The following is a 272,513-nucleotide window of genomic DNA, read 5'->3' as shown; positions in this document are numbered from 1 at the left end:
TCGTAAATTCATCAGTTATTCTACACTCTGGCACATTCAGACGAGAGTGCATTGAAATCGGAGTAGATAGCGAGAGCGAATTTACCAGCTACGTCTATCGACAGTTGTGGCAGTGACATCATTGAACATTCTATTGAAATGGTTACTTGCATAGTGGAGTCTTTTGTTTAGACATGTAGCTAGCTAGCTAGCTAGCTAAACAATGAACCATAATCCCAACTGATAACGTTACTACCCTGCATGAATCTGCAGGTAACTAATCAACCAGGTTCAATGTTAGCTAGCTAACATTAGGCTATAACTAGCAATGCAAATGGCTCTGAGATACGAATAATATTACTACACAGATCATACACGTAACGTTAGCTAGCGAGACAGCCAGCTAACGTTACCTATCTAGTACGCTTTAACTTGAAATGAAAATGACTTTTGACCAAATTAGAAAAGTGTAATATCTGAAAATGTAGCTAGCTAGACTATCTTACCCGTATACATGGATGAATGCTTTCCCCTCTCTGCCATGGTTGCCATGGTTGCCCTTAGTTTGAAGATATAATCCGGAGACGTGTTTTATACAACAGCCTTCTGTGTGTCTCTTTTTGACTCCCTCTCCATATTTCAAATCAAATCCAATTTTATTTGCCACATGCGCCAAATACAACAGGTGTATACATTAGTGAAATGCTTACATACAACAATGTAGTTTTAAAAAAGTGATAAGTAAAAAATGGATGAAACACACAGGAGTGGCCTAACCAGTCTCCAGACCTGAACCCAATAGAACATCTTTGGAGGGAGCTGAAAGTCCGTATTGCCCAGCGACAGCCCCGAAACCTGAAGGATCTGGAGAAGGTCTGTATGGAGGAGTGGGCCAAAATCCCTGCTGCAGTGTGTGCAAACCTGGTCAAGACCTACAGGAAATGGTATGATCTCTGTAATTTCAAACAAAGGTTTCTGTACCAAATATTAAGTTCTGCTTTTTTGATGTATCAAATACTTATGTCATGCAATAAAATGCAAATTAATTACTTAAAAATCATACAATGTGATTTTCTGGATTTTTGCAGAATTACAGACCTCTACATGCTTTGTAAGTAAGAAAACCTGCAAAATCGGCAGTGTATCAAATACTTGTTCTCCCCACTGTATATAGACTCAGCAAAAAAAGAAATGTCCTCTCACTGTCAACTGCGTTTATTTTCAGCAAACTTACGAGTACGATTCAATCGTAGTCCTGTATTGACTCTTTGCCTGTTTGATGGTTCGTCGGAGGGCATAGCGGGATTTCTTATAAGCGTCCTTGAAAGCGGCAGCTCTCAGTACTTATGGCCTTATACAGCTCATTGAGTGCAATCTTAGTGCCAGCATCGGTTTGTGGTGGTAAATAGACAGCTACGAAAAATATAGATGAAAACTCTCTTGGTAAATAGTGTAGTCTACAGCTTATAATGAGATACTCTACCTCAGGCGAGCAAAACCTCGAGACCTCCTTAGTATTAGATTTTATGCACCAGTTGTTGTTTACAAATATACACAGACCGCCACCCCTTGTCTTACCGGAGTCAGCCATTCTATCCTGCCGATGTAGCGTATATCCCGCCAGCTGTATGTTATCCATGTCGTCGTTCAGCCACGACTCGGTGAAACATAAGATAATACAGTTTTTAATGTCCCGTTGGTAGGATAACCTTAATCTTAGGTCGTCCAATTTATTTTCAAATGATTGAACATTGGCTAATAGGATTGATGGAAGAGGCAGTTTACTCGCTCGCCGTCGGATCCTTACAAGGCACCCCGACCGACGTCCACGATATCTCTGTCTCTTTCTCACAGGGATTTGGGTCTTGTCGGGTGTCTGTGGGATATCCTTCGCGTCCGACTTGTTGAAGAAAAAATCTTCGTCCAATATGAGGTGAGTAATTGCTGTCCTGATATCCAGAAGCTATTTTTGGTCATAAGAGACGGTGGCAGAAACATTATGTACAGAATAAATTACAAATAATGCAAAAAAACACAGATAATAGTACAATTGGTTAGAGGGCTGTAAAACGGCAGCCATCTTCTCCGGCGCCATTCCATTCTATTTGCAATCAAACGCCAGAAATTTCTCCATCTCCTTAGCTATCATACTTAAAATCCACTGATTTCATAACTCGGTCCTCCAGAAAGTGGAGAGCAACACTTTTACAGATCTACCATGTGATATCTTTCCAAAAATGTCAGGAAGGATTACCTGCACATACTGACCAGCTCATGTTATAGACAGAAGCGTGCTACATGGCTGACCAATCCGAACTCATTTCTCGGCATGTCCAGCTCACTCATTATCTCAGGAAATCATGGCTAGCGGGAAGGTTCCTGTCTTTTTCCGTGGCTAAACCACCTACAGTGAGGGAAAAAAGTATTTGATCCCCTGCTGATTTTGTATGTTTGCTCACTGACAAAGACATGATCAGTCTATAATTTTAATGGTAGGTTTATTTGAACAGTGAGAGTCAGAATAACAACAAAACAATCCAGAAAAACGCATGTCAAAAATGTTATCAATTGATTTGCATTTTAATGAGGGAAATAAGTATTTGACCCCTCTGCAAAACATGACTTAGTACTTGGTGGAAAAACCCTTGTTGGCAATCACAGAGGTCAGACATTTCTTGTAGTTGGCCACCAGTTTTGCACACATCTCAGGAGGGATTTTGTCCCACTCCTCTTTGCAGATCTTCTCCAGGTCATTAAGGTTTCGAGGCTGATGTTTGGCAACTCAAACCTTCAGCTCCCTCCACAGATTTTCTATGGGATTAAGGTCTGGAGACTGGCTAGGCCACTCCAGGACCTTAATGTGCTTCTTCTTGAGCCACTCCTTTGTTGCCTTGGCCATGTGTTTTGGGTCATTGTCATGCTGGAATACCCATCCACGACCCATTTTCAATGCCCTGGCTGAGGGAAGGAGGTTCTCACCCAAGATTTGACGGTACATGGCCCCGTCCATCGTCCCTTTGATGCGGTGAAGTTGTCCTGTCCCCTTAGCAGAAAAACACCCCCAAAGCATAATGTTTCCACCTCCATGTTTGACGGTGGGGATGGTGTTCTTGGGGTCATAGGCAGCATTCCTCCTCCTCCAAACACGGCGAGTTGAGTTGATGCCAAAGAGCTCGATTTTGGTCTCATCTGACCACAACACTTTCACCCAGTTCTCCTCTGAATCATTCAGATGTTCATTGGCAAACTTCAGACGGGCCTGTATATGTGCTTTCTTGAGCAGGGGGACCTTGCGGGCGGTGCAGGATTTCAGTCCTTCACGGCATAGTGTGTTACCAATTGTTTTCTTGGTGACCATGGTCCCAACTGCCTTGAGATCATCGACAAGATCCTCCCGTGTAGTTCTGGGCTGATTCCTCACCGTTCTCATGATCATTGCAACTCCACGAGGTGAGATCTTGCATGGAGCCCCAGGCCAAGGGAGATTGACAGTTCATTTGTGTTTCTTCCATTTGCGAATAATCGCACCAACTGTTGTCACCTTCTTACCAAGCTGCTTGGCGAAGGTCTTGTAGCCTATTCCAGCCTTCTGTAGGTCTACAATCTTGTCCCTGAGATCCTTGGAGAGCTCTTTGGTCTTGGCCATGGTGGAGAGTTTGGAATCTGATTGATTGATTGCTTCTGTGGACAGGTGTCTTTTATACAGGTAACAAACTGAGATTAGGAGCACTCCCTTTAAGAGTGTGCTCCTATTCTCAGCTCGTTACCTGTATAAAAGACACCTGGGAGCCAGAAATCTTTCTGATTGAGAGGGGGTCAAATACTTATTTCCCTCATTAAAATGCAAATAAATGTATAACATTTTTAACATGCGTTTTTCTGGATTTTTTTGTTGTTATTCTGTCTCTCACTGTTCAAATATACTTACCATTAAAATTATAGACTGATCATTTCTTTGTCAGTGGGCAAACGTACAAAATCAGCAGGGGATCAAATACTTTTTTCCCTCACTGTAGGCTCGTAATTTAACAATTTTATTCATATTTACAGATGGCGTACAAGTTTGTTATTTAAGCACATGGAAGTTCACATGTTCCAGTAGGCATTTCTGCCCCAAAATGCATTTTCATAAATAAATAGAAGTTTACGTTCAAATGGCTCTCCTGTGAAGTAGTGATCCGCGACGTACGCCTAGTTTCCTGAAACGAGTAACATTTACGTAAGTATTCAGACTCTTTGCTATGAGACTCAAAATTGAGCTCAGGTGCATCCTGTTTCCATTGATCATCCTTGATGTTTCTACAACTTGATTGGGGTCCACCTGTGGTAAATTCAATTGATTGGATATGGTTTGGAAAGTCACACACCTGTCTATATAAGGTCCCACAGTCAACAGTGCATGTCAGAGCAAAAACCAAGCCATGAGGTCAAAGGAATTGTCCGTAGAGCTCAGAGACAGGAAAGTCCCCAAGAACACAGTGGCCTCCATCATTCTTAAATGGAAGAAGTTTGGAACCACCAAGACTCTTCTTAGAGCTGGCCGCCCGGCCAAACTGAGCAATTGGGAGAGAAGCGCCTTGGTCAGGAAGGTGACCAAGAACCCAATGGTCACTCTGACAGAGTTTCAGAGTTCCTTTGTGGAGATGGGCACACCATCCAGAATGACAACCATCTCTGCAGCACTCCACCAATCAGGCCTTTATGGTAGAGTGGCCAGACGGAAGCCACTCCTCAGTAAAAGGCACATGACAGCCCACTTGGAATTTGACTAAAGGGACCTAAAGGACTCTCAGACCATGACAAACAAGATTCTCTGGTGTGATGAAACCAAGATCGAACTCTTTGGCCTGAATGCCAAGCGTCACGTTTACGGTGAAGCATGGTGGTGGCAGCATCATGTTATGGGGATGTTTTTCAGTGGCAGGGACTGGGAGACTAGTCAGGATCGAGGGAAAGATGAACGGAGCAAAGTACAGAGAGATCCTTGATGAAAACCTGCTCCAGAGCGCTCAGAACCTCAGACTGGGGCGAAGGTTCACCTTCCAACAGGACAGCGACCATAAGCACATAGCCAAGACAATGCAGGAGTGGCTTCGGGACAAGTCTCTGAATGTCCTTGAGTGGTCCAGCCAGAGCCCGGACTTGAATCCAATCGAACATCTCTGGAGAGACCTGAACATATCTGTGCAGCGACGCTCACCATCCAACCTCTTGAGAGGATTTGCAGAGAAGAATGGGAGAAACTCCCCAAATACAGGTGTGCCAAGCTTGTAGCGTCATACCCAAGAAGACTCAAGGCTGTAATTGCTGCCAAAGGTGCTTCAAACAAAGTACTGAGTAAAGGGTCTGAATACTTGTGTAAATGAAATACAGTGGGGAAAAAAAAGTATTTAGTCAGCCACCAATTGTGCAAGTTCTCCCACTTAAAAAGATGAGAGGCCTGTAATTTTCATCATAGGTACACGTCAACTATGACAGACAAAATGAGAAAAAGAAATCCAGAAAAATCCCATTGTAGGATTTTTAATGAATTTATTTGCAAATTATGGTGGAAAATAAGTATTTGGTCACCTACAAACAAGAAAGATTTCTGGCTCTCAAAGACCTGTAACTTCTTCTTTAAGAGGCTCCTCTGTCCTCCACTCGTTACCTGTATTAATGGCACCTGTTTGAACTTATCAGTATAAAAGACACCTGTCCACAACCTCAAACAGTCACACTCCAAACTCCACTATGGCCAAGACCAAAGAGCTGTCAAAGGACACCAGAAACAAAATTGTAGACCTGCACCAGGCTGGGAAGACTGAATCTGCAATAGGTAAGCAGCTTGGTTTGAAGAAATCAACTGTGGGAGCAATTATTAGGAAATGGAAGACATACAAGACCACTGATAATCTCCCTCGATCTGGGGCTCCACGCAAGATCTCACCTCGTGGGGTCAAAATGATCACAAGAACGGTGAGCAAAAATCCCAGAACCACACGGGGGGACCTAGTGAATGACCTGCAGAGAGCTGGGACCAAAGTAACAAAGCCTACCATCAGTAACACACTACTTGCTTATTTATTTATTTTTGTGCTAAAAGCCACACATATCCTGGGTCTTCAAAAATAACGCAGCTGACGCTCTCTGGCTTTAAAATTCAAGAATTCCACGAATTGCGCCCATATGACATGTCTGCCATGCTCAGCTTTCCTGCTTACAGTGCTAGACTAGACCCCAACCTGCAATCATATTTGAGTAAAGCTTCTCAGTACATGAGGATGGGTTTGGCTATTTCTACATTAAAAGATTCTGCCTGGTATATTTTTTTCTTCTTTCTGTGCTGCTTTCTCAATTTATGTTTTGCCTGTCAATATTGCCTTCATTGTTAACTACTTTGAATCACACGTTCAAGTTCATCTGCGGTCTCAGGATCCTTCTGTGTGTAGTCTGCTGTGGAATTCATCTATCCATCTACTACTCAAGAGGCTTCTAAAAGAGCGATCCTCAGGCAATGACAAAATATGACCTATGAAAAAAATGGTTTTCATGTTAAGGGTGTTTTGGGTTGTACAATTATATTTTATTAGAGGCTGTCTGTCATGGCGTTCTACGGGTTTTTACAGTGTGGGGAATACACTTCGTATTCATTTCCTTTTAATCCATTGCATGATCCTACTATTTCTGATTTAATTATGGACACTCACATGTTCACATTGTTATTCTAAAACGGATAAGAAGGGTAAAGGTACTCCAGTTGTCATTGCTTTCGGTCCTCTCTCTTCCTTGTTACGCTACCTGCTATGGCAACCACTGGGCACACTGGGCGGTCCATTACTCATTACCGATGCTGGCAAACCAATGTCGAGATACTGGTTTTCATCACAGCTCCGTCTCCTCTGCCAATGCTGTGGGCTATCTCCTGAGCTGTAGACAGCCCATTCATTTTGCATCGGCGCTGCTTCAACGGCCTCTATCTGTCCCTGCATCCATACTGAAAATCATGGGCCGTTGGTCCTCTGCTTTATTAGATTAAACGCCAACGAGATTTTGGATGCCCAAAAGTTGTTTATCTGCCTTCTCCATGCCTTATTAGTTCGCTATGTTCAGTCTGCGGTCAATAGTATTGTTTGGTGGTCATTGTAATACGTTTGTGCATATTACCTACAGATGGTTGGCTGGGTGCAAATTGCTTAGTTTGTTTATAGGATATATTTAATGTAGGCCACAGATGATTAGGCTACTCATATAGTTCAGTGAGAGCACCCAGCTGTGCTTCTTTAGGGGGCTAGGTACACACTGCTATGTGGCAGATAGTCACATGCGCCAAAATGAAGCTCATCTTGCCTTAAGCGAGGTCACAAGGGATAGATAGGAGTTATACAGTGACTTCTGAAAGTATTCAGACCCTTTGACTTTTTCCACATATTGTTACATTACAGCCTTATTCTAAAATGGATTAAATAAAGAAAAATACTCAGCAATCTACACACACTACCCCATAATGACAACGTGACAAGTTTTTTGTTTGTTGAAATGTTAGAAAATGTATTAAAAATAAAAAACAAATACCTTATTTACATAAGTATTCAGACCCTTTGCTATGAGACTCGAAATTGAGCTCAGGTGCATCCTGTTTCCACTCATCATCCTTGAGATATTTCTACAACTTGATTGGAGTCCATCTGTGGTAAATTCAATTGATTGGACATGATTTGAAAAGCACACACCTGTCTATATAAGGTCCCACAGTTGACAGTGCATGTCAGAGCAAAAACCAAGCCATGAGGTCGAAGGAATTGTCCGTAGAGCTCAGAGGCAGGATTATGTCGAGGCACAGATCTGGGGAACGGTACCAAAACATTTCTACAGCATTGAAGGTCCCCAAGAACACAACGGCCTCCATCATTCTTAAATGGAAGAAGTTTGGAACCACCAAGACTCTTCCTAGAGCTGGCTGCCCGGCCAAACTGAGCAATCGGGGGAGAATGGCCTTGGTCAGGGAGGTAACCAAGAACCTGACGGTCACTCTGACAGAGCTCCAGAGTTCATCTGTGGAGATGGGAGAACCTTCCAGAATGACAACCATCTCTGCAGCACTCCACCAATCAGGCTTTTATGGTAGATTGGCCATACGGAAACCACTCCTCAGCAAAAGGCTTGGAGTTTGCCAAAAGGCACCTTAAGACTCTCAGACCATGAGAAACAAGATTTAACTCTTTGGCCTGAATGCCAAGCATCACATCTGGAGGAAACCAGGCACCATCCCTACGGTGAAGCATGGTGGTGGCAGTAACATGCTGTGGGGATGTTTTTCAGTGGCAGGGACTGGGAGACTAGTCAGGATCGAGGCAAAGATGAATGGAGCAAAGTACAGAGAGATCCTTGATGGAAACCTGCTCCAGAGCGCTCAGGACCTCAGACTGGGGAAAAGGTTCACCTTCCAACAGGACAACGACCCTAAGCACACAGCAAAGACAACGCAGGAGTGACTTCGGGACAAGTCTCTGAATTTCCTTGAGTGGCCCAGCAAGAGCCCAGACTTGAACCCGATCGAACATCTCTGGCGAGACCTGAAAATAGCTGTGCAGCGACGCTCCCCATCCAACCTGACAGAGCTCGAGAGGATCTGTAGAGAAGAATGGGAGAAACTCCCCACATACAGGTGTGCCAAGAATACTCGAGGCAGTAATCGCTGCTAAAGGTGCTTCAACAAAGTATTGAATAAAGGGTCAGAGTACTTATGTAAACGTGATATTTCAGTTGTTTTCTTTTCATACATTTGCATACATTTCTAAAAACCTGTTTTTGCTTTGTCATTATGGGGTATTGTGTGTAGATTGATGAGGGGGGGAAAACGATTTAATCCATTGTAGAATAAGGCTGTAACGTAACAAAATGTGGAAAAAGAGTAGAATCTCATGTAAAAGCTTAGAAAATACAAACCCACTTTTCAATTCCAAAAGATTTCATTTTATACAAATGAAGTCTTTGCCCTTTACTTGGTTCCTGCAGGATTTCTTAACCTGTTAAACTCTGAGGGATCATTTTGGGCCCTGTACAGTTTGGGGGCTTAAGGGTCAGCTGCAACACGATATACAATCTCTTGATTCTGCTGGGGAAGGTGTTAATTTGTTTAACTCACAAAACAAATATGTTAGTGTTGGATTCTTGAAAAAATAACTGTCAAACACTTTCTTTCTTTTCTTTTTTTACCTTTATTTAACTAGGCAAGTCAGTTAAGAACAAATTCTTATTTACAATGACGGCCTACACCGGCCAAACCCGGGCCAATTGTGCGCCGCGCTATGGGACTCCCAATCACGGCCGTGATACAGCCTGGAATTGAACCAGGGGGTCTGTAGTGACGCCTCAAGTACTGAGATGCAGTGCCTTAGACCGCTGTGCCACTCGGGAGCCACTACTAGAGACTATAAGGATTGAATATTAAAGAAAGTGGGAGGTCTCAAGATTTTACTGATAAGTGGGACTAAATAACACGTTAAGAGGGATGGGCCTGGTTTTGTATACAAAGGTGCTCCTGATCGCCATTGATGACAATTCTAGTTTTTGGTTGTATGTGTGTAAAAAAAATAAAAAGTAATTCCTGTTCCTGTCCTTTTGCAGTTTGTTAGTTACTTTTTTTTTATAGCTGTAACAGATCAGGCAGACTAGCCTAAATACATTTCCCAGAGCTTGAAACTCCCACCTAATGGTGAAACGATTGTTTTTACACCCTTCAATTGAACTGAATTGATAGATTGTAAATCCAGGATGAGTATACAACGTTAGACACAAGATGACAAAAATAACCACACTACTCATTTCGCAATAGAATCTTCATGTTTAATACAATAAAAGTGTTTACATAGGCATTCCTTTGATGTGAAGTAATTTAAACATTGTATTGCCCCAGATTCAAAGGGAGCTGTAGAGTATGGCAATATTTAGTAAATTCACAATATTTTGGGGGGAGGGGGTGGGGCCCTATACTATATATTCATTTTTTCAAAATCTTTTAAAATATATTCCTGAGGACAATAGCATTTAACACCGGAAAGCATTAAAAAAATTTACTTCTAAAAAATAATATTTTTCCCTTCAATTCCATTCCAAAACAAGTGGAGCAAACACTCCTTTCAATACAGATTGGGCACTACATCACTGATAAGAGATTCATGTGTCGAGAGGATTCAAGAGTGCCATCTGTGTGATTTGACAGGTATGTGTAAAATGGGTAACGTCTACTTGGTCGCCAGCGTACTGTTCACTACTGTGGTTCATAGAAATATTGTGTAATCATGTAAAAAAAAAAAAAAATATGAATATGACTGATGCAATAAAGCTAAGATGGGGGAAAAAGAAAATAGCAAAGCTAGCACCGAATGTTTTCCCAAAATTACTAGCAATCCATGGTAGCAATCCTGTAAATTGCGCTGGAACGTTGCAGCAACATTGGAAGAATCCAGTGTGCGAATCGGGACAGGTGAATTGTGAATGATAATACTTGTCACCACCAGTAATAGCTGCCTCTGCAGATGACAGAGTATTTCTGACTTTGGGACAAACATGCAATGACAACCTTAAATATGTATGTGTGCTTTTGAAGGCCACCAGAGCACTGTCAATTTAAGTTATTAATGATCAAATGTATGCGACTATTGGGCACTCAAACCATTTATCAAATGCCATGAGAATAACATTTAACAAACGTTCTTTTTTTTGTGTTTCAGTTGTATCAACTTTCATACATTTCATGTTTTTGTAAATTTCTAAGTCATATGTAAAATGTTAATGAATTAGATTTTTAAATTGAAGGACAACGCAAGGTGCCTTTAACTGTGGTAATGCTATAATTGTGACGATTTACCACACTGATATACAGTGAAACAATGTGGTCATTTGTGCTTTGAGACCAGATTCAATTCACTTATCACATGGACTTCCTCCATTTTGACAAACAAATTCAGGCATACATCATTTTACAAGCAACAAAATGAGTGAATTTGTAGGTCAACATAAAGGGGTCTTTCAAAAGACAAGTTCAATTATCCTTGGCCATTGATAAGAAGACATTGATAACAAGCCATATTTATAATATGTATTCTGAGTATACCAAACATTAGGAACACCTTCCTAATATTGAGTTGAGCCCTCAGAACAGTCTCAATTTATTGGGGCATGGACTCTACAAGGTGTCGAATGCGTTCCACAGGGATGCTGGCCCATGTTGACTCCAATGCTTCCCACAGTTGTGTAAAGTTGGCTGGATGTCCTTTGCGTGGTGGACCATTCTTGAAGCACACAGGAAACTGTTGAGTGTAAAAAACCCAGCAGCGTTGCAGTTCTTCACACAAACCGGTGCGCCTGGCACCTACTACCATACCCCGTTCAAAGGCACTTAAATATTTTGTCTTGACCATTCAACCTCTCAATGGCACACATGCACAATCCATGTCTCAATTGTCTCAAGGCTTAAAAATCCTTCTTTAGCCTGTCCCCTCCCCTTCATATACACTGATTGAAGTGGATTTAACTAGTCAATAAGGGATCATAGCTTTCACCTGGTCGGTCTATGTCATGGAAAGAGCAGGTGTTCTTAATGTTTTGTATACTCAGTGTAAATACATTGACTCCAGTGGTTAAAGTTAGAATGACAAGCAATAAAAGTTATGCTTTTTGCTTTACTGCCAGCTTCATAATCTTCAACCTATTGAATAAATGTTTGTACATATAAACTGGCAAAATATCAAGTCCTCCTTGCTTGTGGTATGATGGAACATTTCCTGTGCCCTTGACCAAAATCCACGTAAAGGTTTTTTTTTTTTTTCATGCAACAGATTAGCACTCTTTCCTGACAATTGTGCCAGTGAAACTCAAGAAATCCACAAAGAATAAATCTCACTCACAAAGAAACCTGAGGATGACAGTAACATGTAATCTTTAACAGTCACTGCTGGGAGTGCATTTTTGGTATCAATAGTCGAATTATTCATACTTGACTTTGTGCCGCTGTTACATGGGATCATATGACAAGTGATTGCTCTTTGAGTGAGACCTAATCCCTTTTGAGGATTAATGATATTATAAAAACATTAAGACAAATAGCCAAAAATTAAATGATACATTTTCCAGCCGCTATCCTTCTGATTCAGTTGAAATTCAGCATATTGCCGTGATCTTTCATAAGGTAAGGTGCTTTGCACTGACCAGTGTAGCCTACATCCTGAGACAACTAATATGCTACTGCAATAAGCAAGTCCCCTCTAATAGTCTGACGTCCTTACACGTCACAGCATTTTGACTTAATGAGACATGGCTCTCCCAACCAACCAGGATCCTTACAGCATAAGGGAATGTTTTATCTGGTTTCCGTGTGGTTGTATAACATCATAAGCGAATAATCCCCAAACACTTGTAGAACATTTTAGAAGAACGTTCAAGTACGATGTTTCATAAACGTTCTCACAGTGGCCGTGTCCAATTACCCATACTTGCGTTCTAAATATAAGGCATTTTGGGTATACGAAAGTTTTATATTATGTGAAATTCAGCTAATTGAGTATGCTTTAAATGCTAGGATGTCATACTTATTTCGGCTTTTCATCTAGTAGAATTTGCTGCACACTATTTAGGAAGAGAATTGTCTTTCGAGACCCACGTGTGTTTGACAACAGCTGAGGAGACACGCTGTACCAAAGTGAACGAATGGCAGGAATCAACGCAATTGCGCATTAGATTACGCATTCTCAGTAGGATGAGCCTAGTATGCTGATATGTGTTGCTTACTGCATTTGTTTTTACTGAACAGTACATTCTAAATAGTATGTAGTACGATGTCTCTGGAAATCTACCTCTTCATTTCAAGAAATGCCCCCTTCCCCCCAAACCTAAAGGAAATGCCCTGAGGCACAAATAATGTTCGCTAGGATATTGGCCAACCAATCAAATGCTTGTACGCATGTCCACATTTGGCTGGAAAATGAACAAGACAATTTTCAGATAACAGATTTCAGATATAACTGATTCCTAACCCTTTAACAACCCTACAAAAATGGTGGCAAATTTCCCGGGTCAGTAAAATAACATGGATATTTCACACTGCCTGTTGACAAAAACCAGATCAAATGTGACATCATTATTCCTAGGAATAACCTGAAGAAGAGGCAAGTATCACCACCAACACATGAACGCAGCGTGCCACTGTAGAAATTCATTTGGAGAGCTTGTTTTGTGCCCAGCTACACTACACGTGCAAAACGGCGTTCTCACCCAAACCGCGCAGCGTCCTGCTGGGCCTGGATCAACCCTGAATTTTTCGACCGCTCGGTTAGTGCGTGGTTTAGTTAGTCTCGTCAGTCTGTCAGTCTGTCAGTGGTCAATGGCGGTCAGTTAAAATACAGCTCCTTGGTCAGCATGGAGACCACGCAGGGGATCTGCTTCTTCTCGCTGAAACGTGGGTCCTCGGACCAGGACTCGAAGCTGGTGGCCACCATGTAGTTGACACGTGTGAGGATCTGCATGATCTCCAGCTGCTTGCCAAACTCATTGAGGACGTTGCAGAGTGCCTGGACAAACCAGGAGCCGCGCCCAGGGTTCCTCCACGAATAGTACCCTGTAAGAGCAGCCGTGTCACTCTCTCCAATTGCCACTGACACACACACACACTTTACAAGCACACAGACAGATTCTCTCACACAGTAACAAACACACTATGAAAACAACTGGATAGTGGATGGGCATTACCAGCTACCATGGTTGATTGGAACAACCTGGGAGGGTGTGAGGCAGACCTGGTGGCTGTGGGATTTCTGTCATACTATCGGTGCAAGGAACATTTAGGAGCGGCGGACTAGTTTAGCTGGAAATGTACGGGAATGCTGTGGGTTACCTGGCACGGTGGAGTAGGCAAAAAGGAAATCTGCCTCAACAGGAATCTTGTGCCTTGGATTTGCATCCGTTTCCAGGGTATCATTGGGGGGCCCGGAATCCGTCTGTATGCCATCATCAAACTCAGAGCCCCGACAAGCCTGGTGAATCAAATGAAAGTTGATCAGGAATATCTTTTTCAAGGACAACCTGGTGAATAGGGCAGTATGTCTTATTAAGTTCTACAAATATGGCTGTATAGCTAGTTATCTGTCCATCAAGAAAAACAACAGTCACCTTGCATATAAATGGGATACCCGTAACCATAATCTATATACATTTCTAAAAAGAAGAGGGCCCAGAATTCAGCCTTGTGGAACACCATTAATTATTTACAAGTCCTTTTACTTCAAAAGCACTAGCATAAATACACAGCTCACTTACAGATATTGTTTAAACTATCTAGTTTGCACTAGGACCTAATACTCTTCACCTCAAATCAAAAATTTTAAAATCTCAAAACATATGAAAAAGAGTTAGACAAACTTTCACGTTCTGGTTCCAACCAGGTGCCAACTGACAATATTTAACCATGATTAATCATCTACCTCTTCTATAAGGTTAGGAAGGTAAGCTCAACAATAATTGCTTCAATCAAGCCTAGCTAGAACAAAAGCCTGGGTTTTGTGAAGCTGTCCAGCCCAGTGTAGGCTCTGGCCCTCACCTGGATGAAGAAGAGTTTGGGCTTGCCCACTAGACTCTTGCACATGTCACCCCTGAAGAGTGAGGTCATGCTCTTGATGGGCATGGCTCCGTCAGTGCCATAGATCATACCCTCCTCACCGTGACTCAGCAGGATGCAGGCAAAGCAGGAGCTGTCGCTGTGGTCCTCCTCTGAGGCTAAGACACACACACACACACACTTTTAAAATTGCAATTGACATAGGCTTAAATAAAAGTTTTAATGCATTGCCATTCCCAGTTTCCTATTTATTGTAACCCATATTTATGTGGGATGTCAATAAAAAGTAAGTAAAAGGTTGCAAAAAAGGCAAAATAGCTACTACGATATACAGCCGAGGGTAAACCAGGGGATCTAAGCAATAGCACTATGGCTGTCCCCAACTAAAAAAAATGTTGGTCGACCAAGACTTGACTGTTCTTTCGACCAATCGACTGGTCTAAATTTTTAAACGTGTATTTTTCCATATATAGACACATCCTATGTGTTTTAATCAAATCAACTATATGCACTGAGCTTGTCTGATGCTTTAAGCGAACTGTTTGATGAAATAATTAAGACACACAAATGACTAGAGGGAGTCCGACCGCAATTGATTTGATTGTGCCGGGCCTGGCTCAGACTTGCAGCCTTACACAGGAAGCGGCACAGGTCCTAATCCAGGCACTTGTCATCTCCCGTCTGGACTACTGCAACTCGCTGTTGGCTGGCCTCCCTGCCTGTGCCATTAAACCCCTACAACTCATCCAGAATGCCGCAGCCCGTCTGGTGTTCAACCTTCCCAAGTTCTCTCACGTCACCCCCCTCCTCCGCACACTCCACTGGCTTCCAGTTGAAGCTCGCATCTGTTACAAGACCATGGTGCTTGCCTATGGAGCTGTGAGGGGAACGGCACCTCCGTACCTTCAGGCTCTGATCAGTCCCTACACCCAAACGAGGGCATTGCGTTCATCCACCTCTGGCCTGCTGGCTCCCCTTCCTCTGCGGAAGCATAGTTCCCGCTCAGCCCAGTCAAAACTGTTCGCTGCTCTGGCACCCCAATGGTGGAACAAGCTCCCTCACGACGCCAGGACAGCGGAGTCACTCACCACCTTCCGGAGACATTTGAAACCCCACCTCTTTAAGGAATACCTGGGATAGGATAAAGTAATCCTTCTACCCCCCCCCCCCCCCCCCCCCCCCCAAATTGTAAAGTGGTTATCCCACTGGCTATAATAATATATAATATAATATAATATGCCATTTAGCAGACGCTTTTATCCAAAGCGACTTACAGTCATGCGTGCATACATTTTTGTGTATGGGTGGTCCCGGGGATCGAACCCACTACCTTGGCGTTACAAGCGCCGTGCTCTACCAGCTGAGCTACAGAGGACCACAGGGGTGAACGCACCAATTTGTGAGTCGCTCTGGCTAAGAGCGTCTGCTAAATGACGTTAATGTGCCCTTGAGCAAGGCACTTAACCCTAATTGCTCCTGTAAGTCGCTCTGGATAAGAGCGTCTGCTAAATGACTAAAATGTAAATGTAAAAAATGCATGCACGTGACCAATAGGGCCTGACCTATAGCATATCCTAATCACATCAATAAATTGGTAACACATGTGACAGCAAAATGGATGCAGAGGATGTGACAAATAAACTCGAAACGGGGGAATGTTTACTGGTTGCTCAGGAGGTAAAAGGGGAAGTCTGATGTGTAGAATAAATGTGACTAGTTGTGGAAAATACTGGAAATCAAGAAAAAGAAGGTAAGGAGCAAGCGCTGTGTGCATATTATGTGTGCCAAACAGGTGCTGTTAGATTACAATATAATTGTTCTACCGTTTGGAACTTACAGTCATGCGTGCATACATTTTTGTGTATGGGTGGTCCCGGGGATCGAACCCACTACCTTGGCGTTACAAGCGCCGTGCTCTACCAGCTGAGCTACAGAGGACCACAGGGGTGAACGCACCAATTTGTGAGTCGCTCTGGCTAAGAGCGTCTGCTAAATGACGTTAATGTGCCCTTGAGCAAGGCACTTAACCCTAATTGCTCCTGTAAGTCGCTCTGGATAAGAGCGTCTGCTAAATGACTAAAATGTAAATGTAAAAAATGCATGCACGTGACCAATAGGGCCTGACCTATAGCATATCCTAATCACATCAATAAATTGGTAACACATGTGACAGCAAAATGGATGCAGAGGATGTGACAAATAAACTCGAAACGGGGGAATGTTTACTGGTTGCTCAGGAGGTAAAAGGGGAAGTCTGATGTGTAGAATAAATGTGACTAGTTGTGGAAAATACTGGAAATCAAGAAAAAGAAGGTAAGGAGCAAGCGCTGTGTGCATATTATGTGTGCCAAACAGGTGCTGTTAGATTACAATATAATTGTTCTACCGTTTGGAACATTTAAACACTAAATAAATTTTAAGCGTACCAGAGAGTCTGTTGTAAAGTTTTTACAGCAAAGACTAAAAACAGTCGCATTCATTTGTGAATGCAATTTCCGAAATGGAATGGTTTAGGCCTATTTATTGTTTACGCTAATTATTCAATAGTCGCTTTATTTTATTTTAAAACTAAAATGCTTGATTGCATTTCAAATCATGAATTAATCGTATACTGTGTGATGACATGAACAAATAAATGATTGATTGAAACAGTAGCCTATATAAGTATTGAAATATAGGCCTAAGTAAGTTACAGTATTAAGACTAAACAGGATGTACTCTTAGGCCTACAGCTCGATGGTGGTTATCCAAGGCTGCTATCCTAAGCCTACTAATGATAATGACATTACATATTATTATAATGATGATCATAATAATCGTAATAATAACAATATGAAGGAGATCAAGAAAAAGGAGGGTAAAATTTTTACGGACAATTTCTAAATGTAAACAACAGTAAATAAATTAAAGCAGTAATACGAGAGGCTGTTCTAACGAAAAAAAAAGTGTAAAGTCTTTATTAAAGCATAGCAAAGATTAAAAACAGCCAGATTTGGGAAATTGTTTATCCGACATGTGGATGCATGAGGCTTGGTGCTCACAGACTCAGTAGGCTATTAAACAAACACTCAAACAGGCAACAGAAGCAGGATCTGTCTTATTTCTGTAGATATATTGATGATTTATAAAGCCAGGCACATTTAACAGTTAGGCTATTGATTATAGACCTAATCAAGTTGCGGTTTCCTCTCTCCTCACTTTTGTTAGACAATTAAGGCAAGGGCTGTTTTCTCGTCTCCTAACTCCACTGCTGCCTCCGCCGCATTGTTCTCAACTGGTTAACTTTGCTATTATGCACATAGCAACATGGTCTAGGAAAAGGCGCCAATTCAACAGCGCACTGATGTGTTTCAGAACCGACCACTATCCAACGCGGGAGAAAGCGCATTTGTTATACAATAATATTATTTACATTTGTTTTGCACCATTGTTCTTACATAATATAACCATATACAATTTCAGTAGCACATGTTTTAGACTGATAGACTGTGCCATCCCCACGGCCTCCATAACAGATCAGTCCACTCAGACAGGCGCGAATCAGACAGGTGTCTTCTACACCATTTATTATATTATATATTTTTTTGCTACTGCTCGACTTAAGAAATCTCGGTCGACCAACAGCCTATCGACCAAACAATCGACCAGTCGACTAAATTGGGTCAGTCCTAAACAGCAGTAAAAGAGAAAGTGATAGACAGTGTTGGTGCCCCCTGTTTGAAAATGTATGCACTGGAACAGCAGTGGGGGGGCGATTAGTGAGACAGGTTACTCTCACTGAAGTAGCCCCTAGAATAGTTACTGATGTAAGGCCTACGGACAATATCTACTCAGTGTGTTACTCACCCTCTCGGAGAAGACGCTCCATCTTCTCACACGTCTGGTCATTGTAGATGCAGACGTCAAAGCCCAGGCTCTTAAAGCACTTAAACAATTCACCTGCGTCTCGATCCGTGCCATTGCGTACATTCATCCCTAACAGACAATATGAACAGCATTCACTGTACTCCACATGTACAGTATATCGCTTACACAGTGTTATACAATAGGCCACTAAAAACAAGTTATATCAAATGGCAGGGCTCCAGACTAACGTGTGCCACTAACTTTTTCAGTTGGTGGCACGAGCCCATAATTTGGTTGCACCCAAAAATAAACAAAATCGCAGCGTCACGCAATAGAAACAATAGGAGTAATCGCCTTTTAAAGTCATTATAAAGTATTTCAAGTTGTGTAATAGACTACTGAGATGGTATTCAATAAATAAGTTCTTACATCTAACATGTTCAAGCAGGAATGCATGATTCAAGATATTTTGATATGCAACCTAATCCAGTGACTGTCATGAATTTCATGTTGACAATTCTGTATAATTTAAAAAACATATTTTACTGTCAAAATAGGGTTTCAGAATGTTTTGTTCAACAGAGATGTATTTGCCTTCATCTTTATGTGCACTAATATTACATATGCCTAATATAATTGGTACTAATTCACCACCTAAAGAAGTGGAAACTCAAAACACAGCTTGATCGCTAACCTCTAAAAATAACAACTACTGTTAGTAGCCATGTAAGAGTAAATGTAATGTCGTAAAAAAAACTTTGCATCAGCAGTAGGCCTACTACCCAATGAGGATTAGTGCAGTCACGATGGCTAATGCACATTACGCGTGCTCTGTCTTTCAAAGCCATATCAGATATCTCGATTGTAAAACAGTGTGCTTTGAGCTCAATATTAAGAGTTATGAAATACAAATTCTACAAACAGAAAGCTGAGACCCTCCTCTCTTTAACAGGTAGTTGCTTCCAAAGTTGTGTTTTTTCCCGCAATTGCATTTCGAAATGTTACACAATCAGATTGCATTTTTCGGGGTGCACAAGGGGGGAGAGAGAGAGAGAATGTGCGAGGCTTGCTCATTACAGCAGCCGGCCACAGCGAAACAGGCACAGTGGCAGGGCAGACACTTTCATTACAGAATCATGACAATAATGCACCTTACTGTTTGACCAAATCATAGTTTTATCCGCACAAAAAATAGGATGTTTTGATTGAGGTGACCAGGTAGAATGTGGAGCTCGCACCGGTGCGACCAATTCAAAGTCAAAGGGTCGCAGTCTGGAGAAATGAACAATCTCATAAAGAGTAACTGTGTTACATAAATGTATTAGTGTTGTATAAGTTTAATAAAGCAGTGTGGATAATATAGTAGTGTTAGACAACCATGTATCCAAGTCAATATAAAAAGTGATGCCATACCCGTCTTTTCATCAAAGTTCTTGTTGTTGATTATGATGCACTTGCCCACTCGCTGGTGGCTCATCTTATACTGGAATGTTGGTGAAACGATTCTGTAATGGCTTTCAGAAGAGTAGTCCTGCTCCCGCGTCTTGCCATCCTTATTCTTCTTACTGAGCAAGACATAGGGATAAAAATAATCATAATAATGTATTCAAAGACAACACATACGCTCACATATAGGTAGCCAGTGATACCTGGATAAATGTTTCAGGTAAAGTTACATCAAATGTATTTGAACCCAGTTGATAGTGACTGACTTATGTTTGTATTACTGGCACCAACATACCAACTTGTTTGGATAGACCTACATCTATAACCTCTGGTAAACTCAACAACAAAATTCCTCTGCAAAGAAAATTGTTTCACTTTCAAAGGGTGAATCTTAAAAGGTAGTTATTTTTAAGCCTTAGATAGGACAATACGCCTTAAAACAGCACCCACATAACACAGGGCATTCTTAAACAAAATGCATGCCACTTTTAAAGTCATTAGACATAACACGCACATGCTACTGGAAAAAAAAAGCTACATTAATTATTGACCCTCACTGTATTCAACATCAAACCAAGGGGGGAGGATTTTTAAATATGAGTGTGAGACCTTGGTATAAAAGCGAGACATCCGTAAAACTCTATTCTTACTCTAGGCTATTTCTGTGGAAGCAGGTAGTCCAGATAATGCCCCGCTTCCTTGAGAAAAGGCTAACTTGACACAACTCCTTTGATTACCTCAACATTAGACAAGCTAACATTTCTTAAAACATTCTGCTGACTTCAACATCAGGTATGCCAAAAAGTCATCCAAACACACAGAATCCATGAGAATTGAAAACACCCTGAACCACTTACTCAGAGACCATTGAGCACGTACTGTTTCAAATGAGGCATTAATGTCATGGCCAAACCTGTTGAAGTAATCCACTGGCAGGTGAATTATAAAGTCATAACATGTTCAGCTAGCTCGGGTATTAAGAAGTCATAAGTGAATCAAAGTATGTCCCCGACAGAGTAAATCTTTCTGAGTGACAATTCTCACAGACCTGTCATATTTCCATTCTTTAAAGGACCAATCCAGATAGGTAGGCCACAGTAGCCCATTGGGCTCACAATATCAGCATGTGTTCTAGAAGAGCCTAGTCATCAGGTTACCCAAGAACTGCAACAATGGGACCCCATACTCAGACACATACGCACGTGCACGCTCACATGCACGCAAACACAGAAATGGCCAAACAGGCCATACTATAGTCCACATGTGATCCAGAACTTTTACATAGCCCCCCACCCCCATCTCTCACCCCCTCCCTCACCACACACCCCACCCTCCCTCCCTCCCTCACCCCCATGGTGCCAGAATGCCTAGCAGTGGTCCGAGAGTGGGCAAAGAGCCCTGCCTCTGTGGCACTGTGGGGGTGGGCAGCAGCATGAGGGGGGAGGGGTCCCTTACCTGGGTTCCTCATTAAGCGCCACGCCACTCTGCATCTGAAATACGTTGCTCCTCCTGTCTCGCTCCTTTTTATTTTTTTTTGCTTTCTCCAAACCTCGAGGTGTCGATTTTATGGGGCGTGCGGAGCAGTTGGTGTGCTCTAGGATCCTGACATGCTCTCTATACTGTATAGATACTGGACTTGGCCTGCGTGTACTGGGGACAGGGGTGGCGCGCTGTAGCTCCCTGAGTCAGCAGCCACAACACCACACCAGAGCTTTCTAAAGGCCTATTCAAACGACCCTGCACACTCTGCGGAGGTCAGGCAGGGCAACACGTAGCCTTTATGGCTGCTGACAAGCCCAGAATCAGCATCACACACACACACACACGTCTCACACGTCACACACATCTCACACGTACATGCGCACACACACTTAGGTTATTAACAACAAGCTATAATGTATGGTTATTAGCAGTTTCTGTATATGTTGTTAAAGTGTATATTAACAGACTTTAGGTTACTGTATGGTTATAACCAGCAGACTATAGGTTATCATGGTTGTAAGAAACAGGCTATAGGTGATATGGTAATAAGTAGCAGGCTAGATGTACGATTCTAAGCAACAGGCTAGCTAAATTCATAAGTGGGGTAGTCTCGGAAATCCCACACCTACGGCAACAGCAGTAGTCTGGGTAACATGGTGGATTTTCTGGGCCACTTCGAATGGGGAGAAAAAAATGGGTGCTCTTCAGACAGGAAATTCTCCCAACAAATCACGAGTTTGAGCATGCAGGGCTTAAAATGTGAGTAGGAATTGTGTTCTTGAAAAATAACATGACAGAGACGGACACAATGCGGACGCAGATGGCTACCCAGGAAGCCGGGAACATTACCAGGACATCAGCTAACATTCCCATTCATTTCTAGTTAGGGTTTGATCTAACATTAGGATGATAACATCCCACAAACATTCCAAGCATGTTTTTGATAACAAAATGTTTTTACTAAGAAAATGTTTTACATTAAATAGGCTATCCTTGGAACATTAATCTATAACAACCACAGAACATTCCCCTAAGTTTATTATTAGGTTGCCATGGAATGTTATAACACAATGTTCCAGTAATGTCCTTAGAACATAATTGCCACAACAAAAAGTGGGAGATATTGAAGTGGTTCTGAGAAAACATTGGAATGTTTTTCAAAACACCCTTAACAACCAGCAGGGAATATTCCCACAATACTCTCATAAAGTTATAGTGTGATGTTAGGACATGACGTTCAAAAAACATTCCCTAAACATACAGTACCAGTCAAAAGTTTGGACACACCTACTCATTCAAGGGTTTTTCTTTATTTTTACTATTTTCTACATTGTAGAATAATAGCGAAGACATCAAAACTATGAAATAACACATTTTGAATAATGTAGTAACCAAAAAAAGTGTTAAACAAATCAAAATATATTTTAGATTTTAGATTCTTCAAAGTAGCCCTAAATGATCAAATATTAAAGCATTAGACCTCTCACTAAAGGCTTCAGTCATACAAAAGTTATACTTAAATCCAAACTGGTTCTCTAGCAAATATCGCTATTTTTAAAAACTATTTAATCCACCAGAAAGGACAGAACAAATAATGCAACAAATATTGTGGTTAAACTCAAATATACTAATTGATAAAAAAAACATTATTTTTTGAAAAAATGTTTAATTACATTTTACATTTTAGTCATTTAGCAGACGCTCTTATCCAGAGCGACTTACAGTGAGTGAGTGCATACATTTTTTCATACTGGCCCCCCGTGGGAAACGAACCCACAACCCTGGCGTTGCAAGCGCCATGCTCTACCAACTGGTAGGATTGGTGGAGTTATGTCGCACATGCAGCTAACAAAAACATATTGAAATGTTTACAATCAACTAATTGCAGCATTACCGCAAAAATGGAAGAGGTAAGTGGAAGGGGGAAAAATAAAGGAACTTGTCTGTCAGCCCTGCATTAAAGACCATAATTGGTTAAAGAAAATTGTGATAAATAAAAAAGTATACCAGTTTCATTAAAGGACCTAAATTTGACAGCCGTGCCATATAGATTGCAAAATAGTCGGGAAGAGATTTTTGACGTACTGATTCCATGGCACAGGGTTTATGAACTAATACGCGAAACGACGTCGGATTCAAAACGTATAATTTTTCTATTTAAATTATTATACAAAATTCTTGCAACCAATAGAATATTATTTATATGGGGCATACAATCTTCCCAGCTCTGCAGATTTCTGGAGGATTTTCTATGGCTTGTTTTAGAAATAGTGATATTTGGGAGATGATTTCCTTTTCAAATAACTGAAAGTGAGAGGTTGTAATCTGAATAAAGGGAAAAAGGCCATTCTTTAACATGGGGTGAGACAATCTTACTAATTTGCTAGAGAACCAGTTCGGATTTACACTACCGTTCAAAAGTTTGGGTTCACTTAGAAATGTCCTTGTTTTCGAAAGAAAAGCAATTTTTTTGTCCATTAAAATAACATCAAATTGATCAGAAATACAGTGTAGACATTGTTAATGTTGTTAATGTCTATTGTAGCTGGAAACGGCTGATTTTTTTATGGAATATCTACATAGGTGTACAGAGGCCCATTATCAGCAACCATCAGTCCTGTGTTCCAATGGCATGTTGTGTTTGCTAATCCAAGTTGATCATTTTAAAAGGCTAATTGATCATTAGAAAACCATTTTGCAATTATGTTAGCACAGCTGAAAACTGTTGTGCTGATTTAAAGAAGCAATAAAACTGGCCTTCTTGAGACTAGTTGAGTATCTGGAGCATCAGCAATTGTGGGTTCGATTACAGGCTCAAAAAACTTTCTTCTGAAACTCGTCAGTCTATTCTTGTTCTGAGAAATGAAGGCTATTCCATGCGAGACATTGCCAAGAAACTGAAGACCTTGTACAACGCTGTGTACTACTCCCTTCAAAGAACAGCGCAAACTGGCTCTAACCAGAATAGAACGAGGAGTGGGAGGCCCCGGTGCACAACTGAGCAAGAGGACAAATACATTAGTGTGTCTAGTTTGAGAATCAGGCGCCTCACAGGTCCTCAACTGGCAGCTTCATTAAATAGTACCCGCAAAACACCAGTCTCAACGTCAATAGTGAAGAGGCGACTCCAGGATGCTGACCTTCTAGAAAGAGTTGCAAAGAAAAAGCCATATCTTAGACTGGCCAATAAAAATACAATATTAAGATGGGCAAAATAACACAGACACTGGACAGAGGAAGATTGGAAAAAAGTTATGGACAAACAAATCGAAGTTTGAGGTGTTCAGATCACAAAGAAGAACATTTGTGAGACGCAGACCAAATGAAAAGATGCTGGAGGAGTGCTTGATGCCATCTGTCAAGCATGGTGGAGGCAATGTGATGGTCTGGGGGTGCTTTGGTGGTGGTAAAGTGGGAGATATGTACAGGGTAAAAGGGATCTTGAAGAAGGAAGGCTATCACTCCATTTTGCAACGCCATGCCATACCCTGTGGACGGCGCTTGATTGGAACCAATTTCCTCCTACAACAGGACAATGACCCAAAGCACAGCTCCAAACTATGCAATAACTATTTAGGGAAGAAGCAGTCAGCTGGTATTCTGTCTATAATGGAGTGGCCAGCACAGTCCCCGGATCTCAACCCTATTGAGCTGTTGTGGGAGCAGCTTGACCGTTTGGTACGTAAGAAGTGCCCATCAAGCCAATCCAACTTGTGGGAGGTGCTTCAGGAATTATGGGGTGAAATCTCTTCAGATTACCTCAACAAATTGACAACTAGAATGCCAAAGGTCTGCAAGGCTGTAATTGCTGCAAATGGAGGATTCTTTGACGAAAGCAACATTTGAAGGACCCAATTATTATTTCAATTAAAAATCATTATTTCTAACCTTGTCAATGACTACGTTCCCTATGCATTTTGCTATATTTCCTATTCAAACTAATTTCATGTATGTTTTCATGGAAAACAAGGCCATTTCTAAGTGACCCCAAACTTTTGAACGGTAGTATGTATGTATGTATGTATGTATGTATGTATGTATGTATGTATGTATGTATGTATGTATGTATGTATGTATGTATGTATGTATGTATGTATGTATGTATGTATGTATGTATGTATGTATGTATGTACGTACAGTGAGGGGAAAAAGTATTTGATCCCCTGCTGAATTTGTACGTTTGCCCACTGACAAAGAAATGATCAGTCTATAATTTTAATGGTAGGTTTATTTGAACAGTGAGAGACAGAATAACAACAAACAAATCCAGAAAAACGCATGTCTAAAATGTTATAAATTGATTTGCATTTTAAATGAGGGAAATAAGTATTTGACCCCCTCTCAATCAGAAAGATTTCTGGCTCCCAGGTGTCTTTTATACAGGTAACGAGCTGAGATTAGGAGCACACTCTTAAAGGGAGTGCTCCTAATCTCAGTTTGTTACCTGTATAAAAGACACCTGTCCACAGAAGCAATCAATCAATCAGATTCCAAACTCTCCACCATGGCCAAGACCAAAGAGCTCTCCAAGGATGTCAGGGACAAGATTGTAGACCTACACAAGGCTGGAATGGGCTACAAGACCATCGCCAAGCAGCTTGGTGAGAAGGTGACAACAGTTGGTGTGATTATTCGCAAATGGAAGAAACACAAAAGAACTGTCAATCTCCCTCGGCCTGGGGCTCCATGCAAGATCTCACCTCGTGGAGTTGCAATGATCATGAGAACGGTGAGGAATCACCCCAGAACTACATGGGAGGATCTTGTCAATGATCTCAAGGCAGCTGGGACCATAGTCACCAAGAAAACAATTGGTAACACACTACGCTGTGAAGGACTGAAATCCTGCAGCGTCCGCAAGGTCCCCCTGCTCAAGAAAGCACATATACAGGCCCGTCTGAAGTTTGCCAATGAACATCTGAATGATTCAGAGGAGAACTGGGTGAAAATGTTGTGGTCAGATGAGACCAAAATCGAGCTCTTTGGCATCAACTCAACTCGCCGTGTTTGGAGGAGGAGGAATGCTGCCTATGACCCCAAGAACACCATCCCCACCGTCAAACATGGAGGTGGAAACATTATGCTTTGGGGGTGTTTTTCTGCTAAGGGGACAGGACAACTTCACCGCATCAAAGGGACGATGGACAGGGCCATGTACCGTTAAATCTTGGGTGAGAACCTCCTTCCCTCATCCAGGGCGTACAAAATCAGCAGGAGATCAAATACTTTTTTCCCTCACTGTATGTACAGTGGGGAGAACAAGTATTTGATACACTGCCGATTTTGCAGGTTTTCCTACTTACAAAGCATGTAGAGGTCTGTAATTTTTATCATAGGTACACTTCAACTGTGAGAGACGGAATATAAATCACATTGTATGATTTTTAAGTAATTAATTTGCATTTTATTGCATGACATAAGTATTTGATCACCTACCAACCAGTAAGAATTCTGGCTCTCACAGACCTGTTAGTTTTTCTTTAAGAAGCCCTCCTGTTCTCCACTCATTACCTGTATTAACTGCACCTGTTTGAACTCGTTACCTGTATAAAAGACACCTGTCCACACACTCAATCAAACAGACTCCAACCTCTCCACAATGGCCAAGACCAGAGAGCTGTGTAAGGACATCAGGGATAAAATTGTAGACCTGCACAAGGCTGGGATGGGCTACAGGACAATAGGCAAGCAGCTTGGTGAGAAGGCAACAATTGTTGGCGCAATTATTAGAAAATGGAAGAAGTTCAAGATGACGGTCAATCACCCTCAGTCTAGGGCTCCATGCAAGATCTCACCTCGTGGGGCATCAATGATCATGAGGAAGGTGAGGGATCAGCCCAGAACTACACGGCAGGACCTGGTCAATGACCTGAAGAGAGCTGGGACCACAGTCTCAAAGAAAACCATTAGTAACACACTACGCCGTCATGGATTAAAATCCTGCAGCGCACGCAAGGTCCCCCTGCTCAAGCCAGCGCATGTCCAGGCCCGTCTGAAGTTTGCCAATGACCATCTGGATGATCTAGAGGAGGAATGGGAGAAGGTCATGTGGTCTGATGAGACAAAAATATAGCTTTTTGGTCTAAACTCCACTCGCCGTGTTTGGAGGAAGAAGAAGGATGAGTACAACCCCAAGAACACCATCCCAACCGTGAAGCATGGAGGTGGAAACATCATTCTTTGGGGATGCTTTTCTGCAAAGGGGACAGGACGACTGCACCGTATTGAGGGGAGGATGGATGGGGCCATGTATCGCGAGATCTTGGCCAACAACCTCCTTCCCTCAGTAAGAGCATTGAAGATGGGTCGTGGCTGTGTCTTCCAGCATGACAACGACCCGAAACACACAGCCAGGGCTACTAAGGAGTGGCTCCGTAAGAAGCATCTCAAGGTCCTGGAGTGGCCTAGCCAGTCTCCAGACCTGAACCCAATAGAAAATCTTTGGAGGGAGCTGAAAGTCCGTATTGCCCAGCGACAGCCCCAAAACCTGAAGGATCTGGAGAAGGTCTGTATGGAGGAGTGGGCCAAAATACCTGCTGCAGTGTGTGCAAACCTGGTCAAGACCTACAGGAAACGTATAAACTCTGTAATTGCAAACAAAGGTTTCTGTACCAAATATTAAGTTCTGCTTTTCTGATGTATCAAATACTTATGTCATGCAATAAAATGCAAATTAATTACTTAAAAATCATACAATGTGATTTTCTGGATTTTTGTTTTAGATTCCGTCTCTCACAGTTGAAGTATACCTATGATAAAAATTACAGATCTCTACATGCTTTGTAAGTAGGAAAACCTGCAAAATCGGCAGTGTATCAAATACTTGTTCTCCCCACTGTATGTATGTATGTATGCATGTACTGTGTGTATATGTGTATATATATATATACTGCTCAAAAAAATTAAGGGAACACTTAAACAACACAATGTAACTCCAAGTCAATCACACTTCTGTGAAATCAAACTGTCCACTTAGGAAGCAACACTGATTGACAATACATTTCACATGCTGTTGTGCAAATGGAGTAGACAACAGGTGGAAATTGCTGTTGTGCAAATGGAATAGACAACAGGTGGAAATTATAGGCAATTAGCAAGACACCCCCAATAAAGGAGTGGTTCTACAGGTTGTGACCACAGACCACTTCTCAGTTCCTATGCTTCCTGGCTGATGTTTTGGTCACTTTTGAATGCTGGTGGTGCTTTCACTCTAGTGGTAGCATGAGACGTAGTCTACAACCCACACAAGTGGCTCAGGTAGTGCAGCTCACCCAGGATGGCACATCAATGCGAGCTGTGGCAAGAAGGTTTGCTGTGTCTGTCAGGCGCTACCAGGAGACAGGCCAGTACATCAGGAGACGTGGAGGAGGCCGTAGGAGGGCAACAACCCAGCAGCAGGACCGCTACCTCCGCCTTTGTGCAAGGAGGAGCAGGAGGAGCACTGCCAGAGCCCTGCAAAATGACCTCCAGCAGGCCACAAATGTGCATGTGTCTGCTCAAACAGTCAGAAACAGACTCCATGAGGGTGGTATGAGGGCCCGACGTCCACAGGTGGGGGTTGTGCTTACAGCCCAACACCGTGCAGGACATTTGGCATTTGCCAGAGAACACCAAGATTGGCAAATTCGCCACTGGCGCCCTGTGCTCTTCACAGATGAAAGCAGGTTCACACTGAGCACATGTGACAGACGTGACAGAGTCTGGAGACGCCGTGGAGAACGTTCTGCTGCCTGCAACATCCCCCAGCATGACCGGTTTGGCGGTGGGTCAGTCATGGTGTGGGGTGGCATTTATTTGGGGGGCCGCACAGCCCTCCATGTGCTCGCCAGAGGTAGCCTGACTGCCATTAGGTACCGAGATGAGATCCTCAGACCCCGTGTGAGACCATATGCTGGTGCGGTTGGCCCTGGGTTCCTCCTAATGCAAGACAATGCAAGACAATGCTAGACCTCATGTGGCTGGAGTGTGTCAGCAGTTCCTGCAGGAGGAAGGCATTGATGCTATGGACTGGCCCGCCCGTTCCCCAGTCCTGAATCCAATTGAGCACATCTGGGACATCATGTCTCGCTCCATCCACCAACGCCACGTTGCACCACAGACTGTCCAGGAGTTGGCGGATGCTTTAGTCCAGGTCTGGGAGGAGATCCCTCAGGAGACCATCCACCACCTCATCAGGAGCATGCCCAGGCGTTGTAGGGAGGTCATACAGGCACGTGGAGGCCACACACACTACTGAGCCTCATTTTGACTTGTTTTAAGGACATTACATCAAAGTTGGATCAGCCTGTAGTGTGGTTTTCCACTTTAATTTTGAGGGTGAGTCCAAATCCAGACCTCCATGGGTTGATAAATTTGATTTCCATTGATAATTTTTGTGTGATTTTGTTGTCAGCACATTCAACTATGTAAAGAAAAAAGTATTTAATAAGATTATTTCATTCATTCAGATCTAGGATGTGTTATTTTAGTGTTCCCTTTATACACACAGAGGGGGAAAAAGTATTTGATCCCCTGCTGATTTTGTACGTTTGCCCACTGACAAAGACATGATCAGTCTATCATTTTAATGGTAGGTTTATTTGAACAGTGAGAGACAGAATAACAACAAAAAAATTAAGAAAAACGCATGTCAAAAATTTTATAAATTGATTTGCATTTTAATGAGGGAAATAAGTATTTGACCCCTCTGCAAAACATGACTAAGTACTTGGTGGCAAAACACTTGTTGGCAATCACAGAGGTCAGACATTTCTTGTAGTTGGCCACCAGATAGGGGCACATCTCAGGAGGGATTTTGTCCCACTCCTCTTTGCAGATCTTCTCCAAGTCATTAAGGTTTCGAGGCTGACGTTTGGCAACTCGAACCTTCAGCTCCCTCCACAGATTTTCTATGGGATTAAGGTCTGGAGACTGGCGAGGCCACTCCAGGACCTTAATGTGCTTCTTCTTGAGCCACTGTTTTGTTGCCTTGGCTGTGTGTTTTGGGTCATTGTCATGCTGGAATACCCACCCACGACCCATTTTCAATGCCCTGGCTGAGGGAAGGAGGTTCTCACCCAAGATTTGACGGTACATGGCCCCGTCCATCGTCCCTTTGATGCAGTGTAGTTGTCCTGTCCCCTTAGCAGAAAAACACCCCCAAAGCATAATGTTTCCACCTCCATGTTTGACGGTGGGGATGGTGTTCTTGGGGTCATAGGCAGCATTCCTCCTCCTCCAAACACGGCGAGTTGAGTTGATGCCAAAGAGCTCCATTTTGGTCTCATCTGACCACAACACTTTTACCCAGTTCTCCTCTGAATCATTCAGATGTTCATTGGCAAACTTCAGACGGGCCTGTATATGTGCTTTCTTGAGCAGGGGGACCTTGCGGACGCTGCAGGATTTCAGTCCTTCACGGCGTAGTGTGTTACCAATTGTTTTCTTGGTGACTATGGTCCCAGCTGCCTTGAGATCATTGACAAGATCCTCTCGTGTAGTTCTGGGCTGATTCCTCAACGTTCTCATGATCATTGCAACTCCACGAGGTGAGATCTTGCATGGAGCCCCAGGCCGAGGGAGATTGACAGTTATTTTGTGTTTCTTCCATTTGCGAATAATCACACCAACTGTTGTCACCTTCTCACCAAGCTGCTTGGCGATGGTCTTGTAGCCCATTCCTACAATCTTGTCCCTGACATCCTTGGAGAGCTCTTTGGTCTTGGCCATGGTGGCCATCAAATACTTTTAGATATACACAGTGGGGGAAAAAAGTATTTAGTCAGCCACCAATTGTGCAAGTTCTCCCACTTAAAAAGATGAGAGGCCTGTAATTTTCATCATATGTACACGTCAACTATGACAGACAAAATGAGATTTTTTTTTCCAGAAAATCACATTGTAGGATTTTTTATGAATTTATTTGCAAATTATGGTGGAAAATAAGTATTTGGTCAATAACAAAAGTTTCTCAATACTTTGTTATATACCCTTTGTTGGCAATGACACAGGTCAAACGTTTTCTGTAAGTCTTCACAAGGTTTTCACACACTATTTGCTGGTATTTTGGCCCATTCCTCCATGCAGATCTCCTCTAGAGCAGTGATGTTTTGGGGCTGTCTCTGGGCAACACGGACTTTCAACTACCTCCAAAGATTTTCTATGGGGTTGAGATCTGGAGACTGGCTAGGCCACTCCAGGACCTTGAAATGCTTCTTACGAAGCCACTCCTTCGTTGCCCGGGCAGTGTGTTTGGGATCATTGTCATGCTGAAAGACCCAGCCACGTTTCATCTTCAATGCCCTTGCTGATGGAAGGAGGTTTTCACTCAAAATCTCACGATACATGGCCCCATTCATTCTTTCCTTTACACGGATCAGTCGTCCTGGTCCCTTTGCAGAAAAACAGCCCCAAAGCATGATGTTTCCACCCCCATGCTTCACAGTAGGTATGGTGTTCTTTGGATGCAACTCAGCATTCTTTGTGCCCCAAACACGACGAGTTGAGTTTTTACCAAAAAGTTCTATTTTGGTTTCATCTGACCATATGACATTCTCCCAATCCTCTTCTGGATCATCCAAATGCACTCTAGCAAACTTCAGACGTGCCTGGACATGTACTGGCTTAAGCAGGGGGACACGTCTGGCACTGCAGGATTTGAGTCCCTGGCGGCGTAGTGTGTTACTGATGGTAGGCTTTGTTACTTTGGTCCCAGCTCTCTGCAGGTCATTCACTAGGTCCCCCCGTGTGGTTCTGGGATTTTTGCTAACCGTTCTTGTGATCATTTTGACCCCACGGGGTGAGATCTTGCGTGGAGCCCCAGATCGAGGGAGATTATCAGTGGTCTTGTATGTCTTCCATTTCCTAATAATTGCTCCCACAGTTGATTTCTTCAAACCAAGCTGCTTACCTATTGCAGATTCAGTCTTCCCAGCCTGGTGCAGGTCTACAATTTTGTTTCTGGTGTCCTTTGACAGCTCAGGTCTTGGCCATAGTGGAGTTTGGAGTATGACTGTTTGAGGTTGTGGACAGGAGTCTTTTATACTGATAACAAGTTCAAACAGGTGCCATTAATACAGGTAACGAGTGGAGGACAGAGGAGCCTCTTAAAGAAGAAGTTACAGGTCTGTGAGAGCCAGAAATCTTGCTTGTTTTTAGGTGACCAAATACTTATTTTCCACCATAATTTGCAAATAAATTCATTAAAAATCCTACAATGTGATATTCTGGAGAAAAAAATTCTCAATTTGTCTGTCATAGTTGACGTGTACCTATGATGAAAATTACAGGCCTCTCTCATCTTTTTAAGTGGGAGAACTTGCACAATTGGTGGCTGACTAAATACTTTTTTCCCCCACTGTGTATATATATATAAATAAAATATAAACTCAGCAAAAAAAGAAAAGTCCTCTCACTGTCAACTGCGTTTATTTTCAGCAAACTTAACATGTGTAAATATTTGTATGAACATAACATGATTCAACAACTGAGACATAAACGGAACAAGTTCCACAGACATGTGACTAAAATAAATGGAATAATGTGTCCCTGAACAAAGGAGGGGGGGTCCAAATCAAAGGTAACAGTCAGTATCTGGTGTGGCCACCAGCTGCATTAAGTAGTGCAGTGCATCTCCACCTCATGGACTGCACCAGATTTGCCAGTTATTGCTGTAAGATACAATTTACCCCACTCTTCCACCAAGGCACCTGCAAGTTCCCGGACATTACTGGGGGGGAATGGACCTAGCCCTCACCCTCCGATCCAACAGGTCCCAGACGTGCTCAATGGGATTGAGATCCGGGCTCTTCGCTGGCCATGGCAGAACACTGACATTGCTGTCCTACAGGAAATCATGCACAAAACGAGCAGTATGGCTGGTGGCATTGTCATGCTGGAGGGTCATGTCAGGATGAACCTGCAGGAAGGGTACCACATGAGGAAGGACGATGTCTTCCCTGTAACGCACAGCGTTGAGATTGCCTGCAATGACAACAAGCTCAGTCCGATGATGCTGTGACACACCGCCCCAGACCATGACGGACCCTCCACCTCCAAATCGATCCCGCTCCAGAGTACAGGCCTCGGTGTAACGCTCATTCCTTCGACGATAAGTTCGAATTTGACCATCACTCCTGGTGAGACAAAACCACGACTCGTCAGTGAAGAGCACTTTTTGTCAGTCCTGTCTGGTCCAGCGACTGTGGGTTTGTGCCCATAGGCGACGTTGTTGCCGGTGATGTCTGGTGAGGACCTGCCTTACAACAGGCATACAAGCCCTCAGTCCAGCCTCTCTCAGCCTATTGCGGACAGTCTGAGCACTGATGAAGGGATTGTGCGTTCCTGGTGTAACTCTGGCAGTTGTTGTTGCCATCCTGTACCTGTACCGCAGGTGTGATGTTCGGATGTACCGATCCTGTGCAGGTGTTGTTACATGTGGCCTGCCACTGCGAGGACGATCAGCTGTCCGTCCTGTCTCCCTGTAGCACTGTCTTAGGCATCTCACAGTACGGACATTGCAATTTATTGCCCTGGCCACATCTGCAGTCCTCATGCCTCCTTGCAGCATGCCTAAGGCACGTTCACGCAGATGAGCAGGGACCCTGGGCATCTTTCTTTTGGTGTTTTTCAGAGTCAGCAGAAAGGCCTCTTTAGTGTCCCTAAGACTTCATAACTGTGACCTTAATTGCCTACCGTCTGTAAGCTGTTAGTGTCTTAACAACCGTTCCACAGGTGCATGTTCATTAATTGTTTATATTTCATTGCAAGCATGGGAAACAGTGTTTAACCCTTTACAATGAAGATCTGTGAAGTTATTTGGATTTTTACAAATTATCTTTGAAAGAGAGGGTCCTGAAAAAGGGACGAGTTTATATTATAATATCGTCTTTGCATCTGAAAATCATTGTAATGTGGTTAACCTTAAAAATCAAAATGATTCAAATATAAAATATAAAATTCAACCAGAGCGCCCTTGAAATATTTAGGACTAACTTATTCCTTGCCACCTATTCTGAAACGAACTGCAACTCTTTGTTTAGTTTTGCAGTGATTTCACTTGCTGTAGTAGCTGACGTGTATGATGTTGAGTAATCCGCATACATAGACACACTGGGTTTACTCAAAGCCAGTGGCATGTCATTAGTAAAGATTAAGAAAAGTAAGGGGACTAGACAGCTGCCCTGGGGAATTCCTGATTTTACCTGGATTATGTTGGAGAGGCTTCCATTAACACCCTCTGTGTTCTGTTAGACAGGTAACTCTTTATTCACAATATAGCAGGGGGTGTAAAGCCATGACACATTTTTCCATCAGCAGCCTATGATCGGTAATGTCCAAAGCCGCACTGAAGTCTAACAAAACAGCTCCCACAATATTTTTATCATCCATTTCTCTCAGCCAATCATCAGCCATGTGTAAGTGCTGTGCTTGTTGAATGTCCTTCCCTATAAGCGTGCTGAAAGTCTGTTTTCAATTTGTTTACAGTAAAATAGCATTGTATATGGACAAACACAATTTTTTCCAAAAGTTTACTAAGGGTTGGTAACAGGCTGATTAATCAGCTATTTGAGCCAGTAAAGGGTTTTTTACTATTCTTGGGTAGCAGAATTACTTTTGCTCCCCTCCAGGCCTGAGGGCACACACTTTCTAGTAGGCTTAGATTGAAGATATGGCAAATAGGAGTGGCAATATCGTCCGCTATTATCCTCAGTCATTTTCCATGCAAGTTGTCAGACCCCGGTGGCTTGTCATTGTTGATAGACAACAATACTTTTTTCACCTCTTCCACACTCACGGAATTCAAAATTACAATGCTTGTCTTTCATAATTTGGTCAGATTTACTTGGATGTGTAGTGTCAGAGTTTGTTGCTGCCATGTCATGCCTAAGTCTGCTAATCTTGCCAATGAAAAATATATTAAAGTAATTGTCAATTTCAGTGGCTTTTTGTTGAATGAGCCATCTGATTAAATGAATGATGGAGCTGATTTTACCTTTTTGCCCAAAATTTCATTTAAGGTGCTCCAAAGCTTTTTACTATCATTCTTTATGCCATTTATCTTTGTTTCATAGTATAGTTTCTTCTTCTTTTTATTCAGTTTAGTCACATGATTTCTCAATTTGCAGTACGTTTGCCAATCAGTTGTGCAGCCAGACTTAATTTGCCATTCCTTTTTCCTCATCCCGCTCAACAATACAATGTTTCCATTCTTCATCAATCCACTGAGATTTAACAGTTATTACAGTCATTTTCATAAATGGGTGCATGCATATTAGTAACTGGAATAAGCATTTTCATAAATGTGTCAAGTGCAGCATCTGGTTGCTCCTTATTACACACCAACAAATATTCTTAATATCAACAACATAGGAATCACTACAAAACTTATTGTATGACCTCTTATACACTATATTAGGCCCAGCCTTTGGAACTTTGGTTTTCCTAGATATGGCTACTATATTGTGATCACTACATCCGATGGATTTGGATACCGCTTTAAAGCAAATTTCTGCAGCATTAGTAAAGATGTGATCAATTCATGTTGATGATTTCATTCCTGTGCTGTTTGTAACTACCCTGGTACGTTGACTGATAACCTGAACCAGGTTGCAGGCACTGGTTACAGTTTGAATCTTTTTCTTGAGTGGGCAGCTTGATGAAAGCCAGTCAATATTTAAATCCCCCAGAAAATATACCTCTCTGTTGATATCACATACATTATCAAGCATTTCACACATGTTATCCAGATACTGACTGTTAGCACTTGGTGGTCTATAGTAGCTTCCCACATTAATGGGCTTTAGGTGAGGCAGAATAAGCTGTAGCCATATGTGACTTGTTTCAGGAAGCTAGGCATATGTCGCACGTCACTACTTCACAGAGGGATTTGAACGTAAATGTTAATTTTTTATTAAAATGCTATTTTTTGGGGGCAGAAATGCCTTCTGAAATGTGAACTTTCATGTGCCTTAATAACAAACTTGTATTCCATCCATAAATACGAATACAATTGTTATATTTCGAGTTGGTTTAGCCACGGAAAAAGACAGGAACCTTCCCAATAGGCATGATTGGCTGAGATAATGGATGGGCTGGACATGCCGGGAGATGAGTTTGGATTGCCATGTAGCATGCTTCTGTCTGTAATGTGAGCTGTTCAGTATGTGTTGATAGTCCTTTCTACCACGCCATTTTTGAAAGATATAACGTTAGCCATTGAGAACTACAAAGGTTTTGCTACTTTTCTCAACAACATTGATGCCCTGATTTTGCACGCACTATCGACTGATCCGTTGTAAAAAGTGATGGGCTACTTTCTGCGAACGCCACGGTCAGTGTGAACCGGAGTGACACTGGGTTATATGGTGTCAAGCAGAGACCCAATCAGTTCTTTAAAATCCATCTTCAGCTGTTCTGAGCTGCCCTTCATAATGTAATTGAATCCCACATAAACTATGATACTCAATTTCCTGATGCAGTTTTAAAATGTTTTTGAGAAGCTTATTGATGTCCTGTACTCGTGCTCCTGGATAGCACAACGTTTTTGCTCCAGGTACTGAGACATTTCTCACCATTGAACTGCCCAATACAACGGCTGGGGAAGGGGACGGAGAAATCTGCCCATTCCTACCCCTCACACAATTCATGGAACCTTTCACGGGTCCACGAGAAGCAGGATAGCGTACGTCCACAGCTCCCTGCGATAGGTCCAGACCTCCCACAGCAGGCAGAGCCCCGTCAGATCCAGAGAGAGGGAAAGGAGCCGAACTCGACGACGATGCCGCTACTGCAGTCTGCGTAGTTGGAGTCAGCACAGCTGTCGCAGACACAGGCAGTTCCAGCGATGAAGGTGCAGGTAGATCAGGCACCAGGGCGGCGAAGCTATTCTTAATGTCAATCTTCTCCGGACCTCTCGCAGACACTCTAGTCCGTTTAGTATCATGCCGCTTCCTTCGGTTTCCATGACTTGTGACATGGGACCAGCGCTGATTGCAAAAATCTTCTTGCTGTTCTCCGTCTACTCCACTACAAGATGGAGGAGGAGAAGCAGATGGAGACAATTTCTTTGGCAGGCAAGTTCAAGGTAGTACAGGCCATTTGCATTGGGACAGATGACAAGGTGGGGATACATTCATCAAGCCCGAGCGGCGTTCAGCCACGAGTTGAGAACGAGAAAGTTCCAATTTGCGTTTTCCCCATAAGTTTGCGCAGAATTGAAATGTGCTTGCTAAGGATAGCCACCTCTTTCCTGTAATCCTCCGCAAGCAAACATTTGACACATTGTAACGCCGGATTGTCAATATTGTTCCGGACAAGAGCGTAATAAACACAGGTTCTACAGCACTGGAAACGTTCGTTAGCTATTCCAGCTGCAGCGGGCTCCATTGCAACCTGGCTAGCTGGCTAGATGGTAAACATCCAGTCCAAACCAGCAGGTTTTGACACAAACACTTTTGAACAAAATAAAACTTCGGAAACAACAGGCCGAAACAGCTCGAGGTGCAGGAGGTATTGGAGTTTGTGACAGGAAATGACGTGAGTGAGTTCCGGGGGTGTCACAGGATAGAGAGTGGAGGTGTGTCACTCTGGTACTAGCTAGTATGCACACGTGACAATTAGTTCAAACATGGTGTGAGAAGGTGCTATATAGGCCACTTGAGGTGGGAGGATTGAAATGCGGGGTAGAAAATAAATAATAAATGGCCCTGAGGTCAGATCACACGCACAGGACAAACGTGTGGTCCTTTCAATATAAGTACAAGTACAATATAAAATGTGACCCAAATGAATCTTAAACATTTCTTCAAAATAGCATCTTATTTATGCAAATACATGTCTAATGTATTCGAGTTATGTGAAACTGAGTACAGAGGTAGCAATTTTTCTCAGACACAGATTAAGTCTAGTTCTGGACTGAAAAGTATTTTAAATGTGAAATCTCCATTGAGCATGAAGTAGACTTAATCTGGGTCTAGGAAACTGCTTCAAGGGTTTAACCTTTATACTGCTGGAGGAACTGACAAATGACTGTGACACTTCTCAATCCCATTTTTTAAATGTTTATGAGCGTGCTGTACTTCAAGTGATTGAACCTTCCATTTTGGACTCGACGTGTCAATGTCAAATCCTTCCTAATATTGAATTGCACACCCCCTTTTGCCCTCAGAGTAGCCTCAATTAGTCAGGGCATGGACTCTACAAGGTGTTGAAAGCTTTCCACAGTGATGCTTCCCAGTTGTGTCAAGTTGGCTGGATGTCCTTTGGTTGGTGGACCCTTCTTGATACACATGGGAAACTTGAGTGTGAAAAACCCTGCAGCATTGCAGTTCTTGACACAAACCAGAGTGCCTGGCACCTACTACCATACCTCGTTCAAAGGCACAAATCTATTGTCTTGCCCATTCATCCCATGTCTCAATTGTCTCAAGGCTTTAAAATCCTTCTTTAACCTGTGTCCTCCCCTTCATCTACATTGATTGAAGTGGATTTGATAAGTGAGGGATACTTTCTGAAGGCACTGTATAATCAATACACAACTTCCAAGGAGTAGGGTATTTTATGCAAACATAAAAGTATAACTTTTCCATTGTGTAAATGTACATGATCACATTCGCTCGTGTAAGGCAATTTGGCCCTGACTAGCAAACAAAATCCCTTGCATCATTTTGTAAATAATTGTCATTTAGTCTACCGATTTGAAAATGCAAATGTTTTTACTCTCTTATTGCACACTCTGCAGGGCTCGAGAATAACGACGTGATAACACATGACGTTGTACACAATTTTCGGGGACCCTTTTTGGCTCGAGCGCTACTTTCAAAACTACTGATTTAAAAGTATTTTAAAAACTCTGCAGCATCTCTTTCAGACGGTCATGCACTTACATGATTTTATATGCATGTGTGGGTTCTAATTGTATGTCTCAATGTGTGGAAATACAGTATTGGCATATATTTGAAAATACTCAAAGAAATACTCAAGTTTATTTTCAAATACAACTATTTAAATACTCATTATATATTTGAACCCAGGTCTGTTTGGTCCTAGAGGTATTTGAAATGTATTTGGAAATAAGTATTTGAAAATAGTTTCAAATAGTATTTATAGGAAATTATTTGAAAATACTTTAAAGTACTTCAACTAGGCCTAGAAGTACTGTAGTTGATTCGGCCACATTATTTGAAAATATTAAAATACACAGAAAATAACTATTTAAAGTACAAATATTTATATATGCATGTATTTGAACCCAGATCTGTTTAATTGTGCGTAACCTGCATTGAAAGCAGTAGATAAGGTTTGTAGCGCCCCTTGTGGTGAAAATTAGTTGAAAAGGGGGGAATCACAATTTTATTGAAACACTAATTATTAAATTAAAAAGAGTTCACACAAAGATGATTGACCATTTAATATAGATTTTAAATGATTACTCTCACTTAAATATCGGTCCTAAAAGTCTGTTAATTTAATGTTATTCTCAGTTCATGTTTTTATAGTTCATTTTACAGGCCTAGATAGGCATCATCTCTTCAGATGATAAATGCCTTATGAGTTAAGTACAACTGTCTTACCTTAAAACCCCAAATTTAAGATTGTATAGCTTAAATCCATTGTTTATGTATAGCATCAAAATATGATTATAGTGAGTCCTTGCATATACTGTATAGCTCTGCCAGGGTAAGACTGTTGAAACATGCACGTCTTTCATGTGTTTTGGACAAGGCACTCACCGTCCAAAGAGGAGGAATCTTCCCTTTCGGTCAGGTTTGGCATCTGTTGCATCTTCAAGCTCCACGACTTCTCCCTCTAGCTGAGTAACATCAGGTTCTTCCGCCGCCATCTATGTCACACACACAAAACATCAGCCAATTTATACAACAGACATAATATAATATAAATGATATTTCTTACATGGTTCCGGCTGGGCCTGTTCGTTAAAGCTACATTCTGAGATTTAAAAAACAAACAAACAAAAAACAGGAGCCCGCCACTTGTTTTGGAATACAGCTGAGGGATGGGGTCAGGGAAATGTAATCCCTTTTAAATTCATAGAAAGCGCTCTAGATGCAAGAACTGACATCCAAGATAGGTTTAACCCAACGTGTACCAGCGTTGCGCCAGCGTGATTTAGAACTTCTAACCCCTTTTCAACATTGTGTGTTTAAGATACAGACCATTAGTCTGTGAGATGAACAGGGGCTAAGCTAGAGCAGTGTTTGTGAGACAAGGGCGGATCCCGAAGGGGCTCGTGCCGGGTCTTTTTTACAAATACGTCTGTAGAGTCAGAATGGTTTGCGCTACAAACTATTAAAGCTAACTATGAAAAGCTGAGACTCTCACAAACACGCACGTGTAAACATGTTTTGCTCTATGACACTCACAAGCTACACAAGAATCGTTAGAAGTTAAGGCGTTCTTCTATATAGAAGATCATAGAAAATCCCAGGACATAAGTGTCTATAATACTATAATAAGCTCACATAGTTTCTGTCACAAACTCCACGCTGTTGTCACTGACTAGTTGGATATTCATTTCCCACTGAGTAAGCCATTTCTGTACATAAACCAGTTTGTTAGGTACACCCATCTAGTACCGGGTCGGACCCCCCTTTGCTCCAGAACGCCAAATCCTGACTCTGCCATCAGCATGACGCAACAGGAACCGGGATTCGTTGGTCCTGGCGATGTTTTTGCCCAGTACCGGTGATCGCGTGCCCACTGGAGCCGCTTCTTCTTGTTTATAGCTGATTGGAGTGGAACCCGGTGTGGTCGTCTGCTGCAATAGCCCATCTGTGACAAGGACTGAAGAGTTGTGCGTTCTGAGATGCCGTTCTGCACACTACTGTTGTACTGCGCCATTATTTGCCTGTTTGTGGCCCGCCTGTTAGCTTGCACGATTCTTGCCATTCTTCTTCCACCTCTCATCAACGAGCAGTTTTTGCCCACAGGACTGCCGCTGACTGGATGTTTTTTGTTTGTCGAACCATTCTTGGTAAACCCTAGACACTGTCGTGCATGAAAAGCCCAGGAGGCCGGCCGCTTGAAATACTATCATACCACGCTCAATGTCACTCGTTTTGTAAATTAATGCCTCAATGCCCGTCTGTCTGCTTTATATAGCAAGCCATGTGACTCTCTGTCTGTAGGATTTAACCATTTATGTGAATGGGGTGGTGTCCCTAATAAACAGGCCACTGATTGTACAGCATTCATAAAAAGTAACTTTTATCAGGTTTTTGCTTTGGCTGACCTTATTTTTGTATTGACATTCATGAATGCAACGGTTTGTCAAATTGTTTATTGTTCTATTTGTAGTCCTGTTTGTAATGAAAAAATACTAAAACATGTCATTGTGAGGCTGGACATGCAGATAAATTAGTCAGATAAATGAAAAGCCGAGTTTTGCTGGGGTCTTGGGACTGATAGCGTTAACCATATTTTGAAGATATATTTGTTTGTTTGCATTCTTGTTGTTGGTAAACATTGGAGTAATAACCTTTTATTTTGGGTTATGATAAAGACAGTTGTGCTAATGTAACAGTATTGCTTCCGTTCCTCTTCATGCTCCAACCTGGGCTTGAACCAGGGACCCTCTGAACACATCGACAACTGCCACCCACGAAGCATCATTACCTGTCACTCCAGAGCAGGTGACGTCTATGATTGAAAGCTACTAGCGCGCACCGCTAACTAGCTAGCCATTTTACATCGGCTACACTAAAGCACATAAAGTTATATTCAACGTTCTTCATGAATCAATGGGTAAATATCAACAATTTAAATGACCACTGAACAGCTTCCCAAATCAGAGACTGTAATTTAGCTTTAATGATATGCATATTTAAGCTACAGAATAGATGACCATAGCAAGCTAGCTAATGTTATATTTACTATCGCGAACCCAAGTCATTAACAAGGCATTCCGCCTTATCCCAAGGGTTCTCAGCTATAAGCACCGCTTACAGGTGGGACAATGTGAACTACAATCCCGACGCTCTGTTTTAACGTTTTTGAAACGTCAATAACCATCGCTTGCGATACGGTTTTAGAAACATATGGAACTTCTCTTTCACAACAGCGAGAAAGTGTATCTTCTTTATTTGAACGATTCTAACTGTAGCAGGTTTGCACAGATCCATACGGCTGTGTGTGCCTCCAGCCAACAAACTACACTTCAGCTACACTTCCCCACAGGTGTTCGAGCACGCTATATAGCCAATTAACACAGGCGGTCACCTCTGTCTTCCGTAAACAAGCGCTGTAACATGGAGATATAGCCGTGTGGGAACAATAATCCTAGCCCTATAAAAGTTGTAGTAATTTAACCTTTTGTTTTTTGAAAATGAATTATCGCTGATATGAAAGATACGTACCTATGTTTCCAAAACCGTACCGCATGTGATGTGTTAACGTTCAGACCGAGCATCGGGCTCTTAACAAAACTCCCCCGCATGAGTATTATATTCTACTGTATCTGTATACTATTCTACTGTATTTTAGTCAATGCCACTCTGACATTGCTCGTCCTAATATTTATATATTATTTTTCTTTAGATTTGTGTGTATTGTTGTGAATTGTTAGATACTACTGCACTGTTGGAACACAAGCATTTCGCTACACCCTCAATAACATCTGCTAAATATGTGTATGTGACCAATAAAATTTGATTTGATTTGAATAGACACGAGGTAGAACTGATAGATAGCTATATCAGTTCATAGCATGAAGAATGATAGCCAAAAGGCCAGCAGACGGCGATATTGAGTTGTGTCTTCTTACTTTCCAAATGCACTGTATGCAGCCGGCATTACATTCGCATCCCTCGTGGACCGGTTTGTACCTAAAACATTCTCCATTCAGGCTGCATAGGCTTCGATTTCCTCAACTTTATTTAATGCTTAAATAATTAATTAATGAGCAGGTGAAGAGGAAAAAAGCTGAAATATGCGTACTTTCCTTATGAAACAATTTTCCACCACCATGCTACTACAGTGACTAAATGCTAATGCTAATCCTGGATGTTGTGTATCGTGTTTATCCAATCAGGTTGAAACTATCAGACCAGGGGTCCCTTTTCTTTTACGCCTGCTGCTTTAGCAGCATCTCATTAGAGGAAACTAAGACTGCTCTCAGGACAGACCTGGTTGTAGCTAGATATGTTTGAGTCCCGTCGGGGACCATTTTTGCATTTTAGTAGTGCTAAGTGATTAACCAACATTTTTTAATTTTGGGGGGTTACTAAACAACCGATGTCGGTTCAATTACTTAAATGCCATTTAGTTCTATTTTTTTGTGACTCCAACATGACTTTCTCCAGAGAGAAATCTAATAATTCACAAGTTAATCAAGTGAAGAACTATGTGAGATGCTGGGCTGAAGGGAGTTGTAGAAACGTGGTAATGAACTACAATGACCATAATCCATTGCGCCTGTTTTTTCCAGCTTGGATATAGATTGATTGATATACTTTTATGCCTACTATTTTCGGTACACACAGACCACATAGACCATGTGCACAACACAATGATGAGAGAAAGAGATAGAGACAGTTCGTGAAAGTATGCCTTATCTACTTGAAGAACTAGTAAAATGATTTCATCAGACAGCTATGCAGCATGCTTAGGCAGGCTAGCCTAGTTAAAAGGGATGACTAAAGAGTACAGTATGGGGAGTACAGAGTGGTTGTCTGGCTGTTGGGCTGCTACTGCCTGAGCAGAGATGCCATGATGACTTAAGGAATTAAAAATAAAGTCCAAATAAAAACTAAGTAATATACACATCTGAAATATTGTATTATTTCATAGTAATTTCCTATTTTTCTATTGATGTCTACCCAATGTGGACCTGACAGAGACAACAGAACATTTTCAATGTTTAGTAATTGAATGTTAAATATTTATGGCTTTGGAATTTCCATGAAAAATCTATTTTATAATGCAATTAATGTTTAAAAAAGACGTCGATGCGTTAGGTGAAAAAACAGACTGCTACAACCTGATTGGCTGAACGCGAATCACAACATCCGGGATTAGCATTTAGCCACTCTAGCATGGTAGTGGAAAATTGTGTTTCATAAAGAAAGTACGAATATTGTCCACCTTCTCGCCATTAAATAAAGTTGAGGAAATCGAAGCCTATATGCAGCTTGAATGGAGAATGTTTTAGGTACGAACCGGTCCACGAGGAATACGAACGTATTGCCGGCTGCCTACAATGCATTTGGACGGTAAACTGACACGACTCAATATCGCCATCTGCCGGCCATTGGTCTGAAACAATGATTGAAGTCCAAAGTTTGCTGAAGTCCAAAGTTTGCATATCCCACACCATACCAAAAACACAATTTGTATAGCTAGAAATATCTGCTCTATATTTTGTCCAGCCAGAGTTTTCATTAATTTTCAGGAAAGAGCCCTCGACGGAAGTCAAGTTTAGAAACTGGCTAGCTAGCGCTGCAGTACTGTGCCACAACAAGATGATAAACATGACAGTACGACTTACTTTTTTTTAAAGCTGTTTGTCATCTAGTGAAATACCTTGTCTGTCAAAGCTGGGCAGAATATAATAGCAAGCTCACTATATAGCATAAATAGCCTAATTCGTGTTCGTCAAGATGATACACCTCCCGTTCACCAGAAGAAAGTGAAAGTAGCGCTATAGTTTCTGAACCATCCTGTTGCAGCGTTCAAAACAACTGGGAAAAATACGATGTGAAATCATGACGTAGGTGACCTAGAAAGATGCCCGAGTTTTTTACCCCCTAAAAAAAGTAATAAGAGGCCCGAGTTGGAATTCCGAGTTGGATGACCGTTCAAATCGATTTTTACCAGTCAGTGCTCGTTTTTTTTTTCCGAGTTCCCAGTGGTTTTGAACACACTGAAGTCGGAGATTTCCGAGTTCTCAGTGTTTTGAACGCGGCATGTACTGTTTCTAAAACCATAGGCGCAACATCGCGATACTTCCGGGAACGCTTGCGAAACAGACCAAGCCGACCAGGCTGGTGTTTGAGAAATCAATGAGAGAAGTGAAACGTTCTTCCTCAGTTGTAATATAAAGGCATAACCTAGATTCGAGCCAATGTCTTAAGTAGTTGAACATGTTATTACTCCAACCCAGGGGCGGCCTGTTCAATAGGGCGATATGGGCGACGCACTGCCAAACGGGAAAAGGAAGGGATTTTTTTTCTAATCAATTATATCACGGCAACAGTAGTTATCAGTGTTGTAATCTATACGTCTGATCTGCCACAGTGCCACACTGCCACTAAATGTCGAATCAGGCTAAAGTCGTGCTTCAAATGGCTCCCCCCCCCCTTTTGGGGCGATTTCAGTCAGGTTGAAAATCGCCCAGAAGTCTGTCATAGACTCCCATGTAAAATCTATTTTTTTCAAATTTCAGAGCCTTCAATACAATCTCAATGGGTGTCTGTGGGCTTGCACTTACGCGCTTTCGTCATACGTTACGTAACCATGAACGTAACTGAGAAAAGAGCGGATTGTTTGAAAGAAGTTCCTTTTTGTCGGCGAACAAATGAAGATAAATTGGCAACGAAACAATTAGGACCTCCCAGACCAAATTTAATAATTCAACAGGTTTCTACTAAAGGCGGAAAGTCCTACACCCGAGGATTTTCCAAAAATTGGTACGAACGAAAAAAGACATTGCCACTCACTCAACTGGATGAGGGATACAGGCTAGCTGTCCGCCGCCACAACGATGAGGTTAGTGTTGATAATCACAAGTTTACTGGAGAACTGAGACCAAGTAGAGACTTTGGACAGGGTGGATATGGTAAAATAAAGGCAGTTTATTCAGAGGTAAAGATATCTGGAATCGCGTTCACGGACCCGTTCGTCAAACTCTTAGGGAGCTATAAATTAAGCCCCATTACTTACCATATCAGATAAGAGAAATTGCTGCAGCTACATATATTTTACATCCTGGCCCTACATAGTTCACTATTTGCATCACTTACCAAAATATTACATGTGGTCATATATGCTTGGAAAGTGGAGATGCCATAGAACGTCAAAAAAGTAAACATTGCTGGAGACACATTGCCGTTTTGGAGAAGACATCGCGTTTGCTAGCGAAGAGATTTGTTGTGGCAAATGAACTTGGGCTGGGAATTGCCAGGAACCTCACGATAAGATATATGCATCAGCATTGCGAGTCTCATGATTCTATACGTATTGCGATTCGATACTGTGATTTTATTGCGCACCATATGTCTGTTGCAGAGGGATCAGAAAGCCATGAGAACGAGTTTTGATCAGTCATGGAAATAAAAGTGCTGAAAACAAATTGGCTCCCAATGTGAAAAGATTGAGAACAAGCTATGAAGGAACAATAATGGTGTTTTGGTGCAGGTACAGCCAACTAGCGCTAAAATATTGCGATATTGTCAATACAGTATATCGTAAAGTATCACTATGTAACTCGATTTCTTTCACCCCAATCCCTCAAATTAACGGTAAATAACTGAATTGTTTGCCCCACATTTAGCTAAGATGATTAGCTAGCCAGCTAAAATGTTTTATTTAGTTAGCAGTCGCATCTACAATAGTTTACTGTCAATAACATGTCTCCAAAAAGGACGTGGTGTCTCCAATTGTGTTGACATTTTACAATTGCGATGCGCATCCATGAGTATCCACTTTCTGTAGCTCAGCTGGTAGAGCATGGTGCTTGTAACGCCAAGGTAGTGGGTTCGATCCCCGGGACCACCCATACACAAAAATGTATGCACGCATGACTGTAAGTCGCTTTGGATAAAAGCGTCTGCTAAATGGCATATTATTATTATTATTATTATTATCTGAAGAGAGCCCCAAAACATTGTGTGCAGACATTTTATGCAATAAATGTAGTAGGTTGAATCTAGTAGTTCTGATCTTCTGATTGGTCCTGATGAGTTGGGCGAGGTCCCCTCCAGGCTACTGTCACTGTTGCATTGGCTCTGAGTCGGGTTCTCTGTCTTCAAATGTTCAGCCTAAGAGAGGGGATTTTTGTGTGTGTGTGTGTGTGTGTTTAACAGTGATGATGTGTGTGTGTGTGTGTGTGTGTGTGTGTTTAACAGTGATGATGTGTGTGTGTGTGTGTTTGTGTGTGTGTGTGTCCTCAGAGCAAGAACTCGTGAGTTGGAAGAACTGAGAGGCCTATGGCGTGGGTGTTGTCCTTGGCCACCTGCTGACAAGGCTGACAAGATAGGACCCTTTTGTCCATTGTTATTGGATAGGAACAGAACTTATAACCAGCTCCTGACCTAAATAGATCTTAGCACAACATTTTACTCAACATATCATATTCCATATTCACTATAACAAATATATTTACTACGACATTAGCAAGAACCGCCACATCCTCAGCCGGCTAATCCAGTGTGTGAAGTTTTGCGGAGTGTTTGAGTTAGCTTTGCGAGGCAAAGATGAAACTGAGGGCTCCACCAACCCTGGTAAGCCAACACTTTTGAGATCAGTCAATAAATGCTTCTGGTATTGACTTATATGCTGCCCCTGTCTTCATGTTGTTGCTGGACATATCTTTTTTAAAATGTGTGTAGGTCACCTAAATCATCAGAAAAATTGCCCCTCCTGAGAATTTTTTCAGGAGCCGCCACTGCTCCAACCTCGTGAAAGTGACAAACTGACACGTTTTTATTTTCGTCAAAAACAACTTTTGTATTGAAGGAGTGCCTTTGATTTGACGGCGTGCACATGTGCAGTTCGGCGTGAGAAAACCGTTAAGACCCGATGACGTGATTCTGTGCATGAGTTACTAAGTAAGTAAGCATTTCACTGTAATGTCTGCACCTGTTGTATTCGGCGCATGTGACCAATAAAATTTGATTTGATTTGATTTGATTTGAGTTTAGCGAGCCAACGTCGCCATGACACCGTCTGAGTCATAATACCCATAAAACCTGGCGGTTCAAACCCAGAAATGGTTTCAATCGTTTTTTTCACCATTCATTTTTGCATCAGGGATTTTAGAACTACTTCACATAAGGTCTGTGTTTCATGTAGGCTAACCCTGGCGTGACGTTTTGATAACCACGTAAATCTATCTCAGACAAGTTAACTTTTATCAATATATTTGCCTGTAATTACCCCCCACAAAACGAAATGCTAATGTGGCTATCATACAGAACTACACACCTTGTCGCAAACTATGATGTCATCCCTCAAGGCACATTTCTCATGCGAACTCATTACATTTACATTTACATTTTAGTCATTTAGCAGACGCTCTTATCCAGAGCGACTTACAGGAACAATTAGGGTTAAGTGCCTTGCTCAAGGGCACATTTACGTCATTTAGCAGACGCTCTTATCCAGAGCGACTCACAAATTGGTGCATTCACCCTATAGCCAGTGGGATAACCACTTTACAATTTTTTTTTGGGGGGGGGGAATAAGGCTCAACATTTATCATTGAGCCACCCTGTCGAGGCTAGGGGGTCCAATCCCTGTGATACTTACCTTAGCAACTCAAGTCATTGACAAGTAGCATGTAACCAAGCAAGTAGCGTAGATATTATGGCCTTTTTAGATTCTCGGCTAAATAATTGATATCATGTATTTCTCATGTTTGTCCTTGTTTATCATTTATTCAAATTACCTAGCTAGTTACCTTTTAGCATTTTTAGATTACTGTAATTTTTAAAATTACAGTCTGCCTTTGTAGTGAACTTGCTAACCTTAGGTCTCTCCATTGATCAGAAACAAGGATGGTTCTGTGCTATGTACCAGATTGTAACCACTACTCCGATAAGCACACGTGCATTTGATTGTTTTCCTATCTCTATAAGTGAGAGGCTTATGAAAATTAACTAGACAACCACTGACTGTAGTTACGTGTACAACGCACGTTACCTTCCTTACAAGTAAAAAGAAAACCAGCATTGGCTAGCATAATGACTGCCGTGACCTTTTTATTGACAAGTCTTTAGTGAGGTAGCCAGCTACTTTTTCACGTGGTGAGATGCTAGCTAGCGTTAGCCCACCGTGGAAGGTATATTTAGTTAACGTTAAGTCACCATTCGTGTAGTCAGACTTGCAAACTAACTTTAGGATGGCACCCTGGCAAGGATAGATGGTTAGCTAGCATGTCACCATTTAGAAAAGTCTGAGTACGTGAACGGTGAACTAATGTTAGCTAAATATCGCCTGGTGAGCTAGCTAGTTAGGCACCTCGGTTGGCTAGTTAGCTACATTAGCTAAAGTATGTGGACACTTGGTGGTCGAACATCTCATACCAAAATCATGGGCAATAATATGGAGTTGGTCCTCCACTCTTCTGGGAAGGCTTTCCACTAGGTGTTGGAACATTGCTGCAGGGACTTGCTTCCATTCAGCCACACGCATTAGTGAGGTTGGGCACTGATGTTGGGCGATTAGGACTGGCTCGAAGTCCGCGTTCCAATTCATCAAGGCTCTGTGCAGGCCAGTCAAGTTCTTCCACACCGATATCGACAAACTATTTCTGTATGGACCTCACTTTGTGCACGGGGGCATTGTCATGCTGAAACAGGAAAGGGCCTTCCCCAAACTGTTGCCACAAAGTTGGAAGCACAGAATCGTCTAGAATGTCATTGTATGCTGTAACGTTAAGATTTCCCTTTACTGGAACTAAGGGGCCTAGCCCGATCCATGAAAAACAGCCCCAGACCATTATTCCTCCTCCACCAAACTTTACAGTTGGCACTGCATTCGGGCAGGTAGCTTACTCCTGGCATCCACCAAACACAGATTCGTCCGTCGGACTGCCAGATGGTGAAGCGTGATTAATCACTCCAGAGAATGCGTTTCAGCAGGGCAGAAATTTGACAAACTGACTTGTTGGAAAGGTGGCATCCTATGACGGTGCCACGTTGGAAGTCACTGAGCTCTTCAGTAAGGCCATTCTACTGCCAATGTTTTCCTATGGAGATTGCATGGTGGTGTGCTCGATTTTATACACCTGCAACGGGTGTGGCTGAAATAGCCAAATCCACTCATTTGTAGTGGTGTCCACACAATACAGGACTTGTGGGCTCAATGTTTTCCCCATACAAAACACAGAAACGGTTTTGTTCAACGAGTGCATCTGTTGTACATGACTGATCAAATTACCTGTGAAGTCAAAGGTCAGCGGGGATGGAAATTAAGCTAGCCCGAGTCAAGTACTTTTCAGACTGGCCTAGGAGACCATGTACGAAACTAGCCATTTTGTCTTTACAAACATCACATGCCACAGATTTCGGACCTGAATGTAGAAATTGTGGTCTGCTGGCCATTGCCAAAAATCCTTATGTTACATCCCTGCATGTCAGACCCTTTCAGACGATCCCCTGATCGCTGATGGTCCTCCTCAGTGAATTTACATTTTAGTCATTTAGCAGACGCTCTTATCCAGAGCGACTTACAGTTAGTGAGTGCATACATTTTTCATACTGGCCCCCCGTGGGAATCGAACCCACAACCCTGGCGTTGCAAGCACCATGCTCTACCAACTGAGCTACAGGAGGCCTAGGGTTTTAACTTTCCTCTTGAGAATTAGAATCAGAAGTACAGTCTAGCTCATCGCAATACTTCACCTCTTCTGGCAAATAGTACCCTAGACTGTCCTGATCATCTAGCTGAGCATTCCAGATAATTCCTCCATCGCAGCAGAAATGCCCCATCCACATAGTAGGATTTGAGGTTACTATAGTCAAGTCTGGGTTATGGCATTTTAATATAAATGTAATCATTTTAGTAATCAACCTAGCTAGCAAAAGTTTTGTAAAAATGGTTTTATGTCTTTCAGATGGGTGGACCGGAAACCAAGTGACAACACTCAGGTCTATAGCTGCCATTTTCCGGTGGGAAAGATAAAATAGCCCTGTATTTACCAGAAAAGGTAGCTCATCCACCATGGCAGAAGAGGAAGATCCAGACTGTTGATTGGGAAACAAGAACAAACAATGAGGCATGAGGATTGGGTGTTAAGTATGAAAACAATGCATTTTCTGTCCAGATAAAGATGGTGATACAGCATTGAAAAATACCTACAACTGACCAAATGTCTCTTTGTTTTCCAGGAGTACATCCCTCAGGCCATCCGGTGCATGGACATCCTGTGCCAGTGTGATCTGGTTGTGGAGACTACAGCAGATCAAGCCTGTGGACGGACAGGTCAGTAACTCATCAAATATGATACAATATTGTGTAAAACATTGAATTTGTAGATGCATTAACCTCTTAAGGATCAGACCCTTTTTTTCAACTTTTGCCTAAATGACATACCCAAATCTAACTGCCTGTAGCTCAGGACCTGAAGCAAGGAATGGATATTCTTGATACCATTTGAAAGGAAACACTTTTAAGTTGATATATGAAATTAATGTAGGAGAATATAACACATTAGATCTGGTAAAAGATGATACAAACAATAAAACATGCGTTGTCATGTTTTTTAAAAATCGTCTTTGAAATGCAAGAGAAAGGCCACCAATATAATATTGCAGTTTAGGTGCTATTTAGATGTTGTCCACTAGATGGCAGCAGTGTGTGCAAAGTTTCAGATTGATCCACTGAAACGTTGCAATACTGGACTATTTTGTATCAAGTCTGCCCAATTGTGCCGAATTGATACATTTTCAAGTACATAACTATAGAGAACATACAAAAATTATATGGTAATACAAAATGTAAGTTTACACAGTCCCAGGAATGTCATACATGATGGATCATTAACCTATACACTAACTTTCACACATCTAGATGGCCGGGCGGGGTGGGTGTGGAGCCAGAGACCGCAGGGGTTCAAACTGTAGAACCCAGTTCTACATTTGAATATAACAATGGATTATATCAAACAAAACTATGCTACATTTTATCTCTGGGACCCTTAGGATGAAAAAAATAAAATAATATGCACATATGCTCTGGATAAGAGTGTCTGCTAAATGACTAAAATGTAAATCAGAGCAGGATTACTGAATGTAAGTACATTATTTACCTTCAGAGGTGAATGTATCAAACCATTTGCCGTGATACGTTTTTGTTGTTGTTGTGCACTCTCCTCAAACAATAGCATGGTATTTTTTCACAGTAATAGCAACTGTATATTAGATTAACAAGAATTTAAGCTTTCTGCCCATGTAAGACATGTCTATGTCCTGGAAAGTTTGCTGTGACTTACAACAGTCACGCTAATCACATTAGTGCACGTTAGCTCAACAGTCCCGTATACGGGACACCGATCGCATAGAGGTTAACATTTTGACTATGTCCCCTTTTCCCTGTGTTTTAGACATGAGGCGTGACATGCGGAACATCAGGCTCACCCCACAAGAAGAAGTGCATGATCAACGCCATCCTCAGCAAGGAGATCTGCTGGAAAAGATGTACTCTCACTCTGGGGGTAAGACATAATTTAAACATCACAGACATAAATTCCCACTGTGCTCACGATAAAATGCAATGTTAATTGTTGAAACTGAGGAGATGCACTCAGACCAGCCTTTGTGATTGAATATACTTTAACTACATTCAGGGATGCAAATTAGTCACCTTTCGGATAAATTTGCCGTTTTGAATCCAAAATAGGTGACCTACGTGATTCGTGTAGATCCGATGAGCACATTTTTTTTTGGGGGGGGAGGGCTTTGTATCACTACTGGCTGTAAGCGAACGAGTGATGCACGTTTGGAGCAATACTGGCTGCATCCAAGGCTCAGCCGATCGTTCACATAACAGAATAAAGCACTCGACTGAAGAGAGAAGAGACAACCAACTTGCAAGTTACAGCATCAGCGCGCGCACTAGAAAGACAGCCGAGAGTGAAAAGGCAGTTTGCCAGTAACAGCAGTGCTTCCCCTGAATGATAACGAAGAGGTAGGTGAGAAGCCTGACCACAGAGACGGGGGTGAGAAGGTGATGAAGCGTACTTCATGAGCTGTAACCGAAAAACAACTGGCATTTGCAAAGTTTGAGGTGAGGGAGAAAGTGTGGTGGAACAAGTATTGTTAGCATTGTTAAGTATCTTGCTAGCTGGATCGAATTCTCCGACGTTAGCTAGCCAGAGCAATGTTGAGCAACATTGGCCAACTTAACTGATCAAATAGTTGAATTTATGGTGTGAAAATTAGCTGGCTAATATTCAGACAGCTAATGTTAGCTAGCTAACGTTACAACATCAGATGAGCTAATGTTAGTGAGCTAACCAATGCGCTATAGTATTAACTGGTATACCACTCCTTAATGTTCCTCAAGTTATAACATGTTAGTTGCTTACTGGACCCTGGCAATCTGTGTGAAATGTTAACTAGCTAACGAACTAACTACTATCTGTGAACTAATGTTTTCCGTCTACAATATGTGGTTAATTTTCAGAATGAGAGAATTAGGTGAAAATGAGGCGTTGCTTGTTAAACAAGTGGATTCGGGGATCAAGTGTAGCTGGAGCTGGGCCTGGTTCAAGCTGGATGCCAGAGATTAAAGGAAGACCACACACTTTCCCTCTCTCACTTTTTCAATACAGTGGATAAAAAGGGGTATGCCAGGTGTACTCTCTGCCTGAAAGAGATCAGTTATGCCAACAAAGGGTATCATGCTCTGCTGGCACATTGTAGAACAGATGTCCACAGGCAGAAAGTGTGCAATGTAGGCCAAATATATTGCTTTTGTTGTGTTGAATTTGACAGAAATACATGTGTGTGAGTGAGGGGGTATTTAATTTTTGTGTGTAGTCTTGTGCACTTGATCGATGTCTACTATAGTGGCCACTATAATGGAGCAAAAATAGAATGCCTGTTTGTTTCATTCTATTTCAAGATGTTTCTTTCCCAAGTGCAATGTTTAGATGTGTGTGGTCACAACCATTCTATTATTTACATTTTAGTAATTTAGCAGACGCTCTTATCCAGAGCGATTTAGTTAGTGAGTGCATACATTTTCATACTGGTCCCCCGTGGGAATCGAACCCACAACCCTGGTGTTGCAAGCGCCATGCTCTACCAACTGAGTTACACGGGACTATATGAAGGCTGTCATGGCTAACTGCAATATTAGTGTATTGTTTTTTTCTCAAGACTTGAGTGTCATTTGCAGTAAAGTCTAGGCAACACATAAAATTGGATTGCTTTCTTTACATCATGCATGTTTCAGTGGAAGAAGCAAAAAGTCGCCCTTTTTGGGCCCTCGCCAATTTGCATCCCTGTACATTACTTTAGTTAGCTGCTTTGAGCAAAACTTGAATGTAATAAAATCTATTCTAGGAGCCTATTGTTTGTATGATCTTTATTCATTGTTCACTTGTTTTTCGACAATGTCAGGCACAGGCAGGGATGACTGGGGCCTTCAGCAAGTAAGACACAGTGGGTAAGAAATAATTTGAACATCACCAATATACATTCCTGCTGTGCCCATGATACATTTAACTACATTACTTTAGTTGGCTGCTTTGAGCAAAACTGGTATGTAATATAACCTATTCTGGGAGCCGTGTATGTATGAACTATGTGGAATATTTTTGGACCATTGGCTTCTGGGAACGTTCCCTGAAGGCTGTGGGGATGTTCCCTGAATATTGCGCCAATGTTCCCTTAAGGTTCAAATGGATGGTTTTCTTAACATCTTTGAACGTTCTCTTTTGGTTGTATGAAGGTAGCTGGGAATGTTCTCTAAAGGTTACGTTGGGAACATGCACACAGCCAGGAGTACACAATTAAATATGAACAATTAACACAATTGTAATTTCAGTTATCAATTTGTTTTATGAAACTGGTTCAGAGAAATCTGCAATCTGATTGGCACACACAGGCTGGCACAATAAAAAGTAACTTTTTTTTACATTTTAGTCATTTAGCAGACGCTCTTATCCAGAGCGACTTACAGTTAGTGAGTGCATACATTTTCATACTGGCCCCCCGTGGGAAACGAACCCACAACCCTGGCGTTGCAAGTGCCATGCTCTACCAACTGAGCTACAGGGGACCGTTAAGAACAGTTAGTTCTTATATTTATTATCGGTAATACCAATTACCCCACTGAATATATATATATATATATTTATTATTATTATTATTATTATTTTATTTTTTTAAGTATACTTGGTCATAACTGACTTTATATTGGCAAATAAAACTCAGAATAAAAAGGAAAGTTAAGTCTTCCAAAACTTAAAAATAACTGATATTGGCACAAGCTGGCGGGAATGTAGGAACATCACTAAGAAAATTACAGTTAACAAAAATGTACACTTAATCCAGTATAAACTAATGTATAGAATGTATTATACAAGAGAAAAATCACAAATTCTACAGCACAACGGCAGAGTCATGTTTTAAGAGTAAAACTAACAATGACTCAATCCATGCCTTCTGCGAATGCTATAAAGTCCAAAAGTTATGGGCGGAGTTAGAAAGTTGTCTGTCAGAACTATCACAATGTAAATGTACGTTTAATCCGTCTGCATATTTCAAGACATGGCATATGAGTGAGACCTGACTGGTTGGATGATACTTCTTGAAAAAATGCACACTTAACTGGAAATCAACGAATCCTCCATCGCTAACATAATGGAAAGGTCAAATACTTTATCTAAATGTTGAAAGTGCGTGGGCGACAGAGAGAAACAAAATGGTGGTCCACCAGCCACTGTGGCAGGTATATTAAAAATATCTACCAGCCACTCAGATTTCTCACCAGCCAAAATATTTTTATTCGGTAAAATTACACCAACAAAACACGAAAAACAGATGAGCATGCTTTGTAAAGTTTCTAAAACAAATGTATTACTAGTAAGAAGTAATGTGGGATATTGTTTAATTTCATTTTTTGTGACCTGAATCTTTTGACCAAAATATCACAGATGAGATGTGATATTTGTGCCTGTGATATTGAGTCTGACTAGTAGCCCCATTGCTTCTCTTCCCTAGCAGTTGAAACTCAAATGTTGAAAAACAACCTAGCTTGCGAACAAAACAATGTAAATAGCCAAGAAACACGACAGTAGACCTTTGTTTCAAGTAAATTTGACCAACTTTTATGCCTGTGCTCAGCACTTCTAAAAATGAATCTGTCACTCAGCTCTTCACGTGCACACAGCCCCCAGCCATGCAGTGTTGCAGGGCAGAAATACTTTGAAAACAGCTACTGCAGTATTTATTTTGCTGTAAATGTGATCATACTTTATTTTTTCTTCACATGCGAGTGCAATGCTCCCACTGTTGCGCCCTGACCAGCCGCCAACTTGACTGTTGAAATAGACATCTTACCCGCCAATGCCAAAATCTACCTGCATTTGGTGGGTGTTAATTTTAGGCCCTGGGTACAACATACAAGGATGCTTCAATTGTTTGTAATAGTTGTAAATTGAGCTATTTACCGTCATTGGACAGTGGGGAGAGAGCTGTAAAACAAAATAAAACACATTATTAGAGGTAAATGAATGTATTTTCACGTTTCCTAATTTGCATCACTATAGTGTACCTCTGGTGCTGCAGACGTCGTTGTTTTATGAGCCGACTGTAAACTTTTTTTATTGTTTAATAGATGTTTTAATATATATTTAAATAAAAGTGAGAATCAAACATGTATCGTTTTTCAATGACCACACACCAATGGAACGAAAAAGGTGTGATTCAGTATAGATCAAGAAACGGCCTACACTTGTGCTTACTTTCCCTGTCTGCCTCCTTTCTCTGCTCTGCCTCGTCACCTTTTTGACCGAAGCACCTGTACGTTCCATACAATCAATGCAATGGCAACAAACACGAGTTAAATGTGAAGGGGGCACTAGCCGGTGCCCCCGCACATTGACTCTGCAACGGTACCCCCCTGTATATATAGCCTCCCTACTGTCACTTTATTTTTCTTCTGCTCTTTTTTTTCTCAACACTTTTTTTGTTGTTGGTTTATATTTACTTTTTTTGTTTAAAATAAATGCACTGTTGGTTAAGGGCTGTAAGTAAGCATTTCACTGTAATGTCTGCACCTGTTGTATTCGGCGCATGTGACCAATACGATTTGATTTGATTTGAAATGTGGCCTGCTATGGCACTGTAATGTTAACTGCATGTTAGATAGATTACCGGTATCACCATGACTTTGAGAGTCTCGGAGGTGTGAGGGTTTTATTTGGTTTTTTTCCTCAAGGTATTTGCTTCCTCAGGATCTGTCTCCAAATTATTTTCTCCTCTGCCCAGTTCGCTTTCTTTGCTCTGTCATATGAGTACAAAAATAAATAAATCTTGTTACAAATAATTCTACAATGGTTATTTGTTTGAAATGATAGGCCAAACCCCAATGTAAAGTCCCATACTGGACATGCCTTACTAGACTGTCAAACTGAATCCAGATTTCATATATACTATCACTCTCAAAACATATTCACTTTACCTGTGAATTCTGACCCGTTGTATTTTCCATGTCTTGTCAGGTGGTTCGCAGTTTTTCACTTTTTTGGGGTTAAATTTTTTGGTCCAGTAGCAAGCAATACACACCCTGAGGAAGAGGTAACAATGTATTACAATTATAACCCAATAAACTGTATAATATATATATATATATCAATCAATCAATGTAAAGGTCAGAATACAATCTTTGGTTGTCAGAGTAGAAACTTACTGAATGAATCTCTTTTGACAATCCAGGTGGTTGGAACAACCGGCACATATTTCAGTCTTTCACATTTTATTTCCACCACTGCATACAGTGTATGCTGCAAATTGCCTCAGTTCTGTTGCCTTCCATCTGACGATCTCCTCAATCCGTCTGGGTTTTCGTACAAAACAGCACAGCACTACTCCTCTTAACTCCCGCAGCTTTGTGCTCACCTTTTGAGTGTGTCCGGCTGACAATCTGTTTCTGCACTCCCCCTTACCCAGACTGTGATTAGCTTCTTCATCACCCCCAGGCAGCGCTGGTGCATGTAGTCGATAGGGAATTGGGTCACCATATCGACTGGGAGGCGGCATATGGGTGAAATTCTGGTACCAGATTCTTCGTGGCTTTCCTCCATTGTCCTCCTGTAGGACTCGTCAGTTTCAAGTGTCAGTTCTTCGACTTCTGGGAAGGTCATCCTACCTAGCCAAACTCCTCTTTGGGTGCATTTGTCACAACCATTGTACCCCGAGTGATGCTTTACTTTCTTCAACATTGCCTTGGTGGGGGCATCACAGATTATACAGTGAGGGGAAAAAAGCAAGGTCCCCCTGCTCAAGAAAGCACATATACAGGCCCGTCTGAAGTTTGCCAATGAATATCTGAATGATTCAGAGGAGAACTGGGTGAAAGTGTTGTGGTCAGATGAGACCAAAATGGAACTCTTTGGCATCAACTCAACTCGCCGTGTTTGGAGGAGGAGGAATGCTGCCTATGACCCCAAGAACACCATCCCCACCGTCAAATATGGAGGTGGAAACATTATGGTTTGGGGGTGTTTTTCTGCTATGGGGACAGGACAACTTCACCGCATCAAAGGGACGATGGACGGGGCCATGTCCCGTCAAATCTTGGGTGAGAACCTCCTTCCCTCAGCCTTGGCATTGAAAATGGGTCGTGGATGGGTATTCCAGCATGACAATGACTCAAAACACACGGCCAAGGCAACAAAGGAGTGGCTCAAGAAGAAGCACATTAAGGTCCTGGAGTGGCCTAGCCAGTCTCCAGACCTTAATCCCATAGAACATCTGTGGAGGGAGCTGAGGGTTTGAGTTGCCAAACGTCAGCCTCGAAACCTTAATGACTTGGAGAAGATCTGCAAAGAGGAGTGGGACAAAATCCCTCCTGAGATGTGTGCAAACCTGGTGGCCAACTACAAGAAACGTCTGACCTCTGTGATTGCCAACAAGGGTTTTGCCACCAAGTACTAAGTCATGTTTTGCAGAGGGGTCAAATACTTATTTCCCTCATTAAAATGCAAATCAATTTATAACATTTTTGACATGCGTTTTTCTGGATTGTTTTGTTGTCATTCTGTCTCTCACTGTTCAAATTAACCTACCATTAAAATTATAGACTGATCATTTCTTTGTCAGTGGGAAAATGTACAAAAGCAGCAGGGGATCAAATACTTTTTTCCCTCACTGTACATCTCAGAGCTACAGCAATGGTTTTGCCTCAACTCAATTCCATCCGTAGAATTTCTTGCAGTTCGTTGACTGTGTCGTCCATAAAACCCCAATTACTGGGCTTTGATGGGCCAAGTGTTAAGGTGACAGGAAAAATCACTGTATGCTCCAAGTGAATGGAGTAGAGAATGGGCCGAAGTGTTGCTTTACTGCTCTTGAACAGAGGCAAGCCATCGAGGTTCAGTGATATTTCAATTCTCAAGTCTTGCTCAGTGATGGCTTCTGGATAGCAGTCAAGGTCCTTGACCATTTCTTCTTTAATCTTAAAATGCACATACTGAATGCCTGATTTCGTTTTGACCTCCTCAGATCTTGGTGTCTTCATAAGGGTTCGTCTCAATCCAGAGAGGAGGTTATCGAGTGTAATGAGTGGAGTATTGTGCTGCACTGCCCACTTTCAAAGAACATCTTGCATTGACTCATCCCGATCAGATTCACTGATCTCCTCACTTGTTGAATTGTCAGGCGGGTCTGGGCTTTGATGACCATGGTCAAGAAAGTATATTTCATTGTCGGAAGAACTGTCATCACAAGTGTGTGACCACATCATCCGCTATTGCTGCACTTGCACAGGCAGCATTTTCAGAATAATTTGCTGCAGTAGGACTAGCTAGCCTCCTTTTCTTAATAAACCCTTTACATTCATCGGAATCTGCCTATATGGATAGGCCCAAATCAAAATGTTTCTAGCAGAATAAATATGAGAAGCATATGCATAACCATGGTAGCAATTGAAAGGGAACACTTTAGTCCCGTGTAGCTCAGTTGGTAGAGCATGGCGTTTGCAACGCCAGGGTTGCGGGTTCGATTCCCACGGGGGGCCAGTATGAAAAATAAAATAAAATGAATGCACTCACTAACTCAGTCGCTCTGAATAAGAGTGTCTGCTAAATGACTAAAATGTAGATTATGGGGGAATTATCAGACCAAAGGTGAGGACAAAACAGTTCACCTGATATGACTGAATCCAAACATACAGTTGAAGTCGGAAGTTTACATACACCTTAGCCAAATACATTTAAACTCATTTTTTCACAATTCCTGACATTTAATCCTAGTAAAAATTCCCTGTTTTAGGTCAGTTAGGATCACCACTTTATTTTAAGAATGTCAGAATAATTGTAGAGAATTATTTATTTCAGCTTTTAATTATTTCATCACATTCCCAGTGGGTCAGATGTTTACATACACTCAATTAGTATTTGGTATAATTGCCTTTAAATTGTTTAACTTGGGTCAAACGTTTCGGGTAGCCTTCCACAAGCTTCCCACAATAAGTTGGGTGAATTTTGGCCCAATCCTCCTGACAGAGCTGGTGTAACTGAGTCAAGTATGTAGGCCTCCTTTCTCGCACAAGCTTTTTCTATAGGATTGAGGTCAGGGCTTTGATGGCCACTCCAATACCTTGACTTTGTTGTCCTTAAGCCATTTGGCCACAACTTTGGAAGTATGCTTAGGGTCATTGTCCATTTGGAAGACCCATTTGCGACCAAGCTTTAACTTCCTGACTGATGTCTTGATGTTGCTTCAATATATCCACATAATTTTGTTTCCTCATGATGCCATCTATTTTGTGAAGCGCACCAGTCCCCCACAGCATGATGCTGCCACCCCCGTGCTTCACGGTTGGGATGGTGTTCTTCGGCTTGCAAGCCTTCCCCTTTTTCCTCCAAACATAAGTGGTCATTATGGCCAAACAGTTCTATTTTTGTTTCATCAGACCAGAGGACATTTCTCCAAAAAGTACAATCTTTGTCCCCATGTGCAGTTGCAAAAAGTAGTCTGGCTTTTTTATGGCGGTTTTGGAGCTGTGGCTTCTTCCTTGCTGAGCGGCCTTTGAGGTTATGTCGATATAGGACTTGTTTTACTGTGGATATAGATACTCTTGTACCTGTTTCCTCCAGCATCTTCACAAGGTCATTTGCTGTTGTTCTGGGATTGATTTGCACTTTTCACACCAAAGTACGTTCATCTCTAGGAGACAGAACGCCTCTCCTTCCTGAGCGGTATGATGGCTGCGTGGTCCCATGGTGTTTATACTTGCGTACGATTGTTTGTACAGATGAACGTGGTACCTTCAGGCGTTTGGAAATTACTCCCAAGGATGAACCAGACTTGTGGATGATTTCTTTTGATTTTCCCATGATGTCAAGCAAAGAGGCACTGAGTTTGAAGGTAGGCCTTGAAATACATCCACAGGTACACCTACAATTGACTCAAATGATGTCAATTAGCCTATCAGAAGCTTCTAAAGCCATGACATCACTTTCTGGAATTTTCCAAGCTGTTTTACGGCACAGTCAACTTCGTGTATGTAAACTTCTGACCCACTGGAATTGTGATACAATGAATTATAAGTGAAATAATCTCTGTAAACAATTGTTGGAAAAATTAATTTGTGGAGTGGTTGAAAAACAAGTTTTAATGACTCCAACCTAAGTGTATGTAAACTTCCGACTTCAACTGTAGTTTTACTGTACTTTACCTAGCACTTGTTAGTTACGAAATATGAAAAAATAATCTGGATACATTCGGTAACATAATTAGAATACTCATGATACATTAGTACATTTTGGTGTAGGTGCAACGTAAGACGAGTTTGAGTGGGAGGTCTAAAAGTGTAGATGAGAGAGTGAAATATGCAACTGGTGGGATGTGAACCGTGGTCTCTACAAATCCATGAAGGGAAGTGAACAAATTCACACTTCAAGAGAAAGGACAGATTAATGGGACAGAGGCTTTTTTTTAAAGTGCCAGGGTTAGATTTACTGTAGCTGGTGTACTTTGATCTTGAATATGCTGCAATTAATTATTTCTCTCAACTATTACTTAAGCGACATAGATGTGCTCGAGCCCACACGGTTGTGTCTGATTCACCAATGCCCTCCCTTCCTGTGACCTGACTTCAACTGTACAGAATCTCCTGCCCTGTCAGCACCATTGAGAGCATCTTGACTGGCTGCATCACCGCTTGGTATGGCAACTGCTGGCATCCGACTGCAAGGCACTACAGAGGGTAGTGCGTATGGCCCAGTACATCACTGGGGCCAAGCTTCCTGTCATCCAGGACCTCTATACCAGGCGGTGTCAGAGGAAGGCCCTACAAATTATTAAAGACTCAAACCACAGTCTGTTCTCTCTGCCACCGCACGGCAAGCGGTACCGGAGCGCCAAGTCTGGGACCAAAAGGCTCCTGAACAGCTTCTACCCCAAAGCCATAAGACTGCTGAACAGTTAATCAAACGGCTACTCTGACTTTGTTTTTCACCCCTACCTACATGTACATAGTACTTCAATCACCTAACCAAACCTACATGTACATATTACCTCAATCAATCAACCCAACTACCTCATTATTTTGTGTTACTATTTTTCTTTATCTGTTAATTTTCTTACTTTTAACTGCATTGTTGGGAAAGGGCTCATAAGTAAGCATTTCACGGTTAACTACACACTTGTTATCTTCGGCGCATGTGACAAATACATTTGATTTGATTTCCATTAACTTTTTTTAAAGGTAAGTTGGCACGCTTCTATAGTAACAACATACATAAGGGGAGTTAAAGAGACAGGATTGTAGGAACAAATAAGAAAAATGCAACAGAAAAGATAATCTGTCTATGACAGGTCTATCCTTCAGCTTTGGAGGCGGGAAGACTGCTTTTTTATTGTTTCTATTAATCTAACAAGGAACATGATATTTTTACTCAATTTGTATGCTTCAGTGTTTATTTACTGTCACAAAGGGCATGGCCTCTTCTGCGTGGAGAGACTGCGGGATGAGTTGAGAGACTAGGACAGTTGCGGTTGGGTGGAGAGATGTCTGTTAACAGACGTCTAATGTATTTCACGCTTTATTTTAAAGTTGACACCACACAATAAGGTCTATTGTTTTGATGTGAATGCTTGTGTTTTTAAATATATGAAGTTACCGTAAGCCATTTACCTCTGCTGTCTTGCGGTACGGTTGGGTGGAGAGATGTCTAAGGCAAAATGAATCGCATGTTAACATTAAGATGTATGTCAGACTTCATTTGAAAATTCAGGCTTTAAAGTATACAGTAACACTACAAAATAAGGTCCACTTTCAGTGTGAATGCTTCAGTGTTTTTAAATACTATCAAGTTACTGTAGGCCATTTACCTCTGCTTCAGGTGAGTTTGTTGGAGAAACTTATGTGAGACAAAATGTCTCACATGATAACAAATAACAGATGTCTAATGTATGTCACACTTCATTTGAAAGTTCCGATTCCAAAAGTATGGCCCAATCCCAAATCAACCCCTAGACCCTTCAAACTCAACTCTGGACCTCGAAGCCAGTTCCACTGCATTTAAAAAAAAATTCATGAATGGGATATCTGATAAACTTTCCGTTGACTACATTGTAGTAGGAAAGTAAAGCTGATCACCTTTAACTAGTAAACTTCTGGAATAAATGGAGCTGCAAATGAGACAAAGAAACAGATTAATCACTGTTTTCTCATGCACTTATCAACTCTGTGATGGCCTTCTGCTAAACTGCTTCACATACAGTGGGGAGAACAAGTATTTGATACACTGCCGATTTTGCAGGTTTTCCTACTTACAAAGCATGTAGAGGTCTGTAATGTTTTATCATAGGTACACTTCAACTGTGAGAGACGGAATCTAAAATTTTATGATTTTTAAGTAATTAATTTGCATTTTATTGCATGACATAAGTATTTGATCACCTACCAACCAGTAAGAATTCCGGCTCTCACAGACAGTTTTTCTTTAAGAAGCCCTCCTGTTGAACTCGTTACCTGTATAAAAGACACCTGTCCACACACTCAATCAAACAGACTCCAACCTCTCCACAATGGCCAACACCAGAGAGCTGTGTAAGGACATCAGGGATAAAATTGTAGACCTGCACAAGGCTGGGATGGGCTACAGGACAATAGGCAAGCAGCTTGGTGAGAAGGCAACAACTGTTGGCGCAATTATTAGAAAATGGAAGAAGTTCAAGATGACGGTCAATCACCCTCGGTCTGGGGCTCCATGCAAGATCTCACCTCATGGGGCATCAATGATCATGAGGAAGGTGAGGGATCAGCCCAGAACTACACGGCAGGACCTGGTCAATGACCTGAAGAGAGCTGGGACCACAGTCTCAAAGAAAACCATTAGTAACACACTACGCCATCATGGATTAAAATCCTGCAGCGAACGCAAGGTCCCCCTGCTCAAGCCAGCGCATGTCCAGGCCTGTCTGAAGTTTGCCAATGACCATCTGGACGATCCAGAGGAGGAATGGGAGAAGGTCATGTGGTCTGATGAGACAAAAATAGAGCTTTTTGGTCTAAACTCCACTCGCAGTGTTTGGAGGAAGAAGAAGGATGAGTACAACCCCAAGAACACCATCCCCACCGTGAAGCATGGAGGTGGAAACATCATTCTTTGGGGATGCTTTTCTGCAAAGGGGACAGGACGACTGCACCGTATTGAGGGGAGGATGGATGGGGCCATGTATCGCGAGATCTTGGCCAACAACCTCCTTCCCTCAGTAAGAGCATTGAAGATGGGTAGTGGCTGGGTCTTCCAGCATGACAACGAACCGAAACACACAGCCAGGACAACTAAGGAGTGGCTCCGTAAGAAGCATCTCAAGGTCCTGGAGTGGCCTAGCCCAATAGAAAATATTTGGAGGGAGCTGAAAGTCTCTATTGCCCAGTGACAGCCCCGAAACCTGAAGGATCTGGAGAAGGTTTGTATGGAGGAGTGGGCCAAAATCCCTGTTGCAGTGTGTGCAAACCTGGTCAAGACCTACAGGAAACGTATGATCTCTGTAATTGCAAACACAGGTTTCTGTACCAAATATTAAGTTCTGCTTTTCTGATGTATCAAATACTTGTCATGCAATAAAATGCAAATGAACTACTTAAAAATCATACAATGTGATTTTCTGGATTTTTGTTTTAGATTCTGTCTCTCACAGTTGAAGTATACCTATGATAAAAATTACAGACCTCTACATGCTTTGTAAGTAGGAAAACCTGCAAAATCGGCAGTGTATCAAATACTTGTTCTCCCCACTGTACAAGGTAAATAATTAGTGACTAGAAGATAACTCACATGGTGCAGGTGGGGAAACTTTCCAAGCAAGCTAAAAGTAAAACAAAGTGATGTTTGAATAATCAATTTCAATATAAATTCAACTTTTTTTATTCAATTGTGACCAATTTAATTAATTACGAATCTATTTCAGTGGAAATAATGTGATATCCCATTGATTTTGTTATTATACATCTTTACAATTTAATTGCAATCACTTCCTTATTTACATGACGGGTCATGTGACTTGGTTACCATCGTCAGGAACTAGCCAAGTTGCCTGGTCATTCAACAAATCAAATCTATCGCCATCCGTTTCAAAATACAAAACAATTATAACCCAATTGATGACATAGCAAAAGGGTTATCAGACCTCATTTGTCACTCTCCATGGAAACAAGTTAAAATAGTTTTTATGGTCAGACCTAGCTAGCAGCCAATGCAGCTGGAGAACATGCTAGCTAACTTGCGCATTAAAATATATATATTCTGCATACACAACATGTTCAAAAATAACTATGCTACCCCCTAACATGTACATATAAACACGCGTTGTAGTTTATTACTGTATGTTTCTCTGACTCCTTACCTGTAAAAATAGTAATATTAGCAGTATTATTATTATTATTATTATTATTATTATTATTAGCAGTACTTGAAACAAGCTAAACTGCCAGGCAGCCATTTCCGCAAATGTCAACCATTGCTATGGTGACCAAGGTGTCACATGACCATTTGTCTTGTAAATAAATTGTAAAGGAGAGTTCAAGACCTGTTTATTTTTTTTATTTTTGGGGGAATAAAAAACTAGGTTGCTATTTACAAAATCATGTGCACTCACCTCCACACACACTTTATCTCCTCTTCCAGCAGTTTGACTATCCAATATGGCCCTTAGATATGCAACGTTCCCAGATTTGTTTTTCTTCCAACAACCAAACGGGAACCACGGGAACATTACGTAAAAGTTCTAATTCACCAAAAAATGTTCTCAGAACAATGTGTTTCTACCATACCAAAATAGCAACGTTCCCTAAAGGTTTTCCTTTGGTTCTTAGAAAAATAACTTTCCCAGAAAGTTATGTGAAAGTAATTTATCTAAGAACCGAAGGAGAACCTTTAGGGAACAGTACGGGAACATTCTGTGCTAGCTGGGTGCTGCATTAAATGCAGGCCTTCCTGTCACAAGAAAAAAAGTTACCAAAATGAGATGAGCGGTCTACCTACATGCATTGTGAACTGTGCTCGATACTGTGATGGGCCGTCTGTCCCCACCCTGAGTGTTGATGATTCATCATGCAGAGGCCATAGAGAAGCCAGATTTAGACATTCCATATCATTTAATAGTTCAATTTTAAGCCAAGCTGTTCACATAAATAATGTATTATAATTTACCGGTTTCTCATAGTTATTTATCCCGGGAAAAGGGAGTGGTTTTGGGTGGTAAATCCCGGTAACCGGTTTCCCGCCATTCCACCCTACTCTGGAGTGCCAGAGTGCTCTCAGAGTGCGCTCTGGGCATTCATAAATTAATAGTGTTTTCAGGTGGTCCTTTTGTAAATTCAGAACGTTTTTCTCTCGGAGCGTTCAGAGCGCACACTGGACATTGACTGAGGAGTAGGGTTAATCCGAGCCTTCTGACCTCATAATGACAGTCAAGCACCCAAGCTAACTGGCTAAAGTTGGCTAGCTTGCTAGCTACTTCCAGACTCAAATGAAAAGACACCTCTCTGACCATTTTACTCGCCCTAGCAGAGGTTGTTAGGCTGTTTTCATGTTATCTTGAGCGTTAGTGACTGTAACTGTGCTGTAGGCAACAATTTGTACGTAAATTCATCAGTTATTCTGCCCTCTGGCACACTAAGACAAGAGTGCTCTGAAATCAGAGTAGATAGCCAGAGTGGATTTACGTACACACCCTTAGTGTGAATTTCTGGCAGACTAGACACTGTGTTGCGTATTGCTGCCTTTTGCAGGTAGGAGTGCGGATTGCACATTTTGGTCACTCTCAAAAATGTTGAAGGGGAATGGTAAAATCTTAAATTGCGCCACCATGTAACCCTGCACCAAGAGCAAACTTGTGGTGTAGAATTGTGGGCTATCTACTCTTTTCACTGCCTCAGCATAGAAAACTTCCTGCCCCACAATCTCAACCTGTCTCTCTCTCACAGGGCGCTTCGGATCCCCAGCTGCAGTGGCGGCTCCTGAAAAAATTCTCAGGAGGGGCAATTTTTCTGATGATTTAGGTGACCTACACACATTTAAAAAAAGATATGTCCAGCAACAACATGAAGACAGGGGCAGCATATAAGTCAATACCAGAAGCATTTATTGACTGATCTGGGGAGATGGATTCCAGTTTCTGTGACAGATTATAAATAATCTCTGATGCCTTTGTTATATTAGCTTTTGGTTGAATGTACTGTCGTAGTAAATATATAATGTTATAGCTTGGTCTGACTAAAATCTTGTGCATGACCCATTTTGTGTTGGGCGTTTGTTTTCAATCAATGCTGTTCCTATCCTATAACAATGGACAAAAGAGTCCTATCTTGTCAGCCTTGTCAGCAGGTGGCCAAGGACAACACCCACGCCATAGGTCTCTCAGTTCTTCCAACTCACGAGTTCTTGCTCTGAGGACACACACACACACACACACACACACACACACATCATCACTGATAACACACACACACACACACATCATCACTGTTAAACACACACACACACACAAAAATCCCCTCTCTTTAGGCTGAACATTTGAAGACAGAGAACCCGACTCAGAGCCAATGCAACAGTGGAGGGGACCTCGCCCAACTCATCAGGACCAATCAGAAGATCAGAACTACTAGATTCAACCTACATCATTTATTGTATAAAATGTCTGCACACAATGTTTTCGGGGCTCTCTTCAGATAGCTCCCTAAGAGTTTGACGAACGAGTCCGTGCACGCGATTCCAGATATCTTTACCTCTGAATAAACTGCCTTTATTATACCATATCCACCCTGTCCAAAGTCTCTACTTGGTCTCAGTTCTCCAGTAAACTTGTGATTATCAACAGTACACAACGGTAACAAACAATTGGGGGAACTCACGGGGCAGATAGTAAGGTCGCAGTGACACAGAAAGCAGTTCAATGTCGGGGGTACAGAGTCGCTCTCTTACCAGGATAGATTTTCCCTGTGACTGTCAGATCGCGGTCCGCTCTGACCAGGGTGAAGCCGGCCGGCTCCACTTCTCTGTCCGGGACTCTGTCATCCAGCCAAGTCTCCCAGCTGTATTGGATTCCGCTGCCAGCAGCGTTTTCATTATTTAGTCCGTTCGTAGCGGGTATGTACACGATCAACAAGATCAGTCCAAAACCCACCACTGGAAATCCATGGTTGGCAGAATGTTTGTAAACTAAGTGTACAAATTAAAAACATAAAATAACGCCACTAAGTGTACAAATTAAAAACATAAGATAACGCCACACTGCAGGTCGCAACAGAGACGCTGCTAGCCGCTATTTTCTTAGTTACGTTCATGGTTACGTCACGTATGACGAAAGCGCGTAAGTGCAAGCCCTCAGAAACACATAGAGATTGTATTGAAAGCTTTGAAATTTGAAAAAAATAGATTTTACATGAGAGTCTATGACAGACTTCTGGGCGATTTTCAACCTGACTGAAATCGCCCCAAAAACGGGCGGGGCCATTTGAAGCACGACTTTAGCCTGATTTGACATTTAGTGGCAGTCAGATCAGATTAGAACACTGATAACTACTGTTGCCGTGATATAATTGATTAGAAAAAAAATCCCTTCCTTTTCCCGTTTGGCAGTGCGTCGCCCATATCGCCCTATTGAACACACCGCCCCTGCCCAGCTGCATGGGCGCCCCTACAGTTGACACACAGTGCTTTCTCTATCCCAAGTATACACTAGATTAGTAACCAGAAATAACTTTTCATTTCCTCCAGTTTTGCCTGGCAAAAACAGAGTAAGCCTACGTTTATCATCCATATAAAATACAGTTTAGCGATCTACTACTGACTCATCTTTATAATAGAACAATGTTACTGCCCTACAAAGGAAAAACGCCATTTATTTCTGGAGCCTATCTTGCATTTTGAAAATTCATCACCGTTTATGGCTGTAATGACAGGCTACATTTGCGCAGCGATTGTCAAGTTCTGTACCGCTCCTTTTTGGGGGTCGCGGGTCAATTTTTGAAAACCACTGGGATACGTGATAGTGGCAACAAATGAAGTTGGGTTGGATATAGTAATGGTAGGCTACAGTATTTCTTACAGTCCTCTATTTTGACTGGAATTGTGTTGGTCATTCTTAATAGGCCCAAGTGCAGCATATATTCCAGTTGAAAATAGTTTTAGCAAAATTCTTTACTCATCAGATTGCGCTGCTTTCCCCTCTCCTTGTAATAATTGCTCAATGAGTCTGACCGTTGTTGCGTAAAATTGTTTTTGGGGGGTGCACTTTTTGTTTGAGCATGTCCCCCAAAAGCTCTGTGCACGGCCCTGCCGCCTACTGTTCTGGAGTGTGAATTCATTACACTTTGTGTCACAAAAGGGAAGGGGAAAAGCGAAGGAAAATTGCCCTACCAACTAATCACACATCCATTAAAACCTCACTACTATTCCACTACTTGGCCCTATCTGATCCTGCTCCAATATATGGGAGAACAGGATACTATCGTTCAAAACACCTTGTAACTCCTCTGCAGTCAAATCTCGTACACCCAAGTACTTCTCTGCAGCTGCCACCACAACATCTATTTTCTGTGATTTACATTCACCTTCTGTGATACAGTTGATAACCATGGCTATGAACGCTAAGAAGCCAACCTTACTGAAACACGTTATTCCTATCACTCTCTATTAGCCTCGGCCTACTCACAGGGGGCCTCTTAGGCTCCCTCACCCTGGGCCCATCTTCCTCATAATACTATAATATTCTCTTCACTGCTTCAGCATACGACGCCTTCTGTACTACTCTGATCCTGGCAACTTCAACCTGCCTTTCTCTCACCGGACACTTCTTGATCTCCAGCACCATGGGTACCCCTACAGTTAACACACACAGCTTTTTCCACATATACACCACATGCCTTTGTCTCATGCCGTCCTGCACACTTCTCACATCTAGGAATCTCCCTCCTACACACTGCTGCAACATGACTATAAGCTTGGCACCTAAAATACCGTAATGGGTTCGGGACAAAAGCTCTCACAGAATAACTGACACATCCTAACTTGACTTTGTCAGTTAAAGGCTGCATCAAAACTCAGCATGATAAACAGCGTCTTCTCTGTTTCTTCCCCGGGTCTGCGTCGCACCAAACGGAGGCATCACAGACACTGGGAATCTTCCATTTCAATTGGTCCTCCTCAACGCTTAATGGCACTCCAGTTATCACTCCTTTCAACAGCGAGAGCAAAGCAAGTCACAGGTTTTTTCTCGCGGAGCGCCCGCTCCCTCTGGACGGAAGACACAAAAAATCATCATGAGTCCACTTCGAGTTAATTTTACCGGCTCAGTCCCCGACATCCTCTCCACCTATCCTGACACCACATATGGATTAGCCAGAAGGCAAGGACCCATTCTATCCAAGAAATCTCACTCCCACTGGGCCAGAAATGAATCATCCTTGTCATCATTGGGATGAGGCCCGAACTCGGCGGTCTTCACCGCAACTGCCACCACAGGTAATCCATCCTCACTCTCGTCAGGTTAAATTTCTCAGCTACCGAAGAAGCTTCCCTCTAAGCTCAGCTCCTTTCCTTCTTCCTCGTTGTCTATTTCCACATCTCCACGCTCTTTCCGCTCCTTCATCCGCTGTAATAGCAAACTGTTCAAATGGTTCTTGTATCTTGAATTTACCGCCATGTCGCGTTGACTTAAAAAGCTCTACCAGCCGCCATTACTCTTCGCGGCCCACCGCCACAGACAACTTTGCACATTGCTAAAAACGTTTGGTTCTGATTTGAGACGTCTCATTTAAAGGGACAGGGACACCATGCAGAACACAAGCAAAGAACGATGGTCGGTGAAATAGCTTTTTCATTTCAAATACTGTCTAACTGTCCTGCTGTCTTGAAAAATAAGCCTACAATTAATTATTCAATTCTGTCCTGAAATTGGTTATAGAGGTTCCCCAAATTAAGTGAGATTTTCTTAATTCAACTGTTCCATCAAAAACATAAATGAGTGATGAGGGACCACTCCAAAGGGATCAGAAAAAAATCTGTATTACAGATGACTCACGAATTGCAAATCAAAATCAAATTTTATTGGTCGCATACACATGTTTAGCAGATGCTGTTGCGGGTGTGGAGAAATGCTTGTAAGATCCAGGCGTGAGTTCATCCTCCTCGAAGGCTGCACTTACTAAGGTACCCATGTTAACGAAAGCTGTCTTTCAAAAAGCAAGTTGATGAGTTAAGAAATTAAGAATTAAAATAGGCTTATTCTAGGAACATGTCCTGTCTTTCGTTAAATAGCAGAAAACAAATAATTCAGTCAACATTCATTCCGGTTATTAACTATGGCGATATCGTCTATATAAATGCAGCTGCCGCTGTATTGAAGCCATTGGACGCAGTTAATCATAGCGCTTTATTACGGGCAATAGGTTTAGTACACATTATTGCATTTTGTATCAGAAAGTAGGCTGGCCCTCCTTGAAGTCTCGTAGATCGATGCATTACTCTTTTTGTCTATAAAGCCCTCTTGCATAAACATTCGCCATACCTTACCTCATTGTTACCCTTCAGACGTATAAGTTATCAGACCCGGACTCTGGGATGGCTAACCCTGGAGATCCCTTCAATCTCCACCGAGTTAGGTAAATCTGCTTTTAGTTTTTTTGCACCTCATGTGGATGATATCCAAATGTCCTTAGAGTTGGTGCCTCTAGGGCAATTCAGGCGGATGTTAGAGGGCCTTTTTACTGAAGAATGTGTTTGTTTCATATGATTATGTTTTGTGTATTGTGTAATTGATGTGTATATAGCTACTGTATGTACAGTATAGTGTAATTATTTATTGATGTGTTCATGCAGAGCTCATCTTGGAAAGAGACTGTGGTTTCAGCATGATTCCCTGCTTAAATAAAGGTTAAATAAAAAAGGGGGTGGGTCCTCCTGGGTCCTGGTGTCTTGTAACAGACAGGGTTGGTCTGTCTGTCACAATCGAGAGCTAAGTTTATCATTGCCTGAGAGGCACTACTACCAGGGACTGTCTAGGAGATCCTGCCTCTCTACTGCTGCCTGGGCTTTCGCTCTCTCTTGGGGCTAATATTCACTTCACTCAAGCTACCTTTTTAGTGTTTTTCCTGAGTACTTTGGGTAAGAGGAAAGGTTACGAAGATGCAGTCCTGCGCCAGGTGTGGGTTTGTGGTGTACCCAGCGGAGAAGATCAATTGTATTGATCAGGTAAGAAAGAGTTACTCATACTTTACCTCTAGTTCCTCGACTAACCGGTGCCCTCGCACATTGACTCTGTGCCAGTACCCCAGTATATAGCCTCGCTATTGTTATTTTACTATTGTGATTTTACTGCTGCTCTTAAAAAAAAAAATTTTGGGGGGGGGTATTCTTTCTTAAAACTGCATTGTTGGTTAAGGGCTTGTAAGTAAGCATTTCACTGTAAGGTCTACACCTGTTGTATTCGGTGCGTGTGACATCAAATTTGATTTGATTTTAGTTGGATGTATCAAAGACAATTTTCGTGTGTTCGACTTATTGTATTTATTTATTTATTTATTATTTCCTGCAGTCAATGACCAAAAGCACCCCCTTTGGCCTCATGGGTGGAATGTTCTTCATATTTCTCATAATTTCGTAAAGTTTTATTTTATTTTAATTTTAACAAAAATCTGGTGTATCTATGTCACAGTTTTGTTATATTTCAGTATTCTGTGATGTATATAAAGTGTAATATTGGGATGCAAACAAAAAATTGAATACATTTCAACTCTATATCTGACATGGTACAGGTGTCTTCTTTTTTTAAGCCCATAACCATTTGTGTTAGGTGTATAATTTGGTTACAAAGTAGACTTGTTTAAGACTACCGAGAATCAATCTGTTACCCTGATTTAGCCCTCTGTAGTAAAAGGTTAAGGCAAAGAATGAATTTAACATATTTATCATCTGACTGCTATTGCATAGCTCATAATGTCAAAGCGGCATGGTTTGCGTATTCAAGGACAGTTGAGCAACACTGTGAGTAAGTATATGTTTAAAATCACATTCTCCTGGTCTGATGTCAGACTGATCCATTTAGGTCAATTCAAAACACTGCTGTGTTTCTTTACGATAAATTAGATTGGAGTCATAATTCCTAGATTAGAACTCAGGATTTTATGTGTTTAACACACTGTTGTGATAAGGTGTGTTTTTTCCCCTTCTGTCAGAACTGGCACAAAGCATGCTTTCACTGCGACGTCTGTAAAATGGTGCTCACAGCCAAGAACTTCGTTAGCCACAAGAAGCGGCCATACTGCTCTGTGTAAGTAGAAATGTGTTATTTAACTTTCTTACTGAGGTTCGTTTCACTGTTTGGGACATTTATGGGGATATTTCCCTTCAAAATCAAAGTTTGTCAAGAGTTTTCAGACCTCCAAAGTGGTCTATGAGTCCACATACCTCACCATCGGTATAGATGCAGCCCTATACCTCCATCAGTTCCAAATGAATCGGGAAATTAGGCACTGAATGAAATGAGGAAATTGGTAGAACGATAGTACTTTAAAGTACTATGATTGTTGTCATTTGAGTCGTTCCACCAATTCAGTGCCTTTTAAGAAATGTAACTTGGTCCAAAAAAAACGTTTGATTTCACTTAATTTTAACATTCTGTCATAAAGAACACATGTTCAACTTTATTGTAAAAAATAAAATAAAAATCCATCTCGAGGTTAAGTAAAAAAATTACTATAGTAATTGCAAAATAAAATAACAGGGTTGACGATTTCATCTTAAATCAGCCAGAAATCCCCTTTTTACGGGGGAATTGAAGCTTGTTTGCAACAGGGTGTGACAATTGAATGCAAGCTAAACAACAACAAAAAACATTTCTAGCCTGTCTATCTATGGGTAACAGGGTTGATGTATGCTTGACCCACTCAGTTTTCCACCACAAAACACCAGTAAATGCCCAAAAAGTGTAGAACCAGCTCACCTGCTTTTACATTATGATTTGACTATTTATTCAATGTGTCTTTTGAAAAAATATTTTAAAAGAAATAGTTTCACCATATTAAAATTAGAGTTCAGTTCACATAACAGGGTTGGCCTTTAAAATGAGGGACAGACATATGTGAATCACTAATGACATGAAATAAATAATCTTCAGAAATGACTTTCTCAAAACAACAAAATGACTAGGGCTTTACAATGATGGTGAGAAATCTTGTGGTTAAGTGGGTTAAAATCTTCCAGAAGTCACAGAGGGTGCACGGAGGGAGATGTCAAATTTTTTATTTCATATAAAAAATAGGATTTATTGAATTCTCCATGTGATCCATTTTAAAGGGCACTTCATTTAATATAACAGGCTTTTAAAACGCAATATTGGTGCACAATTTATACTTAAAATATTAAAGGGATACAAAAGGCATTTTGTGGAACGACCCATTCAGTATCTTTAGCGTTCTGCTCCCATAGCACTGGAATTGTTGTATTTGTAAATGGCTACGAGAATGAACTAGACCAAAAGAAGTGAGATTCTTAAAAATTCTTAAGATGTGTTGATGACCTCTCACCTTCAATCCCTCAGACACAATCCAAGGAACAATATGTTCACCAGTGTCTATGAGACCCCCATCAATGCCAAGAAGCAAGCCATTGCAAGCAGTGAGGTGAGTAAGCAATGTCACACCAACATGCAGCAAAAGTCCCCGTTACTGGGTCTAGATCTAATGCATCAGAAATCAACAAGTTGTTTATGTTTTCTAGACTTCGCATGTAGGACCTTGTATTCTACTTCAACATGGCTATTGAACTTGACGTGTGTGTGTGTGTGTGTCAATATTCTAGAATAGCAGTTTGAAACCGCTCCCCTTCGCCACTCAAGTCACAGTGGAACTTAAGTGTGCCGCACATTTCACATGAGTTAGTCATTCACTGTAGTCATCATGCATGGTATTATTGTGGAAGTATGATTACATGAGTACACTGTTGTACATACAGCATGTGGCATTGTGAATAATGATATTCATTCTGATTGTTATGGCTCAAGAGTTGATACATAGATAGACATCATGGATGATGTTGGTTGGGGAATGGAATGGAAGTGTAAAGGACGTCACGCTGCTTGCTTAGCGAGTACCGCTTCCTCCTGATTCGGCTCATACCGAGGCTCGAAACCAGAACCTCTGCTTCACAAACACACGTGACCGCTCTCCTGAAGCATCTTACTCAGTTGCGCCACCGAAAAGCTAGCTATTCGGCAGCGCAAGTGGAGACACTTCAGGCTGAGGAGTGAGTTTCACAGATCCCCATCTGCTACAGAAGCAAGATAGTGTTTGTCGTAATTTTGAAAAAACTGCTATCCAGTAATGAATGAAGCTCATTTCAATGGATTGTAGTCCCCTACTTGACCGAAACCAGAGACAACAGCATGCAGATTAGTTTATTTTTGTTTCATGTTTATTTTTTTTGTGTTTTTTGTGTTTTTTTTAATAGTTGATGCATTGTAACCTGTATTCTTGCAGTGAAGGAAGAAATATGTTTTTGACCTACTGGTATCCCTGGCTAGCATATGTGATTTAGTAGGGCTCTTAGTTAATGATCCTAAACAATCATTTTGATATAGAATTGAGAACGCTTAACCTGCATTATGCTGTTCTAAACAGAAGGGGTTTCTCCTTTATACTGGACTGGTGACCTCTTGTAGTTCCAGAATAAAACAACCAGTTAGTAAAAAGAGCTAGATGTAGCCACTGAATTGTTCCTGCTGTGGAACTTTCAATGTGTGGAGGCTACAAATAGTACTGAGTGTTCACATGGAGCTAACATGATATAGGCAAATATACTCTACATTTATTATGCTTGTAAAAGAGTAACACAGTTTTTCCCTCATTATGAGAGCGAGAGAGAGAGTCGTACGCCTGCTTTTAGGAGAGCTTTGGGCCCATGTTGACAGCACAGGTTTGGAATGGCGAGCGCGACTGTCTATTTCTGTGGCTGTGACAGAGACACGACACCCCTTGCTGCCCCAGTTTACGTTTCAGGAGGTTAAAATTATACCCTCAGGAAAACAGCCTCTTCTCTCTTCCTCTCCCCCACCCTCAGCACTCCACCTGTCCCTGTCTGTCTGTATGTCTGGTCTGAATGTCTGTCTGGCACTCAGTCTCCCTACAGCTCTCTTTGCCTATGTTAGTCATAGCATATTGCCATGGCTAACATACCTGCTAGCAAGACTATTATAATATAATAATATGCCATTTAGCAGACGCTTTTATCCAAAGCGACTTACAGTCATGCGTGCATACATTTTTTGTGTATGGGTGGTCCCGGGGATCGAACCCACTACCTTGGCGTTCCAAGCGCCGTGCTCTACCAGCTGAGCTACAGAGGACCACACTATATTGAGTAAAATATAAGGCTCTGGCAAGAGCTTTAGGATAAGCACCTTTTGCACCACTTTACATTACATTGCCCTTACACTGCATACATATAGCTTATACATATAGATTAGCACCTGTAGAACCAAATGTTTTATCCACACACTATACACGTGCAAGGATATCCTAAAATAACATTATACAGTAAATCTTTCATATTCCAGTTTTGTAATACCACTAGAGTATCATACATATCAGACCCACCAATGTTTTACAAAATAAGGTAGATACACACACAGTAGTTAAACAATGGTTGGGTAACATGATATTGTCAATCTCTTCCAGTGTCTGTCTGTCTGTCAACACCTCAAGTAAAAAATGGTCCATCAAGATCACTCATCACAGCATGTGACAGACTCTATGAATAGTTTTGGACAAAACTATTGTAGAGCTTCTAGAGAATTCTTGAAAACTACAGCCTGGTTCATTTATTTGCAGCTTCCAGCAATGCAATGATGTGGGAACTATCAAGCTGTGGTTATTATTAATAACAACATTTGGATGTTATCCCTAATCTCAAGCATGCAAGCTCAGGTTGCCTATTTAAAAGGATAGGGTAATGTCATGCACTTTTAGGTTTAGCTTTGATTCTCTGTTTGCTCTGACTGTGAGATTATACATACATACAGTACCAGTCAAAAGTTTGGACACACCTACTCATTCAAGGGTTTTTCTTTATTTTTACTATTTTCTACATTGTAGAATAATAGTGAGGACATCAAAACTATGAAATGACACATGGAATAATGTGGTAACCAAAGAAGTGTTCAACAAATCAAAATATGTTTTAGATTCTTCAAAGTAGCCACCCTTTGCCTTGATGACAGCTTTGCACACTCTTCGCATTCTCTTAACCAGCTTCACCTGGAATGCTTTCCCACATATGCTGAACACTTGTTGGCTGCTTTTCCTTCACTCTGCCGTCCGACTCATCCCAAACCATCTCAATTGGGTTGAGGTCGGGGGATTGTGGAGGCCAGTTCATCTGATGCAGCACTCCATCACTCTCCTTCTTGGTAAAATAGCCCTTACACAGCCTGGGTCATTGTCCTGTTGAAAAACAAATGATAGTCCCACTAAGCCCAAACCAGATGGGATGGCGTAACGCTGCAGAATGCTGTGGTAGCCATGCTGGTTAAGTGTGCCTTGAGCTCTAAATAAATCACAGACAGTGTAACCAACAAAGCACCCCCACACCATAACACCACCACCTCCATGCTTTACGGTGGGAAATACACATGCGGGGATTTGGCTATTTGAAGAATCTCAAATATAAAATGTATTTTGATTTGTTTAACACTTTTTGGGTTACTACATGATTACAAATGTGTTATTTCATAGTTTTGATGTGTTCACTATTATTCTACAACGTATAAAATTGTAAAAATAAGGAAAACCCTTGAATGAGTAGGTGTTCTAAAACTTTTGACTGGTAGTGTACGTGCAGTGAGAAAACGATCTGCAGGGCCGGCGCCAGAACAAATGAGTTGGACGGGCATTTGATTTCTATAGGCGGGCCCGTTTTTTTTAACGGAACCTCTTGTGTGCACGTGCTTGTGCACAGATTTTGTTAATGGTTGTTTTAATAACATTTACATTTGAGTGATTTAGCAGACGCTCTTATCCAGAGCGACTTACAGGAGCAATTAGGGTTAAGTGCCTTGCTCAAGGGCACATCGACAGATTTTTCACCTAGTCGGCTCGGGGATTAGAACCAGCGACCTTTCGGTTACTGGCACAACGCTCTTACCCACTAAGCTACCTGCCGCCCTAATAAGACCATAGGCAGCTTGTCAGTTAAGTTTGGGGAAGCTTATCATTTATCCTACCATTTCTACCTATCTGCGTGCCAGTTATGATTATTTTTATATGCGCATTTGCATTTTCCTGGAACAGTTTCATTTCAATAATAACGTTTTCGTTTCTCAAAATTGTCACGTGGTTAATCACAAAAATATGAATAAAAATGATCATCTAAAAGTTAAAAATTAACTAATGCAAGAGCACCTGCCTTTGCCATATGGCCACATTGATAGGCTACACCGTGATTCATTTGCGGCTAAATAAATTAGTGCATGGAACACAGAGATACAGTGGGGAAAAAAGGTATTTAGTCAGCCACCATTGTGCAAGTTCTCCCACTTAAAAAGATGAGAGGCCTGTAATTTGCATCATAGGTACACGTCAACTATGACAGACAAAATGAGAAAAGAAAATCCAGAAAATCACATTGTAGGATTTTTAATGAATTTATTTGCAAATTATGGTGGAAAACAAGTATTTGGTCAATAACAAAAGTTTCTCAATACTTTGTTATATACCCTTTGTTGGCAATGACACAGGTCAAACGTTTTCTGTAAGTCTTCACAAGGTTTTCACACGCTGTTGCTGGTATTTTGGCCCATTCCTCCATGCAGATCTCCTCTAGAGCAGTGATGTTTTGGGGCAGTCGCTGGGCAACACGGACTTTCAACTCCCTCCAAAGATTTTCTATGGGGTTGAGATCTGGAGACTGGCTAGGCCACTCCAGGACCTTGAAATGCTTCTTACGAAGCCACTCCTTCGTTGCCCGGGGGGTGTGTTTGGGATCATTGTCATGCTGAAAGACCAAGCCACGTTTCATCTTCAATGCCCTTGCTGATGGAAGGAGGTTTTCACTCAAAATCTCACGCTACATGGCCCCATTCATTCTTTCCTTTACACGGATCAGTCGTCCTGGTCCCTTTGCAGAAAAACAGCCCCAAAGCATGATGTTTCCACCCCCATGCTTCACAGTAGGTATGGTGTTCTTTGGATGCAACTCAGCATTCTTTGTCCTCCAAACACGACGAGTTGAGTTTTTACCAAAAAGTTATATTTTGGTTTCATCTGACCATATGACATTCTCCCAATCCTCTTCTGGATCATCCAAATGCACTCTAGCAAACTTCAGACGGGCCTGGACATGTACTGGCTTAAGCAGGGGGACACATCTGGCACTGCAGGATTTGAGTCCCTGGCGGCGTAGTGTGTTACTGATGGTAGGCTTTGTTACTTTGGTCCCAGCTCTCTGCAGGTTATTCACTAGGTCCCCCCATGTGGTTCTGGGATTTTTGCTCACCGTTCTTGTGATCATTTTGACCCCACGGGGTGAGATCTTGCGTGGAGCCCCAGATCGAGGGAGATTATCAGTGGTCTTGTATGTCTTCCATTTCCTAATAATTGCTCCCACAATTGATTTCTTCAAACCAAGCTGCTTACCTATTGCAGATTCAGTCTTCCCAGCCTGGTGCAGGTCTACAATTTTGTTTCTGGTGTCCTTTGACAGCTCTTTGGTCTTGGCCATAGTGGAGTTTGGAGTGTGACTGTTTGAGGTTGTGGACAGGTGTCTTTTATACTGATAACAAGTTCAAACAGGTGCCATTAATACATGTAACGAGTGGAGGACAGAGGAGCCTCTTAAAGAAGAAGTTACAGGTCTGTGAGAGCCAGAAATCTTGCTTGTTTGTAGGTGACCAAATACATATTTTCCACCATAATTTGCAAATACATTCATTAAAAATCCTACAATGTGATTTTCTGGAAAAAATGTTCTCAATTTGTCTGTCATAGTTGACGTGTACCTATGATGAAAATTACAGGCCTCTCTCATCTTTTTAAGTGGGAGAACTTGCACAATTGGTGGCTGACTAAATACTTTTTTTCCCCACTCTATATGTGACCGACCGGCTCGAATTCGGTCTTTTGTAGCAGAATTTGAAATTGTGTTTTTTACATTGGCTAAAAGTAGAGACTCAGAGTTAGAAAATTGTATATCATACACTACAGTTGAGGAACAATGGGGAAAATAATTCTGCTTTGAAAGTTGATAAACTTGTAACCTCACTTTTGAGAAAATGGCCCTTGAATGTTCTTCTTTGTCTGCACCCATTCAGCATCGTTCACACCCTCTTAAGCTTTAGCCCCACCCATCTCTTTAAGGATTCACATGGGAGGCTATGTAATAATATAATAATATGCCATTTAGCAGACGCTTTTATCCAAAGCGACTTAGTCATGTGCGGATACATTTTTACGTATGGGTGGTCCCGGGGATCGAACTCACTACCCTGGCGTTACAAGCGCCATGCTCTACCAATTCAGCTACAGGGGACCACAGGTCCTATGTACTAAACAACCAAAGATTTCACGACTAAAGGCTGGTTTATACTGTGGGTGTGTTCGTAAATGTAATCTGGAGTGCCAGAGTGTGCTCTGGGCGTTTGTAAACTGAGAGCATTGTCAGATTGTCCATTCGTAAATTCAAAGTGTTTCGGTCTCGGAGCGTTCAGAGTGCACACTGGACGCTCTGGCCGGGGAGTAGGGTTGATCCGAGCGTTCTTCCCTAACAGCAGTGAAGCACCCAAGCTAACTGGCTAACGTTGGCTAGCGTGTTAGCTAGCAATTGAATTACGCTTTTTTGCCAACGTTTACTGAGACTGGCCATATTCAACGGATGTTCAGCGTTTTGTAAATTTGTCAGTTATTCTGCGCTCTGGAACACTCAGATGAGAGTGCTCTGAAATCGGAGTAGATAGCCAGAGCGAATTTACCAGCTACGTCTATCAACAGTTGTCACAGTGACATCATAAACATTCTATTGAAATAGTTACTTGCATATACAGTGGCTTGCATTTTTCCTATTTTGTTGCTTGGGGGGTTTGTATCATTTGATTTACACAACATGCCTACCACTTTGAAGATGCAAAATATTTTTTATTGTGAAACAAACAAGAAATAAGACAACAAAACTGAACTTGAGTGTGCATAACTATTCATCCCCCCAAAGTCAATACTTTGTAGAGCCACCTTTTGCAGCAATTACAGCTGCAAGTCTCTTGGGGCATGTGTCTATACGTTTGGCACATCTAGCCACTGGGATTTTTGCCCATTCTTCAAGGCAAAACTGCTCCAGGTCCTTCAAGTTGGATGGGTTCTGCTGGTGTACAGCAATCTTTAAGTCATACCACAGATTCTCAATTGGATTGAGGTCTGGGCTTTGACTAGGCCATTCCAAGACATTTAAATGTTTCCCCTTAAACCACTCGAGTGTTGCTTTAACAGTATGCTTAGGGTCATTGTCCTGCTGGAAGGTGAACCTCCGTCCCAGTCTCAAATCTTTGGAAGACTGAAACAGGTTTCCCTTAAGAATTTCCCTCTATTTAGCACCATCCATCATTCCTTCAATTCTGACCAGTTTCCCAGTCCCTGCCGATGAAAAACATGGGATGGTGTTCTCTGGGTGATGAGAGGTGTTGGGTTTGCACCAGACATTTTCCTTGATGGCCAAAAAGCTCAATTTTAGTCTCATCTGACGAGTACCTTCTTCCATATGTTTGGGGAGTCTCCCACATGCCTTTTGGCGAACACCAAACGTGTTTGCTTATTTATTTCTTTAAGCAATGGCTTTATTCTGGCCACTCTTCCGTAAAGTCCAGCTCTGTGGAGTGTACGGCTTAAAGTGTTCCCTATGGACAGATACTCCAATCTCCGCTGTGGAGCTTTGCAGCTCCTTCAGGGTTATCTTTGGTCTCTTTGTTGCCTTTGATTAATGCCCTCCTTGCCTGGTCTGTGAGTTTTTGTGGGCGGCCCTCTCTTGGCAGGTTTGTTGTGGTGCCATATTCTTTCCATTTTTTAATAATGGATTTAATGGTGCTCTGTGGAATAATCAAAGTTTCTGATATTTTTTTATAACCCAACCCTGATCTGTACTTGTCCACAACTTTGTCCCTGACCTGTTTGGAGAGCTCCTTGGTCTTCATGGTGCCGCTTTCTTGGGGGTGCCCCTTGCTTAGTGGTGTTGCAGACTCTGGGGGCCTTTCAGAACAGATATATATACTGAGATCATGTGACACTAAGATTGCACACAGGTGGACTTTATTTAACTAATTATGTGACTTCTGAAGGTAATTGGTTGCACCAGATCTTATTTAGGGGTTTCATAGCAAAGGGGGTGAATACATATGCACGCACCACTTTTCCGTTATTTATTTTGTATAATCTTTTGAAACAAGTTATTTTTTTCATGTCACTTCACCAATTTGGACTATTTTGTGTATGTCCATTACATGAAATCCAAATAAAAATCAATTTAAATTACAGGTTGTAATGCAACAAAATAGGAAAAACGCCAAGGGCGATGAATACTTTTGCAAGGCACTGTAGTGGAGTCTTTTGTTCAGACAGGTAGCTAGCTAGCTAAACAATGAACCATAATCCTAACTCATAACGTTACTAGCCTGCATGAATCTGCAGGTAGCTAACCAACCAGGTTCAATGTTAGCTAGCTAACATTAGGCTATAATTATCAATGCAAATAGCTCTGGGATGCGAATAATATTACTACACAGATCATACATGTAACATCAGCTAGCTAGCCAGCCAGCTAATGTTAGCTGGCTAGCTAACAGCACACTTTTAACTTGAAATGAAAACTACTTAATGATGTTTCCACTGGATATATGAGATGATATTTGGTTCTTTCACACCTAGGCTTGATGATTATCGAGGGGGAGATTGTTGAAAGATGTTTCAAATAGGCCTACTGTGAGGAAGTATTAGGCTATCATTCGCAATGGATGTTAAAAAAACATTGACTGAGAAGGTCAGCTTATTAATGGTGGTGGACGTGGTGAAATCAAACATTCCCAAAATGCATTTGGTAGGCTATGCAAAGAGATGGGTGAAGTGACATGACTCGCAAACATCCATTAATACATTTAAAGTCCCTAAACTCGGCAAGAGTCTATTGTCCTGCTGATAGCCCATCAAGGGTGGGTGGCTTCTTTTGTATTCTTAAAAGAACTCCAGCACAGAGAAGAAAAAGGAGCCTTTTTAATAATTAAACAATGAATAAACCGCAACGTCGGCTAAAGCTATTGAATACACAAATGCATTTTACAGTTTTTAATAATCAAATCAAATCAAATCAAATTTTATTGGTCACATGCGCCGAATACAACAGGTGCAGACATTACAGTGAAATGCTTACTTACAGCCCTTAACCAACATTGCATTTATTTTAAACAAAAAAAGTAAGAATAAAACAACAACAAAAAAAAGTGTTGAGAAAAAAAGAGCAGAAGTAAAATAAAGTGACAGTAGGGAGGCTATATATACAGGGGGGTACCGTTGCAGAGTCAATGTGCGGGGGCACCGGCTAGTTGACGTAGTTGAGGTAATATGTACATGTGGGTAGAGTTAAAGTGACTATGCATAAATACTTAACAGAGTAGCAGCAGCGTAAAAAGGATGGGGTGGGGGGGCAGTGCAAATAGTCCGGGTAGCCATGATTAGCTGTTCAGGAGTCTTATGGCTTGGGGGTAGAAGCTGTTGAGAAGTCTTTTGGACCTAGACTTGGCACTCCGGTACCGCTTGCCGTGCGGTAGCAGAGAGAACAGTCTATGACTAGGGTGGCTGGAGTCTTTGACAATTTTGAGGGCCTTCCTCTGACACCGCCTGGTATAGAGGTCCTGGATGGCAGGAAGCTTTGCCCCAGTGATGTACTGGGCCATACGCACTACCCTCTGTAGTGCCTTGCGGTCAGAGGCCAAGCAGTTGCCATACCAGGCGGTGATGCAACCAGTCAGGATGCTCTCGATGGTGCAGCTGTAGAATTTTTTGAGGATCTGAGGACCCATGCCAAATCTTTTTAGTCTCCTGAGGGGGAATAGGCTTTGTCGTGCCCTCTTCACGACTGTCTTGGTGTGTTTGGACCATGATAGTTCGTTGGTGATGTGGACACCAAGGAACTTGAAGCTCTCAACCTGTTCCACTACAGCCCCGTCGATGAGAATGGGGGCGTGCTCAGTCCTCTTTATTTTCCTGTAGTCCACAATCATCTCCTTTGTCTTGGTCACGTTGAGGGAGAGGTTGTTGTCCTGGCACCACACGGCCAGATCTCTGACCTCCTCCCTATAGGCTGTCTCATCGTTGTCGGTGATCAGGCCTACCACTGTTGTGTCGTCGGCAAACTTAATGATGGTGTTGGAATAATGGCTGTACTAGAGACTTTAAAACCTTTTTTTTGTTAGAACAGACTATATGGGATTGATTTATAATTAGTTTTAAAATTATTATTGTATTTGTTGTGCTGTTTATACTGTTAGAAATGTAGCTTAATTAAATTGATTAATTGTATGGTGTTTCTATTCCAAGAAAAACAAAAATGCATTTTACAGTAGCCTATGTAGGCCTCAGGGTTTCCGTTAGGAAAACATGGCGCTGTACAACGTGACCGGTCGGGATTAAGCCTAGGCTAATAAGCGACTGCGAGTGAAGAGCAAAATAAAATCGGCTAAAGCAATTGAATTCAGGAATTAATTCAAAATATGTGAAACCTTTTGTATTTAAAAAAGTAGCAGAGGCTTTATGGCTTCGCCATCAACCAAAAACACAGCATCTACAGTGGTAAAAATATATATAATTACATTCGATTTCTAAAACAACTATTTCAAAATGCATATGTTTATTAGGCTACTGTGCAGTGTCTTTAAATACAATGCTCCTACTACCCTCCTTCTTGATCTCCTTCTTGGCAAGAGTATTGTCCTGCTAATAGCCCATCATGGGTGGCTGGCTTCTTTTGTATTCCAATGTATTGAATTAATGTATTAATTACAGTCATTTACCATTCTCATTCTCGGAGTGGAAACGTTTGCATAGTTCACAAGCTGCTACACTTGTGGAAGAAAAAAAGTGTTTGAAAACATGTTTTCAAACTGCCTCCAGCAGTCCATCACTACTGTAAACCGAGAACTGTATTCTAAAAATAAAAACATGGTACAAATATATTATTGAATTAGAAAAAAACAGCTTTTACAATGCATATTAGGCTACTGTGCAGTCTGACAAAAACCAACAGGACAATGAGATGTTTACTGTAGCCTACATAGTAAAGTGCCTCATTCCTTACATAATTAGAAAGGTGTAATATCTGAAAATGTAGCTAGCTAGACTCTCTTACCCGTATAGATGGATGGATGCTTCTCCCGCTCTGTTACAGATGCCATGGTTGCCCTTAGTTTGAAGATGTAATCTGGAGACAGGTGTTTTACAACAGCCTTCTGTGTGTTCTCTTTTCGACTCCGTCTGCATATTTGCAATCAAACGCCAGAATTTTCTCCATCTTGTAAGCTCTAATTCCACTGATTTCAAAACTTGGTCCTCCAGAAAGTGGAGAGCAACACTTATGCAGTTCTACTATGTGATATCTTTTTAAAAAAAGCCACGTTAGAAAGGATTACCTACACATACTGACCAGCTCATATTATAGACAAGCGTGCTACTTGGCAGACCAATCCGAACTCATCTCTCGGCATGTCCAGCCCACTCATCTCAGCCAATCATGGCTAGCGGGAAGGTTGCTGTCTTTTTCCATGGCTAAACCAACTAGGCTCGTAATTTAACAATTTTATTCATATTTACAGACGGCATACAAGTTTGTTATTAAGGCACATGAAAGTTCACATGTTCCTGAAACGAGTCACATATAATGACGAGATGCTCATGTCTCCGCCTAACAATGCAAGTTATTTTCCCAAAGGCGGGAATGAAGGCAGCAAGCTTAGGTCTGCATATTATGCCCATAGAAACGCATTGGGCTCATTCAGGACAGATTTTGGCTTGAGTGAGCCCTCTTGCTTTGCCTCTTCCTCTCTGCAGAAACTAGCGAGCAAAACAGCGCCGCTCTGTCTTATTATATGTAGCCCATGTATCAGATGCTGTCTGGCCAGAAAAAGTATGCATGCCATACTCCTTTTGTCCAGACAGCACCAGATACATGGTCTACACATACAGAGACAGAGGGGCGCTGTTTCGCTCGCTCAGATGCTTTATCTGAGATTGATGCGTCTTTCTGACAGCACGCAAAAATTGATTATTTTTATATTTTATTTGGACGGGCAAGGAGGTACGGTAGCCCATAATTCCGGCCCTGACGAACTGTAGTATTTTAAATAGACGTGAGCTCCGAATACTGCACCTCGTGGTTTGCTCAAAGTGTGTGTATCATTGCAAGAGGAAAATGTGTACCGTCACTGCGCTTGGCTTACTGCTTGTTGTTTGTTTGCTTTAGCTGAAGTATCGGGAGGAGGGGGAGCGGTACATGTCCACGTTCCACTATGACATGAGATCCATGGAGCTGGAGCAAGCTCGCCGAGCCAATCAGCTGGCCAGCCAGGTGAGCTCCCGCCCCTGCAGGCAGAGCTCTTAGGCATGTTCCAATAGTCTAAGGCTCTGTTCAAATACTACAGAAATCCTTCCTTCCTTCCTTCCTTCCTTCCTTCTTAGAGGTGATCCCTGATCTGACCAGGTTGGATTGATGAAAACAAAATAGTCAATTGAATTTCACTTATCCAATCACTTAAGGCTAATTCAGAGTCCACAGCTGCAGAGCTGCGATAATATGGCAGCCCATTGTGACATAGCTACTCGGCTCTGAGACCGCCATCCGCGGGAGATGCACAGCCAGATACTGCGCACCTCCCTCAAAATTCCCAACAAACGCGGCGCCGCATACACGGCTTCTATTCATTTGAATATGGTGGCGGTTGGAGAATTGGCTTGAGCCGCGCTGAGAATTCAAAAAGTAAAAGTCAACAGTCCAATATTATAGAATATGGCTGTGTGGACACGTACACATTTGGACACTTTACTGATCTGTGACTGCCTCAAGAAGTGTATGGAGGGATGGATGCATTGAAACAAAATACTTAAACAAGTAAAGACCTGAGAGACTCCTTCCCTCATTGTCTTTCCTCCATGACCTAAGATCTGAAAGGACTTGTTTGGGGAACAGTATTGTATCCAGTTCTATTACCTATCAGTGGGCATGAAGGAAATGAGACATGGTTAGACAGATGCAATCTTAGTTTACACTATGGGCTTAATTCCAAATGTTATACTCCCACCCTTCCATTTGGCCGTGATCTTTATGTACCAGACAGGATAAATGTCAGCAATTAATCCTCTTTAATTAAGTACCCAAAGCTAAGTACACAAAACAGTCTGGCCCAGGGTTTCTATTAGCCGCTAATTGGCAATAATTAAATTGTTGCTGGCCAAATTGACCGGGAGAAAAAACTATGGTAGGCAGGCTGTCAGTGCTTCACCTTCCACTTTACAATGTGAGCTGGAGGCTGTATGCATTTTGAAAAATACTTAATTGTTTGAAACCTGAAAGTTTTACTTCATATTATGAGGCATGTCTTACCTTGCTTGAAAATCTGACCATAGAAAAGGAAATTATTCTATTAATATTTACATTTTAGTCATTTAGCAGACACTATTATCCAGAGTGCATACATTTTTCATACTGGCCCCCTGTGGGAATCGAACCCACAACCCTGGCGTTGCAAGCGCCATGCTCTACCAACTGAGCTACAGGAGGCCTATTAAGACTTCATAGGCGGCATGTAAGTTTCAAGTTTGGGGAAGCATACAATTTATCCTACCATTTCTACCAAACTGGGTGTCAGTTATGATTTTGTGTATTTTTGTGGACAGTTTCATTTAAATAATAACGTTTTCATTTCTCAAAATCATTGTCATGTGGTTAATCATAAAAATCTTAATTAAAATTGTACAAATATAAAAGTTGAAATTCAACACATTGCTAGAGCACCAGCCTCTGCCATATGGACACATTGATACATCGTGATAATTGCCGGCTTAAATAGCCTAAATAAGCTCATGGAACTCAGAGATGGCGATTTTATTTGATATTTTTAGACAATACAAAACATACACACGCAAACGACAACTACATCACACCTGCCCAGACCCACCTGCTCACACCCCCATCTCCAGCGCCTGCATCACTCTCTGCCACATTGCCTCAAACTGCACCATTTTGTTTCTCTCCGTCGTCCACACGCACTTTAAACATTCAGATAATAAAGCATTTAAAGGCTGACATTGGTTGATTTTAATACTTCTGACAGCCAAATGTCTAACTCCACCCATAACTTTAGGATTTTTTAACATTCCCAGAAGGCATGGATTATTATAACCTAATGAAAAATGAACCTGGTAATCTAATTAAATTTACTAAAACCTATGGGTTTAACCTTCTGAATGAATGATTAATGAGTTCCGAGAGCCGATCCGTTACCCAACAAAATCATTTCAATGTATTTAGCCTAATTGTTTTTATGACTACAGACAGTAGGCTATTATTCCTATTTTCGTCCCTGCATTAATTAATTTGTCTGCAAGTCTATTCAACATTTGGCTAAAAAGAAACCACGCCATTAATTAAGAACAGATATTTTTTTAAATCACAATGCAATGCGGCACATTGACAACTCAAATCTCTTTTAAAGAGCCTTCTAATATTAGACAACAAATAAATATACAAAAACAGTCCATTCGCCACTGGATTTCTTCAAATTGCTGTGCAGGAAAGGATGTCATCCACCATGCCTGGTCGCAGGCTCGCAGCTGGCTTCTCTCTGAAACCACACATCCATCTGAAGGACTACTAGAGTCCTGCTTCAGGCAACAACAAAAAAAATGCTGGCGGATGGTCCTGGATTTCAAAGAGAACTTGGGTAAATACAATGCCGCAATTACACTTGACATGTGCACTGACAATTGTCGAAAAATAGGCACGGGGGGCTTTTGGTTTCTCTCCCTCTAAAAACAGAAAGAAATAATTAAAAATAACAAACTGGCTTTATTTACCACAGTGTGAAAGAGTGATAGCCCCTCTATATAAAGTGAGTTTCTGAAACACGGAGTCCTCCTTTGCTGATGTGAGTCCAGCGAGGATAGGTAGGGGAAAAAGGTTGCCCATATTGAAGACCTGAGCTACTTTTTAAATGTATTTATGAAAATGTAGTAGTTTAGGCTTGGCCTATTTAGTAGGCTATTTCACAGCATAAAGCTATATTTGTCAGCATAAAGCTAAGTGACTCACTCATTCGTGGCTTAGGATCAAAATAAATAAGAGAAGAGCGACTCTCGGACTGAAACATTCACACCTCCGTTAATTTACTAAAAGATAGTCAATTTTGTGCCACAGTTTAGACTACCAATAGATCAGCGTTCTAACTACCCCTTGTGATAGTGTGGTGCAATGACAGAATGATGCAATTTACCACAATCTGTCACCATCTACCACAAACGGTCGCGGCATAAGCTCGAAACTTTTAAAGGTAGAACCACTGTAGGCTACTTCTATGCATGGTCAGGCATGAGCGCTCCCTCAACATTAACAAGACAGAGAAACCAGACCCATGCTCATTGCTTACATGGAGCACTCCAAATAAAAAACAATGAAAGAATGGACAACTCCTAAATCATGGTTATGAAATAAACTAAAACTTGTTTCTCACAAGTGTACTCTGCAAACAACATCCACTCTGAGAATGAAATTAATGTAACCAAATGATGGGGATTAACAACACATTTCCTACTGGTGACATATGTAATGGGGAATTGATCAAAATAAACAGTCAAACGGCAAACAATTCACATGAAATTGGGGGCATGCTCAACCCCTGTTTCCTGTAGTCGACAATCAGCTCAGAGGAACTTGAAGCTCTCGACTCGCTTCACTGCAGCCCGTCGATGTGGATGGGGGCGTGGGAGCCCCCCCCCCCCGTTTCCTGTAGTCCACGATCAGCTTGGTCTTACTGATGTTGAGGAAGAGGTTGTTGTTCCGGCCCCACACTGCCAGGTCACTGACCTCCTCCCTGTAGGCTGTCTCATCGTCGCCGGTGATCAGGCCTACCACTGTCATGTCATCAGCAAACTTGATGATGGTGTTGGAGTCGTGCGTGGCCATGCAGTCTTCAGTGAACAGGGTTTACTGGAGGGGACTAAGCACACGCAATTGAGATTGCGTTGTTTATGGATTTGTTGGGGCTGCATGCCAATTGGAGTGGGTCTGGGATGATGGAGTTGAAGTGTCATGACCAGCCTTTCAAATCACTTCATAATTACAGATGTGAGTGCTACGGGGCGATAGTCATTTAGGCAGGTTACCTTGGAGCTCTTGGGAACAGGGACAATGATGGTCAGCTTGAAACATGCTGGGATTACAGACTGGGACAAGGAGAGATTGGATATGTCTGGAGACAACTGCCAGCTTGTCTGCGCGTTCTTTGAGAACGCTCCCTGGTAGTCTGATTGTTAATCTGTTTAAACGTTCCACTCACATCAACCACAGTCAACTGGAAAAGCAGGGGCTTTAATGCAAGGTACAGTATTTTCCTCGACGCGAGCATAAAAAGGCATTTAGTTCATTTGGGAGTTCTGCGTCGCTGGGCAGCTCATGACTGGGTTTCCCTTTGTAATCCGTTATCGTCTGCAAGCCCTGCCACCTACGATGAGCGTCATAGCCAGTGTAATAGGATTCCACCTTCCTCCTATATTGTCCTTTTGCATGTTTGATGTCTCGTAGGAGGTCGTAGCGGAATTTCTGATATGTGTCCATGTCTGTGTCCCTTTCATTGTAAGTGGTAGCTCTAGCTTTTAGCCCAGCGCGGATGTTGCCTGTAATCCATGGTTTTTGGTTGGGATATGTTCTTATAGTCACTGTGGGGACGACATCGTCTATGCACTTGTTGATGAAGCTCGTGACTGTTGTGGTAGACTCCTCAATGTTATCCCAGTCTGTACTAGCAAAACAGTCGTGTAGCCTCGTGTCTGCTTCATCCGACCACTTCCGTATTAAGAGCATCACTGGTACTTCCTGTTTGAGCTTTTGTTTGTAAACAGGAAGCAGAATGGAGTCCTGGTCAGATTTGCCGAAGGGAGGACGTGGGAGGGCTTTGAACGCGTTTCTGTGGATAGAATAAACGTGGTCTAGAGTTTTAGCACCCCTCGTGGTGCAGGAGAAGTGTTGGTAGAAGTAAGGTAGGAAGGTTTTAAGTCTCCCCGCGTTAAAGTCTCCGCCCACCAGAAACGCTGCCTGTGGGTGAGTGGTTTCTTGTCTGTTTATGGCCCCATACAGTTTGTTGAGTGCCAGAATGGTGTTGGCCTGTGGAGGGATGTAGACAGCTGTGATAGTTACAGATGAGAACTATTCTCGAGTGACTGGACATTTGACAATAGAATGGAGGAGAGCGCCGTTTGGTTTTCTCACCTTAATTTCACTAGGACTCCACCTCATCTCCCGTGTTTATGCCTGCAGCATTTTGGTAGCCCATGGAACAAAATAATAGTTTAGGAAGGCATTGTGAGGGCCACCTGAACAAGCAGAAGGGTCATGAAGAGGTCCTGGACAAACTCTACCGTCAGGCTGTCCTCCATCAGGGTCATGTTGGCAGTGACCTCCATCAGGGAGGAACACAAACATACTGTCATCATCCTGCATCTGAACAATCTGCAGAGAGAGATGGATGGAAGGAGAAAGCAGGGAGAAAATGGAGAACGGGAGAGATCAGATCAATTGGAGAATATGTTTATGAACAATAATAAATATTTTAAACTTATGTTTCCAGGCTGTGAGAACAAATTAACTGTGTACTTAACTGTGCAGCCCAGGTCTCAGTTGATGCCCAATTTCACTAGGTAATGGTCCTGGGTCATCATGGCAATGCGGTTGAGCGCCTCCCCATCTAGCTGGAAGTCCTCCATCCCTCTACTTTGACTGAACAAAGTTATCCATCTACTGTATGTACACACACACATAAATAAGAGCCGATAGGTGAAAGGTGGAAACTTCAGGAGATGAAGTAAGGACTTGAACCCCAGCCCTCTAGTACCTTTTGAAGTAGGCAACACCCAGAGCAACCAAGCAAGCACTTCTTTCCAGGGGGTTTGTCAGGATGTGATCCACCTCACCGCCAGTCTGCTGTTTGATCCAATCATTGATCTCCTTCAAATCTTTAGCCTTGCCAAACAGAGCTTTAGGCTGCGGAGTCCTGAAGAGTCTCTCTCTCACACACACACACACACACACACACACACACACACACACACACACACACACACACACACACACACACACAACATGCCTTATTACACACACAACTATGCACATAATCATACCCTCGGAGTGATGGGCTCCTGGTGGAAAAATGTCAAATGTTACTACTTACATCCTTCATTATACCTGCCATGGCAACCAACATCGTTGGAGCTAGACTGGGAATCTGGAACCACACACCTGATGCTGACCTCTCCTGGCTAGGACACAGAATTATGGAGCACAGATTTAGAACACAATTCAAAAACCATTCAGCAATATAGTTTAAAAGACAGTTACATTATGTCAAAATAGTTATGTATACCTTGTAGGTTGAAATGCTGGTGTTCAGATGTTGAACTTCACTCTCCGGGCTTTAGCGTTGGTGAATGCTGCTATCAGGCCCTCTATTTCCAGCGTTTTTCTAACTCTGCTCTATTGAAATTATTGCAAGATCTGACAGCCGCTCTTGTGACATTTTAGACCTCAGGTAGGAACTCCTTTTCCCTGAGGCCACAGTTACAGGGATGGTGAGAAGCAGGCGGAAGGCGTTGCTTAATTTGAGATACAAATCAAGCATGTTCCGTATTTACACTGAGTGTAAAAAACATGAACACCTGCTCTTTCCATGACAGACTGACCAGGTGAATCCAGGTGAAAGCTATGATGCTTTATTGATGTCACTTGTTAAATCCAATTCAATCAGTTCAACCAATTTCTGTTGGTGTAAAAAGGCAGTCAGAGAAGGCGTCCATGTTCCTGCAGCTCTGGCCCAATATTCCATCCATCACTGCTTTTTTCATGTTCTCTACTGGATACAAAAATCCATACAGAGCAAAAAATATATATCTGGGTGAATCGATCATTGAGACTCACATTCTGTAGTAGTCCACGTGCTGATCTCTTTGTGACTCTGGAGGAGCAAGGGCTGGGGGTGAATCAGGCTCTGCATGTGAATTTGCATCTTCCTCTCTGAGCTCTCGCTCTGGTTCGACATCAGCGACCGCTGCGCTGCTGCTACTGCTTGCTGGTAGTACTGATGATGATGAGCCATCAACAGCAGCAGAGGCAGTAATGCTACTGGTTGAAGTGCTAGCTAGGCTAATGCTAGTGGTTGTTGAAGTGCTAGCTAGGCCTAGGCCTGTCACTGGGCTTGTCGTCATTGTGTCCTCTGCCTCGACGATGATGGAAGTATTGTCTTTTTACTAAAGAAATGCGTTAACTTAGGTCATTTTTTATTTTCTCTGCCCCGCTCTCCTGAAAGCGTCTCATCACAGAGTTTTTGCTGCAGTTTACTTTGGAATCATATCGCATGAAACAATGCATGGGCTGTCAGCACAGTCATGGCTAGAAGGGATCCAGCTTTTGTCAAATTAACATCAAAAGTTGATATTTTTAGTATTTTAGCTAGCCCTAACCCTTTTCCTAATCTTAACCTATTTCTCCTAACCTGCTACGAAAAGTCAACTCTAGTCAAATCTGGCCTTGAGCTGAGATTAATTTTTAATATCTATGCCCTGCTCATGAGGCCCCTTGATGATGTGAGGCCGGAGACAGTTGACTCTTCTGCCTAATGGTAAGTCTGCCACTGCAAAGGGGGTGTGGTGGATTTTAAAACACTGCCGCGCTAGACGCTGGGAAGGTACTCATGACTATCCTTAGCAGGAGGAGGCTATCGAGGAGAGGAGGGTTGTGTTCCAAAAGGCGCACTTGCGTTTTGCGTTCTCCCATTCTTTCAAGGGTGATCTTCCAAGAACACCTGAGAGAGCATACTGCTTAAAATCCCTTACATTTTTAAATGTACTTTGATGTGACCTCTAACCTAAACAGGAAACTGTATCATCTTGCAGCCGGCGTCAACAAAGCTAGTTTTTATGCTAGCTCGCTATGTCTGTTTACATTGTTGCCAATGTAGCAGTGTGAGCAACTAGTGCAATCAATTCAGTGAACATCTATTCCAGAATGGAAATATTTAACACGAATAACAAGTAAACAAGTTAAGAATCGATTTTCTCAGTACCTGTTAGTGAATGAAGCTGACACCAACCAGAATAATTTTATGTGGGGTCCTCCTCTCGCATATTGCTTGGTCTGCTGCTACATCGTTGTGGACGTACGACAGGTAAGCTTTCATGCATTATAGAGCATAGAAGCTATTTTGCTTACTGTTTAAGAATGATAAATAGCCAGAATAGTAGTGTTTCACTGTGAAGCTAATATTGCATTAGGACTGCTGGTGTTTTATTTCCAATTAGCAGGCTTGCATTGTGATAAATTCATACAACTATAACACCCATGCATATTATTAAATGACACTGATGTTCAAGATAGCTTGGTGTTTGATAACTAATATTGATAGGCGATATGATGCAATCTAACTAGATTAGAAGGCCTAGGCTACTTCATCCTAATGTAAGCTGCATGCATTGGATACAAAACAAACACTGGCATATCATAAAGGAAAACCTGTCCAATTTAATTATATGCATGCATATCAAACAGGAATATATATTAAATGAAATTAATACACCATTGTAATATTATGAATGCCTTTCTCTCTCCTTGCAGGAGATTAGACCGATGAACTGCAGCCCCCAGATGCCCAAGCCTCAAAACCAGAACAATGGGAAGACATCAACACTTGACATTTTTTATAAATATGATCCCTTATTGGTTTTCCTGTATCTGTGCAAGAATCCTTAGGACACAGTCCACCGTACAAAATACGTTTAAAGTTGTATTAGTCATATGTACAGGATAGACATAGTCCAATGAAATGCTTACTTGCAGGTTCTTTCTCGACAATGCAACAACAATAACAAATAAAAGATCATACGACCATAAAGTAAACGGCTCAGTTGAATAGAAAAAACATTTTAGCATCCCCAAGTGAGAGACATCCAGGAGATGAACGTTCAACATTCAAAAGCTTGTTCAGTACAGGAGGGCAAATTTTGTCATGACAGTCACAGGTTTTTAATACACAGGACAGGAGTTTACAGGTTTTTGTTCCAGCACTTCACTAACACATCATTCAACTAATTGTGGTCTAAATTGTAGACCATGAATAGTTGATCATGGTGTTTGTGCTGGGCAGGAATAAAAACCTGGGGCAGAAATCACCCACATCTGTATTTTAGAATGAGCTTAATATGTTATAATGAGCTGATAATTCTGCTTGATAGAGAATAACGTGTGGATCTACTTCTAACAGTGACTAAACTCCTGAGATAGTGATTTTTCTGGTGGACGGGAGGTCCCCAAGTTCTTTACATCTGTCTGGGTGATGAGGTGGGATGTGCTTTAACTTGAGGAGAGCCGAGCAGAAACATAAGGCCAAGGGGGGAGAAATTAACCTCAATGCTCAAATATCAGTGCTGGTTCAAGTTGCTGAGAACCACAACTACATTTGTTAATGTGCAATGGTTTTGTAAACACTTTTGCATATTCATAGCCTTGATCAAGTTGTCACCGATTTACTTTTAATTGATCATTTCATTATTCAAAACATTTTCATTATATGCAATGATGAAACACAAGAAACACGAGGGGAGGGAAAAAGTGACAAGAAGAAAGTTAGCTAATGTTAGGTAAACAGACACTGCATGCATGTATTGACTGATTATGGAAGAATGCACAAATAACTTGGCTGTCTAGCAAGCCTAGATTGAACAGAACACAGCCAGCTGCATTGCCTACGTTTCTTTATCAGATGTTCAAATGTCTGACCTCCAAACCAGTCGGGCACGACTGTTTTGTCCTGCCAAACCAATGTCATTGAGTGAAATGAATGCATCAGTTGCCATCTGTCCCTGAAAACAAATGGGGAAAAAAAGATTTACTACATTTGTCATTAGCTGGCAAGCAAGTTCACCAGTTCAGGATTAAAAAACTGTTTGGGTCTTCACAATTGACACTGCTGATTTTACGATTAGTTAATTTAGTTGTTCATCCCCAAACAGCTGATAACCAGGACAAGATCGCCTGCTAGCTAGCCATCGCTTCCGACGAGCTAACTTAGCTTGGCTAGCGGGCTGATAAACAGCAGTGACTCAACATTTTAATTCATAATTCATATGAAATAAATAATTTGTTGAACATTTTAAAATAATTTGGTGAATAAATAAACGTACTACTTAAATTTTACAAAGTTATTCCTTATTCCTCTGGAGCATTATCTCCCAAGCGGGGACTTCAGTCCGCCATTAATTCAGACGTTTTTTGGAATTTTCTCTGCATCACAAGGTGTTATGGGATAGCCGGTGAGGGGAACAAAAAAGTATGCTCCCATGCATGTTTTGTTTTCCAGACCTCACAAGTACACTTATAGAACTTCTGGTAAACTCAGTACATACTTGTCTTTTTGCGTTCTTATGTTTAGAATCGCACTTGAAAAATAACAGTTGACTTCCGTACTCGCTATACACTCAAAGTACACTACCAGTCAAAAGTTTGGAAACACCTACTCATTCAAGGGTTTTTCTTTATTTTTACTATTTTTTACATTGTAGAATAATAGTGACAACATCAAAACTATGAAATAACACACATGGAATCATATAGTAACCAAAAAAGTGTTAAACAAGTCAAAATATATTTTATATTTGAGATTCTTCAAATGGCCACCCTTTGCCTTGATGACAGCTTTGCACACTATTGGCATTCTATCAACCAGCTTTATGAGGTAGTCACCTGGAATGCATTTCAATTAAAAGTTATTTTGTGTAATTTCTTTCCTTCTTAATGCATTTGAAACAATCAGTTGTGTTGTGTCAGGGTAGGGGTGGTATACAGAAGGTAGCCCTATTTCGTAAAAGACCAAGTCCATATTATGGCAAGAACAGCTCAAATAAGAAGTCCATCATTACTTTAAGACATGAAGGTCAGTCAATCCGGAAAATTTCAAGAACCTTGAAAGTTTCTTAATGTGCAGTCGCAAAAACCATCAAGCGCTATGATGAAACTGGCTCTCATGAGGACCGCCACAGGAATGGAAGACCCAGAGTTACCTCTGCTGCAGAGGATAAGTTCATTAGAGTTACCAGCCTCAGAAATTGCAGCCTAAATGCTTCACAGAGTTCAAGTCACAGACACATCTCAACATCAACTGTTCAGAGGGGACTGTGTGAATCAGGCCTTCATGATCGGATTGCTGAAAAGAAACCACTACTAAAGGACACCAATAAGAAGAAGAGATTTGCTTGGGCCATGAAACACAAGCAATGGACATTAGGCCGGTAGAAATCTGTCCTTTGGTCTAATGAGTCCAAATTTGAGATTTTTGGTTCCAACCGCCGTCTTTGTGAGACGTAGAGTAGGTGAACGGATGATCTCCGCATGTGTGGTTCTCACCGTGAAGCATGGAGGAGGAGGTGGGATGGTGTGGGGGTGCTTTGCTGGTGATACTGTCTGTGATTTATTTAGAATTCAAGGCACACTTAACCAGCATGGCTACCACAGCATTCTGCAGAGATACGCCTTCCCATCTGGTTTGCGCTTAGTGGGACTATTGTTTGTTTTTCAACAGGACAATGACCCAACACACCTCCAGGCTGTGTAAGGGCTATTTTAGAGTGATGGAGTGCTGCATCAGATGACCTGGCCTCCACAATCGCCCAACCCCAACCCAAGTGAGATGGTTTGGGATGAGTTGGACCGCAGAGTGAAGGAAAAGCAGCCAACAAGTGCTCAGCAAATGTAGGAACTCAAGACTGTTGGAAAAGCATTGCAGGTGAAGCTGGTTGAGAGAATGCCAAGAGTGTGCAAAGCTGTCATCAAGGCAAAGGGTGGCTACTTTGAAGAATCTAAAATCTGTTTAACACTTCTTTGGTTACTGCATGATTCCATGTGTGTTATTTCATAGTTTTGATGTCTTCACTAATATTCTACAATGTAGAAAATAGTAAAAATAAAGAAAAACCCTTGAATGAGTAGGTGTGTCCAAACTTTTGACTGGTACTGTATATTTATATTTTAATACAGTAATATCGGTTTTCATTTGAAGCGTCTTGATATCCTTCGCTTGTTATGCAAAGAAATGGGCAGCTACAGTGGGGGAAAAAAGTATTTAGTCAGCCACCAATTGTGCAAGTTCTCCCACTTAAAAAGATGAGAGAGGCCTGTAATTTTCATCATAGGTACACGTCAACTATGACAGACAAAATGAGGAAAAAAAATCCAGAAAATCACATTGTAGGATTTTTAATGAATTTATTTGCAAATTATGGTGGAAAATAAGTATTTGGTCAATAACAAAAGTTTCTCAATACTTTGTTTTATACCCTTTGTTGGCAATGACACAGGTCAAACGTTTTCTGTAAGTCTTCACAAGGTTTTCACACACTGTTGCTGGTATTTTGGCCCATTCCTCCATGCAGATCTCCTCTAGAGCAGTGATGTTTTGGGGCTGTCGCTGGGCAACACGGACTTTCAACGCCCTCCAAAGATTTTCTATGGGGTTGAGGTCTGGAGACTGGCTAGGCCACTCCAGGACCTTGAAATGCTTCTTACGAAGCCACTCCTTCGTTGCCCGGGCGGTGTGTTTGGGATCATTGTCATGCTGAAAGACCCAGCCATGTTTCGTCTTCAATGCCCTTGCTGATGGAAGGAGGTTTTCACTCAAAATCTCACGATACATGGCCCCATTCATTCTTTCCTTTACACGGATCAGTCGTCCTGGTCCCTTTGCAGAAAAACAGCCCCAAAGCATGTTGTTTCCACCCTCATGCTTCACAGTAGGTATGGTGTTCTTTGGATGCAACTCAGCATTCTTTGTCCTCCAAACACGACGAGTTGAGTTTTTACCAGAACGTTCTATTTTGGTTTCATCTGACCATATGACATTCTCCCAATCCTCTTCTGGATCATCCAAATGCACTCTAGCAAACTTCAGACGGGCCTGGACATTTACTGGCTTAAGCAGGGGGACACATCTGGCAATGCAGGATTTGAGTCCCTGGTGGCATAGTGTGTTACTGATGGTAGGCTTTGTTACTTTGGTCCCAGCTCTCTGCAGGTCATTCACTAGGTCCCCCCGTGTGGTTCTGGGATTTTTGCTCACTGTTCTTGTGATCATTTTGACCCCACGGGGTGAGATCTTGCGTGGAGCCCCAGATCGAGGGAGATTATCAGTGGTCTTGTATGTCTTCCATTTCCTAATAATTGCTCCCACAGTTGATTTCTTCAAACCAAGCTGCTTACCTATTGCTGATTCAGTCTTCCCAGCCTGGTGCAGGTCTACAATTTTGTTTCTGGTGTCCTTTGACAGCTCTTTGGTCTTGGCCATAGTGGAGTTTGGAGTGTGACTGTTTGAGGTTGTGGACAGGTGTCTTTTATACTGATAACAAGTTCAAACAGGTGCCATTAATACAGGTAATGAGTGGAGGACAGAGGTGCCTCTTAAAGAAGAAGTTACAGGTCTGTGAGAGCCAGAAATCTTGCTTGTTTGTAGGTGACCAAATACTTATTTTCCACCATAATTTGCAAATAAATTCATAAAAAATCCTACAATGTGATTTTCTGGATTTTTTTTCTCAATTTGTCTGTCATAGTTGACGTGTACCTATGATGAAAATTACAGGCCTCTCTCATCTTTTTAAGTGGGAGAACTTGCACAATTGGTGGCTGACTAAATACTTTTTTTCCCCACTGTATGTATTTATTTGTAGTCACTGTCATATTAGTTCTGAAGTTCTCGGCGGTCACAGAAAGACAGATAAACATCTTGATATTGTGTTTAGTGGAGATCGGTGTTTAAAGTGACAAAAAAACAAAGCATCTAATGACGTAATTAGCTGTTCTACGAGTTGTCTGAGGCAGTCGATAAATAACATATTCTATTCTTACTTACAATAAAATTGACTCCAATGACATTATTCACCATTCGTTTCCTATTGGGCAAAACAAAACGCAACCAAAACAAACTGCTTTTGGGAAACTGGGACCTGAACAGTTAGCTAACTAACTCATTGATCCTGCTTTCTGGAACCGCCCCCATTATAATGATAGTCCTTAGTTGATTCTGTGTGCATTGTGATTCACCAGCAGGACTATCAGGCTAAGTTTGAGGAGAAGCAGACCTACTCGTACTCCGGCACCATCACCAATCAGGAGATTGTGAGCATGTCACAAGCCCAAAAGACCATCAGTGATGTGAGTATCTTCCTTCTTTGTATAACAAACACACGTCTGAAGAGAAGATCTAAAACATAATAAAATAAAAAAGTGATTCATTTTGTATTGAATTTCAAAAAGGAACATAGGGAAACATAATAATATAATAATATGCCATTTAGCAGAAGCTTTTATCCAAAGCGACTTACAGTCATGCGTGCATACATTTTTGTGTATGGGTGGTCCCGGGGATCGAACCCACTACCTTGGCGTTACAAGCGCCGTGCTCTACCAGATGAGCTACAGAGGACCACAAACATAACACATAAACACACATAACGAAACAGAAAGAACACATAACAAAACAGAATACTTTTGATCTACATTAAATTGTCTAAAATGGCCCCTGTGATTACTATAAACTTAGTACAACTGCATTTGCCCTGCTATTAAACAAACTAAACATTTAAAGATTTTGCCATACAAGGCAGGTACAGGTAGGTGCTAAATATAGATGAGTACAATATGTATTCTATCGTAAGTGGAGTACAAAAGGGGACATGAAGAAAGAGTGACACAATTTACCTCTGTGGCTTACACCTCCCATATTCTACATAGACTGGGGGCTCCCTGGCTTCCAACCAACATGAAAACAACCCCCAGACAAACATACACATACCTTTATCATAGTTATATACACACACACCTCCACCTTGTCAAATTTGCCTATTTAAGGTGGTTCAAAATGACACAGAAAACACGTAGTTATGGCATAAGGAACGTTCCTACACTTGTTATTCAGTAGTGGTCTGACCATGTTTGTGTCATAAAGTGTGGGGACATACTGTCTCCTAGATTGACAGGTCAGGTACACTGAGGAATATGATTACAATTTTTGTTTTTGTTTCTCTGTTATTCAGGTGGAGTACAAAAAAGGACACGAGGAGAGAGTGTCAAAATATACCTCCATAGCCAAAACCCCTGAAGTGCTTCTGGCCAAAAGCCAAGGACAGATCCACAGTGATGTAAGGCATTTATTACAAACCCTACACAATCTTATTATGCTTTCATCCAAATGCAATTATGTCACTTTTGGTGTGTCCATGACGTAGTATTTTCCCTCTCAGTATGTCTACACTGAAGAGTATGAACAGCAGAGGGGTAAAGGCAGTTTCCCTGCCCATCTCACTCCTGGCTACCAAGTTTCAAAGAAAGCCACAGAGATGGCCAGTGGTGTGAGTAGAGGAGACACACACACACACACACACAAACAACAGAAAGATGCTCACACAAACTGATGCATTCACATACAAATTCACATTGGCAAAGTCATACGCATACAGTACACTAATGTTGACACTGTGATCATATCTTAGGTGAAGTACCGTCAGATGTATGAGCAGGAGATGAAGGGAAAGGCCACCTCAGAGGCTGGGGCAGCAGAATTCGCTTTTGCCAAAGAAAATGCTGGGAACTTCAGCCAGGTGAAAACAACTGGGGCTTAGGACACAGAAAATAGTTTCTGGGGTCTAAAGATACTTGTCCTGTCCAGATAAAAACCTACCTCCTTGGCACTTATGTCGATCTGAAAAAACGTGATAGGTATAAGCAATTACGTAGTAACTCTACCTTGTCCTCTGATAGGGGAAGTTTTTGCCATATTGCTTACACTCAATCTTCGCAGATCAGCGTGTTAAGAGGAAGGACCAATGAGGAATTTGATTTTGTCTTGCCCTTGCTACTCCCCCTTACATGTTTTTTTCAGGGGGGGATTAATAAGGCCATACAATTATTATTAACAGATATAATTATTTTTCTATGTGAGGCGAGCGAGCAAATTCTATATATTTTTTAAGTAGACCCTCTTGTTAAAAATACTATAGCCACCTTAGTTCAACACCTAGCGACCTAATCAAGAGATGTTAGCCTCTTGGAGAGGATGTTCTGAGAGGAAGTTGTGTATCTGTTAACTGGAAGCTTAAGTACATCATTTTTTGCTATAATTATGCAATTTTTCAGTACAACTTTTAAAACATTCTTATGTATTATTTTATTTTTGAGAAAAGTGAAGAGGGAGACCTGTTCAATATTTAATTACATTCGAAATGCCTAATTGATTATAGGGCTGCAAGTTAAATTCAATTGGTAGTGGTTTTATTGATAAATTAAACTACTGAAGTATCTTATCCCCAAAGAGCTCCCATTTGAGGACTGATGTCCTGTCATATATTCTAGAAGTACAGTTCTTGTACTGCTGATAGTTGTTTAACTTTTACAATGCCTCTCAGAAAGACAATAACCCACAACACTCTTTCAGATGTGTTCTTCAATTGGTATAAATTGGTCTGGCTCCAAACTTATGTGGAAAAGTCGTTTTTCAGTTGAAACAGACAACACAAATTGTCCTTACAATGAGTAGCCTGATATAATAATAATAATATGCCATTTAGCAGACGCTTTTATCCAAAGCGACTTACAGTCATGCGTGCATACATTTTTGTGTATGGGTGGTCCCGGGGATCGAACCCACTACCTTGGCGTTACAAGCGCCGTGCTCTACCAGCTGAGCTACAGAGGATATCTGATACATGTACAGTACCAGTCAAAAGTTTGGACATACCTACTCATTCAAGGGTTGTTCTTTATTTTTACTATTTTCTACATTGTAGAATAATAAACTAAACTATGAAATAACACATATGGAATCATGTAGTAACCAAAGAAGTGTTAAACAAATCAAAATATATTTCATATTTGAGATTCTTCAAATAGCCACCCTTTGCCTTGATGACAGCTTTTCACACTCTTGGCATTCTCTCAACCAGCTTCACCTGGAATGCTTTTCCAACAGTCTTGAAGGAGTTTTCCTTCACTCTGCAGTCCAACTCATCCCAAACCATCCCAATTGGGTTGAGGCCGGGGGGATTGTGAAGACCAGGTCATCTGATGCAGCACTCCATCACTCTCCTTTTTGGTCAAATAGCCCTTACACAGCCTGAAAGTGTGTTGGGTCATTGTCCTGTTGAAAAACAAATGATACCACTTATTCCAAACCAGATGGAATGGCGTATCGCTGCAGAATGCTGTGGTAGCCATTCTGTTTAAGTGTGCCTTCGATTCTAAATAAATCACAGAGAGTGTCACCAGCAAAGCACTCCCACACCATAACACCTCCTCCTCCATGCTTTATGGTGGGAAATACATATGCGGAGATCATCCGTTCACCCACACCGCGTCTCACAAAGACACGCTGGTTGGAACCAAAAATCTCAAATTTGGACTCCAGACCAAAGGACAAATTTCCACCGGTCCATTGCTCATGTTTCTTGGCCCAAGCAGGTCTCTTCTTCTTATTGGTGTCCTTTAGTAGTGGTTTCTTTTCAGCAATCCGACTCTGTGAAGCATTTATTTGGGCTGCAATTTCTGAGGCTGGTAACTCTAATGAACTTATCCTCTGCAGCAGAGGTAACTCTGGGTCTTCCATTCCTGTGGCGGTACTCATGAGAGCCAGTTTCATCATAGCGCTTGATGGTTTTTGCGACTGCACTTGAAGAAACTTTCAAAGTTCTTGAAATGTTCCGTATTTTTATATATGCCATTTAGCAGACGCTTTTATCCAAAGCGACTTACAGTCATGCGTGCATAAATTTTTGTGTATGGGTGGTCCCGGGGATCGAACCCACTACCTTGGCGTTACAAGCGCCGTGCTCTACCAGCTGAGCTACAGAGGACCACATTGACTGACTGATTGACTGACCTTCATGTCTTAAAGTAATGATGGACTGTCATTTCTCTTTGCTTATTTGAGCTGGTCTTGCCATAATATGGACTTTTTACCAAATAGGGCTATCGTCTGTATACCCCCCCCTACCTTGTCACAACACAACTGATTGGCACAAATTAACTTTTAAGAAGGCACACCTGTTAATTGAAATGTATTCCAGGTGACTACCTCATGGAGCTGGTTGAGAGAATGCCAAGAGTGTGCAAAGCCGTCATCAAGGCAAAGGGTGGCTATTTGAAGAATCTCAAATATATTTGTATTTGTTTAACACTTTTTGGGTTACTACATGATTCCATATGTGTTATTTCATAGTTTTGATGTTTTCACTATTATTCTACAATGTAAGAAATAGTAAAAATAAATAAAAACCCTTGAATGAGTAGCTGTGTCCAAACTTTTGACCGGTAGTGTATATCTTCACAGAGATGGTTGTTGTACTATGTTTGAGATTCTTTAATGCCGTAGAGATGCCTAAATCTTTTAACTTCCAGTTGTTTTCACTTTCCAAACAATTTTTCCCCATATCTAATAATATTTTTTATTTAATCAATATTATTTGGATTGTAGTTGTCACTATTTGATATGATTTGATGTATGCTAAAGTAGGTGCAACCCATCGGCTCTGAAGTGGGTGAAACAGTGCCGTACCTGGATGATGCTGGTACCTAACTAGACAGAACGTTTTCTCGCCTGCAAAAATGATCGCTATTCACATAAGGCTTTGGAATTAGGATAGCGTATTGGTGTCTCTGTCAGACAATGACTTGAGTTTAGAAAACTAGGTGAGATTGACGGCAGTGTGTGCATGTATTCATACCCTTATATAATTTGCTGAATTGTTTGCACTGTACATATTGGATGTGCATTATGTGATAACTATAGGGCGTGCAGACTTTTCCAGCCCAACACAACAATACTCAATTCAACTAATCAAGGTCTTATGAATCAAATGTGTTTGTTAGCCCGGAACAAAAGTCTGCCATACTCTGTAGCCCTGATCCCATTGTCTCTGTAGTATTGACTGTGTGCTGATGTGTTTTCCTCCTTGCAGATTGCCTACACTGAAGATTACGAGCAGCAGAGAGGGAAGGGCAGTTTCCCAGCCATGATCACTCCTGCCTACCAGCTTGCCAAGAAAGCCCAGGCCCACGCCAGTGATGTGAGTAGTGTCCCTGCTGAACACGTATGCTCCTCCACTTTAGGGGTGTCGGCTGCACAGAGTTGTATTGTGAGTGAATTTATTGGGGTGAAAAGTTGTATTGTGGGTAAATTTATTGGGGTTTCACCCCAATAAATTCCCCCACAATACAACTTTGTGCAGCAGACACCCCTAAAGCAGAAGAGCATACGTTGGGGTATGCGGGTGAATTCATTTTCAGTAAGGAACCACAATTGACAGACTATGTCACTATGGATTGGCCAATATATTGAGGAATTTAGTAAAGAGAGAGGATAGTTTAAAGGGATCCCTCCTTCTCTTCTTGGAAGTAATCACTGATATGCCATGACTGGATCTGTGAAAACTACGTAGTGGAAGCTTTACTTCTACCTATCCAATCATGTTTCTTCAGTGGTTCTGTGTTTACTTCAATGAAGGGAGGAAGGAAAGATTCATTTCAAAAACATTTTCCAAATAGGTCCAGGGATTCTCAAAACACACAATAGGATCACATTCATCCATCACCTTGTCTGGCGTTGCCGGACGGAATTTCAGGTCATGGTCACAGGGATAAGTAGCGTTCCCCGTGACTCTCACCAAGAATCCTGTGCTGTCATGTTCCAAACTCTCCACAGACCAAATTAGACTGTGTGTGTGTGAGAGAGTGAGAGAGCATGCATGTATGTGTGTGTTTGTAGTTGTGTGTGCCTGTGTGTGTGTTGCCGATTGTGTACAGCATGTATGAAGATGCGCTCACAGACAAGCTATGCAATCTGACAGAGGGGAATGTGTGACCGAGGATTCTTTCGTTCCTTTTTAATCTTCCTCTGCTTCTCTTTCCCTTTTTAACCCCCCAGCTGAAATACAAGAAGGACCTGAATAAGATGAAGGGCTCATCCCACTTCCACAGCCTGACCAGTGAGGACAACCTGGCCCTGAAGAGCGCCCGCAAAATCAACAAGATTGTCAGCGAGGTGAGATAGACCTGAGACCTGGGACATGAGAAATGGGGGCAAAAATTGGGGGGGAAAGATGGGAAGGTTGTGGGTATATAAATGTAGAGCACACCACAAACAACGCGGATAAAGAAAGAAACAGAAGAGGACAAAATCATAACAAAAGTCCACTTATTTGCATTGCCGTGTTCCACAGTCATTTACATAGTGTCCCAGAATCTTTCACATGTAAAAAAAAAAATATATTTGATGTCCGCTCGGCCCTATGGACTTAGCTTAACTCCATGGACAGGGAAAGGTTAGCGAATTCTATCTGTCTTTGAGCACGTTGACAAATGGAACACGTTAGCTGGAGCATCTATTCTGAACCATTTCTCCTCTTACAAATCACCTCGATAAAGATTCTGCTGTTATTCAGCTGATGTTCTGTGGAGGTCAAAGGTCAGGAAAGTCTATGCAGGGGGCAGATTCATACAGAGTGACATCATCCATACACATCATCCTTATAGGTGGAGCTTGGGGCGTCAGGATCGAGCTCAGAGACACATTCGGGGTTCCAGTTGGTCTATGTGTCTGTTTGACTGTAATGTAACACCTATTGTAATGTGTGCTCTGTTTTCTCCCTGGCAGGTTGAGTACAAGAAGGACCTTGAGAACACTAAAGGCCACAGCATCAACTACTGTGAGACGCCCCAGTACAAGAATGCATCCAAGGCCGCCAAGTTCAGCAGCGATGTGAGGAATGCATGAGCAACACGGCAGATGCATGTGCAAAGATGCTTTTCATATGGTGTTGCTATGCAAAGTATACTATACTAGTTTAAGCACTAGCTAAGCATTGCCCACGTGTCATAGTTTAAGATTTAAACACAAAAATAGATTGGTGAACTACAGAGTATGGGGAATGCATATGTAATAGATGCTAGAACGGTTTGTAAATGGAAAACATATAGCCATATACTATAAATACCAGATGTGAGCAAGTTAGTGCTAGTAACCATTGTGGGGTTATGTCATCCTCCCTGAGACCTGAAGTAGTCGTCCTTGCCCAACCAAGACCAAGGTTTTGTTAGGGTTGTGGTAAGCACGCTAGCTTTGGGAGCACAACGTGTCATTGTGGATGGTGGTTCGGCCGGAAAGACACGGAACTCATACAAGGTAAGTTGACTGAGAACACATTCTCATTTACAGCAACGAGCTGGGGAACATTTACAGAGGAGAGGAGGGAGGATGAATGAGCCTATAGGAAGCTGGGGATGATTAGGTGGCCATGATGGTATGAGGGTAGGGCTGTTGCGGTCATGACATTTTGTCAGCCGGTGATTGTCAAGCAAATAACTGCCGGTCTCACGGTAATTGACCGTTAATTAACATAAACACATTTAGCACCTACTAGCTTTCACACATAGCCTAAAAGCCACTGATGCAGACCTTTGGAACATCTACATTTAAAAAAGTATAATAAATCCATGTAATATAGCCTACACCATCACAATAAATCCATTATTTATTTTAGACAGGTCTAAAGGAACATGATATGAAGACAATGTAGTCTATTTCAGAAGAACAGAATAGCATACTCTGAATTGTCCTCATGTTAGGCCCTGATCTGGCAATGCCATATGGCTGTGGGCTACACTAGTTCATTGAGCAGTCAAGATTTGCTTAGAATTTCGTGGCATTATTTTATATTATTTTATAATATGAAGAATACAATTGAACATAGCTGAATAAAATAGAAAGAATATTTTCTCCAAACGATTTGAGGGAGTGCGCACATGCGGCTATTCTGTGTTGAGTGGTTAACAAAGAAACAGGCACTCCTATATGCTTAATGTTGAGTTATTTATGTAACTTTAGTTGTGATACAAATGTTGGGCTATATGTTTAGATTTTTAATACATTCTAAGGCTGCATGATGCGACTCTAATAATTATTTGAAAAAAGTTGCATGAAAGGCATGAGCTCTGCTTTGTTTTTTTGTGCAGGCTGTGCACACTTCATCAGTCTGCCATTCACAATTTGACAAGCACTTGATAATGCCTCGAATTTCCCGGCTGCATCCACTTTGTGTGGCAGTAATGCCCCCCGAAAAAATCCATGCCTTTTGCGGCAAGTGGCCGTTGTGCCCTTGGGCTGAATATAATAATTATAATTCCCTTCTCCCGGCTGCGTGCCGAAGCTCCTCTCACTCACATGGCTCTCCTTCACGTGATCGGGTCTTGCTCACAGGCTACAAGTAAAGACAGACACATCAGGGACCCAACTGCGCGCGTCCTTATCCAATTCCGAGGCGCATATTGAAGATATTGGAAGAACTGTCCACATTTACTTTTCGTCAGCCAACAAGATGATTAGGCCTAACGAACAGCAAAAGCACTAGCCTATGTCAATCTGCTATCCCCCATAGTACAAAAGTTGACCTATACTGTGCAAGAAATATAAAGTGCATTCGGAAAGTATTCAGACCCCTTGACTTTTTCCACATTTTGTTAAGTTACAGCCTTGTTCTAAAATTCATTAAATTGTTTTTTTCCCTCATCAATCTACACACAATACCCCATAATGACAAAGCAAAAACAGATTATTAGACATTTTTGCAAATGTATAAAAAAATTAAAACTGAAATATCACATTTACGTAAGTATTCAGACCCTTTACTCAGTACTTTGTTGAAGCAACTTTGGCAGTGATTACAGCTTCAAGTCTTCTTGGGTATGACGCTACAAGCTTTGCACACCTGTATTTGCGGAGTTTCTCCCATTCTTCTCTGCAGATCCTCTCAAGCTCTGTCAGGTTGGATGGGGAGCGTCGCTGCGCAGCTATTTTCTTTCCCGTGATGTTCGATCTGATTCAAGTCCGGGCTCTGGCTGGGCCACTCAAGGACATTCAGAGACTTGTCCCGAAGCCACTCCTGCGTTGTCTTGGCTGTGTGCTTAGGGTTGTTGTCCTGTTGGATGGTGAACCTTCGCCCCAGTCTGAGTTCCTGAGCGCTCTGGGGTAGGTTTTCATCAATGATCTCTCTGTACTTTGCTCCATTCATCTTTCCCTCGATCCTGACTAGTCTTCCAGTCCCTAACGCTGAAAAACATCCCCACAGCATGATGCTGCCACCACCATGCTTCACCGTAGGGATGGTGCCAGGTTTCCTCCAGAAGTGACGCCTGGCATTCAGGCCAAAGAGTTCAATCTTGGTTTCATCAGACCAGAGAATCTTGTTTCTCATGGTCTGAGAGTCTTTAGGTGCCTTTTGGCAAACTCCAAGCGAGATGTCATGTGCCATTTACTGAAAAGTGGCTTCCGTCTGGCCACTGTACCATAAAGGCCTGATTGGTGGAGTGCTGCAGAGATGGTTGTCCTTCTGGAAGGTTCTCCCATCTCCACAGAGGAACTCTGGAGCGCTGTCAGAGTGACCATCAGGTTCTTAGTCACCTCCCTGACCAAGGCCCTTCTCCCCCGATTGCTCAGCTTGGCCGGGCAGCCAGCTCTAGGAAGAGTCTTGGTGGTTCCAAACTTCTTCCATTTAAGAATGATGGAGGCCACTGTGTTCTTGGGGACCTTCAATGCTCAGAAATGTTTTGGTACCCTTCCCCAGATCTGTGCCTTGACACAATCCTGTCTCAGAGCTCTACGGACAATTCCTTCGACCTCATGGCTTGGTTTTTGCTCTGACATGCACTGTCAACTGTGGGACCTTGTATAGACAGGTGTGTGCGCCTTTCCAAATCATGTCCAATCAATTGAATTTACCACAGGTCAACTTCAGTCAAGTTGTATAAACTTCTCAAGGAGGATCAATGGAAACAGGATGCACCTGAGCTCAATTTTGAGTCTCATAGCAAAGGGTTTGAATACTTGTGTAAATAATATATTTCTGTTTTTTTCTCTTTGTCATTATATGGGGTATTGTGTGTAGATTGAGGAAGTTTATTTGATCCATTTTAGAATAAGGCTGTAACGTAACAAAATGTGGAAAAAGTCAAGATCTGATTGAGAGGGGGTCAAATACTTATTTCCCTCATTAAAATGCAAATCAATTTATAACATTTTTGACATGCGTTTTTCTGGATTTTTTTGTTGTTATTCTGTCTCTCACTGTTCAAATAAACCTACCATTAAAATTATAGACTGATCATGTATTTGTCTGTGGGCAAACGTACAAAATCAGCAGGGGATCAAATACTTTTTTCCCTCACTGTATAGCTAGATGGTATACATTTCAAGAATATACACTTACATTTCACATTTTAGTCATTTAGCAGATGCTCTTATCCAGAGCGACTTAAAGTTAGTGATTGCATACATTTTTCATACTGGCCCCCCGTGGGAAAGAACCCATAACCCTGGCATTGCAAGCGCCATGCTCTACCAACTGAGCTACAGGGGAATCCAGAATCAGTGCTGTGTGGTCCCAGTAAGCCAAATGACGTTGAAAATACATATTTTCCAGACGGTTCATTTTCGGTTCTGAATGAAAGTTGAAAATAAGTATTATCCGAATGTTGAAAATATGTGTTTTCTGGACATTGAAAATAGGTCATTGTTAGCAGGGGCGGCCTGTTCAATAGGGCGATATGGGCGACGCACTGCCAAACGGGAAAAGGAAGGGATTTTTTTTCTAATCAATTATATCACGGCAACAGTAGTTATCAGTGTTGTAATCTATACGTCTGATCTGCCACAGTGCCACACTGCCACTAAATGTCGAATCAGGCTAAAGTCGTGCTTCAAATGGCTCCCCCCCCTTTTGGGGCGATTTCAGTCAGGTTGAAAATCGCCCAGAAGTCTGTCATAGACTACCATGTAAAATCTATTTTTTTCAAATTTCAGAGCTTTCAATACAATCTCTATGGGTGTCTGAGGGCTTGCACTTACGCGCTTTCGTCATACGTAACGTAACCATGAACGTAACTAAGAAAAGAGCGGATTGTGTCTTCGAAAGAAGTTCCTTTTTGTCGGCGAACAAATGAAGATAAATTGGCAACGAAACAATTAGGACCTCCCAGACCAAATGTAATAATTCAACAGGTTTCTACTAAAGGCGGAAAGTCCTACACCCGAGGATTTTCCAAAAATTGCCGTGAAAATTGCCATGAGAACGAGTTTTGATCAGTCATGAAAATAAAAGTGCTGAAAACAAATTGGCTCCCCTCCCAATGTGAAAAGATTGAGAACAAGCTATGAAGGAACAATAATGGTGTTTTGGTGCAGGTACAGCCAACTAGCGCTAAAATATTGCGATATTGTCAATACAGTATATCGTAAAGTATCACTATGTAACTCGATTTCTTTCACCCCAATCCCTCAAATTAACGGTAAATAACTGAATTGTTTGCCCCACATTTAGCTAAGATGATTAGCTAGCCAGCTAAAATGTTTTATTTAGTTAGCAGTCGCATCTACAATAGTTTACTGTCAATAACATGTCTCCAAAAATGACGTGGTGTCTCCAATTGTGTTGACATTTTACAATTGCGATGCGCATCCATGAGTATCCACTTTCTGTAGCTCAGCTGGTAGAGCACTGCGCTTGTAACGCCAAGGTAGTGGGTTCGATCCCCGGGACCACCCATACACAAAAATGTATGCACGCATGACTGTAAGTCGCTTTGGATAAAAGCGTCTGCTAAATGGCATATTATTATTATTATTATTATTATTATTATTATTATTATTATTATTATCTGAAGAGAGCCCCGAAACATTGTGTGCAGACATTTTATGCAATAAATGTAGTAGGTTGAATCTAGTAGTTCTGATCTTCTGATTGGTCCTGATGAGTTGGGCGAGGTCCCCTCCAGGCTACTGTCACTGTTGCATTGGCTCTGAGTCGGGTTCTCTGTCTTCAAATGTTCAGCCTAAGAGAGGGGATTTTTGTGTGTGTGTGTGTGTGTGTTTAACAGTGATGATGTGTGTGTGTGTGTGTGTGTGTGTGTGTGTGTGTGTGTGTGTGTGTGTGTGTTTAATAGTGATGATGTGTGTGTGTGTGTGTGTTTGTGTGTGTGTGTGTGTGTGTCCTCAGAGCAAGAACTCGTGAGTTGGAAGAACTGAGAGGCCTATGGCGTGGGTGTTGTCCTTGGCCACCTGCTGACAAGGCTGACAAGATAGGACCCTTTTGTCCATTGTTATTGGATAGGAACAGAACTTATAACCAGCTCCTGACCTAAATAGATCTTAGCACAACATTTTACTCAACATATCATATTCCATATTCACTATAACAAATATATTTACTACGACATTAGCAAGAACCGCCACATCCTCAGCCGGCTAATCCAGTGTGTGAAGTTTTGCGGAGTGTTTGAGTTAGCTTTGCGAGGCAAAGATGAAACTGAGGGCTCCACCAACCCTGGTAAGCCAACACTTTTGAGATCAGTCAATAAATGCTTCTGGTATTGACTTATATGCTGCCCCTGTCTTCATGTTGTTGCTGGACATATCTTTTTTAAAATGTGTGTAGGTCACCTAAATCATCAGAAAAATTGCCCCCCCTGAGAATTTTTTCAGGAGCCGCCACTGATTGTTAGGTCATTGTTTCTATGGCTCAATTTTTTCCGTACATAAATTCACTTATCTACAGAAAGCAGGTAACACTTTACATTACATTGTCCCTATTATTATGTAACTACACTGTAGTAACACATAGCAGTTACATTGGTGTTACTATGTAATTACATGGTAACAAGCACTATCAGTTATTACAGAATTGTAACAAGGAATGTGTAATTACACATCAACTTGAAGGTTATTCCACATGTGTAATTACTGATGCTGCTGCACATTTTCTTGTTCCACTATGTAACTAATGTTTTGTAATTACACGTTTACACGTTTGAAAGTCACCTGTGAATTACCATGTTAACTCAAACCAAAATCTGACCTTGTTACATGTAACTACCAAGTGCCACTACTACCATCAAATCCACATGTAATATCAGTGTTGATAACTAGGTTAGCACCTGGTAACAACAATTGTAACAAGGTACACCCTTTCATTAACTACCAGACATTTTTAAAAATCAGTTTTCTATGTTATGACCTGGCTCAAAGGCTATACCGAATCAAGTGTAATGTAAGAACAATGTAGTTACGGGGCCTCCCGAGAGGCGCAGCAGTCTAAGGCACTGTATCCAGGGCTGAGGCGCCATTACAGCCTCAGGTTCAATCCTAGGCTGTGTCACAGCTGGCCGTGACTGGGAGCCCCATGGGGCGGCGCACAATTGGCCCAGCGTCGTCCGGGTTTGGCTGGGGGATTTCCTTGGCTCATCGTGCTCTAGCGACTCCTTGTGGAGGATTGTGCACCTGCTACTCTTCCTGGGGTCCAAACACATTAAGGCACCTACATTACATATAAAACAAAAGATAAAACAGTACATTATATAAACATTTTACACCACTATACAGTGAGGGAAAAAAGTATTTGATCCCCTGCTGATTTAGTATGTTTGCCCACTAACAAAGAAATGATCAGTCTATAATTTTAATATTAGGTTTATTTTAACAGTGAGAGACAGAATAACAACAAAAAAATCCAGAAAAAAGCATGTCAAAAATGTTATAAATTGATTTGCATTTAAAATGAGGGAAATAAGTATTTGACCCCCTCTCAATCAGAAAGATTTCTGGCTCCCAGGTGTCTTTTATACAGGTAACGAGCTGAGATTAGGAGCACACTCTTAAAGGGAGTGCTCCTAACCTCAGCTTGTTATCTGTATAAAAGACATCTGTCAACAGAAGCAATCAATCAGTCAGATTCCAAACTCTCCACCATGGCCAAGACCAAAGAGCTCTCCAAGGATGTCAGGGACAAGATTGTAAACCTACACAAGGCTGGAATGGGCTACAAGACCATCACCAAGCAGATTGGTGAGAAGGTGACAACAGTTGGTGCGATTATTCGCAAATGGAAGAAACACAAAATAACTGTCAATCTCCCTCGGCCTGGGGCTCCATGCAAGATCTCACCTCGTGGAGTTGCAATGATCATGAGAACGTTGAGGAATCAGCCCAGAACTACACGGGAGGATCTTGTCAATGATCTCAAGGCAGCTGGGACCATAGTCACCAAGAAAACAATTGGTAACACACTACGCCGTGAAGGACTGAAATCCTGCAGCGCCCGCAAGGTCCCCCTGCTCAAGAAAGCACATATACAGGCCCGTCTGAAGTTTGCCACTAAACATCTGAAGGATTCAGAGGAGAACTGGGTGAAAGTGTTGTGGTCAGATGAGACCAACATCAAGCTCTTTCAACTCAACTCGCCGTGTTTGGAGGAGGAGGAATGCTGCCTATGACCCCAAGAACACCATCCCCACCGTCAAACATGGAGGTGGAAACATGCTTTGGGGGTGTTTTTCTGCTAAGGGGACAGGACAACTTCACCGCATCAAAGGGACGATGGACGGGGCCATGTACCATCAAATCTTGGGTGAGAACCTCCTTCCCTCAGCCAGGGCATTGAAAATGGGTCGTGGATGGGTATTCCAGCATGACAATGACCCAAAATGCACGGCCAAGGCAACAAAGGAGTGGCTCAAGAAGAGGCACATTAAAGTCCTGGAGTGGCCTAGCCAGTCTCCAGACCTTTATCCCATAGAAAATCTGTGGAGGGAGCTGAAGGTTCGAGTTGCCAAACGTCAGCCTCGAAACCTTAATGACTTGGAGAAGATCTGCAAAGAGGAGTGGGACAAAATCCCTCCTGAGATGTGTGCAAACCTGGTGGCCAACTACAAGAAATGTCTGACCTCTGTGATTGCCAACAAGGGTTTTGCCACCAAGTACTAAGTCATGTTTTGCAGAGGGGTCAAATACTTATTTCCGTCATTAAAATGCAAATCAATTTATAACATTTTTGACATGCGTTTTTCAGGATTTTGTTGTTGTTATTCTGTCTCTCACTGTTCAAATAAGCCTACCATTAAACTTATAGACTGATCATGTCTTTGTCAGTGGGCAAACGTACAAAATCAGCGGGGGATCCAATTCTTTTTTCCCTCACTGTATATCTACAACACAATGTATAATGTACACTGCTCAAAAAAATAAAGGGAACACTTAAACAACACATCCTAGATCTGAATGAATGAAATAATCTTATGAAATACTTTTTTCTTTACATAGTTGAATGTGCTGACAACAAAATCACACAAAAATTATCAATGGAAATCAAATTATCAACCCATGGAGATCTGGATTTGGAGTCACCCTCAAAATTAAAGTGGAAAACCACACTACAGGCTGATCCAACTTTGATGTAATGTCCTTAAAACAAGTCAAAATGAGGCTCAGTAGTGTGTGTGGCCTCCACTTTCCTGTATGACCTCCCTACAACACCTGGGCATGCTACTGATGAGGTGGCGGATGGTCTCCTGAGGGATCTCCTCCCAGATCTGGACTAAAGCATCCGCCAACTCCTGGACAGTCTGTGGTGCAACGTGGCATTGGTGGATGGAGCGAGACATGATGTCCCAGATGTGCTCAATTGGATTCAGGTCTGGGGAACGGGCGGGCCAGTCCATAGCATCAATGCCTTCCTCTTGCAGGAACTGCTGACACACTCCAGCCACATGAGGTCTAGCATTGTCTTGCATAAGGAGGAACCCAGGGCCAACCGCACCAGCATATGGTCTCACAAGGGGTCTGAGGATTTCATCTCGGTACCGAATGGCAGTCAGGCTACCTCTGGCGAGCACATGGAGGGCTGTGCGGCCCCCCAAAGAAATGCCACCCCACACCATGACTGACCCACCACCAAACCGGTCATGCTGGAGGATGTTGCAGGCAACAGAACGTTCTCCACGGCGTCTCCAGACTCTGTCACGTCTGTCACATGTGCTCAGTGTGAACCTGCTTTCATCTGTGAAGAGCACAGTGGCGAATTTGCAAATATTGGTGTTCTCTGGCAAATGCCAAACGTCCTGCACGGTGTTGGGCTGTAAGCACAACCCCCACCTGTGGATGTCGGGCCCTCATACCACCCTCATGGAGTCTGTTTCTGACCATTTGAGCAGACACATGCACATTTGTGGCCTGCTGGAGGTCATTTTGCAGGGCTCTGGCAGTGCTCCTCCTGCTCCTCCTTGCACAAAGGCGGAGGTAGCGGTCCTGCTGCTGGGTTGTTGCCCTCCTACGGCCTCCTCCACATCTCCTGATGTACTGGCCTGTCTCCTGGTAGCGCCTCCATGCTCTGGACACTACGCTGACAGACACAGCAAACCTTCTTGCCACAGCTCGCATTGATGTGCCATCCTGGATGAGCTGCACTACCTGAGCCACTTGTGTGGGTTGTAGACTCCGTCTCATGCTACCACTAGAGTGAAAGCACCGCCAGCATTCAAAAGTGACCAAAACATCAGCCAGGAAGCATAGGAACTGAGAAGTGGTCTGTGGTCACCACCTGCAGAACCACTTCTTTATTGGGGGTGTCTTGCTAATTGCCTATAATTTCCACCTGTTGTCTATTCCATTTGCACAACATCAAGTGACATTTATTGTCAATCAGTGTTGCTTCTTAAGTGGACAGTTTGATTTCACAGAAGTGTGATTGACTTGGAGTTACATTGTGTTGTTTAAGTGTTCCCTATATTTTTTTGAGCAGTGTATAATACCACCATACAACAATATTACAATGTACGTGTGTGTAGAGTGCGTGTGCTAGCGCTTGTGCGTATGCGTGTGTACAGTGGTTCTTCCTTTTAAAAGTAGCTTCATACTGCAGCACAGCTTGCTAGGCTCTGTCGTAGCCGGCCGCGACCGGGAGACCCATGGGGCGGCGCACAATTGGCTCAGCGTCGTCCAGGGTAGGGGAGGGAATGACCGGCAGGGATGTAGCTCAATTGGTAGAGCATGGCGTTTGCAATGCCAGGGTTGTGGGTTCGATTCCCATGGGGGGCCAGTATAAAAAAAATGATGTATGTACTCACTAACTGTAAGTCGCTCTGGATAAGAGCGTCTGCTAAATGACTAAAATGTAAATGTAAATGAATGGTATGGCACTGTTGGAATGCATGATGTCATAGTATTTTACTGTCAGCCATTGTTGCCATTAATGCTAGTTTGACCACCAGAGGGCATCTTTAAGAAGCCAAGTTATTGAAATGACATGGAGCTGTAGACCTAAGAGTGCTGTTTACTGTAGCTGTTTTAGCGTAACTTACTTATTGGCATAAAGGCCTACTTCAATATACAGTATATCAATCAATCATTCATTCATTTGTGCATGTCATCACACAGCATACAAGTCATCCATGTATTTAAATACAGTCAAGCATTTTAGTTATAAAACAAAATAATAAAGGGAGCCTTGAATAATTAAACAATGAAAAAACCGCAACATGTTGGCTAAAGTGATTGAATTCACGAATGCATTTGACAGTTTTTAATATTGGCTGTACTAGAGACTTTAAAACCTTTTTTTGTTAGAACAGACCACTACCGGTCAAAAGTTTTAGAACACCTACTCATTCAAGGGTTTTTCTTTATTTTTACTATTTTCTACATTGTAGAATAATATTGAAGACATCAAAACTATGAAATAACACATACAGAATCATGTAGTAACCAAAAACGTGTTAAATAAAAATAAAATAAAATTATATTTGAGATTCTTCAAATAGCCACCCTTTGCCTTGATGACAGCTTTGCACACTCTTGGTATTTTCTCAACCAGCTTCACCTGGAATGCTTTTCCAACAGTCTTGAAGGAGTTCCTACATATGCTGAGCACTTGTTGGCTGCTTTTCCTACACTCTGCGGTCCGACTCATCCCAAACCATCTCAATTTGGTTGAGGTCGGGGGATTGTGGAGGCCAGGTCATCTGATGCAGCACTCCATCACTCTCCTTCTTGGTAAAATAGCCCTTACACAGCCTGGAGGTGTGTTGGGTCATTGTCCTGTTGAAAAACAAATGATAGTCCCACTAAGCCCAAACCAGATGGGATGGTGTATCGCTGCAGAATGCTGTGGTAGCCATGCTGGTTAATAAATCACAGACAGTGTCACCAGCAAAGCACCCCCACACCATAACATCTCCTCCTCCATGCTTTACGGTGGGAAATACACATGCGGAGATCATCCGTTCACCCACACCACGTCTCACAAAGACACAGCGGTTGGAACCAAAAATCTCAAATTTGGACTCTAGCCAGACTAAAGGACACATTTCCACCTGTCTAATGTCCATTGCTCATGTTTCTTGGCCCAAGCAAGTCTCTTCTTATTATTGGTGTCGTTTAGTTGTGGTTTCTTTGCAGCAATTCGACCATGAAGGCCTGATTCACACAGTCTCCACTGAACAGTTGATGTTGAGATGTGTCTGTTACTTGAACTCTGTGAAGCATTTATTTGGGCTGCAATTTCTGAGGCTGGTAACTCTAATTAATGTATCCTCTGCAGCAGAGGTAACTCTGGGTGTTCCATTCCTGTGGTGGTCCTCATGAGAGCCAGTTTCATCATAGCGCTTGATGGTTTTTGCGACTGCACTTGAAGAAACTTTAAAAGTTCTTGAAATTTTCCGGATTGACTGACCTACATGTCTTAAAGTAATGATGGACTGTCGTTTCTCTTTACTTATTTGAGCTGTGTTAACACAACACAACTGATTGGCTCAAACGCATTAAGAAGGAAAGAAATTCCACAAATTAACTTTTAAGAAGGCACACCTGTTCACCTGTTAATTGACGTGCATTCCAGGTGACTACCTCATGAAACTGGTTGAGAGAATGCCAAGAGTGTGCAAAGCTGTCATCAAGGCAAAGGGTGGCTATATGAAGAATCTCAAATCTCAAATATATTTTGATTTGTTTAACACTTATTTGGTTACTACGTGATTCCATATGTTATTTAATAGTTTTGATGTCTTCACTATTATTCTACAATGTAGAAAATAGTAAAAATAAAGAAAAACCCTTGACTGAGTAGGTGTGTCCAAAATGTTTGACCGGTAGTGTATGTGGGATTGATTATAATTTGTTTGTAAATTACTATTGTATTTGTTGTGCTGTTTATACTTTTAGAAATTTAGCTTAATTAAATTGATTCATATTATGGTGTTTCTATTTCAAGAAAAACTAAAATGTATTTTACAGTACCCTCAGGGTTTCCGAAAATATGGCTCTGGACAACGTGACCTGTCGGGAGTAGGCCTAGGCTACTAAGTGACTGCTAGTGAAGAGCAAAATAATCCTAATATTTCCACACCCTAATTGTAGGCTAACCAATACCCAAACTGAGTTTCAGTTAAAAGAAAAAACTAATTTTATTTATCAAGACCAGTCCCCATGCTTGTCACAAAGCAGCATGAAACGGTGCTGAAATAGTTGACCACACGCGGGTAGGCTATTGCTTAAAATCCTATTATAACAATTGGATGACATTGGGTGTTTCAGTAAGCAACAATTTGTTGCCTTCAATTGCATTAGCCTACTTTAATCCAATATTTCTGTCATTCAGTGATATTTATTCCCATAGTAATTCGTTATGGATCCATCCAGATGTGGTTAGAAAACAGTGCATGTGGTGGGCTATGCAAAGAGATGGGTGAAGTGACATGCCTCGCAAACAACCATTAATACATGTAAAGTCTCTAAACTCAGCAAGAGTCCATTGTCCTGCTGATAGCCCATCAGCGTTGTTGCGTACTTACAGGACAGTGCACTTTCACTCCATTCTCCACCTGACTCTCTACCAATGCCACCAGATTATTATTTATGTTGTTGTTATCTATTCGGTAAACATTCCACAAGTAAATGTAATAAATGAAACACCTACATTAAATAACTCAGGTCTTGAAAATATGCGAAACTTTTAATTCTATTTTTTATCTGTGCTTAGTAGGGGAGGCTTTATGGCTTCGCCTTCAACTTGTTCATTTAGCAGACAGCACTTGCCTATATTCAGTCAACACATATATTTTAAGGATATAATGAAATATAACAGACCATTTTTGTGTCTCTTAAAATAAAAACCTTACAGTGTAAAATCATTGTCAAAAGTGCAAGAGATACTGTTGCATGACAAACAGGTGCGGTTAGATTACAATATAATTTATCTGCTAGTTTGGAACAGTGTAAACAATACTAAATAAAGTATAAGCAATACCAGAGAGTCTGTTGTAATGAAAAAAAAGTAAAGCTTTTAATACAGCATAGCAAAGTTGAAAAACAGACGGATTTGTGAAACTGCTTTATCCAACATTTTGGGGTTGCATGAGGCTTGGCGATCACAGAATCAGTAGGATTTGAAACAAACACTCAAATAAGCAACAGAAGTAGGAACAACATAGGGCTGCATGACTCACACATTCCTGGCTTTCATTCAAAATAAGTTATATTATAATGCAGGGTTAAAGACATTCTTTATGATTGTCTTTAGCATGCAGTCTCTCCTCGCTACAGCTAATTTAATTTGGATTATAATAAATTAATATATTTGTAGGGGTTGATGCATTTTTCTTTAGGGTATATCTGGTCTGTGATATTGAGTTAGAAATGTAAAACTTTAGAGTACTTAAGCATTGAATACATTGCAAGTTTGCCCTTTTTTGGCCATTAGGCTACACTTTACAATAGGCCTCAACTCTGACTGACCGCAGCATCTATCAGTAGTCTAAACTGTGTCACAAGTGGGGGATTTTTCACACCTAGCTGAGTTATTAGACTATCCTTTTGTAAATTAATGGAGGTGTGAATGTTTCAGTCAGTCTCTCTCCTATCACACTAGAGTCCTGCATCAGGGGAAAAAAAATAAGCTGGCGGGTGGTCCCGGAGAGAGAACTTGGGTAAATACAATGGCGCAATTACAATTGACGTGTGGACTGACGATTTTCAAAAAATAGGGTACTTGTGCCTTACAGCCCATTACATAAACGAAGAGTGGATGTTATCCACCATGAAGTGGGACAGTACAGCTCAAAACTGCAGATAACATAAGGCCAGCTCTTGTGAAAGAATACTTGTGGATCTTGTTGATTTCCTCTATCGCTTCAAGAGGCCTACTGTCCACCTGGTAATTGTGTGGTTCCAAAGGATAAAGCTTCACCTTCAGATGGATGTGTGGTTCCAGAGAGAAGCCAGCTGCGAGCCTGCGACCAGGCATGGTGGATGACATCCTTTCCTGCACAGCAATTTGAAGAAATCCAGTGGCGAATGGACTGTTTTAGTATATTTATTTGTTGTCTAATATTAGAAGGCTCTTTAAAGCGATTTGAGTTGTCAATGTGCCGCATTGCATTGTGAAAAAAATATCTGTTCTTAATTCATGGCATGGTTTCTTTTTAGCCAAATGTTGAATAGACTTGCAGACAAATTAATTAATGCAGGGACGAAAATAGGAATAATAGCCTACTGTGTGTAGTCATAAAAACAATTAGGCTAAATACATTGATATTTCTTTGTTGAGTAACGGATCGGCTCTCGGAACTCATTAAGAAGTGGCTTCTATCTTCAATATAATCATTCATTCAGACGGTTAAACCCATAGGTCTTAGGCCTGCAGTAAATTAAATTAGATTACCAGGTTCATTTTCCATTAGGTTATAATAATCCATGCCTTCTGGGAATGTTATGAAGTCCAAAAGTTATGGTTTCTTTCTGCATATTTCAAGACATGGCATATAAGGGTGCAGTGAGATGGGTGGACGATACTTTTCTTGTCAATCATCTTGAAAAAATGTATACTTAAACTGATAATCAACTAATGTCAGCCTTTAAATGCTTTATTATCCAAATGTTGAAAGTGCCTGTGGGAGACAGAGAGAAACAAAATGGTGCAGTTTGAGGCCATGTGGCGGAGAGTGATGCGGGCGCTGGAGATGGGTGTGTGAGCAGGTGGGTCTGGGCAGGTGTGATGTAGTTGTCGTTTGTATGTGTATTTTTTATGTTGTCTAAAAAGATCAAATAAAATCGTACAAAAATATTCTACAAGGAAAAATGACAAGCTTGCAACAGGCATCTGATTATTCACTGTGAATAGGATTTATTTGATTTATTTCGTTTACATTCTTCATTGTAACCACAATGTGACAAATAATTGAACACACACAACATGAGCAGATTAACTTGGTCAAAACATTTATTTGTTAAAGACTACCAGAAAGAATGTTGGTACTTATTTATTTTGATCCAAAGCCATGAATGAGTGTGTCAAATAAGTAAAGTAGCTCAGGTCTTGAAAATATTGGCAACCTTTTTCCCCTCTCTATCCTCGCTGGACTCTTTCATTCAGATTCTTCTTCACATCAGCAAAGGACTCCGTGTTTCAGAAACTCACTTTATAAAGAGCGGCTATCACTCTTTCACACTGTGGTAAATAAAGCCAGTTTGTTATTTAGAATGATTTATTTCTGTTTTTAGAGGGAGAGAAACCAAAAGGCCACCGTGCCTATTTTTTGTGTGTAATTGCGCCAAGTTCTCTCAAAACTCTGGGACCACCTTCCAGCTATTTTTTTTTTGTTGCCTGATGCAGGACTCTAGTGCCAGAGAAGAGAGACTCTCGGACTGAAACATTCACACCTCCGTTAATTTACAAAAAGATAGTCAATTTGTGCCACAGTTCAGACTACTGATAGATCAGCGTTCTAACTCCCCCTTGTGATAGTGTGGTGCAATGACAGAATGATGCAATTTCCACAATCTGTCACCATCTACCACAAATGGTCGCAGCATAAGCTCTAAACTTTTAATTGAGGAACCACTGTACATGTTGGTGTTTTATTCCTTTTCCTCATTTTCTAATTTAACTGTAAGATGTAAATATTGTGTTTTTTATTGTGCCTGGAGGCTGTTGCCATAGTGATAACCAAAACATACCTAATGAGGAGCAACAAGACGCTGCACTTGACACATTTATGAAATTGCTTATCCCAGTTACTAATAAGCATTCACCCATTAAGAAAATTACTGTAAAAACGGTTAAATCCCTGTGGATTGATGAGGAATTGAAAAATGGTATGGTTGAGAGGGATGAGGCAAAAGGAATGGAAAATAAGTCTGGCTGCACAACTGATTGGTAAATGTACTGCAAATTGAGAAATCATGTGACTAAACTGAATAAAAATAAGAAGAAACTACACTATGAAAAAAGATAAAGGACAAAGAATAATAGTAAAAAGCTTTGGAGACCTTAAATGAAATGTATGGGCAAAAAGGCAAACTCAGCTCTATCATTCATTCATAAAACCCACTGATATTGCCAACTACTTTAATGATTTTTTCATTGGCAAGATTAGCAAATTTAGACATGCCAGCAACAAATGCTGACACTACACATCCAAGTATATCTGACCAAATTACGAAAGACAAGCATTGTAATTTGGAATTCCGTAAAGTAAGTGTGGAAGAGGTGAAAAAATTATTGTTGTCTAGCCACAATGACAAGCCTGACAACTTGGATGGAAAATTACTGAGGATAATAGCGGATGATATTGCCACTCCTATTTGCCATATCTTCAATTTAAGCCCCCCTGGGAATCGAACTCACAACCCTGGCATTGCAAGTGCCATGTTCTACCAACCGAGTCACATGGGATTATTTAAAATGACCAGTAGTTAATGACAGGGTGTGCCTGTTACAATTATTGTTAGCTACTAGGTTCTAGCCTATTTATTAACCCTGGTATTACATGTGGATTCGATGGTAGTGGCACCTTGTAGTTACATGTAACAAGGTCAGAGTTTGGTTAGACTTATTAACATGGTAATTCACAGGTGACTTTCAAACGTGTAATTACATAGTGGAACAAGAACATTTGTAATAACATCAGTAATTAGACCTTATGGAATAAATTTCAGCATGTTAAATGTGCAACCAGAGGAAAAAAAACTCTAGACCACCTTTACTCCACACACAGAGATGCGTACAAAGCTCTCCCTCGCCCTCCATTTGGCAAATCTGACCATAACTCTATCCTCCTGATTCCTGCTCATAAGCAAAAACTAAAGCAGGAAGCACCAGTGACTCGGTTAATAAGGAAGTGGTCAGATGACGCAGATGCTAAGCTACAGGACTGTTTTGCTAGCACAGACTGGAATATGTTCCGGGATTCTTCCGATAGCATTGAGGAGTACACCACATCAGTCACTGGCTTCATCAATAAGTGCATCGATGACGTCGTCCCCACAGTGACCGTACGTACATACCCCAACCAGAAGCCATGGATTACAGGCAACATCCGCACTGAGCTATAGGGTAGAGCTGCCGCTTTCAAGGAGCGGGACTCTAACCTAGACGCTTATAAGAAATCCCACTATGCCCTCCGACGAACCATCAAACAGGCAAAGAGTCAATACAGGACTAAGATTGAATCGTACTACACCGGCTCTGACGCTCGTCGGATGTGGCAGGGCTTGAAAACTATTACAGACTACAAAGGGAAGCACAGCCGCGAGCTGTCCAGTGACACAAGCCTAGCAGACAAGCTAAATCACTTCTATGCTCGCTTCGAGATAAGCAACACTGAAGCATGCATGAGAGCATCAGCTGTTCCGGATGACTATGTGATCTCAGTCTCCGTAGCCGATGTGAGTAATACTTTTAAGCAGGTCAACATTCACAAGGCCGCAGGGCCAGACGGATTACCAGGACGTGTACTCCGAGCATGCGCTGACCAACTGGCAAGTGTCTTCACTGACATTTTCAACATGTCCCTGACTGAGTCTGTAATACCAACATGTTTCAAGCAGACCACCATAGTCCCTGTGCCCAAGAACACTAAGATAACCTGCCTAAATGACTACCGACCCGTAGCACTGACGTCTGTAGCCATGAAGTTCTTTGAAAGGCTGGTCATGGCTCACATCAACACCATTATCCCAGTAACCCTAGACCCACTCCAATTTGCATACCACCCCAACAGATCCACAGATGATGCAATCTCTATTGCACTCCCACTGCCCTTTCCCACCTGGACAACAGGAACACCTATGTGAGAATGCTATTCATTAACTACAGCTCAGCGTTCAACACCATAGTGCCCTCAAAGCTCATCACTAAGCTAAGGACCCTGGGACTAAACACCTCCCTCTGCAACTGGATCCTGGACTTCCTGACGGGCTGCCCCCAGGTGGTAAGGGTAGGTAACAACGTATCTGCCACGCTGATCCTCAACACGGGGCCCCTCAGGGGTGCATGCTCAGTCCCCTCCTGTACTCCCTGTTCACCCATGACTGCATGGCCAGGCACGATTCCCAACACCATCATTAAGTTTGCCGACGACACAACAGTGGTAGGCCTGATCACTGACAACGAGGGAGGAGGTCAGAGACCTGGCCGTGTGGTGCCAGGATAATAACCTCTCCCTCAACGTGATCAAGACAAAGGAGATGATTGTGGACTACAGGAAAAAAAAAGAGGACTGAGCACGCCCCCATTCTCATCGACGGGGCTGTAGTGGAACAGGTTGAGAGCTTCAAGTTCCTTGGTGTCCACATCACCAACAAACTATCATGGTCCAAACACACCAAAACAGTCATGAAGAGGGCACGACAAATCCTATTCCCTCTCAAGAGACTGAAAAGATTTGGCATGGGTCCTCAGATCCTCAATAAATTCTACAGCTGCACCATCAAGAGCATCCTGACTAGTTGCATCACCGCCTGGTATGGCAACTGCTCGGCCTCCGGCCGCAAGGCACTACAGAGGGTAGTGTGTACGGCCCAGTACATCACTGGGGCCAAGCTTCCTGCCATCCAGGAGCTCTATACCAGGTGGTGTCAGAGGAAGGCCCTAAAAATTGTCGAAGACTCCAGCCACCCTAGTCATAGACTGTTCTCTCTGCTACCGCACGGCAAGCGGTACCGGAGCGCCAAGTCTAGGTCCAAAAGGCTTCTTAACAGCATCTACCCCCAAGCCATAACACTCCTGAACAGCTAATCATGGCTACCCAGAATATTTGCGTTGCCCCCCCCCACCTCACCCCAACCCCCTCTTTTACGCTGCTGCTACTCTGTTTATTATTTATGCATAGTCACTTTGACTCTACCCACATGTACATATTTCCTGAATTACCTCGACTAACCGGTGTCCCCGCACATTGACTCTGTACCGGTACCCCCTATATATTGCCTCCCTACTGTTATTTTATTTTACTGCTGCTCTTTAATTATTTGCTATTTTGTATTTTTTACTTATCTGTTTTTTACTTAACTTTTTTTTTTTTTTCTTAAAAAACTGCATTGTTGGTTAAGGGCTTGTAATTAAGCATTTCACTGTAAGGTCTACACCTGTTGTATTCGGCGCATGTGGCAAAAAAAAATACATATTCCAATTGTGAGCATTACAACCTTATTACCATGTAATTACATAGTAACACCTATGTTGTTACTACAGTTATTACTGTGTTGTTACATAGTAATAGGGGGTTGTAGAATGCATTATATCACATTCCCCCAAAATTATTCCAATTAAATAGGAATATATAAATTATTGATCCCACCTGCCACATGCACTTATGTAAGCTTTTACATAAGCTTTAGAGCTGGCAGTGATCATGTTCAAAGTTTTCTGACCGACAAAAAAACATACAACAGAACACTTCACCTATAATAACATTCTCAGTAACGGTTGTTTATCTACCTTAATTTAATGCACTGACTAAGTTGCTCTGGATAAGAGCGTCTGCTAAATGACCAACATTTTAATGCAAAAACTACCACTTGCAAAGCACACTGGGTATTATTCTAATGAGCTCCGCAGCCAAACAAGACCAAATTTGGTCAGTACGGACCGGACCAAATCTGAACCAATCATAGACGTCTACGTTTCACATGTTTGGACAGCACCGTGCAGTATATCACAGTACAGTAAGTAGAGCACAGAGTAGTACAGTAAAGTTTAGTTCAGTAGAGTAGAGCACAGTGCAGTAGAGTACAGTACAATATATTACACTGTACTTTACTGTGTTGTACTGTACTCTACTGAACTATACCGTACTTGTCTTTACTATATTGATCTAGTGTGCTCTACTTACTGTACTGTGCTATCCAAATTTGTGAAACATAGACGTCTATGGTTGGAACAAATCAAGCTGGACCGGACCAAATCTGAACCAATTATAGATGTCTATGTTTGGGCCACACTTAGGCTGGTCCGGATCGGACTTCTGTGGACGTTGAATTCAAGGCCGGTAAGGACCGGACCAAAAATCAACATCCGTGGGTATTGAAATCAAGTCCGGACCGGACCAAAAATAAATAAATAAAAAGACTCCGGTCCGGACAACAACAAAAAAGACGTCCATGGACGTCGCCCGGTTCTCAGTGGGGTCAAAGAGTGACATTTTATGTTTTCCTGCAGAACAAGTACAAGGAGAAGTATACCAACCACATGAAAGGGCACTATGAAGGCTCTGGGATGGACAAGAATACCGTGCACGCTATGGAAGTCAGAAAGCTGGCAAGCAATGTAAGACTTCCTTTGTTTTTACTCTGAACTAATGTACTACATGACCTAAAGTATGAACATCTCATTCCAAAATCATGGGCATTAATATGAAGTTGGTCCACCCTTTACTACTATAACAGCCTCCACTCTTCTGGGAAGGCTTTTCACTGGATGTTGGACCATTACTTACTTCCATTCAGCCACAAGAGCATTAGTGAGGTCGGGCACTGATGTTGGGCGATTAGGCTCGCAGTCGGCGTTGCAATTCATCCCAAAGGTGTTCGATGGGGTTGAGGTCAGGGCTCTGTGTAGGCCAGTCAAGTTCTTCCACACCGATCTCGACAAACCATTTCTGTACGGACCTCACTTTGTGCATGGGGGCATTGTCATGCTGAAACAGGAAAGGGCTGTTGCCACAAAGTTGGAAGCACAGAATCGTCTAGAATGTCATTGTGTGCTGTAGCGTTAACATTTCCCTTCACTGGAACTAAGGGGCCTAGCCCGAATCATGAAAAACAGCCCCAGACCATTATTCATCCTCCACCAAACTTTACAGTTGGCGCTATACATTCTGGCAGGTAGCTTTCTCCTGACATCCGCCAAACCCAGATTCGTCCGTCGGACTGCCAGATGGTGAAGCGTGATTCATCACTCCAGAGAACGCGTTTCCAATGCTCCAGAGTCCATTGGCTGCGAGCTTTACACCACTGCAGCCGACGCTTGGCATTGTGCATGGTGATCTTAGGCTTGTGTGCGGCTGCTTGGCCATGGAAACCCATTTCATGAAGCTCCCGACGAACAGTTATTGTACTGAGATTTCTTCCAGAGGCAGTTTGGAACTCGCTAGTGAGTTTTGTATCCGAGGACAGACGATTTTTACGCGCTACGCGCTTCAGCACTCGCCGGTACCGTTTTGTGAGCTGGTGTGGCCTACCACTTTGTGGCAGAGCCGTTGTTGCTCCTAGATGTTTCCACTTCACAATAACATCACTTACAGTTGACCTGGGCCTATCAAATAAATGATAGAAGTACACCAGAATACAAAAATAGCTTTATTTAGAAAAATAGGATTCTGTTGTTGAGCAATACTAAGGTTTCTTGTACAAGTATACACTGTTTCTTTAAGACCAACTCTACCACAATTGCAACTGTATTAAGTCATAGATTAGGTTAGAATATAAATTGTTAGGATGCACTGCACACTTCTAATTAGAAATACACCCAATAGTAATTTGAAAACTGTCACCAATTATACATGCGTGTTTACTCAATAAGTCTCACGTTTAGGTTATCAAAAAGCAAGCAAGTATCAAAATGCAAGCAAGTTAGTTAAGGTTCACTCAATAAGTTCTACAATTATCCTGGCACTGCAATGCAACACTGTGGGAAGTGGCTCTAATACTTCGTTTAGGATCGTCGTTCCACGAATAGAGTGCCTTCTATGTCTCTCAGGAATTATGCTTGTACATTTTCATAAAACAGTTGGATCACATACATCCTTTCCACATAACCATGTAAAAAATTCCAATAGCAGTTTTTTATTTATAAAATTATTTGTTTTCTCTGAAAACCCCCCTTTTGGAATGTCCCACATTTATAATATTTTTTCTTAATTTAACCTCGAGCTAGGAAAGCACGTTTGTTATGAAGTTGAACATGTGATCTTTATAACAGAATGTTAAAATTGCGTGAAATATAGTTATGTTTTTACAAAATTACACTACCAGAAAGACACTCTAATCGTGGAATGGATAAGCAATTACAATTAGTGAATCCTTAGATTCACATCAGTTTCACCAAGAACCACCCAGAGCGGTCTGCTTCAGCTTCACCATGATGTTCAACCTCATTCAAACAAAGCAGGCACATGGATATGACCCAAGGTAAAGGAGTCTCTCCAAGTGCCTGATTTTAGAATTCACTTTATATAGGGAAGTCAGGAAATTAGTCAGGACCTTTTAAGGTCCTGCCTGATACATAAAGGTTGACCATCTAAGGCCCTACCTCTTATACATGCATACAAATTCACGTGGGTGGCCCCAGTGCGAATAGAACCTATGATCCTGAAGTTGCAAGTGCCATACTCTAAGCCTCAGAGGACTGAGCCACACAGGATCTTTCTTTAATTTCTCTTTTTCATGGTGTAGTTTATTTTATTGGTAAATGTGGCACATATAATGTATTATTCCATCAGCCATCAGTACTCAGCTCTCTGTGTTCTGTCTCATGCATGCCTGTGTGTCTGTATTGCCCCCCTCTATGGCTGCTGGGGATCAATAACGTTTATTCAAATGTTGCTGTGCACTGCAGATTGCCTACAAGCAGGAGTATGAGCAGGAGAAAACTGACCATGTGGAATACAACTACCCAGCCACCATCACACCAGGCTACCAGAGTCAGAGGAAACTGGATCCACTCAAGGACGTGAGTTTCCCCTTCGCCTCAAATAAGTTTAACATGGCTCTCATATCAAACATAGTAACCAAAACCAGTCAACAGGGTGCTTTCTCAGATAGCAAAACAGAAAGCAGAACATTTTGATTGGGTTCCTCTTCAGGTCTGTATATTTAAATAGTGGGCTATTTTAAAGAGGCAAACTTAGGGGGGTCTAGTAGCTGGGTAAACCATTTAAAACTTGGATCATCCACTATACTAGACTAAAATATAGAGTGAGCTCAACCCATGATATCTAAATCATAACCGCACCGTTGACTTCACATCTTCTCAATTGCAGCAACATCTGCTCTTTTTGTATTTGTATTTATGGGTCCCCATTAGCTGCTGCCAAGGCAGCAGCTACTTTTCCTGGGGTTCAGCTAAATTAAGGCATTTATAAAAAATTTAAAACATTACAATACAGATTTCACAACACATTAAGTGTATGCCCTCAGGCCAAAACTCTACTACCACATATCTACAACACAAAATCCATGTGTACGTGTGTGTATAGTGCGTATGTTATCGTGTGTGTGTATGCATGTGTCTGTGCCTATGTTTGTGTTGCTTCACAGTCCCCGCTGTTCCATAAGGTGTATTTGAATCTGTTTTTTAAATCTAATTTTACTGCTTGCATCAGTTACTTGGTGTGGAATAGAGTTCCATGTACTCATGGCTCTATGTAGTACTGTGCGCCTCCCATAGTCTGTTTTGGAATTGGGGACTGTGAAGAGACCTCTGGTGGCATGTCTTGTGGGGTATGCATGGGTGTCTGAGCTGTGTGCCAGTAGTTCAAACAGAGCTCGGTGCATTCAACATGTCAATACCTCTCACAAATACAAGTAGTAGTTAAGAAGGCAGAGCAGCGCTTTATTATGGACAGACTTCTCCCCATCTTAGCTACTGTTGTATCAATATGTTTTGACCATGACAGTTTATAATCCAGGGTTACTCCAAGCAGTTTAGTCACCTCAACTTGCTCAATTTCCACATTATTCATTACAACATTTAGTTGAGGTTTAGGGTTTAAGTGAATGATTTGTCCCAAATACAATGCTTTTAGTTTTTGAAATATTTAGGACTAACTTATTCCTTGCCAATTAATTCTGAAACTAACTGCAGCTCTTTAAGTGTTGCAGTCATTTCAGTCACTGTGGTAGCTGACTATCTTTTTCATCCTTCCATCTCTGCTGCTTTTCACCCCTTCGCATTTTATCATGCTTTTCGAAAGGCACAATTGCTAACGTTCATAAAGTCCTGCCCTGAACTTATTTGTCAACTGTGTGCGTATGTCTCACACCTAACACATCCCACCATCTATGGTTTTGGGGGCAGTTATCCTTACCACAGGATTCAAATAACTCAGTGGTAGAAAAAATATGTTCAGAGGCAGCACTACAGATGTTTCTTTAAGTACTGCATCTTTTACCCTGATACATTAATAATTGATTGCATCTCTGATCTCCCCATGTAGAAGAACTACAGACAGCACATTGACCAAGTCAAGTACAGCTCGGTGACAGATACCCCTGACATCGTCCAAGCCAGGATCAATGCTCAACAACTCAGCAATGTAAGTGCTTCTTGATGCTTTTTGATGTGGGGGTGGGGGGGGTGAGACATTATTGCATGTTTGAAATGGATTAATCCTTCAGCTATTTTTCTAACCTAACCTGACACAATGCTGAACTGTGCAGTGATGTGAGCGTATATACAAACACACGCACCACAAGCTAATACACACTAATAAGTAATACTACCATATACCACTTTATTTCATCTTTATTTTAACAGGGAGTCCCATTGAGACCAAGGTATCTTTCACAAGGGAGCTCTGCATACACACAATTTACAAAATACTATAGAATACAAATATACAACAAAACAATCACATTCCTCAGCAAAGAGGTCGTCAATCAATATTTTGAACTACCTGAGTGGCACCAGTACATCCAGTTGTAGGGAACTTTGTTCCATACATGGGATGCAAAGAAACTAAAAGCTGATTTACCTAACTCTGAGGAGACCGAAGGGATTTCCCGAGTTAGACATCCCTGAGACCATGTATGGTAACGTACGTCTAAAGGTTATTAATGATGTTAGCTACGGCGTGAGGTTTTGTAAAAGAGACTTATAAATAAAAAGAGAAATGAATCGACCTACGTGACTTTAAAGAGGGCCAGCCTACTTTCTGGTAAATAATGCATTGATGTGTACTGAAGCTGTGGCCCGTAATAAAACGAAGTGTGCTATGGTAAACTGCATCTAACGGCTTTAATGAAGTGGCAGCTGCATTCATATAGATGATGTCGCCATAGTCTAGTACAGGTAGGAACGTCGATTGAATGATCTGCTTTCTACTATTAAGCGAGAGGAAGGACCTTGTTCTATAGAAGAAGCCCATTTTTATTCTTAGCTTCTTAATTAACTCATCAATATGTTTTTTAAAAGATACAGTAGCTTATCGTGTATCCAGATACCCAGATATTTGTATGCAGGGACATTATCAATGGGGGCACCATCCAAGGTACATACAGTGGGGAAAAAAAGTATTTAGTCAGCCACCAATTGTGCATGTTCTCCCACTTAAAAAGATGAGAGAGGGAGATTATCAGTGGTCTTGTATGTCTTCCATTTCCTAATAATTGCTCCCACAGTTGATTTCTTCAAACCAAGCTGCTTACCTATTGCAGATTCAGTCTTCCCAGCCTGGTGCAGGTCTACAATTTTGTTTCTGGTGTCCTTTGACAGCTCTTTGGTCTTGGCCATAGTGGAGTTTGGAGTGTGACTGTTTGAGGTTGTGGACAGGTGTCTTTTATACTGATAACAAGTTCAAACAGGTGCCATTAATACAGGTAACGAGTGGAGGTGTCACGATCGTCTAAGGATGAGGACCAATGCGCAGCGTTGAATGCGAACATCTTTTATTATATAAATGATCACACGATCAAAATAACAAACGAAAACGTGACGTCTACAGTTAAACACAAACCAACTAGAACAAGAAACCACAAACACAACGTGAAAGACAGATAGTTAAATATGGCTCCCAATCAGAGACAACGAGCCAACAGCTGACACTCGTTACCTCTGATTGGGAGTCACTCAAACAAAGAAATATAATAACCTAGAACCCACAACAAAACATAGAAACTAACACCCTGGCTCAACATACGAGAGTCCCCCGAGCCAGGGCGTGACAGTACCCCCCCCTAAAGGCGCGGACTCCGACCGCGCCAACGAAACACAACAGGGGAGGGACCGGGTGGGCACTCCGCCTAGGCGGCGGATCCGGCTCCAGTGGAACAGGCACGTGCCGTGCCGGACCGACGACGCACACCACTGGCTTGGTGTGGGGAACAGGCACGGGCCGTGCTGCACTGACGACGCACACCACTGGCTTGGTGTGGGGAGCAGGAGCGGGCTGGACAGGGCTGACGAACCGCCCCACAGACTTGGTGCTGGGAGCAGGAATGGGCCGGACCGGGCTGGCGACGCGCACCACAGACCTGGTGCGGAGAGCAGGAACGGGCAGAGCCGGGCTGACGAGACGCACCACAGACTTGACGCGGGGAGCAGGAATGGGTCGGACCGGGCTGGCGACGCGCACCCCCGACCTGGTGCGGGGAGCAGGAACGGGCAGAGCCGGGCTGACGAGACGCACCACAGACTTGATGCGGGGAGCAGGAATGGGCCGGACTGGGCTGGCGACGCGCACCGCAGGTTCGGTGCGGGGAGCAGGAATAGACCGGACCGTACTGGGGACACACACCACTGGCTCTACACCGGGATCTGGAACGGGCCGGACCGGACTGGCAACACACGCCAGTACCTCTCGCCGTGCCTCCACACCTTCCATCCCCTCTTCTACCAGTGGCCCCCGTAACCCGGCGGCCTTCTCCGGCAACCCACTGGACCGCTCTATCGCGGCCTCCTGCTGGTCCGCCGTCGTGAGCCCCCCCCTAAAAATTTTCGGGGCGTCTCTCCTACCCGTGGACCACGTCTCCATATCCCTCGCCAGCTTCTCGCCCTTCTGCCATAATGTCAAGCCCTTGTCTTCCTCCCTCGGCTTGACCCAGTCCAGGAGGCGAAGGAGATCTGTGAGGGATCTCCCTGGCGATGGCTCCTGAACACGCTGCTTGGTCCCATCTTGGTGGTTTCTTCTGTCACGATCGTCTAAGGATGAGGACCAATGCGCAGCGTTGAATGCGAACATCTTTTATTATATAAATGATCACACGATCAAAATAACAAACGAAAACGTGACGTCTACAGTTAAACACAAACCAACTAGAACAAGAAACCACAAACACAACGTGAAAGACAGATAGTTAAATATGGCTCCCAATCAGAGACAACGAGCCAACAGCTGACACTCGTTACCTCTGATTGGGAGTCACTCAAACAAAGAAATATAATAACCTAGAACCCACAACAAAACATAGAAACTAACACCCTGGCTCAACATACGAGAGTCCCCCGAGCCAGGGCGTGACAGGAGGACAGAGGAGCCTCTTAAAGAAGAAGTTACAGGTCTGTAAGAGCCAGAAATCTTGCTTGTTTGTAGGTGACCAAATACTTATTTTCCACCATAATTTGCAAATAAATTCATTAAAAATCCTACAATGTGATTTTCTGTATTTTTTTTCCTCATTTTGTCTGTCATAGTTGACGTGTACCTATGATGAAAATTACAGGCTTCTCTCATCTTTTTAAGTGGGAGAACTTGCACAATTGGTGGCTGACTAAATATTTTTTTCCCCCACTGTATGCTTAAATCATTAGTCATTTTTGTACGCTCTAGAAAACAACAGATACTTAGTTTAACCCACATTTAAGGTCAATAAAGGTTTTCAGTAAAACAGTGGAGGCAGACTGTAGTTCAGATAGAGCCTGGTCAACAGTGGGGGCAAAAGCATACACAATAGTATCGTCCGCATTCACTTGCTGTTGCGGTCATGAAATTTTGTCAGCCGGTGATTGTCAAGCAAATCACTGCCGGTCTCACGGTAATTGACCGTTAATTAACCTAAACACATTTAGCATCTCCTGGCTTCCACGCATAGCCTACAAGTCACTGATGCAGACCTTTGGAACATCTACATTTAAAAAAGTCTAATAAATCCATGTAATATAGCCTACACCATCACAATAAATCCATTATTTATTTTAGACAGGTCTAAAGGAACATGTAGTCTATTTCAGAAGAACGGAATAGCATACTCTGAGTTGTCCTTATGTTAGGTCCTGATCTGGCTATGCCATATGGATGTGGGCTACACTAGTTCATTGAGCAGTCAAGATTTGCTTAGAATTCAGTGGCATTATTTTATATTATTTTATAGTATGAAGAATACAATTGAACATAGCTGAATAAAATAGAAAGGATATTTTTTCTCCAAACAATTTGAGGGAGTGCGCACAAGCGTCTATTCTGTGTTGAGCGGTTAACAAAGAAACAGGTAGCCTAGTCCTATATGCTTAATTTAGAGTTATTTATGTAACTTTAGTTGTGATACAAACGTTGGGCTATATGTTTTGATATTTAATACATTCTAAGGCTGCATGATGCGACTCTAATGATGATTTGAAAAAAGTTGCATGAAAGGCATGAACTCTGCTTTGTTCTTTTGCACAGGCTGTACACACTTCATCAGTCTCTCATTCACAATTTGACAAGCACTTGATAATACCTCGAATTTCCCGGCAACATCCCCTTTGTGTGGTCGCAATGCCCCCTAAAAAATTCCATGCCTTTTGCGGTCAGTGGCCGTTGTGCCCTTGGGCTGAATAAAATAGTTATAATTCCCTTCTCCCTGCTGCATGCTCCAAAGCACCTCTCACTCAAATGGCTCTCCGTCACCAGGTCGCACAGTAGACAAGTGAAGATGGACACATTGGGGATACAACTGCGCTTCCAATTTCGAGGCACAGATATTGGAAGAACTGTCCATATTTACTTTGTCAGCCAACAAGATGATTAGGCCTAACGAACAGCAAAAGCACTAGCCTATGCCAATCTACTATCCCCCATAGTACAAAACTTGACCTATTCTATTGTGTGCGAGAAATAAATATTCCAAACATAGTCTGGGACAGTTGTGGGATGGGATGGATCCCAAATTAATACAACCACTAGCATCAAATAAACTTGTTTAAGCAATGAGGCTGACACAACAGATCAGAACCTTTAGCTTAAAATATTGCTAAACTATTAGGCTATTTCTTCACATTATAAGCGCAGAAATGCAGTAGGCTATAAGCGCAAATGTTCCATAAGCGGGAAAACACCATTCTCAAAAGTTACCGCAAATGTGATTATGCATGTAATGCTTTTATTATAAAGGTGAAGTTTTATGGTGAAAATGATCTTCCCCAAACTTGAAACTCACGTGCTGTGTATGTATGACAGTTAGGCTCTACACCCATTGTAAAGTGGATTAATGTGCTTCATTTTAAGAAGTTATTTGGCCACTTTAGTTGTGATACAAACCTTATCAAAAAATATAGGCCTATGGGCTAGGCTACATGAGGTGTGCAACTATGATTTGAAAAAGTCGCAAAAAAAGCTATGGGTTTCTTGCCTTACTGTACACAAGCTGGGCATCATTCACAAGTGATAATATATAATTCACAAGTGATAGGCTAATATTCTCACCCATCAGACTATTCTTGTTTTAGTCTTGTCTCTACATATATTAAATAATATGTGTGAAATTTGTTTTGATTTAGAATGGACCATTATCATGCACCTGTCTCGAAAAAGGGGCAGGGGAAAAAAAATACATGTCATCTATGCACTTAAATAGCGAATGGAGGACACTTTTCCCGTGGTTCATTTTCATGCCAGCCAGGTAGGCTATACTCCTGTTGTAAAGCGAAGCAATGTGCTTAATATTAGGAAAGTTGATCAATAAATATAGTAGGCCTAGCCTATAGAAAGCTGATGGATCCTCCTCTTTTTAATAGAGGCCATCACTCTGTTTTTTCACGCAACTGCATAGCCTATAAAAATGTTGCGCAACATAAGCTCATGGGCTCTCATGAAGTGTTTGATTCGATTTTCGATTACATTTGCTTGATTAGAGGGACACTAGAGTGCTGAGTACCAGGCAGTTAGCAAGTTTGGTAGGCTACTAATGACCATCAGCATCATCAGAGATTAGAGAAGCCTAATTACCGTGACTAAAGGTCACGTGGAATTTGACTGCCATCATGACTTGTGACCGCAGGTGTGGCGGTAAAATGGTCACCATAACAGCCCTACTTGCAGGTTACGTTTTTTTTTTTTTTTTTTTTTACAGATAAACCAATATTGTAAATGTAAACAAAAAAAAAATGTCTTTCAAAGATAATTTGTAAAAATCCAAATAACTTCACAGATCTTCATTGTAAAGGGTTTAAACACTGTTTCCCATGCTTGTTCAATTAACAATAAACAATGAATGAACATGCACCTGTGGAACTGTAGTTAAGACACTAACAGCTTACAAGGCAATTAAGGTCACAGTTATGAAAAATTAGGACACTAAAGACGCCTTTCTACTGACTCTGAAAAACGCCAAAAGAAAGATGCCCAGGGTCCCTGCTCATCCGCGTGAACGTGCCTTAGGCATGCTGCAAGGAGGCTTGAGCACTGCAGATGTGGCCAGGGCAATAAATTGCAATGTCTGTACTGTGAGACGCCTAAGACAGCGCGTGTAACCACGTGTAACAACACCTGCACAGGATCGGTACATCTGAACATCACACCTGCGGGACAGGTACAGGATGGCAACAACAACTGCCCGAGTTACACCAGGAACGCACAATCCCTCCATCAGTGCTCAGACTGTCTGCAATAGGCTGAGAGAGGCTGGACTGAGGGCTTGTAGGCCTGTTGTAAGGCAGGTCCTCACCAGACATCACCGGCAACAACGTCGCCTATGGGCACAAACCCACCGTCGCTGGACCAGACAGGACTGGCAAAAAATGTTCTTCACTGACGAGTCGCGGTTTTGTCTCACCAGGGGTGATGGTCGGATTCGCGTTTATCGTCCATGGAATGAACGTTACACCGAGGCCTGTACTCTGGAGCGGGATCGATTTGGAGGTGGAGGCTCCGTCATGGTCTGGGGCGGTGTGTCACAGCATCATCGGACTGAGCTTGTTGTCATTGCAGGCAATCTCAACGCTGTGCGTTTCAGGGAAGACATCCTCCTCCCTCATGTGGTACCCTTCCTGCAGGCTCATCCTGACATGACCCTCTAGCATGACAATGCCACCATCCATACTGCTCATTCTGTGCGTGATTTCCTGCAAGACAGGAATGTCAGTGTTCTGCCATGGCCAGCGAAGAGCCCGGATCTCAATCCCATTGAGCACGTCTGGGACCTGTTGGATCGGTGGGTGAGGGCTAGGGCCATTCCCCCCAGAAATATCTGGGAACTTGCAGGTGCGTTGGTGGAAGAGTGGGTTAACATCTCACAGCAAGAACTGGCAAATCTGGTGCAGTCCATGAGGAGGAGATGCACTGCAGTACTTAATGCAGCTGGTGGCCACACCAGATACTGACTGTTACTTTTGACCCCCCCTTTGTTCAGGGACACATTATTCAATTTTTGTTAGTCACATGTCTGTGGAACTTGTTCCGTTTATGTCTCAGTTGTTGAATCTTGTTATGTTCATACAAATATTTACACATGTTAAGTTTGCTGAAAATAAACGCAGTTGACAGTGAGAGGACACTTATTTTTCTGCTGAGTTTATATAGTAAAAAGTACTGGTCCCAAAATCGACCCATGCGGGACCCTTTTCATAATATCAAGGAAACCTGACTTGATATCTCTGATTCCCCCATGTAGGTTAACTACAGACAACACATTGACCAAGTCAAGTACAGCTCGTCGACAGATACCACTCAAATCGTCCAGGCCAGGATCAATGCTCAACAACTCAGCAATGTAAGTAGAGCTTTGACCAGAGCCAAAGATAAACATGTACACTATCTATCTATCACAACACAGTCTATACCGAACACTACACTCTATACAGTACATACAAACAGTATAGCTTTCGCTCAGCATTTGCATATACAGTGCATTCAGAAAGTATTCAGACCCCTTTACTTTTTCCACATTTTGTTACGCTCACAGCCTTATTCTAAAATGGATGAATCTACACACAATACCCCATAATGACAAAGCGAAAACAGGTTTTTAAACATTTTTGCAAAGTTATTAAAAACAGAAATACCTTATAAGTATTGAGACCCTTTGCTATGAGAAATTGAGCTCAGGTGCATCCTGTTTCCATTGATCATCCTTGAGATGTTTCTACAAGTTGTTTTGAGTCCACCTGTGGTAAATTCAATTGATTGGACATGATTTGGAAAGGCACACACCTGTCTATATGAGGTCCCACAGTTGACAGTGCATGTCAGAGCAAGAACCAAGCCATGAGGTCGAAGGAATTGTCCGTAGAGCTCCGAGACAGGATTGTGGCGAGGCACAGATCTGGGGAAGGGTACCAAAACATTTCTGCAGCATTGAAGGTCCCCAAGAACACAGTGGCCTCCATCATTCTTAAATGGAAGAAGTTTGGAACCCCCAAGACTCTTCCTAGAGCTGGCCAACTGGTCAAACTGAGCAATCGGGGGAGCAGGGCCTTGGTCAGGGAGGTGACCAAGAACCCGATGGTCACTCTGACAGAGCTCTAGAGTTCCTCTGTGGAGATGGGAGAACCTTCCAGAAGGACAACCATCTCTGCAGCACTCCACCAATCAGACCTTTATGGTAGAGTGACCAGACGGAAGACACTCCTCAGTAAAAGGCACATGACAGCCCGCTTGGAGTTTGCCAAAAAGCACCTAAAGGAGTCTGACCATGAGAAACAAGATTCTCTGGTCGGATGAAACCAAGATTGAAGTCTTTGGCCTGAATGCCAAGCGTCACGTCTGGAGGAAACCTGGCACCATCCCTACGGTGAAGCATGGTGGTGACAGCATCATGCTGTGGGGATGTTTTTCAGCGGCAGGGACTGGGAGACTAGTTAGGATCGAGGGAAAGATGAATGGAGCAAAGTACAGAGAGATTCTTGCTGAAAACCTGCTCCAGAGTGCTCAGGACCTCAGACTGGGGTGAAGGTTCACCTTCCAACAGGACAACAACCCTAAGCACACAGCCAAGACAATGCAGAAGTGGCTTCGGGACAAGTCTGTGAATGTCCTTGAGTGGCCCAGCGATCAAACATCTCTGGAGAGACCAGAAAATAGCTGTGCAGCTACGCTCCCCATCCAACCTGACAGAGCTTGAGAGGATCTGCAGAGAAGAATGGGAGAAACTCCCCAAATAACGGTGTGTCAAGCTTGTAGCGTCAAACCCAAGAAGACTCGAGGCTGTAATCGCTGCCAAAGGTGCTTCAACAAAGTACTGAGTAAAGGTTCTGAATACTTATGTAAATGTGATATTTCAATTTTTTATTTAGTAAAAAACCTTTTTTGCTTTGTCATTATGGGGTATTGTGCGTAGATTGATGAGTGGGAAAAAACTATTTAATCAATTTCAGAATTTGGCTGTAACGTAACAAATTGTAGAAAAAGTCAAGGGGTCTGAATAATTTCCGAATGCACTGTATTCCAAAAGGGTTATACACATACCATATCAATAAGGGGTGCTGTATTTGTTTGATCTATATGTACATATTTGATTCCAGATCAAATACAAGGAGGACTGGGAGAAGACCAAGTCCAAAACATGTGACATCGGCCTGGACACGCTGACCGTCAAGGCTGCCAAAGCATCTCGGGACCTGGCCAGTGATGTAAGCATTCCTTTCCTGTAGCTGGTATTCACACAGAACAATCCTTTCTTATGTCATGGGGATGAGATATTAGTGGACAAGAATGAGGGAGGGATTGGGCATCTGATTATATGTGACTGGCTGATGTGATTTGGATCGTGGCCGTGTGTTACAGATTAAGTACAAAGAGTCCTTCATGAAGAATAAAGATAAGGTGAGCAACGTCAGCGACTCCAAGACCCTGCACTCTCTTCAGGCGTCCAAAATGAGCAGTGAGGTAAGAATATGAAACAAAACAAACATGGTGTAACATCATACACTCAGCACCATATGTATTTGGACTGTGAAGCAAAAAATATGTATTTGGCTCTATACTCCAGCATTTTGGATTTGAGATCAAATGTTTCATATAATAATAATAATACTAAAATATAGCTGCAAGCAGCAATGAAAGGGATTGAAGCATTATACATCCTCCCTCATGTACATGTAACAATTCAAAACACTTTACAGTGCCTTCAGAAAGTATTCACACCCCTTTTACTTTTTCCACATGGATTTAATTGATATTTTTTGTCAACGAGCTACACAAAATACTCTGCATTGTCAAAGTAGAAGAAAAATTCTAACATTAAAAAAAGATTAACAAAACATTAATATATCTTTATTAGTATTCAACCCCCTGAGTTAATACATGTTAGAATCACATTGAGAAAATTCCAGCTGTGAGTCTTTCTTTATAAGTCTTAAGAGTTTTTGCACACCTGGATTGTACAATAGTTGCACATTGTTCTTTTTAAAATTCTTCAAGCTCTGTCAAGTTCATTGTTGATCATTGCTAGACAGTCATTTTCAAGTCTTGCCATAGATCTTCAAGCCGATTTTAGTCAAAACTGTAACTAGGCCACTCAGGAACATTCAATGTCGTCTTGGTAAGAAACTACAGTGCATATTTGGCCTTGTGTTTTAGGTTATTGTCCTGCTGAAAGGTAACTACAATGTTGTTGATCCATCCTCAGTTTTGTGCTATCACAGCCATTAAACACTGTTTTAAAGTCACCATTGGCCTCAGGGTGAAATCCCTGAGCGGTTTCATTCCTCTCCGGCAACTGAGTTAAGAAGGATGCCTGTATTGATACACCATCCAAAGTGTAATTAATAACTTCACCATGCTCAAAGGGATATTCAATGTCTGCTTTTTATTTTATTTTTACCCATCTACCAATAGGTGCCCTTCTTTACATATTACACTTTAGTCATTTAGCAGACGCTCTTATCCAGAGCGACTTACAGTTAGTGAATACATTTTTTTTTTTTTTTATACTGGCCCCCCGTGGGAATCAAACCCACAACCCTGGCGTTGCAAACGCCATGCTCTATCAACTGAGCTACATCCCTGCCGGCCATTCCCTCCCCTACCCTGGACGACGCTGGGCCAATTGTGCGCCGCCCATGAGTCTCCCGGTCTCGGCCGGCTGCGACAGAGCTTGGATTCGAACCAGGATCTCTAGTGGCACAGTTAGCACTGCGATGCAGTGCCTTAGACCACTGCGCCACTCAGGAGTTCTTTGTGAGGCACTGGAAAACCTGGTCTTTGTGGTTGAATCTGTGTTTGAAATTCCCTGCTCGACTGAGGGAGCTTACAGATAATTGTATGTGTGGGGTACAGAGATGAGGTAGTCATTCAAAAATCATATTAAACACTATTATTGCACACAGAGTCCATGCAACTTATTTTGTGACTTGTTAAGCAAATTTTACACCAGAACGTATTTAGGCTTGCCATAACAAAGGGGTTGACTCAAGACATTTCAGGTTTTAATTTGAAATTAATTTGTTAAACTCCTTTTACGTATCACTTAGCTTTATTCGAACTTAGTGAAACCTGTATGTTCATCATGTCCTTAACTGCCAAAACAAAGGAAACGCCAACATAAAGTGTCTTAATAGGGCGTTGGGCCACCACGAGCCAGAACAACTTCAATGCACCTTGGCATAGATTCTTCAAGTGTGTGGAACTATATTGGAGTGATGCGTGGAGAAATTCCATATTTTGGTGTTTTGTTGGTGGTGGTGGAAAACACAGTCTCAGGCACCGCTCCAGAATCTCCCATAAGTGTTCAATTGGGTTGAGATCTGGGGACTGAGATGGCCATGGGATATGGTTTACATTAGTTTTCATGCTCATCAAACCATTCAGTGACCACTGTTGCCCTGGGGATGGGGGAATTGTCAACCTATGGGGGCGTAGCCATGGTAGCCAAAATAATGGCATGCTCAGCTTTTTTATACATGAGCATGATGTTTAATTGCTTAATTAACTCAGGAAGCACACTTGTGTGGAAGCACCTGCTTTCAATATACTTTGTATCCCTGATTTACTGAAGTGTTTCCATTTTAGCAGTTACCTGTACATTGAGTCAATCAGATGTACGGTTCATGAGAAGAAGATCTTTGAAGTTTTATTTAAAAATCCAAGATGGCGGACAATCCAATATGTCAGACCTTACAGTTGAAGTCGGAAGTTTACCTAGACTTAGGTTGGAGTCATTAAAACTCATTTTTCAACCACTCCACACATTTCTTGTTTACAAACTATAGTTTTGGCAAGTCGGTTAGGACATCTTCTTTGTGCATGACACAAGTAATTTTTCCAACAATTGTTTACAGACAGATTATTTCACTTATAATTTACTGTATCACAATTCCAGTGGGTCAGAAGTTTACATACACTAAGTTGACTGTGCCTTTAAACAGCTTGGAAAATTCCAGAAAATGATGTCATGGCTTTAGAAACTTCTGATAGGCTAATTGACATCATTTGAGTCAATTGGAGGTGTACCTGTGGATGTATTTCAAGGCCTACCTTCAAACTCAGTGCCTCTTTGCTTGACATCATGGGAAAATTAAAAGAAATCAGCCAAGACCTCAAATAAAAAATGGTAGACCTCCACAAGTCTGGTTCATCCTTGGGAGCAATTTCCAAACGCCTGAAGATACCACGTTCATCTGTACAAACAATCGTACGCAAGTATAAACACCATGGGACCACACAGCCATCATACCGCTCAGGAAGGAGGCACGTTCTGTCTCCTAGAGATGAACATACTTTAGTGCGAAAAGTGCAAATCAATCCCAGAACAGCAGCAAAGGACCTTGTGAAGATGCTGGAGGAAACAGGTACAAAAGTATCTATATCCATAGTAAAACGAGTCCTATATCGACATAATCTGAAAGGCCGCTCAGCAAGGAAGAAGCCACTGCTCCAAAACCGCCATAAAAAAGCCAGACTACGGTTTGCAACTGCACATGGGAACAAAGATCGTACTTTTTGGAGAAATGTCCTCTGGTCTGATGAAACAAAAATAGAACTGTTTGGCCATAATGACCATCATTATGTTTGGAGGAAAAAGGGGGTTGCTTGCAAGCCGAAGAACACCATCCCAACCGTGAAGCACAGGGGTGGCGGCATCATGCTGTGGGGTTGCTTTGCTGCAGGAGGGACTGGTGCACTTCACAAAATAGATGGCATCATGAGGAAGGAAAATTATGTGGATATATTGACGCAACATCTCAAGACATCAGTCAGGAAGTTAAAGCTTGGTCGCAAATGGGTCTTCCAAATGGACAATGACCCCAAGCATACTTCCAAAGTTGTGGCAAAATGGCTTAAGGACAGCAAAGTTGTTTGACCCAAGTTAAACAATTTAAAGGCAATGCTACCAAATACTAATTGAGGGTATGTAAACTTCTGACCCACTGGGAATTTGATTAAATAAATAAAAGCTGAAATAAATATTTCTCACTACTATTATTCTGACATTTCACATTCTTAAAATAAAAGTGGTGATCCTAACTGACCTAAGACAGGGAATTTCTACTAGGATTAAATGTCAGGAATTGTGAAAAACTGAGTTTAAATGTATTTGGCTAAGGTGTATGTAAAATTCTGACTTCAACTGTATGTGTCCTTGAGGCAAATGTGTTCCTTATGATGAGAAACACTTATCTACCAAGTTGTGGTAATGCGTCCAACAGGGCAGCGACGCTGAGCCTTAGACTTTGAATGTTTATGGGCCAATCTGTGCCGTTTTTCGTGTCTGAGTGGCAGTATTGATATACCTCGATATTGCCAAAGTAGAACATTTTTAATCAATCAGGCATTGAAGAAAGAAAAAATTCCTTCAAAAACAATTGGTGTGCTTGCAGATTCGCTGCCAGCACCCCTAATAATAAATTGGGTGGTGCTTATATTTGTCCTGTTACACACTTGAAAAAGTACTGGTAGCCTAGTCAGCCTAGTTTGAATATAAACCAAATTTGATCCCATTCACACAAACAAATGGGCTATAAATACCCTGACCATAGAGACAAGGTGCATAGTAGGCTACACTATACAGCTGCTGTTGTTAGTAGCCTACAGGTGATCAGACTGAAAAATAGTATCCTTTCAATGCAATACAGCATGTCATATCGCTAATGTTTAGGTGTATAGGCAGTTACATTTATGTACAAGTTTTTGCTTGTCTCTGTCAGGAGTGATGTGTTAGCACGCTTTCTCAATAAATGCCAGAGGAAAGTGGAGAGCATGCCCTGAGCTTTGGGCGTTGTGCCTGGCCCACACGACCTGCGATTTCCGTGAATTTGATTGGTCAAGACTCAAAGAGCCTGCAGCAGCACTCCAATGTGAAAGTGAGTTGGCAAATCGGTCAAAAACCCCCAGCACTTTACCCCTCTTTTTAATGCTTTGAGTTTATATATTTTATTAAACTAAATCAAAAGTGGTGATTGAAAAGTGTTGTGGCAAATGCTACCTCCACACGTTTTCCGGTGTCCTTGTGCCATGATTAAGAAAAATCATGAATGGACTAGATACATAAGTGCTTTAATTTCTAAACGTTATTAAAAAATAAAACATATGAAAATACTCTCAAATAAAAAGGTAACATTATGTACCGTTGTCTAATGAAACATTTGATCTCAGATCCAAAATGCTGGAGTGTAGAGCCAAATTTAAAATTTGTGCAAACACATATGGGGCTCTATTTTTGGCTGCCGTTAAGTTGGCGCTAGTGTCAAACACACACTCTTTGGCAATTTCGACTTGTGAAAGCCATCGCTCTACTATTTTCCGGCCCTGACACCAGACTTGGTAATTTACCTGTCTTATATCAGCTTGCTTGCGCTGAGGTGGGAGGGTGGAAATATTTTAGGTGTGACCTCAAAAATGTGCACTAATGTTCCAATTTCAAGTAGTGCTACTCACCTAAAGCTGGTCTAAGCAGTAAGACAATCAGTAGCGATTTTAGCATGTAAATCTTGGTGGGGCAAACTCAACATATATATTTTTTGATGCATGCCAGGAAAGCCACTTAACAACACTAAACAACACCTTAATTGCACTATAACGGTGACAAATGGGGCCCACAAACTGTTAGGGCCTACATAACGCTGTCCCAACAGCAGAGCTTTCTTTTCAGCACCATGGAGTGAATCCTTACCACTGCTACACCTGGCTATAAGCCTTGTCTGGCAGCTAAACAGTTCATTCAGCCTCTTTTAATCCATTTTTAAAAACCATAGCTGATATGGATGAATTGCTTAAACAAATGTGGTTATTACTGACTCCTTGTGGATTTGTGTAAGTCGATAAGAACCGCATTCTCCTTCAATAATAACAAACGCCAAAATGAGTTTTGACTTATGAACCATACAAACATTATTACATTTATGTTCAGTAAATTCATAATGTTTATTCTTATTTCATTAACACTTGGCTCTAAGTATAAGCAAGTGCAAGCAAACGAGCTGCGACGAGGTAGGCCTATTCGTTCAGCACTTTAAAAATGGACACCGACAGAATTTCAGATGTTAGTTCCCATAAATTCAGCAAGATGTTGAGGCCTTAACTTGACTCTTCTTTAAGTCACCACACACAGACAGACAGACAGACACTCGGTTAGCCTACCATTTGAAGTATTTGATTAGGCCTACAGTACATGGTCTAAAAAGGAAGGAAAATCATGAGGATCCACTTTTATATACAATGCACAGAAAGCGCATTGCGCAAACAAAACAACCCTCGCAATATCAACTGGAATTACATGGGTCTATAACTGAACTTCCTCTTGAAAACAAATATTTGAATGGGAAGAGACTGTCACTGGCAAACATGGTTACAGACCAAACAACATTATATAGTATCTCCTCCTCGTCAAGAAAAGCACATGAGCTACAGTGAGGGAAAAAAGTATTTGATCCCCTGCTGATTTTGTAAGTTTGCCCACTGACAAAGAAATAATCAGTCTATAATTTCAATGGTAGGTTTATTTGAACGTTGAGAGACAGAATAACAACAACAAAATCCTGAAAAACGCATGTCAAAAAAGTTATAAATTGATTTGCATTTTAATGAGGGAAATAACTATTTGACCCCCTCTCAATCAGAAAGATTTCTGGCTCCCAGGTGTCTTTTATACAGGTAACAAGCTGAGATTAGGAGCACACTCTTAAAGAGAGTGCTCCTAATCTCAGCTTGTTACCTGTATAAAATACACCTGTCCACAGAAGCAATCAATCAGATTCCAAACTCTCCACCATGGCCAAGACCAAAGAGCTCTCCAAGGATGTCAGGGACAAGATTGTAGACCTACACAAGGCTGGAATGGGCTACAAGACCTTCGCCAAGCAGCTAGGTGAGAAGGTGACAACAGTTGGTGCGATTATTCGCAAATGGAAGAACACAAAATAACTGTCAATCTCCCTCGGCCTGGGGCTCCATGCAAGATCTCACCTCGTGGAGTTTCAATGATCATGACAAAGGTGATGAATCAGCCCAGAACTACACGGCAGCTGGGACCATAGTCACCAAGAAAACAATTGGTAACACACTACGCCGTGAAGGACTGAAATACTGCAGCGCCCGCAAGGTCCCCCTGCTCAAGAAAGTACATATACAGGCCCATCTGAAGTTTGCCAATGAACATCTGAATGATTCAGAGGAGAACTGGGTGAAAGTGTTGTGGTCAGATGAGACCAAAATGGAGCTCTTTGGCATCAACTCAACTCGCCATGTTTGGAGGAGGAGGAATGCTGCCTATGACCCCAAGAACACCATCCCCACCGTCAAACATGGAGGTGGAAACATTATGCTTTGGGGGTGTTTTTCTGCTAAGGGGACAGGACAACTTCACCGCATCAAAGGGACGATGGATGGGGCCATGTACCGTCAAATCTTGGGTGAGAACCTCCTTCCCTCAGCCAGGGCATTGAAAATGGGTCGTGGATGGGTATTACAGCATGACAATGACCCAAAACACACGGCCAAGGCAACAAAGGAGTGGCTCAAGAAGAAGCACATTAAGGTCCTGGAGTGGCCTAGCCAGTCTCCAGACCTTAATCCCATAGAAAATCTGTGGAGGGAGCTGAAGGTTCGAGTTGTCAAACATCAGCCTCGAAACCTTAATGACTTGGAGAAGATCTGCAAAGAGGAGTGGGACAAAATCCCTCCTGAGATGTGTGCAAACCTGGTGGCCAACTACAAGAAATGTCTGACCTCTCTGATTGCCAACAAGGGTTTTGCCACCAAGTACTAAGTCATGTTTTGCAGAGGGGTCAAATACTTATTTCCCTCCTTAAATGCAAATCAATTCTTAACATTTTTGTCATGCGTTTCTTCTGGATTGTTTTGTTGTTATTCTGTCTCTCACTTCAAATAAACCTACCATTAAAATTATAGACTGATCATGTCTTCGTCAGTGACTTACAAAATCAGCTGGGGATAAAATAATTTTTTCCTTCACTGTAATTATATTACACAAAGTAAGCAGAACAATGAAATCATTCCAACATTGCCTAAAATGATGAATAAGATACTAATGAGATAGGCCTACAGTATACAAGCAATAGGCCTATAACAATTGAGATGTACAAACTATGGCATAAGGGAACGATGAGCGGATAAGAGGCAATCTGTAATTTCGATTAACACATTAATGAGCGAGCTAAGATGGACGTAGTCAATATAAATATTTGTTCAGCACTTTTGAAATGTACAGCAACAGAATTCAGAAAATGGGCCGTTCTTACAGTGTTCTCCCTGTACACCAAGTCAGAACCGTAGGATAAATAAAATGGGCATCTAAGCAGACAAAGAAAGCTCTTACAATATTCGATGATGACATTTCTCTAAAACAGAAAGTCAGAACAGTAGGCTAAGTTCTAAGGGTGAAAGGGAACAAATTATTAGGGTGAGGCAGATGGGCTACTAACGGCTTACTACACAACATACATTTAGTATTACTTTCTTAGCTACAGTATACATATCTCCCTGGCATATTACACTATTTACAGTGCATTCGGAAAGTATTCTGACCACTTATCTTTTTCTAGATTTTGTTACGTTACAGCCTTATTCAAACATTTATTAAATTGTTATCCAGAGCGTTGGTGACTGCAACTGTGCTGCTGGCGACAATTTAATTACGCTTATCAACCACCAAGATCCATGGTCAAGACACGTGGTCAAATGATGAAAAACATCAATTGCCTAAACATCATTGATAAATAGTGAAACGCTGCACAAAAGCAATAATGGCATTATAATGGATATAATGTAAGTGTTGACATGACAGCAGTCAAAAATAGTCAATTATTGTCAGCTCATAGCCTACTTGTGTGTCTTCACGCAATGGTATCAGTTGGATTTAATTTAGCTGTTATCCCTTGTCCTAACAGTTAACACAATTTTCGTAACTTTCACTTCCTTGGCACACTTCGACATACCTTTGTTTGGTTAGAGTGCGTAATAGTCTCCGGTTGACTCCTTATTGTGTCCCGTTGTCTTGTCGTTCTTCAGCACAGTTGTGGAGGACAACGGCTCTGCAGGTGCCTTATTTTGCGCAGATGGAGGGAGCTCCCGTCTCACTTTGTCATGGTACCGGCCAGACTGATTTATTTGCAAGCAACTTGTTCGCCAGTGAAGTGAAGAAATTGTCCATGGTAACATTTCTCCCCTTGCCAATGTAAGGTTCCACAAGCCTCATCACCACCTTTTCCGACACTTGTTCACCTGCTGCCCAATGTGGATATTTTCCACATTTTCTCACTCTAATTTTTCTGTTTCAATTTAGGACACAGAGACAATGTGTCCTTTCTCGCAGTAGTAATGACAAACTGGCCGATATGAAAAAACAGTTTTCTGCCGATCTTTATCTTTGGGCACTGTAGAAATGGACTGAAACATTGCAGTAGGAGGTGACTTCTTTGGATTGCTTTTTGCGTAGGGATAACTACTGGGTGCTTTGTTTGTGAAGGTAGTTTTATGTGTCAACACAAACTCATCTGCAAGAACTGCAGCTTTCTCCTTGTTCTCATAAATGTAGGTTGCAACCCTTTCGTGAAGGCAATTCTTGAACTGCCCGAGAAGTATGAGAATCTTTAAATGCTCAAGGTCCTTGACCTCTTGAGAACCACACCACCAATCAAAAAGACATGCTTGTTCCCTTGCGAACTCAACATGGCTTTGTGATTTTGTCTTTTGTAATTTACGGAACTGTTGTTTGTATGCCTCTGGGACCAACTCATAAACCCGAAGGATAAGCAGCTTTAACAGTGTCATAATCTGAACTCTGGTTAAGAGAAAGCGGCGTACACTTTCTAAGCCTTTCCCACAATAACTCTTTGGAGGAGCAGTGACCAAATATCTCGCGGCCATTTTAGGGAGGTGGCAATCCGCTCAAACAGAGTAAAATATACATCCACCTGCTTTTCGTTGAAAGACGGTACAAGTCGGCTGTTCCAACCAAGATCAAACTCTGTTGAGGGTGCAGGATGGCCTGACTGGATTCGGAGTGCTTCCAGATCTATCTCCCTTTGTCGCGCTTCCATCTTCATCTCTTTTAATCAAATGGCACGTTCTTCTTGTTCTTGTCTGGCTGCATGTTCTTGTTGTTTGGCTGCACGCTCATCTTGACTTTCCCTGTGCTCTAATTTCTGTTGTTCCAATCTCTACCTCACGTTCTCTTTCCTTTTCCTTGTGCTAGAGCTCTACTTTCTTTTGTTCCCATTTTGCCTTTAGTTCTACGTCCCGCAGTTGCACGCCTATGGGTTGTACTCTACCACCTGTAGTACCCTTTTCATCCTCCTCCCTCTCTGGAAGAAAACCAAATAATGTCACTCAAACAGAAGGAGGAACTAACAGAGTCACTGACAACAACCAAAACAAAACAGGTGGGGTTTTAGGAGAGGTTCTGAAAGACACTAATGGGGGTGTCCACTGAATGTTTACTACCAACTACAACCTAAAAGACACCCACCATGAGCGCCCACTAAGTTTGCCCAAGAAGAGGCAAACAAAAGAAAAACCCACACCAAACTTAAAGACGGGAAGAAAACTGAAAAGGTGGAGCCAAACGAAATCAGGGAAATCAGATAGGGAGAGCCAATTAAAGGTGTTAACCCTCCACGTCTCCTAAGAAATTGCACCCGGGCCAGCACAGGTGAAACACCTTCCCACTAACGAGATGGCAACCAGCACAGGTGTAACACATACTGACTAAATAGGTGACACCATTCGGTGCGCCCCACGCGCTAACGTGCTACAGTGGGGAAAAAGAGTATTTAGTCAGCCACCAATTGTGCAAGTTCTCCCACTTAAAAAGATGAGAGAGGCCTGTAATTTTCATCATAGGTACACGTCAACATTGACAGACAAAATGAGAATTTTTTTTCCAGAAAATCATATTGTAGGATTTTTAATGAATTTATTTGCAAATTATGGTGGAAAATAAGTATTTGGTCAATAACAAAAGTTTCTCAATACTTTGTTACATACCCTTTGTTGGCAATGACACAGGTCAAACGTTTTCTGTAAGTCTTCACAAGGTTTTCACACACTGTTGCTGGTATTTTGGCCCATTCCTCCATGCAGATCTCCTCTAGAGCAGTGATGTTTTGGGGCTGTCGCTGGGCAACACAGACTTTCAACTCCCTCCAAAGATTTTCTATGGGGTTGAGATCTGGAGACTGGCTAGGCCACTCCAGGACCTTGAAATGCTTCTTACGAAGCCACTCCTTCGTTGCCCGGGCGGTGTGTTTGGGGATCATTGTCATGCTGAAAGACCCAGCCACGTTTCATCTTCAATGCCCTTGCTGATGGAAGGAGGTTTTCACTCAAAATCTCACGATACATGGCCCCATTCATTCTTTCCTTTACACAGATCAGTCGTCCTGGTCCCTTTGCAGAAAAACAGCCCCAAAGCATGATGTTTCCACCCCCATGCTTCACAGTAGGTATGGTGTTCTTTGGATGCAACTCAGCATTCTTTGTCCTCCAAACACGACGAGTTGAGTTTTTACCAAAAAGTTATATTTTGGTTTCATCTGACCATATGACATTCTCCCAATCCTCTTCTGGATCATCCAAATGCACTCTAGCAAACTTCAGACGGGCCTGGACATGTACTGGCTTAAGCAGGGGGACACGTCTGGCACTGCAGGATTTGAGTCCCTGGCGGCGTAGTGTGTTACTGATGGTAGGCTTTGTTACTTTAGTCCCAGCTCTCTGCAGGTCATTCACTAGGTCCCCCCGTGTGGTTCTGGGATTTTTGCTCACCATTCTTGTGATCATTTTGACCCCACGGGGTGAGATCTTGCGTGGAGCCCCAGATCGAGGGAGATTATCAGTGGTCTTGTATGTCTTCCATTTCCTAATAATTGCTCCCACAGTTGATTTCTTCAAACCAAGCTGCTTACCTATTGCAGATTCAGTCTTCCCAGCCTGGTGCAGGTCTACAATTTTGTTTCTGGTGTCCTTTGACAGCTCTTTGGTCTTGGCCATAGTGGAGTTTGGAGTGTGACTGTTTGAGGTTGTGGACAGGTGTCTTTTATACTGATAACAAGTTCAAACAGGTGCCATTAATACAGGTAACGAGTGGAGGACAGAGGAGCCTCTTAAAGAAGAAGTTACAGGTCTGTGAGAGCCAGAAATCTTGCTTGTTTGTAGGTGACCAAATACTTATTTTCCACCATAATTTGCAAATAAATTCATAAAAAATCCTACAATGTGATTTTCTGGATTTTTTCCCCTCATTTTTTCTGTCATAGTTGACGTGTACCTATGATGAAAATTACAGGCCTCTCTCATCTTTTTAAGTGGGAGAACTTGCACAATTGGTGGCTGACTAAATACTTTTTTTCCCCACTGTATATGTCCTAAAAGTCCAACCACAAAACCAAAAAACCTCTAACAGTGCCAGTCAAAAGTTTGGACACACCTACTCATTTCAGGGTTTTTCTTAATTTGTACTATTTTCTACACTGTAGAATAAACACTATGAAATAACACATATGGAATTATGTAGAATCCAAAAAAGTGTTAAACAAATCAATATATATTTTATATTTGAGATTCTTCAAAGTAGCCACCCTTTGCCTTGATGACAGCTTTGCACACTCTTGGCATTCTCTCAACCAGCTTCACCAGGAATGCTTTTCCAACAGTCTTGAAGGAGTCCCCACATATGCTGAGCACTTGTCGGCTGCTTTTCCTTCACAATGCTGTCCAACTCATCCAAAACCATCTCAATTGGGTTGAGGTCGGGTGATTGTGGAGGCCAGGTCATCTGATGCAGCACTCCATCACTCTCCTTATTGGTCAAATAGCCCTTACACAGCCTGGAGGTGTGTTTTGGGTCATTGTCCTGTTGAAAAATAAATGATAGTCCCACTAAGCGCAAACCAGATGGGATGGCGTATCGCTACAGAATCCTGTGGTAGCCATGCTGGTTAAGTGTGCTTTGAATTCTAAATTAATCACTGACACTGTCACCAGCAAAGCACCATCACACCTCCTCCTCCATGCTTCACAGTGGGAACTACACATGCGGAGATAACCCGTTCACCTACTCTGCGTCTCACATAGACACGGCGGTTGGAACCAAAAATCTCAAATTTGGATCATCAGATCAAAGGACAGATTTCCACCGGTCTAATGTCCGTTGCTCCTGTTTCTTGGCCCAATCAAGTATCTTCTTCTTATTGGTGTCCTTTAGTAGTGGTTTCTTTGCAACAATTTGACCATGAAGGCCTGATTCACATATTTTCCTCTGAACAGTTGATGTTGAGATGTGTCTGTTACTTGAACTCTCTGAAGCATTTATTTGGGCTGCAATTTCTGAGGCTGGTAACTCTAATGAATTTATCCTCTGCCGCAGAGGTAACTCTGGGTCTCTGGCGGTCCTCATGAGAGCCAGTTTCATCATAGCGCTTGATGTTTTTTGCGACTGCACGTATACATTTTCAAAGTTCTTGAAGTTTTCCGGAATGACTGATGTCTTAAAATAATGATGAACTGTCGTTTATCTTTGCTTATTTGAGCTGTTCTTGCCATAATATGGACTTGGTCTTTTACCAAATAGGGCTATCTTCTGTATACCAACCCTACCTTGTTAAGAAGGAAAGACATTATACAAATTAACTTTTAAGAAGGCACACCTGTTAATTGAAATGCATTCCAGGTGACTACCTCATGAAGCTGGTTGAGAGAATGCCAAGAGTGTGCAAAGCTGTCATCAAGGCAAATGGTGGCTATTTGAAGAATCTCAAATATATTTAGATTTGTTTAACACTTATTTGGTTACTACATTATTTCATATATGTTATTTCATAGTTTTGATGTCTTCATTATTATTCTACAATGTAGACAGAATTTAGACAAAATTAATAAAAAGCCCTTGAATGAGTAGGTGTTCTAAAACTTTTGACCGGTAGTGTATACTGAGTGTAGAAAACATTTGGAATGCCTGCACCTTCCATGACATACAGTGGGGAAAAAAAGTATTTAGTCAGCCACCAATTGTGCAAGTTCTCCCACTTAAAAAGATGAGAGAGGCCTGTAATTTTCATCATAGGTACACGTCAACTATGACAGACAAATTGAGGAAAAAAATCCAGAAAATCACATTGTAGGATTTTTAATGAATTTATTTGCAAATTATGGTGGAAAATAAGTATTTGGTCACCTACAAACAAGCAAGATTTCTGGCTCTCACAGACCTGTAACTTCTTCTTTAAGAGGCTCCTCTGTCCTCCACTCGTTACCTGTATTAATGGCACCTGGTTGAACTTGTTATCAGTATAAAAGACACCTGTCCACAACCTCAAACAGTCACACTCCAAACTCCACTATGGCCAAGACCAAAGAGCTGTCAAAGGACACCAGAAACAAAATTGTAGACCTGCATCAGGCTGGGAAGACTGAATCTGCAATAGGTAAGCAGCTTGGTCTGAAGAAATCAACTGTGGGAGCAATTATTAGGAAATGGAAGACATACAAGACCACTGATAATCTCCCTCGATCTGGGGCTCCACGCAAGATCTCACCCCGTGGGGTCAAAATGATCACAAGAACGGTGAGCAAAAATCCCAGAAACACACGGGGGGACCTAGTGAATGACCTGCAGAGAGCTGGGACCAAAGTAACAAAGCCTACCATCAGTAACACACTACGCCGCCAGGGACTCAAATCCTGCAGTGCCAGACGTGTCCCCCTGCTTAAGCCAGTACATGTCCAGGCCCGTCTGAAGTTTGCTAGAGTGCATTTGGATGATCCAGAAGAGGATTGGGAGAATGTTATATGGTCAGATGAAACCAAAATAGAACTTTTTGGTAAAAACTCAACTCGTCGTGTTTGGAGGACAAAGAATGCTGAGTTGCATCCAAAGAACACCATACCTACTGTGAAGCATGGGGATGGAAACATCATGCTTTGGGGCTGTTTTTCTGCAAAGGGACCAGGACGACTGATCCGTGTAAAGGAAAGAATGAATGGGGCCATGTATCGTGAGATTTTGAGTGAAAACCTCCTTCCATCAGCAAGGGCATTGAAGATGAAACGTGGCTGGGTCTTTCAGCATGACAATGATCCCAAACACACCACCCGGGCAACGAAGGAGTGGCTTCGTAAGAAGCATTTCAAGGTCCTGGAGTGGCCTAGCCAGTCTCCAGATCTCTACCCCATAGAAAATCTTTGGAGGGAGTTGAAAGTCCGTGTTGCACAGCGACAGCCCCAAAACATCACTGCTCTAGAGGAGATCTGCATGGAGGAATGGGCCAAAATACCAGCAACAGTGTGTGAAAACCATGTGAAGACTTACAGAAAACGTTTGACCTGTGTCATTGCCAACAAAGGGTATATAACAAAGTATTGAGAAACTTTTGTTATTGACCAAATACTTATTTTCCACCATAATTTGCAAATACATTCATTAAAAATCCTACAATGTGATTTTCTGGAGAAAAAAAATCTCACTTTGTCTGTCATAGTTGACGTGTACCTATGATGAAAATTACAGGCCTCTCTCATCTTTTTAAGTGGGAGAACATGCACAATTGGTGGCTGACTAAATACTTTTTTTCCCCACTGTAGGCAGACCAGGTGAATCCAGGTGAAGGCTATGATCCCTTATTGATGTCACTTGTTAAATCCACTTCACATCAGTGTAGATGAAAGGGAGGAGACAGGTTAAAGGACTTTCAAGCCTTGAAACAGTTGAGACATGGATTGTGTATGTGTGCCATTCGGAGGGTGAATGGGCAAGACAAAATATTTAAGTGCCTTTGAACAGGGTATGGTAGTAGGTGCCAGGCACACCGGTTTGAGTGTGTCAAGAACTGCAATGCTGCTGGGTTTTTCACGCTCAACAGTTTCCCGTTTGTATCAAGAATGGTCTCCACCCAAAGGACATCCAGACAACTTGACACAACTATGGGAAGCATTGGCGTCAATATTGGCCAGCCTCCCTGTGGAACGCTTTGGACACCTTGTGGAGTCCATGCCCCGACGAATTGAGGCTTTTCTGAGGGCAAAAAGGGGTGCAACTCAATATTAAGAAGGTGTTCCTAATGTTCTGTACACTCATATATACATTTTTTTGATAGCAGGACACTGTAAAGTGCATTATCCCTCTGAAGAGTATGAATTAGGTGGATTGAGAAGGTTTGAATCCTAAGCAACCTGCCTACTCATTGTTGGAAGTACAATAGACCAACATACACTAGCTACTGTAGTAGGTCAAAGCTGTGTGCTGGAAAAACTTGGTAGAGAATGAGTGAAGTACACATTGCACAGTTGCACTCTTGAATTTCCTTTATTTTTTGGCTTCAGATAATGCCTACTTCTCACTTAAAACATACTTTTTTGTTTTTTATTTCCATGGTTTTTACATCAGTGATTGATTATACAACATTATAATACAGCAAAACACAGCAATAAAAGTAAAGTAAAAGTACACAATAATGACCAATGTCAACAAAAATGATGTATTTGTCCCTTGCTTCAACGATGCCCAACAAACCCACAGGCTCTTTTAAGAGACACCTAATAAATTAAAATAAGCCCACAATTGCATGTGCGCACCGGTGTGTGTGTGTGTGTCGGGACTGGGGGGGGGGGTCAAAAATTGTACACGAAAGAGAATGGTCTAAATATCCCCTCCACTAGGCAAACCCAGGACCTTCAAACCCCAAGGCAGTACCATTACACTACAAACCCTGTTATCAGTGGTGTAAAGTACTTAAGTAAAAATACTTTAAAGTACTACTTAAGTAATTTTTTGGGGTATCTGTACTTTACTTTCCTATAAAATAAATTGACTACTTTTACTCCACTACATTCCTAAAGAAAATAATGTACTTTTTCCTCCATTTTCCCTGACACCCAAAAGTACTTGATACATTTTGAATGCTTAGCATGACAGGAAAATGGTCAAATTCACACACTTATCAAGATAACATCGGTGGTAATCCCTACTGCCTCTAATCTGGCGGACTCACTAAACACAAATGCTTCATTTGTATATTAAGTCTGAGTGTTGGAGTGTGCCCCAGGCTATCGTTAAAATGTAAAAAAAACAATTGTGCCGTCTGGTTTGCTTAATATAAAGAATTTGAAATGTTTTGTACTTTTACTTTAGCAATTACATTTACTTTTGATACTTAAGTATATTTAAAACCAAATACCTTTAGACTTTTTCTCAAGTAGTGACTTTCACTTTTACTTGAGTCATTTTCTATTAAGGTATCTTTACTTTTACTCGTATGACGATTGGGTACTTTTCCCACCACTGCCTGTTATAGATAGGTCAACTTGACCCACTATTTAAATGGGCAGTCTGATGATGAGAGCACACTTTTGTTCCAAAATGTTTTTGTTGTTCATTCACTCAGTACTGATTGAACGTTTATTGCTCTTGCTTGGTAAAAAAAAAAAGTCAAACAGTAAATGTTTTATTTTATTTATTTATTTAACCTTTATTTAACTAGGCAAGACAGTTAAGACTCACTAGGCAAGTCAGTTAAGACTCTGGCGGACTCACTAAACACAAATACTTCGTTTGTAAATTAAGTCTGAGTGTATATTGTCAAAATTGAGTTGTGGTGCACGATTTGGCAATACAGCGAGCTAATAGCGGGAACTGTTCCAGTCTTGTACAGTGGGGAAATAAAGTATTTAGTCAGCCACCAATTGTGCAAGTTCTCCCACTTAAAAAGATGAGAGAGGCCTGTAATTTTCATCATAGGTACACGTCAACTATGACAGACAAAATGAGATTTTTTTTCTCCAGAAAGTCACATTGTAGGATTTTTTATGAATTTATTTGCAAATTATGGTGGAAAATAAGTATTTGGTCAATAACAAAAGTTTCTCAATACTTTGTTATATACCCTTTGTTGTCAATGACACAGGTCAAACGTTTTCTGTAAGTCTTCACAAGGTTTTCACACACTGTTGCTGGTATTTTGGCCCATTCCTCCATGCAGATCTCCTCTAGAGCAGTGATGTTTTGGGGCTGTCGCTGGGCAACACAGACTTTCAACTCCCTACAAAGATTTTCTATGGGGTTGAGATCTGGAGACTGGCTAGGCCACTCCAGGACCTTGAAATGCTTCTTACGAAGCCACTCCTTCGTTGCCCGGGTGGTGTGTTTGGGATCATTGTCATGCTGAAAGACCCAGCCATGTTTAATCTTCAATGCCCTTGCTGATGGAAGGAGGTTTTCACTCAAAATCTCACGATACATGGCCCCATTCATTCTTTCCTTTACACGGATCAGTCGTCCTGGTCCCTTTGCAGAAAAACAGCCCCAAGGCATGATGTTTCCACCCCCATGCTTCACAGTAGGTATGGTGTTCTTTGGATGCAACTCAGCATTCTTTGTCCTCCAAACACGACGAGTTGAGTTTTTACCAAAAAGTTCTATTTTGGTTTCATCTGACCATATGACATTCTCCCAATCCTCTTCTGGATCATCCAAATGCACTCTAGCAAACTTCAGACGGGCCTGGACATGTACTGGCTTAAGCAGGGGGACACGTCTGGCACTGCAGGATTTGAGTCCCTGGCGGCGTAGTGTGTTACTGATGGTAGGCTTTGTTACTTTGGTCCCAGCTCTCTGCAGGTCATTCACTAGGTCCTCCCGTGTGGTTCTGGGATTTTTGCTCACCGTTCTTGTGATCATTTTGACCCCACGGGGTGAGATCTTGCGTGGAGCCCCAGATCGAGGGAGATTATCAGTGGTCTTGTATGTCTTCCATTTCCTAATAATTGCTCCCATAGTTGATTTCTTCAAACCAAGCTGCTTACCTATTGCAGATGCAGTCCTCCCAGCCTGGTGCAGGTCTACAATTTTGTTTCTAGTGTCCTTTGACAGCTCTTTGGTCTTGGCCATTTTGTCTGTCATAGTTGACGTGTACCTATGATGAAAATTACAGGCCTCTCTCATCTTTTTAAGTGGGAGAACTTGCACAATTGGTGGCTGACTAAATACTTTTTTCCCCCACTGTTTCTCCCCCTTTCACTATGACGCAGTAGCTTTCGCTTCCCCACCCGCCATTTTTAAAAAGACCCGGCGGAGCTCCATTGCCTTCTTCAATCATGCAGAGACGGGCAGCATGAAGGTCTCGTCATTGATTTTGCTGGAAAAGGGAGAAATTGTGCTTTACAATGGTATTCATATTACAGTTGACCTGGAAGTATGACATTTTTGGGGCGCTAAAATAAGATCAAATGTACGGAACAGCGCAATGTACAAAAGTGCGTTAGCTAACGTTAGCTGCTAATGTTGCGCAGCAACCGGGTTGCTCAACCCGGTTTTAGAACTCGGAGATTCGGCTGAAAATATGTTAGCATTGTCAGAAAAGCTAGAAAAAGGTAACATCAATGGTTCTTATTGGACAGAAATTTGCACGTGAGAGCGATAAAATTGTGAATTTAATAAAAACGGTTGCACCTATAAAACTTATTTAGTCCAAATGTATCTAAGTCTAATGGTCACCTTATGGACGCTGTAGTCTCGTTTTAATCCGACTTCTAGAATTTGAGCTAGGTTTGGCCAAAAAATTGTCTGACGACCCTAATCCTAACGACCCTGTCAAAAGTCAATGTCTGGTATATTGGTTCTTGGTAACGGCCGGACGGATAATTTGTATTTGTATTTGTATTTATTAAGGATCCCCATTAGCTGACGAGAGGCGGGGAGTGTGTTGCGTACCTCCAATCAAGTTGATTGGGAAATGTATATTGAGATTGGTGTCACAATGGCTTAGATATGATGGTAGATTTTAATTTGACATTAAGCTTCGACCAATGCCTACTATAGCTGCACCAACTGGCGCAACTATATTAAACTATCCTCAATGGATAAGATAAAAATCCATGCCTCCTGCCGAAAAGCCTTTAAGCCTACATTTACACATGTTGCCTTATGCTCATGGAACGAGAGATGCGATTTTATGATATCATGCTTCTGGCCTGATCCTATTTAGAAATATTGTTGTTGTTTTGATTGTTTTTTGTTTAATTTGATTTTAAACTTATTAGAAAGATTCACCGTCCATGGATTTATGTTGAAAACGTACATGGCTTGAATGCAATGCAATTTTAAATCAAATCACCACCATGCTTCATCGTAGGGATGGTGCCAGGATTTCCTCCAGACGTGGCGCTTGGCATTCAGTCCAAAGAGTTCAATCTTGGTTTCATCAGACCAGAGAATCTTGCTTCTCATGGTCTGAGAGTCTTTAGGTGCCTTTTGGCAAACTCCAAGCGGGCTGTCATGTGCCTTTTACTGAGGAGTGGCTTCCGTCTGGTCACTCTACCATAAAGGCCTGATTGGTGGAGTGTTGCAGAGATGGTTGTCCTTCTGGAAGGTTCTCCCATCTCCACAGAGCAACTCTAGAGCTCTGTCAGAATGATCATTGGGTTCTTGGTCGCCTTCCTGACCAAGGCCCTTCTCCCCCGATTGCACAGTTTGGCCGGGTCGGCAAGCTCTAGGAAGAGTCTTGGTGGTTGCAAACTTCTTCCATTTAAGAATGATGGAGGCCACTGTATTCTTGGGGACCTTTTTTGGTACCCTTCCCCAGATCTGTGCCTCGACACAATCCTGTCTCAAAGCTCTAGGGACAATTCCTTCGACCTCATGGCTTGGTTTTTGCTCTGACATGCACTGTCAACTGTGGGACCTTATATAGACAGGTGTTTGCCTTTCCAAATCATGTCCAATCAATTGAATATACTACAGGTGGACTCCAATCAAGTTGTATAAACATCTCAAGGATGATCAATGGAAACAGGATGCATCTGAGCTCTATTTTGAGTCTCAAAGCAAAGGGTCTGAATACTTATGTTAATAAGCTATTTCTGTTTTTTATTTGTAATAAATATGCAAAAATGTCTAAAAACCTGTTTTCGCTTTGTCATTATGGGGTATTGTGTGTAGATTGCTGAGGATTTTTACAAATATTTAATCCATTTTAGAGTAAGTCTGTAACGTAACAAAATGTGGAAAAAGGCAAGGGGTCTGAATACTTTCCAAAGGCACTGTATTTAGCAAATATGGGGCAGAATTTAACGAACTAGGCTATAACGGACTAACATACAAATTGGAGTTGATGACAACACAATACATAAAAGACCGTAAATACACAACTCGAAGCCACCACATATTTAGCCATGGAGCACGTTCTGATTGGCAAGTGAGGTGTCAGGCATCGACAGACCCACAACTTGTTTATTCATCAAAACCCAGTCCTTTCGCGCCACCGCCAGCTACTGCGCCCATAATTCAGATTTTGAAAATATCAAAAATATTTCTGACACACCCCCGAACCTATAGCACTACCGCCAAGGCTAAGATTTACCATTGCGTTAGGTTTGTTAAAATAGAGCCCATGGTCTTGAGTGTTTATACACAGAATACACCACAGTTACACCATATTCATCATCAGATTGCTCATCACTGTAAGGAATACGTTTTTCTAAATTGATTTACCTGTGCCTTCAGAAAGTATTCACACCCCTGGACTTTTTCCACATTTTCTTGTGTTACAGCCTGAATTTAAAATTTAAAAAAATTGTCACTGGCCTACACACAATACCCCATAATGTCAAAGTGGAATTATGTTTTTAGAAATGTGTACAAATTAATTAATTAAATGAAAAGCTGAAATGTCTTGAGTCAATTAGTATTCAACCCATTTTGTTATGGCAAGCCTAAATAGGTTCAGGAGTAAAAATGTGCTTAACAAGTCACATAATAAGTGGCATGGACTCACTGGGTGTGCAATAATAGTTTTAATATGATTTTTGAATGACTACCTCATCTCTGTACCTCACACATACAATTATCTTTAAGGTCCCTCAGTCAAGCAGTGAATTTCAAACACAGATTCAACCACAAAGACCAGGGAGGTCTTCCAGTTCCTCGCAAGGAAGGGCACCTATTGGTAGACGGGTTAAAAAAAAGCAGACATTGAATATCCCTTTGAGCATGGTGAAGTTATTAATTACACTTTGAATGGTGTATCAATACACCCAGTCACTACAAAGATACAGGTGTCCTTCCTAACTCAGTTGCCGGAGAGGAAGGAAAGCGCTCATGGATTTCACAATGAGGCCAATGGTGACTTTAAAACAGTTACCGAGTTGAATGGCTGTGATAGGAGAAAACTGTGTATGGATCAACAACATTGTAGTTAGTCCACAATACTAACCTAATTGACAGAGTGAAAAGAAGGAAGCCTGTACAGAATATAAATATTCCAAAACATGCATCCTGTTTGCAACAAGGCACTAAAGTAATACTGCAATAAATGTGGCAAAGCAATTCACTTTTTGTCCTAAATACAAAGTGTATAAAAAAATTAACGGATTGGAGCTAAGCAAAATCCTAGAGGAAAATCTGGTTGTCTGCTTTCCACCAGACACTGGGAGATGAATTCACATTTCAGCAGAACAATAACCTAAAACACAAGGCCAAATCTACACTGGAGTTGCTTACCAAGAAGACAGTGAATGTTCTTGAGTGGCCGAGTTACAGTTAAATCTACTTAAAAATCTATGGCAAGACCTGAAAATGGTTGTCTAGCAATGATCAACAACCAATTTGACAGAGCTTGAAGAATTTTGAAAAGAATAATGGGCAAATGCTGCAAAATCCAGGCGTGGAAAGCTCTTAGAGACTTACACAGAAATACTCACAGCTGTAATTGCTGCTAAAGGTGCTTCTACAAAGTATTCACTCAGGGGTGTGAATTATATATTTCTGTATTTCATTTTCAATAAATGAGCAAACATTTACTTCGTCATTATGAGGTATTGTGTCTAGATGGGTGATAGAAAAAAATCGATTTAATCTATTTTGAATTCAGGCTGTAACAAAACAAAATGTGGAATAAGTCAAGGGGTATAAATACTTTCTGAAGGCACTGTAAATTGTAATTTTTTTAAACAATACTATTGTCACTTACAGCACACAGTTCACAAAACCCTCTAAATGATGCACAGTGTACAACACACACACACACACACACACACACACACACACACACACACACACACACACACACACATCAACCCCAACACGTCAGAAAATTCTCAACCTCCTGATTCTCAATCTCCTCCCTCATTCCGTCTATCTCTCTGTTATCCACAACAATCCCAACAGATTGAGTACAAGAAGAACTCCAAGGAGAACCAGTCCCAGTTCAGCATGTCGATGGGCGTGCTCAACCTGAGCCATGCTAAAAAAGCCCAGGCCCTTGCCAGCGACCTGGACTACAGGACGAAGCTCCACCACTACACCATCCTATCCGACGACATCCAAGTACAGCAGGCCAAAAAGGCGTATAACCTGCAGAGCGAGGTGAGGCAGAGATTGGTGGGCCATGGGGTGGGCCACTGGTGTTGGTGGAGAGGTCTATGTGTGTTTTATAGACTAAAATGAACAGCTTATCCTCTCATGAAGATAATAGAATTTGAGTGCCAATATTTAAAGTGGTAATAATCAGACAGTTTTGGTCTTATAATTGAACAGTCATAAGGTATGTTTGAATTGACTTGAGATCTTCAGGGTTGAGGTAAGGTGAGAGGGTCGGGAGAGCAAGGGGAAGGTGAATACGGATTTAGGAAAATATCTATATGGGTGTTATTCAAGTTAGTGTTTACTATCAAATATGAATGAATTGTGAATTGTCTCTTTTTCGGTCTCTCTCCTCGCTCTCTCTCTCACTCACTCACTCACTCACTGTCTCTCACTCTCAGAATCAATACCGTTCAGATCTGAACTGGATGAAGGGAGTTGGCTGGGAGGCTGATGGATGTCTGAATGTGACCCAAGCCAAGAAGGCTGGAGAGCTTCTCAGTGATGTCAGTATAATAGGGTAGAGAATGTGTATATTATTATATTTATTATTTTGTTTCTTTAGTGTTGACTCCTCATTTTATTTCCTCTCACAGAAGAAGTACCGTCAGAATGTGGAGAACGTCAAGTTCACCCAGGTGGCAGATACTCCCTCTATCAAACACGCCAAGAAGAGCCAGGAGCTGCAGAGCAAGGTGAGGCTGGCTGTTCATTTGCTATAACCCTGTCCTGCTCATTTCTCATTGGCTGTATTCAGTCAGCTGGTGTTTGATTGGCTGTTTCTCCCTTCAGCTAACGTATAAGGCGGGCAACGAGCAGATGATGCACCAGTACACCATGGATAAAGATGAGCCACTCTTCAGGCAGGCCAAAGCCAATGCAGACCTCCTCAGTGGGGTAAGGACTCTGGCAGACAGGCAGACAGTACAAGCTCTGATTGACCAGAGCTGTGTTCGAATACCCATACTAACATAGTGTATACTACATATTTAATGAGTATATACTACATACTATATACTATTAGTTAATTTTAGTATACTGAAAACGAACGGTATCCTTTCAGTTGTGCTTCCCCTGTCTACCTGAAGTTGATGCTGTTGCTATGCAACCTCTTGCTAGCTTGTTAGCATAACAAAAGACTAGCTAGACATTTTACGATTTCGGTTGTGTTCGTAAATTCAATCTGTAGTGCCAGAGTGCGCTCAGAGTGCGCTCTGGGCGTTCGTAAATCAAGAGCGTTGTCAGATTGTCCATTCGTAAATTCAGAGCGTTTCGCTCTTGGAGCGCGTAACTGGACGCTCTGGCCGAGGAGAAGGGTTGATCCGAGCGTTCTGACCTCACAACAGAGTCAAGCACCCAAGCTAACTGGCTAACGTTGGCTAGCTTGCTAGCTATTTCCAGACACAAATGAGAGAACACCTCACTCTGACCATTTTACTTGCCCTAGAAGAGCTGGTTAGGCTGTTTATGCTATCCAGAGTGTTGGTGACTGTAACTGTGCTTCTGGCAGCAATTTTTTAATATATGTTTTTGCAGATGTTTACTGACACTGGCCATATTCAAAGGGTGTTGAGCGATTGAGTATATAACGACTATACCACTTAGCTAAGAATGACATGAATAATCAAGTCAATAAACGTTGGGTAGTTAGTTAGTTAGATTATATTTAATATACTGCCTGGCAAGTTAAATGTATTAGTAGCCAACTAACGTTAGGTAACTAGCTAACATACCGGTACATACTGCTATAATGCTATGCGGTTCGTAAGGATAGTGTAGCTAACAAATTGTCAGCCAACATAACGTGTAACGTAACTTATTTGAAAAGTCATTACTTTATTACATTGCTCAACATTTTCTTAACATTTGTCATGATTAGTTAAAGCAATGAATTTGTATCCGCTCTCGTCGGACTTCGGCTGCATATTTTCCTCCATTTTCTTCAAATCTGAAAACGTTGTGAAGTCACGCCCATTTTCTGAAGAATTGTATTATGGGCCCTAAAAGCACGGAAATGGTGTCCACTGCTTGTATACGTCGTATTCAGGCGAATTTATTACGACATCCGGGATCTTTTGGCATACTAACTATATCCATACTATGACCAATAAGCATACTACATACTCAATTTACGTCACAAATAGTATGGTTAGTGCGGTTAGTATGAGTATTAGAACACAGCTCAGGGCAATTTACAATTCATGTCTGTCTGTTAACATGTTTCATCATTTGCTCTTGTTCTCATTTCAGAAAGTGTATAAGAGGAGCTGGGAGCAACAGCGAGAGAAGGGCTTTGAGTTGCGCATGGACTCCCTGTCCATCCTCACAGCCAAGGCTAAAAGAGACCTGGCCAGTAACGTGAGTTACCCTCTTTATGTATTTATGAACCTTTATTTGACCAGGTACCAGGCATAGCACTACGCTAAGTATCTCTGTGACTCACTGAAATGCATTGATACAAGAAGAGCAGCAACATTATCACAAATGCTAATTTTAAGTAGATCCTTATAAAGGATGTGGTTGGTCAAAACACCAATCAGAAAGGGTATGGTAGGCAGGGATTAGTCCCAGAAGTTAGTGTTAGGGGTGGGGCTAAATGTCATTTTAAAGGATCTCTTCTAACGGCCACTAATGAGAAATCTCTGACTGGCCAGGTGAAATACAAGGAGAAGTACGAGCAGGCTAAGGGGAAGATGATCGGGGTGAAGACGGTCACTGACGACTCTCAGATGGCCCACTCGGCTCTGGCCACCCGGCTGCAGAGTGATCGCCATTACAGAAAGGAGTACGAGGACACTAAGACCAAGCATAGTGCCTCTTTGGACATGTTGACCCTGACCCACGCCAAGAAGGCCCAGGATCTGGCAACCGAGACCAACTACAGGACCTTCCTGCACAAGTACACAACCCTGCCCGGCGACATGAAGGTGGCCTGGGCCAAGAAGGCCTACGGACTACTGAGTGATGTAAGTTTTACCTGCTGGGACCACATTTCCCAGCACTCTCAATCATGTAAGTCACATGCTGTCACAGCCTATCGGAGTAATAGTAAATATAAAATCAGAAAAACGCTCATGCCAGCTTCCAAGTCGTAAATACAAATCCATCAAAAGTCTGATCCCTGACTTTCCCTATATGCTGAACGCTGACGTCACCTACTACCATGGAAATTACTTTGATGACAGCATTTTTGGGCAGTTAAATACAACAAAACATGTTTTATTTTTTTTACAATCTATTTATGTTTTTTTAACACTATAATTTGATTGCGAGCCGCGTGATAGCTGTATTTGTAGTTTATGTTTGCTGTAGCTAGTTAGTCGTTAGTGTTCTCAACGAGTTCGAAGCAAGTGAACACTCCCAAGTTGTTGCTCCAAGTTGACAATCGTTCCTCTGATAACTCCGTTATGAATGCAGCATCAGAACAACTAAAGCACCAGGAAAGTCTGCTGGCATTTTTCTCCTTTACCCTAAATACACATATCATTATATCATAGACATTGAAGGTTATTTGCATATGGAAATGTTACAGATGGAATGCACCTTTTAATGGAATTGTATTTCATGTATTAATTAACTTAGCATGTGTTTAACCAGGCAAGTCAGTTAAGAACAAATTAGTATTTAAAATGACGAACTGGCATGAGAGCTGTTCCTTTTTTGTGTATTCAGAAACAGTACAGGTCGGATCGGAACTGGATGAAGGGTGTGGGCTGGGTGGCAGCAGATTTCCTGTGTGTGAAACACGCAAAGAAGGCTGGAGAGCTCGTTAGCGAGGTAACATTTAAATCCTTAACCTAGAAAAGAATGCTCAATATTAGGTCAATGAGGTCTTCGTTCACTGCTGGAAATACTAAGTTGCACCAAACTAAAACACTTGATATACAGGGGAATAGAGAACATACTGCATGACTGTGTTAAGAATCGCATACTTCCATACTTAAGTAGACTATATATATATGACGTTCAGTATATAGAATGCAAGGAAGTATGCTCATTTTAATGGTGGAAAGACCTGGATGCAGTTGTGAAAGTGCAGCATGTATCATTGCATAACAGCTACTACAGGGTGGTGGTACAGATATACACTACCGGTCAAATGTTTTAGAACACCTACTCATTCAAGAGTTTTTCTTTATTTTTTACTATTTTCAACATTGTAGAATCATAGTGAAGACATCAAAACTATGAGATAACACATGGAATCAAGTAGTACCCAAAAAAGTTTTTTATATTTCAGATTCTTCAAAGCAGGCACTCTTTGCCTTGATGACAGTTTTGCACACTCTTGGCATTCTCTCAACCAGCTTCACCTGGAATGCTTTTCCAACAGTCTTGAAGGAGTTCCCACATATGCTGAGCACTTGCTTTTCCTTCATTCTACGGTCCGACTCATCCCAAACCATCTCAATTTGGTTGAGGTCAGGGGATTGTGGAGGCCAGGTCATCTGATGCAGCACTCCATCACCCTCCTTCTTGGTAAAATAGCCCTTACACAGCCTGGAGGTGTGTTGGGTCATTGTCCTGTTGAAAAACAAATGATAGTCCCACTAAGCCCAAAACAGATGGGATGGTGTATCGCTGCAGAATGCTGTGGTAGCCATACTGGTTAAGTGTGCCTTGAATTCTAAATAAATCACAGACAGTGTCACCAGCAAAGCACACCCACACCATCACACCTCCTCCTCCATGCTTTACGGTTGGAAATACACATGCAGAGATCATCCGTTCACCCACACCGCGTCTCACAAAGACACGGCGGTTGGAACCAAAAATCTCAAATTTGGACTCCACCGGTCTAATGTCCATTGCTCGTGTTTCTTGGCCCAAGCAAGTCTCTTCTTATTGGTGTCCTTTAGTAGTGGTTTCTTTGGAGCAATTCGACCATGAAGGCCTGATTCACACAGTCTCCTCTGAACAGTTGATGTTGAGATGTGTCTGTTACTTGAACTCTGTGAAGCATTTATTTGGGCTGCAATTTCTGAGGCTGGTAACTCTGAGGAACTTATCCTCTGCAGCAGAGGTAACTCTGGGTGTTCCATTCCTGTGGCGGTCCTCATGAGAGCCAGTTTCATCATAGCGCTTGATGGTTTTTGCGACTGCACTTGAAGAAACTTCTTGAAATTTCCCGTATTGACTGACCTTAATGTCTTAAAGTAATGATGGACTGTTGTTTCTCTTTGTTTATTTGAGCTGTTCCAGCCATAATATGGACTTGGTATTTTACCAAATAGGGCTATCTTTTGTATACCCCCCTACCTTGTCACAACACAACTGATTGGCTCAAACACATTAAGAAGGAAAGAAATTCCACAAATTAACTTTTAAGAAGGCACACCTGTTAATTGAAATGCATTCCAGGTGACTACCTCATGAAGCTGGTTGAGAGAATGCCAAGAGTGTGCAAACCTTGCAAATAGCATTACTGGGAGATCTGAAAAGTCATAGTCAATCGATCAATAATATAATAATACTAGCAAAAATGTTTATTTTCAATTCACAATCTGTAGAAACAATGAGAATAGAAAGGTTCAGAGCTTTTGTAAAAAATCACAGTACAGTTGAAAAATATATGGCAAATAGAAATCCTATATGGATGGTGTTAAGAGATAGATGGGTGGTGTTGAATGGAGTTGAAGGATGGGACTAATAACAACTAACAACAAATAATAACAAGATAACTAATAGTGTAGGCACGCTGTGTCCATAATAAGTGTATGGCATATAGAAGCAAGCCGGATGGACATCATCATGATGATTGGAGAGGTTGAGAGTAGAAGAAGTTCAGGAGAAAAAACAAACAAAATATAATTATTGTAAAATTGACTGTGTCCATAAAATGTATATAGTAAGTATAAGCTGGAAGTAGAGGCCTAAGCATTGTTGTTCACTAGTTTACTCCAAGTAGGGAAAGGGTGGTGGGGTTGGAAAGTAATAAAGGGGAACATATATATTTTTTAAAGGATGTGTATGTGTATGTATGTATATGTGTATATGTATATGTGTATGTGATACAGTGGGGGAAAAAAGTATTTAGTCAGCCACCAATTGTGCAAGTTCTCCCACTTAAAAAGATGAGAGAGGCCTGTAATTTTCATCATAGGTACACGTCAACTATGACAGACAAAATGAGAAAAAAAAATCCAGAAAATCACATTGTAGGATTTTTAATGAATTTATTTGCAAATTATGGTGGAAAATAAGTATTTGGTCAATAACAAAAGTTTCTCAATACTTTGTTATATACCCTTTGTTGGCAATGACACAGGTCAAACGTTTTCTGTAAGTCTTCACAAGGTTTTCACACACTGTTGCTGGTATTTTGGCCCATTCCTCCATGCAGATCTCCTCTAGAGCAGTGATGTTTTGGGGCTGTCGCTGGGCAACACGGACTTTCAACTCCCTCCAAAGATTTTCTATGGGGTTGAGATCTGGAGACTCCAGGACCTTGAAATGCTTCTTACGAAGCCACTCCTTCGTTGCCCGGGTGGTGTGTTTGGGATCATTGTCATGCTGAAAGACCCAGCCACGTTTCATCTTCAATGCCCTTGCTGATGGAAGGAGGTTTTCACTCAAAATCTCACGATACATGGCCCCATTCATTCTTTCCTTTACACGGATCAGTCGTCCTGGTCCCTTTGCAGAAAAACAGCCCCAAAGCATGACGTTTCCACCCCCATGCTTCACAGTAGGTATGGTGTTCTTTGGATGCAACTCAGCATTCTTTGTCCTCCAAACACGACGAGTTGAGTTTTTACCAAAAAGTTATATTTTGGTTTCATCTGACCATATGACATTCTCCCAATCCTCTTCTGGATGCACTCTAGCAAACTTCAGACGGGCCTGGACATGTACTGGCTTAAGCAGGGGGACACGTCTAGCACTGCAGGATTTGAGTCCCTGGCGGCGTAGTATGTTACTGATGGTAGGCTTTGTTACTTTGGTCCCAGCTCTCTGCAGGTCATTCACTAGGTCCCCCCGTGTGGTACTGGGATTTTTGCTCACCGTTCTTGTGATCATTTTGACCCACGGGGTGAGATCTTGCGTGGAGCCCCAGATCGAGGGAGATTATCAGTGGTCTTGTATGTCTTCCATTTCCTAATAATTGCTCCCACAGCTGATTTCTTCAAACCAAGCTGCTTACCTATTGCAGATTCAGTCTTCCCAGCCTGGTGCAGGTCTACAATTTTGTTTCTGGTGTCCTTTGACAGCTCTTTGGTCTTGGCCATAATGGAGTTTGGAGTGTGACTGTTTGAGGTTGTGGACAGGTGTCTTTTATACTGATAACAAGTTCAAACAGGTGCCATTAATACAGGTAACGAGTGGAGGACAGAGGAGCCTCTTAAAGAAGAAGTTACAGGTCTGTGAGAGCCAGAAATCTTGCTTGTTTGTAGGTGACCAAATACTTATTTTCCACCATAATTTGCAAATAAATTCATTAAAAATCCTACAATGTGATTTTCTGGATTTTCTTTTCTCAATTTGTCTGTCATAGTTGACGTGTACCTATGATGAAAATTACAGGCCTCTCTCATCTTTTTAAGTGGGAGAACTTGCACAATTGGTGGCTGACTAAATACTTTTTTTCCCCACTGTGTATATATATATATATATATATATAAACATGGGGGATTGGAAGTGATGCAGACAATTACATTGATGGAAGTTGCAATATTAAGCTGATCTACTCCCTTAAAAACAAAAAACAAAGCTGTCATCAAGGCAAAGGGTGGCTATTTGAAGAATCTATACTGAGACTGATAAGGGGATATGTCCCAGGTGTGTGTGAAAAACAAGACAAAACAAATGGAATGATGAAAAGAGGAGCAGCAGTGGCTAGACGGCCGGTGACGACAAACACCGAAGCCAGCCCGAACAAGGAGATGAGGCAGCTTCGGAGGGAGTCGTGACACTAGCTCTTATTTGCTTTAACGTCTTTTATTTTATTGTTTTACTGTAAAGTGTGTTTAGATTTTAAATGCATTTTTAATCAAGTTTGATTTAATTTAATTTACTATTCATTTCACATACTGTGCTTCATCTGTGTTGTTTTCCAGAAAAAGTACCGTCAACATGTCAGCGATCTGAAGTTCACCAGCGTGGAGGACACTCCCGAGATGGTCCAGGCCAAACTCAGCAACAAACTGGCCCTAGACGTAAGCCCACCAGTCATCTATACATAGGGGCTAAAAAGCGACACTACTTAAACTCTGGGCGGTTGCTTTGGACCCGATAACCCATGTGCACTAACTCCGTCTATTACGGTCAAACATTTTAATAAATGACATACCATTCAAAAGCTACAGCGATTTCCTTTTTGGAATCGAACTCAAATCTTACTGCTGGCAACGCCATAAGCATGCATCCCCACCCCCCCTCCCCCCACAGGCTATTTATCATGCATTATGAATATGATCAATGAGGTCAAGTGCTGCAAAAATGCAAAACATTTGTATCTATGGAAAGGGTACACCCTGGTGGTCATCTTAAGGCAATGCATTTCTTTATCCATTGAGATGACATCACTTACCTTGTAAATAGTTGGAATTTTCCTCGCCTGTCTGTGTTAGTTATTTTTTAAACAAACTCAATAACTCACAAGCCCTGATCACTAGGGCCATTTTAAAATGTCACCCATCAAAATCCATTACGACAATTGTCCACCTGTGTGTGTATTACCCAACTAGAATAATCTGGTTATTCATACCCCTTGACTTTTTCCATATTTTGTTGTGTTACAGCCTGAATTTAAAATTGATTACATTTAGATTTTGTTTGTCACTGGCCTACACACAATACCCCATAATGTCAAAGTGGAATCATGTTTATTTTTATTTTTATGTCATATCAACAGGGTATATATCTTTCATATTGAGATGATGCCTTGCACATACAATACAATTTATAGGAGCCTACATGTTGAAGCCATCTAGAACTATTTGTACTGCAAACACAGCAAACATATTTAGCAAAACAGGATGCATACTACTGTTGCTATTATTAGTTACTGTATCCTATTTAATAAACAGTATCCATCCACAGTGGACTAGGACAAGAATATTCTGTGCCCTCCAGCCGAATTGGAATTGATGATAACTCAACGACCGTCAATAGCATACACAACTTGAGACAACCGCATGCAGAATTAAGCCATGGAAAAACGTTGATTGGCCAGTGAGTGGTCAAGCCCTCATCACACCTACAACTTATTTATTTATCAAAACCATTTTGCGCTACCTGCTGTGAAAATAGCAACAACAAAGAAATATAGCCCTGAACATATCATTTCTCTCAGACCAGAAAAGGTATAATTCATTGTAGGACTGTAGAATGGTTTTGTGATCGCAACGAGGTTGACCTGATGTGATCCTCTTGCTTTTCAGAGGCTGTACAGGGAAAAGGGGGAACATGTGAAGCACAACTACACACTCTCCGGAGATCTGCCTGAACACGTGCAGGCCAAGCTCAATGCCATGAACATCAGTGAGGTCAGGGCTCTAATAGAGTGCTGCCTATTCATCCATCCATTGATCCATTCATTTACCCATTCATCTCTCACTTGGTTTCGCTGAGAAGTCAAGCAAATGTGGATTGTTTTGTTCTGATTACTTATCATTGGCTCCATTTGTGCCGGTGGTTTACAGACTGAATTGTTTGTGTTGGCAGACCCGCTATAAGGAGTCGTGGACTAAAATCAGAGATGGTGGCTACAAGCTCCGTTTGGATGCCATTCCCTTCCAGTCAGCCAAAGCATCTGGGAACATACTTAGTGGCGTGAGTCTTCTTTTACATCATATATAATGTTATTATATTGCATATAAAGAAAGACCATGAAAAACAATATTTTCATGAATTAAACATGCTGTATGTATTTTACAGTGCATTCTGAAAATATTCAGACCCTTTCACTTTTTCCACATTGTTACTTTACAGCCTTATTCTAAAATGGATTAAATAAATGTTTTCCCTCATCAATCTACACACAATACCCCATAATGGTAATGCGAAAACAGGTTACTTATTTACATAAGTATTCAAACCTTTTGCTATGAGACTCGAAATTGAGCTCTGGTGCATCCTGTAGAAAGCTCTTGTGCATCCTGTAGAATTGTCTGTAGAGCTCCGAGACAGGATTGTGTCGAGGCATAGATCTGGGGAAGGGTACCAAAAAACTTCTGCAGCATCGAAGGTCCCCAAGAACACAGTGGCCTCCATTATTCTTAAATGGAAGAAGTTTGGAACCACCAAGACTCTTCCTAGAGCTGGACGCCCGGCCAAACTGAGCAATCGGGGGAGAAGGGCCTTAGTCAGGGAGATGACCAAGAACCTGATGGTCACTCTGACAGAGCTCCAGAGTTCCTCTGTGGAGATGGGAGAACCTTCCAGCAGGACAGCCATCTCTGCAGCACTCCACCAAGTCAGGCCTTTATGGTAGAGTGGCCAGACAGAAGCCACTCCTCAGTAAAAGGCACATGACAGCCCGCTTGGAGTTTGCCAAAAGGCACCTAAAGGACTCTCAGACCATGAGAAACAAGATTATCTGGTCTGATGAAACCAAGATTGACCTATTTGGCCTGAATGCCAAGCTTCAAGTCTGGTGGTGGCAGCATCATGCTGTGGGGATGTTTTTCAGCGGCAGGCACTGGGAGACTAGTCAGGATCGAGGGAATAATGAATGGAGCAAAGTACAGAGAGATCCTTGATGAAAACCTGCTCCAGAGCGCTTAGGACCTCAGACTGGGGCGAAGGTTCACCTTCCAACAGGACAACAACCCTAAGCACACAGCCAAGACAACGCAGGAGTGGTTTCGGGAAAAGTCTCTGAATGTCCTTGAGTGGCCCAGCCAGAGCCCAAACTTGAAATCCGATCGAACATCTCTGGAGAGACCTGAAAATAGCTGTGCATCCAACCTGACACAGCTTGAGAGGATCTGCAGAGAAGAATGGGAGAAACTCCCCAAATACAGGTGTGTCAAGTTTGTAGCATCATACCCTAGAAGACTCGAGGCTGGAATCGCTGCAAAAGATGCTTCAACAAATTACTGAGTAAAGGGTCTGAATACTTTTGGGTAAAATAATACATGCATCAACAAGATGTGCATTTGATTCCAGACTATATAATTTAAAAGCATTATTTAAACACGTATTTCCAAAGTGATCCTCTCGGCGAAACATCTGAACATTCAGTACATAACACATACTGTACGTATATGGAACATTTGTTATAGCACAAGTACAAGGAGCAGTTTGAGAAGACCAAGGGGCATATGATCGGACTGAAGGGACTGGAGGACGACATGAACATGTCTCACTCTGTGAATGCCAGCAAACTGCAGAGTGACGTGAGTACCAGCTCAACATGAGCAATGGGTTTGTATGAGAGTAATATGGGAGTATAGGGTGTAGTATGAAAGGGAGTGATCGGAGTGTAGATTAATACACTTCACACCGTAAGGCAGTGTTTCTCAACCAATTCCTGGTGGAAACCCCCAGGGGTGTGTTCTAGCCCAGCAACAATCCATCTGATTAAACTATTACCAAGCCCTTGATTAATTGAATCAGGTGTGTTTGTGTTGGTCTAGAGACAAAATGTGCACACCCTGATGCTCAATCACAAATGGATTGAAAAAGACTGCAAAACGTTAAATGTTGAGTGTATTGAAATGGTGTAGTGCGAGTGCTGAATGGGGACATGCACTGTTAGAGTATACAGTGTTATCGAATTGTATTCTCTCTCCCTCTCTCTTTCTCTCTCTCATTTTGCAGATCAAGTATAAGCAGGACTCTGTGAATAAGCGCTCTCAGTACCATCTTTCTATGGACATGTTGGAGGTGGCCCATGCTAAAAAAGCCCAGGCCCTGGCCAGTGAGCAGGACTACCGGCTTACACTCCACCAGTACACCAGTCTGCCTGATGACATGAAGGTGCAGGCCGCTAAGAGAGCCTACCAACTACAGAGCGAGGTAACAACATCCCCTCACCAGGGGTGTATTCACTAGGAACCAAATGGCCGAAACTGGTAGGGACCTGAATTTGTCCAATAAGAAACTCTTGTTCTCATTGAAAAACGTTATGCTATGGTTTTCTACAGTGTACTCCAATGAATACAACCCAGCTTACCAGTAACTTTCTCCCACTGTAGATGCTATTTGCGCAGTTAATCATATTTTGATATAGAATTAAAATATAAAAAACTTTTATCATGTCAGAACGTTTCTAGAACAATAAGACAGTCAAATAAAAGATATTCCCAACAGTTTTCAAAGAACATTCAAAGCACATTGAAAACTCTTTTGTGTACTGTGTTCGATAGTTTGTTAGATAGCAGTGCACTACTTTGAGTATTAAACCGATCATTTTGTTTGTGTGTGCGTGTGTGCACGCTTGCGTGTGTGTGCATGCATGTGGCCCTTAGAAAGTGTACCGCTCTGACCTGAACTACCTGCGTGGTGTAGCCTGGATCAGCACCGGGGCCATCCAGATGGAGGGCTCCAAGAGGGCCACAGACCTTATCAGTGAGGTGAGTCAAACTTCACTCCTCTCTAGCTCCGTCTCTTGGGGTTACGATCCACTTACTCTGTCCTTAGCTGCCACCCAGGGGATACTTGGTCCAGAATTAAATCAAAGGCGAGTACGCGACAAGCGCATTGTACTTGACTCCGCAGAGCTTACCATGAATGCGATAGTGCCTTTAAAAGGTGCATTGTCAGTACCATTTAGGAAACTGCTCTAGCCCTCTGACCATCTTTCAAATGAGAGTCTAAGCTGAGGTCCTGACTCTCTGTGGTCACTAAATATACCATTGGACTTATTGTTTAAGTATAGTATGTTAACCATAGAAATAGAATGTTGAAATGTATACGTAAATGTATGCAGTGCAAACATGACTGAAAGTTGATTTGGATAAAAGTGTCTGCTAAATGGCATTTATTATTATTATTATTATTAGATATTAAATTGTTTCACCATCACAGACTCTAGGCTTTTTCAGCTGGCGCTAAGGCAGTGCTCTTGTCAAACGCATGTTAGTTGGCAATTTTGGCATGTAACAACTGGCACTCTGGCATATCCCACCACTTGCACCAGGTTCGGCAATTTACCTGTCTAGCATCATCTCGCTTTCGCTGAGATGAGAAGGGTGGCAATATTTGAGGTGTGTCCTTAAAAACAAGTGCAAAATTGACCCATCGAAAGCAGGTCCTAGCGGTAACACGGTTGGTAATGGCATGGATTTTTAGAGTGGAAGCGCAGCCTATCCAGCCGTGAAGCACAGTGCACATATGCTCATGGAACACTTGAGTCATTATTGTGCGCTCTAGAAAACAACATATACTTTGTATTACCCACATTCAATACTTATAAGAGTTTTCTGCAGAACAATGAAAGCAGACTGTAGTTCAGTCTGGGGGGGCCTCCCGAGTGGCGCAGCGGTCTAAGGCACTGCATCGCAGTGCTAGAGGCGTCACTACAGACCCGGGTTCGATCCCGGGCTGTATCACAACCGTCCGTGATCGGGAGTCCCATAGGGCGGCGCACAATTGGCCCAGCGTCGTCCGGGTTAGGGGAGGACTTGGCCGGGGGGGCTTTACTTGGCTCATCGCGCTCTAGCGACTCCTTGTGGTGGGCCGGGCTCCTGCAGGCTGACCTCGATCGTCATTTGAACTGTGTTTCCTCCGACACATTGCTGCGGCTGGGTTAAGCGGGCGGGTGTTAAGAAGCACGGTTTGTCGGGTCATGTTTCGGAGGACGCATGACTCGACCTTCGCCTCCAGAGCCTGTTGGGGAGCTGCAGCGATGAGACAAGATCGAAATCGGGGAGAGAAAAAAAAAATATATATAATAAAAAATTGATCACATTTGGCAGTAGCAAAACAGTGAGCAGACAGCCCATGTTTTATGTGCGTAAAACCCCCTCCATGTACATGTCCATATGCCCATCATGGAAAAACTTGTGTTCATAGATTTATTTGTATGTGGCTGTCAGTGTCACCAGCTGGCAGTCTGAAGGACAAATGTGGGCTGTTTTTTATGGGTTGGGCTAGGCCCCTTAGTTCCAGTGAAGGGAAATCTTAACGCTACAGCATACAATGACATTCTAGACGATTCTGTGCTTCCAACATTGTCGCAACAGTTTGGGGAAGGCCCTTTACTGTTTCAGCATGACAATGCCCCAGTGCAGAAAGCGAGGTTCATACAAAAATGGTTTGTCGAGATCAGTGTGGAAGAACTTAACTGGCATGCACAGAACCCTGACCTCAACCCCAACGAACACCTTTGGGATGAATTGGAACGGCGACTGCGAGCCAGGCCTAATCGCCCAACATCAGTGCCCGACCTCACTAATGCTCTTGTGGCTGAATGGAAGCAAGTCCCCTCAACAATGTTCCAACAGCTAGTGGAAAGCCTTCCCAGAAGAGTGGAGGCTGTTATAGCAGCAAAGGGGGGACCAACTCCATATTAATGCCCATGATTTTGGAATGAGATGTTCGACAAGCAGGTGTCCACATGTAGTGTATGTGTCCACATGATAAAGCATGTTTAATGTATCAAAAAAGTAAATCATTCATTTTTTAGCAAATTACTTTTGCTTTGTAGGGCAGAGTAGGCTACCCTACTATAATGAAGTCTGGTTCAACAGCAATGGGTTGTTGCGTCTTTTTAATCTTGGCTATTGAGAATAAGCCTGGCACATACAATAATATTTACAGGAGCATAATATTATTTATTCAGTGATTGTGATGCGTAAAAATATTTAGGCCTATATGTTGAAGCCAACTAGAACAAGGTGGACTGCAAACACACCAAACATACAGTATTTAGCTAAACTGGATGCATTCTACTGTTGCTATTATTTGTTACTCTATGCTATTTAATAAATGGTATCAATCCACAATGGACTAGGATGAGTACTCCTGAGTGGCGCAGTGGTCTAAGGCTCTGCATCGCAGTGCTAACTGTGCCACTAGAGATCCTGGTTCGAATCCAGGCTCTGTCGCAGCCGGCCGCGACCGGGAGACTCATGGGCGGCGCACAATTGGCCCAGCGTTGTCCAGGGTAGGGGAGGGAATGGCCGGCAGGGATGTAGCTCAGTTGATAGAGCATGGCGTTTGCAACGCCAGGGTTGTGGGTTCGATTCCCATGGGGGGGCAGTATAAAAACAAATATGTATTCACTAACTGTAAGTCGCTCTGGATAAGAGCGTCTGCTAAATGACTAAAATGTAAAATGTAAAAAATGAGAATATTCTGTGCCCTCCAGACGAATTGGAGTTGATGAAAACGCAAAGACCATCAATAGCATACACAACTTGAGACAACTTGATGCAGTATTTAGCCATGGCGAACGTTGATTGGCCAGTGAGTGGTCAAGCCCTATTCACATCTACAACTTATTTATTCATCAGAACCCAGCCCTTTCGCGCAACGGGCAGCTATTGCGCTCATGATTCCGCTGTGAAAATAGCTAAAGTATTTCTGACACACCCACAACTCAACAGCGCCATGCGGCTGCGCTAAGATTGACCATTGCGTTGGGTTTGTTCAAATACAGCCCTCTGTTTATTTATTAGTGTGCTTGCTGAAGGCAATTTCTTGCAGAGAGAAAGAAAATAGAGAAATAATAGAAAAGTAATAACAAAAGTAATACTAAATACACAATGAGTAACGATAACTTGGCTATATACACAGAGTACCAGTACCGAGTCGATGTGCAGGGGTATGAGGTAATTGAAGTAGATATGTACAGTACCAGTCAAACGTTTGGACACACCTACTCATTCAAGGGTTTTTATTTATTTCTACAATTTTTCACATTGTAGAATAATAGTGAAGACATCAAAACTACGAAATAACACCTATGGAATTTTGTAGTAAGCTTTGCACACGCTTGGCATTCTCTCAACCAGCTTCACCTGGAATGCTTTTCTAACAGTCTTGAAGGAGTTCCCACGTATGCTGAGCACTTGTTGGCTGCTTTTCCTTCACTCTGCGGTCCAACTCATCCCAAACCATCTCAATTGGTTGAGGTCGGGTGATTGTGGTGGCCAAGTCATCTGATGCAGCACTCCATCATGCTCCTTGGTAAAATAGCCGTTACACAGCCTGGAGGTGTGTTGGGTCATTATCCTGTTGAAAAACAAATGATAGTCCCACTAAGCGCAAACCAGATGGGATGGCGTATCGCTGCAGAATGCTGAGGTAGCCATGCTGGTTAAGTGTGCCTTGAATTCTAAATAAATCACAGACAGTGTCACCAGCAAAGCACCCCCACACCATAACACCTGTGATAGGTGATTTGAAGGAGTCAGGCGCAGGAGGGTAAATCACAGAATACAGAGTTTATTCCGTAGCACAGAGTTACGCTGGATAGCGTCAAACAGTGCAGTGCGCAAAACAGGCGCACTGGAACAAAACAAGCACAGGGAAAATATACCCCGGCAATACAAAATACACGTAGCTCAACCGAGCTACTCTCTCCTCACAATAACCAATCACCCACAAGGACAAGGGGGGCAGAGGGAACACTTATACATGTACTAATGAGGGGATATGAACCAGGTGTGTGTAATAGACAAGACAAAACAAATGGAATGATGAGATATGGAGCAGCATGTGGCTAGAAGGCCGGTGAGGACGAACGCCGAAGCCTGCCCGAACAAGGAGAGGAGGCAGCTTCGGAGGAAGTCGTGACAGTACCCCCCCATTGACGCGCAGCTCCAGCAGGGCGCTGACACCGGCCTCGGTGACGGCCAGGAGGACGCGGAGCAGGGCGAGCCGGATGGCGATGGTGAAAATCCCGCAACAGGGAGGGATCGAGGATATCCCTCACCGGGACCCAGCACCAGTCCTCCAGACCGTACCCCTACCACTCCACGAGGTACTGAAGGCGGAGTATGCCGGGGTCCCCTCGATGTCCAGAGGAGGCAGAGGGACCTTCCGCACCACCGGCCTGAGGAGAGACACATGAAACTAGGGGTTAATACGATAATCATGGGGGAGTAATAACCTATAGTTAACCTCGTTGATCCTCCTCAGGACTTTGAACGGCCCCACAAACCGCGGGCTCAGCTTCCGGCAGGGCAGGCGGAGGGGCAGATTCCGGTTCGAGAGCCAGACCCGATCACCCGGTATGAAGACCGGGGCCTCACTGCGGTGGCGGTCAGCGTTGGCCTTCTGAGGTTGGAGATGGTAGTGAGCAGTGTCCTACGTCTCCTTTGTGCACCGAAACCAGTCATCCACCGCAGGAGCCTCGGTCTGACTCTGGTGTCACGGTGCCAGAACCAGTTGGTAATCTAAAACACATTGGAATGGCGTTAGGTTAGTGGAGTAGTGACGGAGAGAGTTCTGGGCATATTCGGCCCCGGCCGGTCCTGGCAGTAGGACCACAGGAACCTACCCACATCCTGATTTACCCGTTCCACCTGCCCATTAGACTCGGGGTGGAAACCAGAGGTCAGGCTGATTGAGACCCCCAGACGATCCATGAACACCATCCAGACCTTGGATGTGAACTGGGGACCCCGGTCAGACACTATATCCTCTGGTACCCCGTAGTGCTGGAAGACGTGTGTAAACAGGGCCTCCGCAGTCTGCAGGGCCATGGGGAGACCGGGCAGAGGAAGGAGGCGGCAGTCCTTGGAAAAATGGTCCACAACGACCAGGATGGTGGTGTTACCTTGAGAGAGGGGAAGATCAGTAAGGAAATCTATACTAAGGTGAGACCATGGTCGTTGTGGAACTGGTAAGGGCTGTAACTTACCCGCTGGGAGGTGCCTAGGTGCCTTACTCTGGGCGCACACCGAGCAGGAGGAGACATGCACCCTCACGTCCTTAGCCAAGGTAGGCCACCAGTACTTTCCGGTCAGGTAGCGCACTGTACGACTGATACCTGGGTAACCAGAAGAGGGTTATGTGTGTGCCCAGTAGATCAGACGGCCACGGACAAGAGCATGCACGTACTGCAGCCCAGCTGGACACTGAGGTGGAGATGGCTCTGTGCGTAACGCCTGCTCTATATCCGCGTCCATCGCCCATACTACCGGCGCCACATTGCAGGAGGCCGGAGTATGGGGGTGTTGTCTCTGGGCCTCTCATCTGTGTCATACAGCCGTGACACGTTCTTCGTACCCGGGATGTATGATAGAATGAAATCAAACCGGGTGAAGAATAGGGCCCACCTGGCCTGGCGAGGATTCAGCCTCCTCGCTGCCCGGATGTACTCCAGGTTACGGTGGTCTGTCCAGACGAGGAAAGGGTGTTTCGCACCTTCGAGCCAGTGCCTCCACACGGTCAGAGCTCGGACAACAGCCAACAGCACCCGATCACCAACGCCGTAGTTCTGTTCTGCCGGGCTTAGCTTCTTGGAGAAGAAGGCACAGGGGCGGAGCTTGGGTGGCGTGCCCGAGCATTGAGACAGGACAGCGCCTATCCCTACTTCGGAAGCATCCACCTCCACTACGAACGGTAGTGATGGATTGGGGTGGGCCAGTACCGGGCTGAGGAGAACAGACCCCTCAGGTTACAGAAGGCCCTGTCAGCCTCAGCAGACCAGCGGAGCCGGGACGGCCCACCCTTCAACAGAGATGTAATGGGAGCTGCAACCTTGCCAAAGCCCCGGATAAACCTCTGATAGTAGTTGGCAAAGCCAATAAAGCGACACCTTCTCCCGCTCCGATGGGGTCGGGCTGATGCTGGAATAATAGAGCTCTAGTTGTAGGAGGAATCCCTAGCAGAGAGCAGCTGTCCCGTTGAACTCCCGTGGTCGGGATATATGGATCCCTCTGGGTGCTGGGGTGTGGGTGGCTGGATCCGGTCGCCCAGCTAGTCTTGAAAGATTGGGTTCTCTCCTCTCCAGGCGTTGGACGACCTGGAGAACCCGATCCATCGCTTCTCCCAAGCTGGCTGACATCGTCGAATGTTCCTGGACCCGTGCCATGACTCCAGGCATGCGCTCCTCTCCCCCTGACTCCATAGCGGGTGGGTGATTCTGTGATAGGTGATTTGAAGGAGTCAGGCGCAGGAGGGTAAATCACAGAATACATGGTTACGCTGGATAGCGTCAAACAGTCCAGTGCGCAAAACAGGCGCACTGGAACAAAACAAGCACAGGGAAAATATACCCCGGCAATACAAAATACACGTAGCTCAACCGAGCTACTCTCTCCTCACAATAACCAATCACCCACAAGGACAAGGGGGGCAGAGGGAACACTTATACATGTACTAATGAGGGGATATGAACCAGGTGTGTGTAATAGACAAGACAAAACAAATGGAATGATGAGATATGGAGCGGCAGTGGCTAGAAGGCCGGTGAGGACGAACGCCGAAGCCTGCCCGAACAAGGAGAGGAGGCAGCTTCGGAGGAAGTCGTGACAACACCTCCTCCTCCATGCTTTACGGTGGGAACTACACATGCGGAAATCATCAGTTCGCCCACACCGTGTCTCACAAAGACACGGCGGTTGGAACCAAAAATCTCAAATTTGGACTCCAGAACAAAGGACAAATTTCCACCGGTCTAATGTCCATTGCTCGTGTTTCTTGGCCCAAGCAAGTCTCTTCTTCTTATTGGTGGCCTTTAGTAGTAGTTTCTTTGCAGCAATTCGACCATGAAGGCCTGATTTACACAGTCTCCTCTGAACAGTTGATTTTGAGATGTGTCTATTACTTCAACTCTGTGAAGCATTTATTTGGGCTGCAATTTCTGAGGCTGGTAACTCTAATTAACTTATTCTCTGCAGCAGAGGTAACTCTGGGTCTTCCATTCCTGTGGCAGTCCTCATGAGAGCCAGTTTCACCATAGTGCTTGATGGTTTTTGCAACTGCAATTGAAGAAACTTTCAAAGTTCTTGAAATGTTCCGTATTAACTGACCTTCATGTCTTAAAGTAATGAGGGACTGTCATTTCTCTTTGCTTATTTGAGCTGTTCTTGCCATAATATGGACTTGGTATTTTACCAAATAGGGCTATCTTCTGTATACCCCCCCCCTACCTTTGAAGAATCTCAAATATAACATATATTTTGATTTGTTGAACACTTTTTTGGTTACTACATGATTCCATATGTGTTATTTCATAGTGTTGATGTCTTCACTATTATTCTACAATGTAAAAAAATAACTAGGAACAAAGTGACTATGGAAAAGGATGGATAATAAACAGTAGCAGCAGCATATGTGATGAGTCAAAAAAGGTAACTAACTATTTAGCAGTCTAATGGCTTGGGGGTAGAAGCTGTTCAGGGTCCTGTTGGTTCCAGACTTGGTGCAGAGAGAACAGTCTATGACTTGTGTGGCTGGAGTCTTTGTCCATTTTTAGCATCTTCCTCTGACAACACCTAGTATAGAGGTCCTTGGATGGGAGTGAGATCGGCCCCAGTGATGTACTCGACCATAAGCACTACCCTCTGTAGCGCCTTGCATTCGGATGCCAAGCGGTTGCCATACCAAGCAGTGATGCAGCCAGTCAAGATGCTTTCAATGGGGCAGATGTAGAACTTCTTGAGTATCTGAGGGCCCATGCCAAATCTTTTCAGCCTCCTGAGGGGGACGAGGCGTTGTCGTGCCCTCTTCACGACTGTGTTGGTGTGTTTGGACTATAATAGATCCTTAGTGATGTGGACACCAAGGACCCGTTCCACTACAGCCCCATCAACGTGAATGGGGGCTTGCTCAGCCCAACGTTTCCTGTAATCCACGATCAGCTCCCTTGTCTTGCTGGCATTGAGGGAGAGGTTGTTGTCCTGGCACCACACTGCCAGGTCTCTGGTCTCCTCCCTATAGGCTGTCTCATCGTCGTCTGTGATCAGGCCTACCGCCGTCCTGTCGTCAGCAAACTTAATGATGGTGTTGGAGTCGTACGTGGCCACGCAGTCATGGGTGAACAGGGAGTACAGGAGGGGACTAAGCACGTGCTCCTGAGGAGCCCCCGTGTTGAGGGTCAGCGTGGCGGCTGTGTTGTTGCCTACCCTCACCACATGGGGAGGCCCGTCAGGAAGTCCAGGATCCAGTTGCAGAGGGAGGCCTACCTACCTCCTTAGATTAGTCCATAGACAGTTTACGGGGTAAGGAAACAAATATCTGAATACATAATTTCGCTGAGTTACCACCTTTTAAAGGCCCAGTAAAAGTGTCACTAAACAAAGCCATGTGTGAAAATAGTCTGCTGTTAAAATACTGAAGCACTGGAAGCATTTAAAGGTTATACATCAAATCAAAGTTTATTGGTCGCCTACACTGATTTGCAGATGTTATCACAGGTGCAGCGAAATACACATAATCCAGAAAAATATCAGAACGAACAATGTCATATACTGGAATTATATATGCAGTATATACACACATAATGTATATAAATATATATACTTAAACCATGGCATTGTTGAATACTCGTTTCTGATTGGCTTGAGGGAATTCTAGAGGTACTTTATTTCCCTTCATACAACGGGTGGGTCTAATCCTGAATGCTGATTGGTTAAAAGCGCATTCCAGCCGGTGTCTATTCCACAAGTTACCACCGGCTAAATCTATGAAGTTAAAACCACCTTCCGGAGACATTTGAAACCCCACCTCTTTAAGGAATACCTGGGATAGGATAAAGTAATCCTTCTACCCCCCCCCCTTACCCCAATCCCCCCCCCCCATTTATTTTTATTTTTATAATAATAAAATAAAATACATTGTAAAGTGGTTATCCCACTGGCTATAAGGTGAATGCACCTATTTGTAAGTCGCTCTGGATAAGAGCGTCTGCTAAATGACGTAAATGTAAATGTTAAAATGCCTATTTACTCTGTTCCATCTGACTGTGCAATCCACTGTCTCATCAGCCCAGCCAAGCAATTTATCAACTTAATCTCCACTATGAAAAGCATTTAGACATGATCTCATATTTCTTTTAGACTAACATTTAGTTTTCAACAGCGGAGGTTTGTATAAATCTTGCTGTCTGTCTCTCCGACATTTGCAACATTGTTTCAATATTCAAATTCGATCTCCTGCTGTCCCATAGTAATGAACAAGTCGGGAGTCGGGACGAGACAGACAGGCATCGTTTCTCAACTAGTCGAAGTGATGAATCGGCTGGCATCATTTTTATGGATATATACAAAAAAGGTAAACAAAACACCTCGGGGGTTTGTGGTATATGGCCAATATACCACGGCTAAGGGCTGTATCCACCCCCTCTGGCCTTATTGCTTAAATAACGCATGGTATATCAGCACGGTAGAATTCAATGGCATTGTTACATATTCTATGTTTGAGCTGCTTTTGAAAGCAAAAGTCGAATTGAAAACATTTTTGGCATTGTTGAATTCGATTTTCATAATAGCAAGCTAGGACTGATGGTTTGCTTAGCTAAACTAGCAAGTCTGTTTGTTTGGTTACCAAGGCAACTACTGTAGCTACCTGCAAATGAACACATTTCTAGCGGCAAATGTGTTAAATTATAGTCATGGTATAAAATATTCTGGCATTGAGGGAGAGGTTGTTGTCCTGGCACCACACTGCCAGGTCTCTGACCTCCTCCCTATAGGCTGTCTCATCGTCATCGGTGATCAGGCCTACCGCCGTACGACAGCAAACTTAATGATGGTGTCGGGGCTCTATGCATTCTCTAAAAAATAATGCAACACCATGGAAGGTTACATCCACTCCGCTAGAGTGTCCTGGAACACACGTCCTATGTTGTTCATTATTTTCCATAGAACGCATAGCCCCTAGTTGATTTTCCCTTACATATAATGGTGTGTAATGACAGTATATGAATAGAAAAGGTGTGTACAGCAGTAGTTATGGAAGTAATCTTCCATGGAGTTTAGTTTAGTTTATTAATTCGACCATTTAAAAAAAACAAGCACACATAAAACTTGAAAAAGCCATACATGCACATTAGTAAAATCGTCGAGGATAACACACAATAATGTCTGGGACTTATTTCCATTGTGGTCCTCTTGGAACAAGATGGCTAGGCAAGATTGAACACGGTTGAATAATATAACAAAAAAACAAAGAAGAAGAACATCTATCTCATAATTGCAGTTACATCATAGGTTTCATTCATATGGGCACAGAAGACATCAAACAGTTTTTTACTTTATTTTTTAAAGCTGCCCAGAGAGGACGTCGTTTTTATGGGCAGAGGCAACTCATTCCACTCTGAGGCTCCTAGCATTACTCCTGAACCTGTATAAGCACACATTAGTAACACATGATCTGTTGCTGTGAGTGTGTGCATCCCTAACACGGGCAAAGTAATCAGTTAGATATCTGTGCGCAGAACCTTAAATACTCCTGTAAACCAAACCCAGTCTAATCTGGGACACCCTAGCCTCAACAGGCAGCCAGTTGAGTTCCTGAAAGCAACTTCTGCCTATGTGAGTATGTAGACTCACCTTCAACACTACCCTGATCAGCTTATTCTGGGCTATCTGGAGCTTCCCCTTCATAAGCTTTGATAAGCCCCCAAACCAGGCATTGAATGAGGGCAGTGGCCAGCACTCTCATGGAGTCCTTATCAAGCAGCTTGGACTTTCTAGCCAAAAACGTAGATCTGGCATTAACCTTCCCTAGCACTTTAGTGGCTATGCTCACACCTCCCAAGCTTCCATCAAGGGTGCATCCCAGGTAGCTAACAGAGGCTTTAGTAGTCAGCACTTCACCCCCTAACTCCACTCTGATTTCAGAGGACCTACTCAATTTAGGTCTGGATCCAAAATGAATTGCCTCAGTTTTACCTAAGTGCAGAGATAGCTTATTATCTCCAAGCCATTTGTTAATGTTAGTAAGCTCTGTGCTAAGTATGCTCTCCAACATAGTTTTACCTTTGTGAGACACCTGAAGTGTAGAGTCATCCGCATAAAGAAAAAAACGGCAAGAACAAGCTTCTTTCATATTGTTAATATACAGTAAAAACACGCTCCCCTGCGGAACGCCACAACTCATTGGTTTTGACTGAGACAGTGAACCATTAACTTCTACTACTTGCTCCGTACCTGATAAATAGGACTTTACCCAGCCTAGAGGGATACTGCTTATCCCCAGTGCCTCCAGTTTGGAGGCAGTTGTTAACTGTATCAAAGGCCTTCTGTAGGTCAAGCAGTACCATTCCACAGAGATTTCCCTCACCAATCTTGTTCCTGATGAAGTCAGTCAAGTAAAATATACATGAATCAGTGGAGTATGATTTTCTAAAACCCGACATTAGACTTTGTTGACATATTCATAAATTTGCTAATGTACAACTCTCTCCAGGATCTTTGATGTTATACTGAGGATAGGTACAGGCCTATAATACCCAGGGTCAAATGTATCCCCTTCTTATACAGAGCTCTAACTTTAGTGTGTTTCATGTCCCTGGGAAAGATGCCTTGTTCAAGAGAGAGATTAACGATATGCGTAATACAAGGGGCAATTTGCTTAGCAGAATCTATAAGAAACCTTGCAGGAATATTATCAAGGCCTGTGGCTTTGGAGCATTTAAGCTCTGCTAGCATACTGGCTATTTTGCTACCTTTGCAAAACAAAAAGAGTTTGGCTGAACGCCTAACTCGGCATAATACTTCTTGACTTGGTCGTTTCCATACAAACTAGAACTGGTGGGCAGATTGCTAACCAGCTTGCTTGCAACAGAAGTAAAAAAAGAGTTGAATTCATTGGCAACCTCTGCTTTTTCATATATCATCTCCCTCCTGATGTTCAGTCCAATACTGTTTAGTTTGTTTTTGGTAGTACTACTACAGCCTAGTTCCTTAAATGATTTTTGTTCTCAATAATTTTATCAGCAAAGTAACCCCTCTTAGCATCATCCATCCTGCTCTGTGCTTCATTTTTTGTGACGTTTATATAGGACCAAATCAGGCTGCTCTTGAGAGTTCTTACATTTCTCAATTTTCGCCTAAAATGACATACCCAAATCGAACTGCCTGTAGCTCAGGACCTGAAGCAAGGATATGCATATTCTAGATACCATTTGAAAGGAAACACTTTGAAGTTTGTGGAAATGTGAAAATGATGTAGGAGAATATAACACATTAGATCTGGTAAAATATAATATAAACCAAAAAACATTGTTTTTGTTATTTGTTCCATTATCTTTGAAATGCAAGAGAAAGGCAGCCATTTAGGTGTTGGCCACTAGATGGCAGCAGTGTGTGTGCAAAGTTTCAGATTGATCCAGTGAAGCGTTGCAATACTGGACTATTTTGTATCAAGTCTGCCCAAATGTGCCGAACTGGTCAATTGATACATTTTCTTGTGCAAAATGTAATACAATGATCACTGATTCCATATACTATTACTCCACTCTGCGATATTTTGGATTTATCAGACACCAATATGAAGTCAATCGTACTTTACAATGTTTCACATACCCTGGTGGGATCTTTTATCATTTGGGTCAGAGCAAGTGATCTACAGAAGTGCATAAATAACATTGTGGGTTGGGCTATCCTTTTTGAAGACATCAGTATTGAAATTTCCTTCACCAGGGAATAATTACAGTTTGACAACACAATTTTGAGACGTTCATAGAATGCATTCTGATTGGGCAAATTGTAACACACCCCCAACAACATTTTTGTTGCAGATATCCAGCCAGACAATCTCCAGATCAACGCTTAAATCCGATCTGACGTTATAAGCAATGTTCGATCATACAAACGCACATATCCCCCCACCGTTCCGATTCTGATCCTTCCTGACAACAGAGTAATTGCCTCTCTCAATTTCTGAGTCACAAACAGATGAATCCAACCATGTCTCTGTAAAACAAAAGACACCCACCTCTGATTTGTGAACCAACAGGCGTATCTCATCAATCTTCGGTAGTAGGCTTCGGACGTTTAAGTGCACAAAATGTAAACCTTTCTTCCCAAAGGCCTCACTGAATTCCCAATCCACTTGTAACTCGCCTCCCAATGCACTACCATCCTCCCACTGCACTGCCTCCGGTGGCCTCTCTGCCGCAATGGAGCACCCCTCCCTAGTTGCTGCTGTCGTCCTCACCACCGCGTTCCCCGTCTCTTGCCTCTGGTGGCCACCGCGCCGTTGAAGACCCCCCCTCCTCCGGTGCACTCTCTGTCCTAGGTAAGTCCTCTGGTCCCACTCCACCTTCAATGCAGACACACCCCGCGGGTACAGCATAAAGACAGCAAAGGTACGTTTCATTGACCCCATGCTCAAAGCTAGGATCGTTGCATTTTAGATGAATTCACTGCGCGCATTCTAAACATACCAGAGCTTTGCTGTTACTCTTAATCCAACGTTCGCAAGAGGAGCAAGGGTGCATAGGCCGTTTGATGGTGTTCGTGATAAACTGAGGTCCGGGGCATTGATGGATATCACCCGATAAGAGAAGGCATAGAGTTATTATAAGATCTCCACCATTAATTTGAGATTTCAGACTGGCTTTCGATGATTGTTTTGGTTTGTGCCAAGGTGCTATGAAAGTTTGGTATATAACATTCCTTCCAAATCCGAAGTGCTGGATGCCATCAAAAGTGTTGGCATGACTGAAGTTGCTGAGGATGTACCGTTCTTTCATCTAGATTGCAGATGCAATTATTTCCAGTGATATTTAAAACAAACACATAAAGTAAAAGTGCTGCCACCATGCCGAACTTGCCGGTCGCCGTTTTGTCTTCAATGGCCTCCATTTTGAGCCATGACTAAAATACAGTACAGTGAGCTCCAAAAGAATTGCGATCCAAAAGTATTGGGATAGTGACACATTTGTTGTTGTTTTGGCTCTTTATTCCAGCACTTTGGATTTGAAATGATACAATGACTGAGGTTAAAGTGCAGACTGTCAGCTTTAATTTGAGGGTATTTTCATTCATATTGAGTGAGCTGTTTAGAAATTACAGCACTTTTTTGTACATATTTTAGGGGACCAAAAGTATTGGGACAAATTCACTTATGTGTATTAAAGTAGTAAAACGTTAAGTATTTGGTCCCATATTCATAGCACGCAGCGATTACATCAAGCTTCTACATTAATGTGGATGCTACCATGATTACGGAGAATCCTGAATTAATCATGAATAATGATGAGTGAGAAAGTTAGAGGCATAAATATAATGGATGAAAAATGAAAGCTGTCAGTCTGCACTTTAACCTCATAGTCATTGCATCATTTCAAATCCAAAGTGTTGGAGTACAGAGCCAAAACAACAACAACAACAAATTAACTGTCCCAATACTTTTGGAGCTCACTGTACATAGAAAGTGCGTAAAACAGTATGTAAACATTATTAAAGTGACCAGTGTTCAATGACTCTATGTACATAGGGCAGCAGTCTCTAAGGTGCAGGGTAGAGTACCGGGTGGCAGCCGGCTAGGACAGTGACTAAGGCTAATGGTGACTGTTTAACAGTCTGGAGATAGAAGCTGTTTCTCAGTCTCTCGGTCCCAGCTTTGATGTACCTGTACTCTCCGCCTTCTAGATGGTAGCTGGGTGAACAGGCCGTGGCTCAGGTGGCTGAGGTCCATGATGATCTTCTTTGCCTTCCTGTGACACAGGGTGCTGTAGATGTCCTGGAGGGCAGGCAGTGTCCCCCCGGTGATGCGTTGGGCTGACCGCACCACCCTCTGGAGAGCCCTGCGGTTGCGGACGGTGCTATTGCCGTACCAGGTGCATCTGTGGAAGTTTGGGAGGGTCTTAGGGGCAAGACAAATTTTCTTCAGTCTTCTGAGGTTGAAGAGACGCTTTTGTGCCTTCTTCACCACACTGTCTGTGTGAATGGAAAATGTCAGGTTGTCAGTGATGTGCACGCCAAGGAACTTGAAGCTTTTGATCCTCTCCCCGTCAATGTCGATGGGGGCGTGCACTCTCTGCTATTTCATGTATTCCACAATCAGCTCCTTCGTTTTGTTGACGTTGAGGGAGATGTTATTTTCCTGGCACCACTCTGCCCGGGCTTTCACCTCCTCCCTGTAGGCTCTCTCATTGTTGTTGGTAATCAGGCCTACCACTGTTGTGTCGTCAGCAAACTTGATGATTGAGATGGAGACGTGCGTGGCCACGCAGTCATGGGTGAACAGAGAGTACAGGAGGGGACTGAGCACACACCCCTGTGGGGCCCCAGTGTTGAGGATTAGCTTGGCGGAGGTGTTGCTGCCTACCTTCACCACTTGGGGTCGGCCTGTCAGGAAGTCCAGGACCCAGTTGCACAGAGAGGGGTTAAGGTCCCTGAGTTTAGTGATGAGCTTGGAGGACACTATGGTGTTGAAGGCTGAGCTGTAGTCGATGAACAGCATTTTTACCTAGGTATTGTAACATTTCTTCATGCAAATCATACATGTTTCTACCTCAATCACACATCAGTAATAATGAAGGCTACACACCCTATTTTATTTTATGGCGCAACCCAATATTAGGAAGGTGTATTTCGACACTATGAGGTTGGAATAATACTGTGAAATTGTCAAAATTATGAAATCCACTTTAAGTGTGAAAGCTGTTTGAAAATACTGTCTGAAATTTTCAGCTTGTTTGGATCGGTGGGGTTTTTGAACCGCCTGTATAGTAATAGACCGATAACAAAGAGAGTTTGCCCTCCTCTCTGCCAATAACAGCTAGTTTTCAGGTTACACATACCATCCTCCAATTAGGCCCCTCTCTCAGACCACTCCCAGACAGTAAACTCTTGCATGAGAAATTGCATTTTGCTAAGAAGCTATTTTTGTTTATTTTTGACCACTTTAATAGTAAACATTCACAGTAAGGTACTTAATTGTTACCCAGAAAGGATTTGATATTGAGATACAATGGCTGCATTGGACCTTAAACATGCTCCTGCAGGTTACCACTGGATTTATTAAAACGCTACAAACAGGAGATTACATGCACCTGCGTATTAACAAACTTGATTGCAACCAAAAACACACAATAATAAACCAGCAGATCAGTTAATCTCTCGCTGTTACTATGTCAAGTGATTATGATACTAGACAGCTGCATCTATGTGGTCTACTCCCACCCCTAATGAAATATCAACCTATCAGGAGTATTGGAAATGTAAGGCTAATTCATAAAATAAAAAATTATTAGAGTATAAGAATATAGAAGTAATAGGCCTATATTTCATTCAAATGTTTCACCTTAAATGGCAAAATAATATCTGTGCTATTTGAAATAACTTTATTATACTACATTTTCATTTGATAAAACATTTAGATAATATAGGCCTAACTTTTCACGATTGACTTGATTTAATACACATTACAAATATGTATGGACATTTTCCCTCCTGATCTTGATACGGAATGACCAAACATTTTAAAGTCAACTTTCTTTTTAATTAATGGTTTACATGAATTGGAAATGAAAAAAGAATAAGGTTACACCAACAGTAGTTTTTTAAACGAGGAAACACTTTATTTCAGTTGTGATTGTGAAATAGATAAATGTCCCTTAGTTCAGATGATAATACCCACCAAAGGGTGAAATATTCTTGAACAATTTTGTCAGCAGTCAGGACTAAAACACTACATACAGTGGGGAAAAAAAGTATTTAGTCAGCCTCCAATTGTGCAAGTTCTCCCACTTAAAAAGATGAGAGAGGCCTGTAATTTTCATCATAGGTACACGTCAACTAAGACAGACAAAATGACCAAAAAAATCCAGAATATCACATTGTAGGATTTTTTATGAATTTATTTGCAAATTATGGTGGAAAATAAGTATTTGGTCACCTACAAACAAGCAAGATTTCTGGCTCTCACAGACCTGTAACTTCTTCTTTAAGAGGCTCCTCTGTCCTCCACTCGTTACCTGTATTAATGGCACCTGTTTGAACTTGTTATCAGTATAAAAGACACCTGTCCACAACCTCAAACAGTCACACTCCAAACTCCACTATGGCCAAGACCAAAGAGCTGTCAAAGGTCACCAGAAACAAAATTGTAGACCAGGCTGGGAAGACTGAATCAGCAATAGGTAAGCAGCTTGGTGTGAAGAAATCAACTGTAGGAGCAATTATTAGGAAATGGAAGACATACAAGACCCTGATAATCTCCCTCGATCTGGCGCAAGATCTCACCCCGTGGGGTCAAAATGATCACAAGAACGGTGAGCAAAAATCCCAGAACCACACGGGGGGACCTAGTGAATGACCTGCAGAGAGCTGGGACCAAAGTAACAAAGCCTACCATCAGTAACACACTACGCCGCCAGGGACTCAAATCCTGCAGTGCCAGACGTGTCCCCCTGCTTAAGCCAGTACATGTCCAGGCCCGTCTGAAGTTTGCTAGAGTGTATTTGGATGATCCAGAAGAGGATTGGGAGAATGTCATATGGTCAGATGAAACCAAAATATAACTTTTTGGTAAAAACTCAACTCGTCGTGTTTGGAGGACAAAGAATGCTGAGTTGCATCCAAAGAACACCATACCTACTGTGAAGCATGGGGGTGGAAACATCATGCTTTGGGGCTGTTTTTATGCAAAGGGACCAGGACGACTGATCCGTGTAAAGGAAAGAATGAATGGGGCCATGTATCGTGAGATTTTGAGTGAAAACCTCCTTCCATCAGCAAGGGCATTGAAGATGAAACGTGGCTGGGTCTTTCAGCATGACAATGATCCCAAACACACTGCCCGGGCAACGAAGGAGTGGCTTCGTAAGAAGCATTTCAAGGTCCTGGAGTGGCCTAGCCAGTCTCCAGATCTCAACCCCATAGAAAATCTTTGGAGGGAGTTGAAAGTCCGTGTTGCCCAGCGACAGCCCCAAAACATCACTGCTCTAGAGGAGATCTGCATGGAGGAATGGGCCAAAATACCAGCAACAGTGTGTGAAAACCTTGTGAAGACTTACAGAAAACTTTTGCCCTGTGTCATTGCCAACAAAGGGTATATAACAAAGTATTGAGAAACTTTTGTTATTGACCAAATACTTATTTTCCACCATAATTTGGAAATAAATTCATAAAAAATCCTACAATGTGATTTTCTGGAGAAAAAAAATCTCAATTTGTCTGTCATAGTTGACGTGTACCTATGATGAAAATTACAGGCCTCTCTCATCTTTTTAAGTGGGAGAACATGCACAATTGGTGGCTGACTAAATACTTTTTTTCCCCACTGTAAATGTGTTACATATCATCCAGGCTCTGTCGTAGCCGGCCGCGACCGGGAGACCCATGGGGCGGCGCACAATTGGCCCAGCGTCGTCCAGAGTAGGGGAGGGAATGGCCGGCAGGGATGTAGCTCAGTTGGTAGAGCATGGCATTTGCAACGCCAGGGTTGTGGGTTCGATTCCAGTATGAAAAAATTAATAAATAAATGTATGCACTCACTAACTGTAAGTCGCTTTGGATAAGAGCTTCTGCTAAATGACTAAAATGTAAATGTAAATGTAATAACCGTATGTCATGCTTTATAAAGGGTTCATAAATGTGGCATAACTGTGTGACATAACCACCAATGTCAAATGTGACATAACCCACTATGTCAAATATTACATAAACCTGTGCTTTATAAAGGGTGGCATAAGCACCGCTAAATAAATGCCTTATAAATCATATTAAATTGAGGCTTCACAAAGCATTTATAACCCTGTGATGAATCTTGGTAGAGCATTGTAACGCCAGGATAGTGGGTTCGATTGCCGGGACCACCCATACGTAAAAATGTATTCATGCATGACTGTAAGTCGCTTTGGATAAAAGCGTCTGCAAAATTGTATATATTATATTACTGTCAAACATTTCTAGGATCGCCCAACTTCTTTCCCTCTTGGGTGCGTATTCAATATTGGACCTGACCTCAACCTTCCCCAAAATGCTATACTGCAGGATGACACACACTCTAAAGTGCAGCCATGCACAGCAAAACATCTTGGTGAGGCCTATAAAATCAGTTTTAAGCTTACTTCAGTTTTTTTCCCAAAATTCCATTTTCTCAGTTTAGTTTTTGATTTCCCAAATTTTTTAGGTTTTCTCCCAGTTTTTTCACAAGTTTGTAATAGAAAAACAACAATATTAGATTTTCTGTGTTCACAACAATGCTTAAACCACATCAGGGGATGACTTTTGAGGTCTGTGAAAAATCTAATAAACTTAGGTTTTGAGTGTAGTTGCCCTTTAATTCAGTGTGCATGCCCTGCACAGTTGTTTGGTTAGAGGGTTTTCTATAGCGCAGTAATCGCACGTGATAATTATGTATTCCATATACAGTGATTCGCATTGTGGCCGCAAATGGAATGGGTGGAGTAAAAGGCCAGCAACACGCCGTATTATTCAGAGCCCCATGAAATGACACCATATATACATTCTAGAGACCCTATTGAGTACTCCCTACAATACTTTTAATGCGGCAACCAGAATAGTTTTTGCTATGTAAGCCAATATGTTTTCCATGTACAGTGAGTCGCATTGGGGGCATGTATATGACCTTGGAACACATTTTAAAAACCAAATTTAAAACCCAAATAAATGGACACTTTTATACTATAACATTGGAGAACTTTATTTTTTAAATTGTGAAATTCTGTGACCTGGAAGTACTTTTTTAGTGTGGCTGACAAGACGCTGATCATGTGATAAGTTCGCAAATCAAATGCCCAATTGTGGTGCCACCAGACAGCGGAAAACAAGTAAGTTAACCTTGGTTGGAACCAACATGCAGTACCTCCAGCAGGCAGAGAGGCAAGAACAATTAGTCTGCCAGCTCAGGGACAAGCTGCACTATTCACAGTCCTGTGTAATGTTCAATGTAATTGCATGTCTGCAGCATTGAATGTCCCCAAGAAGACAGTGGCCTCCATCATTCTTAAATGGAAGACGTTTGGAACCACCAAGACTCTTCCTAGAGCTGGCCGCCCGGCCAAACTGAGCATCCGGGGGAGAAGGGCCTTGGTCAGGGAGGTGACCAAGAACCCGATGGTCACTCTGACAGAGCTCCAGAGTTCCTCTGTGGAGATGGGAGAACCTTCCAGAAGGACAACCATTTCTGCAGCACTCCACCAATCAGGCCTTTATGATGGAGTGGCCAGACGGAGGCCACTCCTCAGTAAAAGGCACGACAGCCTGCTTGGAGTTTGCCAAAAGGCACCTAAAGGACTCTCAGACCATGAGAAACAAGATTCTCTAGTCTGATGAAACCAAGATTGAACTCTTTGGCCAAGCGTCACGTCTGGAGGAAACATGGCACAATCCCTACGGTGGAGCATGGTTGTGGCAGCATCATGCTGTGGGGATGTTTTTCAGCGGCAGGGACTGGGAGACAAGTCAGGATCAAGGGAGAGATCAAAGGAGCAAAGTACAGAGAGATCCTTGTTGAAAACCTGCTCCAGAGTGTTCAGGACCTCAGACTAGGGCGGTGAAGGTTCACCTTCCAACAGGACAACGACCCTAAGCACACAGGCAAGACAACGCAGGAGTGGCTTTGGGACAAGTCTCTGAATGTCTTCGAGTGGCCCCGATAGAACCAGGACTTGAACCCGCTTGAACATCTCTGGAGAGACCTGAAAATAGCTGTGCATCGACGCTCCCCATCCAACCTGACAGAGCTTGAGAGGATCTGCAGAGAAAAATGAGAGAAACTCCCCAAATACAGGTGTGCCAAGCTTGTAACATCATACCCAAGAAGACTCAAAGCTGTAATCGCTGCCAAAGGTGCTTTAACAAACTACTGTGTAAAGGGTCTGAATACTTATGTAAATGTAATATTTTAGGGTTTTATAGATTTGCACACATTTCTATAAACCTGTTTTTGCTTTGTCATTATGGGGTATTGTGTGTAGACTTATGAGATTTAAAAAATAAAAAATAAATTTTAGAATAAGGCTGTAAATAGGTCTGAATACTTTCCGAATGCACTGTATATGGATAGGGCTACATTTCTTACAGAAGAAATATGAAAACCATATGCAAACGCATGGTAGCAATTGAAAGGGAACAGTTTATAGATTATAGGGAAATTATTAGACTAAAGTTGAGGACACAACAGTTCACAAGACTGAATCCAAACATTACACTGTAGATTTTATGTGTATTTTATATTTACTGTACTTTTCACCGCATTTGTTGATAACGAAATCTGAATACTCTGGATACATTTATTTACATATTCCTTGAAAATGTGGGTTAGGTGCAACATATGACAAAATAATTACAATGGTTTGAGTGAGTAACTTGTGTCTTCCAGTGGCCACACACCTCTCGAAAGTGTGCACAGTTCCTAAGTAATTTCAATGCACTTCTATTACTCAAACAAGTCTTTTTTTTTGCTCTCCTAGTGCCGTTCAGGAACTAGAGCAAGCACACTTGTAGCTGTTTTGTTTGGAACACAGCCCTGGATCTCCGCCATCACACAATTACTGTTGTTTTACGCAATCCAATACAGCCCATTATATATCGCAATCTTGGTCAGGTGGGCATAATTTAAAAGCTTGTTCTATTGCCAACATGACTAGCTAAGTTATAAAATACAATCTTACAGTGTTAGGCTTTCTCAAGGCAATTCAGGGAAACAGATCGTAATTTTGGTGCGCATACAAAGGAGTCATGAGTGCATTCAGGTGTATGTTCTTCGGCAAATGTTCTTCACAATAGTCAAACATAGGCTCATTCTGTTCAGAACAACCCAGGGTATGACGCCATGTCATCTTGTAACTGTACATCAAACATAGTGATCATAAACGTTGCCACGGTATATGACATGAGTTTTATGGTATGGAAATGTGAAGTGCATATTTGGAGTTTGGCTTGCTTGCTTACAGTATATGACATCTAAGCGGTATTTATTATAATCCTCAATGTCTCATCTTTCAAAATACATTGAGTACTCTTAATTTACATCATTCCCCTCACTCAGACAACAAACAATTTGCTAAAGTTGCTCAATTAGCGGGAGGGAAACTTCTTGTTGTGTGCGGTACTCAAGTTCAGAACGGCTGTCAGTCAAAACCCATACAGCGCTGTGAAGCGCAGAGCCTGAGCTCTGACGTCATTTATAGCATGTTACTGACCAGCCACTGTGTTCCAATTTAGGCGCTTATCAGTGCCCAAATCTGTCATTTTCAACCTTTTACGAGTGTAAAGGGCTAGACATCCTGTGTTGTGTGCTTATTAATTTACCATTGACATGTTCTAGGCTATTTTGAGACTTTTAGGAGCATCAGGTACTGCTGGAATGTCCATCTTTCTGTGAGAAATTACACTGGTCACTCAAAACATGAATAAACAATTTACTTATCCATTATGCATGCTTTATTGCAAGGTGTTATTATATAGTGCTACCTAATATACTCATATGAAAATATTAACCTCTTCATTCTTTTCTCTCCAACAGAAAAAGTACCGTCAGCAGCCCTGCTCCTTCAAGCACACGTCTGTCGCAGACTCACCAGACATGGTCCATGCCAAACTCAGCAATAAGCTTACCAACGAGGTGAGATGTACCACTTATTGTTACACTGTAGTTACATATCTTCACATAGCCCTGAACAGACAGTCTAAAGATCATTTTTGTAACGTTTTTGTAATGTTCTTTCTCATCAGCGCCTGTACAAGGAGAAAGGGGTGAATGACAGGCATAACTACACAATGACATTGGAGAGACCAGAGATAACACAGGCTAAGATCAACGCGGCTAACTTCAGCGAGGTATATCTGTCTTAGCCTTAGGCCGGGATACAATTCATTGTATTAGTCCTGTTTATACCTGGTTCTAACGTGTACTTTGTCCTGATCTTGTCCACGTTCTGATTGTGATTATTTGCATAACAAGGAACGCATGTTAATGCCAGGTCTAAATGCAAACAATGTGCATTATGTCTGGTTGTAAGCAGATTTACCTGGTCACCTCCGGAGGTGGACGAGCTCGCATTGTGTTCCGATCTCAGCTCAGTGTAAATACAACCATCCAAAATGTAATTAATAACTTCACCGTGCTCAAAGGGTAATTCAACGTCTGCTTTTACATTTTTTTTACCCATCTACCAATAGGTGCCCCTCTTTGGAAAACCTCCCTGGTCTTTGTGGTTGAATCTGTGTTTGAAATTCACTGCTCGACTGAGGGACCTTACAGATAATTGTATGTGTGGGGTACAGAGATGAGGTAGTCATTCAAAAATAATGATAGACACTATTATTGCACACAGAGTCCATGCAACGTATTATGTGACTTGTTAAGCATTTGTTTTACTAATGAACACAAAGGGGATGAATACTTATTGACTCAATACATTTTAGCTTTTCATTTTATATTAATTTGTAAACATTTCTAAAAACATAATTCCACTTTGAAATTATAGTGTTTTCTGTGTAGGCCAGTTTCACAAAATAGCAATCAAATCAATTTTTTATTCAAGCTCTAACACAACAAAATGTGGAAAAAGTCAAGGGGTGTGAATATTTTCTGAAAGCACAGTATTTTTTCCACTCTATGAGGTTGGAATAACACTGTGAAATTGTGAAAATGATGATAATGCACTTTTTGTGTCAGAGCTGTTTGAAAAGACCACCTGAAATTTCTGCCTGTTTTGGTGGGATGGAGTTTTGTCCTTCCATGGTGACATTACCATGCCGTAAATTAGTTAATAGACCAATAAGAAAGAGAGTTCCAAACCTCTCTGCCAATAACAGCTAATTTTCAGTTTTCCCATCCCCACTCAGACCTCTCCTAGACAGTCCTAGAAATTGCCCATTGCTAAGAAGCTATTTTTGTTTCTTTTTGACCATGATAATTGAAAACAATCACAGTTCGATACCCAGAAATTATTTGATATTGTGATAAAACAGCTGCATTGGACCTTGAAAGTTTAATTCCAGGTTGCACATCATAATATTGAAGGGAATTTCCGTTCAGTGTAGATGCGGTGTGGAAATCAAGCGCAGGAAACACGGGCGTTCGTGAACAGACTTTAGTCAACGAAAGCAGCACCAAACAGGCGAACAGCCAACCCAACCGGGAGGCAAAATACAAATTACGCACAAACAAACACGGTGCGTAAAACAACGATAGCGCACACAGTGCGGACTCTCGAAACACAACGAAACACGAGAGTAAATCCAGAGAGCAACAGCTTGACAAAAAACAATCACACATAACACCTGACCCAACACACGATAACTAAATAGGAAACAAAATCAAACACTAACAAGGGACAGGTGTACAAACAGACAAAACCAAACAAACATGAAACATCGAACGGTGGCAGCTAGTACTCCGGGGACGACGACCGCCGAAGCCTGCCTGAACAAGGAGGAGGAGCAGCCTCAGCCGAAACCGTGACAGTACCCCCCTCTTGACGCGCGGCTCCAGCCGTGCGCCGATCCCGGCCTCGGGGACGACCAGGACGACGCGGAGCAGGGCGCGTAGGATGACCCCGATGGAACTCGGTCAGCAGGGACAGGTCTAAATGTCCCTCCTCGGCACCCAGCACCGCTCCTCCGGGCCGTACCCCTCCCACTCCACGAGATATTGGAGACCCCCCATCCGGCGTCTCGAATCAAGGATGGACCTCACAGTGTACGCCGGAGCCCCCTCGATGTCCAACGGGGGCGGAGGAATCTCCTCTATCTCATAGTCCTGGAGTGGACCAGCTACCACCGGCCTGAGGAGAGACACATGGAACGAGGGGTTAATATTCCTCTAATCAATAGGCAGTTCTAACCTGTAACACACCTCGTTCAACCTCCTCAGGACTTTGAATGGCCCCACAAACCGCCGACCCAGCTTCCGGCAGGGCAGGCGGAGGGGCAGGTTTCTGGTCGAGAGCCAGACTCGATCTCCAGGTGCGTATACAGGCCCCTCACTGCGGTGGAGATCGGCGCTCGTCTTATGCCGACGGATGGCCCGCTGCAGATGGACGTGGGCAGCGTTCCATGTCTCCTCCGAGCGCCGCACCCACTCATCCACCGCAGGGGCCTCGATCTGGCTCTCGTGCCAAGGTGCCAGAACCGGCTGGTACCCTAACACACACTGGAAAGGGGTTAGTTGGGTGGAGGAGTGGCGGAGAGAGTTCTGCGCCATCTCGGCCCACGGAACGTATCTCGCCCACTCCTCCGGCCGGCCCTGGCAATAAGACCTCAGAAACCTACCCACATCCTGGTTGACACGTTCAACCTGCCCATTACTCTCCGGGTGGTAACCCGAGGTAAGGCTCACCGAAACCCCCAACCGTTCCATAAAGGCTCTCCACACTCTGGAGGTGAACTGGGGGCCTCGATCAGACACTATATCCTCGGGTACCCCGTAATGCCGGAAGACATGGGCAAACAGAGCCTCAGCGGTCTGTAGGGCAGTAGGGAGACCCGGCATGGGAAGGAGACGACAGGCCTTCGAGAACCGATCCACAACTACCAGGATGGTAGTATTCCCCTGTGAGGGGGGAAGGTCTGTAACAAAGTCCACCGAGAGGTGGGACCAGGGTCGTTGTGGAACGGGCAGGGGTTGTAGCTTACCCCTGGGCAAATGTCTGGGCGCCTTACACTGTGCACACACCGAACAGGAGGAGACATAAACCCTCACATCCCTGGCTAACGTTGGCCACCAGTACTTAGTGCTAAGGCAGTGAACTGTCCGGCCGATACCTGGATGTCCAGAGGAGGGGGACGTATGAGCCCAATAAATGAGGCGATCGCGTACCTCGAGCGGAACGTACGTCCGACCCACTGGACACTGTGGAGGACTTGGGTCGGTGCGTAACGCCCGCTCGATCTCTGCATCGACCTCCCATACCACCGGTGCCACCAAACAAGACTTTGGTAGTATGGGAGTGGGCTCAACGGACCTCTCCTCCGTGTCATACCGCCGAGACAGGGCATCTGCCTTCCCGTTCTGGGACCCAGGGATGTAAGTGATTTTAAACACAAACCGGGCTAGAAACATAGTCCAGCGGGCCTGGCGAGGATTCAGTCTCCTAGCTGCCCGGATGTACTCCAGGTTACGGTGGTCCGTCAAAATGAGGAAAGGGTGTTGAGCCCCCTCAAGCCAATGCCTCCACACCTTTAGGGCCTGTACCACGGCTAACAGCTCCCTGTCCCCTACGTCATAATTCCGCTCCGCCGGACTGAGCTTCTTAGAATAAAAGGCACAGGGGCGGAGCTTAAGTGGTGTGCCAGACCGTTGTGAGAGGACGGCCCCAATACCGGCCTCGGACGCGTCTACCTCTACCTGGAATGGTAACGCGGGATCCGGATGCGCCAACACCGGCGCCGAGGTAAACAGGTCCTTCAGTCTCCCAAAAGCCCTGTCCGCCTCAGCTGACCACCGCATGCGCACCGGACCCCCCTTCAACAGAGACGTTATGGGAGCTGCCACCTGTCCAAAACCCCGGATAAACCTCCGGTAATAATTCGCAAAACCCAAGAACTGTTGCACCTCTTTCACAGTGGTTGGGGTTTGCCAATTACGCACAGCTGACACCCGGTCCACCTCCATCTTCACCCCTGACGCAGACAACTGATAACCCAAAAAGGAGACCGACTTCTGAAAGAACAGACATTTCTCTGCCTTGACATATAGGTCATGCTCCAACAGTCTCCTCAACACTCGGCGCACCAGGGCTACATGCTCAGCTCGGGTAGAACTGTACACCAGAATATTGTCTATGTACACGACTACTCCCTGCCCCTGCATGTCCCGGAAAATCTCATCTACAAAGGATTGGAAGACTGAGGGAGCATTCATTAACCCATATGGCATGACGAGATACTCGTAATGACCGGAGGTCGTGCTAAATGCTGTCTTCCATTCATCGCCCTCTCTAATGCGCACCAAGTTATATGCGCTCCTGAGATCCAATTTTGTGAAGAACTGAGCACCGTGTAATGACTCCGTCATAGTCGCAATCAGAGGAAGTGGATAACTGTACTTCACCGTAATCTGATTGAGACCGCGGTAATCAATACACGGGCGCAAACCTCCATCTTTTTTCTTCACAAAAAAGAAGCTCGAGGAAGCGGGTGAAGTGGAGGCCCGTATGTATCCCTGTCTCAGAGACTCGGCGATGTAAGTTTCCATCGCCTTTCTCTCCTCTTGAGACAAGGGATACACATGGCTCCGCGGGAGTGCTGCTCCTAACTGGAGATCTATCGCACAATCCCCCTGTCTATGAGGCGGCAGCTGCGCCGCCCTTGTCTTACTAAACACCAGTGTCAAATCCTCATACTCGGGGGGAATATGCAGTGCGGGCATTTGATTTGGACTCTCCACCGAGGTCGCCCCTATGGAAACACCCAGACATAGCCCCTCACACTGAACAGACCACCCTTTAAGAGCTTTCTCTCGCCACGAAATAGTAGGATCATGGGTAATCAACCAGGGAAGTCCCAGCACCACCGGATACGCAGGAGAGTCAATCAGATAGAGCTGAATCGTCTCCTCATGACCCCCCTGCGTCTTCATCCTAAGGGGCGCTGTGACCTCCCTAATTAACCCAGATCCTAACGGACGGCTATCTAGGGCATGTACAGGGAAAGGCTTATCAACGGGAAGGAGAGGAATCCCTAACTCTACACAGAACTGGCGATCTACAAAATTCCCAGCTGCGCCTGAATCTACTAGCGCCTTATGCTGGGAACGAGGTGCTACCTGTGGGAAACAAACAGGCAAGGTTATGTGAACGACAGAAAGCTCTGGGTAAGTAGGGCGCCTACTCACCTGGGAGGACTCCCCAATGCGTGGCCTGCCTTCACCTCCACCGGGGGACCTTCCCCAACACCTAGCCACAGTTGGTGCAGGGAACGGCCCCCCTCGGGTTCCTACTCCTCCGTTCTCTAGCGCCAGCACCTCCGAGCTCCATAGGGCTCGGCTCGGAGGTGCCGGAAGGTGGAATGGGCAACCCCCACCCGGGACGTCCACGGGTGGCGAGCAGGGTGTCCAGCCGAATGGCCATGTCGACCAGTTGGTCAAACGACAACGTGGTATCCCTGCACGCCAACTCTCTCTGGACGTCCTCCCGGAGGCTGCAGCGGAAGTGGTCTATGAGGGCCCGCTCATTCCACCCTGCATCTGCCGCTAGAGTCCGGTGCACAAACAAACACGGTGCGTAAAACAACGATAGCGCACACAGTGCGGACTCTCGAAACACAACAAAACACGAGAGTAAATCCAGAGAGCAACAGCTTGACAAAAAACAATCACACATAACACCTGACCCAACACACGATAACTAAATAGGAAACAAAATCAAACACTAACAAGGGACAGGTGTACAAACAGACAAAACCAAACAAACATGAAACATCGAACGGTGGCAGCTAGTACTCCGGGGACGACGACCGCCGAAGCCTGCCCGAACAAGGAGGAGGAGCAGCCTCGGCCGAAACCGTGACAATGGTCTGCTCTGCCATACAGTCGTCAAGTATAAGGATGTCTTATAAGGTGGGAATGGGAAAAAATTATGGAAAAATAGCATCCCAAAACCGTGAGATGTAGCCTATATGTTTAATTTACTACTTAATTTACTACTAATTTGCATAAATGGGAAGGGAAAAGTGAGATCCGCGCACAATGCGGCCAAGTGCATGCATTTTAATACCAGGTGTAATTGCAAGTAAATGCAAGGTTCGGAATGTAATCCTATCACAGCTGTTCGGATAGGGATAATGCAAGGTATATATTACCCTGTAATCAGGCACGCTTCACCCACTGTGTCTGGATATCTTACAAGTGTATTGTTGACAGATCTGGATAGTGAAACCATTTAAATCATCATTATCCCACCCTCTAAAATCATTGACAGGTGGCACCATTGACTTATGGCATCAATATGAGTCTCAAAATAAATACATTCATATTATTTTGGGAAGAATACATAATAATTTGCTTTCAGGGAGGGACCAGGAAACTAGTCACAATGTGGACACAGTGGAAAGATAAGAGACACATTTTAATACTACATGTAGATGCATGTCTGAAAATCAGACAATCATAATCAGAGCATAGGCAAGATCAGGACACAGGACCCATGTCAGTGCTAGGTATAAACGGGGCTGTAGAGCAGCACGGTAGACAGCTGACAATGTACCTTTTAACTGCATTTTCCCTAACGTTCGCAGAGATCACATTCTCGGTAAATGCTGTGCAAGCGTAAATTGCCTTAAAAAGTAAAGCGTGCCTTGGATTGAATCAGCTGGCCTAAGTCTTAGCTGGAGTGTTAAAAAAGTTTTACAACAATTCTATTTTTTTATTTAACCTTTATTTACACAGGGAATTCCCGTTGAGACCAAGTCTCTTTTGCAAGGGAACCCTGCTTCACAAAAAAATGCTGCAAGAAATACAAGGTAATTAGTGATACAATTACAACAATAAAGGCGGGATCATGAGAAATACAAAAAGACAAATATAATGATAAAAAACATGTACATTAGCCTGTGAACAGGTAATTTACTAGAACCCTAAAATGCCTGAAAGGCACTAGTGCGTCTAAATCAAAAGGCCGTTTTACCTAAATCGGCAGCTACAAAAGGAATTTAAAGAGTTAGCCATTCCTGTGAGCAAGTAAGGCATTTCATACTTCTGTAGGTTAGGAGCGATTTAAGGTAAAATGGTTGTTTCTGCATGAGAGCTTTGTAAATGAATAGAAGGCAATGTTGTATTCTCTGCGTTGCCAGTGACGACCAGCCCACATTCTGATGCACAGTGATGTGTGCAAAATCGGTTACCCGTAATAAAGCAGAGTGCGCTATGATAAACAGCATCCAGTGGTTTTAAAGAAGTGGAAGCTGGGTTCATATAGATTATGTTGCCATAGTCAAGAGCTGACGGGAAAGTTGACTGAATACATTTTTTCCTACTATCAAGGCACAGTCTATTTCTGTAGAAGAAGCCCAGGTTAATTATCAGTTTCTTCGTTAACTCATCTAAATGTGCTTTAAATTACTACTGGTCATCGCTCCAAATGCCAAGGTATTTACATGAGGGGACTTGCTCCATTTAACATGCAAATATGTAAGTCTGTGTAGTCAAAGTTGTGGGCTAGAGGATATCATATGGGCCTACTTTCTTTTATTTGCATTCAGTACCAGTTTAGGGTCAAGAAGTACTTTTTGTATGATATTAAAAGCAATCTGCAGATCAGCTATAGCCTGGTTCACAGAGGAGGCAGAAGAGTACAGCCCAGTGTCATCAGCATAAAAGTGTAGCTTACAGTTATTTACTAAGGAACCAATATAATTGATATACTGTGTGAATAGTACTGGCCCTAACATAGACCCTTAAGGAACTCCTTTTGTGACTTTGAGGAATTGCGAGTTGACATAGTCAGCAATTGAGAGCTATCCATTAGGTCGTTTTTTAACCAATCACATGCATTACTATCAAGTCCAACAGTGGACAGTCTTTGTAATAACAATGAATGATCCATAGAGTCAAAAGCTTTTGGCAGGTTTATAAACAAGGTAGTACAATGCTGTTTTTTATCACGAGAGCATACAATATCATTGATGACAAGGGATGCAGCTGAGATGGTACTATGTCCCTGTGTCAATCCAGATTGATATGTACTGTATTTAGGATACCGTTTTCTGGTAAAGAAGGAGCGACTTTGAAAGTTTATCAATGACTATAGCATTTTAACCAAACACGAAAGCGTTGATATCGGGCGGTTGTGACGAGGAAGAACATGCACTGTTGTCCATTCTTTAGGAATAATCCCAGAAATAAGTATTAATAAAAAAATATGGGCTATGGGTTTCACAATAAGGGGGACTGCCAACACTAGAAGACCAGGATCGAACTGGTCTGCCCGTGGACTTCACATCTATAGTAAGCAAAGAATCAAGCACTTCCTTGTCTGTCAACTAATTAAAGTAGAACAAGGGATCCCTAGTGTCTGTTGAGCTGCATAGAAACACAAGTCAGAGCTAAATTCTCAAAGAATGAGAGTAAAAAGCATCACATATTCCTATTTTGTCAGTGATGGGGCCAGAAACTGACATGATTTGGGCAGCGAGATTGAATTGTTTTCCAAAATGTAGATACCACCACTTTCAGAAAGAGAGCCTAGATAGTAAGTTGATTTTGACAAACAGCTTAGGCGTTCCTCATGACGGGATCTCCAATTAACTTTCCAATGAACAATTGTAACATAAGATATTAGATGATAAATAATATGAATAACTGATCCAGTCTACGTCACGCTTATGAAGGCTCTGGCAAACAAGGGCCTGGACTTGTTGGTTCTGATTGTTTGTTTTCCTCTTCAGACCAAGTACAGAGAGTCATGGCACACTCTAAGGGCTCAGGGCTACAAACTGACCATGCAGGACATCCCCTTCCAGGCTGCCAAAACCTCAATGGACTTAGCCAGCAATGTGAGTAGTACTTCGTTTATGAATGCACTCTTTGAAAGTACAGTAGTTGTAATAGCCATTTTTATATAAAATAAAATGTACTAGAATTGTGTAAGAAATATAAATGTATAGAATATTATCTGGATAAATATGTTTATGGAACCCATTTTATTTTGGTTATTGTACCACCTGCTGGCCATTTATGTTACTACCACGTAGAACCAGCTTATAAGGGGTTAACTGGCAATATGACGCCATTTCCGGGTCTTTTATTTCATATCTCCTTATCCTTTGGCTGTTTTTGTTGGATAATTTTGTACCTTTTTGAGTTTGTGTTTTATCATCATTATCATCTTGGAATTTGTTCAGATAACCTGGAAACAGTCAATGCCTTCATTACCCAAAACTTGAAACTGAGTGACACCAGTCTCAACGGCAACAGTGAAGAGGCGACTCCGGGATGTTGACCTTCTAGGCAGAGTTGCAAAGAAAAAGCCAAATCTCAGACTGGCCAATAAAAATAAAAGATTAAGATGGGCAAAAGAACACAGACACTGGACTTTTTCTTTGCAACTCTGCCTAAAAGGTCAGCATCCCGGAGTCACCTCTTAACTGTTGACATTGAGACTGGTGTTTTGCGGGTACTATTTAATGAAGCTGCCAGTTGAGGACCTGTGAGGCTTCTGTTTCTCAAACTAGACACTCTAATGTATTTGTCCTCTTGCTCAGTTGTGCACCGGGGCCTCCCACTCCTCTTTCTATTCTGGTTAGAGCCAGTTTGCGCTGTTCTGTGAAGGGAGTAGTACACAGCGTTGTATGAGATCTTCAGTTTCTTGGCAATTTCTCGCATGGAATAACCTTCATTTCTCAGAACAAGAATAGACTGACGAGTTTCAGAATAAAGTTTTGAGCCTGTAATCGAACCCACAATTGCTGATGCTCCAGATACTCAACTAGTCTCAAGAAGGCCAGTTTGATTGCCTCTTTAATCAGCACAACAGTTTTCAGCTGTGCTAACATAATTGACAAAGGGTTTTCTAATGATCAATTAGCCTTTTAAAATTATAAACTTGGATTAGCAAACACAACGTGCCATTGGAACACAGGACTGATGGTTGCTGATATGGTTGCTGATAATGGGCCTCTGTACGCCTATGTAGATATTCCATAAAAAATCAGCCGTTTCCAGCTACAATAGCCATTTACAACATTAACAACGTCTACACTGTATTTCTGATCAATTTGATGTTATTTTAATGGACAAAAAAATTGATTTTCTTTCGAAAACAAGGACATTTCTAAGTGACCCCAAACTTTTGAACGGTAGTGTATATACAGCTGTGGAAAAAAATTAAGAGACCACTGCAAATGTTTCTTAAATCAGCATCTCTACATGTATGACAGCCATTCCATTCCAGTGACTGTTGAATTCCAACACAGGCACACCTCATTCTACTGAATTAGGTACTGATTAGGTGATCACATGAACCAAATCTTATTTAACGAGGAAAAGTATAAAAAACACTGATGTGGTCATCACTATCCTCTTGCAATAGGACCAGCTGGATGGCAAAAAACAGTGCTAATAGTACCTCAAAAGTAATATTAATCAAAAAATAACTATTGACCATGCCAAAAGAGTTGAAAATGAAAGTTTTGAGTGGGGAAAAGAAGGGTTCAATTCTGGCTTTACTGGCAGAGGGATACAGTGAGCGTCAGGTTGCTTCCATCCTTAAAATTTCAAAGACGGCGGTTCATAAGAATAAGGTCAAGCAGCAGACATTGGAGACAACCAAGCTACAGACCAGCAGAGGGTGAAAACGACTCACTACTGACCGGGATGACCGCCAACTCATTCGAATGTCACTCAACAACCGTAGGATGACTTCAAGTGACCTACAAAAATAATGGCAAAACGTCAGCTGGGGTGAAGTGCATGGCGAGGACGGTTCGAAACAGGCTCCTAGGGGCAGGGCTGAAGTCGTGCAAAGCTATAAAAAAGCCCTTCATCAATGAGAAGCAAAGAAGAGCCAGGCTGAGGTTTGCAAAAGACCATAAGGATTGGACCGCAGAGGACTGGAGTAAGGTCATCTTCTCTGATGAGTCCAATTTTCAGCTTTGCCCAACACCTGGTCGTCTAATGGTTAGACGGAGACCTGGAGAGGCCTACAAGCCACAGTGTCTTGCACCCACTGTGAAATTTGGTGGAGGATCGGTGATGATCTGGGGGTGCTTCAGCAAGGCTGGAATCTGGCAGATTTGTCTTTGTAAAGGACGCATGAATCAAGCCACGTACAAGGTTGTCCTGGAAGAAAACTTGCTTCCTTTTGCTCTGACATTGTTCCCCAACTCTGAGGATTGGTTTTTCCAGCAGGACAATGCGCCATGCCACACAGCCAGGTCAATCAAGGTGTGGATGTAGGACCACCAGATCAAGACCCTGTCATGGCCAGCCCAATCTCCAGACTTGAACCCCATTGAAAACTTCTGGAATGTGATCAAGAGGAAGATGGATGGTCACAAGCCATCAAACAAAGCCGAGCTGATTGAAAATTTGTGCCAGGAGTGGCATAAAGTCACCCAACATCAATGTGAAAGACTGGTGGAGAGCATGCCAAGACGCATGAAAGCTGTGATTGAAAATCAGGGTTATTCCACCAAATATTGATTTCTGAACTCTTCCTAAGTTAAAATATTAGTATTGTGTTGTTTAAAAATTAACATGAACTTATTTTCTTCGCATTATTCGAGGTCTGACAACACTGCATCTTTTTTGTTATTTTGACCTGTTGTCATTTTCTGCAAATAAATGCTCTAAATGACAATATTTTTATTTGGAATTTGGGGGAAATGTTGTCAGTAGTTTATAGAATAAAACAAAAATGTTATTTTTACCCAAACACATACCTATAAATAGTAAAAACAGAGAAACTGATAATTTTGCAGTGGTCTCTTAATTTTTTCCGCAGCTTTATATACAAATACATACATACACACATATATATACATACATATATACACAGACACACACATACACATACACATACACATGTACACACATACATACACATATTGTCAAAGTGCGACGTGAATGCGGTAGGCGAAGTCAAACGCAGGACACCGAGCTACTGGAAACGTACTTTACCAACAACGTAACCAGAGTACAAAACAACCTCCAAACAGGGAGGAGAATACCCGCACAATAGCAACTGCCGAAAATGACGAGAACAATCACACACAACACACAATGAATGACAGAGGGTTATATAGGGAATACAATACAACATAATAGGAAACAGGTGTACACAATCAAGACAAAACAAGTCAAACACAGAAACATAGATCGGTAGCAGCTAGTACTCCGGGGACGACGAACGCCGAAGCCTGCCCGAGCAAGGAGGAGGAGCAGCCTCGGCTGATTCCGTGACACATATATACACATATACATATATATACACATACATACATAAATATACACATACATATAAATGCATATACATACATATTTCCCTTTATTACTTTTAAACCCCACCACCCCTTCCCTAATTGGAGTAAACTAGTGAACAACAACGCTTAGGCCCCTACTTCCAGCTCATGTATACTATATACATTTTATGGACACAGTCAATTTCACAATAATTATATTTTGCTTGTTTTTACTCCTGAACTTCCTCTACCCTCCACCTCTCCGATAATTTTCATGATGTCCATCCGGTTTGCTTCTATATGCCATATCTCTCCAACTGTGCTCCTTCACAAAAGCTCTCAACCTATAACCTATATACTTATTATGGACACAGCCTGCCCTACATTAGTTATCTTGCTGTTATTAGTTGTTGTTAGTTGTTATTAGTCCCATCCTTCAGCTCCATTCAACACCTCCCATCTATCTCTTAACACCATCCATATTGGATTTCTATTTGCTATATATTTTTCAACTGTACTGTGATGTTTCACAAAAGTTCTGAACCCTTCTATTCTCATTGTTTCTACAGATTGTAAATAAACATTTTTGCTAAAAGTATTATTATATTATTGATCGATTGAATATAAATTTTCAGATCACCCAGATAACTGAACTTTGTGAGTAATAAATATAATTGCAATCAAGAAATCTCATTAATTGGAAATGAGTTGTAACCCTTACCTGTATTTTGGTGTCTAATAGAAATGGCGAATTAGAAAATTGGAACAGAACCCATAACAACGGTAGAATTTGGTTCCAAATCTCTGCTCTTGATAACTAAATGTTAGTCTAAAAGAAATGTGAGATAATGTCTAGATGCTTTTTATTGTGGAGATCAAGTTTATAAATTGCCTGGCTGGGCTGATGAGTCAGTGGATTGCACAGACAGATGGAACAGAGTAAATAGGCATTTTAAAGTCATAGATTTAGCCGGTGGTAACTTGTGGAATAGACACCGGCTGGAATGTGGTTTTAACCAATCAGCATTCAGGATTAAACCCACCCGTTGTATAATAGACACCAAAATACAGGTAGGGTTCCAACTCATTTCCAATTAATGCACATCTTCCAATAAAACAACTTGAGATTTCTTGATTTTAATTATTCACATGTATTACTCACAAGGTCCAGTTGTTCCAAGGTTTGGGTAATGAACGCATGGATTGTTTCCAGGTTATTTGAACAGATTCCAGGATGATAATGGCAAAAAGGAAACTCAAAAACAGCACCAAATTATCCAACAAAAACAGTAAATGAAAGGATAAGGTAAGATATGAAATAAAAGGAACCTTAGCTAGGAACTTTAGCCACTACAGTAGTACCTATTTGCATGTAAGACACACTGAGTATACAAAACATTAAGAACACATGCTCTTCCCATGACATAGACTGACCAGGTGAATCCAGGTGAAAGCTATGATCCCTTATTGATGTCACTTGTTAAATCCACTTTGGTCAGTGTAGATGAAGGGGAGGAGACAGGTTAAAGAAGGATTTTTACAGTTTCCTGTACGTATCAAGAATGGTCCACCACCCAAACGACATCCAGCCAACTTGACACAACTGTGGGAAGCATTGGAGTCAACATGGGCCAGCATCCCTGTGGAACACTTTTGACACCTTGTTGAGTCCATGCCCAGACGAATTGAGGCTTTCTGAGTGCAAAAGTTATCAGATTAAGAAATCACAGGTTCACTGTGCGCTCCCCATGCAGGCTGCAGTTCCAGTCTCCCAGCACGAAGGTCAAAAACCTTCCTTATTGATCACAACAACACAATGGGGGGGGGATAGAAGAAAAAAATGAGTTTTAACAAAATCAAATAATGAAATGTATATAATAAAGTCACCAATGCATGACAGTAAATTTGATCAAGTCAATCATAAGATGCACATATTGCCTGTTCACTCCTCTCTTTCCCTTCTACCAACCTAGGTCCAATACAAGCACAACCACCTGCTGGATAAGGGCAAGCACATCGGCGCACGCAGCATCCTGGATGACCCGCGCATGCTACACTGCATGCAGATGGGCCGGCTGACGAGTGAGCAGGGGTACCGCAAAGACGCACTTTCCAACAGCGGCCAGTACCACCTCAATCCAGATATGATCAATTTAGTTACAGCCAAGAATGCTCAGGCTCTGGCCAGCGATCAGGACTACAAGAAGAGGCTCCATGCGTATACTGTCCTACCTGACGATATGAAAGTCCAATGGGCCAAGAAGGCCTACAACCTGCAGAGCGAGGTGAGACAGCAAGGAGAAGAGAGGAAGTGGGAGGGTGGAAGAGGAGAGTGGAGAGTGAAGGGGAGAGGGAGAACATGATTAAGGGAAATATACTATTAAGTATTAGGAAATTGGAGCAGGGGCTTTCCCCTCAAATTAATTTAACAAATCATGTCCCAGGGTGCAACATTGTTTAGAATAGAATCGAATAGAATCGTTTTTACCATTGTACATTTTCAAAATAATTGAAGAGATCTCAACCATAGTCTTCCTCAGGAAATGCAAAGAAAAATATTCAAATAAAAGTTTCAGTAAATATGAGGGTATAAATAGCAACCCCCTCTCCGCGTCTGTCTTCTAGAAACTGTACAAGTCGGATCTGAACTTCATGAAGGGCGTGGCCTGGGATGGTGTTGGGGCGCCTCAAATGGTTTCTGCGAAGAAAGCCGGAGAGCTCACCAGTGATGTAAGTACACAACTAGTGGCCATGTTACCTGAGAAATTAGATTAGAATAACATAATGTAACAGCTTTAGAGTGTGTGTGTGTGTGTGTGTGTGTGTGAGACTTATCCTTATGTGAAGTGGTCTTGGTCTTGCAGAAGAAATATCGTCAGCTGCCAGACAGTCTGAAGTTCACCCAAGTGGCGGACTCTCCAGACATTGTTCATGCTAAGAACAGCTACCTCCAGTGCAGCGAGGTCAGAACTCTTATTCATTTTGTTAAATCGTCAGTGTCTTCAGTTCAGAAGGGCTACTAAATCTAATAGAACCTGCTCTTTGAGCAGAGCGGGCTTCAAATACTATTTGAAAATATTTAATATACAGCTGGGCTTGATTGAGCTTGCCTAGTCACAAAAGACAAACCCCGCCCATTTGGCACTCCAGGCAGACTAAAGCAAACGCTAAAAGTATTTGAAATATTTCAAATAGTATTTGAATCCATGTCTGTCTGTGACCCCCTTCAAAAGCAAGTTCTGTGTAATTGTTATCAATGATATTCTCACCATGTTACAGAGGCTGTATAAGTCTGGAGACTCGGACGCCATGCACAAATATACCTTACATGCCGATGACCCTGACTTCATCAGAGCAAGGATCAACGCGCAGCAAATTAGCAATGTAAGAGACAAACTATGCTTTTATTTTCTCTAAAGCCCTGTAGACACTCAGTTTGTACAACTGATGTACAACAAAGACAACTGTTTTGATACAACGGAGAGTTTGTCTACACAAAAGTGTATAGACAACAGTTGCCGAAACACCACACAATCGTTGTGCAAAAACGCTCCATTGTATCACAAAGATATCAGTTGCATCACAACCTTGTGTCAAATGTGTTGTACATCAGTTGTCAACCTGAGTGTATACAGTGCCTGACAATGTCAAACAAAGAATTAGATCCATTATATCCAAGACAAATCCAAACACTGTCAAGACTCAACATATGCAAGCATATCGAGATTGACCACACAGTGGTGCATGTTTATATCTCATAAATGCATATAAATCAGTCACATATTTTTGTATTGTAACAAAACTTGAAGAAAACATATTCAAGCACATTCAAATTCAGATGCAAATTCCAGTGAGATGAAAAGGCCTAGAAGGGTACAACCTGGGATAATGGTAAAGGGCCAACGGCCACACCCTCTCATAAAATGCCATGCCAATTGGCCACATTGTGGCGCTATAACAAGCGATTGAAAATGCAAAATTTGAAAGGTCACGCCCCAAACAAAAAAAACTGGTACATAGGTTCCTCTCCTCACACTGTGGCACTGTAATGGGCATATGTTTATATCTCTTGATCTGTTAGACTCAGAGTGATGAAATTTGGCACACATGCTCAGGGATATGAGTCTAGCTAACCTGTATGGTTCATTTTGGCTGCATAGGGGCACTGTTGGACAGGAAAAAACATTCATGGAAACTCATTGGCTCATAGCAGCCATATTGTTTAAGTTAGAGTACTGGAAAATGTTGTGTTGAAAGACATGGCTAAATATTTGATATATACCAAATTTGGTGCCAATCAGTCTAGCGGTCCTGGAGAAGAAGAAATGTAAATAGTCAACATCATTGAAAATTGTCCAAAATACCTCAAAAGCTAAATATTGCATGACCTGTTCGATGTGGAGTTCTGATATTTGGCAAGCATGGTAAATAGTACAGAAGTAGCTCATCCTAGGGCAATGTGTCCAATTTGTCCTGATGGTGGCACAGTGAGCACACAGCTGAACCCTGGCAACGCTACCTGCGGCTATAATTATTATTATTATTCCTCTTCTTCCATAAGGCAAAATTAAAAACGCACATTCCAGTGAGATGTTGAGGCCTAGGAGGGTGCAACCTTGCATGCTGGTAAAGTGCCATGGGCCACACCTTCACACATAATGCCATGCCAATTGGCCACATGGTAGCGCTATAACAATTGATTTAACAGGCAAGCAAATATTGCAAGGTCACGCCCCTCACCCCATGTAAGCTAGAGACCAAAAAATTGGTACATAGGTTCCTCTCTTCACAAGGTACATATTTTCCTCAAAAACCCATAGGGTCCGCAATGATAAATCTCTGCCATTTTGAATTTTGTGAAAAACACTCAAAACCTTACTCCTCTGGCACCTAATGACCGATCTGCACTAAACTTCATATATAGCATCTATGGACCAATATCTCTCTATGCAACATTTTCCAGACTAGTATCTGAAACAATATGGCCGCTATTGACCAATAAACATTCATGTGGGCGTGGTCTGGCATATTAATGCATATAAAACAGACAGGGATATTCATATTTTAACCTAACATGATACACATGTTCAAAACACTGTCAAGACTGTGGCGCATCTCTTGATCTGTTCGCCTCCGAGTCATGACATTTGGCACACATGCCCCTCTACAGCTCAGTTGGTAGAGCATGGCGTTTGCAACGTCAGGGTTGTGGGTTCGTTTCCCACGGGGGGCCAATATGAAAATGTATGCACTCACTAACTGTAAGTTGCTCTGGATAAGAGAGTCTGCTAAATGACAAAACATTTAAATATATGGGGTATGAGTCTAGCTAATCTGTCAAGTATGGTTAGGTTGGCCGCATGGGGGCATTGTTGGAACGGAAAAATCATTCATACAAGCTCATTAGATTATTGTGGCCATTATGTTTGAGCAAGTCTTGGAAAATATTGCGTTTGAAGATGTGCATTCGTAGATGCTATATACCAAATTTGGTACTGATCGGTCTAGCGGTTCTGGAGAAGAAGACGTTTAAAGTAGTCTATAGCATAAAAAAATTGTCCAAAATATGCATATTGCATGATCTGTTTAATTTTGAAATGTGATATTTGGCAAGCGTGGTAAGGAGTACAGAAGTAGCTCCTCCTAGGGTGATGTGTCCAATTTATTCTGATGGTGGCACAGTGGGCCTGCAACTTGAACCCTGGCGTTGCTGCTTGCAGCTATATTTATTATACATCTTCTTCCGTAAGGCCAAATTAAAATTAAAATTCCTCTGAGATGATAAGGCCTAGGAAAATGCAACCTTGGATGATGGAAAAGGGCCAAAGGCGACACCCTCTCATCCAATGCCATGCCAATTGGCCACATGGTGGCGCTATAACAATAGATTTAACATGCAAACTTTAAAAGGTCACACCCCTCACCCGTGTAACCTAGAGTCATACAATTCCGTGCTTAGTTCACTCTCCTGACAAGGAACAAATTTACCTCAAGGACCCATAAGGTCCGCCATGATGGATTTTCCGCCATTTTTAATTTTGCGGAAAACACCTAAATTACATCTCTTCTGGAACCACTGGGCCGATCTGGATAAAACGTTGATATATAGCATCTATGGAGCAAGGTTTCTCAACGCAATACTTTCCAGGATAGCATCTCAAACAACATGGACACTGTTGACCAATAAACGTGTATTTGTATTTATTAAGGATCCCCATTAGCTGCTACCACTACTCTACTACTACATATCTACAACACAAAATCCATGTGTATGTGTGTGTAGAGTGCGCGGCCTCCGCAATGGATTGGTCTCAGCCTCCGGAATGGATTAGTTCACTGAGATGGGTGTGAATCAGTCAGGTGTCTCGTGTGCCATAAATAAATATATATACTACTGCTCGAAAAAAAAGAAGCTTGGTCGACCAAACAATCGACCAGTCGACTAGTTTGGCGGGTCATTTTTGTTTTTGTATTTTACCCCCTTTTTCTCTCCAATTTCGATCTTGTCTCATCGCTGCAACTCCCCAACGGGCTCGGAAGGTAAAGGTCGAGTCATGCGTCCTCCGAAACATGACCCGCCAAACCTGTGCTTCTTAACACCCGCCCGCTTAACCCGGAAGCCAGCTGCACCAATGTGTGTATGGGCGGCAGGTAGCTTAGTGGGTAAGAGCGTTGTGCCAGTAACCGAAAGGTCGCTGGTTCTAATCCCCGAGCCGACTATGTGAAAAATCTGTCGATGTGCCCTTAAGCAAGGCACTTAACCCTAATTGCTCCTGTAAGTCGCTCTGGATAAGAGCGTCTGCTAAATGACTAAAATGTAAAAATGTAAAAAATGTGTGAGGAAACACAGTTCACCTGACGACCGAGGTCAGCCTGCAGGCGCCTGGCCCGCCACAAGGAGTCGCTAGAGCGCGATGAGCCAAGTAAAGCCCCCTCCGGCCAAACCGTCCCCTAATCCGGACAACGCTGGGCCAATTGTGCGCTGCCCTACGGGACTCCCGATCACGGCCAGTTGTGATACAGCCCGGGTCTGTAGTGATGCCTCTAGCACTGCGATGCAGTGCCTTATACCGCTGCGCCACTCGGGAGGCCCAACATTAATTTGTTTACTGTAAAATAGCATTGTATCTGGTCAAACCATTTTTTCCAAAAGTTTACTAAGGGTTGGTAACAGGCTGATTGGTTGGCTACAGTGGCTTGAGAAAGTATTCACCCCCCTTGGCATTTTTCCTATTTTGTTGCCTTACAACCTGGAATTTAAATGGATTTTTTGGGGGGGGTTGTATCATTTGATTTACACAACATGCCTACCACTTTGAAGATGCAAAATATTTTTTTATTGTGAAACAAACAAGAAATAAGACAAAAAAACTGAAAAATTGTGCGTGCATAACTATTCACCCCCCCCTACCAAAGTCAATACTTTGTAGAGCCACCTTTTGCAGCAATTACAGCTGCAAGTCTCTTGGGGTATGTCTCTATAAGCTTGGCACATCTAGCCACTGGGATTTTTGCCCATTCTTCAAGGCAAATCTGCTCCAGTTCCTTCAAGTTGGATGGGTTCCGCTGGTGTACAGCAATCTTTAAGTCATACCAAAGATTCTCAATTGGTTTGAGGTCTGGGCTTTGACTAGGCCATTCCAAGACATTTAAATGATTCCCCTTAAACCACTCAAGTGTTGCTTTAGCAGTATGCTTAGGGTCATTGTCCTGCTGGAAGGTAAACCTCCGTCCCAGTCTCAAATATCTGGAAGACTGAAACAGGTTTCCCTCAAGAATTTCCCTGTATTTAGCGCCATCCATCATTCCTTCAATTCTGACCTTTCCAGTCCCTGCCGATGAAAAACCTCCCCACAGTGAAGCATGGTGGGATGGTCTTCTCGGGGTGATGAGAGGTGTTGGGTTTGCGCCAGACATAGCGTTTTCCTTGATGGCCAAAAAGCTCAATTTTTGTCTAATCTGACCAGAGTACCTTCTTCCATATGTTTGGGGAGTCTCCCACATACCTTTAGGCGAACACCAAATGTGTTTGCTTATTTTTTTCTTTAAGCATTGGCTTTTTTCTGGCCACTCTTCCATAAAACCCAGCTCTGTGGAGTGTATGGCTTAAAGTGGTCCTATGAACAGAAACTCCAATCTCCACTGTGGAGCTTTGCAGCTCCTTCAGGGTTATCTTTGGTCTCTTTGTTGCCTCTCTGATTAATGCCCTCCTTGCCTGGTCCGTGAGTTTTGGTGGGCAGCCCTCTCTTGGTAAGTTTGTTGTGGTGCCATATTCTTTCAATTTTTTAATAATGGATTTAATGGTGCTCCGTGGGATGTTCAAAGTTTCTGATATTTTGATCTGTACTTCTCCACAACTTTGTCCCTGACCTGTTTGGAGAGCTCCTTGGTCTTCATGGTGCCGTTTGCTTGGTGATGTCCCTTGCTTAGTGGTGATGCAGACTTTGGGGCCTTTCAGAACAGGTGTATATATACTGAGATCATATGACACTTAGATTGCACACAGGTGGACTTTATTTAACTAATTATGTGATTTCTGAAGGTAATTGGTTAAACAGGATCTTATTTAGGGGCTTCATAGCAAAGGGGGGGAATACATATGCACGCACCAATTTTTTCGTTATTTATTTTGTAGAATTTTTTTGAAACAATTTATTTTTTTCATTTCACTTCACCAATTTTGACTATTTTGTGTATGCCCATTACATGAAATCCATTCTTGGGTAGCGGAATGACTTTTGCGTCCCTCTAGACGTGAGGGCACACACTTTCTTGTAGGCTTAGATTGAAGATATGGCAAATAGGAGTGGCAATATTGTCCGCTATTATCCTCAGTAATTTTCCATCCAAGATATCATACCCTGGTGGCTTGTCATTGTTGATAGACAACAATATTTATTTCACCTCTTCCACACTCACTTTACGGAATTCAAAATTACAATGCTTGTCTTTCGTCATTTGGTCAGTTATACTTGTATGTGTAGGGTTGGCATTTGTTGCTATCATTTCATGCCTAAGTTTGCTAATCTTCTTAATTTATAATGTAGTTGGCAATATTAATGGGTTTCGTGATCACAGATCTCCTCATCTGCATAATGACAAAGCAAAAACTGGTTTTTATAATTTTTTGGCACATTTATATTTAAAAAGAAATTAAAATATCACATTTACATAAGTATTCAGACCCTTTACTCAGTACTTTGTTTACGCACCTTTGGCAGTGATTACAGCCTTGAGTCTTCTTGGGTATGACGCTACAAGCTTAGCAAACCTGTATTTGGGGAGTTTCTCCCATTCTTCTCTGCAGATTCTCTCAAACTTGAACCCGATCGAACATCTTAGGAGAGACATGAAAATAGCTGTGCAGTAACGCTTCGTTGGGCCAATCAAGGACATTAACAGACTTTTCCCGAAGCCACTCCTGCGTTGTCTTGGCTGTGTGCTTAGGGTCCTTGTCCTGTTGTAAGGTGACCTTCGCCCCAGTCTGAGGTCCTGAGCGCTCTGGTGCAGGTTTTCATCAAGGATCTCTATGTACTTTGCTCCGTTCATCTTTCCCTCAAGCCTGACTAGTCTCCAATCTCCACAGAGGAACTCTAGAGCTCTGTCAGAGTGACAATCGGGTTCTTGGTCACCTCCCTGACCAAGGCCCTTCTCCCCAGATTGCTCAGTTTGACTGGGCGGCCAGCTCTATGAAGAGTCTTGGTGGTTCCAAACTTCTTCCATTTAAGAATGATGTGTTCTTGAGGACCTTCAATGCTGCAGAAATGTTTTGGTACCCTTCCCCAGATCTGTGCCTTGACACAATCCTGTCTCGGAGCTCTACGGACAATTCCTTCATCCTCATGGCTTGTTTTTTGCTCTGACATGCACTGTCAACTGTGGGACCTTATATAGACAGGTGTGTGCCTTTCCAAATCATGTCCAATCAATTGAATTTACCACAGGTGGACTCCAATCAAGTTGTAGAAACATCTCAACTGTAGCTCAGTTGGTAGAGCATGGCGCTTACAACGCCAGGGTTGTGGGTTCGTTTCCCACGGGGGGCCAGTATGAAAATGTATGCACTCACTAATTGTAAGTCGCTCTGGATAAGAGCGTCTGCTAAATGACTAAAATGTTTAAAAAATGATCAATGGAAACAGTATGCGCCTGAGCTAAATTTCGAGTCTCATAGCAAAGGGTCTGAATACTTATTTAAATAATTTTTGATTGTTTTTTTGCAACAATTTCTAAAAACCTGTTTTTGCTTTTTCATTATGGGGTATTGTGTGTAGATTGATGAGGGGGAAAATATAATTCAATCCATTTTAGAATAAGGCTGTAACGTAACAGAATGTGGAAAAGGGGAAGAGGTCTGAATACTTTCTGAATGTACTGCCCGATAATTACTCCTCTGTTTTGTAGGGGTGCATGATTGGAAATGTATCATTTTGTACCAAGCAAGTACTGTTATCGACCTTGTTATATACGGTGTAATTACTTGACATACGTACAATTAAGTACCAGACCAAAACACCAGAGTAAAGCCTAAATACACATTTCCATGCCACAAGAATGGACGATATAGTTTTGTTTTTTAAAATTAATAAACCATGTCCTAAAACAGTGGGTGTAACCCAACCAGATCTTCATGCATACTGTGTATGAAACAGTACATAGTGAAACACATTAACTATCCTGGTTTAGTAACCATGCCTGTCTGTCTCGCTGTCCCGGCCTCTGCAGAAAGCCTATAAAGCGTCTGGGGACGAGATGAGGTCGGCAGGCTACGACCTGAAGCTGGATGCTATTCCCTTCCAGACGGCCAAGGCTTCCAGGAATATCGCCAGTGACGTGAGTTTAGTTTTACACAAGAGAAAAAGAAACAAAAAATACTAACACATTACTGTTTTATTTGTCTTTCTTGCACTCACACTTGTCTTTTACTTACTATGACTGATTTTACTGATAGCTGCTTTATTGAGGAAAGTTTCTGTCTTACCTAGGTCGTTACACCAATTTGGTGCCTTTTGAGAAGTGTAACTTGGTTAAAAAAAAGTTTGATTTCACCTAATTGTAACATTCTGTCGTAAAGAGCACATTCAACTTCATAAAAAAACTATTTCCCCTCTCTTAAATCAGCCATATATCCCCTTGTGACAGTGGGAATGGAAGCTTGTTGTGTGCAACAGGGAGGGGCAATTTACCCTTTGCTAAGTCCCGCCCCTCTTGGTTACTGTTGCAACCTTGGACAACATTTTCTTGGGAAGTCCAATTCCCCCTTCTAACCACTGGCGAAATCCCCTCACAATGATCTCAAATGTGTTTTCAAAACACAATTAAATTAAACACAGACAACCCCTTGCTAATCAGGAAACTCTCGGTTATGTTGTGGTGGACTGTCATTACAATTGCTTATGTTTGTAGTGTGGCTAGGCACTGAGCTAGCTCGTGCTCTCAAATCGTATCATGATGTCGACACCAGACCAGATGGGAGTTGTATTAATAACATGGCTAACTTAGCCATCTAACATACATTTAGAGAAAACAGGTTATATTAAATGGCTAGCTAGCATCAGCAACATTTGGTGGTCAATGAGACTGAGAGCTAGCGAACAAGCTGAGCTAGCAAACAATGTAACAAAAGTATATTTTCAGATTCTAAAAATACTCCATCAACAGGCTCTGCATTTCAGGAATCACAGTAACATGTACCCTGGAGCACTTTTCAATTATCAATTATTCGGTCTTATGTAGCAACATTTGAAATTGTGTTTTTTACATTGGATAAAAGTAGAGACTCAGAGCTAGAAAATGGTATATCATACACTGCAGTTAAGGAACAATGGGAAAGTAATTCTGCTTTGAAAGTTGATAAACTTGTAACACCACTTTTGAGAAAATGGCCCTTGAATGTTTTGGTACACCTACTGGAGAGCTCTTCTTTGTCTACACCCATTCAGCATCGTTCACACCTTCTTAAGCATTAGCCCCACCTATCTCTTTAAGGATTCACTTGAGGCCATATCAAATACACCCTATATCAAATAAAATATACGTTTATTTGTCACATGCACAGGATACAGAAGGTGTAAACGGTACAGTGAAGTGGTTACTTGCATAGTAGCAATATCAAAAACAGATAGTGTCCAGATAAGAATATTTTATAAATTTTTGTCATTATTAGATGACTCTTGTCTAAATTGATGGGTCATGTGAAGGAAATGCTATAACCACCCCCAAGCCACATCTAGCTAAGTGGATGGGTCACTATTGTCTAGACATGTACACGTGTTCATGAAATACAATAGATGGCCGAAATCACCCCCAGACATACCTGGCTAATTTGATGGGTCATGTAATAATCTGGCCGAAGTGGAGTCTTTTGATTAGACATGTAGCTAGCTACCTAGCTAAACAATGAACCGGCAAAATCCCAACTCATACTACTACCAATACAAACATTGTCATAGCTGTAGGACTCTGAACACGTACTGAACAGCTCACGTTATAGACAGAAGCATGCTACATGGCAGACCAATCCAAACTCATCTCCCGGCATGTCCAGCCCATCCATTATCTCAGCCAATCATGGCTAGCGGGAAGGTTCCTGTCTTTTTCCATGGCTAAACCAACTAGGCTCGTAATTTAACAATTGTATTCATATTTATGGATGGAATACAAAATTTGTTATTAAGGCACATGTTCCAGAAGGGATTTCTGACAAAAAACGCATTTATGGCTTCATGTGTTTCGAACGTGAGCTTGTCCAAGGTGTCAGACTTGTTTTCCATTGGAGCGCTGCCATTGGTTGCCCAAAATTCTGAGGCGGGGTTAGTGAAGGGTCAATTGATTGCAAGCTTCACCATTTTTTGTTGTTGTTGGTTAAAACATTTATAGCCTGTCTATGTGTAACAGGGTTAACTTGTTATGCACAACCAGCTCAGTTTTCCAACACAAAACACCAGAAAAAGGCCAAAAAGAGTATAACCAGCTCAGCTGCTTTTACTCTATGATTGGACTATTAGATGTTTTTTTTAAAGGAATAGTTTCACCATATTAAAACGTGAGTTCTGTTGACGTAGCAGGGTTGACCTTCAAATGAGGGACAGATTTAAATGAATCACTAATCACATAATAATCTTCAGAAATGACTTTGTCAAAGCAACAAAATAACTAGGGCTTTACAATGATGGTGAAACTTTGAGACATTATGGGATTAAGTCGGTTAAAATCTTCCTAGAATTGACACAGGGTTGACGGAGGGACATGTCAAAATGCAGAATTTTGGCACTTTAGCAAGCCTTTATTCACATATTTATTGAATTCAGCATGTGATCTATATTAAAGGGCACTTCATTTAATATCACAGGCTTTTAAAATTCAATACCGGTGCACAATTTCTACTTAAAATATCCAAAGGGACGCAAAAGGCCTTATTTTCTTGGAACAACCCACCAACCTTAGTTGAATGCACTGACTGTAAGTCGCTCTGGATAAGAACGTCTACACAAATTGTTGTATATAGTGCCAAATAAGGGTTATTTGGCTAGTAACAATAGCAGAACCCTTTTTGGTGCTATAGACCTTTTCATCTGGCAAAACAATAACACATTCTATACACGCGCAACCAAGAGGTTCCCCACTAAATGTAGCTAGAATAAGAGCCCAGTGTTTGACAGCCACATTGTTTACACCAAAAGTTAGCTAGCAGCAGTAATTACCCCACTATCAACCTCTCTCTCCCCCCTCACCAATCTGTCTCTCCTAGCTGCTAGTCTGCTTCCTCCAAAACGCAACTATATTTTACCCAGGTGTATTGCCCACTTAGTTTCAATTAAGAAACATACTGTAGTTTTAATGAACATCTAGCTTGTGCTAAGCATGTATTATCGACCTCACGTTACAAAACCTAGCTAGTGGTTTGTTTACATGTAGTAATGCTAGACTATAATACAAAAGCTAGTGCTGACACCAGAGTTTCCTTTAGGAAAATTTGCAGCCGGCAACATGACCGGCAAGATTTTTATTTACCAGATATTTGAGAAATGTACCGGACATCCATATGCATTGGGTGCGTAACGCATTAGGGCGTCCACCCATGGTGCTCAAAATCACATTTAGATTATTGTAATTAATCTTAACAGAATAGAAATTAGCCTGTAAAGTTGTAATAAAATGAAGTAGAACGATGTTCTTATACCAACATTATAGAAAAGCAAAACATTGCCCATTGCATCTTCATCCCTGCTATAAATAATAAATGAATATGATTGAAATCAAGAAAAAAACATTTAGCCTATCCAGTAATAAAACATAACTTCAAAATATAATATTTGTATAATTTGCGAACAACCTGTCCAAAATATAATATTTGTATAATTTGCGAACAACCTGTCCTAATAGGCTATTGTTATGAACATTTTAATGAATAAATAACAAAACAGCTGTTTTCAAATACAATCTAGGCCTCTCTAATTTAATTTAGTCTAGGCATGAACAATTGAATTAGGCCTAATAAATAACAAAACATAGCTGTCTACGAACACCAGGGCTGGCAGGTCATGGCTAGAAAGGATCCAGCTTTTGTTAAATTAACGTTAGATTTGACTTTTCGTAGCAGGTTAGTAGAACTTAAGCAGCAGGTTAAAATTAACCACTCCCCATTCCCGCTGCGATTCAGCAACACAGCAGTTGAAAGAGGACACTCTAGGCGGCCACAAAATTAAGAAATTATAAAACTAAGGTTGGACAATAAAATTCGATATGTAAATAAACAAAATTCGTTAAGGCTGGTTCATTGCGAGAAAGCTTATTTTACCATGCTCCTGTGAAACGAGGCCCGCGCCATGCATTTACGAAAGCACTTGTTTCCAAAGTTCAAATTCTATTACTCTTTTTACAGTTCTACTTGATGATGTTAATAAATGTTATGTTTATTGTAATTTGAACTATCATGGGGTCGTGACTCGTGTCATGTGTGATATACGTGTCTTATTGATAACAACTCTGTTTCCTACTATAGACAGTTGGCTGCTTAGTTGCAACATTGTACAGTGCATTCGTAAAGTATTCAGACCCCTTGACTTTTTCCACATTTTGTGACGTTACAGCCTTATTCTAAAATTGATGATATCGTTTTTTCCCCTCATCAATCTACACACAATACCCCATAATGACAAAGCAAAAACAGGTTTTTCTAAATATTTAGGCAAATTTATTTAAGAAAACTACTGAAATATTACATTTACATAAGTATTCAGACCCTTTACTCAGGACTTTGTTGAAGCACCTTTGGCAGCCATTACAGCCTCAAGTCTTCTTGGGTATGACGCTACAAGCTTGGCACACCTGTATTTGAGGAGTTTCTCCCATTCTTCTCTGCAGATCCTCTCAAGCTCTGTCAGGTTGCATTGGGAGTGTCGCTGCACAGCTATTTTCAGGTCTCTCCAGAGATGTTTGATCGGGTTCAAGTCCGGGCTCTGGCAGGGCCACTCAAGGACATTCAGAGACTTGTCCCGAAGCCACTCCTGCCTTGTCTTGACTGGGTGCTTAGGGTCGTTGTCCTGTTGGAAGGTGAACCTTCACCCCAGTCTGAGGTCCTGCGTGCTCTGGAGCAGGTTTTCATCAAGGATCTCTCTGTACTTTTGCTCTGTTCATCTTTCCCTCGATCCTGACTAGTCTCTCAGTCCCTGCTGCTGAAAAACATCCCCACAGCATGATGCTGCCACCACCATGCTTCACCGTAGGGATGGCACCAGGTTTCCTCCAGACGTGATGCTTGGCATTCAGACCAAAGAGTTCCATCTTGGTTTCATCAGACACAAGAATCTTGTTTCTCATGGTCTGAGAGTCTTTAGGTGCCTTTTGGCAAACTCCAAGCAGGCTGTCATGTGCCTTTTACTGAGGAGTGGCTTCCGTCTGGCCACTCTACAATAAAGGCCTGATTGGTGGAGTGCTGCAGAGATGGTTGTCCTTCTGGAAGATTCTCCCATCTCCACAGAGGAACTCTGGAGTGAACATCGGGTTCTTGGTCATCTCCCTGACCAAGGCCCTTCTCCCCCGATTGCTCAGTTTGGCCAGGCAGGCAGCTCTAGGAAGAGTCTTGGTGGTTCCAAAGTTCTTCAATTTCAGAATGATAGAGGCCACTGTGTTCTTGGGGACCTTCAATACTGCAGAAATGTTTTGGTACCCTTACCCAGATCTGTGCCTCAATACAATCCTGTCAAATCATGTCCAATCAATTGAATTTTCCACAGGTGGACTCCAATCAAGTTATAGAAACATCTCAAGGATGTTCAATGGAAACAGGATGCACCTGAGCTCAATACCGAGTCTCATAGCAAAGGGTCTGAATACTTATGTAAATAAGGTATTTATGTTTTTTTGTTTTAGTAAATCTGCACAAATAAAAATAGAACACTGTTTTTGCTTTTTCAATATGGGGTATTGTGTGTAGATTGATGAGAAAAAAAATATGGCTGTAACGTAACAAAATATGGAAAAAGTCAAGGGGTCTGAATACTTTCCGAATGCACTGTAACTCTCCAATGTGAATAGTTGGCAATGATGTCTTGTTTCCAAGTGCTACTGAATAAGCGCATCTGAAATGCACCAATTGCGTATGATACACATCATTACTCTACTCTAGTCTATCAATCCATTCCTAATCGTTATACTTTACATTACACAGGGGTGCAGCAGAACTAGAGCGGCAGCAGAACTGCTAGGATCAGGCCTGACGAACACAATCATTTCCTCTAATTTACTTGCGTTTGCGGCGGGTCCTTCGCCTGCTCAAAGTGAGCCGCTGCTGTTGGGAAGTCAAAACTGTCCAACTCCTTGGAGCAGCTTGCGATGCGCATCAGCCTCGTTGTTTGTCCTCAAGAAGGCGCAATCTTGAGGTTGTCTTTACTCTGTTTTGGAGAAAGAATCCCCTCTCAGCAGGCAATTTTGCCTAGTCCGGGTACACTTAGCTGAAGTCCCCTATGAGGACATCGGCTCTTTTGTGTGAGTAAAAATAGAAACACACACACCCAATACTAATTGAGGATGTATTAGCTTGAGGATTTATTAGACTATGAAGTATATTTGCTTTTGAAGTTGGAGCACATTGACTGATATTTCCATCAATGAATAAAAAGTATTATTTTGCAATGGATTTTTTTCTCCTGGACAATTTGGCCGACAACAAATGTACTTATCGGCTTTAAAAAATATATATAGGCCAAAAGCCGGGATTTACCGGCTAACAGAAACCCTGGCTAACCCCTTGTGGTGATAATGTTGAACTGCATATTAATTACACCAGGATGATACATAACATGAAGGAAACAAATTGGAACTTTATTTCAAGCAACATGTATTTTGAAATTAAATCAAATTAACCTTAAAATATTCCTTTCAGCACAACCTCATGATAGTTATATTTGGTAATAATACCCTGTGCATGTAATCCTTAAGGCCTTACTTCATTACATGGGTAGGGCTTGCGCTAATCCATTTCATGACGGCATGCATAGGCGTAGGCTCCCCTTGTCGCCTGCTTCCCTCCCGCCACTGTTGTGGTTCAGTGCAGTTAGAAAGCACTAGTTGCACCACTGGTGTTTAAATCATTTAGAGTCTATGATGCACCCCAATTTAAGTAACATAATAAAAAAATCCCCATCAAAATCTGTCAATTTAAGCTAGAGATATCTGTTTCAATATGCGTCTCAATATGCCGCATTCGCCTATGTCGGCCTTCCGCATCTGCGGTGGAAGATGGCCGAGCTACAGCGGTGTTTGTCAGACCATGAAACATCCCGAAATTCGGTCTACTCATAAAAACTTCTGTAGCCTCTGAACGTTTTGGCCTATGACCACTCTATGGACACGATGGTGTTCTCCGTTTTGCTGTACGACCCCCACAAGTGTCACGGGACTCGTCTGAATTCGGTAACGCTGATGTGCCAACTTCTGTCTGTAGCGTCCAAACCGTTTGGGGCTATAAATGAATATGACCCTTCTATGGAAAGATGAGACTCTCACGAACACGATGGTGTTTTTCTCTATGACCCCCACAAGTGTCACGGGACTCGTCTGAAGGTAACCCATACAAATCAATGGAAGTATGGAGGTAGTTTTGTGCCAACAAAAATAAGGGGTTAAATATGTGTCCAAAAAAGAAAATTCCAGAGCTTTCTTACATCTCCTAGATGTAGGACAGACACTTCAAAACCTTATTCCATATGATTTATTTTAAAATAAAACAGCTCTGCTTTGCTTGTTAAGTAATATCGACTAAATAAGCCATTTCTATCCTTGTAGCATCAAATATATATATGCTGCTGAGACAGGTTTTAAACATGTTAATGGTGACACTGTGACAGTGCTTCCCCCCAAAAAAATCCATGTCTGAGGTAGGGATGGGCATCCTCGACGCACATCAAAACTCGTTCTTTAAACAGAGATTTTTAAAAATTAAAAATACTGTAAAACCATTTGGTGGAATGTGTTTTTCATTAATTGTATTATTTTTATCTTAAAGACAACTTTAATTTGCTTTGACTCTAGTGTTCCATAGGCCTAAATATGCATTTGCCGGACTCAACAAAAAATAAACAAAGCCCCCAAGCATCATGCAATTCTTCTCCCTAAATTCCCTTTACCCTCTGTGTCTCACTCACTCAATTGCGTTCTGACTGCTCCTCTACACATGCGTCCTGAGTGCGCACACAAGCTTCCGTTAGGTCTACAGAAATAAATGCCTATAAAAGCGTATGTAACTGATGGGATACACATTCCTTGCCAAATGATGACAGTTTTATCACAAATTCAAAATGGACTGGTTGATTAAAGTAAGGAAATATGTGTTCCAATAACGAGCTGCAGTTTTGGAATAATTGCGTTGAGTCTATTTTCCGCTTAGGCTATTTTGCGAACTGCTAGTGCCATTTAGATTTGGTTAGCTTAGGGCAAGGCTATAACCCCCCCTAAACAAATTCCATACTGAAAATATGCAAAAACATTTGTTTGATAAAGACAAAGAGCGTATTTTCATCAGAATCATTAAGCCTACGCCTACTCACCAAACATATGTTGTGGCCGTAATTCATCACCATGCAGTGTTCAATGTGGAATTGTCCATTTAGAAAATTCCAAAGAACATGCAGAATAAACTAAATCGAACGTCTGTATATCGAAAAGAACCCTGACAATTTTTTTATTTCAACTCGCCAAATTGTGCCCCGTTTCAAATGATCTCAAATAACTGTTCCAGTAGCGAGGTGGCATCACTTCGATGCACATCACTTCGCACTGGCAACTTTTTTCATTTGGAGTAGATGTCAGTTGGCTTTTCATAGCCGAGCATTCAGAGGTCGAGACAGCAGGTGCGGTAGAGAGGGAGCGAGAGGGTCGAAAACAGAAGGTCCGGGACAAGGTATAGAGAGCGAGAGAGAGAGAATTTGAGGGAGCATACTGAAGTTCACACAGGACACCAGATAAGACAGGAGAATTACACCAGATTGGACAGACTGACCCTAGCCCCCCGGCACATAGGCTATTGCAGCATAGATACTGGAGACTGAGATGGGGAATCGGGGGACACTGTGGCCCCGTCCGACAATACCCCTGGACAGGGCCAACCAGGCAGGATATAACCCCACTCACTTTACCAAAGCACAGCCCCCACACCACTAGAGGGATATTAACAGACCACCAACTTACTACCCTGAGACAAGGCTGAGTAAAGCCCACAAAGATCTCCCCCAACGCACAAGCCCGAGGGGACGCAAAACTGGACTCAACCCACTCAAGTCGAGTATAGTGAAAAAAAGCCTGGCACGACGTGATGCACACCTCCTAGGAACAGCATGGGAGAGCCCTAGTAAGCCAGTGACTCAGCCCCCATAATAGGGTCAGAGGCAGAGAATCCTAATGCAGAGAGGGGGGCCAGCCGTTCACCTTCGCACCCCTGAGCCAGACTACACTCAATCATAGGACCTACTGAAGAAATGAGTCTTCAGTAAAGACTTAAAGGTCGAGATCGAGTCTGCGTCTCTCATATGGATAGGCAGACCATTCCATAAAAATTGAGCTCTATAGGAGAAAGCCCTGCCTCCAGCTGTTTGCTTAGAAACTCTAGGGACAATAAGAAGGCCTGCGTCTTGTGACCGTAGCGTACGTGTAGGTATGTACGGCAGGACCAAATCAGAGAGATGGTCTATGTAATACTTTGTAGGTTAGCAATAAAACCTTGAAATCAGCCCTAGCCTTAACAGGAAGAGCCTAGCACTGGAGTAATATTATATAATTGTTTGATTCTAGTCAAGATTCTAGCAGACGTATTTAGCACTGAAGTTTATTTAGTGCTTTATCCAGGTAGCCAGAGAGTAGAGCATTGCAGAAGTGACAAAAGCATGGATTAGCTTTTCTGCATCATTTTTGGACAAAACGTTTCTGATTTTTGCAATGTTAGTTACGGAGATGGAAAAAAGCTGCCCTTGAAATAGTGTTGATATGTTCGTCAAAAGAGAGATCAGGGTCCACAGTAACGCAGAGGTCCTTCACAGTTTTATTTGAGACGACTGTACAGCCATCAAGATTAATTGTCAGATCCAACAGCAGATCTCTTTGCTTCTTGGGACCTAGAACTAGCATCTCTGTTTTGTCCGAGTTTAAAAGTAAAACATTTGCCGCCATCCACTTCCTAATGTCTGAAACACAGGCTTCCAGGGTAGGCAATTTTGGGGCTTCACCATGTTTCATCGAAATGTACAGCTGTGTGTGGTCCGCATAGCAGTGAAAATTGAAATTGTGTTTCCGAATGACATCACCAAGAGGTAGAATATATAGCGAAAACAATAGTGGTCCTAAAACTGTCGGCCTTGCATTAAAGAACATAATTGGTTAAGGAAAACTGTGATAAATAAAAAAGTATATCAGTTTCATTTAAGGACCAAAGGATTGACAGCCGTCCTATATAGATTGCAAAATAGTTGGGAAGAGATTTTTGACGTACCGATCCCATGGCATAGTGTTTATGAACTGATATGCAAAACGACACCGGATTCAAAACTTTGAATCTTTCAATTTAAATGATTATATAAAATTCTTGCTACCAATAGAATGTTATTTATATGGGAGATACAATCTTCCCAGCTCTGCAGATTTTGCTGCAAAGAGACAGAATCATTAGATCATTTGTTTTGGTACTGTCCATTTATAGCCTGTTTTTGGACACAGGTCCAGGAATGGCTAAAGGATTGCAATATTTACCTGGAGCTAACCCTGCAGATAGCACTACTGGGTGATCTGAAAAGTCATAGTCAATCGATCAATAACATAATAATACTATTAGCAAAAATGTTTATTTTCAATTCACAATCTGTAGAAACAATGAGACAGTACATTTGAAATATATATGGCAAATAGAAATCCTATGTGGATTGTGTTAAAAGATAGATGGGAGGTGTTGAATGGAATTGAAGAATGGGACTAATAACAACTAACAACAAACAATAACAAGATAACTAATAATGTAGGCACGCTGTGTCCATAATAAGTGTATGGGTTGTAGGTTGGGAGCTTTTGTGAAGGAGCACAGTTAGAAAGATATGGCATACAGAAGCAAACTGGATGGACATCATGAAAATGATCGGAGAGGTTGAGAGTAGAAGAAGTTCAGGAGAAAGAACAAACAAAATGTAATTATTGTAGAATTGGCTGTGTCCATAAGATGTGGATGGTGGGTATGGGCTGGAAGTAGAGGCCTAGGTGTTGTTGTTCACTAGTTTACTCCAAGTGGGGAAGTGGTGGCAGGGTTGGAAAGTAATAAAGGGGAATATATATATTTTTTAAAGGTGTGTGTATGTATGTATGTGGGTGTGTATGTGTGTGTGTATGTGTATGTGTATGTGTGTGTGTGTATGTGTATATATATATATATATATAAATAAATAAAACATGGGGGATTGGAAGTGATGCAGACAATTACATTGATGGAAGTTGCAATATTAAGCTGATCTAATATTTTAGTAAAACAATAGTAATCATGGTTCCACATAGAACCATCACCCTTACCAAAGAACCCTTAAAGAACACTTTTGTCTAAGTGTGTAGCCTGGGTACCAGTCTGTTTGTGCCATCATGCCACTCCTTCTCATGCAAAACTGTTTGGCATGACAAGGAGTGGCAAGTAGTAGAATGATAGCACAAACCGATCTGGGACCGGGCTAAAGAACATCTGCTAAATGAGCAAAATGTAATGTAATGAGAGGGCTTATAGTTCTCCACAAAATCATAGGGAGTAGAGCCAAGTGGAATTGGGCGATTCTCTAAAATGGTCCCGTCTTTGCACCCTCAGTTCCGCTACAAGGAAGCCTTTGTGAAGGAGAAGGGCCAGCAGGTGGGGCTGCTCAGTGTCGAGGATGACCCAAAGATGGTGCACTCCCTGGCTGCCAGCAAGCTCCAGAGCAGCCAGGGGTACAAGAGGCAGGCTCAAGAGACGCGCTCCCAGTTTAAGATGCATGCCGACCAGCCTGAGTTCCAGCAGGCCAAGAAGAGCCAAGCTCTGGCCAGCAACCAGACCTACCGCCAGAGGCTCCATGACTACACATTTGACTCCCAGCAGCTCAACGTCCAACACGCCAAGCAGGCCTACAAGCTGCAGAGTGACGTGAGTGGACACGGGTGTGTGTGTGCGTGATTGTGTGTGTGTGTGGGGGGGGGGGGCTGTTTGTTAAACAAATCGAAAAAGTGTTAAATCAAAAGATATTTTATATTTGAGATTCTTCAAAGTTGACACCCTTTGCCTTGATGACAGCTTTGCACACTCTTGGCATTCTCTCAACCAGCTTCATGAGGTAGTCACCTGGAATGCATTTCAGTTAACAGGTGTGCCTTGTTAAAAGTTAATTTGTGGAATTTATTTCCTTCTTAATGCGTTTGAGCCAAATAAATTGTGTTGTGACCAGGTAGGGGTGGTATCCAGAAGATAGCCCTATTTGGTAAAAGACCAAGTCCATATTATGGCAAGAACAGCTCAAATAAGCAAAGAGACGAGTTTCAGAAGAAAGTTATTTGTTTCTGGCCATTTTGAGCCTGTAATCGAACCCACAATTGCTGATACTCCAGATACTCAACTAGTCTCAAGAAGGCCTGTTTTATTGCTTCTTTAATAAGCACAACCGTTTTCAGCTGTGCAAAAACAATTGCAAAAGGGTTTTCTAATGATCAATTAGCCTTTAAAAATGATCAACTTGGATTAGCAAACACAACGTGCCATTGGAACACAGGACTGATGGTTGCTGATAATGGGCCTCTGTACGCTATGTAGATATTCCATTACAAATCAGCTGTTTTCAGCTACAATAGCCATTTACAACATTAACAATGTCTACACTGTATTTCTGATCAATTTGATGTTATTTTAATGGACAAAAAAATTGCTTTTCTTTCGAAAACAAGGACATTTCTAAGTGACCCCAAACTTTTGAACAGTAATGTATATTGATTTGTTTAACACTTTTTTGGTTACTACATGATTCCATATGTGTTATGTCATAGTTTTGATGTCTTCACTATTATTCTACAATGTAAAAAAAATATTAAAAAGAAAAGAAAAACCCTTGAATGAGTAGGTGTGTCCAAACTGTTGACTGGTACTGTATATACACTGAGTGTATAAAACATTAGGAATACCTTCCTAATATTGAGTTGTGCCCCTCCCCCCCCCCCCCCCCCCCCCCCACGGGGTCTGTTGCAGGTGGACTACAAGTCAGATCTGAACTGGATCAGGGGTGTGGGCTGGACCCCACCTGGCTCTCATAAGGTGGAGATGGCCCGGCGGGCTGCAGAGCTGGGTCTGAGGGAGGGAGTGAGCACTGAGGAGGCCATTGCCCAGTACCATCACATGATGATGGTGAGAGAGAGACATTACAAAATACAGCATGCTTTTCTGTATATAATCATAATAATTGCATATTATATTGTATGCAGTAAAGATGACTATCTGTTCATGGCTCGGTGCGTCTAGACATGGTATTATTCACATTGAGACCCAGGTCATATTGAGACCCAGGTACCAATATTTTGGGTACCAAAAATATCTGCAGCATTGAAGATCCCCAAGAACACAGTGGCCTCCATTATTCTTAAATGGAAGAAGTTTGGAACCACCAAGACTCTTCCTAAAGCTGACCGCCCGGCCAAATTGAGCAATCGGGGGAGAAGTGCCTTGGTCAGGGAGGTGACCAAGAACCCGATGGTCACTGACAGAGCTCCAGAGTTCCTCTGTGGAGATGGGAGAACCTTCTAGAAGGACATTCATCTCTGCAGCACTCTACTAATCAGGCCTTTATGGTAGAATGGCCAGACGGAAGCCACTCCTCAGTCAAAAGGCACATGACAGCCCGCTTGGAGTTTGCCAAAAGGCACCTAAAGGACTCTCAGAACATGAGAAACAAGATTCTCTGGTCTAATAATAATAATAATAATAATAATAATAATAATAATAATAATAATAAAGATTGAACTCTTTGGCCAAGATTGAACGCCACCCAAGTCAGACTGTTCTCTCTGCAACCGCATGGCAAGTGGTACCGATGCACCAAGTCTGGAACCAACAGGACCCTGAACAGCTTCTACCCCCAAACCATAACACTTCTAAATAGTTAGTCCGGGTAGCTATTGGTTATCTATTTAACTATCTGCACTGACCCTTTTTGCACTAACTCTTTTGACTCATCACATACGCTGCCGCTACTGTTTATTATCTATCCTGTTGCCTAGTCACTTTATCCCTACCTATATGTACATATCTACCTCAATTACCACGTACCTCTGCACATCGACTCCGTAGTGGTATCCCGTGTATATAGCAGAGTTATCATTACTCATTGTGTATTTATTCCTTGTGTTATTATTTTTATATTATTTTTCTTTTTTTACTGTTGGGAAGTAAGCATTTCACAGATCTACCTGTTGTTTACGAAGCATGTGACAAATACAATTTGATTTGATTTTATGATTTGATTTGAACTACCACTTATCAGACTTGCTTTCAATGAGAATGACAGACCTAATACTCACAATTCTATCTGAAATGAGTCGGGTCATACACAAAACGACATATTGAAGGTGTAAACACGCCCAAACTCTATTTTCATCCATCAGCTCCAGCACCAGCAGCAGATGGAGGAGCAGCAGCAGGCGTCAGAGCAGGTTGAGACCAGCAAGGAGTTCCAACAGTCGGGAGTCAATCTAGATGCCATGGAGATCCTCCACGTCAAGAGGAAGAAGACCATCCAAACGGTGAAGAAGTCCACTACCACTTCCTCCTCCTCCATGGATAGCAGCGTCAAGAAGTTAATGATGGCTTCCAGCTCAGCCACTGCCTCAGCCATAGAGTCAATGATGGCTTCCGCCTCTGTCTCAGCCATCGAGGACACAGTCAAGACGTCCACAACGAGTGAGGCATCGGCCATAGAAAATGCTTAGACAATGTTGTGAGAAGGTGTTGCCTTAGGGCACGTATCAAACTCATTCCACGGAGGGCCTAGTGTCTGCGGGTTTTCAGTCCTCCCTTGTAATTGATTGATGAATTAAGGTCCCTAATTAGTAAGGAACTGCCCTCGTCTAGTTGTCTAGGTCTTAATTAAAAGGAAAAAACTAAAACCAGCAGACACTAGGCCCTCCATGGAATGAGTTTGACACCCTTGCCCTAGGGGGTAGGTGGAAGTTGCCCCTAACCTCTGATATAGGGTCAGGTCTTTTTTCATTCACCTGATGGTTGAAGTAAGGGATTGGAGTTGGATTATCTGATCCTAGATCTATTAAGGGCAACTTCTACCCCAATATGCAATTAGAGAATGTTGTAAGGGAACTGTGCATGTAGAATCAGGAAGGGAGTTGAAAAGTGCTGTGAGTGGTTTATGTTGAAGGGTACTTCATTACGCATTCATAACCCTTACACAACATTCATAAGTATATGAGTATGTCATAATTATGGCAAGTTTATATTTTTGTTACAGTGCCTTCAGAAAGTATTCATACCCCTTGACTTATTCCACATTTTGTTGCGTTACAGCCTGAATTCAAAATGTATTAAATAGATTTTTTTCCCTCACCAATCTACACACAATACCCCATAATGACAAAGTGAAAAATGTTTTTAGAAATGTTTGCGAATGTATTGAAAATGAAGTACAGAAATATCTCATTTACATAAGTATTCACACCCTGAATCAATACTTGTTAGAAGCACCTTTGGCAATGATTACAGCTGCGAGTCTTTCTGGGTAAGTCTGACTGATTCCACATTTTGTTGTGAATTCAAAATGGATTAAATTGATTTTTCTTTTCAACCATCTATACACAATACCCCATAATGACAAAGTGAAAACATGTTTATAGACATTTTTGATTAAAAAAACAAACATGAAATACAGAAATATCTCATTTACATAAGTAGTCACACCCCTGAGTCAATACTTTGTAGAAGCAGCTTTGGCAGAGATTACAGCTGTGAGTCTTTCTGGGTAAGTCTCTAAGAGCTTTCCACACCTGGATTGTGCAACATTTGCACATTATTATTTAAAAAATTCTTCAATTTCTGTCAAGTTGGTTGTTGACCATTGGTAGACAGCCATTTTTAAGTATTGCCATAGATTTTAAAGCAGACTTAACTCAAAACTGTAACTAGGCCACTCAGGATCATTCAATGTCGTCTTGGTAAGCAACTCCAGTGTATATTTGGCCTTGTGTTTTACGTTATTGTCCTGCTGAAAGGTGAATTTGCCTGCCAGTGTCTGTTGGAAAGCAGCCAGAACCAGGTTTTCCTCTAGGATTTTGCCTATGCTTAGTTCTATTCGGTTTCCTTTTATCCTAAAATAATTCCTAGTCCTTGCCGATGACAAACTTGCGCATATCATGATGCAGCCACCACCATACTTGGAAATATGAAGAGTGGTACTCAGTGATGCGTTGTGTTGGATTTTCCCCAAACATAACACTTTGTATTCAGGACATAAAGTTCATTTCTTTGCCACATTTTTTACAGTTTTACTTTAGTGCCTTATTGCATGTTTTGGAATATTTTCATTCTTTACAGGCTTCTTTTTTTTCACTCTGTCATTTAGGTTAATATTGTGGTGTAACTACAATGTTGTTGATCCATCCTCAGTTTTCTCCTATCACACCCATTAAACTCAGTAACTGTTTTAAAGTCACCATTGGCCTCATGGTAAAATCCCTGTGCGGTATCCTTCCTCTCCGGCAACTGAGTTAGGAAGGACACCTGTATCTTTATAGTGACTGGGTGTATTGATACACCATCCAAAGTGTAATTAATAACTTCACTATGCTCAGCGGAATATTCAATGTCTGCTTTTTTTTTTTTTTTTACCCATCTACCATTGGAAAACCTCCCTGGTCTTTGTGGTTGAATCTGTGTTTGAAATTCACTGCTCGACTGAGGGACCTTACAGAATGGTATGAGTGGGGTATGTATGTGTGGGGTAGTCATTCAAAAATCATGTTAAACAGTATTATTGCACACAGAGTGAGTCCATGCAACTTATTACACTGAACAAAAATATCAACACAACATGTAAAATGTTGATACCATGTTTCATGAGCTGAAATAAAATATCTCAGAAATTTTCCATACGCACAAAAAGCTTATTTCTCTCAAATTCTGTGCACATATTTGTTTACATACCTGTTAGTGAGCATTTCTCCTTTGCCAAGATAATCCATCCACCTGACAGGTGTGGCATATCAAGAAGCTGAATAAACAGCATGATCATTACACAGGTGCACCTTGTGTTGGGGACAATAAAAGGTCATTCTAAAATGTGCATTTTTGTCACACAACACAATGCCACAAATGTTTTGAGGGAGCGTTGAATTGGCATGCTGACTGCAGGAATGTCCACCAGAGATGTTGCCAGAGAATTGAATGTTCATTTCTCTACCATAAGCCAGCTCGTTTTAGAGAACTTGGCAGTACGTCCAACAGGCCTCACAGCCGCAGACCACGTGTAGGCGTCGTGTTTGCTAATGTCAACATTGTGAACAGAGTGACACATGGTGGCGGTGGGGTTATGGTATGGGCTGGCATAAGCTACGGCCAATGAACGCAATTGCATTTTATCAATGGCAATTTGAATGCACAGAGATACTGTGACGGCCCCATGTCGCAAGGATCTGTACACAATTCCTGGAAGCTGAAAATGTCCCAGTTCTTATATGGCCTGCATACTCACCAGACATGTCACCCATTGAGCATGTTTGGGATGCTCTGGATTGACGTGTACGACAGTGTGCTCCAGTTCCCGCCAATATCCAGCATTTTCGCACAGCCATTTAAGAGGAGGAGTGGGACAACATTCCACAGGCCACAATCAACAGCCTGATCAACTCAATGCGAAGGGGATGTGTCGCACTGCATGATGCAAATTGTGGTCACACCAGATACTGACAGGTTTTCTGATCAACGCCCCTATCTTTTTTTAGGGTATCTGTGACTATCTGTATTCCCATTCATGTGAAATCCATAGATTAGGGCCCAATGCACGTATTTGAATTGACTCATTTCCTCATATGAACTGTAACTCAGTAAAATCTTTGAAATTGTTGCATGTTGCGTTTATATTTTTGTTCACTATATGTGACTTGTTAAGCACATTTTTTACTCCTGAACGTATCCAGGCTTGCCATAACAAAGGGGTTGAATACTTATTGACTCAAGACATTTAATCTTTTCATTTTAAATTAACATTTATAAAAACATAATTCCACGTTGACATTATGGGGAATTTATTGTGTGTAAGCCAGTGACACAAAATCTAAATTTAATACATGTTAAATTCTGGGTGTAACACAACAAAATGTGGAAAAAGTGAAGGGGTGTCTACTTTCTCAAGGCACTGTATGTTACAATAATGATCCTATGTCAACTTGCATTCATGAAATGCAATGAAATTGTTATTTTGTACGACATGGATGCGTTGTGTATGGCTTATGAATGTGTCATGAAGCCCATATTTTGTTACCCTTCAAATCAAGTAAAGTGTTAAAGGAGAGGGAGAAAGAAATATAATGTAGAGAGTGCTTCGAGAAAGTGTGGTTTTTGCTTTGTGTGTGAGGCTTTTTTTTTCCTACCCTCGCTCCGCTTGTTGATATTAGATATTATGCGCATTGATAGCTTGCTAGCAAATGTCCACGCGAACGGATTTATCATAGTAGCTAGCAGCAGGCAGTAGCAATCGAAATGATCCGGGTAAAACAACGGAGTAGAAGAGACCAGTGAAATTATCAAGTGATGAAGAGCAAGTGAATGGAGATACAGCTGCGCACTATCCAATCGTCGCAGCAGGATCAATCTACAGCCCACCCATTTCTTTACAGACAGCAAAACTAGCCAGTTGAGTTATTTAGAGCGCACAGTACTTAGCACTGTTTGAGTAACATGAGAGCGATGTGTGCTGGATAATAATAAATAATAATTGTATCATAATCGTATTCGGAAAATTCTCCATATCTGTTACAACATATGCCGAGTACTGGACAAAAACCTTTTTGTCCGAGTACTCGGCACACCCCTATATCCGCATGTGTTAGAGAATGGTGGACTAGTGACAGCTCCACAACAGCTGCAGAGAAAACAAATGACTATATTTAATCGTTTATTTTTTTATATTTATTTGAGCATACAGATGTTGCAGGTACAAGTTAATTACGGCTGTCTAACAATTAAAAATAATTAATTGAGTTAATGGGTTCGTTTTTGAATTTGGTCAATTTTGCCCTAAAGAAAGATGTTTTCATTTCAAAAGCAGTGCATTGAGTTACAGGCATACCATGCTTTGATTGTTAGGGTCGGAAAGAACATTATCTACATACAAATGTTTTCACAGCCTTTTCATACAGCTATTAATGCTCCCAAGTAGGCCTACTCCCCGTTATCAATGTTCTTCAAGTTTAATTTGCGCATAGCAAAGAGAGAGAGAAATATCTCTCTCTCTCACACACACAAACACACACAGCTTTAAGAACTGTTAAAGCTTCAGACATTCTAAATGTGTGAAATGGATACAAAGAACGAAGAGCTTTTAAACTTGTCCAACAATTTTATGAAAACACTGTAACCATCTGTACTGTTCAGATAACTTTACACACATAGGCCTACACACATTTCCTCCCTCCCACACCCTCTCTCTCACTTACTCCGCTCACTTACACACACGATCATACACACCCCACTCTTGCATATGCCGCTTACCTTTGAAGCATCTCTTTGAGTAGCGTATTTCTTTTCAGTTCTTCCTGTGCCATCTAAATGTGTGCATAGCCTAGTCAGTGGTCAAGTTATCAGGTTGCTAGGTAACATGACTAGCTAGCTAAACAATGTTGTTTGTTGTCAAACCAAAATATAGCAGCTCGTGAGTAGTTTAAAAAAGGCCCCGACTTGCACACGAATCCTCGGCAGAAAGAAAAAACACAGCTCCGGTAATATTGGGTATAACTTTTACATGATTTTGACTACAGGCACATGGTCTTGTTATTAACACGTTAACTTTGAGAAACCCTAAAGTGAATATAGACAATCTTTGTGGCATATTTCTTGTAAGCACAATTCTAGCTCAAACACTGCCTGCTGTTTTATCATTGGGTCAGGTGCTATACTTTGTGATGCTCACTGAGAACGATATACTGAGTTGGTATTTGATATACTGTGTGTTCTTTGTCTGGCAGGTTCAGCTTTGTGACAATGTACTGGTAAGAACTTCAAGCTGGTCTGGGAGTAAATGCTATGGGTCCATACTTACAAAGGTTTAAGCATAGCAGCTGTTAGCTTTTCCCATAAGAAAACACAAGCCACTTAACCACTATTCTAGCATGACCAGCTGACCAGCATGAAATATACAGTTATATTTCCAGTATTAGTAGCAGCGCATCAACCAATCAAAGTTCTTAAAATAGGTCAACTTCCCAACAGAGCGAGAAGGCTAAAAGGTTTTACTTTGTTCCTCTTATATATATATATATACAGTGGGGGAAAAAAGTATTTAGTCAGCCACCAATTGTGCAAGTTCTCCCACTTAAAAAGATGAGAGAGGCCTGTAATTTTCATCATAGGTACACGTCAACTATGACAGACAAAATGAGAAAAAGAAATCCAGAAAATCACATTGTAGGATTTTTTATGAATTTATTTGCAAATTATGGTGGAAAATAAGTATTTGGTCAATAACAAAAGTTTCTCAATACTTTGTTTTATACCCTTTGTTGGCAATGACACAGGTCAAACGTTTTCTGTAAGTCTTCACAAGGTTTTCACACACTGTTGCTGGTATTTTGGCCCATTCCTCCATGCAGATCTTCTCTAGAGCAGTGATGTTTTGGGGCTGTCGCTGGGCAACACGGACTTTCAACTCCCTCCAAAGATTTTCTATGGGGTTGAGATCTGGGGACTGGCTAGGCCACTCCAGGACCTTGAAATGCTTCTTACGAAGCCACTCCTTCATTGCCTGGGCGGTGTGTTTGGGATCATTGTCATGCTGAAAGACCCAGCCATGTTTCATATTCAATGCCCTTGCTGATGGAAGGAGGTTTTCACTCAAAATCTCACGATACATGGCCCCATTCATTCTGTCCTTTACACGGATCAGTCGTCCTGGTCCCTTTGCAGAAAAACAGCCCCAAAGCATGATGTTTCCACCCCCATGCTTCACAGTAGGTATGGTGTTCTTTGGATGCAACTCAGCATTCTTTGTCCTCCAAACACGACAAGTTGAGTTTTTCCAAAAAGTTATATTTTGGTTTCATCTGACATTCTCCCAATCCTCTTCTGGATCATCCAAATGCACTCTAGCAAACTTCAGACGGGCCTGGACATGTACTGGCTTAAGCAGGGGGACACGTCTTGCACTGCAGGATTTGAGTCCCTGGCGGCGTAGTGTGTTACTGATGGTAGGCTTTGTTACTTTGGTCCCAGCTCTCTGCAGGTCATTCACTAGGTCCCCCCGTGTGGTTCTGGGATTTTTGCTCACCGTTCTTGTGACACCTGTCAGGTGGATGGATTCTCTTGGCAAAGGACAAATGCTCAGTAACAGGGATGTAAACAAATTTGTGCACAACATTTGAGAGTAATAAGCTTTTTGTGCATATGGAAAATGTCTGGGATATTTTATTTCAGCTCATGGACCAACACCATTACACCATTATCCAGAGCGACTTACAGTTAATGAATACATTTTTTTTTTATACTGGCCCCCTGTGGGAATTGAACCCACAACCCTGCCATTGCAAACACCATGCTCTATCAACTGAGCTACATCCCTGCCGGCCATTCCCTCCCCTACCCTGGACGACGCTGGGCCAATTGTGTGCCGCCCATGAGTCTCCCGGTCGCGGCCGGCTGCGACAGAGCCTGGATTCGAACCAGGATCTCTAGTGGCCCAGTTAGCACTGCGATGCAGTGCCTTAGACCACTACACCACTCACCATGTTGTGTTTATATTTTTGTTCAGTGTAGTTAAATAGCCCTGCACTAAACTGTCTACAAGACAAGTGCTCCTCAAATGTTTCACACCCTTGCAGTCAGTTATTTGGCATGGGGAAGAGGGGCTGTTAGTATACTCTTCTAGCCTATTCACTCTATTGTTGGCAGTGTTTGTCTACTCAACAGCACAACTGTAAGTGCTCATACACAACAATACACGACTGGACTATTTACCCCATCAAACTTTACACATCTTTGCTAACAGCCCATCTCAATGCCCCATTATTGACTGAGTTTAACAAAACACATAGCAGTCTATTGTGCCCTTTTTTGTTTACAGATGAACATGGTTTGTTGGATGGTTACACATCTTCATGATCAGTCTTTCCAGGAGACTTGCAGTACAAACAAATCTTCTGCAAGAGGTTGAAGCAGTGGGTGGTGAAGAAAGTGTACAAGAGGCTTGTCCACCTGGCTCTGGAGAGCAGAACGGACCAGAGGGTTGTCTACAAGGAGCCAAAGTCACAGCCTCCCAAACCCAATATCCCTGCAGACGTTGCCACAGCGCCAAAGCTTGCTAAACCAGCTGCCATTACCCAACACAAGAAGAGGTTCAGCAGCTGAAGAACATTCTGGAACCTGCCTGGAACATTCAACAAACACAACATCCATACTCAGTTAGACTGTTGTAGTATAATATAGAATGCCTAGTATGACAACTAGATATACTCATAATTATAAGTTTTTTTTATAATCTTTTTTACAAGTGTACTGACAAGTGACTAAATGATTCCAGCTGCATCAGAAACCAATAAAGCGTTGACCCCAACTTCTTTATCAATTCATTGGGATATTCATGAAATGTATTTGAATAAACTAGCTTCAGTCTTACTGCTAAAACAAATGAGGCAGGGAGTTGGTGTCTCATTTAAACTAATTTGTCGGCAAGTAAACATATAGCAAATATGTAGACATGGCTTGTACTCAAGACAAAGTTGATTTGCTCTGGAGACCGAGGTGAGTTTACACAGCAGTATGCAGGAACAGTTATGGAAATGTATGACATATATGTGACCCACCACCTGGATTCGGTCCTATGCAGCACAATTAGAAATTGTGTTTTTTTACTGTACATGGGATAAAAGTAGAGACTCAGAGCTAGAAAATGGTATATCATACATTGCAGTTGAGGAACAATGGAAAACTAATTCTGCTTTGAAAGTTGATACACTCATAACCCCACTTTTGAAAAAAATGGCACATGAATGTTTTGGTACACCTACTGGAGAGCTCTTCTTTGTCTACACCCATTCAGCATCGTTCACACCCTCTTAAGCCTTAGCCCCACCCATCTTTTTAAGGATTCACATGTGATGCCATGTGCTAAACAGAGTGAATAAGGTAGTGTTGTAAACAACCAAAGATTTCAAGACTAAAAGTGGTGAAAGTAGTAGCAAAAACTAGTAGGAAAATTACACTTTATCTAGTCCTTGGCCTATATCCTATTCTGACTTTGGTACAGGTCATGTTGTTCTTCACATTATTGTCTCTGGTAAACACACACTATATAAAATAAAATAAAAGGTGTAAACGTTACAGTGAAATGGTTACTTGCATAGTGGAGTCTTTTGTTTAGACGTAGCTAGCTAGCTAAACAATGAACCATAACCCCTTTCTGAGATACGAATAATATTACTACACAGATCATACACGTAATGTTAGCTAGCGAGCCAGTCAGCTAATGTTAGCTAGCTAGCTAACAGTACACTTTAACTTACAATGAAAACGATTTTCTGACAAAATTAGAAACGTATGATATCTGAAAATGTAGCTAGACTCTTACCCGTATACATGGATGAACGCTTCTCCCTCTCTGTCATGGATGCCATGGTTGCCCTAAATTTGAAGACGTAATCCGGAGACAGGTGTGTGATGGAACATTTTATGTTTGTGCTTTTCTAATAACCAATTTCTGTGTTCATGCAATTGACTGATTGGACATGACTGGGAGGAATCCTCATTATCAGTATCTGCAATTTGGCAGTACGCTCAGAACCTTGCAGGTAGCTTAGTGGGTAAGAGCGTTGTGCCAGTAACCGAAAGGTCGCTGGTTCTAATCTCCGAGCCGACTAGGTGAAAAATCTGTTGATGTGCCCTTGAGCAAGGCACTTAACCCTAATTGCTCCTGTAAGTCGCTCTGGATAAGAGCGTCTGCTAAATGACAAAAAAAAAAAAAAAAAAAAAAAAAAACTTGTTTGAGAACGAAAGAGGTATCTCAGTTTCAAGTTCTCAGTTTGGAGAGAAGAAGCCTCGTAAGGTATTGGTCGGTCACACGCATGAACCAAACGTTAATGATGAATTAATTATGAATGATGAATAAGCTAAATCATGCATATATAACTTGTCTGTGTAAGCAGTACATAAGAGGGGAAGTACTTCAGACCGGTACTTTATGCATCTAAGTTTGATTGTGACCTCTCCAGCTTGCTGTTAATAAACAATGATTCATTTAAGATTGACTTTGAGTGTCCATGTGTAAAATTTCCACGGCAATTTGGTGTCAACGAACAGGATGATTGATTCTGCTTGCAGAGCTTTCCAGTGAGGGTCAGCGATGAAAACCGGTGGCACATTTTTATGAAGTGTGAGGGAAATTCCCGTCTGACCAAAAGACGACAAGGACCCGCCCAGACCAGACCCTTACTGTGAGCAGCCCAGGAGGAGACACATCATCCGCAAACAATTGAGGGACACGGCAAGTGATTTCAGTAAGTCAATTTAAATGAATTTGTATTTTTGAAAAAGAACAATTAAATTTAGCATTAATAGGTACCACTAGTCTTAAGTAATGGCATGAGGTGCTATTCTCTATGTATGGTGGCAAGACTATAGTCTATAGAGACCATAGCATTTATGACTATGTAATCAAATCAAATCAAATCAAATTTTATTGGTCACATGCGCCGAATACAACAGGTGCAGACATTACAGTGAAATGCTTACTTACAGCCCTTAACCAACAGTGCATTTATTTTAAACAAAAAAAGTAAAAATAAAACAACAACAAAAAAAGTGTTGAGAAAAAAAAGAGCAGAAGTAAAATAAAGTGACAGTAGGGAGGCTATATATACAGGGGGGTACCGTTGCAGAGTCAATGTGCGGGGGCACCGGCTAGTTGAGGTAGTTGAGGTAATATGTACATGTGGGTAGAGTTAAAGTGACTATGCATAAATACTTAACAGAGTAGCAGCAGCGTAAAAAGGATGGGGTGGGGGGGCAGTGCAAATAGTCCAGGTAGCCATGATTAGCTGTTCAGGAGTCTTATGGCTTGGGGGTAGAAGCTGTTGAGAAGTCTTTTGGACCTAGACTTGGCACTCCGGTACCGCTTGCCGTGCGGTAGCAGAGAGAACAGTCTATGACTAGGGTGGCTGGAGTCTTTGACAATTTTGAGGGCCTTCCTCTGACACCGCCTGGTATAGAGGTCCTGGATGGCAGGAAGCTTTGCCCCAGTGATGTACTGGGCCGTACGCACTACCCTCTGTAGTGCCTTGCGGTCGGAGGCCAAGCAGTTGCCATACCAGGCGGTGATGCAACCAGTCAGGATGCTCTCGATGGTGCAGCTGTAGAATTTTTTGAGGATCTGAGGACCCATGCCAAATCTTTTTAGTCTCCTGAGGGGGAATAGGCTTTGTCGTGCCCTCTTCACGACTGTCTTGGTGTGTTTGGACCATGATAGTTCGTTGGTGATGTGGACACCAAGGAACTTGAAGCTCTCAACCTGTTCCACTACAGCCCTGTTGATGAGAATGGGGGCGTGCTCAGTCCTCTTTTTTTTCCTGTAGTCCACAATCATCTCCTTTGTCTTGGTCACGTTGAGGGAGAGGTTGTTGTCCTGGCACCACACGGCCAGATCTCTGACCTCCTCCCTATAGGCTGTCTCATCGTTGTCGGTGATCAGGCCTACCACTGTTGTGTCGTCGGCAAACTTAATGATGGTGTTGGAGTCGTGCCTGGCCATGCAGTCATGGGTGAACAGAGAGTACAGGAGGGGCCTGAGCACGCACCTCTGAGGGGCCCCCGTGTTGAGAATCAGTGTGGCAGATGTGTTGTTACCTACCCTTACCACCTGGGGGCGGCCCGTCAGGAAGTCCAGGATCCAGTTGCAGAGGGAGGTGTTTAGTCCCTGGATCCTTAGCTTAGTGATGAGCTTAGAGGGCACTATGGTGTTGAATGCTGAGCTGTAGTCAATGAATAGCATTCTCACGTAGGTGTTCCTCTTGTCCAGATGGGAAAGGGCAGTGTGGAGTGCAATAGAGATTGCATCATCTGTGGATCTGTTGGGGCGGTATGCAAATTGGAGTGGGTCTAGGGTTTCTGGGATAATGCTGTTGATGTGAGCCATGACCAGCCTTTCAAAGCACTTCATGGCTACAGACGTCAGTGCTACGGGTCGGTAGTCATATAGGCAGGTTATCTTAGAGTCCTTGGGCACGGGGACTATGGTGGTCTGCTTGAAACATGTTGGTATTACAGACTCAGTCAGGGACATGTTGAAAATGTCAGTGAAGACACTTGCCAGTTGGTCAGCACATGCTCGGAGTACACGTCCTGGTAATCCGTCTGGCCCTGCGGCCTTGTGAATGTTGACCTGCTTAAAAGTCTTACTCACATTGGCTACGGAGAGCGTGATCACATAGTCATCCGGAACAGCTGGTGCTCTCATGCATGCTTCAGTGTTGCTTGCCTCGAAGCGAGCATAGAAGTGGTTTAGCTCGTCTGGTAGGCTTGTGTCACTGGGCAGCTCGCGGCTGTGCTTCCCTTTGTAGTCTGTAATAGTTTTCAAGCCCTGCCACATCCGACGAGCGTCAGAGCCAGTGTAGTACGATTCAATCTTAGACCTGTATTGACTCTTTGCCTGTTTGATGGTTCGTCGGAGGTCATAGCGGGATTTCTTATAAGCGTCCGGGTTAGAGTCCCGTTCCTTGAAAGCGGCAGCTCTACCCTTTAGCTCAGTGCGGATGTTTCCTGTAATCCATGGCTTCTGGTTGGGGTATGTACGTACGGTCACTGTGGGGACGACATCATCGATGCACTTATTGATGAAGCCAGTGACTGATGTGGTGTACTCCTCAATGCTGTCTGAAGAATCCCGGAACATGTTCCAGTCTGTGCTAGCAAAACAGTCCTGTAGCTTAGCATCTGCGTCATCTGACCACTTTTTTATTAACCGAGTCACTGGTGCTTCCTGCTTTAGTTTTTGCTTATAAGCAGGAATCAGGAGGATAGAGTTATGGTCAGATTTGCCAAATGGAGGGCGAGGGAGAGCTTTTTATGCGTCTCTGTGTGTGGAGTAAAGGTGGTCTAGAGTTTTTTTCCCTCTGGTTGCACATTTAACATGCTGGTAGAAATGAGGTAGAACGGATTTAAGTTTCCCTGCATTAAAGTCCCCGGCCACTAGGAGCGCTGCATCTGGATGAGTGTTTTCCTGTTGATTAATGGCCTTGTACAACTCATTCAGTGCAATCTTAATTCCAGCATTGGTTTGTGGTGGTAAATAGACAGCTATGAAAAATATAGATGAAAACTCTCTTGGTAAATAGTGTGGTCTACAGCTTATCATAAGATACTCTACCTCAGGCGAGCAAAACCTCGAGACTTCCTTAGTATTTGATTTTGTGCACCAGCTGTTGTTTACAAATATACACAGACCGCCACCCCTTGTCTTACCGGAGTCAGCCGTTCTGTCCTGCCGATGTAGCGTATAGCCTGCTAGCTGAATGTTATCATTGTCGTTGTTCAGCCACGACTCGGTGAAACATAAGATATTACAGTTTTTAATGTCCCGTTGGTAGGATAACCGTAATCTTAAGTCGTCCACTTTATTTTCAAAAGATTGAACGTTGGCTAATAGGATTGATGGAAGAGGCAGTTTACTCGCTCGCCATCGGATCCTTACAAGGCACCCCGATCTACGTCCACGATATCTCCGTCTCTTCCTCACGCGAATGACGGGGATTTGGGCCTTGTCGGGTGTCTGTATGATATCCTTCGCGGCCGCCTCGTTGAAGAAAGAATATTCGTCCAATACGAGGTGAGTAATCGCTGTCCTGATATCCAGAAGCTCTTTTTGGTTATAAGAGACGATGGCAGAAACATTATGTACAAAATAAATTACAAATAACGCGGAAAAACACACAATAATAGTACAATTGGTTAGAGGGCTGTAAAACGGCAGCCATCTTCTCCGGCGCTGAGGGACTATGGATGCTATAGGGACCATAGATATTATGGATGCTATAGGCACTGTGATGCTATAGTGACTATGGGATGCTCAGGGACTATAGATACTGTAGAGACTATGGCAACTGTAGAGCCTATAGAGGAACCGTTGAAGATACATATGAGAGTTGTGAGGGCTAGAGCTAGTCTTAGACAAAACTAGAACGAGGGCAAGTAATGGTACCATGGAAAGCCCCACTGACAGCTGTCTTTAGGCATTTATTGAAGAAGTGTCTACGTGGTCTGCAGCCACAGGTAATAGCACAAGGTGTTATTGAGCATGGGGTGTTATTTTATATGTATAGGAAGCAGCGGCAAGAGAACCGTTGAAGATAGATATGGTGCATAGGAAGTAATGACGAGAATCGTTGAAGATGCACATGGGGTAATAAGGGAGATTACCAAATGTGTTTGGGAATAGTACTAAGTGAATGTGTGAGTGTGGAAAGGACGTGATTGAAATTAAGATAATAAGAGGATTGGAATTTAGAATAATAAGATATTATTACTATTAAGTACTGAGTGAATGAGAGCTGTCAGGGGACTAGCTCTGGTGTGAAATAGGTAATATGGGAGATTACTTAGTGCGTGTCTGAATGAATACCCCAACCAGTTCTGTGTGAACTGAGATTTTCGATCTATAACATTATCTAGGGTTCTGTACACCACCACCCGTCGATCTACAGGTAGTGAGCACTGACAGGAGAAGCCATTGAACAATTTGAGAGGGTAACAGCTGAGATGGTTAAGGGCTGTAACAATGAAGGCTAGATTTCCTCTAGAACATATGTGTACATCTCAGGCTGGCTGTGCTCGTTGCTGGTGGTGTGGATGTGAATACTTAAGTTGATATAACGTTATATTGGGTTCTGTATGTGTGATATGAAAGGAGAGAGTACTGTTTCCGAATATGCTGTTAAATAGAACACTAGTGTAAATATTTAAACCCCTGTATGAATAGAACACTGGTGTAGAGAAGGAATTTGTGATGAATAGTATAATGGGTTACTAGAGGCACACAAATGTATAATGGGTTACTAGATTTGATAAAGTAACAATGTATGACTGTATAATGGGTTACTAGAGTTTAACTTGCTAGGTAGAGACTTATTATGGACTGAGCACGCCATTTACAGGGGACTGATAGACAGTGCCAAACCAGTTTTAATATACAGTGGGGAAAAAAGTATTTAGTCAGCCACCAATTGTGCAAGTTCTCCCACTTAAAAAGATGAGAGAGGCCTGTAATTTTCATCATAGGTACACGTCAACTATGACAGACAAAATGAGAAAAAGAAATCCAGAAAATCACATTGTAGGATTTTCTATGAATTTATTTGCAAATTATGGTGGAAAATAAGTATTTGGTCAATAACAAAAGTTTCTCAATACTTTGTTATATACCCTTTGTTGGCAATGACACAGGTCAAACGTTTTCTGTAAGTCTTCACAAGGTTTTCACACACTGTTGCTGGTATTTTGGCCCATTCCTCCATGCAGATCTCCTCTAGAGCAGTGATGTTTTGGGGCTGTCGCTGGGCAACACGGACTTTTAAACTCCCTCCGAAGATTTTCTATGGGGTTGAGATCTGGAGACTGGCTAAGCCACTCCAGGACCTTGAAATGCTTCTTACGAAGCCACTCCTTCGTTGCCCGGCGGTGTGTTTGGGATCATTGTCATGCTGAAAGACCCAGCCACGTTTCATCTTCAATGCCCTTGATGATGGAAGGAGGTTTTCACTCAAAATCTCACGATACATGGCCCCATTCATTCTTTCCTTTACACTGATCAGTCGTCCTGGTCCCTTTGCAGAAAAACAGCCCCAAAGCATGATGTTTCCACCCCCATGCATCACAGTAGGTATGGTGTTCCTTGGATGCAACTCAGCATTCTTTGTCCTCCAAACACGACGAGTTGAGTTTTTACCAAAAAGTTCTATTTTGGTTTCATCTGACCATATGCCATTCTCCCAATCCTCTTCTGGATCATCCAAATGCACTCTAGCAAACTTCAGACGGGCCTGGACATGTACTGGCTTAAGCAGGGGGACACGTCTGGTACTGCAGAATTTGAGTCCCTGGCGGCGTAGTGTGTTACTGATGGTAGGCTTTGTTACTTTGGTCCCAGCTCTCTGCAGGTCATTCACTAGGTCCCCCCGTGTGGTTCTGGGATTTTTGCTCACCGTTCTTGTGATCATTTTGACCCGACTGGGTGAGATCTTGAGTGGAGTCCCAGATCGAGGGAGATTATCAGTGGTCTTGTATGTCTTCCATTTCCTAATAATTGCTCCCACAGTTGATTTCTTCAAACCAAGCTGCTTACCTATTGCAGATTCAGTCTTCCCAGCCTGGTGCAGGTCTACAATTTTGTTTCTGGTGTCCTTTGACAGCTCTTTGGTCTTGGCCATAGTGGAGTTTGGAGTGTGACTGTTTGAGGTTGTGGACAGGTGTCTTTTATACTGATAACAAGTTCAAACAGGTGCCATTAATACAGGTAACGAGTGGAGGACAGAGGAGCCTCTTAAAGAAGAAGTTACAGGTCTGTGAGAGCCTGAAATCTTGCTTGTTTGTAGGTGACCAAATACTTATTTTCCACCATAATTTGCAAATAAATTCATTAAAAATCCTACAATGTGATTTTCTGGAGAAAAAAAATCTCAATTTGTCTGTCATAGTTGACGTGTACCTATGATGAAAATTACAAGCCTCTCTCATCTTTTTAAGTGGGAGAACTTGCACAATTGGTGGCTGACTAAATACTTTTTTCCCCCACTGTATAAACTCCAGTCGTACTTTATCAAATGCCTTTTCAAAGTCTGCTATGAATAGCAGGCCTGGTTTCCCAGATTTTTCATAGTGTTCTATTGTTTCCAGTACTTGCCTGATATTATCTCCAATGTATCGTCCATGTAGAAAACCTGTCTGATTAGAATGAATAATGTCCGACAATACCTTTTTAATTCTATGCGCTATACATTTTGCTAGAATTTTTCCATCACAACACTGACGTGTAAGGGGCCTCCAATTTTTAAAATGGACTGGATATTTATGTTTCCCACTTGTAACCTGTTTCAGTAATATTGAAATCAGACCTTCTTCTTGAGTGTCTGATAATCTACCATTTACATAGGAGTGGTTAAAACATGCTAATAACGGTCCTCAGAGTATATCAAAAAAGGTTTGGTATACCTTGACTGGTATGCCATCCAACCCTGGAGTTTTCCCGGACTTAACATCTTTAATTGCATCCAGAAGTTCCTCCTCTGTAATTTAACTTTCACATGAGTCTTTCTGTATGGCTGTTACTTTTACATTATCAATATAAAAAAAATCCCTACAATTAGCTTCAGTTAGAGGAGATGGAGGTGACTGAAATGAAAATATATGCTTAAAGTACTTTGCGTCCTCCTTCATAATATCATTTGGTGAATCATGGGTGACTCCGTCATTTGTAACCAGTTTCAGTAAATTATTTTTGGTAGCATTTCTATGTTGAAGATAAAAACATAATTTGGTGCATTTTTCCCAATATTACATCCAGTTTGCTTTATTTGTATAATATATTACACTAAGTTTCTCCATTTATTTTTGTTTTTCCTGTAATTTATTCTGAGCCTCTATGTTACAGTTTTTATTGCTATCTACAGTATATCTATTCAAATATCTTGCATATCTTAATTTCCATCATTATCAATTAATATGCGTAATAATGTTGGCAGTTCATGCAAAGGATTGCTACCTATAACCCAGATTGCCATTGTATTACATTACATTTTTGTCAAGCAATTATTATTTTAGCAAACAATTATTGTGGTTAATCCTATATTCTCCCTAACATCCTTACCCCCTTGCAACAGATGTGGGATACACACACACACACATGCACATACTCTAGCACACTCGACCCCTTTCCTCCACAATCAACCATAAACTCAGATGATCAACAGTTGTTACATCCCAGAGCCCAACTCAAGAAAGGACCTGATTTACGAATGCATATGCAGTTACAGCCGTTTGAGAAAGCATGCAAGATTTAGCAAAAATTGACAAAAATGTGCGATTTGATTAACCTATGTCAAGTCCTAGGTGATGGAGATCAGATCCACCCTCTTCCCCTGAGACACAAACACTGCCTTGTTGATAGTGTTGTTAAGATTGATACTGTTGTATAAATATGTTTTGACCATGACAGTTTACAATCCAGGGTTACTCCAAGCAGTTTAGTCACCTCAACTTTCTCAATTTCCACATTATTCATTACAAGATTTAGTTGAGGTTCAGGGTTTAGTGAATGATTTGTCCCAAATGCAATGCTTTTAGTTTTTGAAATATTTACGACTAACTTATTCCTTGCCACCCATTCTGAAACTAACTGCAGCTCTTTGTTAAGTGTTGCAGTCATTTCAGTTGCTGTAGTAGCTGAAGTGTATAGTGTGGAGTCATCCGCATACATAGACACACTGGCTTTGTTGTTAGTAAAGATTGAAAAAAGTAAGGGGCCTAGACAGCTGCCCTGGGGATTTCCTGATTCTACCTGGATTATGTTGGAGAGGCTTCAATTAAATAACACCCTCTGTGTTCTGTTAGAGAGGTAACTCTTTATCCACAATATAGCAGGGGGTGTAAAGCAATAACACATATGTTTTTCCAGCAGCAGACTATGATCGATAATGTCAAACGTCGCACTGAAGTCTAACAAAACAGCCCCCACAATCTTTTTTTCACAACAATTTCTCTCAGCCAATTATCAGTCATTTGTGTAAGTGCTGTGCTTGTTGAATGTACTTCCCTATAAGTGTGCTGAAAGTCTGTCAATTAGTTTACTGTAAAATAGCATTGTATCTGGTCAAACACCATTTTTCCCAAAAGTTTACTAAGGGTTGGTAACAGGCTGATTGGTCGGCTATTTGAGCCAGTAAAGGAGGCTTTACTATTCTTGGGTAGCGGAATTACTTTTGCTTCCCTCCAGGCAATTTAGCAGGCTTAAATTGAAGATATGGCAAATAGGAGTGGCAATATCGTCCGCTATTATCCTCAGTAATTTTCCATCCAGGTTGTCAGACCCTGGTGGTTTGTCATTGTTGATAGACAACAATCATTTTTTCACCTCTTCCACACTTACTTTACGTAATTCAAATTTACAATGCCTGTCTTTCATAATTTGGTCAGATATACTTGGATGTGTAGTGTCAGTGTTTGTTGCTGACATGTCATGCCTAAGTTTGCTAATCTTGCCAATGAAAAAATCATTAACGTAGTTGGCAATATCAGTGGGTTTTGTGATGAATGAGCCATCTGATTCAATGAATGATGGAGCTGAGTTTGCCTTTTTGCCCAAAATTTCATTTAAGGTGCTCCAAAGCTTTTTACTGTCATTCTTTATATCATTTATTTTGTTTCATAGTATAGTTTCTTCTTCTTTTTATTTAGTTTAGTCACATGATTGATCAATTTGCAGTACGTTTGCCAATCAGTTGTGCTGCCAGACTTATTTGCAATACTGAGCTATATTCTATGCTACAAAAATGTGGGAATTATATTATTTTATATTAATACAATTGCTCAGAGAAATAGATTTTGTTTAACAAACAATATTTTCTTTCTTAAAAAAATGAGAGGTCAAAATTATTGACACTTTTAAAGATTCTTATAAATAAAGTAGTCAAAAGTATTTGGTCCCATATTTTGGTCATTCCTAGACTCTACAAACTTGTTAGATGCATTTGCAGTTGTTTTGATTGTGTTTCAGATTATTTTGTACACAATAGAAATTAATGGTGAATAATGTATTGTCATTTTGGATTCACTTTTATTGTAAATAAGAATAGACTATGTTTCTAAACGCTTCTACATTAATGTGGATGCTACCATGATTATGAATAATCCTGAATGAATCATGAATATTGATGAGTGAGAAAGTTACAGAGGGTCAAAGATCATACTGCTCATCTTTATCAAGGGTGTCAATCATTTCGGAGCCCACTGTAGGTGCCGACTACATTTTCCAATGCAAAGCTCTGATGAAGGCATCTTTTTTTCTTTTTTTAAATATCCAATTGGTAGTTAGTCTTGTCCCATCGCTGCAACTCCCGTATGGACTCGGAAGAGGCAAAGGTCGAGAGACATGCGTCCTCCGAAACATGACCCTGCTTCTTGACACACTGCTCGCTTAATTGTCGCAACCCCTATTACTAGCCTGTTCAACCTCTCTTTCGTAACGTCTGAGATCCCCAGAGATTGGAAAACTGCCGCAGTCATCCCCCTCTTCAAAGGGGGTGACACTCTAGATCCAAACTGTTACAGACCTATATCCATCCTGCCCTGCCTTTCGAAAGTATTTGAAAGCCAAGTTAACAAACAGATCACCGACCATTTCGAATCCCACCGTACCTTCTCTGCTATGCAATCCGGTTTCCGAGCTGGTCATGGGTGCACTTCAGCCACGCTCAAGGTCCTAAACGATATAATAACCGTGATCGATAATAGACAGTACTGTGCAGCCGTCTTCATCGACCTGGCCAAGGCTTTCGACTCTGTCAACCACCGCATTCTTATTGGCAGACTAAATAGCCTTGGTTTCTCAAATGACTGCCTCACCTGGTTCACCAACTACTTCTCAGATAGAGTTCAATGTGTCAAATCGGAGGGCCTGTTGTCTGGACCTATGGCAGTCTCTATGGGGGTGCCACAGGGTTCAATTCTTGGGCAGACTCTTTTCTCCGTGTATATCAATGATGTTGCTCTTGCTGCTGGTGACTCTCAGATCCACCTCTACGCAGACGACACCATTTTGTATACATCTGGCCCTTCATTGGACACTGTGTTAACAAACCTCAAAACGAGCTTCAATGCCATACAACACTCCTTTAGTAGCCTCCAACTGCTCTTAAACACTAGTAAAAATAATTGCATGCTCTTCAATCGAACGCTGCTGGCACCCGCCCACCCGACTAGAATCACTACTCTCGACAGGTCTGACCTAGAGTATGTGGACAACTACAAATACCTAGGTGTCTGGTTAGACTGTAAACTCTCCTTCCAGACTCACATTAAGAATCTCCAATCCAAAGTCAAATCTAGAATAGGCTTCCTATTTCGCAACAAAGCCTCCTTCACTCATGCTGCCAAACATGCCCTCGTAAAACTGACTATCCTACCGATCCTTCACTTCGGCGATGTCATTTACAAAATAGCCTTCAACACTCTACTCAGCAAATTGGATGTAGTCTATCACAGTGCCATCCGTTTTGTCTCCAAAGCCCCATACACTACCCACCACTGTGACCTGTACGGTGGTCCTCACTACATGTTCGTCGCCAAACCCACTGGCTCCAGGCCATCTATAAATCACTGCTAGGCAAATCCCCACCTTATCTTAGCTCATTGGTCACCATAGCAACACCCAGCAGTAGTATGCGCTCCAGCAGGTATATCTCACTGGTCATCCCCAAAGCCAACACCTCCTTTGGCCGCCATTCCTTCCAGTTCTCTGCTGCCAATGACTGGAACGAATTGCAAAAATCTCTGAAGCTGGAGACTCTTATCTCCCTCACTAACTTTAAGCATCAGTTGTCAGAGCACCTTACCGATCACTGCACCTGTACACAGCCCATCTGAAATTAGCCCACCCAACAACCTCATCCCTATATTGTTATTTATTTTGCTCATTTGCACCCCAGTATCTCTATTTGCACATAATCTCTTGCACATCTATCATTCCAGTGTTAATACTAATTGTAATTATTTTGCACTATAGCCTATTTATTGCCTTACCTCCATAACTTGCTACATTTGCACACACTGTATATATATTTTCTGTTGTATTTTTTGACTTTATGTTTTGTTTTACCCCATATGTAACTCTGTGTTGTTGTTTTTATCACGCTGCTTTGCTTTATCTTGGCCAGGTCGCAGTTGTAAATGAGAACTTGTTCTCAACTGGCTTACCTGGTTAAATAAAGGTTAAATAAAAATAAAAATAAAACCCGGAAGCCAGCCGCACCAATGTGTCAGAGGAAACACCGAACAACTGGCGACCGTGTCAGCGTGCATGCTCCCGGCCCACCCCAAGAGTCGCTAGAGCGCGATGGGACAAGGACATCCCGGCCGGCCAAACCCTCCCCTAACCCGGACGACGCTGGGCCAATTGTGTGCCGCCTCATGGGTCTCCCGGTCGTAAGTATTCTAATAAAGTGGGTAAATAAAACGTATTAACCACGTTTGTAAAACCACAATGAGGACATCGACCTATCAAGTAAGTATTCATAAATCATTGGTGATCTTTTTGGCCTTCCTGTGACATCGGGTGCTGTAGGTGTCCTGGAGGGCGGGTAGTTTGACCCAGTAATGCGTTCGGCAGACCGCAGCACCCTCTGGAGAGCCCTGCAGTTGCAGGCGGTGCAGTTGCCGTACCAGGCGGTGATACAGCCAGACAGGATGCTCTCAATTGTGCATCTGTAAACGTTTGTGAGGTTTTTAGGTGCCAAGACAAATTTCTTCAGCCTCCTGAGGTTGAAGAGAATCTGTTGCGCCTTCTTCACCACACTGTCTGCGTGGGTGGACCATTTCAGTTTGTCAGTGATATGTACGCCAAGGAACTTGAAGCTTTCCACCTTCTCCATAGCTGTCCCATCGATGTGGATAGGGGGGTGCACCCTCTGCTGTTTCCTGAAGTCCACGATCATCTCCTTTGTTTTGTTGATGTTGAGTTAGAGGTTATTTTCCTGGCACCACACTCCCAGAGCCCTCACCTCCTCCCTGTAGGCTGTCTCGTCATTGTTGGTAATCAAGCCTACTACTGTTTTGTCGTCTGCAAACTTGATGATTGAGTTGGAGGTGTGCTTGGCCACGCAGTCATGGGTGAACAGGGAGTACAGGAGGGGGCTGAGCACGCACCCTTGAGGGGCCCCAGTGTTGAGGATCAGCGAAGTGGAGATGTTGTTTCCTACCTTCACCACATGTAGGCGGCCCGTCAGGAAGTCCAGGACCCAGTTGCACAGGGCGGGGTTCAGACCCAGGGCCTCAAGCTTAATGATGAGCTTGGAGGGTACTATGGTGTTGAATGCTGAGCTATAGTCAATGAACAGCATTCTTACATAGGTATTCCACTTGTCCAGATGGGATTGGATGGGAACCACTATTGGGGGTGGTAAGCAAATTGAAGTGGGTCTAGGGTGACAGGTAAGGTAGAGGTGATATGATCCTTGACTAGTCTCTCAAAGCACTTCATGATGACAGAGGTGAGTGCTACAGGGCGATAGTCATTTAGTTCAGTTACCTTTGCTTTCTTGGGTACAGGCAGGGACGGCTTGTCCAATAGGGCGATATGGGCGACGCACTGCCAAACGGGAAAAGGAAGGGATTTTTTTTCTAATCAATTATATCACGGCAACAGCAGTTATCAGTGTTCACGTCTGATCTGCCAGCCACTAAATGTCAAATCAGGCTAAAGTCGTGCTTCAAATGGCCCCGCCCGTTTTTTGGGCGATTTCAGTCAGGTTGAAAATCGCCCAGAAGTCTCTCATAGCCTGTCATGTAAAATCTATTTTTTTCACATTTCAAAGCTTTCAATACATTCTCTATGGGTGTCTGTGTGCATGCACTTACGCGCTTTCGTCATACGTGACGTAACGTTGAACGTAACTAAGACAATGGCGGATAGCAGCGTCTATGTTGCGACCTGCAGTGTGGCGTTATTTTATGTTTTTAATTTGTAGACTTAGTTTACAAACATTCTGCAAACATTCTGCTTTGGACTGATCTTCGGTTTTGGACTGATCTTGTTGATCGTGTACATACCCGCTACGAACGGACTAAATAATGAAAACGCTGCTGGCAGCGGAATCCCAATACAGCTGGGAGACTTGGCTGGATGACAGAGTCCCGGACAGAGAGGTGGAGCCGGCCACCTTCACCCTGGTCAGAGCGGACCGCGATCCTGGTAAGAGAGCGACTCTGTACCCCGACATTGAACTGCTTTCTGTGTCATTGAACCTTACTATTGTTGATAAAACAAGTTTACTGGAGAACGGAGAAAAAGTAGAGACTTTTGGACAAGGTGGATAATTGTATAATATAAGGCAGTTTATTCAGAGGTAAAGATATCTGGAATCGCGTGCACGGACCCGTTCGTCAAACTCGTAGGGAGTTTATCAGAAGAGCCCCTAAACATTGTGTGCTGACATTTTATACAATAAAATGAAGTAGGTTGAATCTAGTAGTTCTGATCTTCTGATTGGTCCTGATGAGTTGGGCGATGTCACCTCCAGGCTAGTGTCACTGTTGCATTGGCTCTGAGTCGGGTTCTCTGTCTTCAGATGTTCAGCCTAAGAGAAGAGGATTTGTGTGTGTGTGTGTGTGTTTGTTATCAGTGTGTGTGTGTGTGTGTGTGTGTTTGTTATCAGTGATGATGTGTGTGTGTGTGTGTGTGTGTTTATCAGTGATGATGTGTGTGTGTGTGTGTGTGTGTGTGTGTGTGGGTGTGTGTGTGTGTGTCCTCAGGGCAAGAACTCGTGAGTTGGAAGAACTGAGAGACCTATGGCGTGGGTGTTATCCTTAGCCACCTGCTGACAAGGCTGACAAGATAGGACTCTTGTTCATTGTATTGAATACAAAGGCCCAACACAAAATGGGTCATGCACAAGATTTTAGTCAGACCAAGCTATAACATTATATATTTACTACGACAGTACATTCAACCAAAAGCTAATATAACAAAGGCATCAGAGATTATTTATAATCTGTCACAGAAACTGGAATCCATCTCCCCAGATCAGTCAATAAATGCTTCTGGTATTGACTTATATGCTGCCCCTGTCTTCATGTTGTTGCTGGACATATCTTTTTTAAAATGTGTGTAGGTCACCTAAATCATCAGAAAAATTGCCCCTCCTGAGAATTTTTTCAGGAGCCGCCACTGGGTACAGGAACAATGGTGGCCATCTTGAAGCATGTGGGGACAGCAGACTGGGATAGGGAGAGATTGAATATGTCCGTAAACACACCAGCCAGCTGGTCTGCGCATGCTCTGAGGACGCAGCTAGGGATGCCGTCTGGGCCGGCAGCGGGTGTTAACATGCTTAAATGTCTTACTCACGTTGGCCACGGAGAAGGAGCGCCCACAGTGCTTGGTAGTGGGCCAAGTCGGTGGCACTGAGTTATCCTCAAAGCAGGCGAAGAAGGTGTTAAGCTTGTCCGGAAGCAAGACGTCGGTGTCGGAGACGTGGCTGGTTTTCCTTTTGCAGTCCGTGATGATGTGTAGACCCTGCCACATACGTCTCGTGTCTGAGCCGTTGAATTGTTGCTCCACTTTGTTTTGCCTGTTTAATTGCCTTGCGGAGTGAGTAGCTACACTGTTTGTATTCTTCCATATTTCCAGTCACCTTGCCATGGTTAAATGCGGTGGTTCGCTCTTTCAGTTTTGTGCGAATGCTGCCATCTATCCACGGTTTCTGGTTAGGGTAGGTTTTAATAGTCACATTGGGCACAACATCTCCTATACACTTCCTGATAAACTCAGTCACCGTTTCAGTGTATTCGTCGAAATTATTTTCGGAAGCTACCCGGAACATATCCCAGTCCGCGTGATCAAAACAATCTTGAAGCGTGGACTCCGATTGGTCAGACCAGCGATGAATAGTCCATAGCATGGGTACTTCCTGTTTGAGTTTCTGCCTATAGGAAGGGAGGAGCAAAATGGAGTCGTGCCGAAAGAAGGGCGGGGGAGGGCCTTATAACCATCCCAGAAGTTTGAATAGCAATGGTCGAGAATTTTAGCAGCCCGAGTACAACAGTCGATATGTTGATAGAACATCGGCAGCCGAGTCCTCAAATTTGCTTTGTTAAAATCCCCGGCTACAATAATTGCAGCCTCAGGATGTGGTTTCCAGTTTGCATAAAGTCCAGTGACATTCTTTAAGGGCCGTCGTGGTATCGGCTTGAGGGTGGAGCTAGTCGCGAGGCCACCATCTTCGTCGGCGCCAGGTATAGGCCTTCTTCTTGGAAGTCCTCTTTTTAATGGCTCAGGGTGGAAGCTGTCCCCCTGTAATAGATCATTTATGTCTGTACAGAGATGAAAACAGGGTTCAATTTGATTTCTCAATCCACATCTCGAGGTAATGAACACGTTTATTGTCACATTCAATAGTGAATTTGAGATTGGGGTCAATGTCATTGAGTAATGTCATAAAGTCTGACCGCTCTTCTCCCGTTCCTCCCCATATGCAAAAAAATGTCATCAATATATCGATACCACTTCAGGATTTTGTTCAAGAATGGATTGTCATTGTTAGCAAAAGGTTAGTCATAATGACCCACATAAAAGTTAGCATAGCTTGGAGCGAATGTAGAGCCCATCGATGTTCCATTCGTTTGGAGGTAGTATTCATCATCCAGTGGCGGCTCCTGAAAAAATTCTCAGGAGGGGCAATTTTTCTGATGATTTAGGTGACCTACACACATTTTAAAAAAGATATGTCCAGCAACAACATGAAGACAGGGGCAGCATATAAGTCAATACCAGAAGCATTTATTGACTGATCTGGGGAGATGGATTCCAGTTTCTGTGACAGATTATAAATAATCTCTGATGCCTTTGTTATATTAGCTTTTGGTTGAATGTACTGTCGTAGTAAATATATAATGTTATAGCTTGGTCTGACTAAAATCTTGTGCATGACCCATTTTGTGTTGGGCCTTTGTATTCAATACAATGAACAAGAGTCCTATCTTGTCAGCCTTGTCAGCAGGTGGCTAAGGATAACACCCACGCCATAGGTCTCTCAGTTCTTCCAACTCACGAGTTCTTGCCCTGAGGACACACACACACACACCCACACACACACACACACACACACACACACACATCATCACTGATAAACACACACACACACACACACACATCATCACTGATAACAAACACACACACACACACACACACACTGATAACAAACACACACACACACACACAAATCCTCTTCTCTTAGGCTGAACATCTGAAGACAGAGAACCCGACTCAGAGCCAATGCAACAGTGACACTAGCCTGGAGGTGACATCGCCCAACTCATCAGGACCAATCAGAAGATCAGAACTACTAGATTCAACCTACTTCATTTTATTGTATAAAATGTCAGCACACAATGTTTAGGGGCTCTTCTGATAAACTCCCTACGAGTTTGACGAACGGGTCCGTGCACGCGATTCCAGATATCTTTACCTCTGAATAAACTGCCTTATATTATACAATTATCCACCTTGTCCAAAAGTCTCTACTTTTTCTCCGTTCTCCAGTAAACTTGTTTTATCAACAATAGTAAGGTTCAATGACACAGAAAGCAGTTCAATGTCGGGGTACAGAGTCGCTCTCTTACCAGGATCGCGGTCCGCTCTGACCAGGGTGAAGGTGGCCGGCTCCACCTCTCTGTCCGGGACTCTGTCATCCAGCCAAGTCTCCCAGCTGTATTGGGATTCCGCTGCCAGCAGCGTTTTCATTATTTAGTCCGTTCGTAGCGGGTATGTACACGATCAACAAGATCAGTCCAAAACCGAAGATCAGTCCAAAGCAGAATGTTTGCAGAATGTTTGTAAACTAAGTCTACAAATTAAAAACATAAAATAACGCCACACTGCAGGTCGCAACATAGACGCTGCTATCCGCCATTGTCTTAGTTACGTTCAACGTTACGTCACGTATGACGAAAGCGCGTAAGTGCATGCACACAGACACCCATAGAGAATGTATTGAAAGCTTTGAAATGTGAAAAAAATAGATTTTACATGACAGGCTATGAGAGACTTCTGGGCGATTTTCAACCTGACTGAAATCGCCCAAAAAACGGGCGGGGCCATTTGAAGCACGACTTTAGCCTGATTTGACATTTAGTGGCTGGCAGATCAGACGTGAACACTGATAACTGCTGTTGCCGTGATATAATTGATTAGAAAAAAAATCCCTTCCTTTTCCCGTTTGGCAGTGCGTCGCCCATATCGCCCTATTGGACAAGCCGTCCCTGTCATCATCAAACCTCAAATAGTTATACGTCAAAACATATTCAGCCGGCTCTAGAATAAAGTTTGTTGGTGGGTATTTGATAGTATCTCGGTCTCTCAAATAGTGAGATCAACACTCAGTTTTCCATAGAAACGTTCATTACTGAGTTGTCTCTGAATCTCTTCTTTGTATATTTCATAGTCTAAAACGAACACAGCACCCCCCTTGTCTGCAGGTTTGATAACCAAAGATGAGTCTTTCATTTGTTAATTAAGTGCCTGTTCTTCTGTCCTGGTGAGGTTCTTCTGAATATGGTTTGTTTTTCTCATATAGTGCTTTCGGAAGGTTTTCAGACCCCTTGACTTTTTTCACATTTTTTTTACGTTACAGCCTTATTCTAAAATGGATTAAATAAAACATTTTCCTGATCTACACACAATACCCCATAATGACAGAGCGAAAACAGGTTTTTAGAAATTCTAGCAAATATATTTAAAAAACAGAAATACCTTATTTACATAAGTATTCAGACCCTTTGCTATGAGACTCAAAATTGAGCTCAGGTGCATCCTGTTTCCATTGATTATCCTTGAGATGTTTCTACAACTTGATTGGAGTCCACCTGTGGTAAATTCAATTGATTGGACATGATTTGGACACAGTTGACAGTGCATGTCAGAGCAAAAACCAAGCCATGAGGTCGAAGGTATTGTCCGTAGAGCTCCGAGACAGGATTGTGTCGAGGCACAGATCTGGGGAAGGGTACTCCAAGAACACAGTGGCCTCCATCATTCTTAAATGGAAGAAGTTTGGAACCAACAAGACTCTTCCTAGAGCTGGCCGCCCGGCCAAACCGAGCAATCAGGGAGGTGACCAAGAACCCGATGGTCACTCTGACAGAGCTCCAGAGTTCCTCTGTGGAGATAGGAGAACCTTCTATAAGGACAACCATCTCTGCAGCACTCCACCAATCAGGCCTTTATGGTAGAGTGGCCAGACAGAAGCCACTCCTCAGTAAAAGGCACATGATAGCCAGCTTAGAGTTTGCCAAAAGGCACCTAAAGGACTCTCAGACCATGAGAAACAAGATTCTCTGGTCTGATGAAACCAATATTGAACTCTTTGGCCTGAATGCCAAGCGTCATGTCTGGAGGAAACCTGGCATCATCCCTACGGTGAAGCATGGTGGTGCCAGCATCATGCTGTGGGGATGTTTTTCAACAGCAGGGACTGGGAGACTAGTCAGGATCGATGGAAAGGTGATCGAAGCAAAGTACAGAGAGATCCTTGATGAAAACCTGCTCCAGAGCACTCAGGACCTCAGAATGGGGCGAAGGTTCACCTTCCAACAGGAAAACAACCCTAAGCACACAGCCAAGACAACACAGGAGTGGCTTCGGGACAAGTCTCTGAATGTCCTTGAGTGGCCCAGCCAGAGCCCGCACTTGAAGCTGATCGAACATCTCTGGAGACACCTGAAAATCGGTGTGCATCAACGCTCCCCATCCAACCTGACAGAGCTTGAGAGGATCTGCAGAGAAGAATGGGAGAAACTTCCCAAATACAGGTGTGCCAAGCTTGTAGCGTCATACCCAAGAAGACTACAGGATGTAATCGCTGCCAAAGGTGCTTCAACAAAGTACTGAGTAAAGGGTCTGAATACTTATGTAAATGTGATATCAGTTATTTATTTGTAATACATTTGCTAACATTTCTAAAAACCAGTTTTTGCTTTGTAATTATGGGGTATTGTGTGTAGATTGATGAGGGGGGAAAAAATGATTTAATCCATTTTAGAATAAGGCTGTAATGTAACAAAATGTGGAAAAAGTCAAGGGGTCTGAATACTTTCCGAATGCGCTGTATATGCAGACATGGCTTCTTGTTCGACTAACCTACAATATGTATTAATCGAGGAGTTGTTAACCATAGGACAGAATTTGCTTTTGGGCTTAAAATGTGTAACAGTTCTTGTTTGGGTTTCTAGGCCAGAAACAGTGTTTTGGGAAAACAAGTGTTTAAGTTTAATCTTGCGAAAGAATTTAAACATATATACTTTCATATCAAATGTTTTTTCTGTACATGTAGGTACAATAGAGAGGCCCTTAGATAAGACTGAGACTTGTGTGTCAGTGAGCTCTTTTTTTGGAGAGGTTAATTACCACATCCTGCTGTAGCTCCGTGTCCACGGCCTGTGTTCCTGGTTCCCTCTTTGACCACTTGCCTCTCCTACATCTTTAATTTTTTTTGTGGAGACTTGTACTGCTTTCGGGCCAAAAAAAAGTTTGTGTGTGATGGTTGCTGGAGTCCCTGTCTGTAGGGAATTCGCTCTCAGTGGATTCCTCTGTGTCCGCGTCACCATGTTGCGTGTCTGCGTCCCCCGGTCAGTGGTGCGTCCCTACGTCGGCCTCTCGGTGCTCCGGTCCTAGGGCCTTCCAATGCGTAGGCCTGGTTGAGCTGGTAGTCCTCTGTGTCTTGCTGATATGTCTTAATCTTTGTTACTTGTAGGAAGTCTCTGTATTTCCCAATGGACTGGTTGATTGAGTCGTCTATGGCTGTGAAGTATCGGCCTAGAATCTCCTTCATTATATCCTCAGCGGAGATGTGCAATAGGTTTCTAAGAAGAGGCTACTCTCCACAATGTGTGGATGAAACTCTTAATTTGTCATTAGGGAAAACACGAGATTAACTGCTACAAAAAATACCCTCTAGAGCTAAAGAACACTAATGTTCACCACCACATATACTTTGAACTGGTGCAAAGTGGGAGATGCTGTCAAAAAACACTGGGATGTTTAATCATCGGACCCAGCTTTGCCAGCTGAATTTAAGAACCCACCACTTATTGTATATAGAAGAGGTCTCAATTCACGCGACAAATTGGTCCATGCCAACTGCCAGCCACAAAAGAAAATGAGCCAGGCTCTTTTACGGCCTCTTCAGAATGTTAGCTATAAATGCAGAGGTTGTGCACAGTGCAACAAGATGATGAAGTGTGAATATTTCTGCCACCCACATACAGGAAAACGGTTCCAAATAAATAACATTATTAAGTGCTCCACCACCCATGTTATCTACATGATTAAATGTCCATGTGGGCTGTGCTATGTAGATAAAACCTCTCATTCTCTCAAACAGAGAATCTGTGAACATAAAAGTTAAATCAGGAGAAACGACAGGGATTATCCAGTCGCAGTACATTTTAATGTCCAAATAAATGACATTTCTACCTTCAGATTTTGTGACATAGATAAAGTCAAGATATCAGACAGGGGAGGTGAATTAATAAATAATACTCTGAGCAAAAGATAATGTTTTTGGATATCAATCCCAAAAGGTCTTAATGATGAAATGCACATGCATGTTATGTTGTGAATGTGAACATGAACTAATGCCACCACTTCAGCCTACTCAGCCGACGTTTTTTCTTGCACTGCACCCAATGATTTATGAAAACGTACTTGATAAGTCGATGTCCTCATTGTGGTTTTACAGATGTGTTTAATCCGTTTTATGTACACACTTTATTAGTCTGTAAGAAAATAATGGTGTAGTCCTAATTTTACAGAGTTTTACACAACTCCAAGAGGGTCAAATTTGATAAATACATACTGTTAATATTATTCACCATACTGCACAGCCCGACTAAGGTTCTGTAATCATCTCATAATAACAACCGTGAAATTAGATTTTGGTAATGATGAAGTGTGACTTAAAAATCATACAATGTGATTTTCTGGATTTTTGTTTTAGATTCCGTCGCTCACAGTTGAAGTGTACCTATGATAAAAAGTACAGACCTCTACATGCTTTCTAAGTAGGAAAACCTGCAAAATCGACAGTGTATCAAATACTTGTTCTCCCCACTGTATATTTAGAAAATTTCCGAACATTCCGTGACCCGGAAGTACTTTTTTAATGTGTTCAGATGCTGATCATGTGATGAGTTTGCAAATCAAATACCTACTTGTGGTGCCACAAGACAGTGAAAAACAAGTAAGTTAACCTTTATTTATTATAATTTAAATTAGTTTGTAGTAGTTGAGTGTTGAGAGATTACATAATTTCGGTGACTTCCCAAAATTTTGCTCAGCTAAATAAAAATCCCACTAGATACAGCCACGTCTCATAGTCATGTCATGAGATTTGTAAATGAAAGAGGAATATAATAATACGATTTGAATGGAGTTTCCCATCTCCCCAATTAGAGTTTCTGGCGCAGCACAGAAATGCCCTTATCCAGATGGTGTGACAAAGGCATTTCCTAACAGACCTGCTAACTTTCTTTGTTGTTACTTTTTAGGTTGGAACCAACATGCAGTACCTCCAGCAAGCAGAGAGGAAAGAATAATTTGTGCGCCAGCTCAGGGATAAGGTACACTATTCACAGCCCTGTGTAATGTTCAATGTAATTGCATTGCTGGACTTTTTGAAACCTAATGTATTTGTATCGTTTTACAAATGTACAAATAAAAGGAAATGTATGATTTAAACATGTCTTTAATGTTTATTTGTTTTAGCTGTTAGTGATCATTCCCTAAGTGTTAATACATTTGTGTTTACATCATTACGCCTTTATGTATGCCTTATGAATGACCAAAGGTGTCTGACTTTATAGTAAGTACAGCGTCATATGTGACCCGTTCCAGTAAGCTAGGCGTATGTCACACATCACTACTTCACAGCAGAGGCATCTGAACGTACATAAAAAAATTAATCAAAATATGTTTTTTGGCAGAAATGCCTTCTGGAACATGTGAACTTTCATATGCCTTAATAACAAACGTATATGCCATCTGTAAATACGAATACAATTGTTACAGTGAGGGAAAAAAGTATTTGATCCCCTGCTGATTTTGTATGTTTGCCCATTGACAAAGAAATGATCAGTCTATAATTTTAATGGTAGGTTTATTTGAACAGTGAGAGACAGAATAACAACAACAAAAAATCCAGAAAAACGCATGTCAAACATGTTATAAATTGATTTGCATTTTAATGAGGGAAATAAGTATTTGACCTCCTCTCAATCAGAAAGATTTCTGGCTCCCAGGTGTCTTTTATACAGGTAACGAGCTGAGATTAGGAGCACACTCTTAAAGGGAGTGCTCCTAATCTCAGCTTGTTACCTGTATAAAAGACACCTGTCGACAGAAGCAATCAATCAATCAGATTCCAAACTCTCCACCATGGCCAAGACCAAAGAGCTCTCCAAGGATGTCAGGGACAAGATTGTAGACCTACACAAGGCTGGAATGGGCTACAAGACCATCGCCAAGCAGCTTGGTGAGAAGGTGACAACAGTTGGTGCGATTATTCGCAAATGGAAGAAACACAAAAGAACTGTCAATCTCCCTTGGCCTGGGGCTCCATGCAAGATCTCACCTTGTGGAGTTGCAATGATCATGAGAACGGTGAGGAATCAGCCCAGAACTACACGGGAGGATCTTGTCAATGATCTCTAGGCAGCTGGGACCATAGTCACCAAGAAAACAATTGGTAACACACTACGCCGTGAAGGACTGAAATCCTGCAGCGTCCGCAAGGTCCCCCTGCTCAAGAAAGCACATATACATGCCCGTCTGAAGTTTGCCAATTAACATCTGAATGATTCAGAGGAGAACTGGGTGAAAGTGTTGTGGTCAGATGAGACCAAAATCGAGCTCTTTGGCATCAACTCAACTCGCCGTGTTTGGAGGAGGAGGAATGCTGCCTATGAGCCCAAGAACACCATCCCCACCGTCAAACATGGAGGTGGAAACATTATGCTTTGGGGGTGTTTTTCTGCTAAGGGGGCAGGACAACTTCACCGCATCAAAGGGACGATGGACGGGGCCATGTACCGTCAAATCTTGGGTGAGAATCTCCTTCCCTCAGCCAGGGCATTGAAAATGGGTCGTGGATGGGTATTCCAGCATGACAATGACCCAAAACACACGGCCAAGGCAACAAAGGAGCGGCTCAAGAAGAAGCACATTAAGGTCCTGGAGTGGCCTAGCCAGTCTCCAGACCTTAATCCCATAGAAATTCTGTGGAGGGAGCTGAAGGTTCGTCAGCCTCAAAACCTTAATGACTTGGAGAAGATCTGCAAAGAGGAGTGGGACAAAATCCCTCCTGAGATGTTTGCAAACCTGGTGGCCAACTACAAGAAACGTCTGACCTCTGTGATTGCCAACAAGGGTTTTGCCACCAAGTACTAAGTAATGTTTTGCAAAGGACTCAAATACTTATTTCCCTCATTCAAATGCAAATAAATTTATAAAAAATTTTACATGCGTTTTTCTGGATTTGTTTGTTGTTATTCTGTCTCTCACTGTTCAAATAAACCTACCATTAAAATTATAGACGGATCATTTCTTTGTCAGTGGGCAAACGTACAAAATCAGCAAGGGATCAAATACTTTTTTCCCTCACTGTAAATTACAAGCCTAGTTGGTTTAGCCACGGAAAAAGACAGGAACTTTCCCGCTAGCTGGCTAGCTCACTAAATACTTGTCAATAAAAAGGTCACATCATTATGCTAGCCTATGCTGGTTTTCTTTTTTAATTGTAAGGAAGGTAACGTGTGTTGTACACGTAACTACAGTCTGTGGTTATCTAGCTAATTTTCATAAGCACCTAGCTAACGACAGATCTTTGACCTAACCAACACAGCTTGTTAGCAGCTAGCAAACAGGGCTTACCTTATCACATGGCTCCAGCGACGCCTCTCGATTACAGAGGTCGGAAAACGATAAAATGCATGTGTGCTTATCGGAGTAGTGGGTACAATCTGGTACATAGCACAGAACCATCCTGGCAGCTGGCTTCAGATCGACGGAGAGACCTAAGGTTAGCTAGTACACTACAAAGGCCAGAGGGTAATTCTAGTAATAAAAGATGCTAAGGTAGCTACCTAGGTCATTTTTTAAATGCTAAACAAGAATATACACGATGTAAAACTAAAAAGGCTATAATATCTACTTGATAGGTTACTGCATGGAGAAATGTGCCTTGAGGGACGATGTCAAAGTTTACGACAGGATATGTAGTTCTGTATGATAGCCACATTAGCGGCTAATTAGCATTCCGTTTTTGGGGGGGTAATTACAGACGAATATGTGACCGACCGGCTCGATTCGGTCTTACGTAGCAAAATTAGATTTTTTTTTTTTTTTACATTGGATAAAAGCAGAGACTCAGAGATATAAAATTATATATCATACACTACAGCTGAGGTACAATGGGAAAGTA

At 42.2% G+C, this 272,513-nt stretch overlaps 2 protein-coding genes across 2 annotated transcripts; one reads left to right on the top strand and one right to left on the bottom strand.

The window, feature by feature from the left end:
* Window positions 1-11,791: 11,791 nt before the first annotated feature.
* casp7 (caspase 7, apoptosis-related cysteine peptidase) lies at window positions 11,792-44,971 on the bottom strand. Its single transcript, XM_084141839.1, has 7 exons — window positions 44,829-44,971; window positions 40,057-40,166; window positions 19,832-19,983; window positions 18,419-18,547; window positions 14,555-14,730; window positions 13,853-13,991; window positions 11,792-13,576 (listed from the first exon to the last, which is right to left on the bottom strand). Exons 2-7 carry the CDS (start codon window positions 40,164-40,166, stop codon window positions 13,350-13,352), a joined length of 933 nt encoding a protein of 310 aa, XP_083997965.1. The 5' UTR covers window positions 44,829-44,971; the 3' UTR covers window positions 11,792-13,349.
* Window positions 44,972-72,875: 27,904 nt separating this feature from the next.
* nrap (nebulin-related anchoring protein) lies at window positions 72,876-245,637 on the top strand (the record flags this gene model as incomplete). Its single annotated transcript, XM_084141430.1, has 43 exons — window positions 72,876-72,941; window positions 73,925-74,019; window positions 75,289-75,370; window positions 87,231-87,335; window positions 101,118-101,226; window positions 101,726-101,808; window positions 102,104-102,208; window positions 102,311-102,418; window positions 102,560-102,667; window positions 106,019-106,126; window positions 106,984-107,100; window positions 107,713-107,817; window positions 128,372-128,479; window positions 130,769-130,882; window positions 132,369-132,467; window positions 139,738-139,836; window positions 141,587-141,694; window positions 141,849-141,950; window positions 164,677-164,874; window positions 165,273-165,377; window positions 165,468-165,566; window positions 165,664-165,768; window positions 167,122-167,229; window positions 167,526-167,837; window positions 168,544-168,648; window positions 172,929-173,027; window positions 174,255-174,359; window positions 174,538-174,645; window positions 176,100-176,213; window positions 176,638-176,835; window positions 177,288-177,392; window positions 200,167-200,265; window positions 200,376-200,480; window positions 209,031-209,138; window positions 214,517-214,828; window positions 215,169-215,273; window positions 215,408-215,506; window positions 215,823-215,927; window positions 223,269-223,376; window positions 234,871-235,182; window positions 236,272-236,427; window positions 237,681-237,975; window positions 245,405-245,637. The coding sequence occupies 43 exons, from the start codon at window positions 72,876-72,878 to the stop codon at window positions 245,635-245,637; spliced, it is 5,619 nt and encodes a 1,872-aa protein (XP_083997556.1).
* Between the last annotated feature and the right edge of the window lie 26,876 nt (window positions 245,638-272,513).

The sequence above is a fragment of the Coregonus lavaretus genome, assembly GCF_964263955.1.
Source record: "Coregonus lavaretus genome assembly, chromosome: 25".
NCBI classification, from domain to species: Eukaryota; Metazoa; Chordata; class Actinopteri; order Salmoniformes; family Salmonidae; genus Coregonus; species Coregonus lavaretus.
The sequence above is the reverse complement of the archived record's forward strand: the minus strand, read 5'-3'. Positions and strand labels throughout refer to the sequence as shown.

Bases quoted from the DNA above. Each gene is read 5' to 3' on its own strand.
- casp7 (XM_084141839.1), bottom strand. From the start codon at position 40,166: ATGGCGGCGGAAGAACCTGATGTTACTCAGCTAGAGGGAGAAGTCGTG. The intron at 19,984-40,056 runs GTGAGTGCCTTG...TGTCTTGCTCAG, and splicing joins AGATTCCTCCTCTTTGGACG to TAAGAAGAATAAGGATGGCA. The intron at 13,992-14,554 runs GTGAGGGCCAGA...TTGATTCACCAG, and splicing joins CCAAACTCTTCTTCATCCAG to GCTTGTCGGGGCTCTGAGTT.